The sequence below is a fragment of the Dermacentor albipictus genome, chromosome 2 (assembly GCF_038994185.2).
Source record: "Dermacentor albipictus isolate Rhodes 1998 colony chromosome 2, USDA_Dalb.pri_finalv2, whole genome shotgun sequence".
NCBI lineage: Eukaryota > Metazoa > Arthropoda > Arachnida > Ixodida > Ixodidae > Dermacentor > Dermacentor albipictus.
The window spans coordinates 155255052-155471132 of NC_091822.1; the positions used below are offsets into that span (position 1 = coordinate 155255052).

General features: G+C 46.0%; 12 protein-coding genes and 2 long non-coding RNA genes across 20 annotated transcripts; 7 read left to right on the top strand and 7 right to left on the bottom strand.

The window, feature by feature from the left end:
• Positions 1 to 1795: 1795 nt before the first annotated feature.
• kz (putative ATP-dependent RNA helicase kurz) lies at positions 1796 to 43822 on the bottom strand. Its single transcript, XM_065448567.1, has 26 exons — positions 43663 to 43822; positions 42998 to 43183; positions 42317 to 42417; positions 41228 to 41657; positions 39580 to 39728; positions 38529 to 38715; positions 36645 to 36758; positions 35422 to 35523; positions 29478 to 29558; positions 27842 to 28074; positions 24156 to 24342; positions 23507 to 23614; positions 21458 to 21582; positions 21246 to 21342; positions 18330 to 18395; positions 18167 to 18245; positions 17529 to 17722; positions 16338 to 16385; positions 14267 to 14423; positions 12618 to 12738; positions 11663 to 11726; positions 11020 to 11134; positions 6908 to 7045; positions 5455 to 5623; positions 4412 to 4509; positions 1796 to 1947 (listed from the first exon to the last, which is right to left on the bottom strand). Exons 1-26 carry the CDS (start codon positions 43744 to 43746, stop codon positions 1865 to 1867), a joined length of 3516 nt encoding a protein of 1171 aa, XP_065304639.1. The 5' UTR covers positions 43747 to 43822; the 3' UTR covers positions 1796 to 1864.
• Positions 43823 to 45591: 1769 nt separating this feature from the next.
• Positions 45592 to 48660, bottom strand: LOC135915477 (uncharacterized). Its single transcript, XR_010568637.1, has 4 exons — positions 48250 to 48660; positions 47066 to 47100; positions 46038 to 46112; positions 45592 to 45973 (listed from the first exon to the last, which is right to left on the bottom strand). It is a non-coding gene; the product is annotated as an uncharacterized lncRNA (long non-coding RNA).
• A 331-nt stretch (positions 48661 to 48991) lies between these two features.
• On the top strand, positions 48992 to 52234 carry LOC135915480 (zinc finger SWIM domain-containing protein 7-like). The gene is made up of 5 exons (XM_065448570.1): positions 48992 to 49179; positions 49292 to 49313; positions 49425 to 49606; positions 50276 to 50301; positions 51749 to 52234. Exons 1-5 carry the CDS (start codon positions 49098 to 49100, stop codon positions 51851 to 51853), a joined length of 417 nt encoding a protein of 138 aa, XP_065304642.1. The 5' UTR covers positions 48992 to 49097; the 3' UTR covers positions 51854 to 52234.
• Positions 52076 to 69556, bottom strand: pyd3 (beta-ureidopropionase pyd3). 2 transcript variants are annotated; one of them, XM_065448568.1, is made up of 12 exons: positions 68907 to 69556; positions 62228 to 62487; positions 61059 to 61153; positions 60178 to 60333; positions 59958 to 60012; positions 58890 to 59086; positions 58480 to 58522; positions 58328 to 58354; positions 54857 to 54897; positions 53640 to 53726; positions 53455 to 53548; positions 52076 to 52330 (listed from the first exon to the last, which is right to left on the bottom strand). In XM_065448568.1, the coding sequence occupies exons 1-12, from the start codon at positions 69008 to 69010 to the stop codon at positions 52317 to 52319; spliced, it is 1173 nt and encodes a 390-aa protein (XP_065304640.1). In that variant the 5' UTR covers positions 69011 to 69556; the 3' UTR covers positions 52076 to 52316. The 2 variants fall into 2 exon arrangements, with proteins under 2 accessions (XP_065304640.1, XP_065304641.1); XM_065448569.1 differs by having other exon boundaries at positions 53411 to 53548; positions 68907 to 69552.
• Positions 69557 to 69911: 355 nt separating this feature from the next.
• Positions 69912 to 78100, top strand: SmD3 (small ribonucleoprotein particle protein SmD3). The gene is made up of 2 exons (XM_065448571.1): positions 69912 to 70358; positions 77723 to 78100. The coding sequence occupies exons 1-2, from the start codon at positions 70040 to 70042 to the stop codon at positions 77770 to 77772; spliced, it is 369 nt and encodes a 122-aa protein (XP_065304643.1). The 5' UTR covers positions 69912 to 70039; the 3' UTR covers positions 77773 to 78100.
• A 1229-nt stretch (positions 78101 to 79329) lies between these two features.
• On the top strand, positions 79330 to 118866 carry LOC135915482 (ataxin-2-like protein). Of its 3 annotated transcripts, none has more exons than XM_065448574.1 (15): positions 79330 to 80755; positions 86708 to 86741; positions 87216 to 87269; positions 88161 to 88232; positions 89756 to 90076; positions 91418 to 91692; positions 93487 to 93728; positions 96281 to 96483; positions 96781 to 96981; positions 98418 to 98679; positions 100244 to 100428; positions 100977 to 101115; positions 104235 to 104513; positions 115560 to 115583; positions 118299 to 118866. In XM_065448574.1, exons 1-15 carry the CDS (start codon positions 80715 to 80717, stop codon positions 118304 to 118306), a joined length of 2340 nt encoding a protein of 779 aa, XP_065304646.1. In that variant the 5' UTR covers positions 79330 to 80714; the 3' UTR covers positions 118307 to 118866. The 3 variants fall into 3 exon arrangements, with proteins under 3 accessions (XP_065304646.1, XP_065304644.1, XP_065304647.1); XM_065448572.1 differs by having other exon boundaries at positions 79331 to 80755; positions 86705 to 86741; XM_065448575.1 differs by lacking the exon at positions 115560 to 115583 and having other exon boundaries at positions 79331 to 80755; positions 86705 to 86741.
• LOC135915528 (piggyBac transposable element-derived protein 4-like) lies at positions 83991 to 86209 on the top strand. Its single transcript, XM_065448642.1, has 2 exons — positions 83991 to 84190; positions 84275 to 86209. The coding sequence occupies exons 1-2, from the start codon at positions 84003 to 84005 to the stop codon at positions 85851 to 85853; spliced, it is 1767 nt and encodes a 588-aa protein (XP_065304714.1). The 5' UTR covers positions 83991 to 84002; the 3' UTR covers positions 85854 to 86209.
• A 2414-nt stretch (positions 118867 to 121280) lies between the features above and the next one.
• On the bottom strand, positions 121281 to 134269 carry LOC135915529 (uncharacterized). Of its 3 annotated transcripts, XM_065448643.2 has the most exons (7): positions 134190 to 134269; positions 132423 to 132495; positions 130771 to 130865; positions 130165 to 130269; positions 128158 to 128208; positions 124168 to 124218; positions 121281 to 121829 (listed from the first exon to the last, which is right to left on the bottom strand). In XM_065448643.2, exons 3-7 carry the CDS (start codon positions 130846 to 130848, stop codon positions 121470 to 121472), a joined length of 645 nt encoding a protein of 214 aa, XP_065304715.2. In that variant the 5' UTR covers positions 130849 to 130865; positions 132423 to 132495; positions 134190 to 134269; the 3' UTR covers positions 121281 to 121469. The 3 variants fall into 3 exon arrangements, with proteins under 3 accessions (XP_065304715.2, XP_065304716.2, XP_070389191.1); XM_065448644.2 differs by lacking the exon at positions 124168 to 124218; XM_070533090.1 differs by lacking the exon at positions 132423 to 132495 and having other exon boundaries at positions 134190 to 134257.
• A 1139-nt stretch (positions 134270 to 135408) lies between these two features.
• On the top strand, positions 135409 to 143815 carry BCL7-like (chromatin remodeling complex subunit BCL7B-like protein). Its single transcript, XM_065448578.1, has 7 exons — positions 135409 to 135656; positions 136319 to 136377; positions 138372 to 138388; positions 139423 to 139507; positions 140011 to 140082; positions 141978 to 142103; positions 142806 to 143815. Exons 1-7 carry the CDS (start codon positions 135565 to 135567, stop codon positions 142895 to 142897), a joined length of 543 nt encoding a protein of 180 aa, XP_065304650.1. The 5' UTR covers positions 135409 to 135564; the 3' UTR covers positions 142898 to 143815.
• A 1080-nt stretch (positions 143816 to 144895) lies between these two features.
• On the bottom strand, positions 144896 to 160569 carry LOC135915483 (uncharacterized). Of its 2 annotated transcripts, none has more exons than XM_065448576.1 (3): positions 160050 to 160569; positions 148252 to 148519; positions 144896 to 145163 (listed from the first exon to the last, which is right to left on the bottom strand). In XM_065448576.1, the coding sequence occupies exons 1-3, from the start codon at positions 160239 to 160241 to the stop codon at positions 145018 to 145020; spliced, it is 606 nt and encodes a 201-aa protein (XP_065304648.1). In that variant the 5' UTR covers positions 160242 to 160569; the 3' UTR covers positions 144896 to 145017. The 2 variants fall into 2 exon arrangements, with proteins under 2 accessions (XP_065304648.1, XP_065304649.1); XM_065448577.1 differs by having other exon boundaries at positions 145020 to 145202; positions 160050 to 160568.
• Positions 160570 to 162794: 2225 nt separating this feature from the next.
• Positions 162795 to 172064, bottom strand: LOC135915530 (uncharacterized). Its single transcript, XR_010568641.1, has 2 exons — positions 171960 to 172064; positions 162795 to 162965 (listed from the first exon to the last, which is right to left on the bottom strand). It is a non-coding gene; the product is annotated as an uncharacterized lncRNA (long non-coding RNA).
• A 3812-nt stretch (positions 172065 to 175876) lies between these two features.
• LOC135915520 (uncharacterized) lies at positions 175877 to 187376 on the top strand. Its single transcript, XM_070534124.1, has 7 exons — positions 175877 to 176085; positions 177714 to 177827; positions 180744 to 180782; positions 181336 to 181389; positions 183300 to 183593; positions 185960 to 186045; positions 187318 to 187376. The coding sequence occupies exons 1-6, from the start codon at positions 176082 to 176084 to the stop codon at positions 186043 to 186045; spliced, it is 591 nt and encodes a 196-aa protein (XP_070390225.1). The 5' UTR covers positions 175877 to 176081; the 3' UTR covers positions 187318 to 187376.
• On the top strand, positions 186343 to 191015 carry LOC139055782 (serum factor response D-like). The gene is made up of 4 exons (XM_070533329.1): positions 186343 to 186360; positions 187318 to 187760; positions 188533 to 188774; positions 190814 to 191015. Exons 1-4 carry the CDS (start codon positions 186343 to 186345, stop codon positions 190873 to 190875), a joined length of 765 nt encoding a protein of 254 aa, XP_070389430.1. The 3' UTR covers positions 190876 to 191015.
• A 6778-nt stretch (positions 191016 to 197793) lies between these two features.
• Positions 197794 to 215796, bottom strand: LOC135915531 (uncharacterized). The gene is made up of 13 exons (XM_065448646.1): positions 215681 to 215796; positions 213466 to 213711; positions 211840 to 212278; positions 210328 to 210464; positions 209574 to 209612; positions 209197 to 209217; positions 208105 to 208242; positions 205943 to 206187; positions 203388 to 203482; positions 202135 to 202249; positions 200318 to 200476; positions 198738 to 198857; positions 197794 to 198079 (listed from the first exon to the last, which is right to left on the bottom strand). Exons 1-13 carry the CDS (start codon positions 215724 to 215726, stop codon positions 197933 to 197935), a joined length of 1947 nt encoding a protein of 648 aa, XP_065304718.1. The 5' UTR covers positions 215727 to 215796; the 3' UTR covers positions 197794 to 197932.
• Positions 215797 to 216081: the final 285 nt, after the last annotated feature.

Sequence of the window (216081 nt, forward strand, 5' to 3'; positions counted from 1 at the left end):
GCACGTTAAAGAACCCCAGGTGGTCGAAATTTTTGGAGTCCTCCACTACGGCATGCCTCGTAATCGGAAAGTGGTTTTGGCACATAAAACCCCATAATTTTTTTAGACCACTTTAGTGTACTGAGCTCCACAAGAGTGGTCCATATTGCAAATGAGTTGGCACATTTACAGAAGTCTCAACACCACAGGTTGAACAGAAAATCGCGACACTATTTTCTTGCACCCTAAACAAAGAGAAATGGTGTTACACCTGTGTGCAGATTTATCGCTGTGCACTATCCATTCGAACTTAATATTTGGCCTTTTTCACTGCCAACAGGTGATCGTGCAGTAGATTTCTAAGAGCGTGAATTAGTCTTTGCCCCCCCCCCAACTTTCTTGTTAGTCAAAATAAGGTTACATACAGATAAATACAAATATACTATTCTACGTACCTTACATTGTTCTTCCACATAGTCCCCAAACCGGTTCAGACATTTGTGCTGTCGCGGCACTAAATTTGAGATGCCTTTGTGAATTGGCAATGCACGCGGCCTCCCCGAATGCTCATCGTCATGCAAGACTACACGGCCTTTTGCAAACTCTCAACGCCACCACTTGTCGAAGTGACACTTCTCCCCATACACGGGCTGGCTGCATGACCCTGTGGATTTCGATGGGCGTTAGTCCCTTGCTCCACAGAAAACCAATTGCACTTCGTTGCTCATACACCATGGGCATGTGAAGCACAACCGCCATCAACAGCTGACACCACAGCACTGCAGAGCTGCCAGTAGACAAGGATGGGCCGGTCTAAGACTTTCTGATCTGGCCTCCTACTTTGACTGTGGTTCGATTTTTACAGTGAAACTGAATAAGGCCAGGGTTCTGGGCATCAATGGCTCGTACCCCTACAGGCATTTATGCTCCCATAAGCAAGCAAAGAATACAATGGCTCATAGCCCTGTAAGGCAGAGGCTACAAGCACTCTGCAAAGTGAAGCAAACGGTGCTTAAATTCTTTTTAATTGCATATTCAACACAGAGAACAGCATGTCAAAAACTACCATCAATGGCTCGTAGTCCCATAAGGTTCATGGCTACTCACTTTTCGTAAATTGGCAGCAATGACACTACCCCTGTTGCCATCGGTAACAGGGGTAGACAGATCCATTGCAATGTCGCATTGACCCAGCCCAACCGACCACCCAGCAGCGTACATGCATTGATTTGGCATCAAAGAATGCGATTGCAGTTGCAAGTGTAATAATGACCACCAATCAAGACAAATGATTGGGCATACCTTTTGTCACAATGACCACCCATGAAGACAATGAGGGCATACCTTAGTTCAAAATCGTGTCTCCTCTGTGTCGTGAACAGCTTCGCTGGTCAACGGCCTTCACAGATTGGAATGGCTCATGATTTTTCTATTCTCTGCAAAGGCCTGAGGTGGCATCCAAACTTTACTATGGGCCAAGATTTGTTATTTTGATCCTGATACTAGCCCTTTCATGATAAATTGAAATGGACTGGTCAACATGCAAGTGCCTTGCTAAATAGACCCCAGTCCCGACTCGTTAGGGTTAGCTTCATTAAAAGGGCCCTTGCAAGGTGCATTGGCACCTAGTCCTGAAATAGTCGGCGCACTGGTCTTGGTTCAAGTAAACCATTCACTAAACAGTGGCTTTTGGTTACCACCGACAGTGCAAATGCAGCACCATTACTGGGCTTAGTTTTGTCCAAGAACCATGCCATGCACTAGCATTTGCAAAGCTTTGATTTATTGTCCTCGAGAAAAAACTGCTTGCATCATGTTTTTGAAACAATAACTTAAAATATATTTCGCTATTTACATGAAACGTGGTGGTAGAACATGAGCAAGTTCACTTCGGCTTTGGAGGCCACGCTAGGGCGATTTCGTTGTGAAGACTCTCTTGTATCCACTCCAGGTATTCCTTCAGCAGGTCTGCTCAGTTTCCATGCAAGGAGAAAAAGAACAGTTGCTGCTGAACACGATCATGTTTACTACAGATTCTGCATCAGCATTAAATTGAAGCAATTCAAAGAACAACTACTGACTGTCTGGGATCCATATGCACAATGCAATTTGCACATGCACAAAACTGTACTCAGCTTCGCCACCTATGTACAGTGCAGTAGAAGCTATAGGTATTGCCAACCAACCACAAAACAGAAGTAGCACTCGCCAATTGTTTGTCACTGATCACCCTCCGTGTGACATTCACTGAAAGGGAAGGATCACTGGCATACAATCAACTGTAGGCCTTCCTCTGAAATGCACAACTGGCTCTTGTTACCGATTGGCTCATGCAAGCCAATTGCATAAAGTTAGCGAGACTAAATATAGATCACTTGTTATTTATGCTGCTGAAAGAAGACAGAATAACGCCTGTATGGAAATGTTACTTCGCTCGACACTCCACCAGGAATCCGTGGAGGGCTGCACTGCCCCCCCCGGGAAAAAGTGGCAGCCAGTTTACTGTATAGCAGTTAAAAGCTCAATATCATGTTTCCTACGTCTGCCTGCTGATAAAAAGAAGCCTGCTTACAAAGTTGCGCTCTTTACTACGCTCTTTACAACGGACTTTCAGATATAATGGACCATATTTCAACCTTCGTTTGCTCTACATATTTTATTAGTGCAACAAAGTTTGCTTTTACTGTGCTACAATGGACGAAATTTGTGGCAATATTTGTCAAAATTGGGCATACAAAACGTCCTTTTGCTGTGTCGACATAAGCTGACAACTGACTTGCAAGGGTCAGCCGATGATCGCGGCTCAATACTGCACGCGAGGGAAGCGCGCCATCTTTTTTCACATGCGAGGCACAGGGGCAGACAAGGGAGACAGACGGCGCCGCAGGGGCGCTGTATCTAGCGATCTGCGATGTAGACAAAGTGTGCCCACAGCCAGTAGCTTCGTATGCGCTGTGCTTTTCATGTTTAGTTCACATTTAAGCGAGAGATAGCACAAAGGTCAATGCGCTCGCTGCTGGTACCACGCTTCCTCATTCCAACGTTTTGACAGCAACTTTCCACGGTCGTCGAGCGAGATGTGTTCATGTTTACCTGAGCTCGCGTGACCGTGCCCGCTAATTTAGTTTGTAGGCCAATATTCACAACTTTATACCGCTGATAAAACTACTATCCTTACTTCACATAGCTGTCTACTCATTTGCTATCGCAATCTATGCTTCGCCTCTCGGGTGAAACTGCGACTTTTTCGTTTGTTTGTTTTTTACTTTGGGCGTTCGTCACTCACTCTTAGCAATGATGTTGTTACACATTGCGACCAAAGTTTCGGAAGTGAGGCGTTTACGATATTACGGACTTCGGATAAAACGGACATTTTCGATCGGGTTATCAGGGTCCACTAGTAACGAGAGTCGACTTTATACATATTTTAAAACATGCACATGGACCTATGCGCCATTCTCAACCACTATAAAACCCCGACAAGGGGAGAGATCATAAAAAGACTGGTGAAGGCAATGCGCACCGCAGCCAATGTTCAAGAGGAAAGACCGAGATGCCTCGGCCATGCAGTGTGAAGAGACAAACTAAATTCGCAAGGAGAAGCAAATGATGAGCCGTTTTCAGTGGCAAAAGAAAATGACATGTGAAAAGGAAGTCACAGAATAGTACTGAGTTGAGGTCTTGCAGCCAAGGAACTGAGGGTGCAGTAGAAGAAGGCTGTTAAATACAGCAACCCTATGCACAAATGGGAAGCGGCTCATGCGAGCAAAGAAGTTGGCAAGTGGGAAGAATTGTTCCAATAACTTGCGGCACATCATTAACTTGACACATTGGTGCAACCAAGGGAATTCCAGAGTTATGAAATAGAGAGCTCACAGAAAAAAATAAAAAGCGGGTTAAGAAAATGTGGTAGAAATGTGTCTTCCATGTTTAAACCTTGCAAAGAGAATGGAAATGCTCAAACATGCCTGCGGACCAATGTTTGTCTAGTTAACTCAAACTATTGTTTTTCACAACAGTCACTGCTTTAGTGAATGTTATGCATTTTTTAATGCTAGGTAGCCATCCTACTAGTATATGTTGAATGTAATGCCACACATGCAGTCTTGATCATCACTGATAACAATCTAATCAAAATTTTCTAAGCATGACTGAAGCACATGTACATAGTATAGAAACAGTCAAACACACTTGAATATGGCATCTATCAATACTGTATCTTCACTGAGTTCGACTTGCTATAACTCAAGCATGCTTAAGTTTGTCAACTTTATGAAGGTGTAAGATAAGCTACAGAAAATGTTTTTTGAGGGTTGTACTGGTATATAATATGTTTTGAGGGTCAGTGAGGCTTCACTGTAATTATCACTGAGGCATAGGTAATGATGGAGGAGATTATATGGAAGCGGTACGTAAATGACGGGTTGCTCACACTTTGGCTCTCTGTCCCACAAGTCGTGCAACTTGTGTCTCGAGTCAGCAGACTGGGAAACAAGGGCCTGCAGTAGGTGTTCGGTCCGGGGCTGCAACCTGGAGACAAACGCAAGGACAGAAGTCCACAATTCAACAATACACACAGCAGTACCGATCACACTATTTTTAGATGCGGGACCCTTCCCGGTGGCAAATGCGGAAACACAAACCACAGCAGGGAGAAAGCATGCCTGGCACAAGTGCAAAGGTCACCTTCAGAGTGCAAGAGCTGCCCTGGCTCTTGTCATACAACTCGGGTAACAGCGGAGAGGGGCACCTATTTGAGACAACCCTCTAAATAAAAGCAAGAGTGGAAAAAAAAAAATAAACCAGGCCTCTGAAATGGGCCAGCTGCTTCAAAGGTTAATGAAATGAAAAGAGCAGTGGTAGCAACATGATGGAGGGAATTTGATCACAGATACATCATCAAGCTTTGCTCTTTGGCAGAGCTGAATATGGGAGTAGTCATTCAACTATCACTGCCTTGAAGATGTTGGGAGATGCTATAAGACAAACACTAATGAAGTGAGCTGGGCAATGCTCTGTGGCTGCCCCACTTCCCCTGCATCTATTATGCATGGTCTAGTTTGGCTCCTTGAAAATAGTGATGAATAATTTCTCAAGCAAACTATTCACTGCAGGTCTGTTATGCTGTTGAGCACTCTGATAATCCTCATTACAGCAGTTTGTCTAGTGTGTAAGGGGCAAGTGAAATTGATTACATTTTATACAGTGCAAATGCACAGGGTGCTCCCAATTAGAGAAGCATAAATTCAACAAACCAGAGTAAACTACTGTTCTCAAATTTCTGGTCTGCTATGTTGTCTATACATGCAACCGTTCCTGATTAGGTATGTTTTTTTACATGCACTAGCGGCAGCACCAACAGATCAAGGACGAAAAGGTCTGCAGGTTCTCTACTTTTGCAAAACCTAGCCTAGGTGCAGCATAGCACCCTCTCACTGCTGTCCAACACTGCAAACTATTGGCGACTGAACTGACCGTGCCCAACTCTTGATCATAGTGATGGGCGGCGATAGGAGCAGTTTGCTGTACTTCTTGAAAAAGGGAAGTACGTCTCCTTGGAGTAGGAACCGTGCGAACCACCGGAACTTGTCAAGGCCTTCGGGGAATTCCTGTTCCACAGCCTCCATCTGCCATGTGTGGGGTCCTGTAAGAGGCACACGCGCAGCCATATAACGCTGGTGCATAGCAAGCAGTAAAGGAACGGACTATCGCACTGAAGGCAGGTGTGACCCGTTTCGCCACTGCACGAATTATGTACTGCAGTCATGCGTGGCATGTGTCTTGCTCAAAACAATATATAATTTGCATTAGATTAGACATTGCATAGGATGAAAATGACACTAACTCACACATTACCGTTAGTTGCATAGCATTTAATCAATCACCTAGCATAGATTCCAACAGGCTTGTCTTACATTACGCCCATTTGCATTACCAAATCTAGTGCCCATGATTAGCGTTGAAAGTAAGGAGTCGATTGAAACGTCCATTATCAAGTTAATCGATAAAAAGCCATTTAAAATAGTTAGGTGATATCTATCAAATAATTATATGATAATTATGAAAAGTATATAAGCTGCTTGAATTAAGCAGCACTCTTCCTTTGCCAAGCCTATTTCATAATCCTTGTTACAGCTGTTCTGTGTTGTTCATCGGTGGTCAACAGCTGGACAGGCCCAGGGCTTTTAATTACAAGACATTCATTTTTGCCATTCAGTCCCACACAACAAATTATCAGGAAAGTTTTTTTCACAAAATTCGCAGTCCAAGTGGTAACAGTGCGATACTGTTTTTAATAGCAGCTATAACAAGACTGGAGACCATTAAGATCACACAGTTTCATTTCTGACTGCAATATCAATAAAGTACAAAATGTTTTAAGCTGGTAGGTACTGGCAGGTTAGTACCATTGACGTCCACTTTAAACAATAAAATTTGCTTGAGGCATTGTGTGGGACACTCTCCAATACTTGGGTGGTACACAAAGACCAACAAAATTAAAGCGATAACAAAATGAGAAACTGGTATAAAACTGGTTTGTTTTGCATACATTCTTTCACACAAAGACACTGTTTCAGATCATAAAGGTAGACCAGGCTTGTAAGTAGACATATCGCAAGAAATAGTGCAGATCAAACAAGGACCGAAGAAGGACACAATGCACGTACCACACGTAAGACGCATTCAATTCGTGTTTTCATTGCGCTATTCCTCGCAATAGGTTGAACCAACAAAGCCGAATTAATACTATATTATAAACAGAGTATGATGCATCTGCAATGCTACATTTAACACACAAACAAGTTTATCAGTTGAGGTTCAACACTTCTAGCTCTCCTTTATTTGGAGCAGCAATAAAAGTCTGTGGACTAAGGACAGTTATCTGAAGTTGGCAACATAAGAAAAACGCCACGATTCGAGTTCTCACCAAACGTTGAGGTCACGGAGCAGAGGAGCTTGTCTTTCTTGCGGTCATAGCGTGGCGGTGGATCTTCCAAAGGAGATGAGAACGTGCAGTACTTTGGTGCGTAAACAGGCAGCCACTCGGGTTCGACTTCTGCAACCACTGAAACACGTAATAGTAGAAAAATAAGAATGCATCTATTTAGTGCATGTGATGACTACATGCGGAGTTCGGTACAGCCACCTTATTAGAGTGTATCAAGGTACACCGATGCAGCAATTGGCAGCCCCTATTGACTCCAAGTCGAACATTAAAGGGGCCCCAAAACACTTTTTGAGCACATCAAGAAATCTTGCCGACCTGTTAACAAGGCTCCTGTGAACATGTGAGCCAAATATTATTGCACTACATGCAGTAGGGAATTTCCAATCTCGTCTCGGAAGCAGTGAACAGACACTTGCTCTCGTATCCGCAATGTCATCATAGAAAGCTGATCAAAAGCAGTTGGCTGACCAATTCTATGTGGTGATTTCATGATAGATTTCGAGAACATGCTCAGTAATACATAACTGCCAATTGTGAGTTAAACAAATGAAAATTATTTATCTCCGCAATCTCAAAAAGACAAAAATAATTTCATCTTAGCAGTGCATGTAGCTGCGTCTGCTGCACGTGACCTTTGAGATTGCAGCGGCGTGTTGCATAGCATAGTCTACTGTGGCCTCCACAGGGTGCCGCGACGAGCCCTTTTGCCACCACGACACTAAACTTTGGCTAGGGTTTTGCCCTCTTGGCTTCTCTGCTGTGTAGCTTCTAGTATGCCAGTGGAGACAAAAAGAGAGAAAAAGCCGGGTATCAGTGCCATAGCTCCACTTAAGGTTGAACAATTTTTAAAAATTCACTGACGATTACGATACTCCCTAATGCAAAATTTGAGTGCAGCCCTATACGCATTTTCATGTCTCGACACATTAACTCGCACGGGCAATCTGTCTTGTGCGGCACATTGCAAATGGAGCAAAGTGTGGCACGACTGCCTTGCTAATTAGAAGATCGCGAGAGGCAGCGTGTGGGTGACGCATGCGCGCGATTCATAGCAGCCGCCGCCGACAGAGTTTCCAGACAACACGCTCTACTCTGGCATCACCTCGTGGCCATCGTCACCACAGAGCCAGTCTTGCACTGCATTACACTTTTGTTCTCACACTTTCGCCCTACCCTCTTCCTCCGATTTCCACCTCGTTGTTAACTGCACCATCCTCCTCCTCTTTCCTCCTTACATGCTCTTCATCTGCTCTTCATCTACATCTGCCACTGCGCTCCACATTCTCTCTTTCATCCTTCATGTGTTACGCCAACACAGACGCCTGCTGCAGGAATGGGCGCCTAAGAGCTGCAGCCTAAATAATTTCGCGGCATGAGATTGATGGAACAACATATTTTAATAGTGAGGACACTCTACGATTAGTTAGAAATGTGTTTTAGGGCCCCTTTAATGTTTGCATAGATTGTGATCTTTTACAAAAGCATGTACAGTCAAACCTCCTTACAACGAAACAGGATATGATGAAGTAGGCGAAATTGCTCTTGAAATCCTCATAGAGATCATATTGCAGTATGTGCAATAATGGATATAACAAAGTAATTCTGGCTACCCCTTCAACTTTGTTATAACAAGGTTTTAGTGTGCTGCTAATGGCAATAACAGAGGAGGTCCTAAGGTAGACTTTTGGGGCAAGTCTTCTCCACGAAATGCACAGTACAGTAGTCTAACCTAACCTATGCAAAACCTAAAAGAATTGGCAAAAAAAAAAAAGAAAACATGAACACAATATAGCATGAGTAGCCGGTATCATCAGCTGCAGACGCTAGCACTCCATGAATGCAAAATATATAGTGTATATATACAGGGTGTTTCAGCTAACTTTAGCCAGAGTTTAAAAATATGCCGATGCACTTTCAGATGACGTGACATAATGCATGTTGCTCACTTTTGTATGTGGTATGTCAGGCTATTTTTTGTATTTTGCTTAATCAGATACTTAGATTAATTAACCAACTTCTGAACCTACGAAGCTAGGAAAATATTTCCAATTAGAAAGTTGCAGAGCAGCTTGCAAAATGTCTGAATAAACAGTTTCTCTTTCTATCTATTAAGTATTAGTGTTTTTCAGCTTACTGCGGATACCTGCGAAATGTAAAAAAACACCGCGTGACATGGCTGCTTCCAAATCGTGATTGTACTGCTCCCAAGCATTCCGTGCACAAACAAACATAGGATTTAGCCTTGCTAGATGCTGCGTTCATTTGTATTCGGACAGTTCAGGAGCACTTCAATCACGGCGCGCAAGCACGTATGTCACGTGGTATGTTTTTGTATTTCGCGGACATCCGCAGTAAGCTGAAAAACACTACAGTCGAACCCGACTATATCGAACCCGTTTACATCGAATTATTCCATATATCGAACAATTTCTGGACACGGTATAGTTACAATGAGTATATATAGCAAAAATTACGCATACATCGAACAAAACTAGTAGCGACTCCCTATATATCGAACGTCAAACGGCGAAAAGTGCCCCCGGAAGTTGGCTTTCCCTCGCGGTGAAGGGAAAACCCGGCGGCGCGGCTCCATCCAACCGCTCTCCCTACGTGACTGCGCTACCTCGGAGCCGCCGACACCACCCTACAAAAAAATGATCCTGGCCCGTCCGCCCGCAGCGCTTGCTCCGACAGCCAATCAGAGGCTCTTGTGCCCTCGTCGTGCAAGGTGGCGAAAGTGCTAGTTGTCTCGCTGCTTATCTGATTCATTGTGTGCGCGTTCTCCCGCAGTGTTGGCGTGATGAGGCGGCAGAATTCGCCTTTCATCGTGAAGCTCGAAATAATAAACCGGGTCGAACGCGGTGACAAGTCGGATGTCCCCGCAGCGTGCAAGATTTCGAGGAGCACTCTCAGCACGATCTTGAAGAATAAGGGGGAGATTAGGGCTAAAGCGGCTGAACTCACGACCCGGTGCCTGTGGCGCCCAACGCGTACGCGCGGCCGTGTACGAGTGGTTCATCCGAAATTGCTTAAGCCGTACCGACTTCCGCGTGCTCGGTGATGACTGTAAATTCTGATTAATGCGATGAAGCCGTTGTCGTTGCCGAAGTTTGGAGCGAGGTGTCAGAATTTCCGGAAGCTGTTGACAAATCAACGGTGGACGAGTTTGTGAGCGCAAATGATGGTGTTGCGACCACAGGAGAGCCCGGAAACAAAGACTACATTGCCGGCATCGTGCCGAGCACAAGTGAAAATGGGCACAACGAGGAAAGCAACGACCGTCTTTGGCCCACATCCTCCGAAGCGATTGGTGCGCTCGCACTAGTCCGGTGCTTCTGCGCGAAGGCGGAATGTTGCGGCCTCAGCTGCTCCGACTCCTTAGACAACGTGGGGAAGTGCGTGCCTCGCACGCAGCGAAATTGCCCAAGCAGAAGAAAATGCAGGTCTATTTCGTGCGAAACGAAGCTAGTTTCATCAATAAAGTGATTTCATAAATGGTATGTGCTTTTATGGCATCCAATTATTTAGCAGGCTTATATCGAATTATGCTCTATATCGAACTGATAGGCGTTTTTTTGCGAGTTCGATATAGCCGGGTTCGACTGTAATACTTAATGGATATAAAGTTAGAAACTGTCTAATCTGACGTTTTGCAAAGTGCTCTACAACTTTCTAGTTCGAATCTTGCCATGTTGTCCCTGTAAACTTCTTAATCTCATCCGCGCACCTAACTTTCCGCCGTCCCCTCCTTCGCTTCCCTTCTCTTGGAAACCAGTCCATAGCACTTGATGACCATCGATTATCCTCCCTCCTCATTACATGCCCTGCCCATGCCCATTTCTTAATAAAGTTATTCTAAGTGTGTTCCTAATCATGTGCGACAGGTTATTTCTGTAACAATTTAGTGTTATTTTATGCTCCTAAAGAGCACCACTCAGACCGACCAAAGACAATTGATCAAAGACAGTCGTTTACTTTTTTTTTATAATATCACATATCCTATCCCCTTACTGCTTGTTCCTATCTCTAAAAGCCATGTGAAATAGCACAAGCATTTGGTTCAAGGTGCTCTCGCATGTGGCTGTGCTCACCTCGCATAAACATCTTGGTTGTCTCAAAGATCTCCTGGTAGAGAACAAATGGCGGCTGCTTGCTGCTCAGCACCGAGTTGGGATGGATGAATACGGGGCCATCTACTTCCATGCTCTGCAAGGCAAAAGTGAAGTGTTAAAAAAAAAAAAAACACTGAGAAGAAAAGAAAAAGTACAAAAAAACAATGCCTGCATAGTTCCTACACAGGGCGCCAACGGTAGCCATAGCCGGCGAAAACTTTTGTTTGTGCTCAATGAACCATTTTCGTAATTGTAGAGCTGACCGTCCTGCGAGGCAGTTTGCCAAACCAATGGTGGCATTGCCATTTTCACAATAACTGGTAGTACAGTTTCCTTGTCTTGTGACATGAAAAAAAGTAGATGTCGTGCTTGTGATGAAACCTTTCGGCAAAGATAAGCCCCATCATGTGCAGCCAGCATTTCATCTTTACTTGCAGCACGCCCAATGCCTCCTCTAGGTGGGCAAATGTCCAGTGCAAAGAAGCACACTTGCAAATTTGCACGAGGCTCAAATGAGTAATAAAACAATGCATTTCTGCAGAGCTCATTGTTACACGGGAGCCATCAACAAAGCTTTTTAGCTGTGCACACAGCTGTTTGTGCTACAATTTGCGTAGCTCACCTTGTAGGCATTCTTTGCAATGGCGTTTTCCGTCTGACTGCACCTCTCTTCATCCGTGATTTTCCTATACGACAAAAGGAGATAGGGAGGAAAAAAAATTTGATTATGGGGTTTTACGTGCCAAAACCACTTTCTGCTTATGAGGCACGCTGTAATACGGGACTCCGGAAATTTCAACCACCTGGGGTTCTTTAATGTGCACACAAATCTAAGTACACGGGTGTTTTCGCATTTCGCCCCCATCCAAATACGGCCGCCGTGGCCGAGATTTGATCCCGCAACCTTGTGCTCAGCAGCCCAACACCATAGCCACTGAGCAACCACGGCGGGTGATGGAGGAAAAGTGGAAGAGCTCGAATATGAAGATAAACAAAATGCCTAGGTAATGTGAGAAAGTTAAGTCACCCCTCTTCTTTTAATAATTAACAAACTCCCACAATAGCTTTTCATTACACAGTATATTGAAAAAGAATTGCACTGAATCCTCATGGCACAATAGACTCCCCTTCTAAAACCAACATGAAGAGATCTTGAAAAGCCATTAGTCTTATCAAAGTTCAGCTCAAGAGAAGTACCATGAACATATAGCAAACAAAAAAATATTCCTGAACTCTCCATCTTATCAGAGAATTCGGCTTAGCAGAGTTCATCTTAAAGGCTGTCTGTCTCAATAAATATGTGTGCTTTTCTTCCTGAAGGTTTATGCATGCTATCACCTTTTCTAGCATGTATAAGAAGCACCTCAGAAACAAGTTGCAGAGGGCAATGTTGTCTCATAGCAGTCAAAGGTCACTCAGAGATTTTCACACTTATTGATTTACGAAATAAGTTTGGCTAAGGCCACTTGAGTATAGGTCAGAAACAATAGAAAGTTTCTTTTATCATCGAAGTTTTAAGTCCAGTTTAAGTTTAAGGTCCAGAAATTTAAGGGTCCAGAGATAGTCATGCCACATACTTGGCAATGTGGTCACTGAAGCCCATGACCAGAACCTGACGAATGAGCTTCGCCTGCAGGTCTGTTGGTGGCTCCATGGCTGGGTCGACTGACAGGTTCAGGTTGGGAATGAGTAGGTTCACTGAATAAAGCACAAAGGAAGAAAAATGCAGACGCTGCGATAAATCCCTAATCCCTAGATTTTATCGTAATTTATTCTCTTTGCACTAGCTGCTTCTTTGCTGATCCTGCAGAGTGGGTATTTGCTATTAGAAAAAAGAAGTACTAGTACTATAACTGCTAGTATGACTACTGATACTACTACTACTACTACTACTACTACTACTACTACTACTACTACTACTACTACTACTACTACACTACTACTACTACTACTACTACTACTACTACTACTACTACTACTACTACTACTACTACTACTACTACTGCCTACAGCAGTTTGCAAGGACATGACAACATGACAAATGGGGTGAGTATTAGCAACTGTTATGTATACAGCAGAACTACTAATCGAAAAATCCACATCAGGATACTATACATTTCTGGTACTCACGTAAGACATGCAAATTTGCTGCAGCCATGAACATGAATTACCAAACAATGCGGCCACCACACAATGAAAAATCAACAAAAGGCAGATAATAATATTTGTTAAAAAATGGCTGTGGCTTAGGTAAGGTTAAGCCCAGGATGCGAAGCATACTAGCCTTTATTTTAGTTGTTGAACCACTGTTTAGCCTGGTGAACTGCTGTTGCTTGGCTATATTTGGTTCGGCTAGACGAAGAAACAACTCATGCATTACTGCTTCGCCTTCAAGAGTGGAACGCGACAGCGTTCCCGTCGACCCGCCAAGGGGTGTAAGACAATGGGCTACAGGGCAGCGACTACGCGCCCCGCATTGGACGCGGTGAGCGTCGAGCAAAGCAGCGTTCGGCGCGGCAACGAAATGTGCGCCTGAGCAAGAGACGCACGCCTTAGAAACAGCTCGTTTCTAAGGCAACACCGCATTCACTAGAGGCGCTTTTGTACCGCTTTGAAGCATCGTACTCGTGGCTCAGTGGTAGCGTCTCCGTCCCACACTCCGGAGACCCTGGTTCGATTCCCACCCAGCCCGTCTTGCAAGAGTTGAGCCAAAGCCACTTCTCCTCTATCGTGACGTCACGGTGTCACGTGGTTTCATGGCGACACCGCCGCGCCTGAGGAGCTGGGTTGAGCTCTCGTAATATGCTTCGCATAAAAAGCAGAACACTTATCACAGGGATTATAAAACGTAAAGAAAGATATTGTTTTACATACTGCTAGAATATACTCCACCCCAATCTTTACTTGTAGTAAAAAGCACCTCATACAGACATATTGGTGGGCAGGCAATTTCACATTGACAGAAAGATTCAGCATTTTTGTCAATGCCACAGCGGCACTACAGAAGAGACTAAGGAAACGAGCATTAAAAAAGAAAAAGAAGATGTGACACATGCCTGTACATTTAGGATTCAAAGGATACCCATTGAAGAGCAAGTATGCCACAAAGTCCAAAGTAAAATACGTCCAGATACTTTTAAGACGCCAAACATGTCTCTACTTCTACGGTTCAAAGGAAACCCAATGATGAGCAAGTGTGCTGGCAAGTCCAAAGTAAAAGACATACACTCATTTGTGAGCTGTATGCGAAGCTTCCTGATCTCCACCATCGCCTTGTAACGCAGACCGTGGCTCTCACAGAACCCAGCCGTGCAGCCGACAAACTCGGATGCGCCAACCGCTTTCAGCAACACCATGACATCCCCAAGCGCTAGAGAATGACCCTGTGCAAAGACAACAGATCAGTAGTGGTAAGTCAGAAGAATATGAGGACCCAAGGGGCACAATTTCTTGTAAGTCTCAACTACACAATATAGTCACAGTTTTGCCCAATGGGCAAAGCATTGATAGCGATAGCAAAGCATTAAACTACACAAATTATCAGGCATATAAATTGTAGTGCACATTCACTTACTAATTAAATTAGCAAATAGAATGTAACACAGCCATAGGCAAACGTGAACAGATCTAACTCGGTGACAATGAACACACGCTCTCGCAACATTAGCATGATGAAGAGCACCATCAGCGGGGAATGAACGCTTGGTGTCTCTCACGTCACGGCGCCTTGGAAACTTAGGATTACGTGATCTTCAATACTAGGTGCGTGCAGCACAGCACACATGAAGCCATCAGCCATCTCGGCTCACTCTTAAACTTTTCACCAGCCCGCAGACTACCTCCTAGATATGGCGTGTAGACCACATATGCGCTCAGCCATGCAGACAGCCCTGCAGAGCCATAGCTGTGCTTTGAAGTGGAGGTGCGCACGCTCTACTCCCCTAGAGCGCACATTAGCACGTGACCTCCAACATTGGGCGTGCACATTGAGCCACCATTCCTCTTGGTTTGAGTGAGATTTGAGAGTGAATTTCGGACACCCTACAGAGCTTAAAATTCCGGTTTTTGCCACCACACATTGGTAGTACGGATAGGCAGCGGCACCACAAAAATCGCGCAGGTCCAAAAAAAATCAGGTGTATGAAAAATCCAATCGGCAAATGCATTTGACATCTTGAGGCACATGCAAAATAAAATTTGCTTTGCTATAACCCGATACCGTGTTGGATCTCAAATTGATTATTTCATTATAGCAGGATAATACTAATAAGCCATGGCCAACCAAATATTATATCTGCTTTGTTATATCCAATAATTTGTTATATCGGTGTTCCCTATATCAAGGTTCGATTGTTTTATTTTGCCTCTGCTCCTTCCCACCTCTTGAATTGATGGTAGGCATTGGAAAAATAAAGAGAGAGAGAGAAAGAATGAAGTTAAAGGGGGTGGGTGTCCTACATGCGGCTCTGGAGGTACTAAAAATCCCTTTAGTATCATGCCTTCTAACCCGTGAACATTAAAATTAGTAAAAATCCTGTCGACATGACAAAGAGGGGAGGTGGCAGCAGATAGCATGCACTTATTTTCTTTTTAGTTTGTCCTGAGCACAGACTTTTTGTGGGATACATACACACTTTATTTAGGATGATTTGCCTCAAAGTGCAGCATACAAGCACGAGCAGCAAACTATAGAAATGCCAGAGCATTAAACCAACATTTTGTTTTTGGATCACAGTGACATATTCCGTGACTCTGCTGCTGCAGCTTCTGCCTGCTTCAGGAACTTGTATGAATAAACTTGAAGCAAGTACCGCCCTAACATATGGCATCTTGCAATGACGCACTAGGGTGACAATGGTAACATACACTTCTCTTTCTTGTACGCCTTTCTTGCAATCTTGTGATGCCCAATCCTTCAACACCTATAAAACATTTTCACAAACAGAAACCTTTTCGTAAAGCTCTACAGAACTTTAGTAAAATCTCAGAACAAGCCCAAATTCGTAAAGCTTAGGGAAAAGTTTGGGAGAGTTGGTAGGCATGCATTATGAATGCCTGTGTGTTCATGCAAATACACCAGTCCAATGTTAGAATGTATGAATACTGATGTGCAACACAGTTATCAATGCAGTACTGTCGACAGCGAAAGCAAGAACTCCTATCAATCAAGAGCTACCGCAGCGGAACCACAAGGTTCAACATCATTTACACAATAAAACACACCACATTATTTTTAAACCCAGTAAGCAACATGGGCAATTCAGTCAACAAACGCAGGTATGGCAAAATGTGCTTACCTGTCCTGCCCACATTTCTCGAACTTTCTTCCACTTTGCTTGTTTATCCTGTGAAGGAAAAACAAAAAGCTCAGGGTGTATAGATCATTTTGCAGCTTGATGGTCACACATGAAAATTTTATTCCTTTTTTTCTAACAAGTACAAATGCAGTTTCACTCAGAAGACTGCTGGTTGTGTTTCAGTTCACGCATGTGTTGAGTGATACAGCCACACAGCTTCCATTTGAATAAAGAGCAGGATGAATTTTATTTGTTTGTTCATTTATTTGTTAATGTAGACTCTGAGTTCAAACAAGCAGTGGCAGGCAGCAAGTCAAGAGAAAACACGCAATACAATGTTTGTCTCACTTATAAGCCAACAAATTGAATGAAAGCAGAAAGCAGAAGTCAAATTCAATAAGCTAGAGAAAAAAAGAAATGTCATAGCAACACAAGCCCTCCCACACACTGTAGTCAAACAACAACATACTTACTTGTTGCCTTCTGCAGAGGCGAACCCCATGGAAACAATCACACCACCACCACCACCAACAGCAAGATGTCGCAGTTTCGCCCAAAAGGCGAAGCATTGATTGCAATAGCAAATTATTAGACAGCTATACGAAGCAAGGATAGCAGTTTCGTTGGCCGTATAAACTCGTAAACATTTGAATACTAAATAAATTAACAAGCACGGTGTCACACACGTACAGGCAAACATGAACCCTTCTCACTCAATGATTGCGGACACTCGCTGTCAAAGCAGTGGCAGGAAAAAGAGCGGCAGCAGCAGCGTGCGAATAGCCCTTCATGCTGCCTCTCACTTCAATGCGAACTAAGCAGCGAGAACACAGTGCATACCAAGCTATCGGCCCACGGCCCGCCGAGACTCTGTACCCACCGCTGATCGCTTCCACATGGCCACGCTCGGCCATGCCACACACTGCTGCCATCAAAGTAGAATGCCCGCCTTCCCTGTCTTGCGTGCGATGGAAAATGGCACACTTCTTCCTCGCCTCCTTCCCTTGCACGTGCGAGATCGAGCCATCATCTTTCTGGGTTCACCTTCGCATGCCTTCACTCGCACCCACAACATACGGCGCATGGTTGCAATGTTATTGCGCTTTCAACTTTATATGGAACATCACAATGCGACGGCAGAATTGCACCTGGAGCATCAATATCATTGATATCACAATAAAAACAATATACCTGCTTGTCACCTTCTGTAGAGGAGAATCCCATGGAGATGAACACTTCCTGTACAGTCATGGCAGCCACCACAGCGATGATGTAAGGCAGCAGACCATGTTGATGTGACAGGGCCAGCATCTTAGCATAGCGGGGGCTCACAGGAAAGCACGACATGGCACGCCCCAGGGGCGTAATTCGTGCACTCCACTCCCCTGGAAGGCACAACAAATATAGGAGTCGGAAATGACGCAAACTGCTTGGAATCTGGAAGTGCTGAAGTGGGGTGCCAAAAGTGGCAATAAGTGGAGGAATAAGGAGAAGAAGATAGAAAGTGGAGATCAGCATGTGCAACTAAGGAATCATGACACATGCTTGAAAATTCACACAGCTTTCAGGGACTTCTACAACGAATACCTGAAACCTTCCATGCCTGCTTCATGGGCAATGGAAAAACAAGCAAACAGACTCCTTTTGTGCCCCACTGCACACGTGAGATGAAGAGCCATAGTGCAACACAGTTACAGGAAACAGAGCTCGTGCAGATTCCACGTGAGCCCTGTTTGCCATTCTAACAAGAAGAGTGCAATGTCATCTGTAACCCTGAAAGAAACACTACCATGCATTTATGCTACGAGAAGGAAATGAAACAAGCATACACTTAGGCAGATCCTTGAAACGTGTTGGCTTGGGAAGCTCTTCCAGAGCGCCCATGAGGACCAGCTTCTTTTCAGCAGCCTGAAAAACAGGAGAGTGCCGTTGTGAATACATCTCAAACATAAAGAAAAGCACCGCAAAATGCAACTGACTATGACAATTTACCTTGAGAGCTTCCTTATCAGGTGGTGAGGGGTAGGGGAAATTCACAACCTTGTCTATGTTCATTGCCTGTCAATGTAAGAAGCAAGCATTATAAAATCAGTTATGTACTATGTGAAAACCCATCTTTCACACAATAGCACATGGTGACTATGCAACACCTGTGTTTCCTTTTGGCGATACAGAATGTTCAAGAATCATTCGTCGCAGATAGCCACTTCAGCTGGATTACTTGAAGAGGCAGACATCAATCACATACCAAACCACAATCAATAACTAGCTTACCTACAAAAACCACTAATTAACACTGCTAATTCACAAATTCAGGAGACATGCTTCTTAAGACTGTGGAAACGAAGATCCTCAGTGCTATCTGAGCATATCAGTGCTAACAGAGCATTTGTGATTTGTTACACAAGTGATATACAAGCCTCCAAGAAATCCACCTGAAGAGGAGGAATTGTACTATGGGCCATGATATATATTTTTTAAATCTGTAAAACCTAAAAACAAACATTTACTCCATCTACATATAGTCTACTCTTGTTACAACGGACCCTGATAATCCAACAAAAGATGTCCGTTGTATCCGAAGTTCGAAACGCCTCACTTCCAACACATTCGTTGCAATATCTAACAACATTATTGCAAAGAGTGAGTGACGAACTTCCAAAGTAAAAAACAAACAAAGTCGCAGTTTTATGGAAGCATCGATTGCAATAGCAAATTAAGCAAGATAAGCGTGGCAGCAGCAAGAGTGAGCCCTTAACATATTGACTGTGCGCGATAGACACAACTAGCCACTCAACAATGATAAACAATCATACCAAAACGCTGGTAGTTGCATCTTGTTTATGCAGCAAAACATAAATAAAAGCAAACTTGTACAGAGCATTCGATTTATGTCACTTTGTTTTCTCAAAGAACACAATGTCAACCCATCCTGAAGATTCAGTAGCTGTAGAGCCGAAGCCATCGCAAGGCATCTGTATTATAATACAAAGATTGTGCAGAAATGTTTAAGTTACCAACTACAAGACGTCCAGCGCAGCATCCCCGAGGTGCAGATGGCTACCGATGTGTGACGCAAGGAACACACGGGAGATGCTGTGACCAGTTTAGTAGAGGTTTGTGATGTGTTTGGTATTGGTTGCCTATTGAATATCTTGCGTGTACTATAATTGTTAATACAGAAATGATGCCATGGCACAACACCCATTTCAACATGGTTTAGTAACTTTTAAGGCTAAGACATAAAAATACCTGAAGGAAATGATTAGTCTTCATCGAAATGTGCAAAATACAAAGAGAATAAAGATATTAAACGAAAAAGAAGGAATATATATATATATATATATATATATATATATATATATATATATATATATATATATATATATATATTTATATATCAATTTCACGTAAACTTTTTCAGCAATAGGTGTGCTTGCCTGCGGGCATTCCCAGCACAGCTCTGAAGTTGAGCTTCAGCCCAAGATACCTAGGCTTTGCGTAGAACTTGTGCAGACAGTCCTCAACCAATGTGAAACAGATGTACATTGCATTTCCTCTACGTTAACTGTGTGATACCAATGCTGCCATGGATTACACCGGTCTTTCTTCTTTCTTCTCTGACTGCGTTTTCAAAAAGATGAGTCACCCACTCAACTTCTTCCTATTTGTCCTCCCTTCCTGGCCTAGTCCGATACAAATGGTGCTCACTGCCTATTATTCATTGTTGGCCCATGACATTTAACCAAGGACTCCATACTCAAAACTGAAACTATGCAGAAAAAAATATATATATATACTCTTGTTACAATGGACCCTGATAATCCAACAAAAGACGTCCGTTGCATCCAAAGTCCGTAATATCCGGAACGCCTCCCTTCCAACACTTTCGTTGCAATATCTAACATTATTGCAAAGAGTGAGTGACGAACTTCCAATGTGAAAAACAAAGCCGCAGTAACATCCGAAAGGTGAAGCATCGATTGCGATAGCAAATTAAGCAAGATAAGCGCGGCAGCAGCAGTGAGCGAACTGACCTTCGTGCTGTCTCTCGCTTCAATGCGAACTAAACGTTATGCATACGAAGCTACCGGCACTGGGCGCACTTTGTCCACATTGCAGATTGCTTTGAAGATGAGGGCCATGCGGGCGTGCATTTTGTTTGGATCGCTTTCAAGATATGGCGCCCGCACGGTCCACTCTTTGTCCACATCGCAGATGGCTTTCAGTGTACGGCGCCTGTGCGGGCACGCACTTTGTCCACATTGGAGATCGCTTTCAAGAGACGGCGCCCGCGCAGGTGCGCACTTTGTCCAGATCAGAGATTGCTTTCAAGATAGCCCACGCGAGCGAGCACTTTGTCCACATCGCAGATGGCTTTCAAGATACGGCGGCCGCGCAGTAAGCGGCAGCCGCCATAGTAGAACCCCCTCTCTCTCGCCTCGCCCACGAAAGAAGACGGCGCGTTTCTGCCCTGCCTTCCTCCCTTGTGCGAGCGAAATTAAGCTGCGATCGTCTACTGGCCCTCGCAAGTCGGTTGTATGCAGGTCCATTGTAACAAGCATAGACTGTACGCACACGCACACACACACAAACACACACACATAAATCAAGAAAAAGTGCTGTAGGTCCAGTGCATAGGCAGTTGAAGAAACAAAGAGGCACACTTATGAAAATTGCATGTTTAATGGTTTAATGTTTTGGCCGTGCAAAGGCCATGCCACGGCTGAAACGTTAAACCATTAAACAGGCAATTTCCTTAAGTGTGCCCCTTCGTTTCTTCAACTACACAAACACACACACGCACACACACACACACATTGGTTGGTTGCCTATAGCCGATACTCGTCTATAAAGGGTCGTGACCAACCGCAATCATTCAATTCAGAGAATGGCGAAAAAACAAACCTTCATTTGCAGGACAAGGTCCTCGACGGGTCTTCGAGTTATTTCAGGTGGCGTGAATTTCTGGAATTCATCGTTGAACACTGCTGATGAGTACAACCTTGGGTGAAAAGAGAAGGAAAGATAAAAACAGGGAGACACGAAGCTTTTTCAGGTTTTGTGCTCTGGCTGCGACAAACTAGAAATGCATTGAGGGGGGATACGGGTTTGCTGACCTGTAGCAATGGCCAGGGCATGTTCTGCCCGCTCGGCCTGCCCTCTGGTCTGCAGACGCTTTTGAGACCCAGGATATGAGGAAAGCAGATATTCCGGTCACCTTGTCGTAGACGCGCATTTTCACCTGGAAAAGGTATTGCACACTCGACTTATTCGAGAGTGACCATTCTACACACAAGACAAGCACCAACAATGTGAGTGAATTCTGAAAAACAAGACTGATTAGTTCATCTCTGCAACGTAAGGAGAAACATCCACATGAGCTCAATTTCTGTCAGAACAATTCACTTGAAACTTCAGTTGCAAACTTTTTGAATGGCACCTATGCCTAGGAAAGCCTGTACACAGACCATGAGGATATCTTCTTAAAACACAAAAGAGCTTTGGGGCTTTTGTAGCAACAATAAAAAAGAAGAAGAAATAACTTGATTCCAAGGCATGCAAACCATTAACCACAACGACTGTGCAGCATAAACTTGGGATGTAGAGGGTAAGCAGCAAAAAACACTTTGAATAAACTACTTATTGTGATACGAAACTAGAGCTAGATATGTCAGTGAACCCTGTCTCAGTAATTGTGAACAACAAAGGAGTCAAGCAAATGCAAAACATTGCCTGCATTTATGTACAAAAATAAGCAGCTGCAAGGCAGAAATACTGCATGCAAGGCTAAGCAGTTTTACGTAAAGGCAGATTTCAACTGATTTCCTCATCGCTATCGAGGAGTCAAACATTAAAATCACTAAATAAATATAATGAAATGAAGACTAATGCAGACAAATGAAAAAGAACAGGAGGTAGGGGGGGGGGGGGCACGTGTGGTTGGCCCAATGATGAGAAAATTAATCTTTACATTTCAGCTTTCCTACAACAGTTTGAGGAAAATTTTCATGACTGAAAAAGTTGCAAACAGTGACTAAGAGGCATCTTGTACATCTGTGACAACACTGAATGTGTTGACTAGTACCAAGTGAGAAAAATCAAAACGTACACATAAATAAACAAACAAGCAGATGAACAGACAGACAGCCAAACAAACAAACAAGTTTCAGGCTGTATAACTCTGACCAGCACATTCTTGCTTGCGCTTTCCCACCGAGTGCTCCACGTTAGCAGTAAAAGCCTACCCTTTTAAACAAATTTTCTTTTTGCTTGCAGAGAGCTTCGAGCAGAAGCCGACACACATATTTTCTTAAGCTGTCAATTTCACTTGGCTGTTTTCCTGGACGTGGCTCATTTTACTAAACAGTTATAGTTTTCTGAGATGCTCAACAATCACCAGTCTATATATTCCCCATCTTCAAGGTCCCTATACTCCACTACACCACTACAATTGAAATTCGATTTAACGAAGTGATGAACATGCTTGAATTATTTCGTTAAATAGGGAAGTTTGCAAAATCGAGAAATGAATTTTTCGGTCCATCAAAATATAAAATTGTAATGTAGCGACATGCAAAAGCTACTGCGGCATCATATTTGCCGCTAATCCAGCAATCTATTGGATAAACTATGAAATAACGAAAGCAACCACTGCCGCCCCTACCGAGGCGGTGTTGGGTCTGCAGTTCCATGCATGGGGGCCAGCGTGCAGCCTCATCAAAATAAAGCTAGGGCCGCGGCTGGGCACCTAGATGTTTTAACGCATAGTACACGATAGTACGATAGTGCATTGCTCGAAGAAAAATACGTCTGTGTCAAAATTAGAAAGACTTCGTTAAATTGAGTTTGCCCAAGTTAGTTTCACTAATTCGGGTTGATGACAACATTCAACTCTGTAGGTACCTGCTGGGGAATGGAAATTTCTTTGTTAGATTGTGAACTTCGTAAAATATGGCTTCGTTAGATCGAGTATTTTGGAGGCCATTGGCATATTACATGCGCTGCGTCCACACCACCAGAGCAACACATACATAAACATCGATTTAATGAAATTTTTGCTATTTCTAAAAAATCTCCACGGCATGAAAGGAAATGTTAAATAGGTGCAGACAGAAAAAACAGTTAGCAAGTGCAAAATTAGCAGACAATAATTTCCAAGATCTTGCCTTGCCAGAATCGACGACATATTTAACGTTTGGAATGGTCAGGGATGTTTCACCAACATTGGTTGCAACAACACACAGCCGGGTGCCTTCTGGTGGGGCTTGAAACACCTGCGAACATCAGAAGTGCTATTGTTAAGAAAACCACGACAATGAGAACGTCACAAGAGCAAATCAATATTTGCTTGAGGAAATGCATTTGCAAATGGAATATTACAAACGCTTTCATATCTTTTCACAAACCCAATTTCTTTCAGTTTGCACAAAAAATGTTTGCCTTGCCAACTGTCGCCAGTTAGACATGACAAAGTGACAATAACAAAAACAGTTTTCATAGCAGTAAAGCAAGACACCGCATGCATGAAAACTTCGACACACTGTATCGTAAACAAGCTCGGCGCATGCGAAGGCAGATGAAGATGTTTTCAAGGTGAAAGCAGAGACTCAAGTACTCTAAAGTGCACGCACATCTCTAATACAATAAACACTACAATTAGAGAGGTCGCTTTTTATCTTAAACACCAAGAAACAGCTAGAGTGAACATTTATTATGCAATTCAGAGTAGGTGCCCCCTATTTTTCAACATCCTAGGCACAATGACATTGGTGGAAACTGTGAGAAATTTAATTAAGGAAACAGCAAGGAACAAACCTTGGCCTGCTTTTCTGAGGGAAGCAAGGAGAATAGAGGAAGAACCGTAAGTGGCTGAACATTCTTATTTGGAGCAACTTCCTCCATGAGGTCATCCTCTTCAGAGGAGGAAAGATCCCCATCCTCTCGATCATTGTCTTTTACAAGTTCTTCAAGCTGCCCTTCGTCTAAGGGTACCACAGAATAGCTGCAATGATAACAAAAAGCGAGATATGGCATCACAGAGAAGTGGTAATACCCTGTTTGACTTGCAACCAAGAACACATGGGCAAGTATGCCATATGAATGGACTAATGGCAGCCACTTCCTTGGACTGATTCGAGCCTTTAGTGCAACAGACAAGGACCAGAAGTCGACATGAAATACACCGAGTACAACGCTTGTGTGTTCCATGTCTACTTCTTGTCTTGTTGTGTGCTAGAAGCTTCAATCATCTTGGGCCAATATGCCCAAACAGCCACTTTGGTCAACTAACTTGTAGGCATGGACGAACCATTCATTGGTAACATTAACAACTGGGTTGCAGCATTTGCCACTGCTCAACAGGAATTGTAGTTCTGATGGCAATAAAACAGAATTAGGCTGAATTATGCTTTTGATTCTTGGAAAACAAAACTTAAGATGTTTTGTCTGAAGAAAAAATAACTTAAAATGACATACCTATATACCTTGCTAGTGTTACTCACATCACTTTGCAAAAACTTTATGCAACACACTTTCATGACCTCAGAGTTCGCACAAACCCATTGGGGCAATTTCGCCAAAAGAATGTTTCCATTCACTTTAAGGTATTCCCCTCATCAGGTCTGTGTACTGGAAACAGATAAGTGCGGTATATAGATCAGACAGTGATGATCATGTCTGAAAAGCATTACACTTACGTGTGATGCAGAAACAGCTGAAATTAAGAAAAGAGCACCCTTTATTTTGCGCAGGAGCTGCTCAGTCCACCAGATGATTTTACATAAGCGGCACTTCAGCATCGCATGCTCATAGTGCGCAAACAGCCAACAGCTATGCAAACTACTTGCAGATTCCCGTGAAATATTGAGATGGTTTTGTGTAAACCATCTCCTAAATGCTCCATGCAAAAAGGAGGACCATGAAATGAAGGTAGGGGGTCACATGTCAGAGGTCCTGACCAAAAATTTTGCAGATCCAACAGACATTTTGGAATCTACGTGAAAGGAAGCTTTCGTGAAGCGGTTAATTAAATGCTCTTAACCTGTTGACATTCTGCATTACGTTTGGCAGCACAGCGATTGCGTGGCTGCCCAGCGAATTAGCATGACATGGAAATTCCCACCAGCGAACCACATGATCTACGTGACTGTGGATTACACCGTCTCTGGGATCAGCCCAGGCACTACCTACAGGACGAGCACAGCTTATTCTGCAAGAATCTGACTAAGCAGACGTGCCAAACCCCAGAAAAGAAGGCACAGAAAGCTTCGCTTTAATAAAGAAATATGCGTGAAAGTGTACATGTGTTGCAGTGAAAATATTTAAGAACCGTTTGTTCTTTTGCTGCGAAATTCTTTAGAGAATGAGACCTGTCTCCAACACATCCGTGGCAGTATTACAAATAGAGCTATGTGTAAGACAATTCGGTATACGAGTGCTGTCCCCGTGTGCAAGCTATTAGGCAAGAAACCAGCATCCAGCCACTCGAGCGTACGTTTACCGAGCAGGGCAAGCCGCCGAGCCAGGGAGCGCCCGTGACCGAATGGTCACATACCACGAAATTTCACTCCACTACAGAGAGCAATGACTCCACTTAAAGCCCCTCCATCCAGGTGCCACTGACGCTTTCTTAAGTAGCGACAACCTTTGTTGTGCACCGCCTTTTCCCCTCACACCAAATCCGGTTCCGGCATGTCCAGTTTAAAAATTTCCGGTTTCAGGGTTTCTGCTTCCTAGAGTTGTGCTGCAGGAATTTCCACTTTCACTGCTGTTAGACGATGTTGAGAGGGCCGCGTGTGCTTGGAAGAACTGTGGCAGTCACGATAAGAAGAATGCAAAGGGGACAAGCTGTTGTATTCCGCTGAAGTAGTAGTTCGCGGTCGCTGTTTTCCAAATGCACGAAAAACGGCAGTGGTCTCCAAGCGCCCAGGCACTACATTCCCCTGTACGTTGTCGCTCGTGGCACAACCCGTCGCAGGTTGATGCGAAGCCGCGAACACGAGCTGATCGCTGGTTACAATAGGCGGTGGTTCTTGGATGGAATCGCATTCACAGTTTAAACCGCAGCTGGTGCAATTAAAGCCTCTCCATCGATGCGAAAGTAAACAACGCTAAAAAACATAGCGTCACTTTCACTCCAAACAGGAAGCTGCAGCTACGTAAGTTCCGCTTGGCGCCGGAAGCTAAGGGGGTGAGTGGGAGAAGAGCATGGAGGAGGAGGGCAGGCTGGCGATACTTAACCTGGTCGGCGGAAACGTGTATGGAGGGGCTTTAACTCCACTATCCTCCGCCTCACAAATCACTCACTAAATTAGAGTAGGTGACGTGGTGCCAGCTACAATCTCGCACTTTTCTCTCCTCCGCCCTTTTAGCACTAATACACCCAGGGCTGTTCTCTCCAGAGTGTACCTTACGCGGAGCCCCAAGAGCTGACTTTCATCACATACTGTACATATGCTCTGAGTTCCAGCCGCCATCAGAATGTCAACTCACTGACCTCGAGCGATGGGAGGTCGCGGTGTCCAGCTCCGACCCAGCTGTCCAAAAGCAGCTGGTGGGCTGGGCTTCGGAAGTTGCCGGACGTCACCGACTGCCGACCACTTCAAGAGACCAAGGGCCAACCCGGGAATAGCTTAAGATATGGCTCAATATTTATTAAAGTTTATCACCACCATCACCACCAGCACCCACCGGAAGCAGCTACGGTCAACAACGTCTGGGAGGGTTCGCGTAGAAAGTGTGGCTTTAAAATAGAGGCGAGCCATTGGCTCCAGTATGAAGACAACGGTTAGAGGACTGTCACTTGAAGGTGTTGGTCAAGGCTATGGGAGAGAGCCTCTGTTGTGATGCGGGTAGCACATCCCTTGTGCCGTGGCCTCTGAACATTTTATATTTTCACATGGTGGTGACGTTGAAGAACACAGTAGCAATACTGTGAAAGACAAAACTAACTTTTATTGGGCGAACCTGTGCCCACAAAAACAGGCTAAATTTATAGCACAACGATAGCGGCGAACACGGACAGCGATCGTCGAAAATCTGATCAGCGGGTCAAGCGCGTCGGCTTTTATACAGCAGTCATCGAATGTTCCAGACTAATCGTTGGGACCCGCATGCCTTCTACAAAGTTCTACACCATTCACGTCAAGCGATGAAATCAGATAACACAAGGTTCGGCGACAACAGACAGCGGATAGAAGCATCGATAACTTTCCAGAAACTTCGGATACATGCAGACGCGTTCCGCGCTGTGCGATAACATTTGTTAGGTGGCGAAACGTGGTCGCCCGATAAATATAAGTAGACGTGTCAATATGCTTCTAGCTCATTAGCTTCACACCACAGAACACTCCTGGGGTAGCGCCTTGCAACATAACGTGTACAAGCGAAATTTCCTGCACAGCCTGGGTGAGAGGCCCTTTAAATGACATCTCGGTATGCCTTGAAACATCAGGGCAATAGAACAGCTGATCTGACTTCGATTACAACATGTGGACACTCACTCGTCCAAATTGACACCCTTGGTCTTTGCCTCAGCTGTTGGAGGAGCTTCAATGCCTCTGGCTTCTTTATCCTCGCTGGAACCTTGGTTTGGATCTCCCTGGTCCTGACCGTGAAACCTGGAATTTTCAGGAAACCGTTTCTTTAGTTTCCGGCATAAAGTCAGGACCTCTTGCTGTCCCGTGACAAAGACTAGGATGCCTCCTTCGGGCAACTGTTGGTGAATCTTGCACACCTGCGAAATAAAAAAATAAAAATAATAATAATAAATAAATAATACCATATTTACTCGCATAATGATTGCACTTTTCTGTCAAAAAAAGAAAAGTAGCAAATTCAGGGGTGCGATCATTACGCGGGTTAAATTTCTCGCAAAAAGAATTTTATTTTTTCGGACGTGGTGTAAGTGAAGAATCTGATCTTTGGAGTGACCTGTCGGAGGAGTCTTTCAAGAAAGAAAAGTCATCTTGGTGCATTAGACGTTTCAAGATTTTTGAGTGATCTTTAAATATACATTGTTTATTATATAGTTGTCTTTCTTATGTTGAATTTCAATGGCAGAGTCGGAGCAAGTTTTTCTGCTCGTTTCGGAGCAAGTTTCTTCCAATGACAGAGTGAGGGCGGGAGTAAGGTGTTCCAATGAGAGAGTCAGAGGCGATTCCGAGCGGGAGTCACTCCGTGGAGCAGAAAAAGATGCTCCGCCAAAATCGGCGGAGTGAACCGGAACTCTGCGTGACGTATTTCCTTTACTACGTTTGTCTGCTGGGAGGCGCCACCAGTCATGACTCGCGAGAAAGCAAAAGCTGCTGCACGCTTGGCGAGATATCCATTCCGCACTTTTAAAAAACAACAGGTGAAGGGCGCTGAAGAGACAAGTGACCAGTGCGGCAGTGCTGGGAGCAAACAGGGGAAGGAAATGACAACACGCAAGGCATCCTGGGTAACTCGGAGATAGAAGTTCCGCTTCCGCCTTGCTCCAGCAGCGCAGGTTGTGTTCCACTCGTGGATTTGGAGGCGTTGCTCGATGCCAGAGTCGAGTGCTCGCTCGCGGAGTCCGTCGGCTGCTCCGACTCCGCCATTGGAATTCAACATTACATGAAATCTTCTTAACAAACAAAACCTGTCGCATAAAAATCTAAACACACAAACAAAGAAAAATATCTTGCTTACTGCGCTTGTTTCTCCCACTGTATATTTACCAACAGTTCATCGACTCATTTAAAGTTGTTAATAGTTTGAATGACCACATCACCTTCATCTTTATCTCAAAGCCACCATTGATAACAGATTATTAAAAGATAAAGTACCCAACGGAAGCAAAAGTGTGATGCATGTTACAGGTTACAGCGATTCAAACTCCCCCCCCCCAATCCACAAGGTAACAATATGCAAAACTTAATGGCGCAGTAACAACTTTCATGTAACAAAGACAATGACATAAACAATTAATGATCACACGCATCGAAATGTACATTAGCAGTAAGCAAATTTCTGCCATGCAGCACAATTAATGAGAATTTCTATTAGTATACAAAATACACTGTGCCACTATCATGTACAAAGCCAGAAATGATTTATTAATCTCGAAAAATTCAAGCAACATGACTCGATTGGACAATCTCAGCTGGAGGCATTTACCTTGCGGTATGCTTCATGCATGTAGTCGTCGGGTGTCCGCTTGTTGAAGTGGATAGTTACGGGGTGCTGCCTGGAGTCCACCTGCAAATGAACAATATGTTTTAGGTCGGCATTTATTCACAACCTTATATATTTGATAGCTAACATAACATTTAATACAGGCAGGTAGTCAATACATTACAAGCACTGTTCAGTCAAGCAAAGAAGGGCACAAAATGTTTTTCCTGTGCTGTCACCTAAGCTTACTTAATACTGTTTATGTCACGAGACAGAACAAGCCCTACGGTAAGTGTTGAAGTGGCAGACAAGTGAGCATGGACATGATACAGTGTTCATTACTGCTCTTATGATGGCTAGCCACAAAATCAGCAAAATATGTTTTTTAAAACAATTTGGCTTGTGAAAAGCTGCAATTTTTTTATTTCAGTTTGTGAATGCTGTCATTTCAGAAAGGTTGTGCTGTCTTTGAAGGTATTCTTCACTACAGCTTGCCATGGTACCTAGATCCCAAGCTCCTGCAATGCTGAACAAGCTGGTAAGGCTTTGCTTTTTGCACACTAGCTGCAACACTGCACAATATGGCTGCACAGATGAAACGCCCTTCAAATAACAGCCTGTGAAGTGGGCACCAGCAGCCTTCATTCAAAATAGCCCATACATGCTATGGCAATATTGGTCAGTTGCCTGCCCCTCGGATGACATACTATGCGACTCCTCCTGGTGAAAGGATAGGTCCTTTTCATTCGCTCCACGCTTTGTGAACTAGTCTTTACCAGTTCCTACTCTTGCAAAGCCTATCCCGACACTGCCTGCACAGATCCTGCCTTGCACAAAGCCTGCACTACACACGAGAGGCCCGCCGTGGTTGCTTAGTGGCTTTAGCCTCGAGAACAAACTAGAGGGGCACTGCGAGAGTCGCTCGCGTGATGTCAAGGGATGGACTCGTGCATGTCGTCTGATGCAGTTCGGGCAGTGTCTGAGCGCCTTCTGCAGTGTTTTCGTTCGTTCGGCCTCGTTTCCTCTACTTCTATACTTGGGGTAGTCGTCTAAAATATATTTTTAAAACGTCTCCGTTCGCGAAAATTTATTCAAAGAGCTTATTTCTTAGACGACAATGCAGTTCTCAAAGGCAACACTACAGCGCCAGCCAAAGGAGCGGAGACCAGCCTACTGCAGTTTTTTCATGCGTGGTTCGACAACCGCAAAAACAAAACATATAAGAATCCAGTTATGATACCATACCTGCCGTGGCGCAACAAGCATGTCACAAATGCTGGCTATATTTGACTTCTACACAGTTACCTTGATTTTAATCCGCTAAGACAGGTTTGTTCACGACGAGTAATTTATGGTATGCTATCGAATTTTTGCATTTCTTCACAGAAATGCTCGGCAGTGACACGAGGATATAACACTGCAGTTTAGACTCTACCAAGCCCACCTGCTTCTTTAACTGCTTCTCAAAATTACGTGGTTCATGTGTTTACTTTAAGAGGTGGTAATTTGAAGTAAAGCTAATTGAAGTTTACAGCTGTTTGCAGAATTCGAAGAGGAATGCACCAATATATATCCCCTTTTCCGTGCTACACATTCAACTCACTTGAGCAATTTACCGGTGCTTGTTGCTTGAAAAATACAAATGACAAATCTGTTTGGCGAACTGACACAGGCTGCTCGGCCCAAATTTTTAGTTAAATATGCCTTTTGGACCGTGTGGCTGCAGCCAGAAAGAAGCTGAAGCATCAATCATTAGTAGTATGGGACATATTCAACTCACTTGAATATTGAAGATATATTTCCCCAGTGGAGGGTCAAATCAATTTAAACACGTAATGCTTGTGGTGTCTTCTTTAGGAAGGTTTGTGAGGTTCTCTTTTATGTACCGACAAAGCAACTAGCTCTCCGTATGTATAATTAAACAACGCTGGATCGAGACATGGTGAGGCAGGAGGTGCTTGAATTTTCCTTTTCTAGGCAGCCTAAGCTGCGCTGTGTACCTCGAAACAGTTAGGTATTGCAATTTGCGCTGAGAAGAACTGCTTCATGGTTTCAATTCAAAGTTGTAGTGAACTGATGGGTTTCGCGAACCATGTGGGCCTCGCTATAACAATAGTCCATTGCTACTGTTGCGTGAGAGGTGTGCCATATTGTCGATAAAGACTACTGGGGGCCACCATCAAACATTTCATCGCTTACAATTGATTGGCTCTCGATCTTAACCACAAAACTTTTCTTTCAGGTGATTGCTACTATGGCATTTGTGAATTTGTAACTACTATGTAAGTACTCTACATGACAAGCCGTTGTGTTAGCAGCCATGAGTAATTTGTTTTATGGGGGCCTGTTTCAGAGAGCGGTGAAAGTAGCAGCAAACTTTTTCCTATGAAATGCGCACCTAACTCTTTCTTTTGCGCATTAATAAAGTGGCCATATTTGACTAGAACAACTCACCAGAGTAATAAGAATCATGATAACAGCTTCGCTGGGCAGTGTCAGATTTCTAACACGAATAACATGTTGACACCAAATACCAGAATTTTTCTCCCATGTAAAATGCAATGTCTCTCATATCAAAGTACTAAAGAAATGTTAAGTGTTTAACGAAGGATCATAAAACATTGTGTGTTGAATTTGCACACATTCTCTTTATGCAAAATTCATGGACAGACACAGTGTATATATGCATTGCAAAACCAGTAGGCCCCTTCTACGCTACATACCGTATTTACACGATTGTAAGTCGACCCCTTTTTTAATATTTGAAAGTCTGAAGTTGGGGGGTCGACTTACAATCGAAACCAAAACATGGCCCCGCCAAAAAAAGTGATACAAGCAAGAGCTACAACGTAGTTACAATTTTATGTTTGCTCTATGGCCCTACCCGTATCTAGCGCCGCTGTTCCCATTTGCGGCAGCACCCTCACAACGGCGGCGCTTGCGGGGAGTATCGGTAGTTCATAGAAGAGCAGACACTGCTCGCGGGTTTCTCTTTCTCTGTTTATAAAGGCTAGACGCGTTCCACTTGACTGCCGGCTACGTGCGACATCTATGCTTCCCCAGTCGTCATGAGTGCTGCAGGCCCACTAATTGTTCGGCACTCGTTCACAGCAGCGTTCAAGGGGGCTGCCATCCTTTACGCCGAAGAAACAAATCACTGCGCAGCGGGCCGCAATTTCGATGTTTCTAAACGGGTGGTGCGAGAGTGGCGACTGCAGTGAAGCGAAATTTTCACCGTGTGACGGCAAGTGACAAATTTCCCACGTGCCGAAGTCTGGGCGCTTTCCGGAGCTGTACGCTAAGCTTGCGGCGTACGTCGCTGAAATGCGTGATCGGTCCCTGCCATTGAAGTGCGACGTGATCATGAAACAAGCCCGGACCTTCGCCTTAATTTTAAGGTTCTGCTCTGCCGTGAGTACAACGAGTAGCTGGCGGCAGAAGACTGCGAAATTACGCCAACCGGACCTGTCAAAAGAGCCTCCGTGATGGCTGCGTGTGGTTGGGTGCATTTGGCTTGGGCTGCTGTTCTGCAAGATGTCCTGGTGCGGTCGTTTGCCAAATTTGAAATTTCGCTGGACCACGACGCGCTGTGGGACCGCAGCAATGATGACGATGGCAGCACTAGTGAAGACGAGTAGTCGAGTGACCATGTCAGCTACTAATAAATTTTCGTTATCGAATGCGCCCTCGGGTATGCTCTCTTATTTTTTTTTCTTTTTTTCGGTCAAGCGATATGGGGGGGTCGACTTACATTCGAGTCGACTTACAATCGTGTAAATACGGTAGCTTGTGATATCCAAGCCACAAATTTCCTCGACTCAGGTGCTTTTGAAGGAGGAACTGTGGTTCAGGCATGGCAGCAGAAAGAACCTGACATATCCTTCAATAAGTACGGCTTGAGCCACCCGTACTCCAAGCATACACAAAGGGAACGAGCGCGCGTGGCAGCCGAGCGAGCCAAAGCGAGCGCCATCCTGGCTGTGACGTCACTTGCGAGAGGGCACCACTTCAAATTTTGCCGCTAATGATGTTAGGCTGCTAATCACGAGGTCACAGGATCGAACCCCAGCCACAGTGGCTGCATTTTGTTGTGCGCAAAATGCAAAAACACTCGTGTAATTCGATTTAGGTGCAGGTTAAAGAACCCCAGGTGGTCCAAATTTCTGAAGTCCTCCACTACGGCGTGCCTCATAATCAGATAGTGGTTTCGGCGTGTAGAGCACCATAATCTAATCTAATCCCACACAACAGAGTAGTGGAGTGACAACTGCCGCTGTAGCTCAACTGGTAGGGCATCACAAGCTTCATGAAGAGGTTGGTGGGCTCAACCCGCACCGGTTGTCTTCTCTACCTCTTCCATTTTTCTTCTCCTTTATCAGGAACATGAAGCTTATTGCAAATGTAACCATCATCCTTATTTATTCATACTGTATTTTTGCACGTATAACCCTCACCAAACATAAAAGATTTAACAGTAAAGTCAGGGTGCGAGTCATACGCAAATTTCACCTTTAAATGTGGCTTCATGTTAGCGCATGCCACGCTGCTGTGACGCCAAATTTAAAGGCATGCTTTCTTGTCATTCAATGTTTTGTAAGTTTCATTATCTCCAGGGGAACCCCACCCTCCCTTGAAGCGCCCTTCTCTCCGCTTTTATGGTCGCTCATTCACCTCTTTACAGGTTGCTGCTTTGTGTTTAGTAGCTAGTGAAGTGCACATGGCAATAGCAATAGTGCATGCAGCACCAGTGAACTAGAAGTCGAATCAATATGAGCTGTGCTCATATTGATAGAACTGTAGAGAGGAGAATAAGGAGAGGGAGGAGAAGAGGCAGGTTCCATATAAGAGAGGGAGGAGGTGACGTGAGAAGGCAAGGAAATCCCACTACTATACGACAGTGGTTGCAGGGAAACAGGATAAGCTTAAGTTCAAGGTACGCTACAGTACGTGGCTGCTATTTCTGAAAAATAACTGCCATGCAAGTATGTCAAGTGAGAAACTTACGCGGGGCGTGCAGAACCAGAGCCGCATTAATTAAAGCACACCGCAGGGTGCAGGAGACACTACAGAAGCGGTCAACCGTCAAATCAACACTTCTGTGCCCGCCGTATTAGCTTTGCGGCTATGGCATTGCTAGAGGTCGTGGATTTGATCCCAATCACGACAGCCGCATTTCGACGGGGGCGAAATAGGAAACGCATATGCACTTGGATTTGGGACACGTTAAAGAACACCACAGCGTCAAAATTAATCCGGAGTCTGCCACTACAACGTGCCTCATGATCCGATTGTGCTTTTGGCACATGCAGCCCCATAATTGAATTCAAGTTTCATACTTATGCCATGATGCGATGCACCATGTGAGGCGATGACAACACTCATACCTCTCAGACGTTATAAAGTATGGCACACAACAATGCCTCAAGCAATCCCCTCTCCCTGTGTGTTCTGCATACTATGCAGCCAAACAGCAGTCGTGCAGGCAAGGTAACGTTTAACATCAACTCACCACTCTCGTGTTAGCCTAAATGCTGAAGAAACTAAGCTTTAGCCGTCAACATCACCGCTAATTATTATCAATCAAAGCATCCAACATGGAAAGCTTCGCTTACATCGATTCCCACAGCGCGTGCGATCTGCATATATTTTTTTCTTATTTTTCTCGGGCAGTTGCAATTGGAGGTGCGGGTTACAAATGTAAAAAATATGGTACATTTTAATTAAAGAAGCAAAAAGAAAAGAGAACTAATAAAAATATTTAGCTTCCTCTAGGCTTTCTTTTGCATCACTGTCTGCTGGCTTAATATGACTATGACATACAACACATATGACACAAAAGTTCATGCAAACAGCACTCGACCCCACTTTCATGGCTAGCAGGTGGAAACCAGTCCATTCTGCTTGCCCAAATTTCAATACAGAAGTTGATGGCAAAAGCTAGATGCACCTTGATGACAGGCGGGGGCTTCTTGAAGAGGTGAGTGTTTTGTGTGAAGTCTTCCACCCTGAGTGTTGCCGACATAATGATGAGTTTCAGTGGGCTTCCTTTCTGCATTGAATGAAGGGAATGCAATAGCACAAGCTTTATCTTCTGTGGCACTTTAGGTACAACACACTAAAGATGAAAGTAAGCTGAGGTGTTATTATTAAATTACACTTCTGCAACGCCAAAAAAGCAACTCTTACCATGACAGGAAGCTTGATCAGCTAGAAAATACGTAAGGGCGAAAGACTGGTGGGGATGCTGCTTTGCAGTTGCCCCAATAGCTCAACATGCTGTCATGGATTTTAATAGCATCTCCTTGGGATTAGTGAATTCTTTAACACTAAAGGAGGACAAGAATGTGTGCTAAAAGAGTCAGAGACTGAACCTAGCAAGCGTTGAGAACTTTTATTACGTAGCCATGGCCCAAACATGAGAAAAATGCTTTGAAATCTATGACGTAAGGTTGACTTAGTGGCACTGGGCTTTTGGCTCAGAATTAAAAACAACATACATGGAAGTTCGGCCTTGATTTTTTTCTTTTAGCAACCAACTTTATACAGCAGAATGAACAGAAATAGAGATTATTTTGCCAATTTAAATACACAGAATGTATCGGTATAAGAGGGCACAAATGTTCGTAGTCTACTCAAAGTCTCTCATTCTTCTTTCATTTTGCAACATGGTCATACAACCCATGCTTAATTCACAAATATGAAATATTTTGGTTGTTGTTATGGTTCCCACAACCCTTAAGCTTTTGCTCTCAGATCCAGTTATATAAATTAAAAATAGTGTTAACCAGACAACATAACTTTTGATACAAGAGCTGCCATACGTATGTACAAACAAATAATAATGCGACTTTTTGTACACCATTTCAACATACACAAACTGCAGAAAAAAGATTATTCACGAGTGTTAGAGAGGATGCAGCTGTGATTACCTTTGCCGGTAAAGTGCAACACCAATAAAAACACATACATATAAAAACATAGTACATAGTCCTCTGAGTAGCACTCATGTTCATTATAAAAAGAATCGGATCTCCGAAATATGGTTATGCATTTGCTTCTTAATGCTTTTGTGGTTTCAACAGTGCAATGTAGAACAAATAATCCTATGATATGCATCTACACAGATAAGTCATATAACATCAGTTAAGGCTATGGTGCAAAACAACTTACCCGTCGTCGCAGCGGCACAATTCTTGACAGAAGGCCAATCAGGATGTCGGAGTAGATGCTTCGCTCATGAGCTTCGTCAATTATTATTACAGAGTAGCCAGTGAGAAGAAAGTTCTGGCACATCAATAAGAGAGAGAGAGAAAGAGTAAATGGTAGAATTGATGAGGCAATAGCACTAAATACTGAGAACAGAGACAAGACAAAAACATACGCAGCCCAGTCGTTAACATCTCCCTGTGTCTCACATTTTCCTTCTTTCTGCGTAAAATTCAACTAGCTGTCTTTTTTAATGACAGACTAATACCTGACTAGCACACCATACTGTATTACCAGAGCTGTGATCAACGTTACGTTGGTGAGAGAACATATTACAAATAAATATTGCCTACACGAGTCCCAAGGACTCGTGTAGGCAATAGACACAAGAAAGAAAAGTCCCAAGTTCTGCAGTGATGCAGATACAAAACACAAGCACCAAATTTGGTGTACTACTTCTGGTACTCTGCATTTAAAAACACCAAACGATGTTTATGCTCACAATATATTTATCCTTAAAAAAAAAAAAAGGACTTAAAGTGCTCAGCCCCGAGACCTGTTATCTAAACAAATACTACCGTATCTACTCCACTAAGGGCCAAACTCCCGTAAGTGCTGCACCTCCAACTTGGCAGACAACAACAAGAGAGAGAGGGAATAAGAAGAATTTTAAGACTGAAGAGAACGTCACAGCTTCAGTGCATGCTCTTGGAATCTGAGTGCATGGTGTGCACGGTCTTAGAGGATCGCTGTGAAAAGCTTTTAAGTTGCAGTCATATCTAACATCATGGAGGACACTGAGGATGACTGTATCCATGAGTGTGCTACCGAACCGAATCTGGGCAGCGGTGAAAGCGACAGTAGTGATGACTATAGGTAGGCACCAGGTGCTTGGCATGCTTGCATGATCACATATGGGTGTTATGAAAATAACAGCGTTAGCTCTTTATTGAAAGGGGGTGGGGGGGGAGGGTACTATGCACGGACAGTAAAATCTGACCGCAATAGCCCAAGATTGCATAAGGAAAAAAGTGCAGGTCTTACACGAGTATATACGGTACCACCTGATCGCAGGTTCGGTATTTTTTTTTTTGAGAACTAAAAAAAAATCTATGGGCACCTGAACCATCTATGGAAGCAGGGAAGATCAGCCACTAGACATTTCTCCTCCCAAGTACAGAAAAGAGTAATGATGCTTAACTTCGTTGATCTAACAAGAACTGGTTTAATCAGTATGATGTGACCCCAATGGTCCAATGAGAGAACACCAAGTTAGATACTGGAACACTTCTAGGTAATTCAGTATCACCTACTTAACATAAACCTACCCTTCAGTAGTGCCTCCCACCGCAATGCTCCTAAGTAGCACACCTTGTTAGCCCTGTTCATGTGCCATTGCTAACAGCATAACACTCCTATTCTGCTTTAAAATGATATTACTGTTGTAATGAGCAACCCACATCAAAGAAGAAAGCATTATACAAACTGGTAGTGGGAAAATAACAGTAAGTGTAGCGAAGAAGAGGGGTACTACAGTGGGCCATCCTCTCCAGCGCTTTCTAATGGGTCAATCTCTTCAGCACTTTTGCTCGGGGAACGTCGGTCATGCTGGCAGTCCATGCCCTGCTCTAACGGTTGGCAGCAAATACCGGTGACTAATAAACACCTTTACAGTAAGGGATATTTAGTACTACCAACAGACAAAAGGAGTGGCGTGTTTTATCTGGAACACAGAACCAAGCTGGGCTGCTACCATGACAAGTCTGTTGACAGTATGGGCACTTTGCACAGCACATCTGTAATGGCCAGCTGCAAGCAGAACTCTGAAATGATGCTGAGTGCACTTACATTTTGAATCTCTTTCAGAAGGACACCATCTGTCATGAACTTGATCTTGGTGTCACCTGTGACATTTCCTTCAAAGCGAATTTGGTATGAGACCTCCGAAGAGGAAAGGCTCATCTCCTCGGCAACTCGCTTTGACATGGACACGGCAGCCACTCGTCTAGGCTCAGTAATGCCCACCATTTTTTCCCTGCAAGGCAGTAGGCAGAAAACTTTAGTCAAGATGCTGCACATTTGTTCGACTACAGCCTGTGAAGGCGCAGTGGTGCAGCCATGTATGTTTTTAAGTGGGAAGGAGTTGGTGTGGGAGGAGGGCAATTGGCTTGGGACGCGAAGGCAAGTAGGTGTTTTGACGTGCCATATAATGCCAGGTATCCTGGTGTACAGAAAATTCGGGAGGTGGACAGGACATGGGTGGCAAGGGGGCATGCCAAGTCCTTTCTATGCAATGAGTCAGAGTAAAGACCTTTGCAATGTAATGAATGAGAAGAAGGGGAACGGAGAGGCCCGGTTAACACTCCCAGGGCTTGATCTAGTTCCCATATAATAACCAAAAAAGTGGATGGGAAGACGGCGCCGTGGTAGCTCAATTGGATAGAGCACTGCACACGTAGTGCTACAATGTGGGTTCATATCCCACCTGCGTCATGTCATTTTTTTTTTCAGCCACTTTCATTTCCCTTTATCATATCTACATTTCAATTAACACAAGTAATTTACCCTATGCTTTCTTAGGTTCCATTTCATTATCTGATGGTTTTCTTTGATTGTGCCTAACAAAAATTGGACCACTTGTTTCTCCTTCTCATTCATTTAGAAGCTTTTCAGCGTCACAGAAAAGAATAACAAAAGAGGAAGAGGTTTTTCAATTTCAGACGTCAGCCTCCTCAAAAGGTTCGCAGCTGTGTATCACCATGTATCTATGCAGCTGGTAACAATAGTTCATTTTTTTAATTGTGAGGCATGAACTACTACTGACTCTCTGCAGTCTTAACTGAGGAGTATTTTATAGATGCCGTGAAGCAATATTGTGGGTTGACAGCAATCAGCATACCTGGTGTATCCAGCTTCGTAAAGAAACTGGGGCACCTGCGTTGTCTTTCCTGATCCAGTTTGGCCACAAATCACCACGACATCATGTTCTGCTATGGCTTCCATTATTCTTTGTTCTTCCGCCAGAATTGGAAGCTGGTGCCGAGCTTTCTGCAAAAGAGTGCAATTCGAATGCAGCATAGCCAGCAACAACCATAAGCAAAGGACCCGTAGCCATACTTTTATAACATAAATCACAATTTATTTTGGCGTCACCTCGTGAATACTGAGCAAAACCAAGAAGCAGGTGTCAAATTGCCTTGATGGCTGCCATTAGCTGGAGCAAGCAATGCCAGCACTGTCTTAAGTTAAGGACACTAAAAAGAAACACTCAATCAGTTTAGATAGACAACATATCTTTTAAAAGCTACTTTCACTAATTTCACGCTAATTAGTTGATTATTAGATTATAAAATGAAGACCGAAGTCCCATTTTTAAAATTTTGTGCCAGAATCTTAACGCCAGCATGTCAGTATGATGTCACAGGCTTCAATTTTTCTTTTCCCCTTTGTACTTGGGCCATTGTGGAGCACTAAACGTTCTCGAAACTTGCCAAGTTTGGTCTATGGCTCCTTTAAGTACAATGTAATCCATCTTCATCAATAAAAAATAAATTAAACCCGAGCGGATGCCATCAAGATCCATGTCACGGCAAGATACGGCAGGAACTTCAATGCGGCGTTATTACCAGCGTCTTTAATTGTTTTGGTCTTTTCTGGCTTACCAATCGTCTCCTGACATTAAGAAAGATTACTAATATGGCTTAATATCTTTTTTTTGTTGTAATGTCCCTTTAATCAATTCAGCAGATGTGCTGGTTTATTCAATTAACATTTTTGGGGTAAGTATTTGCTCCTTGTAACAATCGCTTGGTAATGGCTAGACAGCCATGCATGCTCACAGTGAGCATGTGATAGGATCTTATCGCACTTGGACTTTATCGGAACATGATGCGGCTCCACTTCGGCAGTCGCTTTTGTCACGCCGTGCGCGATTTGAGAGGTGTGTTTGCAATCAGCCGTTTGTAATTCAATTATTTGACCATCTGCGTCCACGGAAGCTTCCATTTATTGTCTTGGCATTCCTTAGCAGCGGCAGTGAAATTCGTTATATTGAAATCACATACACACTTCATTATATTGAGGTTTTAAATACATAATGGTCTATGGACAAAATGTTATGAAATGTTAAATACTTTGTTATATAGAGAATTTCATTATATTGAAGTTCGTTATATCGAGGTTTAACTACTAGGCTGCAGAATTCTTGGTACTATGAGATTTTAGTAACTAGAAAGTCAGAGGTAACCGAAAATATTTTTGATGGTCTCCAAACACACATGCAGATCATAGCATGAGACATGCTATGGCATTCGAGGCCCTCTGCAACGATGTTGAGAGGGTGATATGAGCAAGTAGATGCCCTTGAAAATCATGTACTGGTTAACCTTTTATCTGCTTGTATCTTAACACATTTATTAAGCTGTGTAACCTTCACCTGATTGGATGGGTTTTCACTTTCTTTTATCGCCATTGAACATCTGGGTGACATAGAGAACAGACCTGGAACAAAATAAGCACCCTGTTTTAAGGAAAGAAAGTTGGCTTACTTGAATTTCTTCAGTCCTGTGAACAGGCATAAACACCGAAGGTGTAGAATGCCTAACAGTTTTCACTGGAGGCTGCTGTTTGTTTTCCTCTGGTGTTGCTACGGAGGCAGCCTGAGCATCTTCGACTGTCTTTTCGGTTGCACTTTCTGCTACAGCATCGCTCTCTGGATTTTCAGTAGCCTCATCTTTCCCATTCTCCTTCGTTTCCAGAGCAGTCTGGCTCTCACTAGACTCCTCTTTGCTGGGCGGCGGCTCGTCATCGTCTGCCACGCTGTCTTCAGATTCGGATGATTCCGAGTCAAAACCTAGGACGTCGTCTCTCTGGATGCGGGCTCTCTTGGGTGCCATTCGCCTGCTCCCTTTGACACTGCTTATTCTCGCTGAACCCTTTTTCTCGTCTGGCTGAGGCGCAGTGGTGAGCTCACTGAGGCTGTTTGAATATGAGACAAGAAACACGCAATCGAGGCAGGAGTCGCTCCACTGTCTATGCACTTGTAGAAGGCAGCAGGCAAGGATGGCCAAATTCATAGGGGCCATTAATTCAGTATGAAGTCTGCTGACAAACAAGGTGAAGTTAAAAGTAAAAAGACCTCAGAAGTTGAATCACTGGGGCTGTGTGGCAGCAAGACAGGAAACAAGAAAGTCGGGCAAGAATGGAGCTCTCGTACAGGTTCTCCTAAAAGGCAGCAGGGGGAAAGATGTGTAACCAGTAGATCCAATCGGAAAATTCAGATCCAAGTGTGCTAAAAACCCCCCCCTAATGCGAGTTCTACGAAACAGGAACTAAGTGAAATAAAAGAGAGCAAATAAAATATAATAATAAAGAAATTTCCATGTCTGCCTGGTTTTAATTGAAATGCATGAAAGCAAGGACTACTTATCGACAACTAAAAACGAATCACTGAACCTGTATTGGAAATATGAACATGAGGGGAAAAAAAATAATTGCGCAGAGCCTCCACCCTTTCAATGCTACACTCATTGGCGTAATATAGCAGCACAGTAAACATAAGCGCTCCTTTTGTAATTTCACTGGCCCGGCAATTCGATGCAATTTGCAAGAAAGCGTGGCTCTGGAAATTCTCTTACCGTTTCAGGCCTTTTGTCTGCATGGCAGATGTGGAAATTAGCATAGACAGCTCCTTCTGGCTGGCCTGTGATTTCTGCAGCTCTTCCAAGAGGTGAGCCCTCTGCCCCAAGCAATAAATGTTCAAATAAAAGTTTTTTTAGATGTAACATTTCTACGTACACAATTACATAAATCACGAGCGCCTGAATAACTTGCATGCCTCTGAATTGGTGTTGATAGCCATGATTGTTACTGGAAAGTACCCATTCCTACCGCCACTAAAACTTTAATACTGAAAATAATGAATACTCGCTATATATACTCTGTTAATCAGCTGTATAACAATGGACAAGGCTGCGATACATTCTTTATCAATCATGAAAAATGTACACTGGAGGGACTGTTACATTAACATATCATGCATTACAACTTCCAAACACCTTTACAAATATTATTCACTTTTGAAGGTCAACATGGGTTTGAAATATGGTACACGTACTTCATTCTAGCTAATGCGATGGAAACACAGGAAAATAGATGTCATGCCATTCCACTAAGAGACTTAACTGCCAGCTCAGTAGTTCAAATCTAAGTGAATAAAATCAACGCGGTTGTAACAGAAATTCATTATCAAAATCTCCCTTTATTTTGCTTGCGCCAAGATCGCAGCAGCGGGTAATCAGGTCATCGAGGAAACTTACATTGATCTTCTTGTTTTTCTTTTCCAAAATCTTTTGAAGAAGTTTCTTCTTCTTCTTGGAAAGCTTTGGGGCCACCTTGGCATTTTGAACTTTGTTCGCTTCTTTCTTTTCAACTTTCTTGGAAGGCAGTACCAAGGCATTGCTGCTGTCGTACTTGTCCTGCCTCACATCTAGTTCGACTTCGACCTGTTGACAAGGTGACATGCGATGCACTATTTCAGTTCACAGTGTTTTGTTGCAAGAACGAAACTTAGTTTAGTTTTGCGTTCCTGCTGCGCCACATGGTATACGTGGCAAGATGCATACGCCACTTCAGAAAATCCTAAACGACAGTGCGTGCTCTAAATTTCTCATGGCGAAGAATAGCTGCTGAAGTTAAAAAGGTATTGACAGTCTCACTTCTTGCATAACGCTGAACAATGTGTAAGCGCCACAATACAGCAATCAACCTGTTCGTCCTTCTGTATTAAGATCCAATGAGAACATTGTTTCTGTGTCAGTCAGACTTGCGCATGTCGTTCAAAACCATTTAGGAGGCAATACCAAGAATGAACAGACAACGTATTTGCGACTTTGCTAAGAGAACATGACAAGCACCGAAGAGATCGAGCACGCAAGTCTGACTATCGATATGGCATGACGTCGCTCACACGTGAGGAACCAACCTCAGATGGTTTTTCGTTGTCTGTGGAGTTTTTCTGCTGTGAGCTCCTTGCTTTGGCATCGTATTTGCGGCGAGATCGCCCCATCTTGCTGGAGATCACACGACGCGCAGTGCAACGCACGTGGACCAAGTTGATGTTGCGCGACACATTGTTACTATCATGACACCCGGAACCCGCCCAAATAATCCAATAAATTTACGTAGTTAAAAAAAACATTTGCATATTACTGTTCAACTTTTTTATTGAAAAAGCTTTTTACACGTTAGGGGCTACGTCATACCCGTTTTCGTAGCTTGTTTTGAAAAAGCCAATAACAAATTGCGCTTTGAGTTAGAGTACGAATTATTAGTGCTACAATGCATGCTTCAACTATGCTGTATCTGTGCTTTACCTTTCACACCTACCGCTAAGTGACGCTGCACACTTAAAGACCGATTTGTATTTAGCAGGGCATAGAGTTACTATACTGACTCTAGAGGACAAGCTACCCATAGGGCCCATGCATTAAAATCGGGAACCTCAAGAGCGCCGCCATGTTGCTACGCGCCGAGGTTGCCAGCTCCTGAGACGCTTGCTAGACTTGGTGACAGTAGTCAGTTTTAATCCGGCAACAGTAGCAGCGTAGCAGCATGGCGTCTCGCTTGTTATGTTGTGATGTGTGCGTGCAGCCGTGTGTTTGTGCTTTATAAGTCGGTTCTTTATTCTATGTTGCGGGATGGTGTGGATGTGGTCCATGTTGGCCGTACAGCTGGCAGTTATGCAACCGAGGGATGATCCTGTTCAAGTTTCTGGCGGTATGCGGTTTTCAGCGGTCACGCCTGTTGCAGGAGTGTCACTCGACGACGTTACGAGCTCGAAGCTGTGGTCAGATTCCTCGTTGGCGTTCCGTAATTATCTTTGCACGGGCGCGGTATGTTGCAATAGCCGCTTTCGCGATCTATCGTCGTGACGATAGATCGGGTTTTTTATTATTATAAGTAATGATCCAGCTGTAGGGCACATGTAACCGACAAACGGAAGTCTCAGGAGAGCACCTGAGATGATAGTAGAGCAGGCGGCGCAGGAACTCCAGGGCACCCGAGGGACAGTGGGGGGATCAAAGCTCGAAGCAGAACGGTACGTAGGTTGGGGCCGCCGAGGCAGGTGTGTGCCAGGGAGTGTTCGCACGGACAGCTCCCCAGGCACGCGCAGCCGTGCCTCGCAAGGTCGAGATACTTTAAAGGCACCTGCGCCCATTGTCTTTCTTTTGCCTCGGCGCAGTGAGCACGATTAACGAGAATAATGTGGAGGGCATCCGGTGCAGTCGCGAATGCATCATGACAAATGTAGCTCGCGTCGCCTGGCGTCTGTAGTAATATCAGAGTTGGTTGTATGAACTTTCATAATACGTTTTGTTACGGTAGCTCAACGGAATGGGTCTAGAGGACGGTGTTGGTACATTTTTTCGTACCGCCCTAATCCTATACCCCCACTACAAACACACACATACCCCCTTTTTTTATGTATACATACAATTCCTTGCCATGACGGATCATAGCCTCCTTTATTTTTGAAAAATAGAGGCGGCTATGGACCGATTGACCAGTTCAAGTTGTCAACTTGTCAGTAACTGTCGTAGGAATCACTGTAATAAACATAATTCCACGATCGGATTGTTTACTTTCATTTTTTGTTGTAGCACTGAGGACTACATAGAACTTTATTTTGTATATGTGAGAGAAGTATGTGGATATCACGAGCTTAAGCCAATGTGCGATACACAGACAAAGCAGCTGCTACAACATGAACTGCATTGAGGGCCACACAACACATACGTAATTAAAGGTGCAAAAATATAGGGGGAAGCTTCAAAATACGCTCTGTAGCACTGCAAAGTATAACATATATTGTATGTGTACAATAAATGTTCAAAAATACAATGCATCAATGTCCCATTTGCCTTCAAGTTTATTATGAAGTTCAAGTTTACTGAAGTTTATTATGAGCATATGTACAACAGGAATCAACTAACACACCCGCAGTCAAGGTGGCTGTTCGAGGTGTGCTGGCTGCCTCAGTGTAAGAAAAAGAAATTGGGTAAATGTCGACACCAGTGCCACTGCTTCTTGCCTCTGACCTGCACGTGCCTCTGTCGCATCTTTGTGCACAAGTGTGCTGGCGTGGCGAGGCGTAGGAGTCATCCGAGAGAAAGAGTATTGTTTACATGGAGAAGTGGCTGTTCACATTGCCTGTCACTTTCCCTCAAATGTTTCCTTCGCGACTAAGGTGACACACCTGCAGTCAAGGTGGCTGTTCGAGGTGTGCTGGCTGCCTAAATGAAATAAAAAGAAATTAGATGAATGTCGATACCAGTGCTATTGCTTATTGTCTCTTACCTGCATTTGCCTCCACGGCCTCTTGGTTTGTGGAGTCTGTATGAGGGAGCTGCTGTGGCTAGGCGTAGGCATTGTCTAAGCAAAAAGAAAAGGCCATTTAAATGGGCAATTATGGAAATAAATGCAGTTATGTCTGCTTCTTGCACTCTTCTTGCCTAAAAGTTTTCAAACATAGTGTCCAGAACACACCAGCACTTTGACTGCTTCTGCTTTTTACCTGCAGGTGTTGTTGCGAGATCCTTAGTATGGCTGCATGCAGCATTGTAACACTTGGTGGAGGCATTTGAAGTGGTAGCCAAAAATATAAAGAATCATCCTTGTCTGCACAAATGCTTTCAATTTCTAAATGCAGTGGTAACTATCACTATTGGTGCAAGGCCCCCCCACATCTATGCGGCAAGTGCCATAGCTCGAAACTGAATTGTTCCTTTAGTGTTTCACAAGGCATCTGATATGTCCACATTAGATGTGATGTGTTTGTTTTTATTTATCCCAGTGTGGAGAGAGCATCATTAAATGGCTGAAGTACTATAGCGCCAAACAGACGACACAAGAAGAAGAGACACGGACGAGCGCTTATGTCCGTGTCTCTTCTTCTTGTGTCGTCTGTTTGGCGCTATAGTACTTTAGTAATATGCACCAACTAGCCCAACAAAAAGTTCTGCTGAAATATCATTAAATGTTTTGTTTATTTTTGCGTGTCTTGTTTTTTGGTTTATTCCTGAATTTATCATGATGCTAAAGTGACTTATGTAATGGCAATCAGCTTTTGTTTTGCAGAAAAACAATGCATTTCCTGACCCATTGTTTGACATCCCCTCACTCGCATAATTTTGCAGAGTATTCTACCTATATTGACTTGCTTGACCTCCACTAAAGGGTCTTGCATTTTTAAATACGACTCTTTCCTTAAAACCATTCGACACTTCTCATAATTTCTGTACCTTGGGCTTCTGATACTCTGCATTCACTATTTTTGCTTGTTTCTGACTAGAAATGTCTTCTTCAATTTAGAGCTTAAATTTTACCTTTGGAACACACGGAAGGGCTTGCCATTGCATATCTGCATAAAAGGGAAACATGTTTCATTAAACATTTGCAAAATCCCATTGAAGATTGATGAATGCAGCTTGCAGTGTGATATGACTGAATGAGCCATAAAAGTAACTCATCTTACTTGGTAAATGAAAGCACATATTAGTGTGATGCACAAGATACGTTACACTAACGTGGTGGGTTCTCTTGCTTATACAGCAAAATAATCGGTGCGCGAGAAAAAAAAATTATTTTTGCATAACCCTTGTACACACTGACTTAAGGAAAATGAGCTGGAGCTGTCCACATGATGTACTTATTTTACCTGCGAGTATGGTCAACAAAAATGTGTCCCAGCTGCTTAGTGGTATTCCAGATTATGTCAGTATTGCATATGTGCCTGATGTGCCTGTTGTCGAAAATAATTGAATTTTGAAAGTGCTCGCAGGGATCTGATGTGCATATCTGCAGTTTATGGATACATGTAAAAGACTCAGCATCAAGTGCAAGTGAACGGTCCCACAGGCCCGGAGTCGATCATGCAAATAGATTCGCTGCACAAATTTGTGACATGAAATGGCATGCAAGGAAGTGTTGAAAATATTCCACAGTTAATAAAACGCCTAAGCTATTAATATGTGGGTTGATGCACTCGTTATGCAAAACGGAGGTGAGGCGTGCAGACAGGAAACAAGAGTAGAGTATTTACAAGCAAACAACACGCGCGCCGCCCACTTCTCTACTCTTGTGTCCTGTCTGCACGCCTCACCTCTGTTTTGCATAATGAATCCTTACGAACTAGCTCAGCTTTCTGTCGTTCTAAGTCTCCATGCACTCTATTTCGTCCGCATTAGGCACTCGCCTCTTGATTACTTCGTGGCACAGAAATACTCGGTCATCAGGCTGTTTTTCTGCTGTGGCCTTTGTAGAAGCATGATTGTTCAAAGTGCAACAATTAAACAGATTCTTTGAGTTGCTTGTGGCTTCGCCAATACAATTCCGGTGCGCTGGTCCGCCTGTCCAGCAATTTCCTACTGAAGGGAAACCTGCAAATAAAAACAGCGCTCCGCATGCAGAAAAATGCTCTACTGTGACGCTTCTCGAACGATTGTGATGTACCACAAGAGCTGCCTACTCGCGTGATATTCTCAACAAGGAGATACATTCGTTTACTTACATGTGAAGGTATATGCCAGACCACTTCGGGGCTTCGGTGGCACATAGGGCACGAGTGTGTCATAGCGTCCGATGTCGACGCGCGATCGCATGTCAAACGAAACTACTACGCATCCAAAAAACAGATTCGAAACCGAAATTCGCGTCATCCTTTATTGCATGAATGCGTACATCGTGATTTACATAAGTCACGGACTTAGCGATCGCTTTCTGTAAACTTAATATTAACGTACCACCTTCATAAAGCCATCAGGTATGCGTTTTTAGGTGACAAAGCATAAGGTGACCTGTACTTGTTCTCAGCTCTTTCAATAGTAATTGCGCTGGCCACATTGACCAGTAGCAACAGGGCGGCGCCCTTGAGGTTCCCACTTTTCCGGCCCAGCTTTTCCTCTAGAGTTGTTCTACTAACTCTATGTAGCAGGGCATAAAGCATGACATAAAGTTCCTAAATAAATACTAATATAAAACTTTATGTAGCAGGGTTTATATTAAATGGTATTTGTTTAGAAACTCTATGGTTTATACGAAATATGTCAAAATTTATGTTTGATTTTATAACATAAAATTATAATATTACTTATAAAATTACTATTAAATATATTATTCTTGTTTAAAAATGCTTTTTTAAATCTTCAACTACTATTAGTCTTTATTACTTGACCTACAATATAGCTGCTGCCGCACTGCGGTGAACTTGTGCATTTCTTAACTGTGGGTTGTTTAGTGTGGTTACTGGAAGTTATTACTCTGCAGTAAAATAACGCGCGTTTTCCGAAAAGGGCCCGAATGTTCCGGCCATGGTTTCAGCGCACTCCTTCACTTCCCAGCTGAACGGTGGGCTTAACCATGAGTTTCGTGCAAGTTCACTCAGATGTAATAAAACTTGTCTTCGAAAACCTTGGCAAGGAGTTTCGTGACAAAAAGACAGGTATGTAGTGTTTCCCGAACACCTCTCATTTCGGAATTCCTTGAACTGCACTCGTTTTACCCTCGTCTATCCGTGTTCACCCGTTTGCCTCGTTTCTCCGTGTTTCATGCAGTTTCCACTAAAACGCTGAATGAGTGAGTACGACTGCATTTGTGGTTTATCCTCTCAACAACATAGTTGCCACATAACATGGTGCGGAGTTGAGTCTTACGCGAGATTCACTTTGACAACGTACGCTTGACCAGGCTGGACCACATCTTTAGAGCTCCCCTCCAGCCGGCGATGAGACTCGTTGACAGACGCCGTGTCAAGCGCCTAACATGCCCACGAGGCCGGGTGGTCTACCAAGTGTCCGGCGAAACGAGGGCGTTCTATACCTGCCTGCCAAGCAGCAACTTCTGCGCCTGCTATTCGTATCTGCATCAAGGTAATGTAATCGCCTTTGATCACTATTTGCAGTGTTAAGTTCCTGATGAAATCATCTACGCCTTAGCTTAGTCACTCACTTTCAAAAACACGATTAAGAACTGCAAATTGCAGATTCTAGTTCACTTTCGCAGTTGTGTTGTTCACGGTATATTATGTGGAGGTGGTTTACAATTATGTCTAATAATAGTGTGTGTGTGTGTGTGTGTGTGTGCGTGTGTGTGTGTGTGTGTGTGTGTGTGTGTGTGTGTGTGTGTGTGTGTGTGTGTGTGTGTGTGTGTGTGTATATATACTCGACCATGGATGTTTCTTTAAAGCACACTTTGGTTTTCAAACACACTAGTGTCAGGCACAGTCTCAAAGATGTTTCCCATAATCTGTTTTAAGGAAGAGTCCAAATTGGGATTTGTGGTCATAGAGAGCCAATTAAGCAGCACGGGATCATGCATGGTGTCTGTTTCATAGCATAGGGCACATTTTTGTTGTATAGACAGCTTAGCATGCTTATAAACTACCGTGTTTTTAATTAAAGGGGTGTTGCTAGTACAAGCAAGAGGAACAGGTGCATGCAGCAACTCTCCGCTACGTATTTACTTTATGAAGCTATTTGATTGTCACTTCAATGAACTGCTTTGACATGTCTGTCGCTCATCTTTTCTTTTCTCCTCAGTACTACGAAGACAAGAGATACCAATGGTAAGCAATTATTTAGAGTATACTTCATTTCTCCAGAGCTTGTATCACAAATGTTGTGGTAACATTCTTTGTTGGTCTTGCTTTTGTGTGCAATTCATGTGAATGTGCATGTTGTTTGGACTTCAGGCGTCCTTATTCCTGAAGTTGTCTGTTAAACAAAAAAAAAAAGAGAAAGCTTTTAACTTATCGTGAAATGTGTTCTTATTTATGAAGTGTGTTGCTTGCCTAATGCATTATCATCACGGTTATCATTACTAAGTACTTCCACATAACCCTACATGTGGTTCTACAGTGTGTTGCATCAATAGGAGCACCAGTTGTACATTGCTTTTCCAGCTATATCGGTGGCTGATTTACATTCACATCTCACACAGCGGTAGCGTTTTGCCATGGGTTCAGTTGATACAACACTTGCAAACATGACTTGCCTGTTTCATTCAAGATAAAGCCGAAGCACGTGCTATCTGCGGGAACGCCATTTTAAAAATTGTCGAGCGTGTTCCAACAAAATGGCGGCACCATCTGTCATCACCACAGTGAAAGGCGCATTTCGCTATAGCAGTGAAAAGTGGCACCACCGTCCTGTTGAACCAAATTTATCTGCAGCGAGAAATATATCAGCTTTCTTGTGAATGAAGTAGGCAATTAATGCTTGTAAGCATATTAAACTAAGCCTGCTGCAAAATGGTATGTCTGTGAAAATCTTAAGTGGAAATCAAACCTATTGCTCCATTTTATGCAATAGTTGATACAACTTGTGTGTGAAACAAGCAGCAGACTTGTCAGTAAACAAAATCACACTTTAACAAAATCTTAAGACAGTCAACTGGTACACGCCTATAACCTTATAAAGTGGATAAATCTCTCTTGTCTTAATGTCCTTCACAATCGTGCCACAGTGAAAGAAGCCAAAAAGGCTAAATAAAAAAAAAAAGCTTTTTGATAGTGCTTTCTGTATGGTACAAGTGAACTGAAAACATTCCAAGTTATTTTATGTAATATTTGGTTCTGTGGCACAGTAACATCATAGGAAAACTTCGTTCTTTATCGTTGTGTTACCAGCTCCGTAACATTCTGGACAGATGTGCTGAAGTTTTGTGATAAATCTAGGTTTCTGTACTGTCTGCACGTGGAGCTATTACAGCTGAGCTTTGGCATCAGCAAGGCTGTTAGTCTAAATGTGAAAACTCCCGCGATTGCCTGAGGAGCACAGGTTCGGAAAAGTATAAAAGTGCACAATTTGAAAGGAAAAAGTGAACCTACACCAATTTAGGCTTGCTTGCATGCCATTTCTTTCCCCCATCTTGTTTCAGCTATTGTCAAGGCTAGCTTCCCTGCTTGCTCCTTGGCATATTTGAGGCTGTTTATGTGGCCTTGGAAATGCACCTACGATTTATTGATGTACCCAACACCTTGCAGTAATAAACATGCACCTTTTCATTTTCAGTGTAAGCACGTACTCGCATCAAGACTGGCAGAAGCACTTGGAACCTGTGAAGACGTCCGCTGCACCGACGACACCATGGCATTCTCGTTGCAAAGCCTCAGTTAATATGGCTGCACACAGGCGGCTGTTATCAGCTAAGTAGGTTTAGAAAAATCTGTACAGAAGAGATACGAGAAGGCTGCACACTCCAGACACGTATACAGCTCAGACCACCACGTTTGGACTAAATTGTCAATGTAGGTTTCACGACTATCATGATAGTCACCCAATAGATAGTTTCTGCCTGTGAAGTGCATGCAGCTCAGAAACGACACAAAAACCAACTGATGACAAAAAGTATATATTTTATTCTGTAAAAAATAGCCCAAAGCCAACTTTTCTTTTGATGCAGTTGGTTGGTGATATAAAAATATGTGGGACCATATCTCAAGCAACACATACTGATCAGATATTTGAATAAAAATCCAGCGAGCGATAGAATCCTGAGCTGTTGGCGTGATATTGAAAGGAACTTGTGCAGGCCGTCACCTCCGGTTGACGCCCATTTGTAGCAGATCTTGGGCATTACTCAGTGAAGCAGATCTGAAACACACAATGCATTTGTTGGTCATTATGAGCGCGTCACTTCAACGATAGCCTGGCGAGAAAAACCTAGATTTCCCTATATGCCTTGTGGCAAATCCTTCTGAAAAAAAAAAAAAAGGTCTATTGACACCAAGTAGTTGCTGATGGCCCAGGCCACAAGAAAGAAATTTACAGTCATAAATGCAGCTTGTCAGTTTTGTTGAAAATGACAGTACATACAGTGCAATTTCAATAAATAGAACTGGCTCTAAAAAGGAACACCATCCTCAAAGCTGGTTGGTTTTGTATTCAGCTTTCTCTCTCAGTAAATGTAACTCCTGATAAACAGAACCAATTTCCCTGTTCCTTGAACGTCCGTTTAAAGAGTCCACTGTAATAGTGCGTATGACTACCTAATGCAGCATTAAACTTATGGGACAGATGGGAACATTAACACTGTATGAACACTATGGATTAGAGGTCAAACTTGAGTGGCTAATATATTCCAGTCTAGATCAAGAGAACAAAGTAAAGCTGAGCAGGCTATTTAATTCAGAGAACAGTAAAGGATTATAAATGAAGTGAGAATATTAAAAATATTGCAGGAATAAGCCGGGTTTCATTTATTTGTTACACACTGCAAGCCAAACTGGTCCAAACAAGATGGGAAACACAATATCTGTATTGCAAAGAAAACTTGGCTGTACGAGAATAAAATGACCAGCATCTGTTCATACAGTGCGCCATAAGGTTCCCGTAGGCTAGTCCAACGAGATTTTAGCTCTGGCAAAATACAGGGCTAGAACACTGGGACAGGAGATCTCTGGCAGAGGTCCTGCACTAGACCTAAAGAACCACTGATTATGATCTTAATATAGCAAAGCCTTGCTGTGCTATAGCTGGTTCACACAATTTCCTACTTTGTGCACTGGCTTATGCAGCTGTACAGCCCAATCTCAACAGTGTGCTAGTAATAGACACAGGTTCCTGTGACCAACCAAGTGTCTCTAAGATGACAATGACTTACCTGAAATCAAAATATACCACACAGCAATGGCCTGTGCACCACATAGCTTTCATTGCAGAATACAGTCTTACCTGTGCGCTTTACAGCTATAGACATGAGAAGGCTCAGTAGTCACCTCCAGCTGTGGGGTCTACAATCACTTGCTTCTCAAATGCAGGCTGAGCAACCCAATAGAGCGCATCGGCGTATATTTCTGTGCGTTGGGTCATCTGCAAAACACGACGAGCATTTTCAAGATCTATAAGCCATTGTTGAATGATTACCACAGCAAGTCCGTAAACGCAGTAGCATGCTACTCACCCTAAAACCCCAAGTATCACGGACTTGTCGGCACAAGTTCAGGTCAACCTCTGTGATCAAGAGGCCATCATTGATTCTCGAGAGGCCCTGTAGAAGAAAAACAATACTTTGCTAGTGATTTCGTTTCTGACAGAAACATTTCGTCAAGTGCACCTTTGTGTTGGTTTTCAGAATCTGAATGATACCCGTTACAATTTTTTTTTTTTTTAATTGTGGAGTTTCATGTCCTGATACTGCATAGTCGGTCCTCAGGGACGCCTTGGTGAAGTGCTCCAGACTATTTTTGACCACCTGGGATTTTAGGTATGCGAGCGTTTTTGCATTTTTTCCCCATAAAAATGTGGCTGCCACAGCTAGGAATTGAACCAGTGATCCACTCAACAACCTGTTGAGAGTCCTAGTGTCCACATAAATATTTAAAGAGAAACCCCTCACTAATATTGAAGGCAGTAAAGGTAACAAACAAACAATTATTCTGCTTTACTGGGAAAAAAAAAGAGGCTGATGTGGTGCCTAAAGCAGATACCGTTGATCGACGGGAAGTGGAAGAATGTAGGTATTCTTGCACCATGAATGCTTAAATACTATTGTGATGTAGTCTGAAAGAGTGGATGACTCTGCAGTGCATCATAAATTCATTTACAAATCTGAAATAAAAGTTACGCAAGTGAATGAACATGCATTTTCTTGAAATAGCATAACAATGTGGCAAAGAGACAAGCGCAAAGACAAAATTTCAGCCCCAACTATATGTACCAACAACAATCTTTAATGGCACCCATCACATTAACATGTGCACAATAGCGAAAGAGACCAAACAAAGTTACGAAAGGTACACCGACATTTGTTCTTTTTAGATGGATACCTGTCATTGCAACACATTGCTTTCCAAAAATTTTGTGTCACTGTGAATGTGACCCCCTATGCAGTCGATAGTGCTGTAGTGTGTCTTTTTCATCTTCCCTATTCATTATGCTGATTGCTCAAGAAGCGAGCAGCAAAAGTTCAGAACAGATCAATCATCTAGATGCACTTTTGGATGCTGCAAGCGAAAGGCATAGGTAACCAGTTGCACCAAATCTTTTTAAGGAAGAATAGCTAAATCTTCTCAAAATGAAAGGCGATAACACTTTCGGCAGGTTACCAAGCTGGCAATAGTAGAGCTTATATATACATACTGCATGCACTTGGAACAGAGCAAGCACAAGTGAACTTACAGGTGTGCGGCTTCCGTCAGGAGCAGTCACGTAACTGGAGCCTGCGCCATCGCATGCAGAAACAGTTATGTGAAGAGAAGCATTTTCACATATTTTTGCATGTAAGCCTCACATTTAGAATGTTTTCACAAACACTATTATGAAGCTTTGGCAACATGTATGTGCCTTCCAACTCTTATGATTTTATAGTAAGTTTCCCAATTTTTAAAGCTTGTTACGACTGTCATACTGATATCAATCTGTAATATTACAATCTTTCGTTTGCATCCAGTTTAGGGCAAAACTGATTTCAATTAGTGCGACAATAATACTGCTTTTTATTATTTCCATCAATGATCCACCCAATAACATCTCATCCTGCTTGCGTGTTTTTGCCAATGATAGTAGTATATTCTATTGACCAATTAACAGCCTTGATGCTCATCTCACTCTTCAAGAGGACCTTCAACTCGTTGCCAATTGGTGTGAAGACTGGCAAATGAAACTCGTCTAAATGCAAAGTAATGATATTCATGCCAAAAACTTCAAACGATTGCTTTTCCTATTACATAAATACGTATCTAGTATCTCGGGCATCAGTATAGAAATATCCAGGCATTAATCTTCCACCAAGCCTTATCTGGGCCTTTCACATCACAACTATATGCGCCAACACTTGCAAATCTCTTGGGTACATTTGTTGCAACTTGCGTAACTGTGCACCTAACATCCATAAATTAGCATTCCTAACATTTGTACGCCCCCATCTTGAGTTCGCGTCCCCTATACAGTCTCCCTACCATGAATACTTAATCCGCATTAAGAAGCCATCCAAAAATGAGCTAGTCAATTAATTTCTAGCAATTACAACCACCAGTCAGGCATAACTCAAATAGAACTCAACCTTTCCCTTCAATCACTAAGTAGCTGATGTGATATAGCACTCTTGTCTTTGCTCCATAGATATACGTTCACAAAATGAAGCCTTCAAACTTTCCACTGGAACGCGCGTCTTGCACATTGCGACATCCTTATAATGATTTTAGCTTCACTCGTATTCATGGAAGGAAGGAAGGAAGGAAAACTTTATTTGGTCCTGCAAGTAGTGATAATTCATCACTAAGCGGGCCGCTCCCACGTCGGGACCGGAAGGCCAAGCCTCACGGCCACATCGTGAGCCTGCTGGACAGCCCATGGAAGCGTATTCATGGAAGCACCAACACATTTAACTTGGCTTTGCCATGAGCTCTTCCGTTATGGAATTCGCTTCCTAACAGCACTGTCGTGCAAATAAACAGATAAATTAAGACAACTACTGAACCTGCAGTATTTATAATAACAAATGTGTTCATCTGTACATGTGTCATGTCTAAGTTATTTTTTTCCAATGCGCCGTTCTGCATGGCACCAAGAAATGTCTCTTTCTCTGGGCATTCTTATTTCTTTCCAACTTTTTTTTTTCAATTTTGTTGTTCGTTTCATGTGCTCACACTATGTGTGTTATTTTGCTGTGCTTAAAGGGACACTAAAGGCAAGTACTAAGTCAAGCTAAGTGATAGATTAGTGCTCGAGAATCTCTCACGGTGTCAATATTATCGCGAACAGAGCCTTAATAACCAAGAAATTGAGATAAATGCAGGACATGATTAGAGACCCCCCCGGGAAATAGAAGTACTTGCCCGATGACGAAAGCGCTCCCCACTTAAATTCTGTCACTAGTACTCAATCACTCGTTGCTCAAAACATCCTTGCATTGTATTATAAAATGGAATAAAATGCTATTTGGCCAGTTCTAGGTAATGTTTAGACAAAAGAACTTATTGAAATTACTGTTGGCAACGACGTGGGCAGTCGAACGGTTTCGTTTTCTCTCGACTCCGCGCTGCACACGCTTTCATGTTTCAGTAGTTTTCGCGTAGTGCTGCGCTGGTTTTGCTGGCTAATGAAACTCGCACAAACTGCAAGTAGCAGACAATTCAACTTCCATGTGATGTCGCAAGGTGCCCGAACGGTCTACGCCACTTGGCCAAAAAGCAGCTGCAACGGCGAATCCCCCGCTCCGACTTTGTCTTGGCTTGGTACCGCCGTCTACCGGGCGCCGTTTTACTCACCGATGGTAGCAAAGGACGGTGATGGCGTATGCAATGTCACCACTCCCTCGATTGGGTGGCAGGAGATTTGATTAAAACAACTTGGCAGGCTAGTTGGTTACAATCCAGGGTAGAGTGTAGAAGCGCGACTGAACGAGGACGTAGAAAGAAACAGACACAGATACATAGAAGCACTGTGTCTGTGTATCTGTTTCTTTTTACGTCCTCGTTCAGTCGCGAGGACGATTCGAAAAAGGTATTCGGACCCTTCAGATGCAGTTTTCTTGTAAACAGTCTTTTCTTGGCACGAAACAAGCATTGCGAGGTTTCTGTAATGGTATTTAAATAGCCCGTGTCGACCTAGTATTAGTCTTTAGTGTCCCTTCAAGAGTGAGTGATGCATATTTTTTTATGTTACCATGAACTGTACTTTTCATTCCTTTCCTGAAAATTCTTTGTACTGCTTTCCCATGTTTATTTGTTACACTGTTTTGCAAGCATGTTACCATTGTAAACATTTTTAGCTCTCATGAATCAGTTTTCTGTTGTCGTTTGTTCTATGACGCCCCCTTTACTCAATGCTCCCCTTGGGGCCTCTAATGTACTTTGAAATAAATAAATAAATGAGTAATGACAATATTCAGTCTTCGACCTATCTTCAGAGTGATTTTTTAGACCAACTCCATTATTCAGAACTAGCCCTAGCAGTGCCATGGCTCTATAGAATGGAACCATCATTTCAGCTACTGTTGCATTAACAAATTTCAGAAACATTTTTGTTTGTCACAGATCATTCTTGCCGAGACTATAAGGTGTAGTACCTCTTCATAGCAACCATGCAGAACAAAGTGACTTATTTTAACAAAGAGTCAGAATTTGAATAATAAAACAATTTTTAGTGTAATCTAACCAAATATTAGTATTTCTGTTTAGGGCTGGCAGGGCTGCGTGCAGGATAAGAACGCCACATTATATATATAATTTTTCTTTTAAACACCACTTGCGTACCTGTGGGAAAGGTTAATTGAATATGCAAACTATTGCTGAGTTTTACATAGCGAAAACCGGAAAAGCTATGCCATAGCAAAGTAACAACAGCAATATAGCTCACCTGAAGTAAATGTGCAAGCAACACTGAAGAACAGTACAACTAAGCATGCTTATTGCATGTGATTATGTTAAAATTTTGATTGTGCGTCCTTCTACTTGTATTGGCTAGCATGCAATTCAAAGCTATCTAGAGTCTCTGTCACTGCGCTTTATACTTTTAATCACTGTAACGAAGGATCACAGTTGAAGCAACAAATGTTATTTCATGCTCATCAACATTGAATCAATGGTAGTAGGTTCAACACTAAAATATATTTAGGAGCACAGTCGTCAAATGAGGTTGTGCACGTACCATAGAAGTGTCCAAAATCTCGGTGAGCTAGAGAGAGAGAAAAGAAAATTTTTACAAATGTTAAGCATTGTGGAAATGTGAAAATATTTATAGGGTGTTGGAGGTGTACGATTATGGTGTGCATGGGCAAACCTTACCCAAGCAAAGCTCACCTTGCTTCTTGTCACCAGAAGTAAATTCTCTAGGAAATACTTCCTGTGTGGGGGGTAAAAAAAAGCAAAATAAAAGGTACAGTTGATTTGACATTGACTCACACTTTGGGCATGTTTTACGTGGCATCTTTCAAGGAATTGCAGCCATCTTGCACAGTGTGTACGTTACACTGATAGTTCTCATATGTTTTTTTTTTTGTGCATTCTGCAGCGACCACTTCATTTTAGGTCGAGCAGATTCCGAGCGGACTAGTAAATGCCTAAAACATTAGATGCCCGTGAAACAACACGTTTCCATCTGAGCCTTTTTTTTTTTTTCTTTCTTACAGAAACATTAAGCAGGTTAATCAGGTGGGAATGAAGCACTTATGGGTAGACTTAGGGAATGAAGCACTTATGGATAGACTTACCGTTCCCACCCTGTTGATGGCACACGTAAAGTAGCTGTTGGCTATGGCTGCGTTCCTAGCCTCAATGTGCCACAGCGGCTCGCTCAGTCCAGACACCGTCGCAGACGGGTTGAACACAATTTCTGCTCCATTAGCACCATACATGAGCCAATTGAGAGGGTGATGTCTCCCATAGCAGATGTTGATGGCGATCTTACCTGCAAGCATGCATCGCACAAAGAAGCACATTGACTGCCAGACTGATGCAGGTCTCCCAACAGCACTATGGAAGCATAGCGCGCACAAAATTCAGTGATAAACTTATCAAAGGTTTTCATGCTATACTATCCTGAGAAAGCACACGCATCTAGGCGTGCATTGGCATGTTCTTCTGTGGCCATTAAGGCAGGAAGTTGAGACCAGTAGTGAGCTGGACGAGTTGACATCAGTTCATTTTGAAAAAAGTGTGTAAGACGAAGGACAAGGTAATCATGGAAAGACATAGCTTACATGTCTCGTCTTTCATACTGTCCTTGGTTCTACGTACCTTTTCCAGATTCGCCGTAAGGCATCACTGATTATGAGCAAGGGGCCAGAGTCCAACCATAAGCAATAACCTACTAGTGCCAATAGTATTTCTTTGCACTGTCACTTCAGTGTCCCTCAAAGTGCCATATAATGATTTCAACACTGGCGCAATGTCACAGAAGTGGCAGAGAAATGCTGTTTAGCGTGCCAAATGCAGCTGTGCAATGTGCACAAGACGTCAACACATGTGCATGCCATGGCTAAAAAAACTGAAAAATGTGCAGTGAAATTTGCATATTGTTTAAGACTGTGCAGTGAACACCAGAACTGCCACCACTTGCACATGCTGGTTACGCCTCTTCACAAAATTCAGAATGTGCCCTTTAGTTTTCAAGTACCATTCCTTCGCTAGTTGAAACACAGCTAGTGTTTCTAGCAATGCAAACATGGTAGAAACAAAAATGCAAAAAACAAGAGATGGAACTTTTGTCCTTGCTCCAATGATGTAGTACCTGGCTTTCTATCTGGTATTTTCAATGACTGAAAACAAAGAACTCTTACCAAATTGTGTCTGGAATACTGGATGTCCAAGTTTTGACTCCATGTAGTAAGTAGACTGGAACAAAATATATGTCACTTAGCGTTCATCTACGCATCAGCCGGGTCAGTAATGCACCTAATGCACATTGGCTTATGGTTAGTGTACTTTGCATGCAAATTCCGCAGCCCAGAAACAATGCCCTGATTAATTTGCTGCTGTGGCATGCTTCCAGAACCCCACCTCATTAAAATCGCCCACTCGTGGGATGTGGTTCTTGCGGGATTTTCCCAGAATGGCTCCGCTGTTTGATACCACCACGGCCGTGTTCCAGAGAACATCAGAGTCGTCGCGTTCAAGAATCGGGCAGATGATCACCATGTTGTGTTTTTTAGCCATCTGAAAATTTCAAAGGTTTAATAATGTGGCAAAATGAGCTCTTGGAAATATAGTAATACGGTCGGCTTAGGCTGAAGATAAAATTAGAATAACATTCAATATTTCTTAAAAGCATGAATAGGAACATCAACATGACACTGTTGAATCATAATTTTTTTGCACTGGACCAAGCGTTCTAAAACCCTAACAAATACACTAACAAGCAACAAAGTGCTCTATATAATTTACTGCAATACTGGCTTCTATGACAGTTTCTGTTTCAATTACTCGAAAGGTACATGTGCCCTCATACAGTGGCTCGCTCAATTTCTGTGATTACTGCTGCTGCTACATGCAAGTGCAGCACTTATGAGCAACATCATCATACCTAGCCTTATTCCTACATGACATCAGCAAATTTTGCTGTGCCGTGATACTATTATCATTATTACTAATACATTTGGTATATTGTGATACTGATGACACTGACACCAGGTCTGGGATTTTGAAACCAACTTTTGCATCAAATTAATGTAGTGTCTCATAAGCGTTTTACTAACTTCATACTTTACTGAGTGCCATCCTATGTGCGAGAACCACATGGTAGAACTTGTACAACTTCAAAAATATCTAAGTACTCTTCTAAGTTAATCATTTGTATTACAGCCCTGCATATAAAGCCTAAGAACGTACTTTAGCCTAATAATTTTAATTTCAAAAGTTGTAAATAAAGGAATAAGGATGACCTGCTGGCAGAGTTGAACAGATGGGCCGTGCTCTGCAGATTCTGCAAACTCGCACCATGGTGTTTTCTCTCTGGTGCAAAATGCAAATGGCATGTCTGAAAGAAAAGAGGTGGAAAACTTGCACAATCAGCACATGACAGTAGGTACAGGCAGGAAAGTTTAACTTTTTGCTAACTGTTGCAGTATTGAATGCATTGACTTGACCTTCAGCTCTGTCTGGGTCCGTCGAAGCAACACAGAATGTTCCACTGCAACACGTTTTAGAAATAAGGACGACTAGTATAACCCACAGCCATGACCGATTTTTCTGTCTTGCCCTGCAGCGTGACATGTGCTCGAATTATTACAACCTGAGCTGTCACTTCCAGTGCAAACTTCTTTTGTCTCATCCTCTCATGTACAGGTTGAGCCTGTGGCAGCACAAGTTGTTCAATGCTCTTAAGAGCAGCATACTTGGAGCGATTTCAATACAGCTGCTACACGCAGATGAAAATACATGCAAATGAAACTTTGCAAGAACAAAATGAGGGCATAGTAAAATTCTAAACCCTGTAATTAATTACAGTTGATATTAATGACCCACGCTAGAATGGGCAGATGCCATGGTAGCCGTCACGGAGCCTAGTCAAAGTTCGTAATGGTCTTCATATGAACTTCAGCAGATTTTGACAATATCTTTGAGGACTCTGGTGTCAGCTAAAAAGTGCATCCTTGTGTGCCCCTAGGGCTCCACTGTCAGCTTATGGTGTCCTCAACATATGGCTAGATCTGGTTAAATTTGTAAAATCACAATTCTTGCATTTGCAGGGTACAGTGCTATTAGTTTTACATCTTACAAATAAATGTCCGAATAGATCTGGTGGCTACAGCCATGAAGCTCTTCTATATCGTTCAAAAATGCCTCGCATGACATAGGTAACCATCAAAAATTGTTTCTGTCTTAATTTTTGTTATATTGTTACAATTGCCAATTGTGAACATAAGCAGCTAACAAACATTCAGATATCAAAGCACTGAGAAGAGAAAACCGCTTATAGGGTCCAGGCAGTGCCAAGCATTTTAAAAACAGTTTTCCTGGGCAGCTGACTCGGTGAACTTTGAGAAAAGCAACCACCGGTCTGGCATAAAAAAGTTCCATTTGTTCGCACTTAGCCATCTTGCACACTCACGCCAGGTCTCCTGGAAGCAGATGACGTTCACACCGCACAGTGCTGCTGCCTCGACAATGGTCTCAATGCGATGGTGCAGTGCCTCACGTTGGGCAGCCACCGGTTCGGTCGTGGGCAGCACGATGCGGTTCTGTACCAGGCCGAGCCGCACCACTCTCGGGGGGCGCGTCTCCTCTTTTTCGGCCGTCATTCTGTACCCTTTGAGCTCAAACTTGTGCTCTGCGGCCAGGGCAAGAGCCTCGGAGTCCAAGTCGAGGGCTCTGAAATTTTCGAAAATATTTTGAGCGCATGAAAAGCACTGCTAGCAAGGCAAGGATGGAACAAAGAATAATTGGAGCGTGACTGCTGTGATAGCTTCATTTTTACACTGCCCTGGTCTTGGTCTCGTGGATTGCTGAAACTGCAGGCGCAAACCAAGTCCAGAAGTGGAAAAGACATTTTGGAGCACATATAATAATGGGCTATTTGTTTACACAAGCAGACAAAGGCCTGTAATATAACTTGGCAACTCCGTGGAGATCAAGTTTGTGTTACATTTTATTTTACTGATGGTACTGTCTGGACTACCAGATATTCTAGAAGAAACCAAGCCACTAAGTTTTCCTCCTTTACAGTGAGAGCTGTGTCATGCAATTTTATGCAACTGAGGATTGCGGATGTGTTTGGTTAGCGTGTTGCTGAAATGAAAATATAATAACGAAAATTCAGTTGAACCAGACTTACTGTCCAATTCAAATACAGCTTTCTTGTTAGTTTCTCATAGCTTTAATGGGCAACAAACTGGGAATTACAATAATCCAGCTATACAAGTTGAGAGAGAGAAAACATTTATTTCAACCATCGAGGTCGTTGTTCTTGAGGTCGAGCGGGTGGTGTCCTTATTCGAGGACTCCACTGGCCACGGTTGCTCGATGAACTTGCTGGACGAGCGCTTCTTGGCCCGTCAGGGTGTCACCGGTCAGCTGTACCCTCCCACTGCTCAAATTATGTGCTAGACATGTGATGTGTTGAGGTTTGCCCCTGCCCCCCCACAAAATGTGGAAGAGTGGAGGGCATGTGCTGCCACGCCAGGGGATAGATGCCGCAACAAAATCGTAGTGGGTACATTTTGCTGTATCTGCGTGGGTTTGGGAATGTGTTTGTTTGGATAAGTCTGAGAGCTACCGCCTTTTCAGTGCTGAGCTTTTCTTGAGGGGGAGCTAAATCACAAAAGCATCCTGCAACTACTATTTCTTACACTATCTGATGGCCTGCTATTATGTAATCTTCAGGGCAATTTGGCTTGAGCACCTGTACAAGGCTCGGCGACATGGATGTATGCACTCACATGACCCCTGTGAGCCACCATGACAGAAGCATTGTGATCCTATTGCGTAATTTTTTTATGCCAGCTGCACAACAGGCTGTGACGAATGAGTTGCAATCTCTGAAGTGAGTGGTGAATGCTGGATCACGCAATAATGTTACTGAGGTGGAGCAGGTACCAGCACATACTGTGACCATGGCAGTTCATAAATAAATTTGAAGCACTCCACTTACTCTGACAACCATAGACGGAGAGTTTTCATTTTACTAGTTTTCCGAACCCCATATATATATATATATATATATTGAAATAGCTGGTGGTAGCGTCCGACTGCGGAGTTCCAGGATGTCGAAGAGAAACCCAGCACCTCCACCAAATACAATGGGGGTGTTTGCCTAGCAGCACTAGTTACTAGTTCTAGGTTTGCAGCGGTAGGCTTAAACAGGTCGGTACTATGGCGAAACGGGGAAGCCAGCAATTCTCGTCATCTTCTCTTTCACAAGCACTATGCCCACTGCCCAGTGCCTTCAGTACAATATATATATATATATATATATATATATATATATATATATATATATATATATATATATATATATATATATATATATATATATATATATATATATATATATATATATATATATATATATATATATATATATATATATATATATATCAGACAAAGACAGGTCGTCCAGCTGAAACTTCAGTGCAAACATGTGCCTTAATGTTCCTCCCTTTTTCTTCTTCTCTTTCTTGAATATTATACCTTCGGGCCTGGCGCGAAACCATTCGTCATGTATATAATATATTTCTTGCACTTAAAAAACTTCATGTGACCTCAAAGAATTGAGCGCTGAAGTGGCAGCATTATATGAGTATATACAAGACCTCATAGTAGGAGACAGTTCAATTTCACAGCCTGAGTCCTCTCAGTGGTGTAATCTTCACGTGTAATTGTTGAATACTTGGCTATCACTAACACTGCTTCGCCTTTCCAGCAAAACTGCAGCCTCTCTCTCTCTTTCCTATGAGCACGAGTATAAGCACTGCTGCGCATGACTGCTGTTGTTTCTTATTTCGAGTGAATCCGGCTTGGCCTCATTTCGGTTACTGAGTGAACTATACAGTGTTCCCCAACTATCATGCACCAAGACTTAAAAAAAGAGCAGTTACGTTACTTGAAGGAAACCTAGTGCATATTGTTTCCAGTACAGTGGAGTGAGTAGCTGCTAGTAATTCTTTCATTACTGAGATTTAATTTGGTAATTGCAACGAATTGTCTAACTTGAGAAGTACCATCCTAATTTTCAAAGTGTCAATGAGGCATTTGTAGGCACCAAAAATGACATCTAACTGCGGTGTTTTCAGCAACGTACTAATTCCGTACTATTTCCTCCGAATGGCAACGAAACCTCACAAAGTATGAAAAATACCATGCGAGTGCGTTCCCACCTGCATCATAAAGCAGCGCCCTCAAATATGCTGATTGAAAGCAAGCACACTGCCTGTCATAAGCCCGAAGAGACAGCGCATCACCTTGATAATGGCATGGAAGGAGCACCAACAACAGGTTTCATGGCTTTGCAGCTATTCCTTCCTTTCATATCTATGTCACACTTATTATCCGTCTCTCAAGGCCGACTGATCATATTGATAATGAAAGCCCCTTGATAACGCAGTCGAAGCGTCGCTCTGACCTCGCACAAAATGCTAAAAGCAATGTTTCAAAATCCCCGCTTTGCTCACACTGCATCAAAAGTGTGCGCACGAAGCTATATTTTGTGCCAGAAACTTGCTTTGGACCAAAACCAAATTAATGTGACCATTTTATTTTTCATGAAAGTGTATACGTGCTGCAAAAACAGGTTCATGTCAAAAAATAAAAGCGAAATAAACAGACCGGGAAGCGACCAACGTGTAGAGAAAAGGAAAAACCGGTGCGTTCAATAAAGTAAATATACCACTGCTAAGTGAGCCAAATTGGCAATCATGATGTCTGAACAAAAAAAGAAAAGAAGGGCAGAAAAAAAAAAAAAAAACATCAGATTTCAGTGTGCCCTTATTATCTATGAATCAGATAATAGCTCCATTGAACACCAGCTCCTGCCTAGAGGACGTGTGCAAATACGTCTTTTGCAGATATGTAGTACTGTGTCCACTTTATCTTATCTTCAGTGGCTTTCTTGATGACCAACGCCGAAATTCTATGGCAGACGTCAGTTATCCCTGCCTTGAACTAATCTGACGTGCATCTCGATCATGTGCGCGCATCTTTCACATAACCTCTAGGAAAAACATCAAATAAAGAGAGGTCAGGTGACCCAGCCAGCCAATTTACAGGCCCGTACCTTCCAATCTATTGCGCATGGAAAGTCGCATCCAGCCAGTTTCATGCTCAGCTGCTGCTGTGTGCGGGAGCCCCATCTTGCTGACACCACAGAAGTGGAAGACGTGACAGTGGTACTTCGCTGAGAAACTCATCCACCACTCCTTCAAGTATTTCGTCCACGTAACCCTATCCAGTCATTGTGCGATCGAAGATGGGATCGATTATAGCATCGACGTAATTACCGCACCACACATTGAATGACCACTGGTACTGGTGCCGAGTGCACTTTACCCAGCGTGGATTGGAGTGTCTCCAATAGTGTGCATTATGTTTAATTTACCTGGCCATTTCTGCGAAAATTGTCTTTATCTGTGCACATGATGTTTCTCAAAAAGTCCGGTGACTCATCAGCTTTTGTGAGGACCGAATTTGAGAAATCTTGACGATTTTGTAGGTCCCTCCCTATCTTCTAAGCATTGGTGCTGGTTAAGGTGGTACAGGTGAAAGGACGTCATTTAGAATCCTCCAAACTGATAACTTGGAGATTGGTGCCTGGCGGCCACGTACCACACGCTAGCATGAGGGTTTGAGGCCATAAATGCCCGAGCATCCGTGCGTAGGCTAAAACTCAAAGATGGACTCCTCCGCCGCTGTTTCTTGAAGCTGCCAGTTTGTCTCAGGTCTTCATAACTTCTGACGATGCGTAGTCGATGCGTTTGGTCTACCACCACACTTCCATGACTGATATAGATATTTGCAGCCTTCCTCTTGTTGCCATTTCCGTGTACAAAATCATGCACGGATCGACTAACATTGAAGCGCCTATCTCGCTAACCACACCTACTGCGCGAGTAACCCGACGTACTCACCCATTAAACATAGATCCCTTCGTTCCAAAAATAGATTGCTATAAGTTATCTTTTTTTCCACGCACTGTTGAATTATGGAATAACTTAGATGGTTCTCTGCGTTCATTGCCGACTAATAAATTTAAGAAAGAACTGCCTAACCATGTTGCTTGACATTTTGTGTTCATAAGTTATGTAACCCACATCTGCTATGTCTCTAAATGAGATATCAGTATTTGTAAATAAAATAAAATAAATTTGCAGATCGCAAAGCAAGGATCATGTTTACGTTCTGCTCATTAGAGAAAGACATGGCGACCGGGACGAAACAAAACGCACCCTTAAGCCTTTGCACTGACATGGTCAATTTGCTTTTGTGGTGATAGGATTTCAGGCCCAAAGAAAAAACATCTTTGCACTTTATCTATGCTAAGACAACAGCTATCGCAGCTTGTTTCTAACTAACACCAAACGCGACGTGTTACTTCGGAAGGGACGCAGCAGATAAGGCACCAGCTCAATCACGATGTTTTTCTTTGTTTCCTTTATTTCGTTCTGGATAACTCAGAGGGAGCCTGTTTGAGGGTGTTGCTTTATGATCTTGGTGGGCGCAGTCGGCACCCATGCTGTCGGCGCCCATGCTGACAACAGTCGAAAAGTCAAACAAAAAGTGCAAGTGACTGCCTGCAGTCCTCATTCACTATCTGCCACATTTGTCTGCACTAACAGATAAAGAAAAAAAAAACAGCCTGTGAAAAAGATATGCTGAGGCAGAAGTAAATGAACCATATAGCACAGCATGAATAAGTATTGCTGTTCCAAGCTGGTTTGTTGCTTTCTACTCCACAGCGATTTCACTTTTTTGACATTGTGCTTTGTGCCTGTCAGGGCTACATTTTATTCATTTTCTCTGCAGCACAGCAATAAAAACAGGGGTGTACTATATTTTACTGCACTTTTTAATCAAGCTATATTGCTCACTTAAGCTTTCCTGTAAAGTATGATCGTAATTATTATCCTGTATTACTAATGCTAATATTGCATTCGTAGCAGAATTTTGTTCCACTAAATGCAATCTTTGCCATGAATTATTTAGGCGCATGAACTACGGGTCTATGCAGCGTTCGCGACTCCCTTCGCGCGGTGTCCGTAACTGAACGAAAGTTCAGTTTGATGAACCAGCAAGGCCAAGAACAAATTTTCAAAGCCCACCAAACGACGAGGCAAAGGGTACAAGCTTGCAGTGCAGAAATCTTACGAGTCTGCCAATCTTCCCAGGAATCCACGAATGACACACTTCAGAATTGACTCGCTCCCTCTTTGGAAATAATAGTAGTAATAATAATAATAATAATAATAATAATAATAATAATAGGAACAATGAATTGATTGACAGCATGAATAGCTTCGATAAATTGCACTTGTTGCACACAGCTTTCACTTGTGGCCGATCCGGATAGGAGTTCTTGATCGCAAACGATGATCGCTGCTACACGGTTCTAGCGATCCGGATCGAGTTATTATCGTCTGCTGATCGCCAGCAACCCTGAACTGCATACTGGCTAGAAATTCAGATTTGCAAGATATATACTTAAATTTCGGCAATATTTCAATTTTACAGCCTGTTGTTGCTGGTCAAAAAGGTTTTTTTAAAGTTTTCTTATCGAGCTGCCTTGACTTCGTTTTTAGAGTTTTCAGAATACTGCGCTGAAGGGCACGGACGTGCGATCGCGATCTAGGGTCCTGTGATCGCGATTCTCGTATCACGATCGCCCAGATACGGATCCGGCTGGATCGCGATCGCGATCAGATGTGACACCGGCATAAAACATTAAAAATAGCAGAAAATACCACCTAGGCCTCTTCATTCAACCCGTAGATCACGAAGTTGGAAGGGATGTATTTGCCGTTATAATATGTTGACACTAGCGCTTATCAAAACGCTAAATACAGGGAGTGTTGCTGAAAGTTTGGCAGAACTCATTAAAAGGGGGAAAAAAACGAAAAAAAAAGAACTATACAGAACCGCCGGAAAAACTACCTCCAAATACCATATACTAAAGGAAACGCAGTTCGGTCCTACCGAAATAATACTTTTTTACGTCTATTCCGACGTGGCTCGAGATATGGGTCGAGAAGACGACCACCATCACACGTCAGCCGGTGCGAACGATCAAACATGTCACTCACGCGCATTCCTTTCCGTAGAGTACGCCGCGGACTTTCTGAAGCTCTTCCGGGGGCAGATGCTCCGTGAGGATCTTCTCAACGCTCTCGAACTCCTGGCTGGCCATTTCCTCGCTGTTCTGTAAGATGTCACGCAGCAAACTTCGAGAGGAGTAATGTTGCGCACGTCTCGACTGCGGGACCGCTGAGTGGACTATGGCCGCAGGACGACCCAATTGCAGAAGACGAGCTCGTCTCCTGGCGTCGAAACCTGTTTGACCTCGGAAAGGGGAAGTTCAAGCTCACTTGCGCAACCCTTGGATGCTGAAGCGTCTGCCGGGGTCGTGCTCCCAACGCGTTGTCCAGCGCAGATAAAACGGGTCGAACGCTGCGAGCGCTGGGAGTAGCGAGAGCATGAGCGAGAGTGAGCGTCTGCTTTTCACTAGATGGCACCGCGTGCTTCACCACTTTCTTTCGAGTATTTTCTACCGCTGTCCCGTACGTCGTCTGCTACATGCGGGGTACGCACCACGTACACGCCAGCTCTGCTCCAATGCCTCCTCACGTATGCGAGTTTGAAAAGAATATTCAGCTGGTTAATCGCGTGAACATTGTGCTTGTTTTTGTAGGACGTCACCGCAGGCGCGACAGGATGCTAAGAACTGCGTGCGCTGGCCTCAACGTTAAATGTGAAGCATGCGGTGGTGTTGTGACCGTGGTCACGAGAAAAGTAAAAACATGAACAAGAACACCTACCACTGTCGTGCTAGTAATTATATTAAAATATAAGACATTATCGTTTGTTTTAAGAGTAGTGTTGGTTTCTAAAGCTCTTGTAGTCACAGTTTCGATCAAATTTTTATTAAAGTAACAAAAAAGAGTGCATACTGTAGCATCGCAGCAAATAATAAATTTTTAAACCAATTTGTTTGATTTTATTAAATTCACTGCAGTTTCTGAGATACAATAAGTAATCTTGTTTTGTTAATGACATAACTGTTGAATATAGTTTATTTTTTACTATTTGCTGCGGTACCAATATTTACAGCGGGAACGTACCGAAAACGTTGAAGTTACGAGCGAAGAGCCGGTGTTTCTCGTAATCTGTTTGAATCTGCGTGATTTTAGTCGAGTGTCCTCGCAGAAATTGAGCCAGCATGTCGATCGGTGTGCCCATAAAAGTTCTTCACGAAGCTGAAGGGCACATCGTCACCTGCGAGACCAACACCGGCGAAGTTTACCGGGGCAAACTGGTGGAGGCCGAGGACAACATGAATTGTCAGATGTGCAACATCACGGTTACGTACCGCGACGGTCGAGTCGCTCAGCTCGAGAACGTCTACATCAGGGGCAGCAAGATACGTTTCATGATACTACCGGACATGCTCAAAAACGCTCCCATGTTCAAAAAAGCCGGTGCCAAAAGTGCGACGGCGTCCGCCGGCAGGGGCAAGTCGGCGATTCTACGAGCGCAAGGTTAGCCCACATTCCTCTTCTACTCGGTGCAGTTTTCCTTTTTTTGTAGGATCGAGTAAAGCAAATGTTTATCGCTACCCTACCGTTTTGTTTATAGCTCGGTGTAGGTTAGACAATCGCCGGTGCTAAGCCAACGATGTTTCGTTTTCCCTTGTCTCCGTGAACAGCTCAACGGTGTAGCAGATCTCAGATGGTAATTTCTGTTTTCTTTTTTTTTCTTTTTCTGTAGAATGTTTATCCTTGCTTTCCGCATTTTGAGCGTTGGAGTATATTGCATAAGTGTCCTAGAGAGAGAGTTAACGGCGTTCATGGTTTCTTCCGGTAGTTCTGAACTTAGTGTCACACATTACCTCCCCCCTCTTCTTTGGCTTCTGGATTGGATTGGCGCGGCTCGCTACGTGCTTGCGCGCGCTTTTCCTAGCGCAGATTGGTGTGCGCCTGGTTTCTGCACTAGGCTGTTATGCGATCGCTTTTTCGAGCGCAGATTGATGTGAGCCTGGTTTCTGCACTAGGTTTCTGCACTAGGCTTCTGCACGATCGCCTGCTTTTTGCACTGGGCTTTCAAAAGGCGAAGTGAGCGTCGCTTACTGCAGGCGGCAAGTGATTTGGCTCACGTACTGCGTGAGCAAAAACATAGGCACGTGGCTCATGAAGGAGATGACCGGCGACTTGCTTAATCTGTCGGACCATGTCATCGCCGACTGGAGGAACTACGCTCGTGAGGTCGTGCGGGACGAGCTGCTGGCGCGACCCCCACTCAGTGGCCCCGGGAGGATTGTGCAAATTGATGAATGCCCCCCTTCGCGGCAAGCGAAAATACAATCGAGGCCGCCTGATGACGGGCGACAACGTTCCGCCGAGCCGCCAAAATTACGGCGGCATTGCAGATGGTGGACCATGGGTATTCGGCATGATCTGCGTGACCACCGGGGAGCTCCGACTATTCAAGGTCGACCGACGAGACGCGGCGACGCTAGGCCCCATTATTGCAGCCAACGTTGAACCGGGAACCACCATCCACAGTGATGAATGGGCCCCATACAACTGCATCCCGAACTTGGTGGGGGCTAACGGAGCAAGACTGAATTTGCAATGGGATGCTGTTAACCACAGCATGAACTTTGTAGACCCAATCACGGGCGCTCACACCCAGAAAATCGAAAGCTACTGGCAGAAGGTGAAGCGCTACCTCGACTCCGCCGGCTACAGGGTGACTCTACAGCTTCTCGAGTCGCACCTGGTATGGCTATGGTGGGCATCGATTAATAGGCACATGCGCTGCAAGGACTCGTTTCTGCGTTTATTAGAAGCGATCGCACGGCGCTACCCAGTGTGACATAGTAATGGAAATTAAAGCGCACTTTTCTGACCCTTTGCTTTTGTATGAATGTTTACCGGCATTGCTGCGCGCTTCCATACACGGTAGGCCCGCGGCGCTGCACTTCCGCAGTAAGCGACGCTCACTTCGCCGTTTGAAAACCCAGTGCAAAAAGCAGGCGATCGTGCAAAAGCCTAGTGCAGAAACCAGGCTCACATCAATCTGCGCTCGAAAAAGCGATCGCATAACAGCCTAGTGCAGAAACCAGGCGCACACCAATCTGCGCTCGGAAAAGCGCGCGCAAGCACGTAGCGAGCCGCGCCAATCCAATCCAGAAGCTAAAGAAGAGGGGGGGAAGTAATGTGTGACACTAAGTTCAGAACTACCGTTTCTTCCTTCCCAAGAACTCGTCTTACTACTACAGCGGCAGCTACTACTACTAATAGTAATTCTACTGCTACTACTACTACAAAAGGTGCAGCTACTTGCATAAAGTAAAGATTACTGACATGTCAGTTAGCCCTGTGAGGGCGGTTGAACTAATTTCTAGAATTCTGAAAGTAGTGCTAGTTTGGCTGTAACGCTTGATTTTAATAATGCGCGTTTCGGCCAGGCAGTTGCAGTATCAACGTCTCGCGATGTGTATGAAGGTGATTTCTCAGACATCATCCGTTGCATACCTGTCTATACTTACATTCGTGTAGTCGAAACATGTTCTCTAGCCCATGAACACTTTCAGCTTTGATTGGCATGCATGCATGCACTAACTTAAGTGACGTATCAAAAATAAGGTGCCATGTTTAGGAATACATAGTTAGGATACGTAGGGCCGTAATCCGAAACTTTAGCTCTTTCCCTACCGTGCCGTAGAAAATAGCTCAATTCGAGTGGTGTCATTTCAGCACGGTGCCATGCAGTAACATTGTGGTCATTTAGTTTAGACTCATAGCTTCAAGACTGCACTTGCAGTTTTGCTCACATTTGTAGAATTTTTGCACCTTCGTGAGTCTTGAGAACAAAAATTCAAAGGACATATTTATTAGACTTGGCCCCCGGTGTGATTCCCACTTGCCATTTTAAGTATAAACCCCATGCAAGCGATTTTTTTCACGACAAGCAACGGAGATGGCTGTCGCATTCGCTCGTCGCCCAGAAGTCAAACTCCAAGCGAGCGACCACTTCGTGCGACAGCTCTCCAGTGTCGCCGGTATTAGGGGATCAAGTTAGCGCCAAACGTGGCGTGGCACTTGCTATAATTATTTAGGTTGATTTGTTCAGCTGTACAAAGCAACATAAAGTATTTCTGAAGGTCTTGCAATGGGTTTATTTTGTTTACATCTCAAAATTTGGTAGTTTGCTTGTTCTGCTCGTTCGTTTGTATACTGAGAAGCGCGCACATGCGCAAACCGGTAGTACGTCACTAATGTACATTCCGTTCCGGCTGCCTACTATTGGCTAGTTGCTCATAGCACTTCCGGCCAAGAGGCGATGAATTCTAGATTTGCAGAACCAAGCGATCGCGCGACAAGACCGAGCTATCTGTTCAAGCGACAGCCCGATCCGTCGCTCATGGCTGTCTCGCACAAAATCGCACCCATGGAGTTTCGCCTTGAAGCGACGCAAAGCGTTTGCATTGGCCAGTTTGTCTGCGTGAGCTATAAATTACAGCAGCCATGAAAAAGCTAATTGTTTGAGGCTACTCGATTCGCAGCTTTTGACAGCTGTGCCAGCTTTCTGAGACTTTGAGTTTTGGTGCTTGGCCCCGGGAGTGTGCATGGTGTCAATAGATATCTATGCTCTGTGAGGTATAATTATGTTACTGTTCCCACTGGTTATTAGGTTTTAGCATTGCACATGCTAAGTGTTATTGAAATGTTGCGTGTCATGTGGAATCGGGTGTGAGGGCAGTATTGACTCCTGCACAGCCCTTATCTGTATCTTGATCATTCTGTTTCCCTGTAGCCTCTATGATCAGTCATGTGTGTCATTGAACATGCAACACATGGTGTCCAGAAGCTTGACAATTTGCTCTGGGTGACAAGTGGCATCAGTTTGTCTTCAAGAGGTCATGAGAAAAGTTGCAGACACCTCATGACCTGGTAGTTGTTGCGTCAACAGCAAAGAACACATTCAAAATAAGGGAACTTTTAATGCTGCAATGAAAATTTTGTCTGTGTCGGTGACTGTAAATGAAAGCACAATCATTCCTTATGTGCAAGGTGCTACATTGTGTAGCTGGTCGGTAGCTGTGTCTGACTTGTCCGCAAATGGAAAAATGACACTGTCTCTCGTTTTGATTTTAGTCAAATTGCGCGTCGTTCGGGGACTCCCACCTAAATGGTGTTCAGGGAACGAAACGTGACAGGGAGCATTTAATAGAACCCTGCATATGTACAAAGTACTCCAGAGTACAATGTCACGTCGCTAGGAGTCTGGTCGCCAAAGGTGAAGCGGACTCTGATCTAAGTGCACACGCCAAAATTATGTTAATATGACATGAACTGCAGCCAGTAGAAACGAAAGTATGCACATTAGCCCTGCATTGTTGCGTTTCATTCCATGAGCACTGTACATAGAAAACGAGAAATTTAATTTGTCAGCAACCACTGCACTGAGTTTGATTAACCGTGTTGCATTCAAAAGAAGTTAAAATCTAGTTAGTGTTGGAAGAAAATTTTTCATTAAGGTCATTGATATATTTATCGTATCGATATATTTACTAGGCATAACTTAAGAGACAGAAAGAGAGCAGTTTGGACCGGAGAGCAAACACGTATAGACAACATTCTAATAGCCATTAAGAGAAAAAAAATGGCGCTGGGCAGGTCATGTAATGCGCAGACTAGATAACCGTTGGACCATTAGGGTAACAGAATGGATACCAAGAGAAGGGAAGTGCAGTAGAGGACGGCAGAGGACTAGATGGCGCAATGAAATTAGGAAATTTGTGGGTGCTGGTTGGAATCTGTTGGCGCAGGACAGGGGTAATTGGAGATCGCAGGGAGAGGCCTTCGTCCTCCAGTGGACACGAATAGGCTGATGATGATTATATTTATCAAAATTATTTAACCTTGCAACAACTAGAAAAAGAAAACTATCAAGTTTGCATCTTTGTAACTCGACAATGAAAGATATCGCAATCCTGTAAACTGCACCTAATAATACATCCAAAGTGGACAAATTTGATGTATAATACACCACTCTGGGGTCGTTTTCTTGGACAATTGCTTCCAGTGCACGCTTATTGGCTGGTTGAGCGAAACCGAATGAGCTGATTGAGCATTATGTCACACGAAGGCGATGGTATCGCCGAAAGGGGTCGGTCCAAGAATATGTCCCCGGAAATATACCACTAATGTGAAAGTAGAACTTTTGTAAGGCCCTCATAAACACCGTAACATATGCACATCAGCTGCAAATTTGAATTTTAAATTTGTCCGTTTTAGATGCTCTGACATGCGCAGTTTATGAAACTGCAATATCTGTTTTTGGTGCTGAGTTACGAAATTTGTGAACTTCATGCTTCTACTTTTTTGAAAGCTTACCGATTCTTGTGGGAAGTTGCAAGCCCTAAACGAAAATTCTGCTTCATACGTTTACTAGAATTGTACTTTCTCTTTCAAATACAGCAAATTTTATTTAAATCAGTTCAAGTCTTTCATAAAAGCATTTTTTCATTTTACATGTACTTGAATATGTGACATCGAAGTTAGCTGCAAGCTAAAGCTTCCTCTTAGGTATAGGCATATGAACAGAAAAATGGCCACCCATTAGAGAAGGAAGAGCAGTATGTGCACACTGGGTCTTTTGGGGTTCTTGCGTAAGAATAAAAAACACTGCTGATTGAGATTTCAAATCAAAGCTGTAGTTGCCAAAGCTGCACCTACTGTGTCTGGTGCATCATTCTCATATTGAAGTTTGCTTGGGTAGCTTAGTGTTGAAGGAAGCTTGTAGCTAGGTAACTGCAATCCCGAGATTGCATGTGTATGGGGTAGTTGGTACATGACTTGAAGGATTCAGTTGGTACAGTACTTCGTTGTGTGGTATCTTAGTAAGTTAGCATGCAGTCCCGAAATAGTTTGTGGCTTTCAAAGCAACGCCATTTCATAGTTCTGGTTCTGCCTCATGTGGAGTGATCTGTAGAAAAACACTTGAGATTCATGATTCTTTTGACAGATACTGTTGCAGTTGGGTGGACATTATAGTGCCTTCTTTTTTATATATATAATTGGTCTGTGGAGCATAGTTATCACACAGATTAAGGTCTCCATGCCAGCACATCTTTATATCCCTAAGGCCATTACAGTCAGGCTCATTGTTGTGTGGCACTGAAAACCTTCAAATAGATTCTGCTGTTAGCTTGCGGTGTGAGTGGAACTGTATTAAAATTGCCCTGTCATAAGACCTCCACATCAGTAAATGTGAGCAAGTTGATTTTACAATTGACTTCAACATCATAAGACCCTATCCTTCTTTTTAAGAAACGGTACCATATTCTTCCTTTATGACATGAAATGCTTGAATAACATGGTCAAAACACAGAAATAGGACTGCAGATCTCGTATGGCGAACGATATTTATTTATAGGCGTGAGTCATCCGCTTTCCGTCTTGGAAGATTTATGGAAAGGGAAGCAATGGTTTTTTAATATATGTAGTAAAATTTTCAGCATTCTTCCACAGCTGTTAGGAGAAGTGTCAGGGACTGACCGTGGTGTGTTAGGGCGCACACCTGGGTATTTCCAACATGCTGTGATTTGTAAAGCGCCATCAACTCACCATGCACGGATTGCTTACCGCTACCTGTGGGATGGAAAATCACTAACTCGTTGAATGAGATTATGATGGAATGTTTACCGGCATCAGCATTGGTGGGGACTCTGCTTGATGTCCTTGGCATAACAAGTCATTCAGAAACTGGCGAAATACCTATTACAAGCTGTCACTGTTAGCCAAACAGGGACAAACGACTTTTGGTGGGCCAAGGTCGTCAAGATCTCTAAAGGGGGTTAAAGGGAGACTAAAGGCAAGCATTTCCGTGCTGAATTATCAAGACAGCTGTGCTGTATTAATAATCGCAACTTCCTCTGGATTAAGTCATATCATGGCATGAAACAAGTGTATAGATTTTCAAGTCTAGTAACCCGCTCTAACTAGATGCAATACTTCCTTTCAGCGTTTATTAATATCCCTTTTGAATTGGAGGAGGCTTCATCTATGCAACCCAGGGAAAGATATCCACGCCTTTTGTATGCAAACAACTTATAAACTTTGGCTTAATCCTTCAAAAAAAATTGCAAAATGTAGTGATAGGAGGAATTTGGAGGGGTAGCGGGGTATGTTTCTAAAACACTCTTTCACATCCCCCATCAGCAGCATTAGCCTATTTTATGTCCATTGCAGGACGAAGGCCTCTCCCTATATAGATATAGAAGCATCCCCCATGGCTGCTTCTATATCTAATTTTCTCTTCATGATAGCTGTTTAAAAAGCTGCTTAACATGTCAAATGAATCCAGTTTATAGAACTTTCGGTCATGCCTTAAGGAATGTGATGTCTGCCTAAGCCATCTGGCCTCATCAAATACACTGCCTACATGTACTCTTAAGAAGCAGCCTCAACTGTCATATTGAAATCTCCAGTGGTCACTTTGGAGCACTCTTTTGTTAGAGTGTGTGTAATAGTGAACTTCTTAGTCAAGTCAGCTGGGATCGCATGCTTGACTTTGAATACATTTTAGCTAAACACACAATTGCACACCAAACCCATTGTGTGGGAAATGCATTTCCATCTTCGGAGCACCAACATTAACAAAAAACCTTAAGGTCTCTGTGCAGTGAGCGTTCTGACCAGTGTGGGGAGCAGTAGACAGTAAAGTATGTTTGCATTTGTCGCCTTGGTGGCTTACAAAAGTGGTTCTTGTGAATTGTAAAAGTGGTTGTGTTTACTTACATTTCTCGTGAATTATAAAAGTGGCATGTTTACTTACATGTGAGGCTATTTTAAATTGACTGATTTCTTGAATCTCCGGTTCTCCATTTACGCAGCTGCAAGAGGACGAGGTCGAGCCAGAGCCTTGTTCCAGAGACGGAAATGAGTCCTCCTCCCCCCCTGCCCCGTACTTCATGTTTTATGCACAGCACCTTCATGGCATCACCACAGCAGTCAATATTTGTCGGGTCTATACATGCCAGGCGCATGGATCGTGTTTTCGTGTTGTCTGCAGCCACCACAAGGTTCATCTCCCATTGGGAAGCGCAGTAGCCTCTGGAAGGAATAAATGATTGTGGGTGAAGTCGGCATCTCCTTGTCTGGCACACTGCAGTGATGTTTCTTGTTCTTCTTTCCCATGCTCCATTCTGTTTGTCTTTTCATTGCTTTGAATTGTAAAGAATGAAGTGGAATAAATTGAGTTTTCTTGGGTAGGCATTTGTCAGTGTCTGTGACAAGGAAGCGTAATGTTTTCGGCGAGTTGGTTGTACATGGTTCTTAGAGGTTATGCACACACAAAGACGGGACGTCGAATGAAGAAGGGACGCACACCATGCACATGATGCGTGTCCCTTCTTCGTTCGACGTCCCGTCTTTGTGTGCGCATGTCTCTAAAGAAGCATGACAAGGAAGCACAGTGCAGTCCATTTATAACTGCACTCTGGTACCACTGATTGTGTCCTTTATCATGAGTTCCAAAGCTCAAGTCAGATTTCTATCCAAAGATGCACAGCACATGGCCACCTGCTTTAGTTTGGCCTGTCAAAGGAGCAGGAAAGTATCAAGGCTTGGGCAAGTTATGCTGGTGCAACTGGTGAAAATGCCGCAAAAGGGCACAAGTTGCTTAGGGCACCTGTTTGAGACCCCCGATTTGTATCTTGGAAGTACCTGAGCTCTGTAAACATTACCGCTGTAAATTGCTTATATCAAACAACATTGTATGTATTTAGCTTTTGGCAGAAAGCTACCACCAACAAAATACACCTACTTTCATGATGGCAGCATTGGCAGTGCTTACATCTATCTAGCAAAATAGCTTTTATTTGGTGTTTGCTCTGGCTGATCTGTCGGGCAGCTCATGTGAAAACTGGTAGGCCCATATCATTTACAGATAAAGAAAGCCACAATGTCTCGTAATTAAAAAAAAATTATAAGCTAGGTAGGCTTTGCAATGCAGCAACGTTGAAGTTTTATTTTCATATTCCTATATAGAAATTACAAATTTGCCGCTGTCTGGCTATGGAAATTACACTGAATGCAAAACTCCCGCAGCAAAATTTCACATGCTTTCAATCTTCGTTGTATTACCACAATAAATGCAAATTAAGGCTGTCTGGGGCATCTATTGCTTGCGTTTGTGCCGCGAAGAACGGTTCACAAAGAAGCAGTTTTACGACGCATCTGAAAAATGGACGAAATTTCGTACTTGGGCTCGTTAAAAAGTCCAGTTCGTTATAAGCGACTTTGACCATGGCACCCGTTATGCCGAAATTGTTTCTGCGTCGACTAATCGAGTTCCCGCACCTCCTTTTTCTCTCAATTATTGTTGGAAGTGAGAGTTCCTAACCAGCCCAACTGTCCGGTTGGATACTGTCAATGGCCGGCATGACTTGTAAATAGGGGGGGGGAGGATAAGAGCAGCTTACAATTCAAGTGCTAAATGGCCAAACTACGCAAGCCTTCATTGCAAGTGGTGCTGCAACGAACAGCACGCGTCTTGCCCAAGGAGAGAGCCCGCAACTTGTTGCGGAACCCATAGGCCGTCTGGGTCTGGGCTAGGTATTGCGCAATTGTTTACATACCCAAGCGACCGCGTGACTTGGACAGCAAAGTGTCTACGAGGCGCAGTAGCGTGTTTTGTCTTCCATAGCCGATAACTGGCACTGCGAATGCATGCTTAAGGTGGGTAATTTGATTATTTAAATGACGATTATTTGAGTTCATAACACTGGCATAACGTTAGACGACTTGCGCGCGGTCCACAAGTGAAGAGGTAGAAGCAGCAAGCGCAATCTCTGTGTAGCGCTGTCGCAGTGTATCCTTCGCATTTGCTGACGTGTCGTGCGAAGCGAGTTTTCCTCCCGAACGCTGCTTCGCAGCAGCAAAGGCAGGTTTTGTCGCGCTGGAGAAATTTGCGCGCGTCGTGACGTGCGAGGGGAAATCGATTTTGACGGCAAGGTAAATACAAGACCACGCGGTTGTGCGTTTGATGCGCGTCAGGAGATTAGCCACCGCTCGCCAGTTTGTGCTCCGTTCGCTGCATGCCGTCTGTCAGATCTTAATACCTTAGCCGTGTCTGAGCCCGGCTGCTCGGCGACGAATGTATGACACATAAACATTGGCCACGCTGCTGGGGTGATTAAACTCCCGGTAGTTCAAGAGCATGGGCGCTTGGCCAGCACGAGGAAGTGTTGTGCGAAGTTCTCGAAGGCCGGCTTTTTGAGCAGCTCAAGTTCGTTAAAATAAATCAATAGTATTGGCATGACCTTTTTTTCGTGCTGTCGCTTTGCAGTGCGTCAATGTGCTTTGCATGCATGCGCAAACCACGAGAACTCTGTTTCCACGAGATAAAGTAGTGCGGCGGCGGGAGCAGGCGAAAGTCGCCCGCGGCGTGTATTCGGGATCTCTCACTGCTTCCCCCCTTTGCTGTTAGGCTTAGGAAGGGGCCTGCCTTTGGCCCTTAAGCGATCCCCCGTATTCGCGCGGGTATTCTACTACTAGAAGGGAAAAGTGTAACATAGGAACTACTGTAAATAACCATTCCCTCTCAGATGCCTTGTTTTTATACTTGTGTCTGTGATATTTCTGGACTTCGGCGCTTTGGCCTCAGCGAGAGTCGGCCGTTTAGGCCTAGTGGTTCAGGTGATCCACTCAACCCACTTCGTACGCTACGAAGCTGCAATAGTTGTACAATAGTATAAATAGGAAAACAAACCGGACACCTTGGAGGTGAGCGCCAACTTAGGACTGGACTCTTTAAACGGTTTCTTGTGCGACAACAAGAGTGGACAAGTGCTTCAAATACGTCCCATCGTCCAGCGAACAATCATGAGTGGGGATACCAAGCGCAAAAGCAAGAACAACACGAGGTTTGTACCGCTCTCATTTTGGTTTCTGCGTTCCGCGCCCGGGATGTCGTGCCGTGCTACGCTGTGGCCAGAAAAGCTCGAGCGTCTGCGCTGTTTTTGTTTGCCGCGACTCGAAACATGCTTCTCGTAGTAACATGTAGGCCTAGAGAACCCGTGATCGCGTATGAATCGATGCAGTGTAGCAGCATCTTCGACCCGCGTCTCAGCCCGATGCTGAGGAATGCGCCAGTGCAGTGTTCTGCTTGCTCGGGGAATGCATTTCAAGTGCGGCGTATTTGACGCTCTACTTCGTTTTCTCTCGTGTGAAGGTTCGTGCCGCAAACGCCCTTGTGTTTGTGTGTGTGTGGGAAGAAAAATTCTCAACAGACTCGGGCTGGAAGCAACATTAGAAACATCCCCACTTGCCTCCGCCGCGCTCTCACGAATTCTGCGTTTCCTTGCGCGCACAGGTTACGGCGACAATTTGCGGACATTATGCGAGACTCGCTGAAAAGCGAATCTTATCTGAACGGTTGGACATTAGGCGAGGATTTGGCGCAATGCGTCACGAACTTTCGCCGTTCGGTCGCGTCTGCCTTTAAACTGTATTTAAAGCTCGATTTGCAATTCGTAGCAGGCATTTCAAGAAAGCCCTCGCAAGCCCTGCGTTGCAGTTTGCAAGTTGTCGTGAGAGCAACGTGTAACATCTCGCTTCCTAGTGACCTCGTTGATGTCCCAAACATTCCGCTACCAAGGGCGCTCCGTGTCGAAAGGAAAGGAAGGAGCTGAACCGTCCTCGTTCGTGGCCTCTGCACTGTTCTCGAAAGCGATAACAGTGAGAGCAGCCACGTATCCATCCCGTGCAATGCAAATGGAACTCGCCCCGTTTTGGCACGCCAAAAACGTTGCCATCTCTTGCCTAATTGGGCGTTACATGTAAGCTAGAATTGCGAGTACGGTAGATGCTGATCGTTGCCAGCAGACGTGTACCTCGTTTGAAGCACTTTCTGTGGAATTCCAGCTGAAAGTTTCTTTAGTACTTCGATTATGCTTAAGAAATGGCAAACAATATGCATCAAAAATAAACTTCCCTTTGTAGAGGACATTGCTTTGTTACAATTGGGAATAAGCCATTGTTCATTCAATTGCGGTGTCTTTGTTATATTTGATTATTGCAATGTTTTGTGGCGCCTATTCAAAACTAAAGCAACAACTATTCGAAATTTCACATTCTTCGAAACATAGCATGGGTAGTGTGTGGCCAATTTTTTGCAAGGTTGCTGTACACTCTTTCTTTTGTGAATGAGACTGGAAATGTTGAGATAGGTGCATTTTTTATTCATGAGCGTAATTTGGAAAGTGTAGAAGCTGTGAAAAAATGTTGATCTTTAGCCTTGCCCGAGAATTGGAATGTTTAGATATCGCACATGCCTTTTACCGCTCTATTTTTTCAAGAATGCCCATGTCCCATGCATTGGGTGCACTTTAAGGATATCCTGGTGGTGAAAAATTAATCCGGAGCCCCCCCTCCACTACGGCATGCCTCATAATCAAATCGTGGTCTTGGCACGTAAAACCCCAGAATTCAATACAACCACTTGTGTGGTTGCATGTCTTGGCAGTAAATTTCTCTTGACACCTGCAGCTTTTGAATCTCTGCTTGTAACAGTATCTTGGTACAAATGAAGCATGCTTGCTGTTTGTCTTAAGCATTAATTCTTAGAAATTATCTGTAGGAACTTGTCATTTTTCTTAACCACACATATGTTGCCATGACAGTCATTGTGTCATAGATGAGAGAAAAGTTTGATTCATTGAGAAACGATGCACGGCAATGCTGGCCATGCCAATGGAAGGGCTGGTTTACTGTACATGACCCGCTGTAGTTTTAGTATTGCGCTGCTAAGCCCGAAGGCACGAGATCAAATCCCAGCCGCGGCAGCCACATTTTGATTGGAGTGAAAAGCGAAAATGCCCGTATACCGTGCATTAGGTGCGTATTAACGCTTTTCATGCTATTAATGTACCGGTACGCTTCCAAGTTTCTGGCCGGCTATGTCTATGACATTCCCCATTCTTTCCTCTTGGATACTAAGAGTGCATTTTTCATTAACCACTTCATTCTTTTTTTTGCTGTTGCAAAACCAAAAATAAACCATCGTGTTCATTTGATAATAGCAAGGAAAAAGAAACCCAATGTGGAGGGGGGTTCGCCCTCCAAAGTCTCCCGCTATGCTATGCCTCATAATCATATCAGGGTTTTGGCACATAAAATCTGAGAATTTAAATTTTAGTGCCGATAAGCCGAGTTGATTGGATTGTCCTTGAGGAAAAGGACATGGATGAGGAGTGAGGACTACATGACATGGTCTAGACCTTCAAACTGGTTGTTTATCTTGCTTGTGGCAGACATATGGCAGATAGGAGAGACTAAACGTGTTTGCCAAGGGCAAAACAAGCCACCAGTTAAGTCTAGTACATATTATATCTTGGCCTCTCTCTCTATGCTTGTACTTTTTTTTTTTTTTCGCTGCCGAAACAATGTTTAGCCTTGAAAGCTTAGGGAGCTGTTGATAGAGCAGATAAAAGCAAATGATTTCAGCGGCAGAATTTGCTTCCCCTGTGCCGTTTGACAGCAGTCCTGCCAAGTTTGCCTGTCCTACAAAAAATACAGAAAAACTTTATACTATATAAAGTTTCTATATAGAGTTATATATAAGGTCACAATTCCTGTTGATAACGGTGGGTAACACACACCCATGTAGCCACGCCTTCTGTGTTGCCCTCTTTGTGTGGCCATCATTCTCCATGCCGATTTCAAGTATGCAAGCAAGCGTTGTAGTAAAGCAGCATATCTCTGTGTTTAGCTGGACATTCTTCAAAAATACATTTCTTATTTAAAGGACACTTGTGGCATATTTCACATTGCAAATTGTGCACTAAAAATTACCTCTTGCCATTTGTTTTGCTTATTTGTCACTTAAGGTGCTTCAAGCAGAGTAAACTTTCGCTTGTACTAGCAGCAGGTAGAATAATGCTATAAAAGTGTTTAACTCTTTCAGTACGGCGCCATAGGCCATCGGACACAGAGTTCCGATGACTTTGAATCTCCCGCAAAATTTTAAATCGCCGCGCTACAGACAACTAATGCCATCTGGCGGAGTCCTTTAGAACTCTTTCAGTTTTGTTTTTGGTTTTTTGTTATCTGCTTGCGGAGGCGCCGCCGCAAGTGAAATTTGAACCGAAGGTAGTTTCGAGTTCGGCAAGAATGGCATCCCGTCCGCGCCGCGCACCGCGACAACGGACTCCTGTTCCAAGCACTTTCGCCGCTTCTGCTGCTGATTTTTGTGATCCAAGCAGCAGTGATAGCTCAAGCAACGATGCGGGATCGTCAGATTTTAGCAGTGATGAAGACGCTCCAGCTCAAGTGCCCCGAACGTCAACAGGTGCTCGCAGGTAGGTTTCGTTTTTGACTTCGCGCTGTAATTATACAAAAACGTGGTTCAGATTTGACGAATGCAGTTTTATTTTTGTGTTTAGGGTTTCAACAACCTACGGCGGGGATATTTTGCCAAGTGCACCGCGCCGTATCGAGTTTCAACCCACGAGACAGCCCGGTGCCCATGTCGGAGCAGTGCGGCGGAGCGATGCGCGTCGGTTCACAAGAGCGCTGGATTTTTTCCTCTTGTTTTTTACTACAGAGGTCATCAAGACTTTGTGTGAGAACACAAATAAATATGCCTGGATGCATATTTTGGACCGACCGACCTACGCTCGACGTGACGGTTCTTGGGAGGATGTCACTCCACTGGAGATGCTCAGACTTATTGGGATAATCATCTATATGGGAGTTGTTGAAGTGCCACGACTGCACTTATATTGGCGCTCAACAGGAATATTCAGCAATCTTCTCCCGCGAAATATTATGCCAAGGGACCGTTTTTTCGCGTTGCTGTCATTCCTAAGTGTAGGGGACCCGGAGGACTTGGCAGCTGCAGCATCTGTTGGAAAGACTTGGAGGGTGTCCTGGCTTCTGGATCACATCAATCAAGAATCTGCAAATTTGTTTCAGCCACAGCGCGACCTCGCCGTTGACGAACGGATGGTGAAATCGAAGGCTCGATCAGGTATAAGGCAATACATTCGAGACAAGGTGACGAAATTCGGATACAAACTGTGGGTGCTGGCAGACTCAAGAACTGGATACACCCTTCAATTTTCGGTGTATACTGGCAAGCGTGAGGCACCAGGACCGCATGGCTTAGCCTTTGATGTCGTGAGCAAGCTTTGTACAAAGTACCTTGATCAAGGCTACAGAGTTTATATGGACAACTTCTACACTTCAAACAAACTTTTTGAACACCTTCTCGAGCACAAAACTCTTGCATGCGGAACAACACGCAAAGATCGTCGCTGTTTTCCCGTTGAATTGAAAGACGCATCATGGGAAAAAAGCGCAGAGCGTGGAGATGTCCGATGGATTCGTGACGGCAACATCCTTTACATGCAGTGGAAAGACCGGCGTGCTGTAAACTTGATGAGCACGATACACACAGCAAATGAGCATGTGCCTGCCAAGAGAAGAGAGAAAAGGGGGCGCCAATGGGCTCTGAAAGTCATCCGAAAGCCCCTCCTTGTCCACGACTACAATGCCGGGATGTTAGGGGTGGACAAATCGGACCAAATAATTGCCACATACAACGTCCTCAGAAAATGCGTACGTTGGTGGAAGACGCTGTTTTTTCACTGTGTGGATATCGCGTGCGTGAACAGTTTCATACTGTTCCAGCAGCACCGAAAAGACAACCCAACAGTTGGAGAACTTTCTCGAAGCACCTACTTTGACCAGCTTGCATTTAGGGAAGAACTGATTCAGCAAATATTTGACTATGATGAAGTCGCAGAAGGTCATGCTCCTTTCTCACCTCCCTTCTCGCCCTTGGACCCCATTCGGCACCAACCAAAAAGAATGAAGAAGAGGAGAAATTGCAAAATCTGCTATCAAAAAACAAAGGCACAGAACAGAACAAACGTCATGTGCTCCACTTGTGAAATATACCTTTGCTTCTTGCCCTCACGGGACTGCTTCGCCGAGTGGCACAGCCGTCAAGGCCGCTAGATTGATGGGCCCCAATAAATGCAAGACGTGGTGTACAGGATTGGTATATATTGTAAGCATAGGTAAGGGGCCTAGTAACAATTTGTATATTTCAGAATTCTCCAAATAATTTTCTGGCTAAGCACAGTCACTGATTTCTCTTTGTTTATACTTTTATGTGCACATTCTTTAGTTTATTTGACAAATAAAATGTGAACAATTCTAAATCTCACAGCACAGTCCTTGTTTATATAAAAAGCCACACCAATAAGCTACGATTTGCTGCATAGCAATGTTAAATGCGTTTCGTTGTTCAAGAGAAAAAAAATTTTTTCTGGAAGCACTCTAAATTAGCCACTTTTCTGCCGTAACGAAAGAGTTAACATGTGGTAACAGAGGGTGAGCATAATGTGTGGCTTGCTCGCTGGGCATTTACATACGTGAAAGCACCGGTTGACTCTCTTAATGAAATAACTACTTGAAACCGGTAGCAAGCAGCCACCTTCTAAAGAATAGTTAAGGCGGAAGCTGACTTGTGAAGTTACACAGAGCAAGTTGCTGATATGTTGATATATCAACTATTTAAGAACACATTTTCTACAGAGTTCCAAGCTGTGTGTGTCATTGCCATTCACGTGAACAACAGTAACCACATGGAATGACACTGTAAGCATATAAGCTTTGCTCTTCACTTGCCTCAAATGGCAAACAGTGCTCATTCGGTATGTTGAATTGTAACTTGTAAACATTTCTGATGGCTGTTCAGCCAAATGTGTTCGTTAATGCTATTAATCCACTTAACTGGATTGTAGCACATGGATGACTTTGCAGATTTTTTGTGCAACACTTTTTTTTTTCTTTCTCGTTTTCAGCAGGCCGGCCAGGTCAAAAGTTTCTCAAGATCGTAAAGTAAGTTTGTATTTATCTATTGGAAGTTCTGTCCATGCCTCTTGGCATTGCAGAGGGCAGTTTCATCGATAAGCTTGAATTTGTTTCACATTGTTGCAGTGGTCTAAAACTTAACACAGAGGAAAGTGTTGTGTTAATGTCAAATGTGAGGCTTCAGCAAACAACTGGGCTGAGAACATGAATACCAAATGAGCCACTTGTGTCAGCCCATGCAGTGTCCAAAGCATTAGGACATTTTCTCAGGAGTTTCCCAGGTCTGTGTTGAATGTGACTTCCGTGCAGTTTCTCTTCGCTCCCCTTTTGGTTTCCCCCCTTTTCCCCTCCAATTTAGGGTAACAAACTGCAAGCTATTCTCATTAGCCTTCCTGCCATCCTTCATTGGTTGGCTAGCAGCCACACGTTTCCTTAGTTATGGCAGCTCCTTCAGTTGACTTGTTGATGACCAACTTTTCCGACTTGCTCTGTGTTTTTCAGCTTGAAGGAATTTATAACAACGCCCGGTTTGTCCACATTGCTGCATCGCTTGTGGTAAGTTGCATGCTGTTTTTGTGTTGAGCATTCTAGCCGGGTATTTGTTAGTGATGCAGCACACTACCAATGATCAGGGATACTTCCCGTGCCCTGTCATCTTCAGGCGATAACCAAAATGATAAAATCTAGGAAAAGTTAAGTAGAAGCACAAGCATGCCTGAAACAAAGCAGAGATGTTGAAGTTCATCATCTGCAATAAAAAGGGGAAGGTGCCAGGCATGTTGGTAAATTTTAGTCTGCTGTGCGTTTACCATCTCCAGAAACAAATCCAGGGACCGATGTGTGAGTGAGTGGAATGACAATGCTGTACTGGAACAGAATTCATGCACATTTTGTGAACTATACTCGTGGTCAACTTCCTGTGGCAACTAAGGGCAAGCTTGTGGGGTCTTACTTGCTCTCGGCAACTTAACTAATGACAGCACACAGTAGGGTAAAGAAAACAGCATTTATTGTGCCTGCTTATACAAGAAATCTAGCTAGCTGAACCAAACACACACGCAACAGACATCGTGAGAAAATGATTGTTTGCTCCACGTTCGACACTGAACCCTAACTTGTTCACGGGGGTAGCCCACATTTTAGCAAACGCAAGCCTCTTGCGAGTAGGAAGCTGCATTGATTCAGTATCTGCTCTGAAAAACCAAAACAAAGTGCTCTCAAGCTCTGCCGGACTAAACACGGTGGCACATTAGCGAACCCGTGTAGCTTGTCTACTCGTATAAGTAGAAGAATTGCTTTCGGCAACATTTGTGCTGCTCAGGAGTGCATGATATTGCTATTGCATAACTTATGTCGTGGCTGTAAGAGAGGTTGGCAGTTTCAAACTTGAATTGTCGCTGGACTCCAAGGAAGTCTGAATCAGAGACGTATTTTCTCCCAACCTAGGGTCATGTCGTCCAAGTGCAAGTCCGGGACGGAGAGGTCTACGAGGGCGTATTCCGGACAGTTTCGCCTGAGGTAAGCCTTCACATTCATTTCGCATTGTGATCTATTTTCTGTTCACTACAATGTCTCTTTTGTGTCAATCCTTCATTCGAGCTTAACTGAACACTCAGCGCAGCCTGCCAGGCCCTTTACAACTGATTATAGTTTTTTCAGTTTTATAGCTTCTGTAAGGCAATGTCATCATGGCCATTTGGTTAGTTAGATTGCTGTGGCCGGCTGAAGTGCTTGTCTTTACCATTCGGTTGATCTGCGCTTTTATTAAAGTGCTTTTACATGCGTTTGGTTATAATGCTGATTTATAGGCCACTATAATGTATCTCGTCCAGTGCAGCTATTTGTGATGTTCCAGTAGACGTGCAGATTGCATTTCTGGTTCCTCTGGACTTTCTATTTAACCCAGTAATGCCCAAACACAGTCCCTATCAAGGAAAATATGAGCAAATTGTGGACATCTACTTCTGGCCATGGAGATTACATTTGTGCAAGAAAATCAAAGAAGCATTTTTTCAGCTATGACCTAATTACTGTACTAAATATTAATTTAATCATTAGATTTTTAAACTATTAACAAATGAAACTTCACTCCAGCATATTCATAACACAACTATTGGCTTTGCTTTAAGTTTCCGGTGCTTAAATACCCATTTTGAGGCATGAAACTCAGCATAGCATATATAATACTTTGGGCGTTACAGTTTGCCTCTGTTACACACACAACTCTAAAGATACTGTGCTTTTGAATATGACAAGTGCTTAGTACAGTAACCACTTGAGTGCATGCTTACAAGGAGTTTATGTAGCTATATTAATTTGACCAGCTCTTTCATTATACTATTCATGTGTAGTACTTTAAAGGGGCAATATAGAGAAATAGCAAGTCAGTTTAGACTGATAAGGTATTCTTTCAGAGCACTGTTTTTGTTAATTTTGCATAAAAGCTATAGTAACTAAAAAAGAGAGAGAGAGAGGACCGAAATCGTATTTTCTGAATTCCATACCAAAACGCCAGCACTGGTATGTCAGTGTGACATGATGCATTTCCAAGTTTTCCCCGATTTGGGCCATTGTGGTGCAGTTAATGCTCTTAAAACATGCTAGGTTCAATATTTTGTTCCTTTAGAATACGAAGTAATCCGTGTTTACCAATAAAAGAAATAACTAGTCCTTAGCCGACCCCATCAAAATCTGTGATGTCTGGTGCAGGAGCATCAAGGCAGCATCACCTGTTGTTTGTTATTACATTTTTTTATTGGCTTACCAAGCCTGTTCTACAGTAAATGCAACTGTTTGATACAGTTGAACCTTGATATAACGAATATCAGGTGTGATGAAGTAAATATAAAATATGTCTTGGAAATATCAGCAGGTAAACAATATGTGCTTATAAAATATATCAGTAAAGTTGTTCTCGTGTTGCGTGTGACTTTGTTAAAACAAGGTTTGACGGCATTGTGGAAGCTTAATTTCCTAACACAGATCAACCTACTTATCTCGCTCATGTCCCATTAACATTCCCTGTTATCTTTGGTGTGCAGCTTGAGATCGTGCTGGAGACTGCTCACCCTGTAGAGCCAGGGGCACAGTCCGAACCGTCGTCCCTGTCGCGGCTGCTGACATCGCTGGGCCGGGACCAGCGGCTTGTGCAGCTGATGATATTCCGATTGCCGGATGTTGTCTCCCTGTGCGCGCCTAATGCAGACTTGGACTTTGCCACGCGTGACTCCTTCACGGACACGGCCATCAGCAGCAAGTTTAATGGCCAGCTTGGTGAACGCCCCCTCGAACCCTGGATGGATGGTGGCAATGCTGACGGAATCGGCGGTCTTGATGACCCACCGTTGGATGGCGAGGACACTGTAAGTCTTTTTTTTTTTTTTTGCAACTGTTGTTTCGTCGAGAAAGTTTGTTATTGAAGAAAGCTGTAATCTGTGCAGTTGACTTAAGTTAATGGAACCACGATGACAGCAAGCTAACTTACCATATTAAAGAGGAGGTTGAATTGGAGAGGCAGAAGATACGTCCACATGCACCGCTGTTTTATTTGGAAGTTACCCAGTTTGGATGATTCAAAGTAAAACCAATGTTAACCTAAATTTAACACAGACTGGATAATATAACAAGAAAGATGTATTGCAAGTCCGATTCTGGCAATCAGAAAAAGATAAAAAAAACTTTCCCTCACCATTTCCTTCAAAGAAGGGAAATTTATGATCGTTTCATGTACATTGTTGTTGTTGTTATACATCTGTTCATCTAGCCATAATGTTTCGACCGCTATGAGGCCACTATATTTGATAATCAAAACTGTAGTGAGCTGGATGGTGGTGCATGCCTTGACTTTACCAGTTTGTCACATGATGCAAGACTCCAGCATGCTAAAAATATGTGATGAGACTCCGTTGCTGCTAGCGGACATAAAATATCTTCTCTTTTGAATTAGCTTTTGCAATCTTGTGATAGTAGTCTGTTGCCAATGCTGTGAACATGGTTTCAGTTTCATATCCAATTGCAACATGCTGCTAATTTTTCCACCCACTTTTTTTTGTGGTAAAATTGCAAGTTAAAATTAGGTAAATATGCCAATCCTTTATTGTGCACTGCCGCTATCGTTTAAACTCGGGCAAGGGCATTTCTGATGCGAGATAGCATGTGTTGGACACATTCACTCGCCCCTAGCACTGCTAATATTGTCACTGCAGCCATTGGGGTCAGGATTGCAGTCACCATTTTGTCAGGCGCCTATGTACCGACCAGTACAGTTGCTCGGTGAGGGCCAATATCAGGATAAAAATAAGAAGCCTTGGCCCGCAGAAACGTACAAGTGCCAGCCGGGGCCTTTGGTCGGAATAAAATTAAAATAAATGCCAAATTAGCCAGAGTGCTGAAATGAAATGGACACTGCTAAGCTGGTCGTAATGCGAACTTTGGGCCTTTGCACCTGACTGATGATTGTAAGTTCGAAGTTTACCTCTGGTTGGGATTGTAAACATCATGCACTTATACACCTTCCAGAACCGAACGAGTGCTAAACAGGAATTCAACTCGGTTCTTGAAAATTTTAACATAAATTAATGTTAAATTAGTGCTTTTATTGGCACACCCCTGAGAAGAAACTAGTACCACAAGTCTCTCTTGTTTTTCTTTTCTCTTCTTCTTTTCCTGATGGTCTACCATGACGTTTGGCCGCTCTTTTGCAGAATGGCTGGGATGCCAATGAGATGTTCAAGACGAATGCTGAGAAGTATGGGGTGACAACCTCCTATGACAGCGCGCTGTCAAGCTACACGGTGAAGTTGGAGCCAAAGAACACGGATGAGTACAAGCTGCAGGAGGCCAAGGCATCCAAGATTGCCCAGGAGATCGAGAGTAACCCCGTGTTCAAGAAGCGCATAGAAGTGGAGAACGGCGACGAGGAGGACAAGTTCAGCGCAGTGGTGCGACCCTCTGGCGACAACGCACCACAGGGCACCAGGCAAGCTCACTTTCCTGGCGCGCTGGTCCGGTTTTTATCTTGTCGGCCGTACGCCAACCTTGTTCGAGAACTGCGGCTTGGGCTGGTTGGTGCGCCGTTTGGGAAACGAAACTATAGGAGCGTGAAAAAGCAGGGCACAGTACTGGTTCCCTTGCTTCGTCCTGTGTTTTCACAATGTCATAGTTTTGTTGCCATCCTTGTGCCCTTGTCAGATTGGCAAGTTTAGTGTCATTTGCAATCTGTCGCACGTAAAGGTTCCACGACAGTAGTCACGGAATGCACTTGCCAACCAATGCCTTCATCAAGCTCGCTTAGTTGCATCAGAGTGTGTAGCATCAGAGCTTTGGTAGCAGTGCTTCAAAAATAAGATAGTGCACTGTGCAGGGTTGGACCGCTTGTGTGTAGTGTGTGTAGGATTTTGGCGCTCATTAATTTAACCTAGTGGTTGAAACTAAAGAACTGGCACCCTCTACTTCGGCATCCCCATAGCCAGGCTGTGGCTTTGGGACGTAAAATATGTGCAGTTGTTTATTACTGCCTGAATGGGTGTCCATATTTAATGGTAAACATGAAGTCAGAAACTGAAGTGGAGGTTGCAGTTTAGTCACAAAATGAGTTTCTTGCCCTCTGGAAGCAATTGCTGAAGGGAGCCTTCTCTATCCTATGGCTATGTCCGAATAATGTACCGTATTTACTCGTATCTAATGCGCACTTTTTTTCCGATAAAACAGGTCCAAAAATTGCATGTGCATCAGCATCAAGTAGGTCCCTAAATCTGCCTTGCCATATCGCCATCGGCATTTCAACATGGCCACCTCGTACACGTTTAGAGCCTAGCTGCCGTAGCTTCCTCCATGTGCTGTAGTACGTGTGCTTAGGTTAGTGCACCGTCCGTCTCCCCGTTTTCCGTGTTTGCTCTATCAGCATGGAATTGCCGCCTGCAAGGACATGCCGAGTTCATCGCGATGCCGCACTTAAAAGGAAAGTGACCACATGTGCGAAGGCGGATGGAAATGGGCCGCATCACAGGCGTTCGGAGTTCCCGAAACTTGCGTGCGGGACTGGTGCAAACAGGAGAAGCTTTCTACTCCGGCGGCTGCTACGTACAGCGCAGCTGTGCAGCCCCTCTCTTGAAAGCTATCTGCGATGCAGACATTCTCTACGCATCTAGCCGCATCGCGTTGCGTTCTCGTCGCTTAGTGAGTGTTGAAGCGAGAGGCTGCACAAAAGTCAATTCACTCGCTTCTGCTACCGCACTTCCCCACTGCCAGCGTCTTGATAGAGCTTCTGCGGTCATTGCACGAGATGTGTTCATGTTTGCTTGTGCGTGTGTGACACCATGTTCATTTAGTTAGTAAGCGAATGTTTAAAAGTTTATACGGCCGATAAAACTACTATCCTTCCTTTTCGTATAGCTGTCTACTAATTTGCTATCGTTATCGATGCTTCACCTTTTTGGCATTTATCGCAACTTTAGTGTATTGGCAGTAAACTTCTCTTTTTTTCCAAATGAGAGAAAGTTGTATTCCTGTATGAAAGAATGAGCTGTGTTTTTTTTTAGGTCACGGCAAATGGGTGCGCATTACAATCGAGGGTGACTTTTCCCCCCCTTTCTTTTTTGGTCACGGAAAGCAGGTGCGCGTTACAATTTAGAACGTGTTATAATCGAGTAAGTACGGTACTGGGTATTGGCAATGTTTGTGCTAAGATATAAGATTGGGTTACGGGATGCCACTATTTGTCATAGCAAAGTGCCCACAGGTTTTTTTAATGCACATGTGGTGCGTGTTGCAGGTATGTACGGCGGAAGCCCCTGGGCGGTTCCAAGCCCCTGCGTGGCACACCACCTCCGGCAGCGGCGGCGGCTGCGGGCGGCCTGCCCCGCGGGGGCTTGCCTGGCTTCAAGGGCGGCCTGGGTAGCCCTTCCTCGCCCTCTGCACCGCCACCCCCCAAGCCGCACCATCCACCCAGGCACGGTCCACCCCACTCGGCCGCTGCCTTCCCCGAGCTTGATGCTTCCCCTCGGCTCAATGGGGGTGAGTGGGTGTTGTGGGCTCCCTTGTTCGTGCATTGGGTCCTCCTCTTAGTGGCTAGTAGTTGGTGACAGGTGAAAAATCGTGGAGAAGATCTTCCCTAAAAAGTGGACAGTGCCCGCTCTCGCTGCCTCCACACTCCCAGAAAAGGGTTCCCCGACGTATCACACAGGCACAAAGAGGAGGTGTGCTAATGTTTAAACAACTACAAGCATGCCGTGTTCACATGCACGAACACGAAAGGTGAGTGTGGGTATAAAGAAGACAGCTTTCTGTGTAAACACGTGTACTGTATCATAGGAGAACTCTGAAAAATGATTAGTGTGGAGACATTCAGTATTTATCGATCTGATGGTAGCATCTGAGTGAAGTGCAGAGGAATTGAGTATCGTGAAGTAAGAAAAGCGACAGTTGGACAAGTATATTGTTAGTGCATTTCCCTTTGAGGGACTCCTTCTGCTGCTTTCTTGACTTGTCACTGGCTGTAGTTCATTTTCTCACACAATGTTTCTGCACCAGCCAGGAACATGCTCAAGCAATTACTTTATCTGCCTGTGTAAATGGGCTCAGTGAAGTTAGGTGCATCCTAGCATTTTTGCTGCTCCTGACGAAATGAAAACCTCTGAAGCAAAATTCGATATTGGAACCAGAGTGTCAAACTCCCTTGAACTCTCTGAAATTGCTAGCACTTTGTGGTTGTACCAGCCGTTGTTAATTACCCTCACATCTGCACACCCCACTGCACACAGTCGAATCTCGATAATTCTAATTCGAAGGGGCCAGAAAATTCGTTTGAATTAAAAGAAGTTCAAATTAAAAGGACTTGTTCTAGAGTATTCGTACACCATAGCATGGTGCACTTTGGTGCGAGTCGTGAAATATCGTGGTGCACAAGCACACAGTGAGTGGGTACCACGAAACTGCCCGCACTGGCAAATGCTCGCTTGCCAATAACGGGAGAGCACGAAATTTCAAGGAGCAAACTGGCAGCGCCGGCACAGAGGCCGTCGAAGGTGAAGGGAGTTGCAAGGGAGTTGAGAGGGAGGGCTGGAGGGAAGCAGATTTGCTTTGCTGCCAGCTTGATGGATGGCACTAATTACCTCTGCCACCTAAGACTGCCACTGAAGCTGCTTCCCTCTGCATGCTTTTTCTTATGTCTGCTGACAGAACAGTGCTTTGTTTACATCCTTCGTCCTGTTTTCTTAAATTGAGTAATGTCTTATCAAGATGACGAAGTCATTTCCACTGATCATAATTATGTTGGTGCACTCCCTTCTGTTGTGGTATTGCGGCCTTCAAAAGATTAGGAGAATGAGATACTGGGTGTCGCATTCGCGTCCTTGTATTCAGGGTCTCTCTTGTCGTACAGAATCCGATTATGGCGCACTATCTCCAACAACCTTTTCATTGGGACGTCTCGGTTAAGACTCGCCACTGTAAAAAAAAAGACCAAAGCAAGCGCGAGCCAGTCCTGACGCAAGCAGACGTTAGTGCGAAACAAGTGGCCCGGCTGAACCAGATGCGAGTACGAATAGAGTTGTTTGGCAGGTCCGCTTGACACCAGTTTCCTGCACGTACGTCACTGTAGGGGCAACTCTTACTGGTCTCCTCTGCTCGCAGCTCACTTACCACTGCGGCGAGCTTTGAAAAATTGGCCCAGGACCAATCCCTCCCATGACAAACGTTTTGCTGCTAGTGCAGCTAGGGCATTACGGCGCTACACAGAAACAGCGACCATGCCATTTGAGAGAGGGTGAAGTTACCGCTACAATTTTTGTTTTCTTCAAATGCGTCTTTGAGGGGTCACTCCTAAGCTTTTCCTCTATGGCGGGATAAGAGCAATGCTGGTCGGAGGCGCCGCCGCATGATTTGACGCGCTGCTGAGGACATTGTCGGAGTGTAGTATGTTCAAATTAACTGTCGCAAACGCTTGCGCGTACCAAGCATTTTTGGCCATTGGAATACACATAGCTTTCACAGGACCGCAGCGCCAGTTCGAATAAATCAGAAGTTTGAATTAAGCGTGTTTGAAGTAACAAGATTTGACTGTATTTGTGTGATCAGGTAGGCACAAAATGATAGGTCTCCACTGCAGTGTTTACTGCAATAATCACTAGAGGGAACTGTGGCGCTAGTGTCTATGGAAGCTGCAAGTATGGCAGTCCAGCCAGTGCAGGAATGATTGGGGCAATACATGAATTTGCCTAAACTTCGTCCTTTTTGCTTCAGTCGGCTTTGTGACTTCGCAAGTATGTAATTCTCAACAAAATATTGCAGTGTTAATGTAACAATTTGCAATGATCATGCATATGGGCAGACTAATTGCCTTGCTCTCGGTTTAGCAAACTGTGAGTGCTTAAAATTTGGAATGTTAAAGTGTAAGAAATAAACTTGCGAAAATGTTCTGAAGCTACAAGAAAGAACATCAAACGCATTTACTTTCCATTATTCCTGTGGTAAAAAAAATGATAGCAGCACCTGAGTAATCTTTATAGGAAGCTCTCTGCAGCCTTTCGGTGAGAAGGACTCCTTGAGCTTGCCTGTCTCGTTCGCAGCCCCTAAGCTGGAGAAGGAAGGCCCACTGAGCCCTGGCCTGTGCGAGGTGCCCGGGCCTGAGGAGGTTCCCGTGGTGGCCTCTGCCGATGAGCCACCCTCCGTGGACAAGGGGCCCGCAGACCGCAAGGGGCCGCCACCTCCACTCCAGAAAGGCCGCGTGCAGGAGATCGAGGAGTTCAAGAAGTTCAGCACCAGCATCAAGGTGGGTTGGACGGGCTACGATTACAGTCGCAATTTTTTTTGAGCGGAGGAGACTGCCTCACGAGTGATCGGGCTGTCTCAACATGTCGGGTGTGTCTCCCTTCTCACGGTCAGGGTTTGCACTGATTCCGACAATGCAACCATGCCAATTTGCCCAGCTAACCATTCTTTAGGATATGGGTTCTCAGCTGAACCATGATAGGGGTTTGAAATCTGTGTTGCCCGGGGTAATAACATTTGTGGTCATAGGAGTATGGGTGAGGTGTGCCGGCTTCATCCTGCTGTGCCTCGTGTGCAGCTCGACGATGGCAAGGAGGCCAAGGAGGCTACCGGCACTGGTGCTGCCGCCGCAACGGAAGAGGAGATGGAGAAGGAGCGCAAGGAGATGGAAGAAGCTGCCACTGCCAAGGAGGAGACGGACCGCCTGGTCAAGAAGTCCACCCTCAACCCGAATGCCAAGGAGTTTGTGCTCAACCCAAATGCAAAGGCCTTTACCCCGGTGAGTGCCCTTGCCTTTGTGGCTGGGTTAGAGCGTGTGTTGTGGGCTTTGAGATTGAGAGAGTGTCGTTATGTTACCTGCCACCATAGTTCCCTACAAAAATTACTAGAAGGAAGTCTGGTACTGTGACCGTTCAGTGAGTATGGAAATGCTGTGTAGTACATTGATATGTCTGATCTTTATGCCTGTGGCTTCAAATGTTCTTGTGATGTTATTCATGATGCTTTGTTTAGGTTTCCAAAAAATATAAATGCATGAAGCCAGTAAGACTCGGCACACATAACTAATCATTGCGGATCATTGCATTTATACATCACTATAGTATTTCATTGAAGGTTGTCAATTTGAGAAGTGCCGAAGTCGTTCGAAGCCAGAAGGACGGCAAATCCATCTGCTACTACAGTGCAAAACCTCGTTATTTCGACCCTCGTTCATTTGGAAAATCAGATAATTTGGGCTCGTCCTTTGGTCCCTCCATGCATGTGCATTATTTAATGTAGTGAAACTCTTTGTTAATTCGAACTTATTTGGCTGCACATCGCTTGATTCGGATGAATTTCAGAGCTTGGCATGCACCGGAGTGCTGCAAATGTGTGATGCAAAAGAGCAAAAATGGAGTTAGTGTCCACCAAAACTAAGCGGGGAAATCCACATCGCCGTGGTCATCAGTGTAAATCGTACGTGAATGACGGCAACGCCAGAAAGCTTTGTGTCTGTGCCTCTAAGGTCTTAATTCTTGCATTTACCGTTGCGCATAGTACTGTGTTGGTCGCGTGCCTTCGTGACTGCGTAGTTGTCATACGTGATTGCGTCGACAGTGGCTGCGGTTTCGTCCGCAGGGGTTGCAGCAAACAGTAGTTCCGTTTAGGCAAGCTTTCGAGGATAAGAGCACCGGCTACATCGCGACATACGGCAACCAGCTTGCTGGTGAAAAAAAATAATCGGAATGTGCACATTGTAGTAAAATGTCTCTCAGGTAAAGACGTGCACTGTGGCTGCACTGTAAATGCAATCACAAGGCCTTCACTGTTGCGAGCACTAATCAGTCACAAGATGACAAGAATTGCACCTTCCGCACTGCTTTTGTGCAAAATAGAGATGGGATTTGCCCATTTTGGGGTCCATAAGTAAAAGCGTGTTGCTGTAGTAAGCATTTGGGTTCGTTACTTTCTTGATACCCTCAATAATTCGACATTCGATTAATTCAGCCATTTTTTTTTGGTCCCACGAAATCTGAATTAACAAGGCTTTACTGTACACCCATCATTTCAACGCTAGCTGAACTGCCATACTTGCAGTGGCCATAGCCACTAGTGCTAGATTTTACACTAGCACATGTTGTAGGAAACTGTGCCTACCACTGCATTGAGTGCCATCTGTAGTACCGAGTAGCTTGTGTGTGGGGGGTTCCTGACGAGCGCTTGCACGACTCGCAGCGCACCCTGCTGCCCCTGACGAGTCCGCCCAACGGCGCCGGTGGCAGCGGCGGCGCAGCGGCCACGACACCCACGGGGGGTGTGCGACTCAGCTCGAGCCCCCTCGTGGGTCCCCCTGCTGCTGGGGTCGGCCAGGCGCCTCCGCAGCAGCTGATGCCCGCCGGGCAGCACATCATTACCATGACACCCCAGTACCTGATGCCTGCCACCCCCGTCAGTGTGGCACAGTTTGCACCCGGACAGGGACCACGCTTCCGCAAGGGTGAGTCTGGGCACGGTTGGCAAGAGTGGCAGGGCTGTCCTCATTTCTGCGCTGGATGCATGAAGTTGTGTGAGACAGGCTGAACGTAGGGTGCGTGGTGTCAGGCCACGGCAAGTCCAATAGCTGTACTGTGCTGATTGGCCGATTACTGTTGCAACAACTTCTGTAGCGATGCAGGCCAAGAAGCCACGAACAGCTGTTTGTATTTCTTTTGGTGGGCAGTTTGTGAGCCTGAACGTAGTACAGTTAAACCTCAATATAAGAAACTTAAATATAACGAAATTCTCTATATAAAAAAGTGCAGACGACGACCGGTAACTCGGACTCCACATGGAACGTAAATAAGTCCTAACTATCGAATGTTCGAAGAAACGGATGTATCCAAAAAAAGATAATTTTATTTATTTTTTAAGGCTCCTGTGCAAGGAATAAGTGATAGATTCTTTGCTGCGCGCACTTCCGCTTACATGCAACCAAACACGCCTGCCAGTGTTGTGCTGTCGCTGTATGCCAATGCAAGGTAATGCGATCAAGGGCGAATGGGGCAGGTTGGCACGTGCTTTCTTTTCTAGCACAGCTGTGGCCGTGCATGGCTGTCAGCGTGCCCTGTTTTAGAGGTTATCTGCTGGATGTGCAAAGAACAGATGTGCCGAGATGCGTGGCATCGTGCTCTGTCTTCCCCAAGTTTAGTACTGGAGGTTGTGTAAGCCTAAGTTTCGGTGGTGCGTTGAAGCGAGATGCAGGCGCAGCCTTCACTTCCCGCCTCTTTACATGATAACGCCATCCCACTGCGGGCCACACTCTCAGCCACGGTGGTTGAGTCGTCGCAATAGCGTGGCTTGCATCGCTTCATACCGCCGATGTGGAGATGTCGTTGACATGGCATAAAACTAGCTTTCATCATTGGCTTTCAAATTCAACAAGATGAGTTTTTCTGATTGAAATTTGCTTTTTCTGATTGCCCAATAATAATAAATTGTTGCAGCCCCTTCCACGTATAGATGGAAATCCATTGGCAACCGTCTTTATTTGCATAAAAAGTCGTTTCAATATAGCATAATTTCGATATAGTGAAGCAAATTGCCGAATTTACCAATTTTGTTATATGAAGGTTTACCTGTAGTTCTTGGGAATCTGAAGCCACCTTGTTAAAATGTAAAAGTTATAAGAGGACCGTGCTGAGCTGGTACATCGACTATTCACTGCCAGCTTTACTAAAGTAATGGTCTTTTATTGCTATTGATCCCATGAGTAGAGTACTTAGTGTGTGCTGTCATTTTCCCCTTTGTGCAAGAAAAGGAACTTGCCATGCTTGTTTACCAGCAGATTGGGGAGTTTGCACCAGACTACACCGCTGCAGCAGATTCGAGTCTTGCCAGGGGATTGCACCATGTGCATGTGCAAGTGCTTACTGCTCGTAACCGATACCTCATGAAGCAGGGCGTGACTTATTACCCACTTCTGCTGTTAGCAGAAAAGCATAATGTGCCTGGAAAGCTGTAACGGGCAGATCCACTATTATTGGTTGCTGATGGAAGTGCCCTTTGTCGTTTCTGTTGCGCAGCCATGCCCCTTGTCCAAACGAGGCACGACCTTCCGGCGTCTATGCACGTGGCTGCGGCAACGGGCCAGCCGATCCTGGCGCCTGCTGGCCTGCCCAATGCCCCTCAACTGATGGTGCAATACACACCAGCGCAGGGCATGATGCACCCCTCTGGGCCACCACAGGCAACTGTGGCCTACCAGCAGGTTGGTCCTCGCTTGTCTTCCTCTTGGGACGCAGACGTCAAGCTGCGTTCACATCTCGGAGCACATTTTGATTTGAGCACGTGGGTAGCACGTCGTGCGATCGTACGTCGCCCATTCCTGCTGTGCTCACTCGGTCCTCGTGGAGTGACTCAACATATGGCCGAAAGCCTTATCACTCTGTGGATGTTTAAAAAAAAAATGGTAAAAGAACACACACACAATTTGAACTTGCAACTCCACAATCACAACCGCAACACTTTTGCACAATGCCATGAAACAAGGTATAAAGGGTTGCTATTACGCAGCTTTCGTATCGGCTGCAATTGCCCTGTCACTGTAGTATTGCGACTGTAGTGACGGGCCCCTCACCATAGTCACTTCTTACGAAATACGGCCTCTAGGTTTGCCCTTCACATTTCAGTTCGTGCTGATGGGGGGAAATCAGTTACATTGTGTATGACTGCTTGTGCATGTTGTGATATTGACAATGGTGGCTCGCTGTTTTTTCTCTCTCCCTCTTTCTCTCTCACCCCCCTCTGTGGGAACAGGCTCAGTGTTTCGGACCCCTGGCGCAGATGTACCCCATGATGGGCCATCGTGTCATGTCTCCCCAGCCCATGGGCATGGTGGCTGCCACCCACACAGCCTCCTACGGCGATGCAACACATCTCCCCACACAGGTCTACAGTGAGTGTCTTGACCTTCCTTCATTTTCCGCTTCTGCATTGGGGGCTGCTCATGTTGCCAGCATGCGTTGTATCATATTTACTCCAATCTAATGCGCACCTTTTTTCCAATAAGACTGGTCCAGAAATTGCATGCTTGTTAGAATTGAGTACAACCCCAAATCCTCGTTACCATGTTGCCATCGGCATTCGAAAAGTGGCCGCCTCGTACGTGCTTCTAGCCTAGCTGCCGTAGCTTCCTCCATGTGCATACCTCCATGATTGTATGTGTAACCAGGCGCTGGTGTAACCTAGTATACCGCCTGTTTTCCCGTTTTCTGCATTTATTCAATCAGCATGGAAGCGCTGACTGCGAAGACACACCGAGTCCACCATGATGCCTCATTTAAAAGGAAAGTTATCATGTGCGTGGAGACGGACGGAAATCAGGCTGCATCGCAGGTGTTCGGAGTTCACGAAACTTTCATGCAGGACTGGCACAAACAGAAGAATATTTTCGCCAGCAAAGCAACAGGGAAGGGTTTCAGCAGACTGAAGCAGGGCCGCTTCACCGAAATAGAAGAGCTGATTGCGGAATACGTGCAAGAGCAGCGAGCGACACAGCAGCCTGTGACTGATCTGCTCAAAGAACGGGCGATGCAGTTAGCCCTACGGAAAGGCCCAATGCGGAGTGACTTCAAAGCGACCAGGTGCTGGCTATCAAATTTTATGAAAAGAAAAGGCTTTTCTCTTCGTAGGCGGACAGGGATATGCCAAAAATTGACCAAAGAATATGAAGCGAAATTGCACAATTTTCAGTGGTATGTTTTGAAGTTGCGCCATAGAAACAGCTACCACTTCGGACAGATTGGAAATGCCGATCAGACGCCACTCTACTTTGACATGACTGCTACCGCAACCGTTGAAAAGAAAGGGGGCAAAGCAAGTGTGCGTTTTGTCTTCCGGGCACGAACAATGCTTTGTTGCACTGCGGATGGGCACAAGTTGCCTCCGTATCTTGTCTTCAGACGGAAGACGCTCCCGAAAGGAATCATGTTTCCGAGTGACGGCATTGTGCGCACAAATGAAAAAGGTTGGATGACCACGGACTCCGTCGCTGACTGGATTGATAATGTTTGGGGAAGAGACCCGGCGGCAGTTTGGGTCTGCGTGGGATGCTTGTGCTCTACGTGTCCACCTTGACCAGCGCATCAAAGACAAGCTGGCTGTATGCAACAACGACTTTGTCGTGATGCCCAGCGGCATGACATCGCAGCTCCAGCCGCTCGATGTTTGTTTGAGCAAGCCAGTGAAAGATAGAATTCAGACGCTCTACACCCAACGGCTTGTCAGGGGCTGCCACGAATTCACGCCCGCCAATAAAATGAAGCTTGCCTTGCTGCAGGACTTTGCTAGATGGGTGAAAGATGCATGGTGCATGATCCTGTTTGCCATGGTCAACAAGGCCTTTAAAAAGTGTGGGATTTCGAATGCCATGGACAGCACCGAAGATGAATTGCTTTGGTCTGTTGATAGCGATAAGGAGTTGTCTGATTGCGATGACGAGGGATATCTATTGCCCCACGCGACTCGTACCGGCGCAGTGAAAATCTTGGTGGCAAGGTACGTCACTTCCATTTGTGCTTTTATTCATCACAACTTTAGTGTATTGGGAATACATCTGTTTTTTTCCAAATGAGAGAAAATAGTATTTCTATATGAAAGCACAAGGTGCGTGGTATTGTACTTTTTTTTTTTGTCATAAAAAACTGGTGCGCGTTAAAATCGAGTTAATACGGTACTTGCCGTGCTGCATTTCGTTAGGAGTGCAGCATTTTCTGCTGCCGTTTATTGTGCCCTCTATGCGAGACATGGCGGGAATGAACTACAGTGTGTGGACCCCTTATGTCTAGATAGTCAAGACTGGGCAAAATGTAGCCAAATGTTGCTGTAGTGGGAGCTTCGCTATAGAGAAAATCAGTCCAAGCAGATGGTGCAGCATGATATTTGTATCACCTGCAATGAAATTTTGCTTATGCACTGGAAGCTGTGAAACAACCATCCAAGGAGCGTTTCACCGAAATAACTTTTCTCATCGGTTCATTATTGGGGGAGGTTTAAGGAAATAACTGTCCCATTACCATGTCGCCAGGAGGGGAGAGTCACTGCCAAAGGAGCACTCTCTCCTTCTGCCTCCAGTAGTGTTCCCAAGCGGTGTTCCTTCTTGGCCTTCTCCCACACCAGAGCTGAGGCACGTACCACAGCATTGGGCCCCAACTACTTCTAACATTTCTCTCTCTTCTCCCCTCTCTATTTTTTTGGCCTTGTGCCTTTTGAATTGGATTAATTATGGGGGTTTACGAAGGACGCACTGTGAAGGGGTGCTCGCATGTGACAATGACCCTCTGGCTGGGAGCAGGCTTCGTCGAGAAGAAAGGCACGCAGCGTTTGGTTTGCAAGTTCAGCTGTTCTCGCGGGGTTGCAGCTCCATGATGCTTCAGAGTCGTGATCATCGGTGTGTCGTGTATATGCTGCGCTTGTTCTTTAAGATGTCCAAAATTGGTGAGAGGCACTGACAGACAATGTTTATCCAGTTTTTACTTACTTCATCAATTTTCTCAGTGTTTCTCTCTGTGCAGCGTCAATTCCTTGATAGTGCCAACAAATATATCACATTACCTAATAATGCAAAGCAGTTCAGAATGCTCGGCTTCGGGCATCAGAAAAGAGACTTATCGCGCCATCAAAACCTGATGTGGTAGTCTTGTGGTACCAGGCACCACTGACGCTTGCACACATACAATGACCGTGCTGTCAAAAGAGGAGTCCATGCAGCACTTCCAGGAATCGCTGGCGGAGGGGAGTGTGGGTGCAAGAGAAGTGCGCAGTTGGGCTAACAAATTGCCATCTTTCGATGACATGGTCGTTGCACCGAGCTGACTGTTGCTGCGGTTTGTGATACCACATGACCACCACCTTCACCTTTGGTGATGTGAAGAGTCTTTTGGTGGTCGCGCTGTAATTATTGGTGGCGCTTTTGAGGAATTGAGGCTTTTATCGTTAATCAGCCATCCCTGCCAGGTGCCCCCTTCCAACAAGTTTGCAGGAAGCGTGATGCGCGCAACTTGTGTAACTGTGCAGTGCTGCAAGGCCAGGGTCACCAGGCCACCAGCACGGGGGCCGGTCCGCACTCCAGCCCGCCAACGCCAGGGGCCAGCACGCCCGTGGGCGGGGCACAGGCAGGCACGCCACCAGTTGTCTACCATCAGCCACCGCCCCACTCGGCCGGCTCGGGCCCGCCTCCGCAACCCAATCTGGTGCTGGTGCCCCACTCGGGGGCTAACACACCCCCCCACCTGATGCCACACAGTCCTATGGTGCCCCCACAGTTGGCTACCGCACACTTTGTGCACCACCAGGGTGAGTGTTGGCAGCCACCACACCAGCAGGCAGCAAAACAGTGGTGCAGTCTGCAAAGGGGCTGGCCGCAGCTTTTCCTGCCTGTTCGTTGCCCAAGCACACCGTCTTCGTTTTCGTGACCGTGGCTGAGGAAATAAAATGATGTACAGTGTACAGAAGTTAATGATATTCAAGCGTTTGACTGAAAAACCATCTGGTCAGATAGAATCACGATGGAAAGGTTGGGTCACTCACCAAATCGAAAAGAAAAACTTGAGTTTGGGGTTCCTTGCAAAACCCTTGTTCTGAAATGTCGGGAGAAGCTTTTTTTGGCTTGGTCAGTGAGCCTATCTTTAAATCGGGCGGGGTTCTGCGCACAGCACAGTGCCACATAGTCGCAGACTATTTTTCGGGTGGCTGGCTGGATTCCTTGGACTTTCGTCACGGTACTGTCGTCTCACGTGCCTACACAGAAGGGTTACCGGAACTTTGGATACGTGCTTCACGGCAAGTGTAGCTGCTGTGAACAAACTTGGCCTTTCGCTGCTTCCAAGCCTATTTGAAAAGCAACTGTTTGCTCGGCACTGAACTGTAACTATCAGTTGCAGTTGCTCTCAGTGCAACGGTCAAATGGTATGAAGAATAGGTGGTCTGAATTATTCCGGAGACTTCCACCATGGCATCTCTCATAGCCTCAGTATTGGTTCTTAAAATGTTAAATCCCATCAGACAATGAAAAAATAATGCCACCAGTGCCAAAAACGGTTGATCTTGCTACACACTAGCCTTGGAGTCCAAACACGATAGACAAGAAGGCGCGCATTTAGCGCCTAAACGAAGTTGGTTTCTGGGCATTTCAAACATTGATTTATAAAGGCGAGTTGTTCCAGCTGATGCTGGCACTTCGCGGTCGATGCTCTCTACCCCTGAGCCAAATATGACACCTGCGTGCATGATTGGCATCTGCTTAAAAGTGGCGTGCACAGCATGCTTTCTGGCGAGTAAATTGGCCACAAAGATTGCATAATCCCTACAAGGTGTTTGTGGGTGTGCTTATGGAGAGGACACTTCCATGTTTAAAAAAAGACTCCTGGTCGAATGCACTCAGCATGACTTGGATCGATGACACAACACTATCAGTGTTCGTGGTGAGGTAACCGGAGAATGATCACCATGGTGCAGCAGTGCACAGTGCACCTTTTAAATGTGGGTTGGCCAAACGCAAAACACTCGAATGTCAGAAAATTTGAAGTAGTAGCTAGTACTGCGCTAAAGTGCAAAAAAGGCACTTCAGCTAGCTTCTTGAAGCACACTCTCTCTGCCCAAAGAAATCAGTCTGACTGTAGTCTCAGAGTCGTGTTTTCATGAAAAGTAGTCAGTTATGTGGGTGCAATCTGTTAAAGGAACTAAAGAAAAGATGGGACAGGTGTACACTTTGTAATCTTTTGATGAAGTTCTTGCAACCTTCCATTGGGAAAATGAGTCTGAAAGGCTCCGTAGCATAAAATCATCTTGCAGGCAACCTGTGCTGGAAGTTCTGGCACTACCGCTGTTGCTGCAGGGCTTGCGCATCTCCTTCAAATCCTTGAGAATCCTTGAATTTGGAAAAAAGAGAATCAAGGGTCTTTACATCTCCTTGAAAATAGACGCTCTCCTTAAAAATTGTGGTTGGGGGGTCACCTTAAATTCCACATCTGGGCTATGCCATGGACACTCTCTTTTGGGAAGCGATCCTAGATGTCTTCTTTTTAGCGATGCTGTGTGGCGTTTCCACAGCCACCAATGGCAGGCTTGTTTAAATTACCATTTTTGTCGTCGGGCTGTGCAAAGCTCCGATCAAGCGACCAAGCCGTACCGCAATTTATTTTGCAAATTGGTTCGCACTGCACCCATCACAGCTCCATTTTCGAGCCTTAGGTTTCTGGAAATGCCTGGCAGAATGCCATCGTGCTAGAAGGCGATTGAGGTCATTACAATGGGGGACGTCATCCTTGACTAGCCACCTGAAGGGCTTGGATCCTGTGTACAACTCAGGAGCAGCTTTGTTGCAAACAATTGCAGCTAAGGAAGAAATTTCACTTTTTTTTCAGTGCGTTCTTGTTTTCTCCTCCTTGAAATTTGAGTCGAGCGTTCTGTACGAACCCTGGTGCTGTAACACGCTGCGTAATGTGTGGAAGGAGCATCTTTGCAGCACTGCTTGCTGATGCTCATCTTTCAATCACAAGTGCCACCAAGCAACACAAAGCAAGGACATGCGTATGTTTGCAAGAGTGCAAAAAAAACTCCAGCGTTCAGGTGCATTTGCAAGCTGGATAAAGGCAAGTAAATCGGGCATGCACCTTATCTTGCATATACAGACACTTTAATTTCTCTTATTGCAATCTGGTGGCATCTGCATTCTCTGAGCAGAAAGTGATAGTTGGGAAGTCATCGGTCAGTGCCGGTTCCCTATTACCACCTTCAACTGGTTCAGTGACAACTGTGCTCTTACCTTCCTTCCTGCAATCCGCCTCTTCTCATAAAGTCCATGTGGTGTAGCCACAGCGCAAGTAGCAAGAGCCTCATGAATGCTCGGCTCAACTTTCGTGAGCCATCACATGAACATTTTGTGCCAGCAACAAGCTGCACATAATCATGGAATCCTGCAAATACTTGCAGCAGCACGTCATTTGCACACACACACACTGAGATGTAGCAAGGCTGGTTGGAACCCCCTACTGAAGATACCCACTCATTACTACACTAGTCATTTTACATGCTTTTCCAAGTTTTTGTTAAGATGGCGTTAGAGTGGGTTTCTAGATGTTGGCATAATACCAGTACAACGAAGTTGGAGACTGGCTGTACTACCTTGGGCTTATGTCTGTCACACAGGAACATTTAATGTTGTTTGGATTGATGACGCTTAATTACGTGGTACTACGTGGCGAAAATTTAACTCGCATTCATGTCAAGAAATGACACAAAATTAACATGGTGCCTGTGTCAAATGTTATGAAGCAGGTGCCTTTTCATTCAGCTTCACAGTCATAACATGATACTTATCCATATGAAGTCCACAATACTCACGCCAGGGTATAAACCCAATGTTATCAACAAGCATTGCCAACACATGGAGGCAGGTCTGTCACTGATAATGTAACACACAGGGCAGCTTTGTATTAAATAAATATAAGGAACCACCACTTAACCCCTTCAGTCATCAAATATGAAGGACTGGCTATAATTGTGTCAAATTTATGATACTTCGTGCCAAGAAACTCTGTACAATCCACTGCAAGAAATACAAAGTGGTAGGATGGCACATTGTGCATTTCTTGGCAAGTCATTGAGAGATAAAGTAACTATCTAATTATTGTGCAGTCAGTAAAGGTTTGCTTTTTGCAAATAAAGATTTAGTCACGTCCGTGAAATGCGCACATTTACTGACTGCATGCATTGCGAACAAAGAATTGTGTTTATACAGTCGACGATCGATAAATCGGACTCCACACGGAACGCAAATAAGTCTGAACCATCGAATGTCGAAAAAATGAATGTATCCAAAACAGATCACTTTATCTACGTTTTGAGGCCCCTGTGCAAGGAAAAAAAGTGGTCGATTTGTTGCTGCACGCACTTCCGCTTACGTGCAACCAAGTCCACCTGTATTTCAGCCAGTGTTGGGTTGTCACCGTACGCCAACACAAGGACTGCAAAAGCTCGAGTGAAGGCTCCAGAGCGCACGGCACATCAACAGCCAAGTCCCTGTTTGACGGTCGGAGAACTTGCTCAGTTATTTCATCGTTCAGTTCAGCACACAACGACAATGTGCTATCGAGTTCTGCAAAGCCTTTAAAATGTAACGATGGCAGGAATCTGTACACCGCAGCCTCGTAGGTTATCAATGATGGCCGCATTTGAGTTCATTGTGGCAGGCTCTTAGTTGCGAAGTTGGGCTCATTACCGAAGGTAAATCCAGTGTGATGGAAGCATAGTAGCAAGGTCATTTGACGCAGCCTGTTAACTTCGTGAGAAGTACTTGTCGCCATCAGAGCGCTGTCTGGAAGGCAGATTCGACAAGCAGAATGGCGATAGTGAGTCAGGCGGGGGGGGGGGGGCTGCTGAAATAGGATGTGATTATGGAGATTTTGATGCGACCTCTCAACTCGGGCAAAACCTCCAAGATTGGCATTTGCAGGTAAATATCTGAAGTGTAGCATGTAATCTCTGAGGCCATACTTGATGTCCTGTCGAGGTTTCCAGAAGAGAGAATGGCGGCAGAGTAGGCGTACGGCTACAGTCCCGGACGGAGTCCGGATAATCGAATGTAGAGCTCGCAACTGTCCGAAATATTGGTCATCTTTACGCATTAAGTCTATGGGGCTGTTGGCGGTGCTGTGAAGCTGTCGAAATTACCAAGCATGTTGAACATCTCGTCAAATATGGTCGTACCTTTAGCAAAGTGGTAGTCTGTAGCAGAACGAAGCACATAGGAAGTGAAATCAAGGCATGATGAGCACGATGAGCATGCAATAATCTGATGCTCAATGTCTGTGGCTTTTGGCAACCTGCTCTACAGAACCGAAAAAATATAGTCGCGTCCACAAATGTGGACACGTTGCCTGAACGGGTTAAATATTGAACAACCTTAATTAAAACATACTTTCTGCTGTTCTTGTTCTTCATTCCTGGTGCTAATCAAGGGAAAGAATGCATGTATTGCGTTCTGAACTGCTTGCCCTTACTCAATTGATTACTCATTTGATTGCAGATTCTGATTAGGTCTAGTGACTTTAACGGAATCTTTGTGGCAGTTAACTAACAACATTAAATGCAAATGTCACTTGGTGCAAATGACATCAAATCTTTTGTGACTGCGGTATTAGTGATGTGAAGTATGGGCTGGTGGTCATGCCTTGTCAAAAATCCCAACCAGCCTAATGTAGAGGGATTATGGAAATAACTAGGTGGTGGCCTTTTTGTAAAAACTTTCCATCACATGGTGTGTGAATGCATTGAGTTTTCTCTGGCAACACACTATAATGAAGCCGGCTTTGTTTCAATATATTAAAAAAAAGAGGCAGTTAAAAAGGTAGCGCTACATCATGCAGCACCAATTTGCCGAAAAAACTTTTGTGAACTGTTAAGTTGCATCAGGAAAGCCCGAAAAATTCCACGGGGCAAAACATGGACATATTTGTGGTTATGTTATGCGATTGCTAGCAGTGATTCAACTGTCTTCGTCAGCTTTACACCCAGCACAGCCTCTGTAAGGGCTCTAGGCCAGGATAGGTTATTTCTTGATGGGTGCTGCAGTGGAAATATGCATATTATACCGGCTTATAAGGTGGCTTTGGGAACCCCTGGCTACAATAGGGCAACAGTGAAAAAAACTTCTCAAAATTGGCAAGCGTGAGCCTGTCGGGGGCAGACCGAAGAGCGAGGCGATTTGTTTTCATTGAGGTGGCACTGTGCGGTTGCGTAATTGGTGTGGCTGTTGGTGACGGCGTGCATGGTGCATGGTGGCCCTTTACATGCCTCTGCTTTTGCTGTGGTGATTGTGCGGAAAAGTGCCATGTCAGCCCTGCTGCAGATTTTGTACAGTCTGAACCAATCTGAAGATTGCTACCCTAACTTAGCTTCCTGTTCAGGTTCTTCGATCTGTGCCATCACTTTCTACGGGCAGGCAGGTAGCGGATGTCACACACGAGACTTAAATTGGTCCTAATGGGACCGGTCGGCAGCGGCAGCCATTTGGAGATTTTTTCAGACTGTATGATATTTTTAGCAGAACAGCTTTTGTTCCAAACTTGGCTTTTAAGACGGGAATTGCATTTTTGTGTTGTGTGGTGCATTTGAGCAAAGCTTTTCTCATGGGCTGCTGATTTGTGCTTCTGTTGTGCTTCACGATGACTGCGAGTATGGCCTGGCGTGATTCTGCCTGCCGTGGTAGGAGTTCCTGTGCCAATAAATAATGCAGACAGGTGTTTCGTGATTGGCTAGCGATGCAAGTAATGAGCTTTTCACTGAACAGCGGCAGAAAGTGAATGTTGTGATGAGGAGACAGTGCATGAGTCAGTCTGCCACGGCAACTTGTACGAAAGAACCAGAGACTTTGTAAGTTACGTTTTAGCACTATTGCACTTGAGCAGTTTCTGCTGTGCACATCTTTCCCCCTAAACTCAAAGGGAGTTCGTTATTGAACTAGTTGGTACACATGGTACTTAGAACACCGTGTACACTACTGGGACAAGGAAGAGAGGCCTTTGATTATTTGGGCGCATACCTGTAAAAGAGAAGTCGTGAACCCCAAGAATCCCGAATGCCACTTCACGTCAAAGCAAATTAAAACATGCTGTTCATTTATTTTCGGACAAAGAGAGTACATTGGTACGATGAAAACAGTGAAATAATGATTGAGTAAAAATAATTTGTACAGTAGATTATTTGCTGAATTGTGCACAACTGGAAACTCCCTCAGCATATCACAGATGCTACTATGGGCTCTACATCAGGTATCCAGAGCTTACACCAGAGTTTTTAGGTATCAAATTCAGTGTATCGGAGATGATACACTGCACAAACATGAGGGAAGCTACCGTATTTAATCGAATCTAGTCTGAAGTGGGGGAAAAAAGAAAACTTATCTTGAATGTAAGGTAAAAACCGAGGGCAGCAGTCACAAAATAAAAACGGCATTTATTGAATAATGTCCATGTCAAGCTCATTCTACATCATTGTCGCTGCTAACCTTGTTGCGGCGCATGCAGAAGAGCATCTACCGTTGACGTAATAGTTCTGTGTAAACCCACGAGGTGGAGAGAAGTAATTAATAAAAGGAAAATCGACCATCCACCTGCTCATAGCAATTGCTATGAGCGGGTGGATGTTCAATTTTCCCTTTATTAGCATCTACCATTGCGCCCGGCAACAGGCGACTGCCCTCCCAGAAACACCGCTTTCTGGAGCTGACGGCAGGTGGCGAAACAAGTGTATGCTTGCGCTGTCGTGGCAGAGAAATTTGCTTTTTCTTTTTTTCTTGCAAACTAGGCAATTAATTGCGCCAAGCGTTATACAAACGAAGTCGATGCCAAAATGCGATTGTTCTGCAAAATTTAAGCAAGAACGGTGCAATGTTGAGCGGAAAACCTTTTTTTTAACACACGGAGTGAAATATTCAGGACCCTGTATAGTGAGGTGTCAGACTTGCAAAGCTCGAGTAAATTAATTCAGTAACATAATTTGCGTCTGTTAAATTTTTTTGTACCCTTTGTGTTACTTCAGTGGGAGTAATTTCTTAAAATGTGACATTTATATTGAGCAGCATATGATTAATCGGGACAGCCTTGTGCTTCAAGTTTAATCTTAGAAGTAAGCTGCCATAACACTAACTTCTTGTGCCATAACACTAACACGCGCTGGAATGTGCTGCTTCCATCCTGTCAGTGGTGGGCTGATCGAACACAGTTAAGGTGCTGCCATTTAAAATCTGCACATATGCTTGGCATGGGCAAAACATCACTGCATGCACTTCTGCCTTTGTTCAGTTTCAAGAAGTTAGCAGGCCATCACAAGTTGCCTATGATGCACTGAAGTAAGTTCGAAGCAGAGGCACCTACAAACAAGCTTGCGAAGTCCGTCATGCCATACTGACTGTTGCAATAGACCGACTTCACGGCAAGCTTATTGACCGTGCCGCCGCTGCCGCAAAGTGCTCCTGTAGTGGACTGAAGGGTTACTACATATTGGAAAGAAATTATTTGTGTTTTGTGAAATGGCAAGCCCGTCTAGCTTTCGCAATCAAAAGGCAGGGAGTTGAGAAATGGGAAAGATTCTACAATATCAGTGGGCACCAGGAGGCTTTCCTCTAAGATTCACTGGGAAAACCCACAATGGCACTCTCCTCAGCATTCCCCTCAATGTTGCCTTGAACTCAAGCTCAGCAGGGAAAGCAGTGAGGACAACTGTCGTAATGGTTCTTACACGCCTGCTGCACTGCGGTGAAATCGGTCTATTATTGGGTGTGCCTACTGACTATGGCGGTGGTGTTGGCATTTAGTGCCAGTCTGTTCTGGCCCCACGATGCTTGAAATTTCTATGCGATTTCATGGGGCCTTTCCGAAATGTGCCATTTTTGCTGCTGCTTTAACACTGCTGCAGTGTGTGTGCATTGTAGCAACGAATGTGCTGGCACATTATGGTAAATGTTGGGTTTCACACTTGCTTTAACCAATGCTGTATTATTTATTAACAAGCGGCCAGCCTTAGTCCTTTCTTACCATTAAAAGAAGAACATGGCTCATTGAAATAGTGCTTTTGGATGGGAGTGTTGGTAGTGCACGAATTCATAAGTCGGTACAGATGCCCCGACTAGCATGTCAAGCTACAACCAGGTTAAATGGAGTGAGCGGTGTATGTGGAGAGGACTCAACATGTGTAGTTCAGGTCTGTGTGCCATTTCTCGTGGTTTCTGGTCTTTTGAAGGCTGTGTATGTAACGTTGAGCCGCCTGTGTATGCTGTTGACTGTAAACGTTCACTACAGGCTAGTCTCAGGATGAAAAAGAGTGTCCCAGTTACGATTGTGCAGTGTAATAATTGCCACCTTAGGATTGACATGCATTGTCCAGAAATGGTGCAAGAGCCAAAAGCTGCCTTTTAATTGGCTTGTTGGGACAGTTCGGGGTTCACATGTTATTCCGTCAGAAGGCGGCCAGTCTTAATCCACGTATTGTTTCGCTGCATTTAATGAGATGGTAGTGTCGCGTTCGTGTTTCTTTTTTACTTTCCAAATGGAGTTGCTATACAGTGAGTTTTCAGTGGTATCTAACCATGTTGCAACTTATAAAATTCGCCTGGCAACCCTTTCGACAGAGAGATGTGACTGTGACGTATATTAAAGGAAAGCCGCCATGTACCCTCTTGCCTGCATATTTCTCTCCCGCTTACTCACAACTAAAGTGGATGCATTTATAAGGCAAGATGCAATGTTGCTTTTGTTAGTATGCAGTCCGTAGCGCTGTTCTGCCTATCTTCTTGCTGTTACGTTCATTTTGCGGGCTTGATCTTTCCTCATCTCTGCCAGAGGTTATGTGGAATGGCGGTGTTGCAAAGTTCCTTTATTTTTCTTGCAAGGGTTCGCTTTTATGGAAACGCACAGGGCCTTTTGCACCCTCGTTGTTGTTAAACTTTGGGCGCACACGCAACTGGCTTTATCCCGAGGCTTCTTTATTCGTGTATTGATTAGTGTGGCGAGTGTACATAACTGAGTGCTGCTGTTGTTCTGCCGCTCTTTTTTTTTTTTTTCATATACATATAACTGTTTTGTGACACGGCACGCTTGGATGTTTTTTGCTGCTGTTTTCGTGGTGGTTCCTTTGTTTCTTTTCTTTCTGCTGATGAGGTGCCAGCCCTTTCTTTCACCCACTGCTTACGTGCTTTTCCCACAAATCTTGATTGGCAGTATTTAGCATTGTTCTGGCATGTGGCCTGCTGCGGTTTTCTTTTTGCAGCAACCAACGGCATGCCACAGGGGTGGTTACCACGTGGTCGGGCGTTGCACTACACTAGTGGTTTCACCTTATTTGATTGTGAAACATCCGTGTCCTAACTGACCGATGAAACTCGTTTGTGTGCATTAACAACACTAGGGTAGTGGTGGGCACATAGAACTGTTTTCAAAATCTGTACTCTCATGATCGTTATGTTCTAAGTGGTTGTGAATTATTTTACATTCACGAATGGGGTAGCACAAGCAAAAATAAATTGCACATTCAGTGTTAGTACACAGGATACCGTATTTACTCGCATAATGATCAAACTTTACTGTAAAGGAATTAAATGGGGTGCATGCAGACCGCATGGTATGTCTCGAAGAGTCGTTCGCATAGCATTCGACAGCATTCGACAGATGGTAAGCGCGATCATCATTAGCTCGACTTGGCACACGACATATCGCTACGCCAAGTTTGGGTGCGACCATTACGCGGAAAAAAATAAAAATAAAAAGAATTTGGATGACAAAAATCAGGGGTGCAGTCATTACGCGAGTGCGATCATTATGCAAGTAAATACGGTATATGCTAAAGTGCTCCATGTACAGTCAATTTCAAAATTTTACAGACTTTCATGGTCTTATTTTTTTATGAAGGGGGTGCAGTGGCACCCTCCAGCGTACAGAATTTAGTGCAGACTTCAGTCAAAACATTTCAGCTAATGCAGAAATTGCAAGTGGCTAGCTATGACACGGGTAACTGGGGTCAGTATCATTGGCAATATGCAAGGTGCTGAATAAAGTTGCATGAGATTCCCGCTCATCAGAAAATATTCTTGAGATGCTTTTCAACCTTTAAGCCGGCTGTGTGGAGCTATGGTTAGATGAGCTGGCAGAAAACACCTAAAGGTTGGGTTGCTGCTGGAAGGTTGGTCCCCCAACCTTCACTCGTCCTATTCTGGGCATCCCTGCACACATGCCCATGCCTTCGTACTACCACTTCTTGTGTCACACATTTTCAGTGGGTCCATCAGCTACACTGTGTACAAACTCGCCCACGCGCCAAGACTTTGTTTCGCGATGGCTGAGGTAGTCTGCAGCGGGTGTAGAGAGCGCTTGAGCTGCTTCACTCAAGCACTTTGCACAGGAATAATTTTACACACACAGCCGTCCAGCCTGGCTGCCCATGATGCAACTTGTAGTGAGCTTTTCTCTCTCTTTGTACTTTTGCTTGCGTTTCCTTGCTTGGAAAGCCCTAACGCGAGGTTGCCACCTGGGAAAAAGAATTGCACAGCTTGGCTTTATATATATATTTTTCCCCCTCTGTCCACGCAGCAGCAGTGGTTGATTGAAGTGCGAGCACACTCTGGGAAAATGAAAAGAATGGAAACCTCTCTGGTGGAGTCATTCTGTTCTTTTTGGTTTTCCTCCTCCCCTTTTTCTGGTGATCTCTGATTGGGGTCTGATGTCTTCTTCTGTACACTTTTTTTATATATATTTCTTTTGCTTTTCATTAAGCGTGCGTGTGTGTACATGTGTGTGCGTGTGCTCTGTCTCATTTCCTTGACCATTTTTGTGTTTTCTATTATTTTAGTGTTCCCCAGGCTGCTGCCACCAGGTAATGCCCAGTGCGATAAAGTCGTGCTTCCCCAGATAAGATAGTCACATAACCTTTTACATTTTTTTTAAAAGGCATGCAGTATACTCATTCCACCCAGTCACTGTTTCTTTTTCTTCTTTTTTTCATCTACATAGTGCTCTCTGCATACTCTTTGCTCATTTGTAATTTTTATTTACATCAGGCTCTTCTTTCACCACATCATTCTGCAGCTTAGAGCTGCCCTATGAAGTAATAGTATCCTGCATTTGTGACCGTATGTCGGGCAATGATTGGTGCTGCCATTACCAGAAAAACTGCTGCACGAGTTCTTTTGTAATGGAGTTCTTTTTAAATCATTCTCTAGTGCCTAGGCTAACGTGAATTATTTATTGCATTGCCTTTTGTCTGCGTGCTTCTGGTCATATGTTTGGACTGCCCTTTTGCAGTTTGAAGTCAAGTCCATAAAAGATTGCCCCCGAGATATATTTTAAGGCAGTTTAGTCTATCGCTGCCTCCATTCATCTGGCTGCAGCTGTGCTTGGATTCGGCCTAAGAAACATAAAGACCCAATGAGATTACGCCATCAGCCCTATTTGTGGCCCATAATTTGTTATTGCTGGTTTTCTTAACGCTAACTGTTTTTGAGACTGACAAGTTCCCAGCAGTGTTATAACAAATAATTTTGTTGATTCACCAGGGAAACACTCTTTTTGTGCATAGTTACGTGCAGCAGGTACCTGTGGCAACATCACATCATTGTTAGAGATTTCTCCTCAGTACTGTAGCCAAGTGTGTATAATTGGAATGCATTTCTTTGCAATTTAACGTGAGTCGAGCATCACATTGCTAGTTTTTGCGAGCCCCCCTCCCTCCGAGGCCCAGCGATAGCATTTTTTTGCATTGTTCTATTCTCTTGTCTCGCGACCGGAAGGCCAGGGGTAGGCAGAAGAGAGAGGTAGCCAGTGTCATTTCTTGACGTCGCTCTGAGATCATGGAAATGAGACCATTGCATGACTGGTTCTCGTTTGCCTGCCCTTGTTGTCACATGTAGTGTAGGGAGGCTGTAGGATGCATCTTCCTTATTTCTTACCCCTTTCCCCTTCCTTGGCTGTTTTCCACAACGAACCTGCTTCCCCTTCACCCAGGTAATGAAGCAAAAGCAAGCATAAAACTATTTAGCAAGGCATGGGTTGCATGTTTAAAACTGCTGTTTGTATAGAGTGGGCTTCTTCAATGGTACAGCACTGAAGCCTGGTTATGCACGTTAGACAATTTAAGATGTCAAAGGTGACTTGCCGGAATCATTTTATTTGTGGGTGAACACTCGCCCGTTAACGAGTTTCGTGCGAGCGACAGTAAATTGTCTCGCAGCGAGTTGTCGAGTGATGATGGCAGGTGGCACTGTGCATGTGTCGTTTCATTGTTGTTGGCAACTTGCTGTGGGACACCACTTCCTGTCAGTCACATGGACCTGTTTAACTGTGAGTGAATTTACCCGAGGGCAGAACAGCCCATCTCGTAAATCATCCTGCACCCCGAGTAGCTAGTGGTGGTTGGTAAATTGGCCTTGCTTGAGCACTTGTTGTGCCATCCCACCTCCAACCACACTGGGAGAGCATAGTGAAGCGGTGTTGTACTGAAGGTCTGCCCACACTATACTTGAAGCTGCACAATATTGGGTCACCATAGCATCATTGTACTGCATGGTTACGTGCACTGTCGGCATAAAAGGAAGAGCTTGACCATAGCATAGGTACGATTCTTTGTGGCTGAGGGTATGATGATGCCGTGGTATAAGTGCACAAGCACTCTGTGTAGCATGCACAGGACCTAAATGTTAGTGGGGCAGAAAGCTTGTTGTAAGAAGCCTTCAGCGCTATGAGGGGGGGAAAAAAAGAAAAGAAGAAAACTCTTTAGTGCAAGTTACCTACTGAGCCTTAATTTTGTGCAAAGCATTAGTGGACTTGTAAAAATGCATTTACATGCTAATGTCCCATGCTAGTGCTTGCTGCCTCTTGCACTGGGCCCATTATAACGCTGTCAGCTACATTTGCCCAATCTTGAATGCTGTAATGAAAGATTCAGCTTAGCAAGTGGCAGACCCAATGCAAAGCAGCTGCCAGGGAAGTCGGAAAAAAGTTGATTGGTGATGTAAGCAAAAATATACTGTGCCTAGATTGCTGTAGCTTTGATTTTGGCTCATGGCTTCCTAAATTTTCTCAGTTGTAGAAATCTCAGCACCATATTATTAACAGATAATCGGAATGACTTGCTGTCTTCAAGTTATCTTTCTCATTTAACGATCTCCAATTTCAAATGTTCAGCCTTACATTTATCGCCTGCAGATATTTATCGTCATTCTGTATGCTGCTAGGGTTTGTAGGTAACATAGCAGTATGGCAAAGTTTTTCATGTGAAGGAACTATTGAACTCGTGAAATTTTAACGGCCTCCCTTAGTCTGACAGTGCATCGTGAATTTCTGAGAGCATGGGTTTTTCTTAAGTGTTGGAGGAAGCTGGTTCGTTGCTAGCTTTGAGGCTTGCCTGCAACCACTAACTCGCTTGCATGATTTCCACACATTAGTAGCTAATACATAAATCTCCACCCCCGAATACTTGCAACTTGATCTGTGCGCTGTCGGAGAAAGAGTTAGGCGAATCTGAGAGCTCCGCCAGCTGTTTTAAGTGCACTGCATTGACTGTCGCCCTCTGTTGGTTCTTGTGTCGTTTCAGGTGTTTGAAGAAGCCTGAAGAAATTAGGTAAAGGAAAAAAATAGGCAGTGCTAGAAGAATTAAGTTATTGCGCTCACCTCCGACCCTACCCCCTCCCCCATCCCCTCCGCTGAAGATGGAAGAAGAAAAAGACTATTATGGTTGACAGCAGCAGCCTTGATTCAGACTTGGGGGAAAAACAAATGAAATTATACAAATAATACGAAGATCAAGCCGTACTTGCTCCAGCAAGTGAAAAAGCAAGCTGACAAGCAAGCCGTAGTCCGACTTTCGTCGCAAGCGGAGCAGCCTCTTGAAGCCCCTGCACCCCCAAAATGAAAGACTGAAGAAAAAAAAAAAAGATGCCAAGTTCCATTGGGGGAAGACGGGTGAAAAGAAAATCTTGGAGCGTCCGCCAAGGCTTCCACTTGCTTGGCAGCGAGCGTGAGAGCAGTTTATCGCTCTCTCTCTCTCCTCCTGTGCGGAGGGAGAGGGGGCTTGTTAGGGAAACAACCAAATGAACAGAAGAAACTAAGAAAAAAAAAAGATTGAAGAAAAACAAAGGTTTACTAGTAAAACGCAGGCAGCATGTGTTGTGTGGTTCTTGCGTGGAGGTGGCCACGTTTCCGTGGACGTGGCTTGTCGGGTTGTGTGCGGTCCAGGAATCTGCCTCGGCAGTGACCGGACTGGCACGTTAGGTATTATAAGCTGTAGACTTTCAGGTTTTGAGTGTCAAAGCCAGTGTGCACTGGTTTTGGAAACCCCATCACCCGAGAGGAGCACTAATGTGCTTCGTTTAACATTGTGTAATCTTGAGTGTCAACATGACTACTGTTAAAATGGGGTATCCTACGAGCAGCACCCACGCGATTCTTGTAGCGGTACTCTAATGCAGTGTGAATGTTACTGTAGAGAGTGAGAAAACATTTGGAACATTGAGGTCGTCGTTCTTGAGGTCGAGTGGGTGGTGTCCTCATTCCAGGACTCCACTGGCCATAGCTGCTCGACGTACTTGCTGGACGAGAGCTTCTTGTCCCGCCAGGGTATCGCCGGTCAGCGGTACTTCCCGCCTCTCAAATGACGTGCTAGGCTTCTTGAAGTGTTGAGGTTTGCCCTTGCACCCCCACGAGATGTGAAAGAGTGTAGGGCGTGTGTCGCCCCACCAGGGGCAGGTGCCGCGATGTGTTTGTGGGTACATTTTGCTGTATCTGTGTAAGTTGGGGATGTGTTAGTCTGAATAAGTTGGAGATCTACTGCCTCTTCAGTGCTGAGCTTTCTGTGAAAAACAGATTAGCAGGCACCGTGCTTCTAGGTAACATAGGCTGTTTTTCAAGTGCACAAAAGCGAGTATGCACATGTTCTTTCGAGGCCCATCACCTAAGAGGATCACCAATGGGCATCGTGTAACGCATCGCTGACCTAAGTATGAACACGATTACTGTAAAATAGTCTCCCAAGCAGCACCCACGAGCTTCGCGTAACATTGGTGCCCAAATTGAGTGGGTACGTCACTGAAATAGTAGCAAGAGCTCTCTGTCCACCCTCCCGGGTAGGCAAATGGGAGCGAATGTCTCGGCCGTAGTTGCATTCTCGGATGCTTGACTCGCACCCCCCCCCCCTTTTTTTTTTATATATAGTCCAGCTGCCATGGCACTACCTACCTTTCAGTGGAATATGCATTGAGTGAAATCTCCGTCGTGAAAATGAAATCTGACCTAGCCCTTTCTATTTAGCCACTTCGTGTGTACCATTAGTGCACTCATTCTTGGCTAATCCTCCAGAATGGCTATCTGCCACTGTGACACAAAAGATGCAGAATCCTGAAATCCAGCCGATTTGGCGTATGCGACATGGAAGGGAGATTGACAGATTATTCGATCGCGAGGCGCTTGCCCTGTAATGTAGAAAAAAAAATGGCACACTTGCATTCAGAAAGGACTTGGCGAGAGCGAGGCTTGGGCCAGTTGGTATTCCGGTGATGCGACGTAGTGTAGCGTGGAAATGGGCGAAGGACAAGCGCTGGTGGTGACCTGTAACCATGGAGCTCCCGCACCAGCTCGTCGTGGATGTTGACTGACCTGGTTTTGGTAAGTGTTGCTTAACATAGTGCACTTGAACAGGTGGCTCAAGGACGCCATCTTCCACACAGAAAGTACAAAAAAAGAAAAACCGTCTACTCCTGCTGTCCACAAATTAATCGCTCAAAAATTTACCTTGCAAGTTCTACCCCTATGTCGTATTTCGTTCCAACGAGAAATAACCAGTACATCAAGATAAGGGCGTCGACTACGACTGTCGACCTCATGGAGGTGTCAACGAGGCTTAGAAGGAGTCCGTGCGTTGGCTTCGCCACATCGAGAGACCGTACGGGGGGAAGCCAACTTCTTTAATTCATGGTACATCCACGAAAGAAATACTTGTCTGTGAATCTGACTGGCAACATAAGCGTAGAGGAATCCGCAAGCTTCGCTGGAGTTCCAGCGTGTCTGTAAACGTATTAACTTCTACGCAGTGCTGGGTTGCCGGGAAGAGCTTTAGAACACCACGGCTCAGCTCGGGTTTTCTTCACGCCTTCTGCAAGTTAAAATATCCTTTTCCGCGGCCTTAGTTTTTCTTTGCTTCACATACGGTATGCAGTTCAATCAGACTTTCAAGGGAGCGAATTTCGCCTGCGCAATCCTTCAGTGTTGCCTGAGCTTCATTAAAATAGCAGTGGAAAGTGCTCCTTTCCACACTCGTTCCTTTCTTTCCACGTGATCCTTTCGACACTCGTTGGACTATAGGTCCTGCAAGAACGAAGAGAGTACCTTTTCTGCACCACAGAAGATCGCAAGACTGCGTGTACGTTCCCGCAGCTATGCTCCCTATGCGAGAAAACTCTCTGCATTGGGATTGCTAATTCACGGACACGGTCAAATCCGCCCTGCTATAAATACACATAACAAATGTGTGTGTACGATTGTGTGCTGAATGTGACGTAACACTGTACACGAGAGTGCAAAACAGTGTGCAAAGACCGTCCTTTCATTCGCAATGACAATTCTATATAATTCACAAATGCACTCTTAAGAATACAAAGCATATAAGGAACTTCACTAAAGGTGACCGTAGCGCATGCCAAAAGTTTTCGATTGGCTGCGCCAGCGAGATTGCATATAGTTGAGTAATGTACACCGTCCACGGCGCAGTGATTCAGACGCGTGTGCCAGCAGACGACGACGCGTCGGTTGCCTCCGAGGCCGCCGGCTTGGGTCGCTGCTTGGCGCCCGCGGTCAGGGGCTGCATGGACTGCGCCGAGTGTTGCTGCTGGTCCTCCGCTTCGGGCGGTTGCACGGGAACGACCAGGAGCATCATGGTGCCCGATGGCGCCTGATACGCACCCTCCACGGCCACAACGGTGCCGTCGGACGTGGTGGCGTTCGACCGTTGCAGAGAGGACGCCTCGTCTGGTGCCGTCTGCGGCGACGCTTCTGCTGCGGGAGCCTGTTGCGCTGCCGCTGCTTCGGCCTGGACGCCCAGCTGGTAAATTTCCATTTGGCAGACGATGAGCGTCTGCGAGTAGGCGGACCGTGAACATAAACGTGCATTGTGTACAGGCTAGACGAGCAAACGAATACGACGACCCCGCTCGTCTTCGCTGTGTTTGCAGCTTTGGGGAAATAATATTTGCCGTGTAATACGACAACTCGGCCGCACGCATTAATCTTGCCTTCAAAGAAAACTCGCTCGGTTGGGTTGCTAATTTACGGACGCGATCGAATCCGCCCTGTCGTCGAATAGTGAAACGGCTTCATTTTGAGCCAATCGGAGACGCCGTAGCAGTCCTGTGCACCAATCAGAGCTGACGAGATGGCGAACTCTGCAATGTCCAGAATACTGCATCCCCCGCACGGAAAATTTTATATTGCAGTCGACTCCCCTTAATTCGACCTTGGATAATTCGATTACTTTTTTTCTTTTAATTCGAACGCACTGGAAACTGCCGGCGACAAACCATGCATTGCTAATGGCGGAAAAATTGTTTAGTTCGAACGCGAAAGCATTGCCGTTCGGTTAATTCGACCAGCACGAGCGCTTACTCATGCGCTCAAAGCGGTCAAATTACGTTATTACAAAAGCCTGAAAGACAAGGAATTCGGACGCCGCAATACTGCTTCTCTAGGCAGCGATAGTAACGCAGCAACCTGTCCTGCAGTGGTCACGACGACCTTTCGCTGTGCTCTGAGCGACGTATGTTTTGTGGATTTTGTCAGCACCGACGACAGCGTTGAGGTCTGTGGGCCACTGATCGACGGCGACAAACTACTTCAAGCAATGAAAAAAAAAAGATCTGGATTAGTTCGTGTTTCCGGCCGTGCGGTTAATTCGACTATCCGGATAATTCGACCACATCTCGTGGTCACGTGTGTCGAATTACCGGGATCGATTGGGTTATTTTTTTCTCCTCTCACACGTGTGATGGCAGCGCCACCGTATCTTGGTGACGTCAGTCTTTGCAGATTGTCTACATAACCTTGCTATAGTTCAATTGCACTGGGAAAGAGAAAAAATGGCTGTGGCTTAGCTAAGGTTAAGCCCAGGATGCGAAGCATACTAGCCTTTATTTTAGTTGTTGAACCACTGTTTAGCCTGGTGAACTGCTGTTGCTTGGCTATATTTGGTTCGGCTAGACGAAGAAACAACTCATGCGTTACTCTGCTTCGCCTTCAAGAGTGGAACGCGACAGCGTTCTTGTCGACCCGCCAAGAGGTGTAAGACAATGGGCTACGGCGCAGCGACTACGCGCCCCGCATTGGACGCGGTGAGCGTCGAGCAACGCAGCGTTCGGCGCGGCAACGAAATGTGCGCCTGAGCAAGCGACGCACGCCTGAGCCTTAGAAACAGCTCGTCTCTAAGGCAACACCGCATTCACTAGAGGCGCTTTTGTACCACTTTGAAGCATCGTACTCGTGGCCCAGTGGTAGCGTCTCCATCTCACACTCCGGAGACCCTCGTTCGATTCCCACCCAGCCCATCTTGCAAGAGTTGAGCCAAAGCCACCTAGAAAAATCAGTCTGTAGCGCGCCGCAACCTTCGCTTCTCATTCCAACGAGCAGCTCTGTCTCCAGGAGGCATCTCACCTTGTGAGTGTCTAGCAGAGGCAAGCGCAGCTGCTTATACACCGTCACGACGGCGCGAGTTGGAGCCCCGTTTCTCCTCTGTCGTGACGTCATGGTGTCACGTGGTATTGAAGGCGACACCGCCGCGCCTGAGGAGCTGGGTTGAGCTCTCGTAATATGCTTCGCATAAAATATCAACATGGCAGGTAGCATGACGACAGACCTTGGCAAGCCAACCTCTTCTGACGCCGCTCTTCCTATCCTTCGGTGCCCGTCTACGCGTTGACCGTTGCGAAATAGGCCTTCCATCGTTGCCAGACCATATAAGGCATTGTTTGGTTCGTTTCTTCGGTATCCCTTCTACACATATTTGAAGAGCGCTAAATTTGCCAGTGTCAAACAGTGAATATATGTCGAATTCATTAGGATTACCATGTACTTTGTCGTTTACTTCACAATATTGTATATAGGCATCTGTATTACCCAGTCCTGCCTAAGGCATGGTAATCTGACTGGCAGCAATAAATAAGCAAATAAATTCTCGCCGCTATACAAAACTGATCTACACATCGCCTGGTTTACCATCCCGCTCTTCCGCTCTTTCTCAGTGCGCCACACACACACATTATATATATGTATATATATATTCTTGTTCCTGTCTGTTGGATGAGCGACGAACGAAGTACATGACAACTTTCGGGAGAGAAATCGGGACACAGCTCGTGCATTTTCAGAAAGCTAGCCTGTCTTCAAAACAGAAACAGTGTGAAAAGAGGAACCTTTAAACTCACCTCAATAAACAGCAAAATGACCTTGTACATGAGCGGCTGCGTTGACCCAACCTGCAGTCGTCAGTTTGTGAACGGTTTAACAAAACGCCATTCGTATGTCGCACCGTCGCCCGACTGGGTTATACACGCTTAAGAAAGTTTGCACCTTTTGGGGCTTGTCCCACAACGATAATCGTCATCCATCTTGAGCGCTTTTCCTTTCTTTAACTCAGCGCGCGCGGCACTTGCAGGTCACCATGGAGGAAAGAAACATGTATGAGAGGCCCTGACGTCACGTTTTTGAAGCCGGAAATGCAGCCATGTTGGTGTGCCATGTGCCTTTGCGCCTCCAATCAGCTCGCCGGAGCAGATAGGCGCGAGCTTTCAACTTGCATTGCTACCAGCCGCCGGAAGTGTGCTGCTGACGCGCGACAGAACAAAGCCTACGAAAGTTCTGTAACAGTTTTTGATGAAGCAGACGCGCTCCTGTGCTTTCTCCTGGCACGTTGAAGACGACGACGAAGACCCGCGCCCTAATTACTTGAGTGTCTGTGGTGCTGGCTCACACTCGCTCTCATATAGACCCCAAACACAACTTTCAAGCTTGCACACCACGCTGCAAAGTCAGCTTGTCTTGCGAACAGAATGTGCTGCAAGAAGGACACGTGGCCGAAAAAACATTTATCTCGTAGTAGCAGAGAGAGGTTCGGGAGCGCGGTTGCTATGGCAACGTTGACGTTTGGGGTACCAGTCCCAGGGCTCCTTTGTGAAAAACAGCACGTGACTTCAGCCACACACTCTCCAACACGTCCGTGGTGGTCGGGGCTTCTCCAACGCTTTTCTTTCTCCTTGCAGGTCACGAACGGCATGTGCGTAATCGGCGTGACATAGCATTCTTGACATCAAAGTAGCGAGCGCGAAGTTTTCAAGAAAGCAAACGCAAGCAAGGAAGATGGCGATTATTGTTGTGGGGCAAGATAAGCACTAAAGGGTGCACACTTTTTTAAAGAGTGTAAACACTCTGAAATCAAAGGGAGTACTGGCAACTCCTCTTCCACGAACAACACTCCCTTCGCTAGAGTTCTTGTGCCCGCGGATGAGAGTATGCTCGCTGTGGTAGAACTCAAGGACACTCCGTCGGGGAGTAATATCTCTGGAAAACGGAGTCAAACAGTGTTAAGAATGGCGAGCTGCAATGCAGGATTGCCATCCAATTACGACTGGGGAACAAGACGCGCATCCCCCACTCTCCGTCTCTTCAGCTAGGATGCGTTCGATGAAGCGGGCTTTGTGTTGAAACCGCCGCCATCCTTTAGCCCCATCGCCGTTGTGACGGAATGAGTTCGGCGGGCGAACTATTGTGCCCGAACTCCCCAGCGCGGACCTGGTCTGCTACGCGTGCGCGAGCTGCCGCGGGAAAACCGTTTTTTGTTGCTTCCCACGCGCCGACCGGGACGCAGGACAACGAGCTACCCAGAATGGCTCCGAGCTACACGGAACGGCTCCCCTCTGACGTCGGCTCCGCACATTGGAATGTGTATGCCTTTGTGTGCGTAGGCCGTCCTGCGGTAGGCGGCTAGTTTTGGTATGAAAAACGAACGTTCGCCGCCTTGTATCGCCGGCGGACCGAGTGTTTAAAAACTGCTGTTGTGCGGGTGCTCGACACACACTTTTCTTAAAGGGACACTAAAGGTTACTATTAAGTCAACGTGGACTGTTGAAATACCATCACAGAAACCTCGAAACGCTTGTTTCGTGGCAAGGAGAGACTTATTTTAAGAGAAAATGCGTTCTGAAGCGTCCGCGTACCTCTAGCGCAGTTCAAATCGCCCGCCCTCCGATCGAGGAGAACTGACATCATGGTCTCATAGTGACGTTGCGCCATCGGTGAGTAGAACGGCGTCCGCAGACGGCGCTACGGCTTTTCTGCGCAAAACGCAAACGCGCGGCCAGAAACAGAGCTAAGACAGAGCCGACAGCAGAGCGAAAGCGGGGAGTATGGTGGCTAGCGGAAGGAGAAACTAATTACGTCCCACATTACGTCCCACGGCACACGGAAAGTCCGTTTTCGTTAAACTATAGGCTGCGGCGAGCTCGCAGCATGGTCGGCGTGGTCTGTGAGAAGTGACGAGCCTTTCCGCACTCGCAACAGGGCATAAAAAAGTGCGAATCGACGCAAAACTCGGCCTAGAAACGTGCTTCGCCACAGCCGACCCAGATGTCGTTTCGCGCACCGCCACCAGGCGCCGCTACTATACCTCAAGCTCCAGCGCAAGACGCCCATAAGCTGGTACTTCATTCTATGACGCAAACTTCGACGCTCGTCGCAATGGACCCTGACACCGACAGATTGGCTCGCGATGGTGGGCTCAACTTCAGCGATTTGAGCACCGACGAGCGCGACCTGCTGCTGAGGGCTCGCACTGCCGGCGTCGTTGCGTACTGCGACGGCGGCCTCGACACCGGCTCTCCGGAGCGGGAAAGCAACGAGGGCTTCCCACAACATCACATGGACGTGGCATTCTCGCTGCTTGTTCCAAATGAAAGTTTCGCGAGCCAGCAGAACCTTCACAGCACGACGCGATAACGAAAGTACTGAAACTCCAAAGCGTGCGCGGCGCAGAGTCGTGCGCGCAGAGTCGAGCGAAAACGAAACCTTTCGACCACCCATACTACTGAAGGGTAACGTCAAAATCTTAGTTTTTGTTAGAATCGAGTAGACGTAGACAAGTAGCATTTTCTTCCGTCTTATAATCGAATGAAATGATATTTTTAATACGAGTAGTTGAGTATTAGTAACATAAATTACGGGGAGACCTTTCGTCATCGGTTTAGTACCGGAATGTCGCTGGGGGGTCTCAAATCGTGTCATGCATTTACCTCAATTTCTCGGTTACTAAAGCTCTGTTCGCGATTATATTGACGCCTTAGACGTTCTAGAACATTGCTCTACCACTTGACTTTCTGGTAACCTTTAGTGTCCCTTTAAGCAGTCATGTTGGACTGACACACTTTTCTCAAGCAGTCATGTTAGACTGATTTAAATACTGTAAATAAACCCATATTCCTCGTTCTCGATGAGAAGCAGTTCTTCCCTTCATCAACGTCCTCAGCGTGGATAAGTTGGACGACGGCATGGACCAGCTACCTTCGAATTCATGCCGGACTCCAATCTTGACAACGGATCACGAGCGATGGGATTGAGCCCCCAAATCCCGACAACAGGAAACGAAGACGGAGTTTCGCATAAATGAGTTGCCAGCACTCCGTTGTCTTTAGAGTGTATACATGCTCTGGAATTCCGGGTTCTGCGAATGAGCTTCTGTGTAGGGAAAACATTTTCAGTTGGCAATAAGGGAGTCACGGATGTACTTCTATCTTCGCGCAACCTACGTTTGGCAGACCAGATATCCTCATCGTGCGTCATAGCACTCGGGTCGTCTTTGAACTAGCAAACACATATAACTTGTCGACTTGACGTTGCCGAGTTTGTTCTGCGACGCAGTGCGATGCCCGCGGTAAAATCATGATCGAAATGCGCTCTTCTAAGTAAACATATATTATTATTTAGTAAGATCTTGATGAAGGCTAGTTGGTTCATACTTAGAACTGAGGTGAAACAGCGCGAAAAAGACGAGGACACAAGGAAACAAATACCACAGACAAGCGCTGTGTCATGTCATGCCTATATATGCGCTTGTCTGTGGTATTTGTTTTCTTGTGTCCTCGTCTTTTTCGCGCTGTTTCACCTCAGTTCTAAACATATAGCACGCTATGTATCTGTTACTGCGGTGTATTATTTACACAATATTCCGTACTTATACTTATGTATGTTCAACGAGCCTCGATGCCTTGAGCCACTCTATCATCCGCCCACGAGTAGCTTGCAAAAGAATTATTCCGATGCGCCACATAGATCACATCTTTGCGTGTCACCAGTTCCATTGGGGTGACAGAACTCTAAAGAGAGGGACAAATAAGTGTTTCATCTTCATGAATGTGGCGACTTGCCTTTTCCCGGTGCATGATCTGTCTTTGAAAATAGGAACCCAGGTACGGGGGCTGCATGAAAAAATAAATAAAGACAAATAAGCTACGCAGTAACACTAATAGAATGATTGACTATATATGCGTGAAATGAAAACGCGGGCTTGTCAAACAGAAGGGGAGGAAGATAGTTGGGGCGTTGCAACCCGTTTTCTTCAAACCTTAGAACACGCTGGAATGAGTGCGATGTCTTTAAATATTGTCACGTGGTGGTGACGTTGAATAACACAGTAGCAATACTGTGAACAAGAAAACTAACTTTTATTGGGCGAACCTGTGCCCACAAAACAGGCTACACTTATAGCGCAACAATAGCGGCGAACACGCTCGGCGATCGTCGAAAATCTGATCAGCGGGTCAAGCGCGTCGGCTTTTATAGAGCAGTCATCGAATGTTCCAGACTAATCGTTCGGACCCGCGTGCCTTCCACAAAGTTCTACACCATTCGCGTCAGGTGATGAAATCAGATAACATAACGTTCGGCGACAACAGACAGCGGATAGAAGCATCGATAACGTTCCAGAAACTTCGGATACATACAGGCGCGTCCCACGCTGTGCGATTACATTTGTTAGGCTGCGAAACGTGGTTGCCCGATAAAGATAAGTATACGTGTCAATATATTATCGAATGATGTTTTTTATAAGGACCTATAATGATAACAGAGATATAAAGAGCGCAATGTTTTCTTTCCCCCATTACTCCTCAATTAAGCATTTCCTTCTTTTTTTTTTTTTTGCCTGCTTGCGCGCGAGCTTTTTGTTCGGGAGAGATATGACTCATGGTCGCGAGCAGTCACCCAATGGCTGGCGTCTGTATGCTGTCACGCGGATCTGTGACGTCACAGTCGGGACATAATAAAAGGACGGGGCTCGGAACCCGTATGAGGGAGCGAGCGATCTTTTACGCGAGATTGTGGGCTCGTTGTTACATGCAGCTGAAATAGTCGACACCGCATTCTCGCGGCCATATGTTGCCTACACAGATCGCGAACGCTTTCTTATACCGCGTTCAAAATGTGTTGCTCACCAATCCGTGCAGGACAGGCACGACCGAAGGTGTGTTTGTTACACCCGTATTCAATTACTCCTCCGGGGACTAAAATGCGCATTTCAAGAGGCGGGAAGTTTCGACACCCGCTTGCAGAGACCTTTTAGGGGATTGAAAAGTGCGTACGTTTCGGTAGGCGGGCGAATTATTACTAATGAAAGTGTTTTTACACCCTCGTCCGGTGACCCCATTTCGGGATGCTTTCTATAGGTGGCCGAAGCCCGGTATAGGGCAAGATATAGTGCATCCCCCCCGCACCAAGGTAGTCGTCACTGCAAGATGTATTTCCTTTCCCAGAGACGAATGGGATGTATATCGTGCGCTGTCTCCGCGGTGATCTCTTCCGCCTGATGTGCACCGAGTCGTTAAAGGGACACTAAAGTGAAAAATGATTTCTTCTGCATCAGTAAATTACCGTTCTGCAACACCAAAAACACCACTCTTAAAACGACAAGACGTGTGGTAAGCCAGAAGAAAGCGCAAGAACGAAATACGGGTGGCGACGCCTATACTTAAGTTCCCGCACCTGGGGGCTGTGACGTCTTAGATTTTGATGGCATCTTCTAGGGCCGACTAATTATATATAGCGGTACAGATTGATTACATTGTGTTCTAATGGAACCACATATTAAACATGGCAAATTTTAGGAACTTTTATTCAGCCTACGCGGCGGAAATGCGAAAACACTTTGGCATCCCTGACGTCACGCTGACGTACCGGTGCTGCAGGGTTTCGGCGCGAAATTCAAATACTGATACTTGGACCTTCATTTTCTCATTTAATAATCAAAATATTTTTTTTAAATGACTGCCTGCAGGGTTCTCAAACAATGCTTTATTAGTCTGAACTGATTCATTGTTTCGCTTTAGTGTCCCCTTAAGTATGTAAGCGGTTGGTCGTCCTTTGTTACGCGCACGTACCTGCACGATCATCATCCTTCCGAGGTCGATGGTGGTGCACAGGCCGATTCCCATGACGCGCGCCGAGATGCCCACCAGACTCTTTGACATGCCGTCGTAGTTGTCCTGCGTAGTGACAGGCGGACTCTCGATGTCGCTAATCAGTTAATCGATTCGGTGATCTAAACACGAACTACGCGGCGCCTATACAGAGCGTGTAACCGTTAAAAAAAGGTTATTTGATTTCTGAACTAAAGTGGGTGACTGCAGAAGCTTAATTCTCAGTTGATCAGAACCGATAGCCAGGTCAGCTATATTCAAGCGTTATATGACGCGTTTGCGCGTTCTTGAAGAGCGTCAGTGAGCATTTCGGTTGTCTGCAAGGCGCCACACTAGCTTCGCAAACGAAGGGAGCCGAAATGGGAGGGGGAAGGGGGGGGGGGTGAGATAACTTTTCATGCGCTGTGTGCTTGCATGCGTCGCTAAGAGTTTTTACGGCTCGCTGCGCCTGACGGACGTCACTCCATGTAGATATACGCATACTCGGCGCGAACGAACAGATAACCGCCTCGACTGGGCACATTCAAAAATAAATTGTGCAGCACCGAAGAAAGTAGCTGCGTATACCTTGTACATGCAAACGGCCCAGACCACGAGGAGCACGAGGTGGACGACGTGGAAGAAGCACTCGAAGGACCCCGTCATCCATACGTAGGGACGTCCTGCGCATGTCACCGCCAACCGCCATCTTGTGTCACCACCAACCGCCATCTTGTGGGCATGCGGTGCATTGCGGAATTCGCTGCGCCCAAGCTTAATTGTTTCGCCCCCTTCCGAAAACAATCTCGTCTGTCCAAACGCTCGTGATAGGTGTGGTGAACACAAGTCAGCATAAAGGGTCACTCAGCAAGTTTGGGCTTTGCAAACAAACAAGCCCGGTTTGTATACATAGAGATTTGGCGACGCTGTCTGCAATGTATAAAACCGCTGCACGGCGCAGAAAGACAGCTGAAATTTCAAACGAAAGCCCATGCACCATTCCTCTCGAGGGATCTCTGCTAGTTCTTGCCGTATATATAATCCCCTAATATTGAACCAACTAAACAACAACAACAACAACATCGGTGGCGGTGTAGTGGTAAATGTGAGAGAAATGCGTTAGCACTACGTCGTACTTCTTTGATGGCCCGAATCCATGGTGGAAACCACGTATCGCCACATTGCAAAGTGTTCTTGAGCTCACTCGACATCACGTTCCGCCTCTCATCGAGGAGCGAAGTGCAACTGAAGGTGGCCCAGAGCAGGCAACCGTAAGTATATAGTATATATATATATATATATATATATATATATATATATATATATATATATATATATATATATATATATATATATATATGAGAAGAAAGGGGGTTAACTGAGGGACCCGATTTTTATTAGTCATATCATAAGAAGCCTACAAACACTTACACCAAGGACAACATAGGGGAAATTACTTGTGCTTAATAAATGAAATAAAGAAGCAATAAATTAATGGAAATTAGAGTGGATGAGAAAACAACTTGCCGCAGGCAGGAACCGAACTCACAACCTTCGCGAAATGCGAAGGTTGTGGGTTGACAAAACATTCAAACATTTAATTTCCATTACTTTATCGATTCTTTATTTCATTTATTCAGCACAAGTAATTTCCCCTATGTTGTCCTTGGTGTCAGTGTTTGTTGGCTTCTTATGATATGACTAATAAAAATCGGGCCCCTCGGTTAACCCCCTTTCTTCTATATATATATATATGTATGTATGTATGTATGTATGTATGTATGTATGTATGTATGTATGTATGTATGTATGTATGTATGTATGTATGTATGTATGTATGTATGTATGTATGTATGTATGTATGTATGTATGTATGTATGTATGTATGTATGTATGTATCACTCATTAAAAAAAAATATTGTGGCAGAATGTTTCCTAGACGGTCCTTTCATGGGGCCTGACGAGGGGCCCTTTAAGAGGTCGTAGAATGCAAAACAGAAGTGACAATTATCAACACAATTTATGCTCGTTCTAACTTTGGCAGTTTCACAGGACGGTGCAAACGCGCAGTCTGCCCGCACCGAGATTGAACAGCATCATTGAGAGGTTTTCATCGCCGTAACTTTTCATCCGCAATGTGTCCCTCTAGCGTTCCGTTTATATATGACTGCACGCGTTGCAACAAGTTATTCGAATTGAGCCGAGCGAGCGTACGTGTGCATATACGGCGCCGTGCTTACTGTATCTATCCACGTTGGCTGCGTCGATGTACACCAGCGTTGCTTCTACGACGAGCACGGCGAAGGTCAGACACTGTAAGGAATCAAGAGACCACGTATGCGCACGCCTGTCTGACTCGCCAAAAGGCGGATGGAAGGGCACATGAAAAAAATGCTCATTGGAAATGCACCGAGTGACACAGACAGCTCGACGAGACTTGGTTGATGTTCGTTTCTCTTGTACGAAAAAAAAAAAATAAAAGGGGAGCGCAATCGACAAGAGCCGAAGAAGAACTGATGTGTCCGCAAAAAAACAACAACAAAAAACTGTAGTGCTGCCGCGATATAGACGGTACCTACCTGCTACTTCTGAGGAACATTGTGCGTACATCTAAAAAAAAAACGTAAGTGCAAAATAAGGGCACCAGGGCGTACGTAGCGCATTTCGAATCCGTTCTATCCGCAAGAAGCGTTTCCCCATTACCGTGCAGCCGCGAATGCGCGAAGGCGAGCTTTCTGGTTATTTGATCTTTCTTTCCACCACACGGCCGGCAACGCCGCTGCCGTAGTCACTGGAACTGCTGCCGTAAAACCCCTTAAACTTCGTAAAGTAGTGCCACTCTCCTCCTCCGCCTTCACTCCTCCTCGTTTTCTCCTCTCTTTCGCGCTACCTCCTCGACCGTGGCGCCACCTACATTGCTCGAGCGTAGCAACGGCCCCAACATGCGCTCCTCGCCACTCCGTAGACGCTTCTCGAGCAAAAATGGCGCTGAAGCTAGGCGCGTGGGCCCGCGTGATGCTATTAGGCCAATAGCGACGCGGCGGCGGCCTCGGCCAGAGCGCGCGAGGAGGAGGCGGCATTCTTCAAAGCGTGGCACTACTTTACGAAGTTTAGGGGTTTTATGCTGCCGCGCATGCGCGCGCCATCTCGTGGTGCTGCAAGGAACCCAGCGGCGCGCGCAGCGCGTATGCTCCGCTGTGATTGGTTGGCCTCTTCAGCAACGGAACAACCGGACCGCATGCAGCGCCCACGGTCACAAACCCGGAGAGGTTTGCGACCGTGGCAGCCCTCGTAGCTTCATACCAGCAGAGGTGAAGCCAGCGTTTGCCCACCGTTCAACTCTGAAAGAGCGCCCCGAGAGTCGAAGTGCGCGCACGGCTCAATTGCTTTTTGGTATGTTAATGTAAATGATAAGGCTCATTAAAAAAAATTAAAGCTCGTGGTTTCTGGATATAGTACTAATTTTGGCCGAGACATTTGAAAAAAACATTCAACCTATTGCAAATATAACAATTACATTCCCCATATGCATGCTTTCTCTAGCTTCCTTTGTTTCCGTCCCTTCACCTGGCAAACACGAAATGTCAATCGCTAATCGGCGCCCGTCCTATGTGCATACTTTTCTCTTGCGTGCTTGCGTATTATTCTGAGACGCACAACAAAGAGTTTCTTCGACGTAACGGGTGGTACCGCTATACATCTTCGGCAGCACTGATACTGTGGTGCGGCTTTACTTTACCAAATAATAATGATTGGCCGATCGCTGATGTTAAATTACCGTCCAAAAAGACGTGCTTGGCTATGGGAGCGTATAGCGGAGTGTCCCTAATAGGGTTTGGCCACCTGGAAATAATTAACGTGCACCCAAATAAGGTTCTACAGTCCTTGCGTTCTACCCGCCCATCGGAGCGCGGCAACCGGTAATCGAACATGTAGGACCTCGTGCCCAGCAGCTGCAAAACGCCATGCATGGTATCACTGACCCAGCCACGTCGGGTCACACTTACCACATACAAGCCTACCACGATTTCAATAAATGCTGTTCAGGGCCATGTTAGCCTGCTTCTTGCACTTGCATTAAAAAGAATAATGACATTTACCCACTACGGAGGATTGGCCAAGCAAGCAGACGGTAAGGAGAGAGAGAGAGAGAGAAAAAAAAGGAAATAATACAAATAAAGAAAAAGAAAACGCCGTTTCTAATATGAGATTGGCAGCGGTAAGCGCAAAATATTCTTTTAATATATATATATATATATATATATATATATATATATATATATATATATATATATATATATATATATATATGTATGTATGTATATGAGCACGAATGAAGCATTAGGAGCTGAATTAAGTTTGTTTGCATTAATAGACTCTTTGGAGAGTGCGAGTTCTGGCTCCCTGGTCGACGTAGCCTAGCGGCTCCACTACCTATGTTCTCAAGTTTTAGGTCGATACTATGCTCACGGCATGAAATTTATTTTGCTTTTGCTCTAATTTTATGCTTAATTGAGCGCCGTTGGCATTTTGAAATATTCGAAAAATTCGGAAAATATTCGTATGTACGAATAGCGAATACCCGATTCGAAGAAAGAATCGAATAGGACACTATTTCATTCGTTATTTGAAAGGTTCAAATATATCCGCACACCACTGAAGATTATAGCCTAGTGACAGGCTTGGTCACGTGAGGTGAAACGCAAGTTGGATGATCAGTTATGACGCCGTTTGGCACGCATCTTGGCAAGTGTCATGTTCGAGACACGAAGCTGACTTGTTGCCTTCTTGCGAAGAAACGTATACGGCGTAAACATGAACCGTGGAGCTGAGAGTCATTGGCAGCGCTTGGTTAAGCGGAGTGCTAGCAGACGGGTTCGTGTAGTTTGTTCTTTAGAGGGCGCTTCCCAAAACGTAACACTTTTCTCACGCACAGCAAAACAGAATTTACTGCGGCATTTCTACACCTAATATTTGTGCAAGAAATAAGAATACCGACAAGATCTTGAAATCAAGTGGGATGTCTTGAAGACGGCAGATAGCGCCACCATCGCGAACGTGCAAAAGAATGTTTGCACACATATAAATTATGAATTTAATTGTATATTATTGAAAATAATATTGCACTTATTTTAGCTGCGTTATTAAAAACTTTCGAAAGGCTACACAATAACAATCTTGGAAGATTTGCGAGGCAGCCGCTCGTGGCGCCTCTGTCGTAAATTCACTCTGGTTTTTCCTCTGCATTGGTTTCTGGATAGCGGAAGCTGCGGGTGGACGCGCGCCCTTTGTCCGATTACACTTTAAACCGGCGCAGACCCATCTGGGGCGCTGAACAGTTTCGTCTGCGTCTAGTAATCGCTCGCGTTAGCAGCTACGACAATGATGTCCAGGTCCGTGCGCGCCGAGACGCGTAGTCGCGCCAAGGACGACTTCAAAAGGGTCATGCAAGCCATCGACAAGGTTCGCAAATGGTAGGGAATCGATACCGCATTATTGCCGGCGTCTCGGTGGGCCGCGGCCGGCTCGCGCAAAACTGTGACCAAAGCTGCGTGCGCCGCATATGCAATAGTAACTACGATGCTTCACGCTGCAACCGCATTCCTGAACGTGTATACAAGCTCACAAACGTCCATCTCTGCCGCACATTCATACACGCCTTGTACGGCAGACATGGTTGCGTTGAAGTCATGCGTGGTTCCCTGGCTTGTAATACAGCTTCTGAAGCCACTCTGCTTCAGTTCGCTTGTGTATTCGTTGACATTAGCGTGTTCGTCATTCTTATGATTATGCGGACGCGCTTGCACAACACGTTTGAAAAAAGAAAAAAAATACAGATAATCGGCAGGGAGACAAACCCCCGGGCGTACTTTTCTAGTTTCGGGCAGTGGCCGATTGTTCAGTGCTTGCAATCCCGTGCTGATTTACCGTGTGATACCTTTAAAGAGCGTTTGTCCCGTTCGTATTTGCATTGTATGAATGTTGATTAGGTCATTTGCTTCTCTTAAACTTTTACGTTGCCCACACATTTGCACGTTCATCATTACCATTTGCTAGGAAGTTTCCTGTCAATGTGACTCGTTCGTACGCACCGATCGCGTAACACTGAACTCTGCTTATGTGTAATTGTTTTCAGGGAAAAGAAATGGGTTACCATAGGAGACACGAGCATGAAGATATACAAATGGGTCCCAGGCGAGTACCTCATATTAGCCAACAAAGGAAGCCATCCTTTCCCGGAATTTTAGGCCGCGAGCCCGAACCCTGAGCTCGGTGGCTACATATCATTGGCGGTGCAACGCAAAAATGTCAATATTGAAAACCAAAGGCCTACACAGTCGCATCACTAATGGCCCGAGTGTAGCTTGCTGGCCTAACTAAGGCTTGTGCCTATCATTACTGTCATGCCTGCCAAAATTTGGCTTATATATTATTTAGCAGCAGCTCAAAAAGTAGCCGTGGCATAGTACAGTGAGTTGCGTTTTTAGTGTAACATCAAATGAGAAAGAGTGTGCATTCTGTTGTTTTGTTCGTGCTCAAATTTTGCAACAAAGCTTCATTTTTTCATTGCATTGTTCAATGCATTTAGCACTGTTTCTTGCCTGATTTGTCCGGAAATAAATAACACTGGTCATGTGTTGTGCACATGCCAGCTGTTGCAGGAACATGGGTCGGTTTTCTCTATACGTTGGTGGGGCAGTGTGACTGCGCTCTTGTCATTTCGATCATGTTTTCCCAACAAGAAATTTGTTTTTTGATCTCAGTAAATGTGAGAACATGATACAATTTTCCTGTCAGCCACAAGCTGGGAAATGGGCCTCCTGTACATCTCTGTAAGTTGGCTGCACTGCACAGCTCCACATACTTAAAAGAAATTCATCCACAGGAGTGGTACCTCACCTCAGATTTGAGCTCTGAACCATCACTCATTGCCTTGCCCACTGCTTATGGTGAGGGTGCTTTGAAAGGAAACGATAGCTGCAGCTACATACTGGCGAACAGCTCCCTCGTGTTGCCAAGCTGCGACAGCACCATTTTCTTGGAATAGTACGCCGAGACGAGAAAAAATAAAAAAAAGGCCAAAGGCATTTTGAGCCTCAGATTGTTTCACACTGAGAGCTTTGCACTTCAGGCAGGTTTGTAGTCTGTGACTAGAGTTGTTGCAGGTCTGTCAAGCTCTGCAGGGCAGCCAACTTAGTACTTGTGCACTTGCACATAACCGCACTGCTTACAGACTGCAGAAAGGACGACAAACACCAAAGAAGAGTGAGGATGCTGCGCTAAATGTAACGGTCTCTTATTGTGTAAAGCTATTGTTTAAGGAGAATGAGACAGCCAAAGAGAAACAAGATATTGAACGCGGTAATATTTATTGGGCTCATGATATTGGTGGTAACTGTTGAAACGGTAGCGCCCCCCTCCCCCAAAAAACAAAACAAAACCTTGCCCATCGTTTATCAGGTAGCAGGAACCAAGCATATGTTTGCCAGATGCTGATGGCCTTACTTTGCAAGTGAAGTATGAAGTGGCACACCATCAAATATAAAGTGCACAAGTGCAGGACAGAATTATCCAAACAAGCATCTGCAAGGAGTTTGTTTTTGTAAGCCTGAGCAACTATGCAATAAGTGTGTTTGATGTGATTGCTTCGGCAGCAAATTTTTTACTCTGTAGAAAGTAAAGTTCCAGGTTATAAATATGTTGCTTGCCAACATCAAGAATACGTCGGAACATGATGGAGACTGCTTACGATGGTTTGGTTCCTGTATTGTCCAAGTCCTCTTCGTATTTACCAAAGTTCTGCTTATAATTCAATATTTGCTGTAATCAAAATGTCATTGCTTTGGATGATAGAAATTACATCATGACTTTTCATTTATTGAAAAATTCCAGAGCGCCAAGCTTGTGAAGGCATGACACAGTGTTCATTAGCCTGTGAATTCAGGCTTTGAACACTATTACGCAAACACACAGGTTGTCGTAATTTGAAACACATTACCATGTACTTCCTAGCACCATTTGAAGTAATTGTAATTTGTAAAATATCTAATTTAATTTGAAACGACTTCAGGGTTGTACAAACAGGTTCTAGCATTGTTCTAAGTAAGCCATGATAGGGGAAAGTCTTATTTAACAGTTGGGGTATGTGAGAATGTACTGCTGTTACAACTTCGTTTTCTGTTTTACAGTTCCAAGTACAGACCAGGTATGTGAATGTCTTTCATACGCTATGGATACCTAGATTCAGATTTCTATTCATAATTGGAAGTTCTTAAAAACTTCCAGTTGCTATCTGTTTAGCCATTGGGTTGTTCAGTGGACAAATGTAAACAGAGAACTGAATTACTGGCTGTTTATGTGAGTGCAAGCTGTGGCTTATGAGCAGCTATTTAATCGTCACACTGTGAGCTTCAATGTGCACCTTGTTGGCCAGGATTTGCAAGTTCTCTAGGCTGGGCGCTTTACACGACATCATAGCACATCAAACACATTTACAGTGCCTTCATATTTAATGTATCTAATTTTAATGAAAGCACCCTGCTAGCTATGCAAATACTGCCTGCACAAGTGTTTTATGCACTTTGGGAGACAAAATTTCATTAACAAGTAGAATTGGGAAATATATAACAAAAGCTTAACTTGCTTAATTTGTGGCTATGCTGTATGTTTTGTTTTAGAAATTTGAAGACAATTCGAAGAAAGTTTTGTTTTGTTTGATTCTTCTAGTGTCTTGTTTGAAGGTATTTATAACCAAATTTGAAACGTGGTATGCAAATATCACGTTCAAATGTGGGAGCCTCAGCACATTGACAGTTTGCATGTGACATAATTGATCGGCTATAGCATGCCAGTCTAGAAGGCTGAAAACATTGAGCTGGTAGAAACAACACCCTTTACCCCTTTAATAAGCGACGTCAAAGAGGGTGGTTTTGGTGTTGAGTTGTTATTCTAGTGCAGCTAGTGGAGTACCCGACAATTTAATCTCTGCTTTCGGTGGGATTGCAGATTGTGCTTGTGATTGTGCATGTGCATGTAAGGGTTTTCGCAAAGTTGGTTTGGGAGCACTGTCACTGCTGACAAGAGAATGAATTTGCGCTGCTGCTACTGACATCTGAAACTTACAAATATTGATAGCGCAGAATATTTTATGTACTTGTGTGTGCTGCCTTGACTGAAGTAGCATTATAGTTAGAATATATGCAGACATGGTGTCGTAAGAGTGTTATTTTTGCTACCCAGGCAAGGGCAAAGACTAAAGTACCAACAGCTTCAAGTAACAAAGAAAACATTGAAACATCATCCAAACATGACATCAAAAATGACGGTAAGCATGGATGAAACCTTTGTTGCCTTGACCAGCAGTGAACCCTGCTGTAAATGTTTCTCTGTAGCTGTACATTACACATGTTTATGCATTTACAATGAAAATTGTGGGGCTTCTGTACCACTTCTGCACTGCTTTGCTATGCCACAAGCGGTCCCGAATTCTGACCAAGAATGGCCAAATTATTTTTAAATAACTCAGTTGCCCACATGTTTAACTTCCTCTATCAGAATGAACTTGCTTCTGCTTGTGCTGCCCCACAAATAATGGGCTGCAATCTACCAGAAGCTCGACAAAGCACTGAGACAGAACCAGTTCGTCCATAACATGGCTAAAAAAATTAAAAGTACCTTCCATGAACTGAGCTCGTCCTTGGACATTTTTGCCAGAAGCACTTTGACGAACCCAGTTTGTTTGTGGCACAGAAGAGGTTAAAAAGTGTTCACAGCTTTGACTCTTGATTACCATGTGGTGTTACTTTTTGATTTCTCTCTATCTTGCAGACTCCCAGTCCTTGGTAGGAAAAGACAAGTCTAATTCAAACATGTCTGAAGGCATGGAGGAATCTTTCACTGGTGAGTGTTGAGTAGCTTTACCATGACTCTCTTTTAAAAAAGCTGAACAAATAATTTTGTGCAACAGTTACATTTCTGTTACCTCATGATCATCTAAATGTAAGATTTTCTCTTTCATTAACATAATAATTGGGAGTACGAGAGTAAGACACTTGTAATTGCCTACAGCCCATAATACGAGGGTCGTTCAAGTCAATCCGGGATAAACTGCAAAAGAGTACGCATTTGGGCTGGTTGGTTCATGATTACGGTTGGTTGGTTCATGATCATGATTACTGTTATGGTTGGTTCATGATCATGGTTGGTTCATGCCCTATCCTGTAGATTCTGTGGTTTCAGATAGCGGCGGAGCATATATATGCTGACTGACGGAATAAACACACTTTGGTTGTTAGTCAGCGCCGTTGTCTGTGTCCCTTCACTCGTCCCGTCGTTTAGCGCTGTTTTTATTGCTCGCAATCCGGGATGTTCTTTAAAAACGAATAGAAGACCAAATTGCAAAGTGTTGGAAAGTGGATTTATTTTTCCACATAACCTTCAGGTACAGTTGTACACTTATCCCAGCGTTTAACAAACGCTTGAAATGCTTCGGCATAGGAAGATTTATTATTACGATGGAACCGTTGTAGGACGCCATTCTTCACTTCATCATCAGTGTTGAAATCTTTTCCTCCAAGGAATTTCTTCCGGGACCCAAACAGGTGGAAATCACTTGGCGCTAAGCCAGGAGTATATCAGGGTGTGTGGTAATATCTGCCAGCCAAGTTCCTGGATTGTTTGGATTGTGCATTGAGTGGTATGCAGTTGTGCATTGTCTCACAAAAAGACCACACCCTTTGTGATCGAGCCCAGACGTTTCTTCCGCAAACTCTTGTGCACATCACGCAGAACACTGCAGTAATACTCAATGTTGATAGTGACACCAAGGGGTAAAAAATCAACGTGAATGATTCTCTGTTTATCCCAGAATATACTTCCCATCACTTTACCAGCAGACACAGCTGTTCGAAATTTCTTTGGAGGTGGTGATTCCGCGTGCTTCCACTGCATTAATGCTCTTTTGGATTCTGGGGTGAAATGGTGAACCCGTTTTTCTTCACATGTCATGATGCGATTCAGAAAATCCTGGTGCTTCCCTTTCATAGCGTTCCTTCAGTTCTCTACATACTTGAACTCTTCTCTGTCTGTCAAAAGCAGACAGCTGCTTTTGGACCCAGTGTCCATTCAACCTAACGACATATTACACACCCTTACAATTTCACGACAGGTTATGCGACGATTATCCACGATCAGCTGCTCCACGCACTGAACGTTCTCAGGAATGACTATTGTGGGCTGTGATCCACCACGATTGTGATCGTCAGTAATAGAGATACAACCATCTTTCAAGCGCTTACACCATTCAGATGTCTTACTGTGACTGAGTGTCACATCACCGTACTGAGCCTGAAGTGTTATGTAAATTTCAGCAGGTTTTACGCCCTCGTTCACTAAAAACTTCATCACAACACGCTGTTCCACGTAGACGTTCACACTTTTGTTTGCCATCTTGAATAACAGTCTATCCAGAAGTGCGGGAAATGAGCGCTGTCTACCAGTAACAGGACACAGGTGCCAGTTTCAACGCATACAAAACCTCCAGCCTAGGCATCCATTTAAACAGGGAAAGAAAAAAAGTCCTGGATTGAGTTGGACGACCCTTGCAAGTTTAACTGTTACTTCCAGGCATGCAAGGAACGGGAATATTTGCTACTTCGCAAACATTGCATGTTTGGAAGCATCCATTGCAGCATTGCTTGTGTGCCACTGTTTAGAATGTGCTCTGCATACCATCTAACACTGACGGGGCTCAGTAACTTCAATATTTCAATGCCTTTCTTTTCTCCCACATATAGGTTTCTCAGAGTTCAGCCAGGACTCTCAGGGTGAGAGTCATGTTCTAAGGGATTCGCGACCAGAAGAATCCAGTACGTGCATTACTGAAAACAGCAGCGACACGCAGTTTCCAGACTCTCAGGGAGGTAAGGCATGGCAGGTTTATTTGATGGAAAATTCCGTGCTGCAACAATGCTGCAGCAGTCTGTGGCCACAAACTGGCAAGTTGGGGTCACAGTGTCGAGCTTGCAAAGCACATCATAGCTTCGCTCCAGTCGAATTCCGGGTACTCCTAACTTGACCTTATTTGAGTGTAGTTTTTAGTACGCTTATTATTTTTGAATTGATCAAGTTTTAGTGCATAAATACAATGTAATGCATATTTTCTATTGCTGTCGCTGTGAAGAAACTGTTATGCTATAAATTTTTGTTCAATTTGTCAGATTTGTACACAGTAGTGCTAGAGGCTAGTTAATATTGAATAAAAAGGTAAGCTTAAGGCTAGTTGAAGTCGAGAATTTTTTTGAAATCTCATTTTTTGGGAAGAATCACGGCAAAAAACTTGGTTGAAACATGCTGTGTTGAAGCCAAAACTGCATTTGCACAGTGTAAGTTGATTGCAAACAAGTTGACGCTGTGTGCCTATAGTGTCGTCATCGTTGTCACCCTTTTATCTTTTCATTTCAAAGCTCTAAAGGTTTTATAGGCATATGACGCTAAATTTCTGTCTTTCATCAGCGATAAGACTTTCGCATCCCTGGCATGTTTTATTCTGTGGCATCGTGCCTGTCATACCCTGTCATTGTTGCTGGATTTTGATATTTCTTGATACTTTTCTTTGCATGCAGACCTCTCAGCAAGGCGAGATGAATCCAGTGAGGACAGCACAGAGGCACCGTTGAAGAAGTTGAAGATGAGCAGCGATTGCTCTAAGGCATAGTAGCATCACTGCCAATCGTGATCTCTGCCATCATCATGAGTACCGAACATTTATGTTGTAAGAATCACCCATGTTGTGTCATCCTGTGCCCATCATCATATCTTGTGTGCTGCTAGAAAGGGTCAGTGCGAATCTCAGCCCTGGTGAAAGGAGAACTGGGAACCTGCGATCGAGTAAAGCGTGCGCGTTTGCATGTAGAGATACATAGCAACATATTCTGTGTTACGTGGTGTAACGCAAAATAGGGTTGTATCACATTAGGGTTGAAAGAGAATGGTGGCCTTTCGGAATGCCCTTTGAATTATAGCACAAGTGTACTCCTAACTACATAGCTACTGCAGTAGATGTTTAAATCGGTTATGCATTCCACATCTTTTCTTTGTGATCGGTTATCTACAAGCACAGCTGTATCAACCAATGTGAAGCACATATAATCCAGACCTGGAATGACCTGTTAGCAGCTGTTGAATATTCGTTGCCACCTGCCTTGATGCCCCACTCTTCCACTGATCTTGCATGGAGGCCATATGTGATTGCAGTGCCTTTTGCCTGCTTATGATATCAGCTTATTATATTGAAATATTACTAGCCTGAGTATGTGCCTGTTAAGTAGTTTGATTTAATGTGTCCTATGCGGTTTAATGAGCTGCTACGTTTCAGTTTGTTCACTTGTCTTGAAGTGACAGTACCTTCAGGGGACATAGGCTACGACTATGAAAACTGCAAATATTTAAAGAATGAATACTGAAATTCAACCTTGCTTGTGGATAAGCAAGAGTAGTAAAATTATGCCTGTAACAGTTTCATTTGTCATGTTCATTGTGGACGTTTTGCATTGAGTTGTGTGACAGAAACATCTAGGACATTATCAGAACCTGTGTACTACAGGATATAATAAAGAAAAGCATCAAACAAACAGTTCATGTGCTACTTTATTCCTGATCAATTAGGTGCATTTGCTTAACTTCTGAAACTGCAAATCGTACTTTACAAAGCTTGTCCAATAAATCTGTGCCTTATTTGGTGAAGTGTGAGCAGCTATATTGTCTATTTTAAATTTCCTGGATTTTATTTCATACACCTTTGATATTGTGCATCTTAAAATTGGTGAATATTTATTGTCTAGTTAGGCGCCTCAATGAAATACATAAGATGACATTTCTCACTGTTGCTGAGCCAAATCTGGAAAAAGTAACACTTCAGGGGTACTGATAATGACATTTCTTGAACTACATTAAACAAAATTGGTGTTCTCCAAATAGTGATTGACTCTGTATGTAGCTCAATGCATGCATTCACTCCCAAGAGTCATTGGCTCTGTACATTCATCTCCACTCAGGATTCTAATTCATTGTCATGTTGCTGTTGCATGCACTGGGATGTCTGCAAGTGGAGGATTTAATCAATACCGGTTTTGGAGAACCAGGAAACCTATCAAAGATGTGTGTGCTGGCCATTGTGCCTGTCAGGTCTGGTTCAGTTTAATTATTAATTGAATATACATATTGAATCATTGCATTTAAAAATTAAAACTCGTAGTACTTGTGCTATGGTGTACTGTTATGCAATACGTGAGCGGTACTCCCATCAGGTCCATGAATTTATATGCAAAACGAGGAGGTGTTGCTCATTGTGTGCCACTTTCAGTTGTATGTGTTTCTGTTGCATTTCAGCGTAACCAAGACTTTTTGTGAAAACCTAATTCCAAAAAAACTTTATTTGCACAGGCATTACCAGGTTTTAAGCCAAGCCATGTTCGAGACGAGCCAAACCTATATCCCGGCACTCCGATGGCGCCACATCATTCTTTAAGGAGCTTGCACTGACAATGGCTGCCACTTTCTCTCTAGGTAGTGCTGTAAGAAATTGTGTATTCTGCACCACCCGACTCGCTCCACCACACGACCTTTGCCTTTCATGCTCCGACCATATACGTCTTACCTGCTGCTCTGGCCAACCCCGTGTGCCACAGCCATTGTCAACGGAAAATGAAGAGAGTTGTTGGTCGACAAGTTTATTTGGCACTAATGGTTGAGCGCTGCACATGGGCGAGGAGGGAGGGGGGCAGGTGGCACCTGGTGGCTCTGGGCAATAAATAGTTTGTAGGGCGGCGGGTGCTTCTAGCGGTTGTCGTGCACGGCGTAGCAAAAGGATCCTCGTTCGTCGTCGCAGCTCAAGCGGCAACAGGCGAGTCCCGGTTCCTTGCAGTCCTCGTTGCCGACGCACGGGTCGCCGCACTCGTCTACCACTAAGTTGGCAGGGCACGCTGCCATGCGGACAAGAAGGGCATCACATCAGTCGTCATCTAGAACAGTCGAGAACAGCACACAAGCTCGGGTCAGGACCGGACGCTTCTACGCATGCAGTGCAGTCTGTTTTCTGTTGCGGGCATCCCTGCGTGATCGTGTGGCGCGTTCTACAGCGTAGCTCGAGTAAATGCGGGCGTTGTACATTCTATAAATAAAAGGGGTGTTGTACATTCTATAAATTTTATTTCTGTCCTGCCACCTATGTAATTTTTTTTTCTTATAATTACCCACCGAGGGTCCCGGTTACAGTCTTCGACTTTGGGACCCTCGTCTGTAAAACGAAAATGTAACCGTTTCTTTGTTTGTAATGAATAAACTTGATTTGAATTTGAATTAAGATACTTTATGAAACGGCTCCACCGACGCGCTGCGTTTAGAATGTCGCGCTGCGCGAAATCTTGCGAGATCATCTTAGCGTTCCCCTCGCCGTGCTACGATAAAGCGTGTTCGCACGGTGCTATGCTCGTGCGATAAAGCCCTCATTAGCGCAATAGGCACATGTATAGGTGCATTTGCGCTGTAACGCCTTAAGTCCGGACCACACGTACGCTTGCGGACGCGCGCTAGTTCGCATCTACGCGCCTTGCACCTGCCGAACCTCGCGAGGAATGGTGGTTTGCATCCACAAAGACGCGCGACAGCGCGCGCTCACTAGGCTCGCTCATATAGACGTGCCTTGGAAGACATGACTTCGTTCTTTGTTATTGACATTATTTCGAGATGCTTCGATATCTATAAACGTAACTGCCACGTTTTTAGAGCTGTTAGATCAGCGCAAAAGGGAAAGATTAAGCATTTTCTCGCATGGTATGTATATCTGGCTTCGCTGATAGTTGAATGTACCGCGCCATAGCTACGTAGCCAGGCGCGCCGACGCTCTGCGTTTCGACGCATATACGGGCCGTGCCGCACTGTCTGCGCATGCGTGGGCGCGCGGACGCGAGATCGCGCGCGTCCGCAAGCGTTGCGTGTGGTCTGGGCTTTAGTAATGAGCTCTAGTAACGTAGCACGTACACGTTTCACAAACACTGTATGCGTAGCTTGTACAGACACGAGATCGCGGGTAGTGAGCACGTGGAAACCTAAAACCACGCGAGGGCAATTTTATTTATTCTCGGCGCAGATCGTCGCCGGGTCTATTTCCATAATGCTTAAAAACAGCGCTGCACACGTATACACCGGACGACATAAGAGGATGGGACACGCACGGCGCTGACTTACGAATGCGTCTATTGTTTCGAACGCGATTGTAAACCGTTCTCTGATGACACAAAAATCCTGTTCGTGCACAGTGATAGCAATACAAGGGAGGTGGCGGAAGCATTCCACATAATGAGAAAAAGCTAGTGGGTGTGTGTTAGTCGGCCTCCCGTAGCCTTATCTTTGAAGGGAATGGGCTTGTTGAACAGGGGTGAACAAGGTTTTAATCTCATCGGCGACCACGAGGCAATGTTTCGGGAATGACAAGTGCTTTTTATTCAAATGGAGCAGCTGCGCAAGTTTGATGTAAGGCTTCAAAAAAGCCATCGTGTTTTTTCCAATAAATGCAGTTGTAAGTCAGCGCCGTGTGTATCTCAGCGCTGTTTTTAAACATTGTGGAAAAGCACCAACTCGCCCGATCTGCCGTTGTTCTTCAGTCTATTTCGAGCCGCGCGATTCTTCGCTCTAACTATGGCTGAGAGCGAGACGATTGTATTGCGACTTAAAGCGGAAACCACGTGGTAAACAATCGAGGCATCGCTGCATCGTGACCATCAGATACACTGTGAAAAAAGGAACTTTAGCAAAAGTATAGTTTAGATATAGCATCTGTAAGATTTGTGCATGTTGCATGGCCGCCGGGTAGTCGATACTTGCCTAAATGCGAGGGAAGCCCAGACGCACAACCTCTGCAAGAAACACAGCTGGGCATTACTCGCTGGTTCTTTTTTTCTTTTTGCTGCGCATTTTTCTACATTGCGATGTTCAACAGCAGCGCTAAGCAAGTTTGGATTGTAAGTACTACTGGTTATTTTCAAGAAAATAATAAAAAAAACGCATTGATTGCCCTGTGATGCAGGTACGCCCCAGCAGAAGAGGAAACTATTTCAGGTGTGGTACATTGGGCAACATATTGGCCCTACGTGACAGATTGTCTGCCCAACATTGGGCATACAATGGGCCCGCTTGGAGTGATACATGGTTTACGCGCCTTTGCACTGTGGTTATTTATCTCGCTGTTGTTGAGATACTCGGGCACTAGCGCAAAGCGGGCTTATGGCATATATCGCTTGTAAACGTGGGAATAGTAATAAATTGACCTTTTTTTTTGCCGCTAGCACATGCCTTATCAGAGCGATCGCCAGGCTATAGAGTCCCAGCTTTACGTGTAAGCTGCCGACACGTCACTAAGTTCGCAACGGGCTCCTGGCGAAACTTCGCACCACCTTCGTCGCAACCTATTGTTTCGGATTCACGCTTATTCGCTTTCCGTTGGAGCGCTGGCGGATAAGTGCAAAAGGTTCGACGTTACAACCGTTGCAGTTTTCTGCTTTCGCCTCTGTTCTGCGCGGGTCCTGGCGGCTAATAAACAGCTTTGCGAGGGTTTAAGGCAGTGCACTCTAAGAACAGTTTACACCCTTTGGCTTGCCCCTTCTGCCACACAAAAATAATCGTCATCTGCCTTGATGCGTTTCCTTTCTTTATCGCTGCGAGCCCGGAACTTTCCAGTAACGAACGGCACGCGCGTTATCAGCATAGAACAGTTTACACCCTTTGGAGTGCCTCTTCTGATAACGCGCGTGCCGTTCGTCACTGGAAAGTTCCGGGCTTGCAGCGATAAAGAAAGGAAACGCATCAAGGCAGACGACGATTATTTTTGTGCGGCAGAAGGGGCAAGCCAAAGGGTGTAAACTGTTCTTAGAGTGTAGTAACATTTTGCTACGTCGCCCCTGCCGGATAGCGTGGGACCCTACAGTATACCGGCCGTAGTTCATTCGTAGGTTCATTACCGCCGCGTGCTCGCGTACGGGGTGCACAGACAACGGGAAGACGACAGGCACTCACCGGACTCTGGCCGGGTGGCCTTGCTCTTGATGCACGAGCCGGTGAGGCGCGCCAGCGTGACGAGCCGCGAGACGACGCAGCAGGGCCTCTGCCACCGGCGCGTCCCGGGGAACGCGTGCATGGCGCAGCAGCCGGTCTGCTTGCACTGGTCGCTCGTCTCGCACGCGTGCATGAAGCTCAGCGGGAAGGGGCACATCTCGTAGATGCCGAAGCCCAGGTCCAGCTGCCGGCCGCCGCTCGGCCGCCGGTCGCCGCCGGCCCCGTCCACCTGCGCGCGCGTTTTGGCGCCGGAACTGTCGCTGAGGGTGGCTTTCGCAAAATGGAAGTGAGGCGTGCAGACAGGACACAGGAGTAGAGAAGTGGACGACACGAACGCCGTGTTAGAGAAGAGTAGAGAATAGAGTAGAGGAACACAAGAGTAGAGAAGTGGACAACACGAACGCCGTGTTAGAGTAGAGTAGAGAATAGAGTAGAGAGACACAAGAGTAGAAAAGTGGACAACACGAACGCCGTGTTAGAGAAGAGTAGAGAATAGAGTAGAGGAACACAAGAGTAGAGAAGTGGACAACACGAACGCCGTGTTAGAGTAGAGTAGAGAATAGAGTAGATAGACACAAGAGTAGAAAAGTGGACAACACGAACGCCGTGTTAGAGAAGAGTAGAGTAGAGAATAGAGTAGAGAGACACAAGAGTAGAGAAGTGGACAACGCGAACGCCGTGTTAGAGAAGAGTAGATAATAGAGTAGAGAGAAACAAGAGTAGGAAAGTGGACAACACGAACGCCGGCGTTCGTGTTGTCCACTTCTCTACTCTTGTGTCCTGTCTGCACGCCTCACTTCTATTTTGCATAATGAATCCTTACCAACTAGCTCAGCTTTCTGTCGTTCGTGGCTTTTGCGAATAGCATTTCGTAGGTACCGTTATGCTAAATTACTTTTGAAGAGAGAGAGAGAGAGAGCAAACGATGAATGAAAGGTAGGGAGGCTAACCAGGGCCGAGCCCGGTAGGCTACCCTACACCGGGGAAAGGGAGAAGGGGACGGAAAGAATAAAAGAAGAAGAGAAAGTCCACTGGGGATATCGTTCGGTCACTCGGTCCGGATCACAAGACGCCGACTCAATCCGGTAGCTTTCAAATATCGCAGCAGCGCTTTTGTGGCCTTTAGTATATATAGCCGTGATATGCGAGGCCATGATCTTGTTCAAGGTGAACGGTTTTCTATCTAACTGATTGAGAGCTGTGTAGAGGTCACGTCTTTCATTTTCAGAAGATGGGCAGTAGCACATTAGGTGTTCTATGGTTTCCTCGACACCGCAGGCGTTGCACTCGGCGCTATCAGCTTTTGAAAGGATGGGCACGCGTGAGTATACAAGCACGATATCTGCCGCATACTTTAAGAATGGAAGAAGCACAGTGTGCTGGTGACCACTTTCACTTCGGTCTATTGCGTGGGAAACGAGACGCGTGCGAAGTTGCAGAGACTCTATCTACGATACGCTCCTCGATCGCGATCGTAAGAAGGACACATATATACAGCAAGTATGAATGTCGGGAAATACTTGTACTTTGATGCCAAGGTCGAGAAATTTCTGAGCTGCATGGTGTCATCGACACCGTGAGGTCATGAGATATACAGACAAGATCTGAGGACGTCGCGTGTAGCAAGCAGTGTTGCTCGTGAAAACTGAGCGCTCTACGGGTGTTCTGTCTGTGATCGAGCGTGGCAGCGGGGAAGATCACAGGAACTTTTGTATAACGCACCATAAAGAAACGGCGCCCGCCACTGCACCGTGACGTTATGGTTATAGTTTTGCGCTTTCCAATTATTGCAAGAAAGTCCGGAAAACAGTTAAAACAAAGAAAAGTAGTGATGATTCTGAGTTTATATAAAATATCTCGTTCTCCCGGGGCCCTCAATTGTCATGACAAGATCGTGTCGTGACTACATATTAAAAAGAAAATGCGTGAGGAGGTCAAGGTACCCTTCGTGATAACTCCTCGCACCGTACATGTTCGTCAAGCATATACATAGTACGAGGGTTCCTTCGAAGGTAATGCCCTGAATAATTGGGGAACTAGAAGTTCCGTGCCGCACGCCCGCGTCGATGGAATGACGCATCTGTGACAAACCTTCGCGCGGACAGCATGTTTGACATCTATAGACAAAGAGATGTCCTGTCAAGGTATTATTTATAACTTCTCAGACTACTAAGACGCTCACGGGGCGGTCTTCTTTGGTTCTCGTGCCACTTGCAGTGAAACATTTTCCCCGAATTTCATTACACCAGCGAGTCATTCTATTAGCGCGCTCAGATCGCGAAACTATGAATAAGGCGGAACTGTCAGCACTGTTCGACACGTATTAACAGTTTGAACCTTGCCGCCAAGATAGTTCCGAAATGTCAGGCGTATATACTGCTGAAAAAAATTGTTCAGCCGCCATTTGCCCGAGGAATGCATATCCGAGGCTTTCCCATCGATGCTATGCGCTGAACCTATGCCGGCCTTTCCTGTATCCTGTCCGAACTTTGAACGCCGTTCTAGACCTTTCGCTGCTTGAATCGCAAGGAGCGTGCTGCAACGACCGATACCAATAAGGGCAAACGTGTGTGGCACATTGCAACGAATCGTACAACGGCTTTAAACGCGTCTGCGGCATGTAAATGCCGACTGTTTATTAAAAAAAAAAAAACGTTTCCACGGTTTATTGCTTTCTCTGTTTTTATATTGCTCTCGACGCTGTTCTTGTGAAACGGGTGAAACTAAAATGTGAATGACAAAAAGAGAGGCTGAAAAAAAAAAATGGCTGTGGCTTAGCTAAGTTTAAGCCCAGGATGCGAAGCATACTAGCCTTTATTTTAGTTGTTGAACCACTGTTTAGCCTGGTGAACTGCTGTTGCTTGGCTATATTTGGTTCGGCTAGACGAAGAAACAACTCATGCAGGCGAGTGCACGAGCTGAGACCCGGCTATGTAGCTATGCGGCCGCAAGCGAGCGCACGAGTTGAGCCTCCACTTTTGCAGCTGTTCTGACGTCATATGGTAGCTACGCGGCCGCGCGCGGCGCAGCAAGGAAGAGCGTGGTTGTGCGGCTAGTATGCTTCGCATAAAAATTCACCCACGATTACGGGACTCCCTAATGCGAAATTTGAGCGCAGCTCTATACGTGTTTTCGTTTCGCGATATGTTGGCTGGCGTGGACACATCTCATGCGGCACGTTGCGAACGGAGCGAAGTGTGGCGCCACTGCCTCGCTCATCTGGAGATCACGAGAGGCAGCGCGTGGATGACGCGTGGGAGCGATTCACAGCGGCCGCCGCCGACACACCTTCCAGACGACGCGTTAAGGCCTCTCAGATGGAAGGGCTTTACGACGCACGCTACACTGGCGCCATCTCGTAGGCACCGTCGCCGCACTACACTTCTCACGCTTTCGCCGTACCCTCCTCCGCTTTCCGCCTCACGGTTCAGCTGCACCTCCCTCTCCGCTTTTCCTCCTCGCGGCTCTTGTCGCTTTTTTTCATCCCCCCGCTGCTAGCCGCGTTCGCTTTTATATTTCGCCATGCTCGTTCGCCCGGTTAGGCCAGGAACGCCGATTCTCGCTGCAGGAACGGGCGCCTAGCAGCTGCGCTCTGAAGGCTCCGAATCGTATTGCACAGTAAAAGGAAGTTCTGATAAATTCAGTTTATCGCAAAAAATTAAATCCGAAGAAACGCCATCCGATTTCCCCTTAAAGTGAAAAACGCCGAACATTACATATAGTCATGAGGCACCAACCTCCCGAATACCGAAACTGGTGTGTAGAAACAAATATTGTAGTGAAATATTGTGACGGAGGCGAAATGAGGGCGAAGTGTATATTTACAGAATATATACAAAGCAAGGTAGGGTGAGAGGAGAACATTACTGATCCACCCCACGCGCAAGCGTCTTCATCGTCGTCGTCATCGCTCTGACTAAGCATTGCATTAATCCATGTGAGAACCGATCCGTAACCCCACCCTCCGGCGGTGGAAGCGCCGTCCTGTTGTATGCTGTGATGGCGAGAAGCTAGCAGAGCAATATGGCTTCTGCTGGGAAAAATGAACATCATTTGGTGACGAGGAGGTCGAAGAAGCAGAGATTCGGACGTGGAAAAGTTTAGCTGCACGGGCTCGAGCAACGAGGTCACTGGCGTATTCAGCCGAAAGAAGGAGAATCTCGAATCGCTTTGCAGGATGTCGGTCAAGCAGTAAATGAAATGGTGAATACCCAGCGGTGTAATGGTGTGACGAATTGTACGCAAATGTAACAAATGGTGGTCAGGTAAAACATGCATGGCCAGCATCTCAATTAGCGTTTGGTTCGGGCGCTCGGTCAGTCCATATTCGTCTGTGGATCGTAAGCCGTGGGGAGCTTATGTTCAGTGGACCAGGCACTAAAAAGGTCATCTTCCACTTTGGAGAGGAAGTACCTCTCGCGAACGGTGAAGAGGTGCCGAGGGGTGCCATGATGTAGCATTACGTCGTGGAGGAGATAGCGGCGTCTGTAGAACAGCTTGAAGGCAATGCCCTAGTGATAGCGAAGGGCGTGACGTGGGCCGTCGCGACCGCAACACATTTATTTCCCGATAGGGACGTAGGTAAAGTACCTAGAAGGTCAAGGCCGACGCTGAAGAATGGCTCTGCAGGGACATCAATGCGTTGTAGTTGGCCAGCAGGCAGCACTGAAGGGAGCTTGCCGCGTTGGCATCATTCACAAGCAGCGACGCAGCGGATCACGCAACGGTACATACCAGGCCAGAAAAACCGACGCCGGATGCATGCGTAAGTACTGGAGACACCTAGTTGAAGTGCAATGGGTACATCGTGAAGCTGGCGAGGAACACTGGAGCGTAGATCGCGAGGTAGGACAAGCAGATCTGGGCCATCTGAACTGAGGTTACGACGATACACAACGTTGTCGTCTAGCTCAAACACGCGAACATGTAAGGGTTCTAGTGATGGAGAGGTTAGACCGTCGGCGATGAGCCGTAAAGACGCGTCTCGTCGCTGTCCGATGGGGATATCATCGGAAGCAAGGATGGACAATACGCAGGCGTCTGAGTCGGCGTCATTGAGGTCGGGACCATCGACAGGCTGACGTGACAAGCAATCTGCATCTTGGTGCAATCGTCCAGACTTGTGGACAACAAACGGGTACTCTTTGAGCCGTAGTGCCCGGTCCAGACGGATCCTTGAGTGACGAGAGCCAGCAGAGGGGCATGATTGTCTGTAGTCACAGAAAAAAGTTTGGTTTAACAAGTAAGGTCTAAATTTGGTGAAAGCCCGCATAAAGCCATACACTCGCGTTCAGTGATGGAGAAGTTCCGTTCAGACAATGAAAGAAGGCGACTGGCCTAGCATACACTAGGACGGCGCTTCCGCCGCTGGAGGGTGATGTTACAGATCGGTTCTCACATGAATTAACGCGATGCTTAAGCACAGCGATGAAGACGACGATGAAAACGCTTGCGCGTGGGGTGGATCAGTCATCTTCTCTTACCCTACCTTGCTTTGTATATACTCTGCAAATATACACTTCGCCTAATTTCGTGCTTCTTCAAGAGTTTAGTAAGAGCGCGGGCGATGGTCTGCGAAGTTCCAGACAAAGCGACGAAAGTAGGAACAAAATCCTGCATATATTCGGACATCTTTGAGCACTGCACGGGACATTTTTGCACTGCTCGCACCTTGTCAAAACACCGGCCGCACTCACAAGGTGACCGAGCGTATAGTTATCTGGCGTCGCCCGAAAGGGAACTTGGCAGAGTTCAGTCGAAGAGTGGTTCTACGGAAAACGGCAAGAACGGCTGCCAAACTTAGGCGACTAGACAATGACATCGTTTAAATAGCATAGACAGATGGACTACTTATATCTCCGCAGCAAAGAGTCCATCACACGTTCGAAACTTGCTGGGGCATTACGCAGTCCGAACGGCATGACCTTGAATTGGTACAGGCCATCTGGCGTAATAAAGGCAGTTTCTTCGCGCTCCACAGGGTCGACTAAAATCTGCCAATAGCCGAACTGAAGGTCGATAGACGAAAAATATTGCGCTCCATGAAGGCCATGAAGGCCTACCTAGGTGACTGGGTACGATCGGGAGCGATGAGAGAGATTTAGAATTGGGGACCCAAGTGGGTTTGGGGACACAAAGAAATTGCGGGCCGCAAGCGCGAATGCTCAAAACACAAGCCAGTCTTGGGTTCTTGCGTTCGCATTGACCGAAGACCCAGAAATCGAAAACAAGCGTGAGTTCCCAAGCCATCTTGGGTCGCCCTCGCGGACAAGGAGGAATTGCGAAATAGCCAAGTGATCCGTACGGCTAACACAGTGATTACGTTTATTACGTCTTATTGTTGGCCCCCTTTTAGCCCAAGAACGCATTCTGTTAGTTTTCACTTGCAAGAAAAACTTTTTTTGCTTTCAAGCACCTTTTTATTTTCCCCACTGCGGCGTCCCGAGCGCTCGACCCAATGCTGTCTGCGTTTGATTCAATTCTCAGACTAAGCTGCGCGATCCTCTAAACCCAAGAGCAGCGTACCCAACGCGGCCTGGGGACTCAGAGTCTTGGGTCGCCAATTCTAAAATCACCTTGGTAATGTCGTCGATAGGCGAAGGAACGAAGTTGGCGAAGTAAGAAGGTGGCGGAACAAGTGCACCCAAATCTTGCAGGGATCAAGCGCGGAAATGGTGACCAGTGGCAGATTTGCGGATGGAATAAAGTTTTTTGATTGATTGATTGATTGATAGATAGATAGATAGATAGATAGATAGATAGATAGATAGATAGATAGATAGATAGATAGATAGATAGATAGATAGATAGATAGATTGATTGATTGATTGATTGATTGATTGATTGATTGATTGATGGCCTTGCGGGATAACCTTAGTCAACAGGCTTACATTGAGAAGGGGAACGACCACTGTATTGTCAGCAACCGAAACAATGGTGTGAGCAAGGCCGACGTCGCGGGCTAACAGAACGTCGGCAACCGGAGACAAGACGCAGTCGGTCGCCATCGGGAATATCGCGTGAAGACGTCAAAGTAACGTGTGTAGCAGCCGGAGGCGACAAGCGAACGTGATGGCGAGCGCGTAAGCGTGGTGGTATGTGGGCTGGAATGCCGGAAAGATGGGGCAGCTCCAGCTGAGGAGCACCGGTCGCACAATCGATGAGAACAGAATGAGTGGACAAAAGATCTAAGCCGTGGATTAGGTCATATGCGGGCACTTCTCCATGACGGCAAATTGGACGAAAGCGGGATTACCAGCAATGCAGACGGGGGCGGTGTACGTCCCCGTCTAACACAGCGCTTGTCCTTGTCTGTCTTCCTTGTGTCTGTGGTTTTATTTGCGCTAAGCTACTACTTCAAATATGGATGACCAACTAGCCCAACAGTCAACCCTTCTACGTCCCAAGAACGGCAGGAGTTCCTCCATCAGCTACGCGCAGGATGCGGTAGGCGTGAGCACTTTATGAAGGCGACGACGAAGACCTGCGCCCATTAGAGAGATATGCGCCCTAGTGTCGACGAGTGCAGAAACAGCGAAGTCTTCAACATCAACGTCTAACAAGCTTCGTCTCGTCGGCAGCCTCATAAGAGGATTTATGGTGGAAGATTTAATTTTGCCGATAGGCACGTACAGATCTAAAGGGGGGACGACGGGCGGCGAGTCTGCGGTAGGCGACACGGCATCGGAGCATCGAGACGGCATTGTGGGAGCATCGGAGTTGGGGAAATACGACTGGGTTGAAGGTGGGAAGCGGCTGCTGCCCGGACGGTGGTAAGGGGTAGACGACGTTCGAGGTGGCAGGGACCATCGTGAGGTGTAGTAACGCGCGACGTGGCCGATACGGTGACAAAGCATATCGGTCGACGTTCCATGCAGCAAGGTCGCGATATCGTGTAGGGAATCGCTGCTCTCGATAGGATGAGAGCGTACGCCGCGAAGCTTGCGTTGGGCTGCCGCGTGGTCTTCGCAAGTTGCTTCTGTGTTGGGAAGCCGGGCAAACGCGTGACCAATGCGCCGGCTTTAAGCCTGCTCAAGGCGCCGGCACTCATTTATACAGTGAAAGCTCGTTAATTCGAACTTCAATAATTCGAATTTATGGATAATTCGAACTGTACGATTTGGTCCGGCCAAGCTCCACAGAAGTCTATGTATAAAAAAGTCCCTTAATTCGAACGCGAGAAGGTTCCCTCACGGATAATTCGAACTACGCTCGCCTGGCACACGGCCAGAGAAACGCGCCTACTGCCTACACACAAGGCTGTATTGCCTCCGAAACGGAGAGAACGGCGAGAGAAGGCAAAATCGGAAAAAAATCTAACCGACGCGGGGTCAGCCAGAAGGCAGCGGCGGCTGCCGCTTCTCCGTTCTACGTAACCTCCGAGACTTCTTGCCCGTTGCGAATCTCGGAGTCTTTGTAAATCTTGTACAGCTGCTAATGTGCGGAGATGGCACGGCAAGCTCCAAAACACAGCGAATCAAGTATGTCGCAGCTGCGGTTGCAATCAAGAGCCAACGAATCAGGGCCTTCGCCACCTTCACATGTTCAGCGTCTTTGTCTCGGCAGTCTTCATCGGTTGTGCACCTCTGTTTTCAGCTTAGGAGGTATCGGCCGTCGCGATTCATTGTGATGGTGTTAAGCCTCGGCTAACGTTCGTTTCGGTGGACATCGGTGGTGTGGCACAGTCGGACCCAGAGCTTCAACTTGAAGATGGCGTGTGCCACTTTCTGACACGCCAAATTTCTGACATGCCCTACTGCTTCCGAATCGCAGTGTACTGTTGCCCTCCTTCACTTTCGTTAGTTCGAACTTTCGTTAATTCGAACTGAAGCGGCTTCCCCTTGAGGTTCGAATTAACGAGCTTTTACTGTATAATGGCGTCGACTGCAGAAAAGGAAAATCGCACATTCAAATATTGAAGGCGTCGTCGGCGATCGTTTTCAAGATATGCCCAGCCTTGTCGGCCCCCGGCATCTCAGCGTCGACCTTTCGGCGTAGCGATAACACGTGACGTAACACGATAACACGTGACTTCTATGAACGTGACGTAATATTCTGTAGACGCCTGCGCAGGTGACGCTAGCATCTATTTCGCGGCGACCTTCCGGACAACGGGCTTCCCAATTAGTGTCGTAGATATTCTTTGCAGGTGTCCCACCCAGCTCCCGAGCTCTGCTTCGTGGTTATCGAACCGTACTATCGCAGTGCCTTTGGCGTCGAATATTTTCCATCGGTTCCCATCGGTTGTTGGCACTCACGCGTTCGCACTCCGCCAGCCACTCTTCAACGTCCGGTTCACCAGGACCGCGGAACCTACGTGCCAGTAACCCGGGGTTGCACAAGCACGACCGTTGAAGTGGCGGGCGCTGGTGCAGGCGCCGTGTCTTCCGCCATTGCAGACAGACGTCCGAAACGACGGTCGCTGCGGAGTTCCGTTGCGAGGCGTGACGTACCCCCGCACCTCCACCAAAGTGTGACGGAGGCCAGACGTAGGCGAAGGATATATTTACAGAATATTTACAAAGAAATGTAGCGCAAGAGACGATGACTGATCCGCCCCACGCGCAAGCGTCTTCACCGTCGTTTTCATCGCTCTACCTAGCATCGCGTTCGTCTATGTACGGATCACTCCGTAACAATGTTTTGTGGTGCTCCGGTGTCTGGCCAGTACTTTCCCTAAGGATATACCATACGTGGACACTTAACACGAACAAATGCAACGTCGAAAATTGCATATTAGTACTCCTTTAAACCTCTGTTAGCTACGCCATCGTCCGCGAAATTGCCGGCGCGACTTAGTGTTCCTGCCAAATATGACCTTCAACATCGCGTTTGTGCTATTTAAGGGCTTCATGTGGGAGATATTTAGCTAAAAGGCTTTCGCTGTTACCGAAGCGGTACACGAAGATTGTTCTGATTTTCTTGTTGATCATGCAATGAGGAAGTATATGTCAGAAGACTGCAACGATTCCCAGAGCGAATGCGGTGGTTATGAGCGATAACTTTTAGGCTTGTGGGTTATCTCTTCGGCTCCTTGTGCCAATGGCCGTTCGCATCCTCCCGTTTCAACAGCCGAATTCTGTCGAGTGAGGCTAGCTTGCAGGAAGGACTCTTTGAGGAGATACCAGACATTGTTTGGGATATTAATGGCCTTAGCGAGTTTAGAACTGGTGAGGGTTATGTAGTACTGGTTAACGGCCATGTCCTCTGCTACTCTGGAGGTCTCCTACGCTTTAACATCCACTCAAACTAGATCAGTTTTATTAAGATGTTGAATTAGCAATGGGAAAAGTGCAAACTCAGTATATTGTAGGAATGGGCGACTTCAATGCGAAGTGGGGAAAAAAGCGGGCTGGTTGACAAGCAATTTGCAACTACGGCGTCGATTCTAGGAACGTAGAGGACAGATGCTGGTAGAATTTGGCAGAAAGGAATAAGCTGAGAATAATGAACACTTTTTCAGGAAGCGTAGCAAGAGAAAGCGAACCTGGAAAAGCCGTAATGGTGTGTGTGTGTGTGTGTGTGTGTGTGTGTGTGTGTGTGTGTGTGTGTGTGTGTGTGTGTGTGTGTGTGTGTGTGTGTGTGTGTGTGTGTGTGTGTGTGTGAAGTGATTTTATAGAGAATGGAAGATACAAGTGCAGTGCCGTAATTGTCTTTCACATGAGGGCACCTCAACAGCACTGCACGGGCAAAGGGGTGTGTGTGGAGAAAAAGATGTAGAGAGGAAAGGAAAAGAAGGGAGGGGCCAACCCTCGTGTACTCGGGTACATGGTGTCGCAACACACCAAACGCCTGCTGACGCAGACGCCCCTGCGGGGGCCGTAATGGTGAAACAAGAAATGAAATTGATTTCATACTTTCTGCCGATCCCAGCATAGCGCAGGATGTAGAAGTGATAGGTAGGGTAAAGTGCAGTGATCAGTGGGGGCTAGGATTCACCTCGATTTGAAGAGAGAAAAAGTAAAACTGGTCAAGAAGAAACAGGTCAACCTAGAGGCAGTAAGGGTAAAAGCAGACTAATTCAGGTTGGTGCTTGCAAACAAATATGCAGCTTTCGAACAGAGAGATGAAGCTGACATAAAGGTAATGAATGAAACCGTAACTATGATGGCTTCAGAGGTAGCAATTGAAGTGGGAGGCAGGGCACCAAGGCAACCAGTAGGCAAGCTCTCCCAAGTAACAAAACACCTAATAAAGAAAAGACACAGAATGAGAGTGTCTAACTCAAGAGACAAGACAGAATTCACGGAGCTGTCAAAACTGATATTCGAGATTATAACATGAGAAAGACTGAAGAAGCCGTAAGAAATAGACGCAGCCTGATATCGGTGGGAAGGAAACTTAGCATAGAACAAACCAAGCTGTATGCGCTGAAAGATGAGCAGGCCAATATCATCAGCAATCTCAAGGGTATAGTAAAAGCACCGGAATAATTCTGTACTGACCTTTACAGTACCCAGAGGACTCAGGATAACTCCATTTGAAACAGTATAGCGGCATTCCATAAATTATAATATCGCTGTTTGTTTAATTTCACCCCCCGCCGAAGTGCAGGGGAGCGCTTTACGCCCGTGTAATCAAATTTAGGTGCAGATTAAATTTACATCCTCGGGTGGTGCAAATTAAGCCGGAGCCCTCCACTACGCGGCGTCCCTCGGTTTCCACTGTACAGCTTCGGGTCGTTGAACCTCACGATTTATCTTTATTTTCTTTTTTTCCCCTTCTTTATAGCATCGCGCGCTTCAATTGAATTCGCTCACCTTGTTGTCGAGGGCGGTGCCGTCATCGGACGCGTTGAGGCCCACCGCCAAAGCGTACAGGTGCTCGGGCGATAGGCTGGCGTCTGCTTCCGGCAGGTTCGAGCAGACGACCACGACGACACCCACGAGAAGCGTCGTCAACGTCATTACCGTTAACAGCGGCTTCGCAGCACTACTCCGTCGCGCAGACATCGTGGCGCGTTCAGCGCGGCGATGGAGGACGATGACAGCGATCTCGGTGGCGGTGGTGGACCGGGCGCACGCAGTGTTCGGTCCGCTGCGCTCAACGGATCCGATAGCGGGATCTCCTCTCCTCGGGCGCAAAGGGGGGCCTGTCGTTGGCGGGGCAAGCACCCCCCTCGAGCGGCGAGGCGACCTGATGCTTCTTGCATTCCCAAAACTGGTCCTTCCTGGCCCGGTCGGGTATCCCCTCTTCGTGCGGGCACGGCCGATCGTCGCCACCGCGAGGCGACATCAGGAAGTTGGCCGCAAGCCTTCGCCGTGTACTGCGAGCGGCCGATCAATCCGCTGTATAGCTGCGTTTTTTATTTTACTTTTTAACCGCCCCTCTCTCTCTCTCTTTCTGTTCTTGACCCGCGTGTCACCTTGGCCTGAGGCTGAGTATACGTGCGGGTAGCGACGCCCTTCCACTACAGCCTTTGTTGTTGCCGTGCGGGGCTGCGCAGGCCATCCGTTCTTATGTCAAAGCTTAAAGAAGGGCGAATTAAACGGGAACGTGAAGTTTGTATGGGTTCGTATATTCCACTTCAGGAACGTGTTCAGGAACGTTCAATAAATAAGTAAGCATCCTAAAGCGATGTGGTGTTGCCATTCAGTGTTACTCTTAAGAGACATTAAATAGAAACAATGAATATGTTTATACTAAGGAAGTATTCTTTCAGAACTCTATTCTCGGTAAATTCACAGTAACAGGTCGATTAACAGGAGAGAATATGAAGGCCAAAGTTGCACTTTTTTTAAACCCCAGTGCCGGCATAGCCGTGTGACGTCCGGGACTTCAAAGTATCTTTTTCCGTATTTGAGCCGTTGTGGCTAAATATACGTTCTTGAAGCTTGCTAAGTTGACTTTTTGGCTTCCTGGGAACACGACATACTATTGCTTATTTTAACCGATCAAAAAAAAAAAAACTGGCTGTGGCTTGGCTAAGGTTAAGCCCAGGATGCGAAGCATACTAGCCTTTATTTTAACGCGACAGCGTTAAGGAGCTCGTGTCGCAGAAAAACCGGTGTCGTCGGCGTCGGCTCAGGCGTGCGGCGCTTGCTCAGGTGCACATTTTGTTGTCGCGCCGAACGCTGCGTTGCTCGACGCTCACCGCGTCCGATGCGGGGCGCGTAGTCGCTGCGCCGTAGCAAAGCCACCTAGAAACAGTCTTTGTAGCACGCCGCAACCTTCGCTTCTCATTCCAACGAGCAGCTCCGTCTCCAGGAGGCACCTCACCTCGTGAGTGTCTAGCAGAGGCAAGCGCAGCTGCTTATATACCGCCGCGACGCCGCGAGCGACGGCGCGAGTTGGAGCCCCGTTTCACCTCTGTCGTGACGTCACGGTGTCACGTGGTATTGAAGGCGACATCGCCGCGCCTGAGGAGCTGGGTTGAGCTCTAGTAATATGCTTTGCATAAAAACTCGGCGGATCCCACGCACTGTGCCCTTACAAAAATTTTTATAGAAAATCCATAGACAGTCCATAGACATTTGTCTATGAAGTCTATAGACTGTCTATAGACATTTCTTTAGACTGGTCTATAGACAGTCTATAGATTTATGGCCGCACACTTTTTATAGACTGGTCTATAAAAAGTCTGAGTTTATAGACTGTCTATAGACATTTCTTTAGACTAGTCTATAGACAGTCTATAGACTTATGGCCGCACACTTTTTATAGACTAGTCTATAAAAAGTCTGAGTCTATAGACTGTCTATACACTGTCTATAGACTGTCTGTAGACTTATGGCCATACACTTTTTATAGACTAGTCTATAAAAAGTCTGAGTCTATAGATTGTCTATAGACTTTCGATAGACTTATGGCCATACACTTTTTATAGACTAGTCTATAAGAAGTCTAAGTCTATAGACTGTCTATAGACTTATGGCCATACACTTTTTATGGACTAGTCTATAAAAAGTCTGAGTCTAGTGTGTCTATGGATTAATTAAAATTCATGTTTGTAGACAGTTGTCTGCATAATGTCTATGGGCAAGTGTATAGGCTTACAGTTCTACTTTTGTAGACTGAAGTCTATGGAATGTCTACAGACAAAATGTATATATACTATAGACATTCTAGACTTCAGTCTACAAAAACAGAACTTTATAATCCAATACACTTTTTTCTATGACATTCTGCATACACTTGCCAACAAACATGCATTTTCATTAATTTATAGACACTCTATAGACACAGACATTTTATAGACAAGTCTACAAAGAGTGTATAAGGCCATAACTCCATAGCGGCTATCTACTAGTTTACATTTTTCATTACATGCGGTAGCAAAACGTTTTGAATGTATTTCATTTCATTTTATAGATATGAAATGCATGGAAATGCATGGAATGCAGATATTATGCATGTGCACCTGTTCCTTTTCATCTGCACTTATGCATTACCGTTAGTAGATTAATAAAGCTCCTGAACCAGCTGTACTTTCATATATGTTGCATAAACAGAAAGAATTTATATAGTGCTGAATCATGCAGTGCAAAAAATAAAACAAATGCACCGGCAATACATTAACCGTTTTTATTGCTCGATATAATACATGAATTCCTTAAATTCTTGTCTTATGCTATTATGGAAACAGATTAAATATTTACACTACTCCTTGGCAAGCATGGTCGCCAGGCTGGCCTTGACCTTTGTGTCATTAGTCCCAAAGGTGCTGCAGGTGTATGCTGCAAATAAGTACATGCAGCAATATGAGGCAAAAATAACAGATGTGTATTCTTTGTGTGTTCATTAAGCAGCTGAATATATTTACTCAAACCATCTAAGTCAATACTTAATGCGGTTTAACTATGACTAATGGCTGCTTGTCAATACAAATCAGTACCTTTATGCAATGTTCTATTGCATGGTATGGTGAACAATTAAACAGTCACAACTGCTGCTCGTGTCAGCAACAGTATGTTCCCTTTTATGACAAGTTCATATATGATGCATTAATGTACTTATCCCAAATGGTCCCTATATTTATTGCGGAAACGTTACCCAGTTGGGCTGTCTGTACAGTTTTTTTGGCTGGTAGTTAAGTATGCCCGTGCAGAGGGATGTTTTCAGGAGACGTGACTGGAATATTCCCAGTATCATGCCTAAGATTGTAATTTATTTTGCTTAGTACACATTGAAATGTATTTCTCATACTTTTAAATGAATGGGTCATTGGCCATAACTTCAACAGATGGCGGATGCGTTGATTGTATTGATATGGTACCTTAATTTCTTGCAGGTAATGAGGCCTCTTGGGCATGCTAACAGGTTTCCCAAGTTAGGTATACCACATGAGCACCCGAAATACCACACGAGCACTTTGTGTCATGGCACGACAGATATGCACCTCCTAGGAAACAGAACTGATAGTATAGTTCGAATGAATTCTATCACAGTAAATTATTTAAGGTGCTTTGAAAGATGAAAATTTTTTCTAGGCTATCGAGGTTCAGGACGTTTAGTTAACGCAAAAAAAAAAACATATTGAGTAAGAAATGCCTTGTCAGTCTGCTTGACTTTCTTTTTTTTTTCAATAAATAGAACCAATTTCCTTCAATTTTTATGAAGTGAAACGTTTTAAAAATATATTTAACACAGAGACTTTCTGGAAACTTTGACATGTAACAAGACAGCATACCTATGTGGCCAATTTAAAGTTTCCCGATCTTTTTCCAAGCCTTTCCTGGCTGTTTTCATGAAAATTTTCTGGCAATCTATGACGCCTGCAGCTTAAGTGCAATAAAAAATACTATGGTTTAATGCTTGCCAAGTAGTGCCAGTCCATAATATTTAGATGAAACGAATAACACGTCAGTCACTTAACATGTAGCATTAGATGCAACTGACTTGAATCCCTTGTTTAATAAAGCTGACAAGGGCTTCGGCAAGTTCGTAATTGATGGCCACACGAGTACAGCACGGAAGACACAGAGACACGCGTAAAACAAATGCAACAATGTGAGGGAAAACTATACAATGAGTTATTTTTACGGTTCAATAGTAGTTTTCTATATAATTTGCTCTCACCACTTATGCCTCTAGTTATAACTTTGTTTACCTATGACTAAAGACTACATGGCAATATTAATCAGTACCATTATGATGTTTCGTTATATTATAGTATGATAAGCAGTTAGACAACCATAATGGTCGCCGGTGTTAGCAACGGTACGTTTCGTTTCAAGACAGGTTCATGTGACACACAGTGTACTCATAAAAATGAAAGAAATGTGAGAATCCCAAACAATTCCTATAATAATAATTGTTGAAACAAAGATACCCTGCTGGACTGTGCACATTTTTCAGGAGTTAATGCAATGTGCCCGTGCCGATCGAACATGCTCAGCATACTGACTGCAGTTTTGAACAATCACGTTAACATTTGCAATTTATTTCCGCTTAGAACAGTCTGCATTGTCTCTTTTCTCATACTTCGAGATGAATACATTTGCCACACTTTCAGTAGAATGCGCATGAATGGGGGCGTACTGATCAGGTCACTTATCAACTAAAACATGTTACGATCTCTTAGGTGTGTTAATAAGGGTAGAACAAATGCAATGTCCACTGAATTATTTGAATAATCTGTGCGTTATCTACTAAGAAAAGACCACCAAATTGATAATCTGGCTCTTTTTTCTTTTGTACAGCGCATATAGTATGCAGTCTGTCCAAGACGACGGCACTACATGCAACAGTAATGAAAACCGGAACACTTATTGCGCACGACAAGGGCTTCATACCGTGCACGACTGGCACAATTCGAATCTGCGCCAGCAGCTGCCTAGAGATTAAGAGCACGTAAACTGCATAACCCCGAAGCATCGAAAGGCGCTTAACGCTTTTCATATAGCTCGAAAGATAACTTCTGCTGCTAAACTGTTTAAAAAAGAGACAAAAAACAAATCTTCCAACTACCGTCAAACGCAATGCCTTCAGTCTGAAACGTGTAAAGGTGCTTCCCGGAGCGACTAATTTATTGTGCTCCAATTTTTTCGGCTAAGTTGCGAAGCTGCGAGTGACTGAGCTTATCGCAGGTTTCATGCTCCAAAAGCGTTTGTGGTTGCATATAAATAGATTGGGTGAATCTAGAGATTTTCGCTTGACATTTCTTCAAGTCTCGTGTTTTGCTTGCGGTAACTTCCCAAAATTATTTAGATTGGTTGCCAGAAACCTTAAAAATACTGCTACCTTAAAAACAATGCGAAAACCGCAGTGCACACACTGCTGATGCATGCCCCGCAAACACGGCCTTTCATCCGAGTACGTTAGCAGTTATTTAACTATACGTGTCTGTCAGAACATTCTTGATGCTAACACAATTTCGAGATATATACGTAAAGCGTGTCACGAGAATTTCACTACACATGCGGCGCAGCATTCATCGCGGCCGGATCAAGCGCCACGAAATGAGATCTACCACACTGGCTGCCCAACATACACAATCCGCTTAGTGGTAGCTCAATATCAAGTTAAAACATGGTGTAGCTTCCTTCTTTACGCCCCTAAACTATTATGCGAAAATCAACAAGCCCGAGCGATCGCTCGCCGTAAAACATTCCGTATTGGCGGCGAGGAGTTACGGAGTCGCCATCTATCGGAAGCGCCTCGCTGGCGTAGTATGAGGGATCACGTGGCGCGCTCCTCATAGGTTTTGCTGTCAGCGCTCACTGAAAACACCACGCGCGAGCTCTCCCGGACATTTCTGTAAGTACTTTCGAAACAAGAGAAGTTTCTTACTGTCTAAATAATAATCTTGGGCAAACTGAAAGCACACAATCGTTTACAGATGCTATCTCTTTACCGAATACGTACAGTGAACGCCACTGCGCGCGGTCGCCGCGATGGAATCTCCCGAAACAGCTTCTTGCGTGAAAGGTAGGTAAACGCTGAGAGCAAACTATGTGAAATATGTTCTTATAGCGCTTGTATAACTAAATGGAGCAATAGAACGAAGCCTCAATGCAGCGATCGCGCAGATTCGCAGCGACCGACTGCGCGTCTGCATGCTTGTCCGCGCACTCTTTCGCTTTCTCCGCACGCGCATTTTCGCACCGTGCCATGAGCTTTAGGCCGCAGAATGTGAGCATTTGACAATATACAAGCAACCATTGTTGCGTGGGCGCTATCAGAGCTGTTCAAAAATAATTTCATTGTAGAGACGTCGACGCGTGTGATGTGCCGTCGCGATGATTCAATCTTTCTTTTCTTCGAAATTCTTTGACCTTTCAATACTATTTCTCGAGTTGCGTCGCACTGTATGTTTATCGGTGTCCTCAGCGTGTAATTTCCCGCTGCTCATTTTTTGTAATCCAGTGCATTAATTCATAACACAAACATGACCATATGCCATGCTTTTTTTAAATGTGCTTCTTACCGCTGCCTTTCCACTCCACTGAACTTGCCAATATCTATAGCATCGACAAGTTCATAGAACAAACCGTCATGACATTAGTCGGGCAGCGGACTCGGGCGAGCGTCTCAGTACGCGTTTTCAGAACATCGCAGACCGGGCGCCGTAGCAGAAATCTTCCTCGCGTCTGTGCTTGCTGCATACCCGAGTTGTAGCCGATGACTGTTTGCCGGTTTTATGTTTCGCGAGCCAAGCTTCACGCAGCTTCTTGTCCTGCGGCTACGTGTTGTAGGGTTTGGGGTACGGACTCCGCGGATGAAAACCCACAAACTTGGGAGTGATTTATTTACATATTATGTACAGGAGAGGTGAGCGTCAATTAACAGACGTACAGACATTACGGACCGGCAGCAACTCGGACGCTGCGGCCCGCGGCAAGAAGTTCGAGAGAGGTGAATCAGGGAATCAGGGCATGTCCCAGAATGCTCAGGTCTCTCTGGAAGGCTTCTTATAAGCCCTTCGAGCACTGCAAGTCACGTCATGTTTGACCAATGGGAGAGTCCACTCCGATGACGCCACTTGCAGCCAATGGTAGGCGCCCGTGTCGCGGGGCACACCTGTCGGGGCTCTCTGCGGTCTTGCCACGCAGACTGGCAATCACTTCTAGGCCGGAGAAGGAGGGGGGCTGCACCTGCTCCATTGTCCGATGCCCACCTGCAAATCCCGGCGACTCGGCTCCGCAGCGGTGGCAACAGCCTTCTTCAAAGACGAAGGGGGTCGAATGAGCTCCATTGTCCCAGGGCCCCTTCTAATCCCGGCGGGACACGACCTGGGGGTCGCAAACTTGTTTGCACGTGTCTTCTCTGGAATGCGCTTTCCTGCTTCTGCATTCCTCAATTAGCTGTGCTGCAATCCGATGTGGTCTGGGGAACTCGAAGTAATCGCAGGAAACGGCGCCATATCTAACAGCTCGTCCTCGCCCCGGTAGTTCTGAATGGCCGGTGAACTCAATTCGCTGGCCATGAGGAACGCTGAAAGAAGCTGCAGGGTACTGGGGTCGAGCCTCGTTTGACAACCCTCGGGATCCTGGACCCTGGAAAACATACGTCAAACAAACCAAACAACACAGCGCTGCCCCACGTGTAAGCGCAGGCTCTTCACCCCTGACTCGCCAGGCTATTACTGAGTCAAAATCAACCCTGATCTTTTAGTTCCCCAATTTTGACAACAGTTCCAACCACCCTTCCAAACAGCTATCCATTTCTCCTCGATTGCCGACAAGACCAGAGTACTATTGTTGTTGCAAAACAAAAGGGTCGTTGACGATGCAAACAACAAATGAAAACAGCCGAACATAACTTAAGTGGCCTAACTACACGAACAGCATGTTTCCAATCTATCGCAGTGGCGTACTTATCGCACGTAATGGTGCCACTGAACAATCTGGTCAACCTCACAAGTACGTAATCACAAGCGCACTAGCCTTGTGGTCACTAAACAAAACGCGTACTTGCGTTGTAGGCAAACTTTTCACTTACGCTTACTCACGTTTCTTCCCTGAAAGTCCTACAGGACACGTGACATAAACGAACAATTAAACTTGCGGGACTTACACACTCCGCAGAACTCTTAAAATAATGCGTCTTTTAATAACTCGTTCCACGCGTACTCATCCTTCCGTCCACACAGGACACGCGCTAATGGAACTAAGAACGCTTCTCCGTGCAAATCATGCACTCACTGAAAATCTACGCGCTTAACCTTAGAAAATTCAAAAACACTTAAAAAGAAAGAAGGTTAAATAACACACGCGCTTTACCATAGGCCTTTCGACGATAACCTTGACCCTCAGGTTACTTACACGCACACAAAAAAAAGCCTATCTACTTATTAAGGAGCATCTCGCGAGACTACATGTTTACTTAAAACGCATCTTTCAAATCTCGGAGCTTCTCAAACAAATCATAAGCAGAGCTCATACCTTACATATTGAAAGAAATCCTAGTCTCAAATCGCGAAAACTTTCCGATGCTCAAAAATAAAACAAAATAACATTTCACTTCTATGGAAGCTCTCTTGGCTTCCCGTTCCCGATTGCTTACGACTGACTCATACTCTGAGCCGTCCCCGAGCTGGTCGCGGCTTGAAAGCTACTCTGGCTGCCGAGAGACAACAAAAGGGCTGATTCACTATCAGCTCCCCCAAGACGTTACGGTCTCCTGCCAATTTGCGTCCCCGCGCCCCGCTTTCAATACGAACTCGATTGACCGCGTCGCTACTCCCCACCTGGTCTCGTCCTGCCACCTTGCGTTTCTTCGAACTGCACGCTGAGCTTTGAAAAGAACTACGGAACGACGAGGAGGTTAACTGCCCCGTGCCCTTTGTCCGCGTCCGCGCAGAACATTCTTCGCGGTCCCCCTTTGACCGGTGGCTCGACCATTTTGGATGCGTCAACATCGTCCTAGACGACCGCACCTTCTTCCTCGCGCCCTGCCCTTTTGGGTTTCTCGCCATTTTTGGCGGCGCTACATTAATTACCGTCTTCCGGTCTTTACTGCGCTTCTTTTTACGGCGCTTTCTCCTTGCACTCGTTTTCATGTCGCCTCGTGCCTCGTGCTGGCCGGTACACATTTCGTCGGCCCGGATCGGTCTCTTACCCGCACAGTCTGAGTGATTTACATTTAAATCTACTCTCTCTCTGCCTCGACTGGCGGACAGCTCAACCGACTCTGGCACAATGCAGCAGGCTTTACTCGAGTAAGACAACTCGCACTCTTGCGAACTGCCCTCTACTACATTGCCCAGCTCACGCTGTGAATCGGCACACAGCCCGTCGGTATCGATCGCTGTCTCACGCGCACAGTCCGAATGATTAATAACGGAATCATCCCTATCTAGGCTATCTAGACTGGCGGAGAGCCGCACCGATCCCTGAACAATGCAGTTGTTTTCTCGTGAGCTACGGAGCTCGCCACCCCGAGAACTATTCTCAACTGCATCGTCCAGCTCGCACTCCATTTCTGCACGCACATCTGGCTCTACATGGGTGCTCGCTTCTGTCTGGTCAGAAGTACCCCTTTCTTCGCTAGCAACCTCGCTAACATTACCAGCGACGCACACACGCGGTGACTGTGCCAATTTGTTCGCAGCTGGCCTAGCTGTCTCTACAGTCATCTGTTGGCACAGCACCTCGTCGCTCTCCTTGCGGCCTTTAACGGCCTCTGTTGCCACTAAGGCATTGTTAGCAGCTAGCCTTTTCCCTTCACTTAAGAATCTGCAGCCAATCTCACAGGCACTGCTCTTCTCGTCGGCTTCTGGCGAAAGTCCGCTAGACACTTCCTCATTCTTTCGCTCTGTGCTACCTACAGAATTCTCAGACAGCCGTTGTCTCTGTGCCAATAACTGATCACAATACTGTATCTCTTTGATCAGTGCTGCCTTCTCTCTCTCATACTTTTCCTCTCGCTCACGTTCGCGTGCCTTCTCACGTTCGTGACGCTGACACCTAAGAGTAAGTTCTTGAAGCTCCTGCTTCCGTTCATTCTCGCGTTCTTCACGCTGACGCTCACTCCTAAGCTCACGACGCTCTCGCAAACGTACACGACGCACACGCTCCCGTGGCTCCTGTATCACCTCCCAAGCAAGCCTAATACTTTCATCATCATTGCCACTATCGTTAATCGCCTTTATGATAGCTGGCGTTTCCATCCGTTCGTCCGCCTCAACTCCCAAATCGTCGCACACCAACAACAAATCTAACCTCGTCAACCTTCTAAGATCCATGGCAGCTGCCCCGACAGGTGGTTAAAACTGTTTTCCTTAATTAATTTGTGCAAACACACAATGCATCAAACTCCCGATTCCCAGAACTATCAAAATTGAACACACAACCTTTGAGTCTGGCGAATCATAAGGAAAAAAACCACGCGCTCACTTACGGTTGCAGCACCCTGCCATCCGGTTCATTTGTCCGCTGTTCCCGGTTCCTTCCGGACTCCCTGGGTCGAAGGCTCGCTCCTTCTTCGATACTCCCAGTCTCTTCGGACCTCTTTCTACGAAGGCTCTCTCTTCTTCGCTCTTCCCGGTTCCTTATGATCTCTCTTGACGAAGGTTCATCCGTAGCGCTGCCACCAGCTGATGCATTCGGAGGCGATCCTACCGCTGCCAACCAGATGTAGGGTTTGGAGGACGGGACGTCGGGATGAAAACCCACAAACTTGGGAGTGATTTATTTACATATTATGTACAGGAGAGGTGAGCGTCAATTAACAGACGTACAGACATTACGGACCGGCAGCAACTCGGACGCTGCGGCCCGCGGCAAGAAGTTCGAGAGAGGTGAATCAGGGAATCAGGGCATGTCCCAGAATGCTCAGGTCTCTCTGGAAGGCTTCTTATAAGCCCTTCGAGCACTGCAAGTCACGTCATGTTCGACCAATGGGAGAGTCCACTCCGATGACGCCACTTGCAGCCAATGGTAGGCGCCCGTGTCGCGGGGCACACCTGTCGGGGCTCTCTGCGGTCTTGCCACGCAGACTGGCAATCACTTCTAGGCCGGAGAAGGAGGGGGGCTGCACCTGCTCCATTGTCCGATGCCCACCTGCAAATCCCGGCGACTCGGCTCCGCAGCGGTGGCAACAGCCTTCTTCAAAGACGAAGGGGGTCGAATGAGCTCCATTGTCCCAGGGCCCCTTCTAATCCCGGCGGGACACGACCTGGGGGTCGCAAACTTGTTTGCACGTGTCTTCTCTGGAATGCGCTTTCCTGCTTCTGCATTCCTCAATTAGCTGTGCTGCAATCCGATGTGGTCTGGGGAACTCGAAGTAATCGCAGGAAACGGCGCCATATCTAACAGTGTGAATAAGGCTGACACTGGCCTCCGTTACGTGCGTCCGGCCCTGCGGCACCGAGCAGTAGCCGACCATGTTGCGCGCCTTCAAAGGCAGCCACTACCTATTGTAGTGCTTTGAAGCGTTGTGAAGGAGACACTCGAAGCGGGAAAATTTCGCCACTAAATGAGGGCCGCAGCTTACGAGGGAATTTAAACTCGTTTTCAGCTCGCTTCGGCGCGCCAGAAGCAGCCGACGCGGCCGCTATGTCCACGTGATCCCTCCTAGCACGTCACGCCGACGGTGGCGCCAGCTTTTCCAGTGGTGGAGCTCGAGGCCAATAGTAGAAGCGAGAACAAGAGCGCGTTATGAAACCATGTCAACGACAAACCGACACTATACCCGAGTCGCCTGCGCTACATGCAGCCGCTTCGCGCTACGAAATGCGCTCACATAATCATGAGCTGTTGACGCAAAACATCTTTGCTAAAGCTTACCGTTCAGTGTAGTTGACGTGTGATGCCACAAAGATGACACGCATACACAGACACCAACGTTCAGGCGGACACCGCACACCGGTACAACCGTATACGTGCCTGGCGCGCTCGTTGAGATGGCGCACCGCCGCGCATGCGCAGGAGCTCCGCGCGCGAGAGCGCGCGCGCTCGGAGTGTGAGCGCCTTTCCTCCTTCATTTTTTTTTTTCGCTCTCTCTCTGCGCGCCATGCGCGCCAGAACGGGTGGCTTATTCATCTTTATCACCATTATTCATCTTTTTTCGTGGACGAAGGAAATGCGCTGGCAGGTTGTATGACAAACGCTGTGGGCTATCGTATGAGACTGGAACGCTAACTTGAATGCGCTGTTTGTAAAAGCCATTACAGGGCCCTTCAAAGGTTTCAGACGCATTATTGCCAGCGTCGATTAGTAATACAGCGTACTTGTAGCATATCTTCCAGCGTACCACCAAATGTGATGCCCGCACGTATGTTAGTGCTAATTTTCTGTTCCGGTGATAGGTCAAAGCAATCAGTACAGCATTGAGGTACTCATATGCGTGGCTGCCCAGGCATACCGCCGGCGAAATACTGGGTGGGCTCTGATAATTTGGCACCTATTTTAAGTGAATGAGAAACTTTGATGGGTTTATAGTGCAGGATATCAGTCAACAAAAAACCGCCCTATGTTAGTGACGCAGCCGAGGTATGAAGAAAATGTGAAAAGTATCCGAGAATCGGACGACACACAACGCGAACACCACATGCGCGACATCGGTTCATCGCACATTCACAAAGTCCGCGTTGTCAGCTACAAACATTACGAGTGTCCTTGCTGTTAGCTCGATGCCTGTTTGGAATCCACTTGTAGCTGAAGCTGGCGTTCATAACAACTATTATAACAATTGGATCGGCGTTTTGCTTTCTTTATTCTACTGCCGCAAAAGTGATGCGACAACTGTGAAGACTGTCTTGGGATTGCCGAGACCGACTACGTAGATCATATCATGTGGTCAACAAATGCGGAGGTATACACTATGTGTATACTAATGTCTACAAATAGGCTCTACAGCAATCTCAGCAGTATACAACTTTAGTGGCTTATATCAAACGCAGCTACGTATTATCCACCGGTACCTGCGCTTGGTTACAGCGTACACGGGTTGGGCCCAGATTAACGATGTTTGTCTATTGTTAATCTATAGACATGCAATACCACGACAACTCAGAGGCAGACCAGGTGGTGAATTCACCACCTGGTCTGCCGGCTTTCGCGACTTATTCACCACCTTTGCCACATCATCACCATCTGACCTTCACCAGCTGGTCTCGCGAAGTGTACGTCCGGGAAGCAGCCAGGATTAGGGCCTTCGGGTGCCTGGAAGACCTTTGTGACTCGGACGTTGCCTGTTCCGCCGCGATCCTCGTTCGGTGCAGCTGCACCGAATGACGACTAGCAGTCTGCACGGTTTGCCCGCCGCGCCGGGGTTGCACGCGGTGCCGCGGCGGGGAGTATGGGAACTCGGCATTACATATTATCGACTTTCTTATATAGACATTCAATACACCAGGAGAGAAAAAGAAATAGAAACCTTAGCCGACTATTATTATTAACTGTCTAATATAGAGAGTCTATAGACAGAGTATGGACAAAAATAAATAGAGACTGTATCGGCTTTCGTCTATAGGTAGTCCATATAGAGGGGAAGCAGACAAAAAAGAAACAAACACCTTATCGACTTTTTTCTATAGACCGTCCATAATCTACGAGTAGACGAAAACAAATAGAAACCTTATCGACTTTCGTCTTTAGAAAGTCTGTAGACAAAGTATGGACAAAAATAGATAGAGACCGTATCCACTTTCTTCTATAGGTAGTCCATAGAGGGGAAGGATAAAAAAAAAACACCTTATCGACTTTTTTCTATAGACTGTCTATAGACTGCGAGTAGACAAGAAGAAATAGAAACCTTATCGACTTTCGTCTATAGAAAGTCTATAGACAAAGTATAGCCGCCGTGGTTGCTCAGTGGCTATGGTGTTAGGCTCCTGAGCACGAGGTCGCGGGATCGAATCCCGGCCACGGCGGCCGCATTTCGATGGGGGCGAAATGCGAAAACACCGGTGTACTTAGATTTAGGTGCACGTTAAAGAACCCCAGGTGGTCGAAATTTCCGCAATCCTCCACTACGGCGTGCCTCATAATCAGAAAGTGGTTTTGGCACGTAAAACCCCATAGTTTAATTTAATTTTATAGACAAAGTATGGACAAAAATAGATAGAGACCGTAATCCACTTTTGTCTATAGGTAGTCCATAGAGGGGAAGGATACAATAAAGAAACAAACTCCTTATCGACTTTTTTCTATAAACTGTCTATAGACTGCGAGTAGACAAAAGAAATAGAAACCTTATCGACTTTCGTCTATAGAAGGTCTATAGACAAAGTATGGACAAAAATAGATAGAAGCTGTATCGACTTTCGTCTATAGGTAGTCCATAGAGGGGAAGTAGGCAAAAAAGAGCAAACACCTTATCGACTTTTTTCTATAGACCGTCTATAGACTGCGTATAGACAAAAAGAAATAGAAACTTTATCGACTTTCGTCTATAGACAGTCTACAGACTTTGTATCAACAAAAGTACAAATCTATAGAAAGGAAAGGTCGTCTATAAGAAGTCTATAGACTTTCTATAGACAGTCTAAAGTCATTTTTGTAAGGGTGGGAATCGATGTAAGCGAAGGTTTGTATGCTGTTTGCTTTGATTGACGATAATTAGCGGTGACGATGGCGGCGAATGTGTAAATTTTTTTCGCCGTTTGGTCCAATACGACGGTGGCGAGTTGATGCTGCACGTTATCTTTCGTGCACCACTGCTGTTTGTCTGCGTAGTCCACAGAACACACAGGGAGACGTATTTGCATGAGGCGTTGTTGTGCGTCATCGTTCATAATTTCTAAGAGGGTTTAGCATCATCATTGCCTCACATGCAGTGGCGTAGCAACAGGGGGGGCCGGGGGGCCGTGGGCCCCGGGTGCAAGGGGCCAGTGAGGGGGGGGGGGGTCATATACGTCTGAAGGCACCCCTCCTTTCGCCGGCTACACCCGGAGAGGGGGGTGACAGAAGACCTATGGGCCCCGGGTGCCAGACGACCTAGCAACGCCACTGCTCACATGGCACCTCGCATCGTGGCAGAAGTGTTAAGCCTTATTGTAATTATGGGGCTGTACTTAATTCGACAAACATAATTCGTGTGTATACATTGTATACATATATTCGCGGTATGCACGTTGTTTTCCTGCGCAGCGAAGACGCTCCTGCTCCGCGCGACGCTTCTTTCGGGCCCTCGAGGAGCACAATGCACGAGACTGACGTAGTGGCCGCGTCGCGGTGAAAGCTTGTCCTCCCTGCGTGGAGGGAGCCTAACCGACTCTGCAGGCATTTTCACTAAAGTTGTTCTCTCTCTCTCTCTCTCTTTCGGGCCTGGGTTGTCCTCGACGCTGAGTGCACGCTTTGGAGCCATTTTGCTGGCGCCTGTTTACGCGCTCCTCCTGCATACGTGACCAGCACGCTGTTGAGACGCCAGCTCCAAGCGCTCTCTTCAGGCTGTGGCCCACTGTAATGCTTACACTATCACAGCCCAGCACGCGACTTCCACAGCCCATGGCAGCTGCGTTTTTGTCGCATAGGAAAGCAAGCATCCCGGCCCGCGGCGGCGCTGGCCGGGGTGGATGGATGGATGTTATGAGCGTCCCCTTTGGAACGGGGCGGTGGGTTGCGCCACCAAGCGCAGCCCAGCCCAGCCAATCAGAACTTCGACAGCAGACGAAACGGACATGCCCACTAGGTGGACGCTTACAGAATACCTGCCCCAGTTCTCGACTTTGATGAAGACGAAGATTGCGCGCGACCGCGAGGTGGCGTTCCGCGCGAGAGGGCGAGAAGCTCAGTAGAAGAATCGAAGCTTCCCGCAGCGGCAGCCCTGTTCTTTTCGTCCTCAAGCCTGACCTCTCTACCTCTCTACCGCCAGCTGTTCCATTGGGAACGCGGTCCTGCCTGCCGGCCAGCCTTCCTGCCTGCCTGCCTGCCACCCTGCCTGCAGGACTGCCTGCCTCGGCATTTATGAGTACTGTATACAACGGGCTTTTCATTTCACTTAGAGCGCGCGAGTTGAACCAACAACAAAAAGCAGACGACTCGCATAGCTCCTATATAGCTGCGATAACCTTTACATTGACCGGCTGCTTCATCAAACAGATGTTTGGCGTAACGAAGTTGTGCCTGCGCTGAAGTATGCCGGTATTAGGGAGAAACGTATTCGAGAGCAGCACCACAGCGGTGGTGACCAAAAGATATTGTATACTTGGTGGCGACCTCTCGTGTCGCTCTTATAAGCCATATCGCTGAAGAGACGTGCCTGTTTTACACAACTCTAAATTAAAAAGAAAGAAAGCAACTTGTTTTCGTATTGGTTATGTCACTGTCGACATGTGCTTGGACCTTGGCCAATCGCTGCTCGTGAGATTACTTGCCATATCTAAAAAGAAAAATAAGTTTACGTCGGGAAACAAGGCAGGGTAAAGAGATGAGCGTGCCTTGATTTACAAGGCCACTGTAACGTGCCGCCACCATCGTTGCTGCTTTCCTCGGCGTCTGTCTGCATATACCAGCACCAGACATTCGCTGTACTGAGCGAAGCGCTTGCAGGACTGAGAAAATATAGCTCTAACGTGCAAGCCTTTTACACTGCTTTTGTTAGTAAAGGGAGCCGCAAATCGGAATAATTTTTGTGTGTGCATGCTTAATATAGAAAATGATGAGCCAGAGTAATTGGGGCACCATCGCAAATCCACAACTGCAGCTGAAAGATGCCTAACCACTACTCCTATAAGCTTGTTAACTTGCTTGTTTTTGTTCAAGGGGTGCTTCGTGCACTAACGTTGAGTATCATTCTGGTTGCTAACTCGGACTCGACTCGAGACCGTTCTCTAAATCAACGATACTCGGACCGTGGCCACATCCGTCACTGGCGCGGAAAAGCGATTCGCGTACTAGTATGGTGCATGAAGTGCAACGGTTTGAAATACCACTTATAGTGCTCCTGTGCATCCCTCCCACGTGCACTGAGTACTCTCTTCCCCCTTTCTATTGCCCATCTCTCTTACCCCCAGTGTAGGGTAGCAAACCGGACGCTGGCCTGCTTGACATCCTGCCTTTCCTCCTCTTGCATTCTCTCTCTATTGATGATACTGTAAGCTTCTAGTGACGAAGAACCCTACAAATAGATTAACAGATAGTGATTAGCTCCGCAGGTGTTTTCCGCGAATAAATGAATAAATCGGGGGTTTTACGTGCCAGAACCACGACGCAATTGAGGCACACTGTATGGGGGATTTTGGGATTAATTTTGACCACCTGGGGTTCTTCTAACGCGCAACCAATGCACACGGTAAGAGGGGCGGGGGGGGGGGGGGTGCGTTGTATTCTGTCCCCATCGAAATGCAGCCACCGCGGCAGTAATCGAACTCGCCAATCCTAAGCTCAGCTGCGCAGAGCCATGAAAGGGCTGAAACAACGAGTGATAACTTATTTGCATACCCACCGCGGTTAAGTTATTGCTAGCGCGCCCAGTACCCCTATTTATGGTTTTACCCAAGTGTTCTAACTTTGGTAAAATTTTCTGGCTATTCTGATTCGCTCCATGTGCTCGTGTTCTTGTTTTTTTTTCAACTTTGTCCATTCACTCTCGGCAAGACGGCGCCAATATGGCCGCGGTCAGTTCGACTGCAATACCTGGCGCAAGCCAAGGAGCTGAAGGAGGTACCATCACTACTGCTCCGTTTTCAACCAGCTTGACGATAGAATCACGTGAGTCGAGATTCGGGCATTGTCCATCAAAAAGAGATGCTACGTTCCTCCAATTTTGTGTCTTAAAGCCCGACCACAAAAAAAAAAGAAAAAGAACCGCGTGAAAAGTCTAATTCTGTGTATAGAGGATCCTTTGTGCAAAGTTCCAATTTTAAAACAGGAGCGGGTGTGTATCATAAAAAAACTCGAGTAGATTGATGTCCAACGTTTAAAAAACAATCCAAAATTACCGCTCGCCAGAAATGACGCAGAACGCAGGAACGAGTTCTACTCAAAGGCCGTTGATAACAAGATTAAACGCTCACCAGTACTGCAGCTATATGGCAAGGATTATTTGCCTTCCCGATTGTACACACAACTCCTTCAGACCAACCTAGGCAACGCAAAATTTTGTTGTATTGGGCCTTTGAGTGTCGTCGATTGGTTCGATCGGCATCGCCAAGTACTCCAGTGTCCTAATTGCGGGAAGCAGTTGAACACATTCTTGTACATGACCAGAAAAACACGCGTAAGATGACACTACAGCTTGTTTTACTTGTGTATTATCGTTAGACGTCTACTTAATTATTGTTAAGGTTTAGAGCTACGCTGCAGGCGTCACAGAAAGCTGACGTAACGAGGAGCCCTGCCTACGGCGTTGCAGGCGTCGCGGCTCGATGGTGCACGAGATGGGACCGAAGGAAAACCATCCGCGTCCGTCAGTGCCCGAACAAAGGATTAGATAGATTGACCTTGGCGTCTATACTGTCCGTTGCGCTCAGAGCAGTGCATGTACACCGCGGTGTATTTTTGCACATAGCTGTTCAGCAGGAACGCTAACATACGTGTGCGAGCGCACGGGGCTGGTGCCAGCAGCGGAAGCAAGATGGCGCTGCCCAGGCTACAGCAGACCGAAAGCGATATCAGGAAAGAGACAATCTGAGATAACTCAAAGGGAAGCTCTTTACTTTTCTAAGCGAGATCAGGATGTCTTAGAACACGCATGCGCGTTCTAAGTGCACTAAGTTTTAAGTGTTCTAAGTTATAAGTGCACTTATATAGCAGGATACCACAAGGAAGAAGAAGCATGTACTTTCTGCGGTAAAGTCAGGGAAACGTTGGAGCATGCTTTATTACAATGTGAAGACATCTGCCTAGCGGTCGATTTAGGCACCTCTGGCTTCCTTGAAGCCCTTGGGTTCAGCGAAAGCAGGGGGAAAGTAAACACGTCCGCAATAGAGATTAGTAAGAGGGGATCGGAAGATTGGTGGAAGAAAAGTAGGGAAATAACAAACAACGGAGGCGTACAAAAACAAAGTTCACAATAGGGGTTCAGCAGGTTTGGTTATAGGTATTTAACGTGGGCTTTTTTTTCTTTTTCTTTTCTAACAAAGGTAGGACATTAGGCAACGTAATAACAGGAGCTTGGTGGCGCAACCCGCCACCCCGTTCCGAAGGGGCCGCTCCTATAGCATCCATGCATCCACCCTGACCTGATTGAGCTAAGCCTGATGGTGCGTCCACTTGGCTTCGTCACTTTTGGAGCTGAACACGCTTAATCATTACCGTGATACCGTGACAGCACGACAACACCGACAGCGCAAACACACCTCGAGGATCCGCATAATTGCTATCGCAAAAAAAAAAAAATACCATCTTGAAATTACTCTTTGCGGTGACGGTACAACAGTCGGGTTGCGTAAGGGCAACGTCGCAGAGCAGCGAATGCGCTAGGGCTCGTGTTAGCCAGTCACCTACGATAACCAGCTGCGCATTCCACAGAAGGCAGGAAGGCTCGCCTGTTTCGCTCTACTAATCCCCCCGTGGAACTTACGTTTAGTCGGCGTCGCGAGCAGGCCTGTCTGCAGAGGCGGACAATGGAGTGGTTAGTGAGGCACCCCTTACGCTTCCTTTTACAGCGGAGCTATGTAGACCTACGCTATGTTTGCAAACAACGGTAGGCAAACCGGACCCATCGATATATTTTAGGCCCTATAGGGCCGATTTACGCTCGAACCGCCCATCGCCGCAAGCCGCACCGCACGCGTGCGGTCGCGCGAAAGATTGCACGCATCAAACACTTGTGCGCAAATTTCGGTTTACAATGTGTAAGGTATACACTGTGCACACAGTGTAAATGGTAATTTGTGCACAAGTGCTGGATACGTGCATTGTTTCGCGCGACCGCAAGCGTGCGGTGCGGCTCGCAGCGATGGGCGGCTCGAGCGTAAATCGGCCCTTAACGTCTTCGCGTAGGCTCCACCCACATTCGCCGCCCCCGCTTGCGCGCTATGGTTCCGCATGGTAGCCCACATTCAGAGCGGAATGGCTGCGAATTTTTCGTGGCTGGCTGACGCTGCCCATAGTACGTAGCTTGAGGCTGCCCATAGTTGAAGATCGCTGGGAGATGCCTTTGTCCTCCAGTGGACATGATGATGATGATGATGATGATGATGATGATGATGATGATGAGGAGGAGGAGGAGGAGGAGGAGGAGGAAAATGTTGTTGATTCATACTTTTCGCTGCACTGCGCGGAGTATGATAGCCGCAGTATAAGTGATGGACAGAACACATTCATTCAAATTCGAACGACTCGAAAGCGACTGGAAATCCCAGCTTCCCCTACGTATCCAATAGTGCCGCAAATCAGGCTCCAAACAGTGAATTCGGGGCCACGTAATACTTAAGAACCGGTCGCAAAGCGATACAACAACAACAACAACAACAACAACAACAACAACAACAACAACAACAACAACAACAACAGCAGCGATGACGACGACGACAATAACTACAACAACGGCGATGACGACAAACAGACTTGTGGGAAGCTTTTACACGTCAATTACAACGTCCTTTGTGTTGACATAGTTCTGTGTTCGTTTTCTGCCAGTCTTTCGTTAACATTTGTTTGTTCTGTCTTCACGCTTTTCAGTGGTGCCCACAACCACTGCGTCGATGCTGCCACACGAAGGTGAGCGAAAACGATGAGCATATGAATAGCTACAGCCCGTACAGAGCGCGTACATGGAGCAGACAATTAAGCGGTAGGGTTGGCTTTCGGAGCTGACATCTGCCCTTCCCTCTTATGTAAAGTATTGACCGAGTGGCTTTCTAAACATGGTTACTGCGTTAGTGGGGGGCTGGAGTTAACTATAACGGCATAGAGAGCTCGAACCCATCAACTCGGAATCAGCAGCAGTAGCAGATTGAATAGCAGTAGTAGAACTAGTAGTAGTACTAACTAGTAATAGTAGTAGAACTAGCAGTAGTAGATTGAATGCCATATCAAACGAGCCATCACGGCGGATGTCACGCAAACGCTTGCCCGTCGCTTGCTAATCTGAGTGAACTTGGAAAAATAGAAGTATAAAGAGCCCCGACAATGTTCAAAGTCAAAAAGAGAGGGAAAAAGAAATAACGGTGGAAGCTTCTCGCGCCAGCTATCCTAGGAACTGCCTCGCAATCTGGACTCAACTGCTCACTTTTGTTTTGTTCTTGTTTGTTTGCTTTCATCTCCTATATAGAAGTAGTGAAAGAACATGCGCCGATTCTTGGACCTGCCCATCCGTTACATCAAGGTGCGGATGAAGAAACGCGCTTCCATTCGTTTTCTGTGCTTGTAATAGCGAATTATACTTGACGCTGGGACTGGTCTCGAGAAGCCGCTTGTCTGAAGGCTATCGTGCGTCATATGTGCCTCCGATATGTCTAATCACATTAAATGTTGCATTTGAGGTTTGAGTTTGCTTCTGCGGATCGAGCGCTGTATGTTCTGCGCGACTATCGATGCAATGACTGCGCGGTAATATGCACGATACGCGTAAAATGCACAAAAATTGCTTATATATATATATATATATATATATATATATATATATATAGAGAGAGAGAGAGAGAGAGAGAGAGAGAGAGAGAGAGAGAGAGAGATGGAGATGGAGGATTGGTAGTTGTCGGCGTAAGCAATTTTTGTGTGAGTTACGCGTAGCGCGCATATATATTGCCACGAAGTGAGTGCAGCGATAGTCGCGCAGAACATACAGCGCTCGATCCGCAGAAGCAAACTCAACCATATATATATACATATATATATATATATATATATATATATATATATATATATATATATATATATATATATATATATATACAGTAAAAGCTCGTTAATTCGAACCGCAAGGGGAAGCCGCTTCAGTTCGAATTAACGAAAGTTCGAACTAACGAAAGTGAAGGAGAGCAACAGTACACTGCGACTTGGAAGCAGTAGGGCATGTCTGAAATTCGGCGTGTCAGAAAGTGATGGCGTGTGCCGCGGGCACACGCCATCTTCAAGTCGAAGCTCTGGGTCCGACTGTGCCACACCACCGATGTCCACCGAAACGAACGTTAGCCGAGGCTTAACACCATCACAATGAATCGCGACGGGCGATACCTCCTAAGCTGAAAACAGAGGTGCACAACGGATGAAGACTGCCGAGACAAAGACGCTGAACATGTGAAAGTGGCAAAGGCCCTGATTCGTTGGTTCTTGATTGCAAGCGCAGCTGCGACGTACTTGATTCGCTGTGTTTTGGCGCTTGCCGTGCCATCGCCGCACAACATTAGCAGCTGTACAAGATTTGCAAAGCCTCCGAGATTCGCAATGGGCAAGAAGTCTCGGAGGTTACGTAGAATGGAGAGGCGGCAGCCGCCGCTGCCTTCTGGCTGACCCCGCGCTGGTTAGATTTTTTTCCGATTTTGCCTTCTCTCGCCGTTCTCTCCGTTTCGGAGGAAATACAGCCTTGTGCGTAGGCAGTAGTTGCGTTTCTCTGGCTGTGTGCCAGGCGAGCGTAGTTCGAATTATCCGTGAGGGAACCTTCTCGCGTTCGAATTAACGGACTTTTTTATACATAGACTTCTGTGGAGCTTGGCCGGACCAAATCGTACAGTTCGAATTATCCATAAATTCGAATTATTGAAGTTCGAATTAACGAGCTTTCACTGTATATATATATATATATATATATATATATATATATATATATATATATATATATATATATATATATATATATATATATATATATATATATATATATATATATATATAGTGGAGGTTGCGCACCAAGCAAAGACAACCTACTCCCCGTAGAAGAATGCTTTAACGACGATGATGCACGTTTTGCGTTGCCGAAACGCCTTGCTTAGCTTCTGACAAAAGGAAACGTATCAGAAAGAGGTTCCTAATGCTTTTGGAGGCACTGCACATATAACATTACGGAATATTTAGCCCGTATGTTACTTAATATAGCTTGTGCCATACTACCCAACACTTTAAAGTGCTAGTAATCTTATGCCACCTTTACAAAGTATCCTTTTGTTCTTGCTTCGGAAAAGTTCAATGAAAAGAAGTGGGTCGCGTTTTTGGTTATTATGTGTGATGCAATATGGTACTGGAATCGGTCGTAATCACTGTGGCTAAGTATTTGTTACCATTTGCTTCTGTTCGCAGCGCCGCCACCTGCTACCTCAAGGACCACTACAACTACAACCACTACAACCACCACTACAACCACCACAACCAGCACCACAACCAGCACCACAACCACTACAAGCAGCACCACAACCACCACAACCGGCACCACAACCACCACAACTACTACTACAACCACTACAACTACCACTACAACCAGCACCACTACAACTACCACTACAACCACTACAACTACAACCACTACAACTACTACGACTACAACAACTACAAATACTATGACTACCACTACGATGACCGGCAGCACAACAACGAGTACGTTGTCCTGTTTAATTTTTGGGCTACTCTATCCCGGAATGTATGAGTTAAGAGACAAAGCCGCCAACATCATTACTAATATGGTTGAGATAGTTCAAGCGGCTGAGGAGTTCTATAGAGGTTTATACAGTACCAGTGGCCCTCACGACGATAATTGAAGAGGGAATAGCCTAGAGGAATTTGACATCCCACAAGTAGCGCCGGAAGAAGTAAACAAAGCCTTGGGAACTATGCAAAAGGGGAAGGCAGCTGTGGGAGGATCAAGTAACAGCATATTTGTTGAAGGTTGGTGGGCAGATTGTTCTAGAAAAACTGGCCGCCCTGTATACGCAATGCCTCATGACCTCGAGGGTACCAGAATCTTGGAAGAACGCCAACATAATCCATAAGAAAGGGGACGCCAAAGACTTGAGAAATTATAGAGCGATCAGCTTACTGTCCGTTGCCTACAAAGTATTTACTAAGGTAATCGCAAATAGAATCAGGAACACCTTAGACTTCTGTTAACCAAAGGACCAGGCAGAATTGCGTAAAGGCTACTCAACAATAGACCATATTCACGCTATCAATCAGGTGATAGAGAAATGTGCGGAATACAGCCAACCCTTACATATAGCTTTCATTGATTACGAGAAAGCGTTTGATTCAGTCGGAACCTCACCAGTCAAGCAGGCATTACGAAATCAGGGTGTAGACGAGCCATATGTAAAAATACTGCAGATATATACAGCGGCTCCGCAGCCACCGTAGTCCTCCGTAAAGAAAGCAACAAAATCCCAATAAAGAAGGGCGTCAGGCAGGGAGATGCGATCAGTCCAATGCTATTCACAGCGTGTTTACAGGAGGTATTCAGAGACCTGGACTGGGAAGAATTGGGGATAAGATTTAATTTAGAGTACCTTAGTAACTTGCGATTCGCTGATATTTCTTTGCATAGTAATTCAGGGGACCAATTACAATGCATGCTCACTGACCTAGGGAGTCAAAGCAGAAGGGTGGGTATAAAAACTAATCTGAAGAAAACTCAAGTAATGTTTAACATTCTCGGAAGAGAACAGTAGTTTACGATAGGTAGCGAGGCACTGGAAGTGGTAAGGGAATACATCTACTTTGGGCAGGTAGTGACCGCGGATCCGGATCATGAGATCGAAATAATTAGAAGATTAAGAATGGCTGGAGTGCGTTTGGCAAGCATTCTCAGATCATGAACAGCAGGTTGCCGTTATCCCTCAAGAGAAAAGTGTATGACAGCTGTGTCTTACCAGTACTGACGTACGGGGCAGAAACCTGGAGGCTTATGAAAAGGGTTCTACTTAAATTGAGGACGACGCAACGAGCTGTGCAAATAAGAATGACGCGTGTAACGTTAAGGGATAAGAAAAGAGCAGATTGGGTGAGGGAACAAACGCGAGTTAATTACATCTGAGTTGAAATACAAGAAAAAGAAATGGGCATGGGCCGGACATGTATTGAGCAGGGAAGATAACCGATGGTCATGAAGGGCTACGGACTGGATCCCAAGAGAAGGGAAGTGTAGCAGGGGGCGGTAGAAAGTTAGGTGGGCGGATGAGGTTAAGAAGTTTGCAAGGACAACATGGCCACAATTAGCACATGACCGGTGTAGTTAGAGAAGTAAGGGAGAGGCCTTCGCCCTGCAGTGGGCGTAGTCCTGATGATGATGATGATGATACAGGGAGGGGCCTTCATCCTGCAGTGGATATAAAATAGGCTGCTGCTGATGATTACGATGATGATGCTGATGATTCGCAGACTGTTGTAGGGTGATGCATTTAAAGGGCCAGGGACAAGCTTCGCGAGGTTCAGGGAATGTAATTTGGTTAAGAGTGTAGGCCACGCGTCATACATACTGCCTAAGAGCAGGCAGCTTTCGATCAGCAACGCCACGAGCAGAATCGGGAACGAGCTCGTCTATGCCGTGCCGATGCTGCAGCCCGGGCACAAGAGAAGGCCAGGCTCGTACGGCGGATTGTAAGCCGCAACTGCGTACCGAGGATCCGATAGCCAACTGAGCCGCCATTTAATGAAACGTCGGGATTAACCCAGTGATAAACACCGGGGCCGCACGTTTCAGCTTCACTGGTTAACCATCTGTATGTAGTGCTTGGGCAGTTCTTTCTTTTTACCTTATCTAGTTCGCGGAGCCTGGTTACTTTTTTGGCTATTAACTACATTTCTTGTTCCGTTACTCTCAATCATTTCCCTCTCTTTTGCTATACGTCCTGACCTTGGAACTGCAAAACTTGCAACTGGTCGGACGCAACTTTAGGATTCACCTATACTTCTGTAGTTTCAGTAAAGCAAGCAGCCTACGTGCCATCCAGCTCCTTTGTCGTCTCTCGCAGGGAGATGTATTTGGTGCTTACGCTCATCGGATTCCTCCTCGCCTTGCTGGCAGTGCTGTCCTACGACCTGCTCATTCTATTATTAGGTAAGGTTTTTATTTCGTTACAGGCTGAACAGCGAGCTAGCTAGGTGGTTGATTGCATGACAACACACCGGGATGTCCGGTTGTAAAAGAGAATGGTTTAAGGAAGAAATCGGGTAGAGAGGAAGGAAAAAAAGAAACTTTTTTTTTATGGCTGCAGATCGTGGTGCCATTTAAACCTTATTAAAGAAGGACCATATGCCCAATATGCGCTGTATGTACAATCCCATGTGATTATATGCAAGCTTGTATGAAAACCCGTATGTTATCATATAATTGCACGTGTGAACGCCATACAATATGGCTCGGAGCGTACGGGTATTTTTTTGATAGAATTATGTAAGGCTTCACGAGAGCAGGCCTATGCTCTGGCACAGTACCGAATTTCTCCACAGCTAAATCAGTTCGTGTAAAACAGGCTGAGCGAGGCCACAACAAGGATGAAGTTCGACAGATTATATTGATGCAGCGCCTGCCTTCCAGCTCAAGATGATATTAACAATAAATAATAATAACGAACAATAACAAGATGTATTTAGACCTCTTTGTCACATGTGACTCAGCGAAGTTTGCAAATTATAATGATTTAGGAAAAATAAAAACACAGATTTAGAATTGCTTCGACGTGGCCTACTTGGTAAGGCAGGTCTTTATTGGTGAGTTTTGATTGATTTGAGTTGTGTGATTAATACTTCATGAGTTACGAGAGGTGGGTGGGGCAGCTCCTTGAAGAGGAAAACAGTATTTTGGCATTCTGTTTTCTACGAATGGCTTCTTTATTTTTCCTTGAAGAAATGCTAGTTTCTGAAAGGCTACTCGTACCAGTGTAAAGGCGTTTATAACGAGTGGAATTTAACCTCTCGAAGGAGGTTGTGTATATAACCTCGTTGCTTTAACGTCGGAAAGCTGACTTCAACGTCGCTGTCCACTTCCCGCACGCCTACAGACTTCCCTATCTCCAATTACTGCCTTGGTCAGAGAAAGGAAACGTACCAGAAAGAGGTTCCTAATGGTTTACGAGGCACTGCACATATAGCATTACGGAATATTTAACCTGTGTGTTACTTAAGATAGCCAGTGCCGTACCACCTAACGCTTTAAAGTGCTAGTAATCTTATGCTACCTTTACAAAGTATCCTTTTGTTCTTGCTTCGGAAAAGTTCAATGAAAAGAAGTGGGTCGCGTTTTTCGTTATTATGTGTGATGTAATATGGTACTGGAGTCGATCGTAATCACTGTGGCTAAGTATTTGTTACCGTTTGCTTCTGTTCGCAGCACCGCCACCTACTACCTCAACGACCACTACAACCACAACCCTACAACCACCACTACAAGCAGCACCACAACCACCACAACTACTACTACAACAACTACAACTACCACTACAACCACTACAACCGGCACCACAACCACCACAACTACTACTACAACCACTACAACTACCACTACAACCACTACAACCAGCACCACAACCACCACAACTACCGCTACAACCACCACTACAACTACCACTACAACCAGCACCACAACCACCACAACTACTACTACAACCTCTACAACTACCACTACAACCAGCACCACAACCACCACAACTACTACTACAACCTCTACAACTACCACTACAACCAGCACCACAACCACCACAACTACCTCTACAACCACCACTACAACCACTACAACTACTACGACTACCACTACGACGACCAGCAGCACAACGAGTACGTTGACCCCTTTAATTTATGGGCTACTCTATCCAGGAAGAGGCCTTCGTCCTGCAGTGAACATAAAATAGGCTGATGATGATGATTACGATAATGATGATGATGATCCGCAGCCTGTTGTAGGGTGATGCACTTAAAGGGCCAGGAACGAGCTTCGCGAGGTTCAGGGAATGTGGAGAGCGCCGCGCATTGCCTGAACAGCGCAGAAGAAAAGTGTACTCGGCTTATTTTAATAAATTGCTAATGTACTATTGCTGTGACTTAAGTGCTACGTGCACCATATGCTCGCCGTGTCTCTACATGCCGCTTCTGTATGCTGCTGCTGCGAATGAACTGCTATAGTACCGCTACAAGGAATCAACTGCTGTAGTACTTCTGTAATGGTTTAGCTGCGAAAGTACCGTTATGAACAATGAACTGCCATGGCAGTGCTACAAGGAATTAGGTGCTAAAGTGCTGTTATACCGAATCAACTGTGCTGTTAAACGAATTAATTGCATTAGTGCTACAGTAACAAAATTGCCCGCTAAATTACCGTTACAGCTAATTAATTGCTACATACACTTCGCATCGCCATGTCCCTTTGTTTACGGCTATTCGTTTTGTCTGTGCTGCTACAAAGAATTAGGCGGTAAAGTACTGTCACACCGAATTAACAAGTATAGTTCTGATATAACATGTTAATTTAGTACTATTATAGCGAATTAACTGCGGAAGTATATAAGCGCGCTGCAGTGCGTTGCAAGCGATATTTGATTTCGTGGCGCAGCCACGCCCTGGTCGGGACCCATGCCGAGGAACGTGGTCTGGTGCGCGTTCGGCACCTTCCGGCAGGAACTACGACGCCATCACGCACACGAGCTTCTGCGACTTCGTCTTCACACCGCTGTACGCGCGGAACACCCCATACGACACCCTGCTCGACGACAGCCACACCGCGGTGCAGAAGATTCTGCGTCTGGTGGTTCCCAGGTCACCCGAGACCGAGTTCGGCATCAGTTTCGCTCACCGGCAAGTCTCTGGTATTACTCGATGGCGGAAGCCCTGCCAGAAGAAACTCGGATAAGAACCTCAAACTTGAAGTCGAGTGTTTGACGCAATACCAGCTGTTAAGTCAGGCAAAAGAAATTATCGAAAAGTTGGATCTCCAAGTAAAAAAAATAAAAGGTACCGTCGTTCGGGTTCCACCGAGATTTCTTTCTTGCTTTGTCAGTGACTCAACTTGTACGCTCTTAAAGAAAGAAAAGAGAGAAAACAAAAGAGCGGTAAAAAGAATATATATCTGCTCTTTTTTTTCTGTGCCATAGCAACGATAGAAACAGCTCTGCATGATTAGCTAGTAGAGTTATTAGACGTGTCGGCGCTCGTGCTATGGCCGGAGGTGGTGCGTGCGTGCGTATTTAAATGTAGAACACGAACGATCTCCCGTGACGGTGGCCCCTTTCTACTCCTAATATGCTTTGTCACCTAGCGCCGTTGTGTAGCGGCGAAGCTGACCTAAGAGAACTGGTCATTATGCGACGCATATTCGACCCTTTGCCTCGCGCGCACTCAAACGCGTGTATCGCTTAGTTAGCCTTACATTGCACGCACACAAATGGCTTGGATATAAAATTGACTTCGGCTAGCTACCTAGCGCATACTGTCGAATGCGATGAGGTCCTGCTGCATGACACACATCTCTCTCTCTCATTTCTTTTTTTTTTCTCGGTGTAGTTGGGGCAGTTATATGGGAGTTATATGGTCACGTCATGAGTACGAAGACGATGTATCATGCCCCTCTCTCTCTCTCTCTCGCTCTCTCTCTCTCTCTTATTTCTCTTTTTTTTCCTTGGTGTAGTTGGGGCAGTTATATGGGAGTTATATGGTCACGTCATGATGACGAAGACGATGTATCATGCCTTCTTTTTTATATGGAAGCATAGAGCTGATAGGTGTGTGCACAGAGAAGTGAGACACGTAACTTGTTGCGCGTTTAGTGATTCTGTACCTCTTGTGCCACTGTGTGACATGTATACCCCGTTTTCGAGTATCAGACAAGAATGGGCACGCACGTCCTGTGGTACGTACTGCAGATGGCGAACTAAAGGAAAATCGAGTGAATGAAAATCATTTGATTATACTGCGCTGTTTCATTAAAAGGTCGGGTGCTTTAGAGTTTCTACGATCGGAAATTTCATATCTCCAGGTTTTAGGTAGAAACATATTTTTAATACGCTAAACAGCGGGGGCGTTTACTGGCACTAGTTTGTCGGCCGGCATAGAAGGGCCCGCTAGCTGGTACTTGCATTCGGCGCCTTCGTATACATTACTTGGCATTGGTACTTGCATTTGGCCTTCGTATATATGTCCACAAATATATCCGCCGAGGTAGCGACCAACCCTCCAGCAGCAGCCACACTCATATATATTGCCACATAAAAGCATGTAGCCAAAAATAAGCGTTGCGGAGTCAGCGGATCGGCAGCGCTTCTTTTTGGTTACATACTCACTCACACTCATGTCTACTCACACTCATGTCTACTCACACTCATCGGCACTCGCTCACGCTCCTGCTCGTGCACTGACATACACATACCGACTGGCACACACCTGCCAACACTTACTCGAGTTTATTACTGGTTTTTATTAACATTTGCTGGAACCAAAAAACGATTATCCACTCACACTCACGCGCCAGCACATCCCACATGCTAGCTCTAACCTCAGCTCAAATTCACTGTCACCGACTGTCGCCGATACTCCACGTTAGCCAGCGCGCACTGCGCTTCATACTTACTAAGACTACTCATTCGCAATCATAACACCCTACGTCCAATCACACCTTTCGTCACTCACTCACACTCTCTTCTACGTTATTGAAATCGGCGTGAAGCGAAAACGAGTCACTGTACTCGCGAGTGATTATGTCCAATGGTATACACCGAGCCCGAGAGGGCAGGGCATGCAGTCAAACGATGTATCGCTTTAATAACGCCAAATTGGTGCTCATTTAGTAAGCCAGAGGGCGGTGCAGGTCAGATCACATGGATTTCTCGGACCGCTCGCAGCTGTGCGATGTCAAGGTCCACTGCAAACACCTCGACATCAGCCCGGCCCTCTTCGACATTGAGTGCGAAGACTGGGGGGACGAGTGTGCCGGTGGCGATTCCGATGTCGTAAGAGGCACCTCCGGGATGGGAAGCATCTACCGGTACATATCCGGCACCGGAAGAACAGCCGCCATGTTACTGAATTGCAGTGACCCCTCGTGTCCGTGATGGTGGCTTCGGCTCAAACAACCCGTGCCATTTTTACCCTTTGGACAAACCGTTGTGCAAGTGCATAAGGATTAATACGTTTTAATTATCTGTCGTTAATGAGTGTCGACATACAATGATGGATTGATGCGCCGTGGACTTCAATTAATAGGTTTCCATTAAGTACCAATAGTGCAGTTTATATCCTGATGGACTGCCATGAGTGTTGTGCGCGTGTACATGTTACGGACAGCCACTATTGCGTTTTTATTATGTGCCATTATTTGCTGTCGCTATAAAACTATACGGACTGTATGTACGAGAGAAGTTCATTAACAGGTTTCCGTGAGATACCAACGCAGTTCACACCCGATGATGGGCTGCCATTAGTGCAGCGTTACGCGCAGGCATTGCGACGTCGGCCGGAGCACGACAGAAGAGGGACGTCTGCAAAGCTACCAAATCGGATACCTCTTCTGTGTGATGGAAGCTTTCGGAGAAAAGCCACACCCGTGTGCTGTGATGCTGGGCTGGCAACATGCTTCCGTAAAGGGCTGTTAATGCACGTCACGGGACGTCAGGTGTTTCCATCGAGTGTCATTAATGACGCTTATATATACGACGATGGACTGCTATTAAGCGCGCCGTTTCCTATTCGAATTTGAAAATGGACGGTCCTTACATTGTGAGGAAGAGCCCCGAGAAGTGAGCGAAAAGAGGCGGCCGCGCTAAGGCACTTTTGTATTGCATAGCCACGCGTTCTGCCCATCTTGGAGGTCTCGGCGATAACCACCGCCTCTGCTAACTGTGCATCCATGCCCAAGGGACAGAGTGCCGTGCGAGCGAGTATACAATGTATGCCGCCAGCATAGTTGTGATTGTAACAGTCTTCTGGGACCTCGACGCTCGCCGGGCCTATTTGTGTTCACGTGAACGTTGCACTGAAATGTCGGATGAACATTGCATGAAGGTGCCCGCGCTTATATCTTGATTGCGATCAAGGGACCCGTAAGGCGTCCGAAACTTCGTTCTTTATTTTTCTTTTATTCTTGGCGTGTGCACTTTTTTTTGGCACCAGTATACTTCCTCGCCAGACGAGTTTTCGTCGAACACTTGACGACATTGCATGAAGAAGTGTCGCAGCTGTGATATTTCGGTATGCCTGACTGTTTTTGTGTGCCTCATTGTGCAAAGGTTACGTTATTCAACTACGTTTTCTGTACTTCTTATTTTTTTACCAGTGAAGACTAGCATCCGTATACGCTTAGTTGCGTGCCTTTCTGCTTCGTTGACGCCTGTATTAAACCGGATGGATGTGTTGGCCTATTGCCTGTAAGTGTAGCATAAAAGTGAACGATATAGAAAACTTCAAGTGGGGTTCTCCGCACGTCCTGCCCGGCCAAGCCGAGAAAAAGGAAAATGCGTCTCTTGCCTTTGATATACTGTGCTCATAGGGAACATTCGATTATTTTGGTTAAGGCGGGCCGCAAAATGCTTGGGGTAGCTGATAGATCTGCCTACATAATCACTAGAGGAATCTCTGTCGCCACGATCGGTCAGCCGCCATGGGAACGATGGGACTTATGCCATGGAAATGATGGGAAGTGATGGGAAATTCGCGCACCAACTCCAGGCAGTCCAGGGGGCCCGCGACGTCGCAGTGTGTCACCTCCCGTTCCCGTCGTGGGCGGAGCCACCAACGTGATTGGTGAGCCGAATCATGTTTCTCAGGACACTTCAATAAAGTTCGTGTCAATCAGATCACGTTCTCGCGTTTTCAACTTGAAGCGTTACTTGCTTCATAGATTCACAATGATCGAGAAGACATGCATGGCAACACATAGCGCAAGCGTTACATTCCATAGATTAAACGCCCGGTTAGTACCATCCATATATCGCATCTCCTTGTCTCATAGCCCTGTTTAGACCTAAATCGCACAATTAATATATACGAATGGTGGATTCTAATTACGTAAGCATTGATAAATAAATCAGCATTCGGTATACCAAAAACGGGTATAATAAGCATACCGAATGAACCGTTCTTCTGTTATCTCTTTCTTTCTTTTTTTTTTGCTAGTTAGAAGGCGTCGTGGCATCTCTGACTAGCACAGAGTAGGTCACGTGAGAGCAAAACAAGGAATAATAGGTCATTTCACCGCTGTCGAGAGCAGGCGTTTGGGGCGAGCAACTATTCCTGTTATGAGCAATATTTTGCAACCATCGTTCATCCGAATATTTTCACTTCCCGTCCCTCTTCCGCAGTGCATAGTACAAGACAACAGCGCAGCAGCCCAGGCCGACCTCTCTACCTTTCATGTAAATACAGTTTATCTCTGCCTGCGTGGCCTTGAAGGTGTAAAGACGGCGCACGCCATGCTCTCGCAATCCAAGTTCAGGCAAGCTGCAGCAACGATCGTCTTCGATTATGCGGACGCTCGAGACGCTTTCCAGCAGTCTGCGCCGTCGTGCTGTCACCTTATCACGGCGCATGCGTGGCTTGCATGTGGATGCGTCTCCAAAGGTCTCCAGAGAAGCTGTATGCGTCGACTGCGAAAAAAAAAAAAAAAACGCCAAAGCGAAGTGGGCGTACGGTCGGCCCTCCACTCAGTCGGCTCGGTGGCTGAGCCGGGACATCGTTCTGCGTTCCGCTGATGATGGTACACTGCGCGTTATTGCTGTGCGTAATGGACTTCTCCCAACGGAACGGGAAGTAGACGTCACGCTAAGGTTATCTAATATTTCACCGGGCGCTGTCTGTCTAACCTCAACTCTTGCATCTTCGAAGTGCGACGCCCGTAGCGTCACTGGTGACATTTCTCATCATGCCAGCGTCCCCTACGCCAGCGTTGTGACACGCCTGGTAGCTGCCAGGGTGCTGTTTCTTTTATGCAACAGCAGTTGCCTTTGCCCGCTACGTCACGCCAACGTGTCGCATCCGCGTATCGTTAGAAACACCATCCAAGGAATTCGAGCGCAACGTTAAACCTTGCTATCGTTGTCAATTACTGGCATTCTTTGGGAACTTGACCCAGTTTGCGGTATGCATCTAACCTCTTTTACTTACCTTGTGACGCAAGCTGCCCTTTGGGACGGAAGGTATGTTCTTGAGACTGGCTGCTGTATTGCCGAGCCGACAACAAAGGCAACTGGGCATGTGCTGGAAGTGAATTTCGGCATTGCGTATTAAATATCGGCGTGCGCCCACTCTTGGCCAATCCTGCAGAACTGATGTGCCAAGATGACAAAAGTGCTATGTAGCCTGAAATACGTGTGTTAAGGTGATAGCAATTCATCCGCAACAGACACTTACTCATCGAGCGCGGCCGCTTGATGGATAGCCAATGTAATGGACCTTCTTTATTTTTTTATTTTTTTTTTTTGAAATTCCGATGTAGACTTACCATAGGGCATACTGTTTTGTGTCTATTATATGTGGGCTGCAAGTCCGTTTGTTCTGTGTGAATTCGAGTAGTGTTTTGCGGCATTTGTTGTCATGCACCCAGCGATCATAGCAGGTTGTGGCACTATTGGCGGCGAGGAGTTACGGAGTCGCCATCTATCGGAAGCGCCTCGCTGGCGTAGTATGAGGGATCACGTGGCGCGCTCCTCATAGGTTTTGCTGTCAGCGCTCACTGAAAACACCACGTGCGAGCTCTCCCAGACATTTCTGTAAGTACTTTCGAAACGAGAGAAGTTTCTTACTGTGTAAATAATAATCTTGGGCAAACTGAAAGCACACAATCGTTTACAGACGCTATCTCTTTACCAAATACGTACAGTGAACGCCACTGTGCACGGTCGCCGCGATGGAGTCTCCCGAACCGGCTTCTTGCGTGAAAGGTAGTTAAACGGTGAGATCAAACTATGTGAAATATGTTCTTATAGTGTTTGTATAACTAAATGGAGTGTAATAGAACGAAGCCTCAATGCAGCGACCGCGCAGATTCGCAGCGACTGACTGCGCGTCTGCATGCTTGTCAGCGCACTGTTTCGCTTTCTCACTGTTTCGCACTGTTTCGCTGTTTCGCACCGTGCCATGAGCTTCAGGCCGCAGAATATGAGCATTTCACAGTATGCAAGCAACCATTGTTGCGTGGGCGCTATCAGAGCTGTTCAAAAATAATTTCATTGGAGAGACTTCGATGCCTGTGATGTGCCGTCGCGACGATTCAATCTCCTTTTTTTTTTCTTCTAAATTCTTTGACCTTTCAATAGTATTTCTCGAGTTGCATCGCACTGTATGTTTATCGGTGTTCTCGGCGTGCAATTTCCCGCTGCTCCTTTTTTGTAATCCAGTGCATTAATTCATAACACAAACATGACCATATGCCATGCTTTTTTTAAATGTGCTTCTTACCGCTGCCTTACCGCTCCAGTTAACTTGCCAGTATATATAGCATCGACAAGTTCATAGACCAAACCGTCATGACATTAGTCGGGCAGCGGACTCGGGCGAGCGTCTCAGTGCGCGTTTTCAGAACATCGCAAACCGGGCGCCGTAGCAGAAATCTTCCTCGCGTCTGTGCTTGCTGCATACCCGAGTTGTAGCCGATGACTGTTTGCCGGTTTTATGTTTCGCGAGCCAAGCTTCACGCAGCTTCTTGTCCTGCGGCTACGTGTGAATAAGGCTGACACTGGCCTCCGTTACGTGCGTCCGGCCCTGCGGCACCGAGCAGTAGCCTACCATGTTGCGCGCCTAAAAGGGCTGCCACTACCTATTGTAGTGCTTTCAAGCGTTGTAAAGGCGACACTCGAAGCGGGAAAATTTTGCCACTAAATAGCGTACGAGGGAATTTAAACTCGTTTTCAGCTCGCTTCGGCGCGCCCGAAGCAGCCGACGCGGCCGCTATGTCCACGTGATCCCTCCTAGCACGTCACGCCGACGGTGGCGCCAGCCTTTCCAGTGGTGGAGCTCGAGGCCAATATAGGGGAAACCCGGTTGCAATAGCAGACGGCAACCTTCCACCTGAAAACCGGAACAAGTACACACTAAGTGGTCGGCACCTGTTTCCGTCACTGGCAGGCGACAGTGTGGGCACGCTGCAACCATTGGGAAGTGCGGTCAGTTCCATCTAGACATGACAGCTAATATAAGGGCCATCCAGGCCCGAAGCCTTCCAAGCACAACTTCCTCCGCCTTATACTAAGGGGACGGTGGAGAGAGAGAACTCTATTCAGGAAAAATAGGGTTAAGAGGGCCGGAGGGTGGGTCCTCAGTCCAGGGACTCCAGTGGCCACTGCCACGCGCCGAACCTGGCTGAGGAGGCTCAGTTGAGTCTCCAGGTCAGTCCGGCCGAGGACGGCTCGACTGCCCAAGGCTACTGAAAAGAATTTTATGCTAATTGGGGTGAATTTGAATGTTGGGGCCAATATTTGCACTCGCATATCACACGCGACAAGAATTTCTCCGCCCCACAACAGGGGCATTGACTGGAATATCTGGTTGGCCAAATGGCATGCCACCGCCCCAGATGGGGATAGGTATTTGTCTGCATTTTTCTGTAAAGCCGAACCTCCTCCGCTGTTAATTGCGGGTTCGGCGCGGCGACTTCTTCGCGTGAACGACCTTGATGTTCCAAGACGTCTCACGCTAGTACTTGATTTTTTTTTTTCGATCGAGGTGTCTTTCCTTGCTCGGGCTGACGTCTCGCGAGCAAGAGCTTCTGGCCCTGTGTTGCCAGTGACACAAACATGCCCCGGACACCATACAATGTGATGTTCGTGTCTTAGTCAATCGCCCAAGATGTTAAGGGTGATCCTAGGGATTCTTCCGTGGAGGAAGAGTCGGCAAGCAGACTGCGAGTCCGTGAGGACGTAAGTGGGCCTGTTTGCCCTCCCGTGTGGGTTAAGAGCGAAGTTGCAACTGGAGTGAAGTATACTTCACTCCAGTTCAAATTCCTGGTATCCTGGTTCTGGTATCCTGGTTCCTGGTATCCTGGTAAATCTTGCTCAAGGTATACTTTGAGCAAGATTTACTGCGCCGTGGTATCATGCGGAACGGTGGGTGTCAGCGAGATTGCGCTTTCGTGTGTCTAATGACGTGGCCTTAAGGCCTTGTGATTCACAAACGACATGGGGATATAATTGTTATCATAATTATCTTAACATCTCAAACAACAATTAGGCAGCTACAACCCCAACAAAGGAAAGATTGCTAATCGCATAGATGCGCCACTAATATATTTATAATATTTTTTTATTCTAATTTTGGGCTGCGAAATGTGGGATTTGTTCCTGCACAAGTTCTACCTTTATCCGAAAGTATACAGTATTAGAGTAAGCGTCAGTTTTTATCGACTACCTCAGAAGCGAATTTCGACTCAAGGAGTTCATGCTGTTGTGGTGGACGAAGATAAGAGCTACCGAGCCAGTCTCAATTCTTTACACATACAGTTGGCTAATAGACGCTTCATCAAGCGCGGCAGCGACAAAGCATAAATCCATCGAACAGCTTTGCCGTAATTCCAATTTTTTTTTTAACAGGAGACCACCTTTTCACTGCACGCCCCCCCCCCCCTCCCCTTTCACCCTACTCACTTCACCTATACTTTTACTCGCGGCATTCGTTTAGACCGACTGGTGCCTTGTCCTAACGGTGGCACGTAAAGGGCAGAACAAATCACGATGATGCTGATGATGATTGTTGTTTTTTGATGAGGAGGAGGTGCGAATGACCTTTTGTTTTTTTCAAGCTTCGCGTCGACTTTCAGGAAACGAGCAGAAACAAAATGCCGAGTGTGTGCGTGTATGGGCAGTATACTATAAAAACGTAACAGAATGCGCGAGCGAACATTTTTCTCGTGCTATAATATGCGAAAAAAATCCGAAAATACAAGACATTCCTAAAGGCGGGGAAGGGGGGCGGGGGGACAAAGTCGGCACGCGCATCGTCGAAGAGGCGACGCGGGCGACGGCAGCGGCAGCCCGCTACGTGGTCCCGTTGACGATCAGGCGCTGCAGCCTGCGCAGCACGGGCGCCGGGCCGTTGCCGCAGGACTGCCGGTGGTCGTCCAGCTCGACGTGGTACACGGCCACGCACATGCGCGGACCCTGCCGCTGCCGGGCGAGCAAGGCCTGCACGCGGCAGCGGTTGTGCAATGGTTAGTCGATCTACTGAGGCTCCGTTAAGGACGAAACGCATTCCTTTTTTTTTATATGTTCTTATACACCGAAGGACACGGCAATGGTGACCTATTCCAGCAACGCCGTTTAGCCAGTCGTTTCACGCACGGTCTCGTCCGACTGTGACTCTGCTATGATGCAACCGATAAGTATACAGAGCATTAGTACGTTGCTATCACAACGCTTACCTTTCTAACTGGCCGTGCGTCAGACGAATAAGAGCGAGCCCGAACTGGCGCAGATTAGATTGTGAAAAACATTCTTCACTCAATCTTCGTTAGAGCCCCCCCCCCCCCAAAAAAAGAAGAAATTGAATGAAAAGAAAAAGAAAGTGAAGTAGAGCATCGCCGGCTCATTACCATGCCACCACTTATACACCACTTATGCACCATGTACCACTTCTTATGGTACATTCGATTGGTCGCCTTATAGCGCTCCAGAGCGCTCTCGCAGCGCCGTGCGGAACGCATTCGGCTGGTTCGTTTAGAGCACCGTGCTCTAGCTCGGAGCGCTCACAGGTGCTTTCACCTTTGAGCTGCAGGGAGCGCGAACGTGGTCTGACAAGATCTGAATCACGTGGCGACTCCGAACGCCTGCCGAGCGCAGTTACCTTGCGCGTCAGGGACCAGTCGTCGTCGAACGCGACCCAGGTGTGCTTCGTGTGCTCCATGGCGTAGAACGACAGCGTGCGGAGGTCCTCGAAGCGCCGCACGGAGAAGCGCTCGCACACCTGCGCGGAGACAAAGTTCGTCGTTCGCTCTAGAACGACGTCACTTGCGGCTGCGAAGATCTCGAAAGTGCAACCAGCGTTAATATGCATGAGACCAGAGGGAGGAGAGTTGTACGAAGCGAGGTACAACGGAAGGCTTATCGAGGAAATCATGTCACACATGCGTGTCAGAAGAACTCCCGGTAGATAACAAGCGCTACAACACCCTCAATAATATTGATACCCGCCACCGCCTTGTAACATATCGCCCTAGAGATATAGTTTGGCTGTGTAGACATGCACGGAAAGCTGGATTATGACAAAAAAACTCCTAGCGACCTTCGCCGATGGACCATTTGCTGTTCTTGACAGACTGCAGAAGTCCAGTGGCGAAGCCAAAAATCTGATTTCCGGGGGAAGAAGGAGGGGGGGGGGAGGGGGAGGGCTGGGCAGGTCTCGTACTAACACAAAATACGAAGGGGGAAAGGGGACACCTGTCCGATGTGTCCCCCCCCCCCTAGACTACGCCACTGCAAAAGTCATCTATATGATGACTCCTAGCGGCCTTCGCCGATGGGCCATTTGCTGTTCTTGACATACTCGCAGAAGGTTAGTGGCGAAGCCAAAAATCTTATTTCCTAGAGAATGGGGGAGGGGGGGAGGGCTGGACAGGTCTCGTACTAACACAAAATACGAAGGGGGAAAGGGGACACCTGTCCGATGTGTCCCCCCCCCCCCCCGCCCTAGACTATGCCACTGCAAAAGTCATCTATATTATCGCTCGTCTCACGACAAGTGGTAGAGGATTTGTCAAAACCCAAGTGGTGTATGTCGCCCGCTTGAAGCCGTTCACTTCACGACATACCAATTAGCTCATCCGGTGGACTTCCGTCTGCGACGGGAGGAACGTCGCAATCTATGAGTGAGGAAGACGACGACTGGTGGCCGCGCTGCAGTGCACTAGGCAATGTATTTGTACACAGTAGAATACTGTAGCACACTGTACTACAGTGTTCTAGTACACTGTAGCCGCGCGGGAAGTATAATACAAGACGTCAGCATCAACTACTTGGCTTACTCCTCTAGAGCTCGACTTCGCGACCGAAATAGTAAGCGTCTCTCGTGCTAGTAACGAAAATACCAGTCATCTACACTCAGGCACGTATCACTGCATATGACACGGATGTGCAGTCTTCTATCGGTGTCGTTGCCCCCTCTTGGCGCTCTGTGCGTTCAGTATTAACGGAAACCAACTCGCCCGACTTGCTGCACCACTGCGATCGAGGCTGCCGACAAGGTCGATGACCCCTTACCTCGATGGGGGCGAAATGCGAAAACACCCGTGTGCTTAGATTTAGGTGCACGTTAAAGAACCCCAGGTGGTCAAAATTTCCGGAGTCCTCCACTACGGCGTGCCTCATAATCAGAAAGTGGTTTTGGCACGTAAAACCCCAAATATTATTATTATTATTACCCCTTACCTCGGAGAGGGAGATCTCCTGCGGCCCTGTCTGGGCGTCGTCTCCGAAGCTGAGCCCCAGGTGGTAGCGGAAGAGGAGGCCGCCCAGCGCGAAGCTCAGGCACCACTCCTGGCCGTCCACTGGCTTGCGCAGCAGGGAGATCTTGTCCAGCTCCTGTTGCTGCGTTTTAGTGGAACGCGATACCTCAGTCTTTGAGAGCTGCGTGCGTACCAGCGACCAAACCTTCGTATCGAGTCTTATTTTCCCGCTGTTCGCCTCGAGAACGGAGTATATACCAACTTTACCGGCAAACCGTCTTTCTGAAGCATAAGCAAGTGCAGCAAACCGCAACGCTATATGCGAAGGCGTCATCGCTTTTGAGCACCTTTACTGATGCGGTACTTGTAGCGTGCGAAAACATTTCGCTCTGGCACGTGACAAGACGCAGAGAGGAAAGGACAAAGCGCTGTCCGTGCTTTTTGCAGTCATTTTTTTTTGGCCTGTTGTTCTCTTCGCGAAACCACGTTTGGGCAAAGGACTCACGCGGCTGTATATTTTTTTACTTGCAGGAAAGTGTGGGACAATGTTTGGGCTTAATAGACCCGCGCGTAGCATTCTGTGATGGACCACTCTCACATAAAGGGCACTGGAAGTATATACAGGGGTAATTTTCCTCTCAGTACTACTGCCGGTATTGCTTTATTAAGGGAACACAAAATAAAAGCACTATACGCTGATACAGTATACCACGAAAACTGTAATTTCGTTAATTAGACAGTAATTCGTTGATTATTAGGAGATAAAATAAATGGTCAAACTTTCGCCTTTATAACTTGGCGCCAAAATCCCAGCGCTGGTACGTCAGTGTGACGTCACGAATTCGAAGGTGTGCCTGTGCGTATGTGTGTGCGTGCGTGTGTGTGTTCGAGCCGTTCTCGAGTCGGCCAAAGTTATAAAACTTGTTATGTTCTGTCTCCCGCTCTTTTAAACCACAATGTAGTTAATCACCTATTCAAAGAATGTACTATGGGCCCGAGGAGACGCCTTCAATATTTATGACGTCACAGTGGATAGCGCGCGAAGACGGCGTCGCCACCTGTTCTGTTATTGAATTTTTTTCTGACTTACCAAAAAGCCTCTTCCCATTGCAAAACTAGTTCCTTTTGTATTGTGCAATGGTTAATTTACTAATAAATCAAATAATTTTTGCTATTGTGTCCCTTAATAGCTTTTCTCACTACGATGAATTTATCATAACATGCGACAAAACGAAGATGTTCGCATTTATTTAAAGCATGTTGTGAAACGAGTACTTTTTAAGGCGAAAACCTTAGATCTCTATTTCAAGGTCGAGTTGTGAGGTACAGAAAATATCATGTGACCGAAGGAAGACCACAAGCGAACCAAAGCATGTCCAGTCGTGTATAAGAGATGATTATGATTAGCAAAGTTAATTAAGGAACGATGAAAGATTGGATTAAGGTCTATTAAAGTGTATTAAGGTGGATTAAGGTCCATTAAGATGGATGAAGTAGGATTAAGCTGGCCTAGGGTGAATTAAAGTGGGTTAAGGGGTGCTAAGGAGGATTAAGGTGTGCTAAGGAGGATTAAGATGAATTAGGGTTAATTTAGGTGGATTATGGTCTATTAAGGTGGATGAAGTAGGATTATGGTGAATTAAAATGGGCTAAGGGAGATTAGAGTGGATTAAGAAGGACTAAGGTTGATTGAGGTGAATTACAGCAGGCTTTCAAAGGATTTTGCGTTCGCCTCTCTTAGGCGGCAGTCAAAGCCACCTGTGACTTTCTTTTTCCGCAGCCAGAGTGACCGCTCCCTACCAGAAATAGTTCTGCCATGTCAGCGCCGATGTAGCGCCGGTACGGGTTGGGCGCCCGCAGCACCCTGGTGCTCAGCTCGTGGTTCTCGGTGCGGAACACCACCAGGTCGGGGCAGCTGCGCAAGTCGGACGAGCCGCACACTTAGGCACTCTGTGTTTCAAGCGTGATTTACTCACGGCGCAGTTTGAATCTACACATAGTATGCACGTGACGTCACGTCCGCTGTTATCGTCTTCTTCCGCTACAACAGGCGCGCGCATAGGCCTATAGGTTCCCCAAGATGGCGCCGTCGTAAACCGGAAGTCGCGGAGTATCCTTGAATGACGTACGTGCATACTATGTATACGAGCCGAGCTCTCTCGAGACTAAGCAGACGACGCTCTGTTGGCGTCGTCTCTGCTTCGGGCATAAGGCGCGAACGCAAGAATATACGGAGTCGGTGTGACACCCACAGAGCAGCGCACTGATCCCATTTTCCATCGTAACGTACGAGCAGGCGCGTTCGTATCATCACATACGCAGAAATTCAGAGCAGTCTGTAAAAATCCGCTGCGTCTGCCACCCCCCGCGAAATTGAGGTACAGCATACGAAGACTTATCGGACAGTTGCCCCCCTTCCCATGCTGCGTAACATCTGCGGTTTAATGACTCGCAGCCATGAATGAATGTTATACAGTCGCTACCACGAAAATGAGCGGCGCTGACTAAACACTCCCGTGAACTCTCCCAGACGCGGACGCGCTGGAAGAGAGGATGGTGTTTGGCTTAGCTCGTACGTTGAACATAATGAAGGTTTCGAGCAGAAAACACTGACGTGCACCGATCACGTTGCTACTCACGTGGATCACGTGGGACAAACGGGCAGGTGTCCCAATGACAGGACAGGAGAACAGGCAACGTCTTTGCAAGCAGCGTGTTGCTTTTTATCGACGTCACTTCCATTGCTCCGCTCAGTTTCACGACACGAAGTTTATAGAAAAGAAAAATTCAAGAGAAAAGACGCAGGTCACCTTTTGTTCTGTGTACGCCCCAGTGCTTTCTCTTAGAAACCTGTCTTGATGGAAGGGCTGGCGACCGATAGTGTTGCGTCCGCAAAAGAGCTGCAAGTTCGACTCCATCGAATATTTCACATTGAATGCGCTTGTTCGTCGAGAGCGTACGTATTACTCACTTTTTCTTCCCTGTTTGCATTTCACTTCTAGCTAAAACGGCTCTCGGTAAGCGAATAAGCGCAAGAGCGGGCGTTTACGCACTCGACCAGCTTCTCCATGTTGTTGTTTGTGGCCAACAAGGCGTCGTAGCGGAGCCGCAGGAACATTATAGCGTCCGGGTCGCTCATCTTGAATTCCTAAAGAAAAGGGGAAAAATAAAGGAGAGTGAGAGACGGTGCTTACTAATCACAGATGGTAGGCGGAACTCAGTGCCACTGCAATGCGCATTCATGTATCGGTGCTGCTCGCGTGTTCGGCAGTGCCCGCCTCCCCCCTTTACTCGACTCCACGCGTTCTTCTCTCCCCGTGACTTAATTTTTTTCATTTCGCTTCTGTCTAAGCTGTTTACTATAGTGACCGCACAACGTCTTATATAGTACGTGTGTGAACCCATGAAAAACACCGGGAAGGCGGGAGATGGAAATTCGAGACGACGAGCTAAACAAGTTGAAAGCCGTAGGCAACTCGTTTCGACAAGTGGACTTGCAGTTCTTTCAAGGCAAGTCCCCACTTGACGAAAAAAAGACAAGTCCTCTTGTCGAGACGGTGGCTCTGGCTTTCATCTTGTTCTCGCTTTGCTCATAATACGTATGAGGCACATAAGGACAGCGGCGCAGTAAAATCTCCACAACCGGCCGGTCATCTGTAATGCGAGCTTCGCAGACAGGGTCGCTATAACGTCGTCGTCGTCGTCGCTAAGAAAGAAATTTATAAGGGACATATTTACAAGCTCTACTGGTCTTAACTTTCTTGAAGGCAGCGAGAAAACTAATTGTGTGGTTCGTGTAAATAAAATTTACTGGGTTTTGCGTGCCGAAACAAAGGTACGATTACGAGGTACGCCGTGGTGCGGGCCTCCTGAATAATTTTGGCCACCTGGGGTTCCTTAAAGTGCGCCCAGTGCAAGGTACACGGGCGCTATTTGAATTTCGCCTCCGACAAAACGCGGCCGCCGCGGCAGGGATTCGATCCCGCGCCCTCGGGGTTAGCATCCCGACGCCATAGCCACTATACACCACCACGGTGCATCGGTTGAGTGTAAGTTCCGTATTGTCAGACAGCTTGAGCTTCCTTCACGTAGAGTTGGAGCGGTCTGCGCTTCGTGCAGAAAAAAAAAGGAAGGTGAATCTTTACGACGGCGTACACTACCGCTAATTACGTCAATTTAATCGGCGCGCTTCATTATCAGAAAATCCGCACTATCCACTCTAACGCAGAGATTCGGCTACTTGTAGGTTGATCTCGCTCTGAATATCATCCGTAAGACGAAGAGACTTGGATCGCATGCAACGCGAAGTGAGTGCAACGGCAGGCTCTTTCGCAACGTTAGTCTTAGTGCGGAGAAGCCAGCTTTGAAGGCGCTTTTGAAAGAGCTTCGTCAACACCACCGACATTCCGCAATTATTGTGGCACTGGTACGTAAGCTATAAAGCTTAAATACCAGTTATGAGACAATCTTGACCGCACGATCACGCAGGTGCGCGTTTTCGTGTGCCACGTGTGCCTGCGGGTCAGAGCGTCGTCTGCCCATTCTCGAAGTTATTTAAGGGTTCACGCCCAACTCGGGTCACGTCCGTCCAGGTCAAGTCAGGCCAGTTCAGATACCAGAACACGATTCGTGTGAAACTGGGTATGCACATGAATAAGACAATGGCTTCACAGAAAATTACGTGATCAAACGGTGGTCAAAACAGGGAAGTCACAATAGAACACGCTGATGGGCTTCTTGGTTCATACGTCCAGGTTTAACAAGCGCTCACCTTAGACGGGACAAAAATATTGACAGTCACTTTAGCATACGCCATAGAGGGTGAAGGCGAAAGCCTGCGCGCTCAAGAGACATTCATTATATTACTTGACATTCTCATTCAAATACGTTGTTACTTCTTACTTCTCTTCTCCCATGAAAGGTCATGGGTTCGAGTGCCTCAATTGACGTTACCTTAATTAACTCTGCCTTAATTCACTTCACCCTGATTAACACCAAAGGCCGAGGTTTCGACTCCTACCGAAGGTCGTCGGTTCGAGTGCCTGAATTAACTCTATATTAATTCACTTTCTCTTTTTTTTCATGATGAGTGACGTTAGAGCCAGCTGTGGAAGACGACGACAACAACGAACGCGCTAGCAGTAGGCTCGTAACACCTAGATAGCACAAGGCCTGTTCACTACGCTCGATGACGTCATGCTACCTGGCCCGAAATTTCCATTTCCGAGGCAAGCGTGACGAAAGCGGTGACGTCACGCTGTTGCTGTTGCTTACTCGGGAGCATCCCCATTAGGTTCTATGGCAGTCGGGCGAGGTAGCATGACGTCATGGATGAGAGTGAACAGGCCTTGTGCTATCTAGGTGGTGTTGGACGAGCGCGCGTCTGCACGAGGCGAAGTCACGTGACTTTTCTGTACCGCACGCCGCGTCCTCCAGACTATCGGGGGTACGAGCCACTCAGGGCCTTCGCCTTCACAAAATAAAGGAGGCACTTCCTTCATCTGTCCAGACTAATATATGAGCTCTTGTTAAGCCTGCAGGGATGCCCGAGATCGGACCTAACGTTTCGACACGGGAACTTGTCTTCGACGCGGTGAGGCACACTCGCCTGGCAGGACACTTGCAGCCTGTACAGGATGTCCTCGTTGAGCGCGAGGGAGGGCGACAGGCGCACCTCGATGCCGTGCAAGCTGGCGTTGTTGATCAAGCGCGCCATGCTGCGACCGAAGCGGTGCCAGCGCACGTGGTCCGGCAGCCGCTCCCACAGGGGCGCCAGCGGAACCGAGGCCAGCAGCTGGGGCACCAGCGAACCGGGGCTGCCCAGCTTGCGGAAGGCCTCGAAATTCGCCGCGTCTGCGTCGTCGAAAAGAGGGGCGCATCGGTTAGCGGAGATTGGCGTCCCAAAGCGACACCGCGGCTGTAAATACGCTATAACGGAGGGGCTCCGGATTAATTTTAACCACCTGGACTTCTTTTAGCCTGCACCTGAATCTAAGCACGCGTACAGTACGTGTCGCCGGCATCGAAACGCGCCCGACGCGCTCGGGCATCGAGCTCGTGCTATGCAGAACAGCGCCGCAGCCACTGAGTCACGTGTGAGCGGACGGCTTTAAAGCAGCAGTGACGTCTGTGAAAATTTTGTGTCTGCCTTTTTATTCAATTACATGGACACTCCAGGCACATTTTTGCCGTCGGCGTCACTAGGAGTTTCGTATGTTGTATGTGCAACTGAAGGCGTGCGAAGGGAGCCAACGATCGCGGTTCAATCTTGCGCGTGTAAGGGAGGAAAGCGGGAAGGAAGCGCGCCGTCTTCCGTCGCGCGCTCGGTTCCGGGGGTGGGGAGGGAGGGGGCGGGGTTTTACTGCGTATTCCATGGCTGCGCGTGTCATATCTTGAAGGCGATCTGCGTTGAGGGCAGTTTTTAGGCGCTTCGAAGGCTCATACCTGCGTTTACGCCGCTAAGTTTACGTTGAAGCGATGTACAGCACGAAGGTCACTCAGCTCGCTGCTGCGCAGCAGAGACTAGGTGCGCCGACGACTCATACCTTTGTGCATGCTTCGTTCTCGCCACTCATTCAGTGTTGAAGCGTTGACGCGATAGACAGCCAGAAGGTTATTTCGCTCCATGGTGTGCGGCAGAGTCTAGGTGCGCCGACGACTCACACATTCGCATGCGATGTGTTCTCGCCGCTCAATTCGCGCTTGAAGCGATGGACAGCACGAAGGCCACATCGCTCGCTGCTGCTGCCCCGCTTCCTCACGGCAGCGTTTTGACAGCGAGTATCTGTGGTCATCGAGTGTGATGTGTTCATGTTTGCCTGTGCGCGCTGACACCATGCTCGTTAATTTTGTAAGCGAATGTTTACAAGTTTATGCAGCCAATAAAACTACTATCCGTACTTTGTATGCTGTCTATTACTTTGCTATCGCTATCGATGACTCGCCTTTCGGGCGAAACTGCGACTTCTGTCTTCTTTAGGTCTTGCTAGACTAGACAATACAGTGTAGATAACAACGTCATAATGAGTCAATTCTTCCAGAGCGCTACAAATATTTGATTGCATCAGTTTTTAGTCGACCACGCCAAAACGCGCGCCAAGGGCACCGGGGCTTCGAACTTGGCGAAAGGAGAATATTCACGTCACCGTAACCGGAGGTGATGGCTACGTGGTAGCGCAAACAATTTAAGCACGCGCCAGTCTGTCCGATGCAGTGGTTGGAGGGCGTACAACTACCGAGTCGCCTAAAGCTGACAAACTGACCCTTTCAAGTGTTCGCTTATCTTAGACAGGCAGGGGGATCCTTTCTCCCCCGTTATCCCGTCGAAAGCTGAATCTCATTTAACATTTGACTGCGTGCTTCACCTGTCCCTGACAAGAGTGACCGCGTGCGGCACAGCGAGATAACTTTAAGTGTTGGCAGCCCAGAACGTTCATTCAAGATGGCCACATCAAGCCAACAAAGAGCGAAACCAAGGAAAGCATAGGGGAGGTTATTCGCCACTTTTAATTGAAATGGAGAAATGACAAGCTAAATGATCATGAAAGTAGACGAAAAAAAAACTTGCCGTCGGTTGGAACCGAACCCTTATTTCGTATACACTTCAATTAAAGACTGCAAATAAGTTCTCCTATGCGTTCCTTTGTTTCGTTATCCGCCGGCTTCGTATAGTCTCGATTAACCATAATCGGGCCCGTCGGTTTCCACTCTCCTCGCTCAATTCAAGATGGCCGGCGTATATATTCATCGCCTTCTTCCATGCGCGCGTACCGGCAGGCAGGAGCGTGTACTCGACGCCGTCGCTGAATATGTCCATGTCGCCCGTGTAGATGATGTGCGAGCAGATACCGGACAGCTCCGCCATGCCGGACAGGCGGGACACGCCGCACACCAAGGTCGGGGGAGCGACTGCGTGTCGCGAAACGCTTTTATTCCTCGTCGCAATGTGGCTGAAATCTGAGCGAGGTGGTTAACTCAAATCGTTAAACGCTTAAATATGAAACTGGCGAGCAATAAATGGTAAATATTGTACACTCATAGACATTGCAACTGGCAAATAATGTAGAAATAAACAGACTGGTAAATTATTGTTCGAAGCGTGTTGCCATTGTATTGGCGCCAAATTATTCTCTTCTTTGTTATAATTGCGCGCCAATACTTCGGCGCAAGCGTGTAAGTGCGACGTCACGGACGTCAAAATAATATTTCTCGTGTATTCGCACCGTTTTGGCGGATAAAGAAACCCTGTCAAAATTTGCTACGTGGAGTCTCTGGCTCCTTTAGAATGCAGTGTCGTTCTCCACCGAAAAAGCATTAATTAGGCCCGAATATATGCTTCATCGAAATCTTATGACGTCACGACCAGCTGGTGCGGTGACTTGAAGGCGGCGTCGCCATTGGTCTTTCGGTTTCGGCTTACCAGACCTCCCACCGCAATGTGAGTGGACGTTTTTCGATTGCAGAAACCTAATTCAACGATATATATACAGGTTAGCTTAACGATCCTCCGCAATGCCCTTTTAACAGCGTACAGAAGCGGTGCTGGACGTCAACTTGCTTTAGCTCATATTAATTGCGTGCCTTACACGATTACATTACTTGATTCTTTCAAGCAGGCAGTCATTCTTATTGTGAAGTCAGTGAATGTCCTTCGCCCTTCCTGAGCGGCTCGGATTACGTGTACAGCCTTCTTGGCATTGTTTTATGTCGTTCGTAATGTTGTTGCTGTTATAGCTGTTGTCGTCGTCGCCGCCGCCGTCATTGTTGTTGTTGTTGTTTATCCCAGCCCAGGTAAATTACATGCACGCTTATGCTGAGTCACGCTACTGATCGTATTGCTCTTACGTTGAAGCGTATACTTACAGCTGTCAGCGTTGAGCCTCCCTGAAATCGAGAAAGAGTTTGTCGAGGGAAGAAACGACTTATCGACGATAGTTATTACAAGAAATAAGAAAGCTCGGCGCACTTGGTAAGAGCCGAACTATAGGTTAGTTGGAACGCCTTTTTTTTTCTTTCGCCTTCAGTTTATTAAGTCGACATCCGCTAACACGTCTTGGGACCTAAGTCCGAATCATCTGGCATTTGAGAGATTACGTCTCGCAGTAACAAGCACTTCCTTTTTTCTGTATTGAAAGATTGGTAATGGATGCTATAGTTTGCTTACGGTGCCAGTATAGTTCGCTCTCGCTTATTAGAATTTTCGTAATTGGAATCCATTTGGGAGCAAGGAGAACACTTACCCTGTTGGTTGATTCGATGGAGGTTAACGACTAACTGGCCTGAAAAGAAAGGGGAGGAAATATGTTGTGATGTAGTGAGGACACGGCGCTGCGTGACAAAAAAAAAAATAATGCAGCTCACTGCCATAACTTTAAAGGTTTTCGCTGGCAAGGAGGAGGAGGAGGAGGAGGAAAAATATTTATTTAAAAAAATATAGAAAGGCCAAGCAGGTGTCTTACTGCTTGTGCGGGGGGGGGGGGGGGGAGGCTTAGTCCTGGCAAGTGCTCGGCTGTCCGTCGCAGCGGCTTTCGCGGAGCTATAGTACAGCCAAAACAACAGGGCTTGTTCCACGAACATACTTCACTAAGTACGAAGGCTTTTGAATCCCATCTGGAAGGTATGCGCACTGACGTCTTTCCGGCTTTCATTACGTTATGTAGTTAGTATATAAACGGTGTTAATTTGTGATGTTACCCTCATTTGGCTATCTACAGCCAAGTGTAGCAGTATACTGTGCTAGAAGCAGTAAACATGACAACGTGGAGTCCGGGACGCGACTAGCTACGCTCCCTGAAAGAGATGTGCATTGACGTCATTGCAGCTGCCATTGTATTGTGCAGCTAACTCGGTGAATCAGTACGCGCTATCTCGACCGATCTCCAGCAGCATTGTCGAAGCTGCAAATATAACTGGGGGGAGGAGGGGGGGGGGGTGTCGGTGACGTCACGTGACCGATCGTTCCATCGCACGCCGTGTGGAGGTAAGCGCACTCACTCTTCTGCTTGAACAGGTGCCGCGTGGAGGCGGCCAGTCCGGTGAGCACGACGAGCGTGATGACGAACCCACACAGGATGACCAGCACGTCGGCGACCGACGGTGCCGGAGGCCGTCCGCGACGGCGGGTACGCCGCCTGCGGAAACGGTCAGTTGTCCGTTGACCTGAGCGGACGGTGACCTGAGCCGATAGTGACCTGAGCGGACAGTGACCCGAGTGGACGGTGGCCCTCTTTGTGACAATAACAAGTTGTCCGCGTCCTACAATTGTACTTGCCGGTTTTAAGCCGATAAACGGACCGATCCGCCTGGGCCTCAATCAGTGGTACTTTGCTAGCATGTAAGCACTGTTTCTCGTTTAAAGAAAAAGAATAGAACAAAATGGGAACACGCATGCAACGTGCGTGACAGCAAGTTTTTTTCTTCTTTTTTTTCACTTAGCGTATTAGTGTAGCACTTGGTTTGAACGAACCTCAGTTATTCGCAAATACAGGGACGATCGTGTCCACATTTTACTTGAAGCAGCACGTATGGCGCGGGAACAATGCGCATGCGTCAGCAAGCCATCCGTGGCCCACCGGAAGAACTTAATTTCTTTAGAGCGCAGCTCTTAGGCGCCTGTTCCTGTGTCGGTGTCCTGGGCCTAACCGAGCGAACGAGCACAGCGAAGGATGGAAGAGTGGGCGCGGAGCACAGCGGGGCATGAAAGACGGCAATACGGAAGAGAGCGCGAGAAGGAAAGCGGAGGGGGAGGGGGCATCGGAACCGTGAGGCGGGGTCACTGTAGCGTCCCCGACCGCGTTTGCGCCCTTTCCGTTTGTGCTTCGACGCCGCAGTGCTCGCTGTGCATGTTCGCGGGGTCTCTCTCTCTCTCTCTCTTTCTCTCACTCTCACGCTCTCTCTCTCTCTCTCTTTTTGCTAATAGTAAGGTGCTATAATGTTGCGGTGAATGTTGCGGTGACTATAATGCTGCGGCGAATTATTATGTCTCTAATAGTTTAGCTGTTTTCTGTAGGTGTTTCATGCAAGTTACGCTTGATGTTGCAAACTCGACCCCGTAGCATAGGTTGAAGTCGCTTCAACATTATGTTACTTGTTATGGCACTTTTGCTTATATGCGATCTGCATTCTCTTCGCGTGTAACTGTGCCGATGTACACCCGATGTCCCCATATAGGGGGGCGGAGTGGGGGGTGCTGTGGGATCATCAAGCTGCCGAACCACAGGTTTAATCCGCCGCTTCTGTGCACGTCTGCCTGTAGAAATATAGAAAAGTAAATTGACTCGTAATGCTTTTATTTCGCTGCTGTTCCTCATCCACCCTTACTATACGGTCTACCTCTAAAGGGTGTGGTATACTCCCCGAAGGGCGCACTAGACGCCTCGAATGATGCAATAGACGCCTCAAATGGTGTAATATACGTCCTGAAGGGTGTAATATACGCCTCAAAGGGTTAAAATTTTTTCTACTGTTATTTAGATATGCGACTTCGACATGGCGGCCACCACAGACCTGTGCTTCGCGCTGCCCTTGCCCTTTTCGTGTCCCACGGCCGCTTCGTCGATCAACACGCGCTTGTGGGGGCCGTCGCCGGCGGCCTGGCCCGCCCTCTGGCGGTGGTGACGGTGCCTGTGGTGGCCGTGCTTCCTGGCGTGTGGCCTGCCGCCGACGTTGATGATGCTGCTGCTGCTGCTGCTGCTGCCGCCCGACGACGCGTAGCCCGGCGCCGGAGACGCGGCCAAGGACGCGGACGCCGTTGCGGCCACGGCGGCAACTTCGACCTCGGCCGGCGACTCATCCACCGGAGGCGGAGAAGGCCACGCGGGTCCCGGGCTCGACTCGGCCGGGGACTCGACCGTCGGCGCCGCGGGGGACGACGGTGCCTCCGACGGCGAAGGCTGCTCCGACGCTGGGATCGACTCGGGTCTTTCGTCGGCTCGCAGGTCGTGCGCTGCGTTAGCCAATCGAATTGCGCAGTTGGAGGCAAACCCGCAAAGCCTTTCCTTTGGCAAGACACGTTTGCCACTGGCCCTACATGCCACTTTCGCCGATAAAATTGTCGCGATGCGCCAACAGCAGGAGCTGCCAAAACAGAACGGGTCGCTTTAATCGGGTAAACTGGAATGATTGAGGTAGGACCTCGTCTTCTCTTCTACAGCCGCGCGAGATCTTCGTCTATCTATGCATGCCGCATATATTGTGCGGCGATGTGTGCAATTTCTCGATTGGCTCGCACCTCCTCTCGCGAATACTTCTATGGAATTTTATTGCAAATACGGGCTCTGGGGCCGAATGCGCAAACCGTTTCGTTTGCTGTGGCAACGCTGTCGCAGCTAATAATACGTCCGGCATCATACCCGGCTGCCGTATGCGCCGAACTTACAGACAGTTCTAGCGTGCGAACTTTTCGTGGACGTGCAGGCGCATCCATTTGATTGCAGTCCACCAGATGGCGCCGCAGAATGTATCGCGTTTATAAAGCGGGACGCTCTGCTATACCGCAGGCGCCTTACCCAACGTCATCGTCTTTCGCGGGTCGTAAAAGTTCAGAAATGCGAGAACGCTATGAACATGTCCTGTATGGTTTATCCCAGTGTAGTTGTAACGAACGACGCAACTGTGGCGCCACCTATACTGTGTACCGTAGCGCTCCTCTACAAGCTTCATACTAGGACAAAGATAGGCTCCGGAGCGTGACGTCACAAAGATGAGTCAGCGCTGCCGTCTCATTTCGTCGGACACAACAAAAAGAAGAGGAAGGAAAAAGAAGAAGAAGAAAACCATCGAATTTCTACTGGCGTGAATAGCAGACACGTCCAAGTTTACCGGAATCACTTCCAAAGTGTGAACTGTGTACTTTCTTTTGCTCGTACTATGCTTGTTTGCTTACAGATTTGCAACTCATTTAAATCGCGTTAGCGACAATTCGAACGGCATTGCGTTAGATGGCAGCAGTTATGCCCCGCAGGTCTTCTCTTTGTTTCAGCGAGCGCGCACCTCCTATTACAACGGCTCAGAGGGGTGACGATTGGTGCAGATCAAGTGCAAACGCAGCCCTCGTAATGTGTGTACCGCAGCCTAAAAGGTACTAAATAGGCGCTCTGAAAAGTAAAGTAATCCATCGGTGGGGATTCGTACCGACGAGCGGTGTAACGTCGGCTGCAGGCTTCTCATCGGGCTGCTGCTGCTGCTGCTGCTGCGGCTGCGGTTGCGGCTGCGGCTGCAGGGTGTGCTTGACGGTTTCGCCCGTGTCTGGACTCGTCTCCACGACCTCCGCCGAGTATTCCTGTCCGTCGTGGCGGAAGGGTCCGTCCTTCGCGCTGCGTAGCGCTTCCTCCCGTTCGGCCTCCGACACCACCGCCACCATGTGGCCAACTTCTGCGGCTATCGCGAGAAGATAGCGAGCTCTATAGGCTGGGCGGTAACGTGTGTATATATATATATATATATATATATATATATATATATATATATATATATATATATATATATATATATATATATATATATATACACGTGGGTTAACGTCCGCGGTGCAATTGACAGTCGCAGCATTAATTGCTTCGCGGTTTTGACCCAGTTTTGGTTTAGAGGTCCCAGCTGTGAACCCATCCCCCTAGCGGTAACGATCGGGTGACGTAAGTTACCCGCTACGACATGTGACCGTTACCGCTTGTCGTGGTTTTTAACTCGGGGTGCTTTCCTGGTCATTTGCTAAATTGATCACATCGTTGAAATTTCCTGCCGCTCGTCGCTGGGCGCCAGCACCATTTCCTTGCCGGGTGCATGGTTTCACCGCCAGGCCGCGTCTGCGACACCACACGTTAGTTATAGGGGCACTGCAACATTTTTTTTTTACATTGTTAAGAAAACTTGCGTGATCTGTACGCAATGATCCCATGAAAGTAAAAGTCAAAGGTTACTCCTCTGCAAGGAACAGAGATTGCACAATATCGTATTGCAGATTGCTTGCTCTCTCTCTCTCTCTCCTGCCGCTTTTTAGGTGTCACTCGCTTTTCCAGCCGTTCATAACGTCATAGCCCGTAGATGCCTACCATTGGGCAACTGTTCATGACCACGTGTTACCTGCCAGCACGCTCACGCGCAGGCCTCCGACATTCTAGCAGACGGCATCGCACTTATTTCAGCTTGACGTCAGGCTTGAAGAAAAGGTTTTTGCAGGGCCCCTTGAATATAGTAACTGTGCTCGACGCTTTGTTATATTTACGCCGAATGCATGTTGATCAAGAAGGATTAATTGCACTCTCTGGCAATGTTCTCTGCATACTTCGCTGCTATAGTGCAAACGCGTCGGCAGCTGCGTCATGCCGTATGAAAATATTTTGGCAGTTTCTTCTTTCTACTCCCTACACAGTGGTGATTCTAAAACGTTCCGGTTACCCGCGGTGGTTGCTCAGCGGCTATGGTGTCGGGTTGCTGAGCACGAGGTCGCGGGATCGAATCCCGGCCACGGCGGCCGCATTTCGACGGGGGCGAAATGCGAAAACACCCGTGTACTTAGAGTTAGGTGCACGTTAAAGAACCTCAGGTGGTCGAAATTTCCGGAGTCCTACACTACGGCGTGCCTCATAATCAGAAAGTGGTTTTGGCACGTAAAACCCCATAATTTAAAAACGTTCTGGTTGAACATTTCCCCTCAAGATGCCGCCACCATCGCCATTGTTCCCAAATACGTCATGAGTGAGCCGGTATTGCGTTAATGGTAAATCTCATAGTCAACTGCGACGTGTACAAGATCTGCACAAAATAGAGTTAGGGTATGGAGCCAATAGAGTTAGTGCGACCGAAATAGTTTCCACGTACTTCCCTTCATCTCCGGTTGTACGCTTCTCTATTAAATAACGGGGTATATAAGGAACTGTCACCATAACGGGGTGGTCAGCGGCGACCGTGCCCCTAGTAAGCTTCGGCCACGTATGTAGCGGGGCGGTCGCTAAAGATGGCAATCCAGGCATTCTCTGCGCCCTTCGTGAAAAGGATCGGCATCACCTAACGATTCCTTTCGCTCGATTCTTTTCCTTTGTTATCAGCCGTTCGGCGACCGGCCTATCCTGGCGATGACGTAGGTGGAACGCCGAATCTATAAAAAAAAAATCCTGACGAATATCTAAAACGTGGGAGTCGTAGCTTGTTTCTGGGGTCACAATGACTTCTAGGCGCATGCGCAGCCCGCCAAAAGCGCAGCCTTCGACGTCTGGCTCTGTTATTCACAGGCAACCGTTGGTGGGACGTGTCGATTTGGACACGCCACCTCTGTAAGAACCGACTCGCTGCGTCCTCCCGGCCCATCGTAGCCCGTTAACTTGCCGGGGCCTATGCGGACGTCGCTCACCCATAGCCGCCGATTCCGGGGTCGTGGGGATGCCGTCCTGCTCCATGGCGTACGTTGTCACAAAACCGATCGAGCTCCGCAATGAAGCGGCACGGACACGAAAAAAAAATAAAACAGTGCGTGAGCACGTGAGCGCTCTTCTTTCCTTCTTCAGTTGTCCGGGCCCATGTCCACCACTGTTAGTTGGACGAAACCTTGACTGTGCCCAACGTGCCATAAAAGCACTTTTCAACTTTTTAAGTGAGACTGGTTTAGACGATCGCCTCTAGAAGCTGTGAGATGTGTAGTCAGTGCGAAATGTGTTTGCGCAAAAACTTTTTGTGGCAAGATTACTTTTGGTATGGACAAGATTACTCTTAGTGTATTGCGTCTCCAGTGCGCATCCGCATATTGGACAACGT

Bases quoted from the DNA above. Each gene is read 5' to 3' on its own strand.
- LOC135915483 (XM_065448576.1), bottom strand. From the start codon at position 160,241: ATGTCTGCGCGACGGAGTAGTGCTGCGAAGCCGCTGTTAACGGTAATG. The intron at 148,520-160,049 runs GTGAGCGAATTC...ACGCGCGCGCAG, and splicing joins GCACCGCCCTCGACAACAAG to GTGGACGGGGCCGGCGGCGA. The intron at 145,164-148,251 runs GTGAGTGCCTGT...TCCGCATGGCAG, and splicing joins GGCCACCCGGCCAGAGTCCG to CGTGCCCTGCCAACTTAGTG.
- pyd3 (XM_065448568.1), bottom strand. From the start codon at position 69,010: ATGGCCAGCCAGGAGTTCGAGAGCGTTGAGAAGATCCTCACGGAGCAT. The intron at 53,727-54,856 runs GTAAGTTCACTT...TTTCTTCTACAG, and splicing joins CTGACGGAAGCCGCACACCT to GGCCTCTCGAGAATCAATGA. The intron at 53,549-53,639 runs GTGAGTAGCATG...CGTGTTTTGCAG, and splicing joins GTGATACTTGGGGTTTTAGG to ATGACCCAACGCACAGAAAT.
- LOC135915520 (XM_070534124.1), top strand. The intron at 177,828-180,743 runs GTGAGTCGAGAT...CACGCTTTTCAG, and splicing joins CAGCTTGACGATAGAATCAC to TGGTGCCCACAACCACTGCG. The intron at 180,783-181,335 runs GTGAGCGAAAAC...TCTCCTATATAG, and splicing joins GTCGATGCTGCCACACGAAG to AAGTAGTGAAAGAACATGCG.
- LOC135915531 (XM_065448646.1), bottom strand. From the start codon at position 215,726: ATGGAGCAGGACGGCATCCCCACGACCCCGGAATCGGCGGCTATGG. The intron at 208,243-209,196 runs GTAAGTATACGC...CGCGACACGCAG, and splicing joins GAGGCTCAACGCTGACAGCT to TCGCTCCCCCGACCTTGGTG. The intron at 206,188-208,104 runs GTACGCGCGCAT...TCGACGACGCAG, and splicing joins GTACACGCTCCTGCCTGCCG to ACGCGGCGAATTTCGAGGCC.
- LOC135915528 (XM_065448642.1), top strand. From the start codon at position 84,003: ATGGCATCCCGTCCGCGCCGCGCACCGCGACAACGGACTCCTGTTCCA. The intron at 84,191-84,274 runs GTAGGTTTCGTT...TTTTGTGTTTAG, and splicing joins ACGTCAACAGGTGCTCGCAG to GGTTTCAACAACCTACGGCG.
- kz (XM_065448567.1), bottom strand. From the start codon at position 43,746: ATGGGGCGATCTCGCCGCAAATACGATGCCAAAGCAAGGAGCTCACAG. The intron at 21,583-23,506 runs GCAAGATCTTGG...TACCTTTTCCAG, and splicing joins ATGTCGTCGATTCTGGCAAG to GTGAAAATGCGCGTCTACGA. The intron at 4,510-5,454 runs GTCAGTTCAGTC...GTTTGTCTCCAG, and splicing joins ATGATCAAGAGTTGGGCACG to GTTGCAGCCCCGGACCGAAC.
- BCL7-like (XM_065448578.1), top strand. From the start codon at position 135,565: ATGATGTCCAGGTCCGTGCGCGCCGAGACGCGTAGTCGCGCCAAGGAC. The intron at 135,657-136,318 runs GTAGGGAATCGA...AATTGTTTTCAG, and splicing joins ATCGACAAGGTTCGCAAATG to GGAAAAGAAATGGGTTACCA. The intron at 140,083-141,977 runs GTGAGTGTTGAG...TCCCACATATAG, and splicing joins CATGGAGGAATCTTTCACTG to GTTTCTCAGAGTTCAGCCAG.
- LOC135915529 (XM_065448643.2), bottom strand. From the start codon at position 130,848: ATGACGGGGTCCTTCGAGTGCTTCTTCCACGTCGTCCACCTCGTGCTC. The intron at 130,270-130,770 runs GTATACGCAGCT...GTCACTACGCAG, and splicing joins GGGCCGTTTGCATGTACAAG to GACAACTACGACGGCATGTC. The intron at 124,219-128,157 runs GCAAGTCGCCAC...TGACGACTGCAG, and splicing joins AGATCATGCACCGGGAAAAG to GTTGGGTCAACGCAGCCGCT.
- LOC135915480 (XM_065448570.1), top strand. From the start codon at position 49,098: ATGAGTTTCGTGCAAGTTCACTCAGATGTAATAAAACTTGTCTTCGAA. The intron at 49,180-49,291 runs GTATGTAGTGTT...TGTTTCATGCAG, and splicing joins GTTTCGTGACAAAAAGACAG to TTTCCACTAAAACGCTGAAT. The intron at 50,302-51,748 runs GTAAGCAATTAT...TTTCATTTTCAG, and splicing joins GAAGACAAGAGATACCAATG to TGTAAGCACGTACTCGCATC.
- LOC139055782 (XM_070533329.1), top strand. The intron at 187,761-188,532 runs GTACGTTGACCC...TTCGTGGCGCAG, and splicing joins GACGACCAGCAGCACAACGA to CCACGCCCTGGTCGGGACCC. The intron at 188,775-190,813 runs GCAAGTCTCTGG...GACCGCTCGCAG, and splicing joins GGCATCAGTTTCGCTCACCG to CTGTGCGATGTCAAGGTCCA.
- SmD3 (XM_065448571.1), top strand. From the start codon at position 70,040: ATGTCGATCGGTGTGCCCATAAAAGTTCTTCACGAAGCTGAAGGGCAC. The intron at 70,359-77,722 runs GTTAGCCCACAT...CCATTTACGCAG, and splicing joins GGCGATTCTACGAGCGCAAG to CTGCAAGAGGACGAGGTCGA.
- LOC135915482 (XM_065448572.1), top strand. From the start codon at position 80,715: ATGAGTGGGGATACCAAGCGCAAAAGCAAGAACAACACGAG. The intron at 96,484-96,780 runs GTGGGTTGGACG...CCTCGTGTGCAG, and splicing joins AGTTCAGCACCAGCATCAAG to CTCGACGATGGCAAGGAGGC. The intron at 96,982-98,417 runs GTGAGTGCCCTT...CACGACTCGCAG, and splicing joins ATGCAAAGGCCTTTACCCCG to CGCACCCTGCTGCCCCTGAC.